The 249,000-nt window shown below is 47.2% G+C and overlaps 6 protein-coding genes, 3 long non-coding RNA genes and 1 pseudogene across 20 annotated transcripts; 4 read left to right on the top strand and 6 right to left on the bottom strand.

Annotated features, from left to right (window-relative positions):
* The first annotated feature begins 14,158 nt into the window (after nt 1-14,158).
* On the top strand, nt 14,159-30,198 carry AMZ2 (archaelysin family metallopeptidase 2). 6 transcript variants are annotated; one of them, XR_004904847.1, is made up of 9 exons: nt 14,202-14,252; nt 14,730-14,789; nt 15,725-16,007; nt 16,294-16,467; nt 16,550-16,678; nt 19,091-19,254; nt 20,397-20,573; nt 21,523-21,968; nt 24,940-30,198. XR_004904847.1 is itself a non-coding variant. In XM_028521038.2 (8 exons), the coding sequence occupies exons 3-8, from the start codon at nt 15,725-15,727 to the stop codon at nt 21,700-21,702; spliced, it is 1,107 nt and encodes a 368-aa protein (XP_028376839.1). In that variant the 5' UTR covers nt 14,212-14,252; nt 14,730-14,789; the 3' UTR covers nt 21,703-22,092. The 6 variants fall into 6 exon arrangements, 5 of the variants coding, with proteins under 5 accessions (XP_035889350.1, XP_028376839.1, XP_035889349.1 ...); XM_028521038.2 differs by lacking the exon at nt 24,940-30,198 and having other exon boundaries at nt 14,212-14,252; nt 21,523-22,092; XM_036033457.1 differs by lacking the exons at nt 14,730-14,789; nt 24,940-30,198 and having other exon boundaries at nt 14,159-14,252; nt 21,523-22,092.
* Nucleotides 30,199-31,604: 1,406 nt separating this feature from the next.
* On the bottom strand, nt 31,605-32,316 carry LOC114503809 (annotated as a pseudogene).
* A 2,938-nt stretch (nt 32,317-35,254) lies between these two features.
* On the top strand, nt 35,255-39,642 carry LOC114504116. The gene is made up of 4 exons (XR_004904848.1): nt 35,255-35,502; nt 36,235-36,363; nt 38,581-38,748; nt 39,632-39,642. It is a non-coding gene; the product is annotated as an uncharacterized LOC114504116 (long non-coding RNA).
* A 1,728-nt stretch (nt 39,643-41,370) lies between these two features.
* ARSG (arylsulfatase G) lies at nt 41,371-142,173 on the top strand. 4 transcript variants are annotated; one of them, XM_028521412.2, is made up of 12 exons: nt 41,371-42,007; nt 81,274-82,026; nt 97,148-97,335; nt 99,386-99,433; nt 100,537-100,648; nt 103,247-103,384; nt 108,294-108,490; nt 109,376-109,456; nt 119,501-119,609; nt 125,584-125,704; nt 129,840-129,930; nt 138,207-142,173. In XM_028521412.2, the coding sequence occupies exons 2-12, from the start codon at nt 81,809-81,811 to the stop codon at nt 138,539-138,541; spliced, it is 1,638 nt and encodes a 545-aa protein (XP_028377213.2). In that variant the 5' UTR covers nt 41,371-42,007; nt 81,274-81,808; the 3' UTR covers nt 138,542-142,173. The 4 variants fall into 4 exon arrangements, with proteins under 4 accessions (XP_028377213.2, XP_035889344.1, XP_035889345.1 ...); XM_036033451.1 differs by lacking the exon at nt 41,371-42,007 and adding an exon at nt 63,771-63,955; XM_036033452.1 differs by lacking the exon at nt 41,371-42,007 and adding an exon at nt 64,221-64,884.
* Nucleotides 47,988-63,801, bottom strand: SLC16A6 (solute carrier family 16 member 6). 2 transcript variants are annotated; one of them, XM_036033454.1, is made up of 7 exons: nt 63,783-63,801; nt 63,468-63,544; nt 56,530-56,768; nt 54,743-54,886; nt 54,062-54,190; nt 51,259-52,077; nt 47,988-50,221 (listed from the first exon to the last, which is right to left on the bottom strand). In XM_036033454.1, the coding sequence occupies exons 3-7, from the start codon at nt 56,759-56,761 to the stop codon at nt 49,971-49,973; spliced, it is 1,575 nt and encodes a 524-aa protein (XP_035889347.1). In that variant the 5' UTR covers nt 56,762-56,768; nt 63,468-63,544; nt 63,783-63,801; the 3' UTR covers nt 47,988-49,970. The 2 variants fall into 2 exon arrangements, with proteins under 2 accessions (XP_035889347.1, XP_028377588.1); XM_028521787.2 differs by lacking the exon at nt 63,783-63,801 and having other exon boundaries at nt 63,468-63,782.
* Nucleotides 114,293-114,961, bottom strand: LOC118502158. The gene is made up of 2 exons (XR_004904849.1): nt 114,718-114,961; nt 114,293-114,521 (listed from the first exon to the last, which is right to left on the bottom strand). It is a non-coding gene; the product is annotated as an uncharacterized LOC118502158 (long non-coding RNA).
* WIPI1 (WD repeat domain, phosphoinositide interacting 1) lies at nt 139,228-170,710 on the bottom strand. Its single transcript, XM_028520642.2, has 13 exons — nt 170,504-170,710; nt 166,522-166,604; nt 165,020-165,189; nt 158,872-158,968; nt 151,024-151,121; nt 150,242-150,334; nt 149,541-149,611; nt 148,801-148,908; nt 144,617-144,781; nt 143,759-143,866; nt 142,997-143,115; nt 142,514-142,614; nt 139,228-139,766 (listed from the first exon to the last, which is right to left on the bottom strand). The coding sequence occupies exons 1-13, from the start codon at nt 170,581-170,583 to the stop codon at nt 139,719-139,721; spliced, it is 1,341 nt and encodes a 446-aa protein (XP_028376443.1). The 5' UTR covers nt 170,584-170,710; the 3' UTR covers nt 139,228-139,718.
* A 24,251-nt stretch (nt 170,711-194,961) lies between these two features.
* Nucleotides 194,962-212,809, top strand: PRKAR1A (protein kinase cAMP-dependent type I regulatory subunit alpha). 3 transcript variants are annotated; one of them, XM_028519181.2, is made up of 11 exons: nt 194,962-195,340; nt 198,565-198,753; nt 203,346-203,516; nt 204,304-204,395; nt 204,599-204,660; nt 205,535-205,581; nt 206,288-206,446; nt 207,673-207,733; nt 208,842-208,963; nt 209,904-209,985; nt 210,334-212,793. In XM_028519181.2, the coding sequence occupies exons 2-11, from the start codon at nt 198,577-198,579 to the stop codon at nt 210,504-210,506; spliced, it is 1,146 nt and encodes a 381-aa protein (XP_028374982.1). In that variant the 5' UTR covers nt 194,962-195,340; nt 198,565-198,576; the 3' UTR covers nt 210,507-212,793. The 3 variants fall into 3 exon arrangements, with proteins under 3 accessions (XP_028374982.1, XP_028374981.1, XP_035889343.1); XM_028519180.2 differs by lacking the exon at nt 194,962-195,340 and adding an exon at nt 195,592-195,747 and having other exon boundaries at nt 210,334-212,809; XM_036033450.1 differs by lacking the exon at nt 194,962-195,340 and adding an exon at nt 198,213-198,306 and having other exon boundaries at nt 210,334-212,694.
* Nucleotides 212,810-216,877: 4,068 nt separating this feature from the next.
* On the bottom strand, nt 216,878-248,333 carry FAM20A (FAM20A golgi associated secretory pathway pseudokinase). Its single transcript, XM_028521693.2, has 11 exons — nt 247,316-248,333; nt 226,144-226,328; nt 225,326-225,376; nt 223,815-223,893; nt 222,641-222,733; nt 222,056-222,171; nt 221,383-221,563; nt 220,187-220,296; nt 219,290-219,371; nt 218,753-218,812; nt 216,878-217,527 (listed from the first exon to the last, which is right to left on the bottom strand). Exons 1-11 carry the CDS (start codon nt 247,717-247,719, stop codon nt 217,263-217,265), a joined length of 1,626 nt encoding a protein of 541 aa, XP_028377494.1. The 5' UTR covers nt 247,720-248,333; the 3' UTR covers nt 216,878-217,262.
* On the bottom strand, nt 224,732-225,319 carry LOC118502157. The gene is made up of 2 exons (XR_004904846.1): nt 224,968-225,319; nt 224,732-224,926 (listed from the first exon to the last, which is right to left on the bottom strand). It is a non-coding gene; the product is annotated as an uncharacterized LOC118502157 (long non-coding RNA).
* Nucleotides 248,334-249,000: the final 667 nt, after the last annotated feature.

The raw sequence follows: 249,000 nt of genomic DNA, 5'->3' as shown, positions 1-249,000 counted from the left end.
CATTCCTTGGCTTGTGGGCCCAGCACTCAGCATTCACGTCCCTGCTGTGTCTTCACGTCGCCCTCTCCTGCGTGTCCAGTCTCCCCTTTGCCTCCCTCTTGTCGGGACACACATGATGGCATGTAGGGCCATCTTCCCATCTCAAGACCTTAATTTAATCACACCTGCCAAGATCTTTTTGTCAAATAAGGTAACATCCACAGGTTCTAAGGGTTAGGACTTGGGGGCATCTAAGGACTATTCCAGGAGGCTGTGGTTTTGTGTCTTTTTGCTCTGGAGATGTCCCCCGTCCCCTCTAAACTTCCCTAACTGCAAAAACGTCATCTTTCCCACCCAGCCCAGTGCTCCGTTCTGACTTCCTGTTTCTGGCCACAGCCACATCATTTTCTCCACAACCCTCCTCAGAACTGTCTTTGACCCTTTCCAGTTCCTTCCCTTCCCCAACACCTCCACACCCATGCTTTAGATTAGTCACCCAAACTCAGAATCGCAAAGCCTCCGAGCAGAAGAGAAACCTCTCCTCTAACACATTTTATTCACAGACTCAGAGCTGAGCCCTAGAGCGAGGGGGTGACTTGCCCATTTCACGTGGTGATTTAGTGGCAGGGCTGGATTAGAGCCCAGGGCCCCAAGATCCACTCCTGCCGTGGCTGCCCATCTGGGTAAAATTCTTCTTGAGCATGATGCTCCCCACCCCTTATCTCTGTCTCTGCTGTCCCCTCCTCAGCCCTGCCCTTGTCTCTTCTCCTTGGGGACACTGCAGAACCCTCACGGGTCCTTTTCATCCAGTCTCCCCTTCAGCCAGTCACCCCAGCATCCATTTCACTGTGTTCACTCAAGTATCCCCTTCACCTAGAAGCAAAGTCCATCCATTTAGCAAATATTTATTGAGCATCTATTACATGTTAGATGCTGGGGGGAAGGGCGGTTCATGATGAACCAGACCCAGACCCAGCCTTCAGTCACAGTCTGGTCTGTCTGCTGCCTTGGCCTGGCATTCTCATTTCTTTCCTGCTCTCCTGCCCTCATCCCCGAAGCCTCCACTGCCCCAAGCAGCCCACCTCTGCAGCTGGGATGCCAGCGCTCCTGTCTCTGCAAGTTCATGGGGGTGTCCCCTGTGTGCAGAGCTTCCTGTCCCTTCTTGCCCCCATTGGCATGCAGCCATCTCAGCCTAGCACCTGTCCCTGCCTGGGAAGCCTGCACACCAGTCCAGTACCCCGAATGTCACCCCTGTCCCCTGTGTGCCCTTCTGAGACCTTTGTTTTTGCTTCCTGTCTTGGGCTGACTGAAGGAGCCCCTGGCAGCTGCCTTTGCTGCTACACGAGGTGGTTTTTCGCCTCCACCCCCGCCCCCCCACCCGCAACTCCTGTCTCTTTTGGTTTTTGCTCTTGCCTGGAAGGTGGGGCGCACCTGTCTGTCCAATAGAGGCACGTCTGACCCCATGTCCCCAAAGCCCCCTGAACACAGCTCTGTCATTGCCCCCCTGGAGAAGCACAGCTTTGGCTGAACAAAGTCAAGCAGGTCCCTCAGCTGAGAAATTCCCCCCCGGACTGTCACCCATTCCCACCCAAATCCAGAAAACTGGGGACTTGAGGGGATTCCTGTTTGGTCCCCAAGAGTAAGTGCCCCTGCCTGCGATTAAACCGGGCATGTCCTTTCTTCTGACCCTGAGAAACCTGACCGGCCAGATGGCAAGGATTCCTGACATTTTTGTGGGCATTTGGCCTTTTCCGTAAGTGTGAGGGTTAATTACTATTGCTGTGTAACAGACTACCTCAACATTTGTGGCTTAACAGCAAACATGTTTGCTCACAAATCTGCTGGTCCAGAACTTAGACAAGGCGCAGCAGGGTGGCTGGTCTCAGTGGAACTTCCAAGGTCGTGTTGCCACCCCCATGAAGTGTCAGGGCCTCTTTCCCCACGGGGCCTCTCCATGGGGCCTCTCCCCATGGCCTGTCTGACAGGTACGTGGTACTCAGTGCTCCCAAAAGTGCAAATGCAGAAGCCACCAAGCTTTCTTAGAGCATAGGCCTATAGCTGGTACAGTGTCACCTCTGTCACATTCTATTGTTCTAAGCAGCCAGGTTCAAGGATGAATACCTTGAATACTAGGAGGTGCGGATACTTGTGTGCCACCTCTGGAACAAACTTCTCTGCATGTCCTAGCCTTCCAGGGATCTAATTCTTCAAAGGATAGAAGAAGATCCCTCCCCTTAACACCCTTTATAATGGCTGACTGTCTTTATAATAAATAGGCAGATGAGGTCTGCAAGCCCAGGACTCTGGTTTTTATTGAAAACTAGAGAAATGTATGCACTTTTCAGGAATTCATTCCTTGGCCAACTTGTCTGGACTGTATCTAATCTGCAGAGCTAGAGGTATTCATATTTTCTTTCAGGGGCCACCTTCACCCAGACATGCCTGCTTTGCTCAAACTTGCCTCTTTCTCATACCCTCTGCTTGAACCCAAGAGTGAGTTAAAAGGCAATGGCAACCATTTGTGAATGCGACTTACTCAAGATGCAATAAAACCAGTTCCTTGAAGGACAAGATAACCCCTTACCTCTTCTCCCAAGATTGCATTTGGGAACATTTCAGTATTTGGAAATTATAATCGCAAAAGGTTTCAATGACTCCAGTTTCTTTTTATTTTTAAGATTTTATTTATTTATTTTTAGACAGAGAAGAAGAGAGGGAGAAAGAGAGGGATAGAAACATCAGTGTGTGGTTGCCTCTCACACTCCCCACACTGGGGACCTGGCCTGCAATCCATGCATGTGCCCTGACTGGGAATCGAACTGGTGACCCTTTGGTTCGTAGGCTTAGTGCGCAATCCTCTGAGCCACGTCAGCCAGGGTTCTAGTTCCTTTTTTTTGGCTTGTGTTTTGTTTGCATATTGATTTCATCTAACCTTCTTTCCTAGCCTTAGCCCCTTCATGGCCTCTTTATATCTTCTAAGCTTTGTGCAAAGAAGACACCCAGTCTGCCTCTTTCTCTCCCTCTACTTTACATGTGTTCAAGTCATGCCCTCTGCCAGGAATGGCTGACTATCCCATTTCCACCTGCTGATATTTTTAGAAGGCATCTCAGTACCAGACCTCCGAGGGGCCTTCCTTCATCCAGCCCCTCCAAGCAGGTGCAATCTCCACCTCTGACCCTGGGGAGCTGGGAGTACCTGCAGCATGGCACTCAGGTTCTGCTCTGTGCTGCGGTTACTTGTATGTTCTACACGCTAAGCTCCCTGGGGGCAGAGCTTGTGTTTTACCAGCCTTTACTCTCCCAGAGTCTCCCAGTACTGTGCCTTGTATGGGGAGATATTTGCTATTTGTGTGGAATGTGTATTTATGTAAAAACAATGACCTTTCTTACTGCTCCAAAACAGTGTATAGATTATATGAACAACCACGAATCACCCACCAGCACGTCCACAAATTTGGAAATAGGGAAACAAGATTTCAGCAAATAAGAAGACAGGATGGCCAGTTAATTTGAATTTCAGATAAACAATGAATAATTTTTTAGTATAAGTATGTTCAAATATCCTGTATTGCACCTGGCAACCCTACTTGAAGAGTTAAACTATAAAACTAACACATATGGATTAGAACAAAAAAAATATAAAGTCAATTTAAGAAGTCAGAATGGGCCCTTCAGGAAGACTTGGATTGGAACTGGATAATGTAAGAAAAGCATATTTACAAAAACACTTGAAAGCTTATCTTGTAACATATCTTAAGAATGTGCCAGTTGGGAGGTGGTTGGGCAACAGTAGAAAAGGGAAGGTTGAGGAGACAAACTTTGGCCATTTTCTTTGATGTCCTGCATCAAACTTGCAGGTCTGGGACGGCTCCAAGGTCACCGTGGAGAGAGACTGGACCAGGCTGTTGAGTGGCAGAGGTCGTTGGGGTCATCCCACGAATTCCCCATGTTTACCAGGAAAGTGTGTTTGAATTTGACTTCCCATGCCTCCTGAGAGTGAATGTGCCGATCTGGGAACACGTGTGTTCTGAGGTCAACAATTAAATAGCACTGGCGTTTATTCTGCCCCATTCTCTCTGGGTGAGGGTAACAGGAGCCTGATCCACTCTCGCTGGGCTGGGTCTCCCCCAGGTGACACCCAGCGTCAGTAAGCTGTGTGTTTCACGCCAACTCCTGCACGGTGTGTCTGGGTCTCTATTACAGCAAATGGCAGAGGCTGTTTCTTCAGGATCTAAGTGTGGAATCATAATAAGTAGCATCTACTGAGTGCTTCCTATATCTGATGCAGTCCTTATAACAACTCTATCCCAGTTCCAGAGATAAAGAAATACACTGGAGAGGTTTATATAGCCTTCTTGTCCTAGGTCACACGCCCCAGTCAATGGCACAGCTGGGTGGGTCTTGAACCAGCGGCTTCTTTCCCTGATTTTTGACCTTCGTTAACATTTTGGCAAACATCTTTACACACAAATACATCTATGTTTTTATGTAAATAGGCTTAAGCTATATATATATACTGTTTCAAAAACTTTTTTTAAAAGTTCAGGATCTTAGGGACATCCTTCCATGGATCTGCTTCTGACTGCCATGCCATAAAATCATGCAAAGGGGGGTTTTAAGTGTTAACGAAGACCTTGACAATTCAGAAAATAAGCTCAAGAAGACTTCAGATAAGAATCTAAATATTAAGGAGGAAGAACTCTTCACCCTTGAAGGAAAGTAACGTCATCATGCCCTCTTAGACACAGGGGTGTTGATAAAAGCCTAATGAGTTTTGAAACCACTTTACAGCCACCCACATTAAGTAGAACCTTCTCGAATGAGTTTCCTTTAAAAATATTTTACCTGGGTGATCCCGAATCGACAACACAGGTGTGTATGTAAAAGGAAAGATTTTATATAGGAGAAAATTCGAGAGGTGGGGCTGCAAAGATATAAGAGGAGACCCTGGCAAGTTTTCTTTATCACCTGCTGTTCCAGAAGCTGGTGACTGTCCGGAAAGAAAATGAACCCTGCAGGATGAGAATGACTGCCAATCATGGCTCTCTTTTCATTAGAATGAAAGCCATTCTGAGGAGAGCTCCTGGCCTGGACAGTCAAACCACCTCAGTGACTCACACCAATGGGCCATTTTGTCAGAGCACATTTATTTCCATAATCAGAGCTTGTGACCAACAAATCTAACCACAAGGCTATGTCACAAGTACTTGTCATGAGTGCTGGTTTCTTTAGCCAAAAAAAAAAAACCCTACCTGGTTAAATGTCAGGACTTTGCATTTTTGCCTTTGGGGTTTGGCCTTGCTGTTATTACTGTAGTCAGCTTCTTCTGATAATAAATAGTTAATTATAAGGGGATTTTCCTGAGTCTTATTTACTCCTCTTAAGAACCCTACGAGGTTCTTATTGTCCCATTTTGTGGGTAAAAATACAGAGGTTCAGGAAGGTAAAGGGTCTTGTCTGAGCCTGGCTGTCAAAGGGGTGTTGCTAGTGTCTCAGCTTGAACCCGGGTCCGGTGACCACAGATCCTGTGGTGCCCAGGCCTGAGCCGCTGAAATATGACCTCAGTCAGTTTGATTCGCATGATCTCTGCGCAGCCCTCACCCAGCAGAACCACGGTCGTCTGCTGGTATCTCATCCCCTCAGGGGCCCGCAGTGCCTGCTTGGCTGACTGGTGCCACTGAGCAGCCTGGAGAGAACGTGACCCAGAAAGGTAAGAGGGAAAGTTTCAGAAGGGGTGGTGCCCTAGGGTGTCAGATGCCAGGAGCGATACCGCTGACAAATGCCACACTTTCTTGTGACTTTGTGCCTTTGGTATGTGCTGTTCCCTCAGCCTGGACTGTCCTGTACTGGCCAGTCCGTACTTCTCCAAGACTCAGTCACAAACATTGTGTTTGTCTCCTGCGATAGAAATACCATTATTGTTTAAAATAGAACACGGAGTCCTTATTTTAAAAATACAAGATCACAAGTTTTTAAACTAGTTTTATAGATACATATATGTGAATTTTATAGCTAACACTTATAATTTATATATTTTTATATTTGTAATTATATATATAAAATATGTAAATTTCCATATAATAATGTAAAATGCCCAAATGGTATCATATTATGTATAGGTTTGGTGACTCTCATTTTCACTCACTATATAAAAGATATCTTTTATGACAATAGGATAGCTTTAAATAAATTGTTTAAATAAAGTTTAAAAAGTAGAAAGCTCGTAAATGCTTATTGCCAAAAAATTTTAAAAATCACTAAAAAACTATAAACAAGAAAGTAAACAGCACAGAAAGCCCTACTTCTAGAGAGAACCATTGTAACGGTTTTGACAAACATCTTCTTTCTTTGCACACACATATGCCCATGTTGTTATATAAATAGGCTCACATGATGTATATACTGTTTTGAAAACTTTTCAAAACAGTCCAGCAAGCTCTTGGTGACATCTTCCCATGTGAATAAATATAGCATGGGATCAGTCTCTTCAGAGCCTGCCTACTGTGTCATTGTTAGGTTATAGCTTTATGCAACTACAGTGCTGATGATGAACATTCATTTTTAGGTCTTCGGGGTTGTAAATGATGCTGTGATAAATGTCCTTATAGGAAGGCTATTCCTTCTGGACTAGGAATGAAACAGATGGGAAAATCAGTATGTGCAATTCTGAAGGTCCTGTGTGATCCCAATTTTGTTTAAAAACGTGCCCCACAAAAAAGTATAAAAATTTGGCCAATGTTCACACAAGTTATTTCTGGGCAGAAGGGTCAGGAGTGAGTTTGTTCTTTTGTCTTCTCTTCGGTCCTTCCAGATTTTTCTTTTATAAGTCTGTCTTACTATAGTCTTCATTACATTGACTCATGGAGAAACATATTTCATACTGCACAAGAAATACAGGTGTTTTAATCACTTAGTGTCATCTCTGGCGACCATCTCTTTCCTGTTTCCTCTGCACCACACCTGGTTCCCTCACTGGCCACTCTCTGTCAAGTCTCCCCATCCCCTCCATCCCGGCCCTTGGCCCTCGGTGAGCACCCGCTGGACCCCACAGGTCTTCTGTGTGTGTGTGTGGGGGGGGGTGCTGACCAGCTGGGAGGGTGAATTGGAGGCAGGGTGTTAGTGGCTCATGGTCCTAGGGCAGCCCCCTTAGGTGGTGCCTGCATTTAACACGGCTTGGGCATCTCCGTATGGTGAGCAAAAAGTAGTTTCCAGTTTGTGAGAAAGGAGCCTTGGGGGAAACACAGGGACAAAAAGGCCTGTCCTACCTCAGGCACATCAGGAGCCCACACACGCAGGCAGCCACCTGTCCTCAGCTCCCAGCAGAGACCCGGCAGGAGGGAAGCTTGCTGCTTCTGGGCAGCAGCTGTCCCCTCCCCCAGGAAGTCTGAAAGCACGAAGAGGGTGGCTTCAGTTTTTCCACAGAGGTCACCGACTGAGTGGGCTCTATTATGTTTGGTTAGTGCCGAGACACTTCCTCTTTCGCTCCCGTCTCATTCAAGTCCTCCCCGCCCCCGTCCTCTTGAAGACTGAGAAAGGGGAAGGTGAAAGAAAAAGTCGAATTTTCAGATGTAGCTACAGCACGAGAGACCATACCATCTTCCTCTAGCCCTCCAGCGGTGACTGGGGAAGTCACCCTGGGGATCACGGCATCCTCAGCGGTCTCAGAAGCTGCTCCACCTGCCCTTTCTTCCTCCCCTTAAGCCAACTTTCTTAGCTCCCCCTCAAGTACTCCTGCATGCTGCAGGAGAGTCTTGGGACCCCAATTCCTATTCTTCAGGAAGTGACATTCTTAAAGTAAAAAAAACCGAAAGTCTGCTTTTGCTCATTTTATTGAGTTTATTGTATTCACTTGCAAGATAAATATGGAGATGCACATATGTACATGTAGACGCACACACACACCCCCCAGATTGTGGTAGCTTTTGGAAAGTATCGGCACAGAAAATCACTCGCCTGACAAGGCATCAAAGAGCTGCAAAAGAGGCCACAGCACCAGAGGCCTGAGTGACTGCTTAGCAATTTATAGCATGATTGATGATAAGCATCTATTTGCACCAACCAGTAAGTTGAAGTAAAACTGTAGCTGTTCCGGGAAGCAGTAACTGAAGTCACAAATCATAAATAATAAAAGACAGAAAAATCCTCTTTTCACCTAATGGACTAAACGATTTCTTGTTTCGTATTTCTGCTAATGGCCTCTCTCCCTTGGCGCTACTAGAGCTGGCCCATTACAGGCAAATCAAGCCCCAGTTTGCAAGCAGGACATGGTCCAAAAGATCATTTATAAGGTGGTTGTTTGGAAGGCCGAACGTGTTTTCCCTAAAAACTATCTTTCCCAGGCAACAGGTTCTCGGGTTCACTTGCACAGCCCTGTTTAAGCCCTACAGTACCTGGGCTCTGGGTCTTTGGGGGCAGGCTGTGTGCCGTGCAAGAGGGAGAAAAGTCAACTCTCGCCATCCGCATGTAGCACTGGCTCTGAGAACGATTTACGTTAAGCTAACTTTCTTCTCCATCTTCCCAACTCCCATGTGGCTTCCAGGTCCCTAGGCCCTAAGCCTCTAGATCACAGCACCCTCCCCAATCTCTGAGCTGCTCTCCCGCTGAGGGACTCTTGACCACAAATTACCCACCTGTCCCCACTTCCTGGCCAATCAGACTACCATTTCCTCAGAACAGCAAATATCGGCTAAGGGCTAGAGAAAAGGCAAAGTGAGCAGATATGAATTCGTCTAGCAGACACATGACTGAAACCTTCTTAACGTATTCTCATGTTACAATGGCTTGGTTATGACACTTGAAAGTCATTGTGGGCAGCAAGGTATAGGGGATGAAAAAAGTGGGGGTTAAAAGTTCAGAATCCACACTCATTAGTGAGACTCCAGGCTATTTACTGCACCCTACTTCCAGGACACTGGCAGTCAGGAAATAATCCTTCCTTGGAAAAAAAAAAAAAGGGACGGTCACAGGTTCAGACACTGGGTAATCAATCTCCCCTCAGTGAATGAGCTGGCTCTCTGGCTGCCTCTGAGAGGTCCCAGTGCATCGGCCACTTTTAGGCCCACAGAACCATCGACCCGCTTTTTGTGCACCATGATGAAATTTTAACGGATAGCCAAGGATCACCAGATGTTTGTGCAAAGTTCTAACATGGGGGAAAAAAAGCAAAAAAGAGGAAATAGCAGAACAAAACTTTAAAAGTAGTGTAATTAATAGCCACAGAGAGATAACATATCTTACCCATGAAAGAAGAAAAGTTGCAAAATAAACAATCAGAACAAGAAAGGGCTTTTGGCTATTAAAGAATACAATGTTTTAAAATAAATATTCAAAAAGAAAAGATAGAAGATAGTTGATATAAACTTCAGAAAATAGTACAAAATGATGGATGGAAAAATATGAAAAAAAAAGATAAGAAAATTAGAGGGAAATCCCACATCTAGCAAAAAATGGACGGGAAGAAATTGTAAAGAAATATAATAAGAAAATTTCTTAGAATGAAAGGATAAGGGTCTCAAGGGCCCACTGAGTGGGCAACACAATGAATGGGAAAAAAGCTCAGACTAGGCCACATCTTTAAAAAATATATAAACTTAAAAACCCAGAGTTCTTCAGAACTCTAAGGATAAAAGAAAGACCCTAAGATCTTCCTAGAAAAAGCAAGTAACAGACAAAGGATTAGGAATCAAGCTGGCATTATTGGAAGTCAGAAGAAAATGAAACAAACTCTTCACAATTTTGAAGGAAAATAAATATCAACCTAAAACTCCACACCAATCCAGGGAAACTCTCAGTCAAGTATGAGGCTAGAATCAGATGTGCAAGATTTCAAAATATCTGTCTCTATGTAGCTGCATTCCAAAAGGTTCTGGGGGACGTGCTACTGCAATCAAAGGTGAAAACCAAGAAAGGAGAAGACACCAGACGGAGGAAGAAACAGGGGACCCAACAGGGGAGCATGTCATTGCAGCCCCAGGGCCACGCCCGGCAGCAGGCCCAGAGAGGGCCGGCTCTGACTGCAGCAGGGGGACAGAGGGCTCAGGTGTGAGGTTTCCCAGAAAAAGAGAAAAATGCAACCAATGTGCCTGGGCTAGGTAGGAAACATTACTGACAAGTCTGTATAAGAGATGGAGAAGAATTTAGAAAAGAAGAGAGGAGGTCATAAGACACTAAGCAAATGAAACTTTTATCATTTAAAAAAGAGAGTAAATAACAGAAATGGAATGATTTTGAATTCCAGGAGAAAATGAAGAATTCTTACCAGAAAGAGGGTAATGTCACAGTGTACTAGTGGATGGTGTTTGCACAATCACTGTCAATCTACAGTCAATATGCACTGACAGTAGAGTCCATCAAAATATGTGATATAAATGGTGGTGGAAAAATGCAAACAGGTGTACTTGAACACCAATAAAAAAAAGCAGCAATATAAATCAGTGAAAAATATGTGATATAAATAACACTGAGAGGAATGAGAGGTGGGAAGTGGGAGGATTCATTATGGCAATAAATCAATAAATACTAACCTTAAATCCACAGATCAAGAAATCTCACTATACATGCTTTGTTTAGAAACACAGAGATAAATACCAGGGAACCAGTTGAGGAGCTGACATCAGAAGCCTCTTGGAGGTTGGCCTGTCAGGTGGGGATCGTCACTTTTCATTACAGCCCCTTTAGCACTGTTTAGCTTTTAAAAATATGTACTTGGAACTTTTTCATATATCTAGTAATTTTTAAATAAAACCAAAGAACTAAGAAAATCGACAATAGATTGGTTATTAATCTAAATGAATCTCTAATTAGTAGAATGACAGGATGAGTAAAATTCAGAGACTGTACAGAACATGGACTGGGGAGGTCGAAGGGGCACCATTAAAACATGAGTTCATAGTGATATGTTTCCATTGTGCTGTGGTTATTTATGAAAATGTCTGGGTTTCAGAAAATAAACACTAAAGTATGTAGGAGTGACGGGACATCATATCTGTAACTTTCAAACGGTTTTGGGGAAATATATTTGTGTACGGAGAAAGAGAGAGAGAGGGCGGGGGAGGGAGAAAGTGAACACAAATGAGGTCAAATGTTAACAATTGGGGAATCTGGGTGAAAACGATATATTGATAGTAATTGTTTATACTATTTATGCCACTTTTCTGTAAGCTTGAAATTGTTTTAAAACAAATAATTTTATCAATTTAATAGGTAAGAAAAAGTACTAGATGATTTTAATTTTAATTAGTAGTAAAATTGAACACGTTAATGGATCATTCAAATGATCTGTTTATGTCCTTTGCTCATTTTACTCTTCTGTTCTTTGCTCTTTCCTATGGGTTTGTAAAGTCACTGAAATATCCCTTGTCTGCCAAATACAGGTATATTTGGCAGATTATATATGTATATACATCTGGCATTTATATATATGGCATTCTTTCCTGCCTTCTGTAGCCTTCTAATTTTGTTACAAGTTTTCTTTTTTAACCCTGGACAGCTGACATATACATATATTTCTAAAAACCAGAACCTGTAGTTATCTTAGAAATGTAGATAGTCTGTGGTTCATTCTGCAACTGCATATTAGTTAATAGGCAAAAAAACCCCACACCCAAAACCTAATTACAATCCCATCCTGGATTCAGCGTTATGAGCCCTTTCCTATTTCCCTGGTTATGTATACTTTTTCTCCAAACCACCTATTATCCTGGCATCCTGGGTAATGGAAAAGATCTTTCAATTCTAAAAAACAACAACAAAAAACCCCTACAAAAAATTCCAAAATCCAAACCTTAAAAGAACACACAGCATTATTTTTAAAAACTTTATGCAGAAATATGGTATCTTTCTAAGATCTTTAAGCAACCAAAATTTTTTATGCAAAAAAATGGACTTAAGCAGTTTAAAGGCAAAACGAAGGATTTCTGATAATGAATACAATTAACTGAATGAAAACTGAATGAATATCTTTTACGTTGGTTGCAGACACCTTGAGTGAAAGTCTTTGCCCTCAACCATCTCACCGCCTAGAAAAGGAGACATTTTAAGAACTAGATTACACTCATTGTGAGAAGTACAATGACAGCAGACATACACAAGACAGTGAACTTTGCAGAGAAAGGAGATTTGTCTTGAGGGAAGTTGGGTTAGGAGGAGCCTTACCAAAATACGTGATAGCTCAGCCAAAGAGGCCTCTCAGGCTGTCAGGCCATTCAACTAAAAGACAGAGTCCAAAGTTATTCATTTGATCCCTAAGGCCAGTCCTATTATTCTTTCTGTTGTATAAGCCAGGGAAGAGATTCATGAAAGGTTAAATAACTGATGCAGGTCACATGCTAACAAGTGAAGGTTCTAGGGTTCAAACACAGACCATCATCTTAGCTCCTGTGCTACACTGACTCCTGCAACATCTGGAGATAGGCATTCAATCAAAAGACGTAACTTCCAAGAAAGCCTACTACTTCTCAGGCATGGCAAGACTGCTGCACCAATGTCCACAGTTTGCAATTTTGAGAATAGGCATGGTATGAATACATTTCATGGAAGAATGGATTCAGGTAAGGGTGGATATGAACACTCTGTTCAGAGAATGAATGTTGAGATTTCAAGATCCAGGAGGATGAACAAATGAGAGGCTGAGGCAATCAATGGAGTTTCAAAGATCAAACATTTACGTAGTCAATGTCCTCCAAGGGGAGTCAACGAGTGGTTAAGGGTGGAGAAGATAACAATTAGACAAGTGCTGAGGTCGTTAAGAAAGAGAGAGAGAGTGTGTGTGTTTCCTTTTTGGAGCTTGGGAAAAGGAATTTGGATGAAGAACTACTGGAGTATGGTAAAATATCCTGAACTTCAAAAGAATAGAGATTACTTTGTAGTGGTAGGACAATGGCTTGGAAATGAAAAACGGCTTAGGAAGTACGTTTGAGTGAAGGTTGAGAGGGAGGAAGTGATGACCAGGGAGGAAGGTTGGGTGTCCTTAAGGTGAAGGTCTTGGAAGAGAACCTGTGGAAGAAAGTGGAGGTTTGAGGAACAGGTTTATAATAGAATAGGGCTTAGTGGGGTTCCTTTGCAGGAAGTTGCTAGGAGGAACTGAGTGGAGAGCATGGGACAAAACTGGAGAATGAACTGAGTTTAAGAGGAAGGAGGGTATGTAGGAGGGTGGGCTTGTTTGGAGGCCAGCCGGATGGAAGAGGGGATGCTCCTTAGGTCTCGATTTGTCCGTGGCAGTACTGAGTGGCATTAGCCAGCCTGACCATCCATGTCCTAATGTCTGATGGGCACTGGGGTGCATGAGGGGGCTGTAGAGGGGTGGGTCAGGGGACCCTCTGTTTTGATACCCTCAACTTCCCAGGGCTGAAGAGGGCCTTTGGGATGAGAGCTCTCTTCTATCCTCTCCATCCACATGCGAATCGCAAGCCCCAAGTGGTTAAGAGGCCTATCCAAGGCCACTTGTTGATATCCGCTGGGGACCTGTTCTACTTCACAGCCGCACTCTGGCAGACGCAGTGAGACACCAAGGGACGCACGTCGTGGGTGGAGAAACACAGCCGGCGGCTTTTGGCTGGGATACCGCCTCTGTGCTGCCCACGACTCTGTAGGCTGCAGCTGCACTTCGCGGTTGTGGTTGGCGCTTCCTCGCGCCCCGGCTGGCCGTTGCAATCGCTGCAACCAAATAAAGAAGCAACCAAATAAAGGAGGGAAAGTACAGTGGGTGACGGCACCAGGGAGCGTGCTGAGGCTGTGCGTCAGCCACCGGCCACGGGTGACTTATATTTGGACCGGGCTGGTTAAATTAGTCACTTTTCAAACCCACGGCTCACCAAGCACATTCACAATCAGGCAAAGTCGGGGCGCCGGTGCTGCCCCAGGGGGAACCACTGCTGCCTGACGCGGCCTCCGGAGAAGGGTGCCTCGCTCCAGCTTCCCTTGGGTCCTGCGGCCAAAGGGCATCCCTTGAGAGAATATTGGCGGCGCCCCCGCGAGGGCCAGAGGAGGAAAGGCGACCTCGGGGGCTGATTGCGGCGCCTCATCGCCCCCTGGCGACCCTCTTCTGCCCTGGGACACAAGGGCAGCGCCTGCTGCTAGAATTTGGACTCTTTGTACAATGGACAGTTGTATGCTTCGGGGCGTGGCAAGGACGTGGCGCGCTCTAAGAGGCTGGGCGTGACGGAGTGTGACGTTTCACAAGGGGCGGGGCAAAGCGCCGGCCGCTAGGCGCAAGCGCGCAGGGGCCGCCGTTGTAGGCGGGCACGCGGGCGTCATCAAAGCCTGGAGGGGCAAAGGTAGTTTTTTGTAGACGTCATAGCCGGGCCGGGGCTTCCTGGGCCGCGCTCCCCGGGTCGTGGAGGGTGGGGACCGTGGCTAGTGGTGTTCAGGGGTGAGGGTGTGGGGGTGCAGCCGCAGCGGAAGGAGGGAGAACAGCGGGCACCGCGGTGTCTTCGGGGAGGAGGGGCCGGCGCGGGAGGAGGCGCCTCAGGGAAAGAAGACGCAGCGAGAGTCCGCGGGGAATCCCCCACCCCACCCCCCGTCGGGGCGCGGGCGGCGCCCGCGAGGGCGAGCCGCAGGTGCCGGTTGCCAGAGGCAACAAGCCCCGGTGACTAACTTGTCCCGGCGGCCCGCACTGTGCAGGTTTCGGCGTGGCGGGATTGCGGGCCTGCAGCCCACGGAGGTGACCCCGTTCTGCTCCAGGGCTCCACCCAGAGTAGACTCGGGAGACTTCTTAATATCGGGCTTTAAAACGCTGTTATTTTTACTGTTAGGGTGAAGGCACCCCGCATAACACCTTCCCGACCAGGCTCTGAGATGCAGGTCCTTGAGAGGTAAACACTTGAGCGGGAGTCTTCCTTCCTAAAGGTAGGAAGAGGAGGGCACACCTGGCTTGATACTGTGTCCACTTAGAAGTCAGATTTCAGCCCGTTTGTTGGGGGCAGTGAGGACGATTCTGCGCTGGGATCGGAGCTTTGACCGTAGAGACCTCGGTTTGGGAATTTCTCCCTCACTCAGGAGCCCCCAGGATTTGGATGTCCAACCGGGAGAGCCGCTGGCTTAAATTTCCCCATCAGATATGTATCATTAAGCTGGAAAAGTCTAGATAATTAGAAAACCTAAAAAGCCTGTGATGGAAGAGCTGTTTGGCCCATTCAGACAGAAGGATGAATGAAGCTCTACCTAAAAACAGGCTGCGCATGGAAGGGACCTGCCATAGTGAGTCTGGCTTTCGGTTAGTCACTGGTGTCTTCGCCAGGGTGACCTGACCCGGAGACGGTCCTCGTCAGGGGCTGAGATGTGTCCTCAGCCTGCAGTTAAGTTACAGAACCAGCCGTCCTCACATTAGTCCTCTGTTTGGTCTCGGCCACCTTTGAGTCACATTGGGGAGGATGAGTGTTTCTCAGGTGGCCTTAATGAGTCAATTCATAATATCTGTATTATTACCCAAGTGACAGTGATCGGAAATCAGGTCATGCTCTTATGGGTTACTACTGGTTTTTTATAATGGGATCAAGGCCCGTAAGAGATGGAGGAATGAATCTCAGGATTTTCATTTTTTAAGGTACCTTCCCCAAGAAACTGACTGGAAATAGGGAAAGCAAACAGTAGTTGGGTGTGACCCCTCCAAGGCATTAGCAGTCAGTCAGTCCATTTGTGGGGGCCGGGGGGGGGGGGGTGATTAGAGACACATGTTGGGGGGTGGATAGATTAACGTCTCCAGCATGTATGTACATTTTATATTTGACTAGCTGTGTTTTCTTGGTAGATGCAAACAATACGGCACTCGGAGCAGACACTTAGAGCAGCTCTCATTTCAAAGAACCCAGTGCTTGTGTCCCAGTATGAGAAGTTGGGTGCTGCAGAAAGGCGGTTGATGAATGAAGCCTTCCGACCAGCCAGTGATCTCTTTGAACCCATTACCTTGCATTCTCAATCAGATTGGATCACCTCCCATCCTGAGCCTCCCCAAGACTTTGAAGAGTTTTTCAATGATCCTTCCAGAAAGACACCCTCTCCAGAGAAACACAGTATTTATATACAGTGTATCGGTACATATTGTTAATATGCTGGATTTGGGTTGGTTGCACAGTGGTGCTGTTGCCAGGGATAGTTTGGGCTGTTGATCTCATCTAATGGTCCAAATTTTGTAGCCAAACTGCCTTAAAAGAGGACATTTTGTTTCTAATTCATATTCACATTAATGAACGATAAAGGTGTTTTGCAAATTTAGAGTTGGTTTGTTTCTAATTCCAAATTTACAATTATAGACTGAGGTAAAGATTGAACTTTTTAATCATCCTAAAGTATGTCTTTAAATTTTCTTCTCAATTATAGGATCTCTAGGAAACACCAGAGTTATCAGTGAAGAATATATTAAATGGCTCAAGGGCTACTGTGAAGCATTTTTCTATGGCTTGACAGTAAAACTCCTAGAACCGGTTCCTGTCACTGCAACCAAGTGTTCCTTTAGAGTCAATGATAACACACAAAACCTACAAATACATGCAGGTGGGTTAAAGAACTTTAAATTGTAATTGAGTAAAGGATGTGGAGATAGATTTAAAGCACATGTATATATCTTTTTGAATAGGGCACATCCTGAAGTTCTTAAAAAAGAAGAAACCTGAAGATGCCTTCTGTATTGTGGGAATAACAATGATTGACCTTTACCCAAGAAACTCCTGGAATTTTGTCTTTGGACAGGCCTCTTTGACAGATGGTATTCCTTTTTGACATTGTTTATAGAAACTTCTTCAACTTGAGACTCTTTGGAGATGTTGAAAGAGGGAAAAAATTCCAACCAGTTGTAATTTTGATACTTACAGCTATGTTCTTCTGGTGCAGCATCATGCTGTATTAGGAGGTGTGTTGTTGATCGATTCCGATGAGCTGGGTTCTTCCCCAGGTCAGCCATTTACTATCTGTATGACCTTGAAGCTAATAATACCTGTTTCACAAGGTCATTTTGAGATAATTTACATAGAAGTGCTGGTACATAAAAAGCTATATATGCCTAACACATATATAGGCATTCTGAGCAGCATATGGGAAATCTAAGTAATTTGGTAATAAATTGAATTAAATAAATTGAGGATATTTGAACTGTCATTAATGTAAGTGAAATTTTGCTAATTGTTTTTTAACTGTTTTTGTAGTCATCATGCATAGATGGAATAACCACAGACTGCTTTATAACTGTATGCTTAACCTGTGTCTTATTTTATTTTAAAGGAATATACTTTATTTTAAAAAGTGAACTTCAATTTTACATCTGGGATATAATGAGTTTTGACTAAGTAGGAACCCTGCATGGTAATATGGAGGAGGGGAAGGATCCAGAAGAAAATAATATTTTTGCCTATTTAATTTTCTTTTTGTCTTCACTTCTGTTCTCCCATACATCCATTTTTGCTTTCATTTCTCTACCCTTGATCCCCAGGGTCTGAGATCCGTTTGAAGGGGGAAAGTCCAGGAAACTAAGGGCAGTCTGTTACTGTTCTGAGGATGATGAGTAACTGTACTGTAATGTTTGGGATTGTAATATATGAGTGCCCAAGTTACTGTCTGGATAACACCTTAGCTTCTTCCTGACAAATATTTCTATTAGATATCTCTTTGTCTTACACATTCATCAGAGGTAGGGGCCTAGGGCACTACCCCTTTATCCTCAATTCTCCATTACATTCTTATAGCCCCCCAACCTCCCCATGACCCTATCAATACATTCTCTTAGAGACTTGGGTAACTGCTGTTTTCCTGAGTTCTGTATGAGCTCACTTTCTATAGAAAATAAAGTTGTATAAGCTAAATTTTTATGTCCCCTCTTATTTTTAACCTGGTAGAGATGGAAACATTTTAAGAAATTAAAACTATTTATTGCTAGCTAATTTATCTTGTGCATTTTAGGAGGTCAGAAAGCATTTTTTTAAAATGTTTCTACTTTGTTTAAGTTTCTTAAATATTGCATCATATATGAGAAGTAGTAGTAAGCTAGCAGCATTGATCTGCTAAGCAGTGAGACAGTATCTATCTTACAAGTGACTATTCTCTAAGTTTACAGAGATTCATGTTTTTAAATTGAGAAATATTTAATTATAAAGAAAATCTATTTATAGGATTATTAGAAAAAGTGGTTCTTGCTAAAGGGATTGTAGTGCAATATGCCCACACTTCTTTGGCCAGATGAGGTTACTTGTGACACATGAGTAGATTCTGTTTTTCTTAACTTTCAGAATGCTTTCTTTTCCTAAATTTCAAATACCAGTGGACACTTTCCAAGAGTGGGCTGAGGAGCATTCTTTTTGAATCTAGTTGGATTGGACAAACTTACCATGAAATCATTTCTGTAACAAAAAATCCTTATGACTTTCCATAAACAAATTAAGGGCATAAATAAAAGTGACAACATAAACAAGTCAAATTACAAAGCAAGCTCCTTTAGAATGAGCTGAAAATCATACTCTGCCCTCCATGTGTGTGAAGATGGTTTAGACAAACCTAAGACCTAACACAGGAAGTCAGTTGCAAGGAGGTTTACTCTGGTCACCCGACCCCAGCCACACAGCAAGAGTTGTGCTGTGCTTCAGAAGCAGGGGGGAGGGGAAGAGGTTCTGTGTTCTCTCTAAAGCCATGGTCAAAACATGGTCTCCAAGGCATGGGGCAGTGGCAGGGCTCTTTTCCTCGGTAGCATGGCATGAGGGGAGGACAGGAACCTCACTGACACAGGTCCTAGAGATCTGTTCATTGTGTCCTTAAAGAGAAAACACATGAGGGTGGGGTGTTCACATGATCCTTTTCTTTATTCCTCCTGGGGTGCTCGATTTGGACTATTCTTTGAGAAAAAGACTTCTTTTGTGGGGAAACAAAACCCGTCTGGAACTTCTAATTTGTCAAGAATTTGACGTCAAGACGAGTGAGTTTTGCAGTCAGGGCAAATGGCACAGTAGAAGAAGGTTTTGATAGGGATCTGGGGCAAAATCTCCCTTTGTCTTGGGAAACCTCAAGCACACTGGCCTCTGAACACAGGCAACCAGATGTGTGTGCCCAACCGGATGCCCTAGCAGGCTCTCTTTTGGTCTTTCCTTCAGGAATCTTAACTCTCATTCTGTTGTTGCTTGTCCTTTCTCTATAGGTGTGGGGATATTCAGCTTTGCCAGGTATGGCAGTGATTTTTACAGCTCAAGCTATGAAGGCAAAGCAAAGGCATTCCAGAAAAAGTCTTCAAGTGACTATTCGGTTTTTGATGACTATTACATTCCTGCAGTGACTAGCGTTTTGCTGCTTCGGTCCTGTAAGGTGAGTTGTTTATAAAATCCAGCAGGACTATTTTTAAAGAGATCTTAGTTCTCATTCCTCTCAACTTTACATCAACACTCCTTAAGGTAGTGTTATAAATGAGTTTGTGTCATTTTGTATACTTTTGGTGGCTATTGCTTGACTGAGTTTATCAGTAAAAACAATTTAAATGGATACCTTAATGAAATTTACAGGATCTATGCCAGTTTTTTGTCTTATTAGTTACCAACAGCCCTGGCTGTTCCCACATCCTCCCCGTTACATTAATTCCAGATTCTGGTGTGAGTCAGTAACCTACCCTTTCAGGCTGCTGTGGTCATCAAGAGAGCTGCTTTGCTGGGGCCTGGAAGACTTCTGTTCCCTAGCCTCTCAAGGAGGATGGCCTTTCTTGTGGTCTCCAGGCTGCCTTCTGCTGTAGTTAGTTCTACTGGTAGTTCCTGAGGTCTACCCCACCACTGCTCTTTGGAAAGCCTTTCTCCTCGTTTTATGCGTTTTCCACAGTCAAGGTCATAGGCTTTTTGCTTTCACCTGTACTCTCTGTGGGGTTTGAGAACTACACTTCATAGAGCAGTGTTTTCAATGTATATTCCCTGCCTCAGCATCACCTCATATGGTTGTTAACATGCAGGTCAAACCCCTCCTCCCAGACCTACTGACCCTGCATCTCTGGGAAAAGGGCCCCAGAATTTAAACAACTTTTTCACTGCTCTAGAGCATTGTCTATAACGTATCAGCAGTTCACCACCCAGAGATCATTTGGCAATACGGGGAGAGATTTTGGGTTGTCACAGTTGGGGAGTGGATGCTACTAGCATCTAATAGCTAGAGGCCAGGGATGCTGCTGACCATCCTACAGGGTCAGGATAGCCTCCTTCTTTCAAACAATGACCCCAAAGTATCAGTGGTATCAAGACTGAGAATCCCTGATGCAGTGGTAAGTAAGCGGCTAGGTATAGTGAGGAAAGCAGTAACACATTTAAGGAAATGAGGGGTTAAGTCTTTGGGCAGATCGTTGAGGTGATGACTATAAGGGATTTGATTCCTATAAATTTGTTTTTTTGGAAAAGTAAGAAAAAGAAGGGGTGCATAACTGATTGTTGATAATGGTGGCACTATAAAGCTTCAATGTGAATGTCTTGCAGACTTTAACTCACGAGATTGGACACATATTTGGACTTCGACACTGCCAGTGGCTCGCATGCCTAATGCAAGGCTCCAACCACTTGGAAGAGGCTGACCGGCGCCCCCTACACCTGTGCCCTATCTGTTTACGCAAGTTGCAGTGTGCTATTGGCTTCAACATTATAGAAAGATACAAAGTAATTTGTAGTATAGTCAAAAAGGGGGAAGTGGTTATATAGGTAGTAAACTACATATTCTATTAGGCCCTTCTCTGGAGCTGTCATTTATCAGAGGAAATTAGTGCAAAGATAAGCAGGAAGCTGTGGTTAGAAAAAAGAAGGTACAAAGAAATATCCTTAAAAACTTCGACTTGCCTCTGAGTGCCTTACAGTTATAGTGCAATGAGAAATGGTGGAAGAGGTTTCTGTATTTGCCATTCATTTAAGGCAAGAGAACCTGAAGTTTCAGAACAGAATAAATATTGATATGTGTGGCAAAGTTTATTTTTAAAAACTATGTAAATATGTGGAGATGATTTACCTCACCAAATATGGGACTGAGGTATGATAGTCATTGGAGGAAAAGATTTTTAAGAAAGAAGAGACAAAGTACATAATCTCAGTGTGTGAATGTGTGTGTCCACACATGTCCACAAACAGCGATAGACACCAGTTAACTACTCATGGATACAACCATGCAGGTGACTGCAGCAGACGCCTAACGTGTCTCCATACACATTCGTCTTCCCTTAGCTGTGTGCATACTTACGTATGCATACAGTCACATCAAACAAAATCACAGTAGAATGCTTTGTGGAACATTTAGCAAGTTGAGAAAAGAAAATAATTATTTTCCTACCCCCAGAAACTGAGGATTAGTGTATTTCTTTTTAATCTTTTCTCCTATGCATACTTGTGACTGTAATTTGTAATTCGTAAGTTTGCATATTTTTGGTATATATTCTTTTAGTATGTCAGCATAAGTGTTTTTTTCATATTCATATCAATCTTTATCAAGTGGAACATCTTCGTGGGTTAATCTAAGTCACTAATTTAGAGAATCTGATTTAGAAGCCAGTGTTTTCCCCTTGTCTAAACTATTTTGCTATGGTTTGTTAAAATACTAATCTCTTTTCTTCTTTCCAAGGCACTGGTGAGGTGGATTGACGATGACTCTGCTGACACACCTCGAGTCACTCCAAAACATAGTCGCGAGGATAATGTGAATTTGCCAAAACCTGTGGAAGCCTTTAAGGAGTGGAAAGAGTGGATAATAAAATGCCTTGCTGTTGCCCAAAAATCAGAACCTTCATATAGGAGTAATTAAAATAAGTACTTGTACCTTATGCTTTCTTTTGGATCAAGTACTTCTCTGGAATAAACTGTTTACTGATCCTGTCTTGTATCAAAGTAACAGAAGAGAAGCACCTTCAAAACACTTGAACTTGAAATGAAGCTCATTTTGAATGATAAAAACTCTAAACGCTTTTGTTTTTTTAGCCTGGTCTGTGATAGCAAGCACATCCATCATATCCATTCTTCAAATATGTTTATTTATATGTCTCCTGTGAAGGCTAGGACCAGCAGTAACTAGTAAGTAAATAAATAGGGTAAACATAGCTGTGTGTGTCCCAAGAAAGGATTTTCAAACTCTAATTTCCAGGGGGTGATTTGCTTCAGTTCTTTTTTATTAAAATGAATTTCATTGATGATGCTATTACAGTTGTCCCAATTTTTTCCCCTTTTGCCCAGTACCCCCTTCCCTCCAGCAATCTCCTCCTTAGCTCATGTCATGGGTCATGCTTATAAGTTCTTTGGCTTCTGCATTTCCTATACTGTTCTTGATATCCTACTATTTTGTACCTACTAATTATGCTGCTTTAAAAAAAAGGTGTTATTTATTTATTTTATAGGGAGGGGAGAGAGGGAGAGAAACATCAATGTGTGGTTGCCTTTCATGCACCCCCTACTGTTGATGTGGCCTGAAATCCAGCATATACCCTGACTGGGAATTGAACCTGCAACCCTTTGGTTTTCAGGCTGGCGCTCAATCCACTAAGCCACACCAGCCAGGGCCCAATTATGCTTCTTAATCCCTGTACCTTTTCCCCCATTCTCCCTTTTCCTCCTCCCCCCTCCCTCTGCTCCTTCCTTCCAGCTGATAACTCCCCAAATGATCTCTATACCTATGATTCTATTCCTGTTCTGGTTGTTTATTTAGGTTTTTTTTTTAAAGCTTCAGTTGTTGATAGTCGTGAATTTGTTGCCCTTTTAATGTTCATAGTTTTCATCTTAAACAAGTTCCTTTAACATTTCATGTAATAATGGCATGGTGATGATGAACTCCTTTAGCTTTATCCTGTCTGAGAAACACTTCATCTACCCTTCTGTGCTAAATGATAGCTTTGCTGGATAGAGTAATCTAGGTTGTAAGTCCTTGCTTTTCATCACTCTGAATACTTCTTGCCAGTCCCTTCTTGCCTGCAAGGATTCTTTTGAGAAATCAAGTGATAGTCTTATGGGAGCTCCTTTGTGGGTAACTCTCTGTGTTTCTATTGCTGCTTTTAAGATTCTCTCTTTATCTTTAACCTTTGGCATTCTATTTTTTAAAAAGATTTATTTATTTTTAGAGATAAGGGAAGGGAAAGAAAAAGAGAGGGAGAGAAACATCAATGTGTGGTTGCCTCTCACGCACCCCCTACTGAGGATTTGGCCCACAACCCAGGCATGTGCCCTGACTGGGAATCAAACGTGAACATGGTTCACAGGCTGACATTCAAGCCACTGAGCCACACCAGCCAGGACATAACCTTTGGCATTTTAATCATGATGTGTCTTGGTGTGGTCCTCTTTGGGTCCAACTTGTTTGGGACTCTGTGCTTCCTGAACCTGTATGTCTTATTTCCTTTGCCAAATTGGGGATGCTTTCTTCCGTTATTTTTTTCAAATAAATTTTCAATATCTTGCTCTCCCTCTTCTCCTTCTGGCACCCCTCTGATTCGGGTGTTGGTATATTTAAAGTTGTCCCAGAGGTTCCTAAGCCTATCTTTTTTTTACATTCTTTTTTCTTTTGATTGAATGCTTTTTCCTTCCTTGTGTTACAAATCATTGGTTTGATTTTTGGCTTCCTCCTTTCCACTGTTGGTTCCTTGTATATTTTTCTTTATTTCACTTGGTGTAACCTTCATTCTGCCCTTATGTTTTTGACATACCCAATGAGTTCTTTGAGCATCCTGATCACTAGTGCTTGGAACTCTATCTGGTAGGTTGGTTATCTCTGTTTCATTTAGTTCTTTTTTCTGGGGTTTTGTTCTGTTCTTTCCTATGGGTCATATTTCTTTGTGTTCTCAATTTGGCAGCCTTCCTGTGCTTGTTTCTGTGTACTAGGTAGAGCTACTTGGACTCTTTAAAAGGCACCTGTAAATTGTGTGGGGTGGAGCTTTAGGTAATTGCAAGGGCTGGGCAACCCACTTCTCCACTCTGTGGCTCTGTGTGAATGGCAGGGCTTGGGGAGAGGACAGTGCTGCTGTCTGGCATCTGGAGGTTTGCCCAGCACTTTCCCCATTTCCGGTCACTTTACCCACTTCCCGTATGTAACTGGCACCCTTCCAGCTATTACCCTGGTGTTGAATCCCAGAGTGGGTGGGTTTGAATATGTTCTAAGTCCATGCAGGCCATTTAAACAAACTCTCTTAAAAATCTGGCAGTTTTTTCCACTGTCCCAACCCCCACTGGATTTTACAGCCAGAAGTTACGGGGATTTATCTTCCCAGAACCCTAGGCTGTGCAGTGTGGTCTGGAGCTGGGTTTACTTGCTCCCATGGTACCCCTCCCAGTTTTTATCCACCACACGTGAATGTGGGCCTGCCTGTTGCACCACCACCACCACCACCGTCTCCTCCCAGTGCCGTGCCGCATCTTCCACACTTCCCCACCCATCTCTGCAACTCTGCCCCTCCTTCCTACCTGGATGAATGTGGCTTCTTGAAATCCTTGATTGTCAGACTTCCATACAGCTTGATTTTCTGATGGTTCTGATTGTTATTTGGAGAAATAGTTGTAATTCTCTCGGTGGCTGAGCGAGGAGGTGAAGTGTGTCTACCTATGCCTCCATCTTGACCATAAGTCCTGCTTCAGTTTTCTAAAAGAGGTGCTCTCCCTCTGTGAGACCCACCAGGTCACCTTCTCCACTCACATACCTTCTCCTGTTCTCTGAACTTTCTCTACCCTCTGGGCTGCCTCACATCCGTTTTTTCTCTGCTTGTTGTCAGTTTCTATGTGAAAGAACCAACAGCTTGTTTCTGATTTTAGCAGCTTACAATGCGATCTCCTTTCTAGAATACCTGCAAGTGAAAATAAGACTGGCACTTGTACTACACCAACCTTTTGCTGGTGATGGAGGTTACCTTGCAATTGTCAGCTTTAATCAACAGTCATTTGTGAGGCTTCTTGCAAATAATTGGCTATAATGGCCCTTATGTTTGTGAGTGTTACGCTTTCCCTGTGGGCTTAGAGCAGCTGCTGGGTTTTTTCCTGCAATAATATCTCTCTCACTTCTTTGCAGTGCTTACTTGACTGGGGGAGAGAATGTGATAGCATTACCTGTGGCTGTGCCAGGAAGGACCAGGATGGCCTGATGATCATGGGTTCATTTTCGTGCTGGGGAACAGGCTAAAAACCTCAGACGGAACAAACTGCTTCTGCTTGATCAGCGTGTGCCGGTCACGGTGACGAGATGTTAGGATGGTCATCGGACTGGGTGCTAGTGAGCGGAGAGCATTTCTCCCTTTCCCATCTTAACCTCAAAGGTGAAACTTAAAGGTAATTATTGTTTCAAACTTTGAAACCCAATTTTTCCTTTGTTATCCATGCAGTATGATTTAAAGAACATTTATAACTGAATCAGTGATTTCCCTCACATCCAGTCCCCTACTTGATTAAGCCTCTAAGTCATTTAGGAAATGATGGTTTGCCATTAAATCAGTTGGGGAGTGAATGCTTGGTCATTTTGTATACTGAGAAGAGAACCCATGGAGCATGGACTTCTGTGAATTCTGTTATGGGTTCTGTTTCCCCAGTACTGTCTTTTTCCCAAATAATGTACTTTTAATTATTATTCAATCCATCCATTTAAAAATTTATTTATTTATTTTTAGACAGAGGGGAAGGGAGGGAGAAAGAGAAGGATAGAAACATCAGTGTGTGGTTGCCTCTCGCACACCCCCTACTGGGAAGCTGGCCCAAAACCCAGCATGTGTGTTGACTGGGAATCAAACTAGCCACCCTTTGGTTTGTTGACTGGTGCTCAATCCACTGGGCCACACCAGCCAGGGCTCCATCCACTGGTTTTCATTTTCCTACAAAGTAAGCGCAGGTTTAGTCCTGTAGGTTAGCATTAGTTATAACCTAAAAAGTCAAATTTGGTGAAGTGTATAAAGTGGGGTCACAATTACTTGGACAAGATGTAATGCCCATTTGTACCTGCTCTGCATTGTAAGATCAGGAAAACAGTCTGCTATTAAAAAACCAAATCATCCAGTTTTGAAACAAATCAAAAGTGGGACAAACATAAGTTTTATGTAACAGGCATTCACTTAAGTATTGTGAATAAGTACTGGGTTGATGCACTTTTGGGTAATTTCTTAGGGTTAGGTTTAAAAATATAATTATTGCAACTAAATTTTATGTCCTATCTTTATATCTTTAGAAAAATGATTTTTCACTCAGTAACAAGCAGAAATCCATGCAGATTTTGCTCTGCACATGCTGAATGAACAAGAGCTTTAAGACTAAAAAGAATTAATCATTTTCTGCTGTCTAAACACTATTTTAGAAATAGGTGACTCTGAAGTGCTGTTCACTTTGGTGCCTATGGGATTAGTAGTATCTCTCAGGTCAAGGGAAGGATTAAGTGTTAACATTTCAGTCCCCCAAGACTATTGATGGGGGGAGGGTTAAAGAGAAGAATGTGGCAAGGATTCTACTTAGGTTGTTATTCAGCGTGTTCTATTAAGTGCAAGTTCCCCGGACATGAATACTTGTAAATGTCTAACACTTTAGGACCCCAGGGCCTGAGTTGTTACCTCTTTAAAGCAAGCATGATAAAATCTGTGCAGGCAGCTGTGGGACCTCCGGCAGCCCTGCGAGCTGGCCTTTCCTTCTCAGGAAGCAGTATCACTGCCCCTGGCAGAGAGACCCAGCACAGGAGCTTGAGCCTCAGACCTCAGACTGGCAGCTGCAAGCCATCACTCCAAGCAAGCCTCCTGCTTCTGTCCCGAGGAAGTCCCTCAGCTCTCCAGAGCCGAGGATGGTGACTCCGCCTTCCCCAGCGCCAGGTACCCCTGAAGGGACCACCATCCTGCCATGCCGCACACATGTGTTTACCCTCAGTGGGCTATACCCCGGGGGGAGGCCTTGGAAAATCTGTGTGCCAGTGCAGCAGAGCAGTAAGTGGAAACACTTCTCAGGGAGAGAGCACGCACACAGTGCTTTCCAAGAGTTAGGTCTTAGTCAGTTCTTTGGTTCTGATTGATAGTCTAGAGCAGAAACATCTAATGTAATGAATATAATATGAGCCACATACATAATTTAAATTTTTCAAATGGCCTCATTAGTATATGCTAAAAGAAGCAGGTGAATATATTTTAGTCATATATTTTATTTAATCCAATATATCCTATGCTATCATTTCAACAGGTAATGAATATACAAATTATTAAGATATTTTACATTCTATTTTCATACTAAGTCTTCAAACTCTGGCTGTTTTTTTACCCATACAGCACAACTCAGTTCCCACTGAGCACATTTCAGGTGCTCAGCAGCTCCACCTGACTCATGGCTACTGTACTGGACAACCCCAGCTCTAGATTAGTACCATTTTGTAGTCTACATGGAAGGCATATGAAATTGAATGAACAGGGGAAAAAAAGCTTTCTAAAGTAAGAGGTTTTGCAGGTCCTCTGGCAGTGCAGTATGGGTTGATATTCAAGTTGCAAGGTGTGAACACTTTTGGATCTTGCCGTTAACCTCTGCGGCAGGTTGTTTTTACACTTTCTGTTGTCAAGGACCCGGTATTTCCTTTAATGTGTTTTCATTTTTGGAAATCAAAATTTTAAAGTATTAATAACGTGAGTGTTGCTGAGTCCATTTCAAAGAGAGGAAACAAGCCCACAGTAGCTAGTAAACTGTGTGCAGCGACACCAGAGGCAGAAACGGGACCATATCCCAAGTCTTCCTAATTTCATTTTTGCTGTGCTGTATTTCCACTGCGCTGCATGACCTCATAAAAAGTAAAGTATTACAAGCCAGAAACCTGCCATATTTTTACAGATTGTTTATAGAAGGGATTATAAGATTAAAGTCTTTTTTCATTTCTTTTGTCTTCAAGTGAGACCATCTGGGGTTGATCAAGGTCAGCAAAATCAGAGTACTTTGCCTTAGTACCAAGAAAGAGGTTCAGTATCCAGAACTTGCCAGTAGTTGAGGCATTAAAAAAAAAAAGTATAATGGAAAAATGTCTACTAGAAATAGGTTAAGTGAAAACAAAGGCTGCTCCAGCAAAATGTTAAAATTCAGAGCCTGCATTCTCCTTCCACCCTAGTGGTCATTTCTTCCCACTGTTTAGTCTCTGATGGATCTGTGTTTTCTTCCTTACACCTGACCTGCGTATAGAGGACATTATTGCTGGGCACTTTGAGACCCCTCTCAGACATTGGACCTGTAACAGGCTTTGAGCACAGTGCTTTGTGTCCTGTGCCCAGGCAGTCTAAATGCTTCATAGCAGCACCAGCCACTCTTGAGCTATAATCATGAATAGATATCAACTTTTTTCTCTAGCAAAAGTCAGTGAAAAGTAAAGAACTCATTCATTCATTCAACAGTGTTTTGGGAGCATTGCCTACTATGTGCCAGGCCTGCTCAACACCTTGGATATGCAGCAGTGAACAAAAAACTGGTTTCCTAATGTGATTATTGAAGAGACAGATTAATGAAATAAGTAAACATATACGTTTATAACCTAATGTCAGAGTAAAGGGTGAGTAGCAACTGGTATTTCAAATAGGATAGTCAGGAATGCCTCCTCAGGGTGACCTTTGTAGGGGACCAAATGGAAGTGTCATGTCATGTACACATTAGGGGAAGGGTGCACCAGGCAAAGGGAACCACAAATGCCAAGGCCTAATTCTTGTGGTTTCAAGGAGCAATAGGAAGGCCAGTGCAGCTAGAGTAGCAGTACCAAGGGGGAATGTAATAGCCTCCATCAGGTTGTACAGGAAGAGCCCATTGTTAAGGATTGGGTTTTCAATATGATCATGTCTGACTTGTGCTTTGAAAGGATATCATAAGGCTGCCATCTGGAAACTAGAGGCCAAGGTGTGGTGGTTGGATAGATAGCAAGAGTGGAAGCAGGTAAGCCAGCTAGAAGTTGATTGCAATAGTCCAGCTAAAGATGATACTGGCTTGGATCAGGGGTACTGGTCGTTTGACAAAGGCAGTCAGGTCCTGGATATGTTTAGGAGGTAGAGCCAACAGGATTGGTGGAGGAGCATGTTTGGAGAGCAGGATCAAGAGTTCTGTGGAGGACTTGTTATATTGGAGATGCCTCGTTGGCATGGCACCCACCTGCTGTCACATGGGCGTGTATCAGTCCAGAGCTCAGTGACACAGTCTGGACTTGGTGTGGGAGTTGACAGTGTGGAGAAGGTACTTAAAGCTTTGACTGCATTCTGGGGGCATAAGTTGCGAGGAGAGTTAGTGTGCTTGCTTTTTTTCTTGAGTTGCTGGAGAAGTATGTAAGTAATATATTGCTAGCTGCATGGCCATAGTTTGTATTATCTGTCAATAATCTTTCATGAGCTATATTTGAAAATTCACCCTGGCCAGTGTGATTCACTTGGTTGGATTGTCGTCCTGTAAACTGAATGGTTGTGGGTTTGATTCCCAGTCAGGGCACATACCCAGGGTGTGGGCTCAGTCTCTCGAGACTGTGTAGGAGAGGCAGCCAATTGTTTCTCTCTTACATCCATGTTTTTCTCCCTCCCTTCCCTTTTCCCTAAAAAAATCAGTGGGCAGGTCCTTGGGTAAGGATTAAAAAAAAACCTTTATAGATAGAGGCTTGGATTATCAGTTTTGCTATCTAATTTCCCCTTAGTCTATAGTCACTGAAGTAATTTTGATCTGGATGTGAGAGGTTTTCTTCTATGAAGAGCCAAGTTTTTCTTGTTCTGTTTGTCAGGGAGTCATTACAGAAACTGAACACAAGGGGGAGAGAGTTTCCTTACCTATGCAATAGTGGCTGGGCCACCTGTTGGAACCCTCACTTCTCTTAACCTTATATCAAAAACAAATTTGGTGACAAGGATAATGTCTCGTTTATCAATACAATGTATATTTATAGGAGATATCTTTTAACATGTAACATATATGATTTGTCTTTACATTGGTACTTCCAGTTTCTTTTATTTTTCTTGCATCAGTAAATTTATTGCAAGTAAGAATTGTATACACACACCAGGCATGTTTTTCCACATAAAAGCCAGCATTGTAATACAAATACTTAACACTTTGGCCATGAAACTCAAAGATAAAAAAAACTTCTCAAGGTATTTATATTAAGTAACTGAGTTCTTTAATATTTGTAATCTATGCTTATTTAATTATAATTTTGAAAATATAATTATATTGTTCATTATTCATTATGCTTATTGTATATGACATCTTTTCTGAAATTTTATGTCCTTCAAAATATAACTTTTCATGACTTCAAAATATCCATATGTACCTCTTAGTGATACTATTGTAAAACCAAAATTGTTTTCAAGTAGCAAGTGCTCAAGTCATACCATTCCTGATCACAGATATAAGTGATGTCCATTTTTTTTTTGTTTTGTTTTTTGTTTTTTTTCTTTTTTAATTTATTTATTTATTTTTATTTATTTTTTATTTTTTAAAATATATTTTATTGATTATGCTATTACAGTTGTCCCATTTCCCCCCTTCTCTCCCCTCCCCCCTGTACCCCCTCCCACCCACATTTCCCCCTTTAGTTCATGTCCATGTGTCATACTTATGAGTTCTTTAGTTTCTACATTTCCCGTACTATTCTTGCCCTCCCCCTATCTATTTTCAACCTACATTCTATGCTACTTATTCTCTATACCTTTTCCCCCTCTCTCCTCCTCCACCCCCCTGCTGCTAACCCTCCATGTGCCCTCCATTTCTGTGGTTCTGTTCCTGTTCTAATTGTTTACTTAGTTTCTTTTGGTTTTGCTTTAGGTGTGGTTGTTGATATTTGTGAGTTTGCTGTCCTTTTACTATACATGTCTTTTCTTTATCTTCTTTTCTTAGATAAGTCCCTTTAGCATTTCATAAAATAAGGGCTTGGTGATGATGAACTCCTTTAACTTGACCTTATCTGAGAAGCACTTTATCTGCCCTTCCATTCTAAATGAGAGCTTTGCTGGATAGAGCAATCCTGGATGTAGGTCCTTGTCTTTCATGACTTGGACTATTTCTTTCCAGCCCCTTCTTGCCTGTAAGGTCTCTTTGGAGAAATCAGCTGACAGTCTGATGGGAACTCCTTTGTAGGTTACTGTCCCCTTACCTCTTGCTGCTTCTAGGATTCTCTCCTTCGTTTTTACCTTGGCTAATGTAATTATGATGTGCCTTGGTGTGTTTCTTCTTGGGTCCAACTTCTTTGGGGCTCTCTGAGCTTCTTGGATTTCTTGGAAGACTGTCCCCTTTGCCAGATTGGGGAAGTTCTCCTTTATTATTTGTTCAAATACGTGCTCAGTCTGTTGCTTTTCCCCTTCCAATTCTGGTACCCCTATAATTCGGATATTGGAACGTTTAAAGGTGTCTTGGATGCTCTTAATCTTTTCCTCAATTTTTTGAATTCTTATTTCATCATGCTTTCCTGCTTGGTTGATTCTATCTTCCTTCTGGTCCACTGTATTGTTTTGAGACTCGTATTCCTTCCTTTCACTATTGGCTCTCCTCCGCGTGTCTTCCTGCATCTGTTTTATGGTAATCTGCATTCTTTCATCTAGGTTTCGTCCAAAATCCACCAGTTCTGTGAGCTTTCTGATCACCAGTGTTTTGAACTGCGCATCTGATAGATTGGCTAATTCTTGGTCGCTCAAAAGGATGAGTCCTGGGAGACTGATCTGCTCTGTTGAAAACATGGTTTGTTTGTTTTTTTTTTCCCTCCGATGTCCATTTTTTTAAAATGGCTCTCTTATACTTCTTGTTCCTATTTAATATGCCAACCATTGCTTCACTGATATCCCAGAGTTTTCTTGCAACAGACTCATCAATGGCATTAGGCAGTAGTTTGTCCTCTTTACAATCCCCAAAGTACTTTCTTGACACACCTCCTACCTCAGGTGAAGAGGCTAAATAAATCGAAGTCTGGGTACCTTCAACTGGAGTTTGGAAAAAAACCCCAAGACACCAAACTGAAAACTCATTTGCCCAATAGTGGAACGTGTATGTGCTTCCCAAGATTAGTCCAAACACCACCAGGATGTACAGCATTGCCTACCATTTGTGCTGTCTAAGCAGCAGGCTAGTTCCCTGATAAGAAGGATGGTAGCCAGTTTGCTCCTACTATAACAAAAGCTTTCATCATTGCTTTGTTCACTGCTCAAGTCTTCAAAGGGGATGTCTCCATATTTATAGAGTTTGGAAGAAACTGCCACAATCCTGCTGGGAGCTGAATGTTTGAGTAGTCCAAAGAGAAGATTGGTGAGTAGAACGTGACCCAGATGGTTCACTCCAAACTGCATTTCAGACCCATCTCCATTCTTCATATAGGGCACTGGAAGATCCCTGCATTATTCATCCAGACGTCTAGTCTAGGCTCTTTCTGGAGCATCTCCTGGCAGAAGGTGCACTTGGTGTGCCCTGTGGTTAGGCCCAGCTCCTTGATGAATGTCATCAGGGCCAGATCCTAGCAGCTCGTGGTCACCCATGCCCCCATGTGAGGCAGCTCTGCAGCCATGGAGCAGCCCAGACCTCATTGGCCCCTTGATCGACACAACCTTGTTGGCACATGGCCTGCATCCTGACTAATGGAACTTAACCTGTTGATATGCTGGGAGAGAGAAAGGGACCCAGCACTAAGTCAGATCTCCAGTAAGAAGATACTTGCAGAATTTCTGTCCTGATTCCTCAAATAAAACTAAAAGACATTAAGAGATAACAGTGACTTTCTCTAGATTTATTAGGGAGTTTGTTACAAATATTTGACCTTTACAGGTATGACTTCATGGATTCACACAAGAAATTCACATAACACTGATATTTAGCCTTCTCATTACATATACAGAAATAGCATTGCTACAAATTGCAATGGATAGAATCTTGTTTCAAATGGCTTGGTTTGGGGCTTTGTCTAAATCAGGGGTGTCAAACTCGTTTTCACTGGGGGTCACATCAGCCTTGCAGTTGCCTTCAAAGGACCGAAATAATTTTAGGACTGTATAAGTGTAACTACTCATTAGGTGTTAAGGAGCTGAAATTACATTCAGCCCTTTGAAGGCAACCACAAGGCTGATGTGACCCCCAGTGAAAACGAGTTTGACGCCCTTGGTCTAAATGTGTCATTATATAATGAAAGCACCAATTTGAGGGCTTCTCAAACAGTGATTTGAGTTTTACAACATAACTTGGTAACTGTTTTTTTCATATAAATAAGGCATAAGTGGGTATGTATACTAATGCTGAAAATACATTTTATCAAAAGCATACATACAAGTATTTGGGTAACATTGGCAGTTGAGATTTATTCCTTCCTTTTAATGAAAAATCAAAGGGCATATGATTTCTGTCAAATCTAAATCAGTACTTCTACTCATTTCTGGCATTAAGGTCATCTTCCTTCCTTCTCCTCTAAACCCACCACTGCCACCAACTGAACAGAGATTTTCCTGAACAACCTCACTTGAGTGATTTACCAGAGGATCTGCACTTTGTAAAATATCAGTGTGTGCCAATGACAGAACAAAACAAATGACCTTTTTTCAATCCACATTGTCTTTTCGGGTTGCAGCTGCTCTCTAGCCATGAAGTGCCCTTTCCAGACAATGAGATTGAAATGAAGATTTGAACTTAATACAATATTTGGCAGATTCAGGTTATTAAAAATAATATTTAAGTTGCAGAGGTACACCTTAAATTATTTGGACTTTCAGAAAAACATTTGACGAAACCTTTTCCCTGTATAAAAATCAAGGCCCAAATTAGTGGTGTTCTTTGATTTGTAAGGCAACTCTGTGTACTGTAAATTTCTTCAAGGTCAGTGAAGACACTTGTGACATTTCTTAAGAATTAAACAAGAAGACATTCAGATTTAAGAACAACGTAAGAGAATTAGGCACATCTTATTCCAAATCATAACCACAAAGACTTAGAAAATCTAGCACATGAAAGAACTTGCCACTTAAATTACTTTGTTGGAGATTAGGGGGAAGTTGACATGGTGAAAACTATGAGCACCCTCTCCATTTTGTTCACTAAATTTCACCTCTCCATAGAGGTTTTGCAAAAGGATTTGGTTTTCATGATAGAGACATAAGGACTCCTTCAAATGGTTTAAAAATACAGTGTATAAAGTATGGACTAAAGCATTCAGATTGAACTTTACAGTTTTACTGACAGTCTAATCAAGGCTGCCATTAAAAATAAGTAAATTACTGCCTCCATGTATATTCTAGACTTTACTATAAATATTGATGGAAACACACATTGGGAAATAAAATCCCAAGTGCCCCAAATTATATCTGTTTGGTGTTTCAACATTTCTTGGTGGTAGTCAACATGGGGAAACTAGTGATTTCTGCTTTGTCAGGCAATATTTATGGTTCACATTACTAAACATGTAACAAATAGACTCAATTTCCTCTTTACATGGGGAACTTACCTCAGTCTTCTTGGAATTAATGATTTGGCCATTTCATAAATTACTTGCTAAATTTATAGAGACTGGCCACCAAAAAAGTCCAAATGTTACTGTGCACGCAATTCAGATATTCACTAGCACTGAAACTATTCTAACCCTGTGAATTTAAACAAAATATTATTTTTGGCAAGAAGCACTACATGTAGAACTGTTTAAATACGCATGAACTATACTAGGAACAGTTGCACTATCACATGGGAGACGACAGCTCTGGGGGTCGTGTATACCAAAGCATGAAACACTGGAAGTGATGCCTCCCAGGCTGCTACAGCACTGGGTGCAGTGGCGGCGCTGTTGACCACACCGGGTGGGCCCTTTGGCTAGCATCTGGGCTTTTCATGGGCTTCGGTGTCCACCTGAGTGGGGGGTGGGTCTCGCGCCCCATGACGACCCTCCTGGGGGAGTCAAGACCCCTGTTGGTCAGAAAACCCGCCAAGTACCACGCATCTTGGTGAGGGGTCGGGGGCGTGGCGTGCTCAAGGGGCGGTACCAGCTAGCCGCAGCAGGGGTTGGGGCGTGGCTCTGTCAAAGGGGCGGGGCGCGCGCCGCCGGACCAACCCTGGAGCCGGTAGGGAGGATTGGCGGTTTGGGGTGGGTTCTGTGTAGACGTCATAGCCCGGCCGGGGCTTGCTGGGCCGCGCTCCCCGGGTCGTGGAGGGTGGGGACCGTGGCTAGTGGTGTTCAGGGGTGAGGGTGTGGGGGGTGCAGCCACAGCGGAAGGAGGCAGAACAGCGGGCACCGTGGTGTCTTCGGGGAGGAGGGGCCGGCGCGGGAGGAGGCGCCTCAGGGAAAGAAGACGCAGCGAGAGTCCGCGGGGAATCCCCCACCCCACCCCCCGTCGGGGCGCGGGCGGCGCCGGCGAGGGCGAGCCGCAGGTGCCGGTTGCCAGAGGCAACAAGCCGGGGTGACTAACTTGTCCCGGCGGCCCGCACTGTGCAGGTTTCGGCGTGGCGGGATTGCGGGCCCGCAGCCCACGGAGGTGACCCCGTTCTGTTCCAGGGCTCCACCCAGAGTAGACCCGGGAGACTTCTTAATATCGGGCTTTAAAACGCTGTTATTTTTACTGTTAGGGTGAAGGCACCCCGCATAACACCTTCCCGACCAGGCCCTGAGATGCAGGTCCTTGAGAGGTAAACACTTGAGCGGGAGTCTTCCTTCCTAAAGGTAGGAAGAGGAGGGCACACCTGGCTTGATACTGTGTCCACTAGAAGTCAGATTTCAGCCCGTTTGGGGGGCAGTGAGGACGATTCTGCGCTGGGATCGGAGCTTTGACCGTAGAGACCTCGGTTTGGGAATTTCTCCCTCACTCAGGACCCCCCAGGATTTGGATGTCCAACCAGGAGAGCCACTGGCTTAAATTTCCCCATCAAATATGTATCATTAAGCTGGGAAAGTCTAGATAATTAGAAAACCTAAAAAGCCTGTGATGGAAGAGCTGTTTGGCCCATTCAGACAGAAGGATGAATGAAGCTCTACCTAAAAACAGGCTGCGCATGGAAGGGACCTGCCATAGTGAGTCTGGCTTTTGGTTAGTCACTGGTGTCTTCGCCAGGGTGACCTGACCCGGAGACGGTCCTCGTCAGGGGCTGAGATGTGTCCTCAGCCTGCAGTTAAGTTACAGAACCAGCAGTCCTCACATTAGTCTTCTGTTTGGTCTCGGCCACCTTTGAGTCACATTGGGGAGGATGAGTGTTTCTCAGGTGGCCTTAATGAGTCAATTCATAATATCTGTATTATTACCTAAGTGACAGTGATCGGAAATCAGGTCATGCTCTTATGGGTTACCACAAGTGGTTATGATAACACACAACGTACAAGTACATGCCAGGGAATTAAACATTTTTATAGTTTGAATTGAGTAAAGAATAATTACCACATGTACCTTTTAAAAAATAGGGTACATCCTGAAGTTCCCAAGGAAGAAGAAACCTGAAGATGCCTTTTGTGTTGGGAGAAGAACAATGGTTGATCTTTACCCAAGAGACTCCTGGTGTTTTGTCTTCAGACAGGCCTCTTTGACAGATGGTGTTCCTTTTTGACATTGTGGTAGACACTTCCTCAAGTTGTGAATATTGTTGAAATAGGGAGAAAAATTCCAAACGATTATAATTTTCATACTTAAAACTGTACTTCTGGTGCGACATTCAGCTGTATTGGGACGTGTGTTACTGAGAAGTTCCGGTGATCTGGGTTTCTTCCCAGGTTGGCCATTCACTATCTTAAATGCCTTTGAAGTTAGTGATACCTGTTGCTAAAGTTCATATTGAGACAGTATACACAGAAGTACCAATACATCCAAAGTGTGTATATATCCCTGGCACATACTTATATACAGACATTCAGCATAACAGATAGGAAATGTAAGTAATTCAGTAACAAGGTAGATGAAATAAATTAAGGAAATTTGAAGTGTCATTGACTTGATTATCTTGCTCATTGTTTTCCACCTTTTTTTGTAGTCATCTTGCTTAGATGGAGTAGCTATAGACTGCTTTATAAGTATGTGCTTCCTATCCTGTGTCTTATGACCCTTTGATATTTTATTTTAAGAAAGTGAACTTAAGTCTTTTATTTGAGTATAATGAACTTTGACTTATTAGGAACTCTGCATGGATCCAGAAGAAGACCATATTTTGCTTTTTTGCCTTCACTTCTGTTCTCCCCACACCTTCATTGTGCACTTACTGTCTACACACGTGTGTCTACACACATCTGAGACTCATTTGAGAGGAAAAAGTCAGTGCGCTAAAGGGAGTGGTCGTCCACTAGGGTTCTGGGGGTGAGGAATAAGGACCAGGGACTTTACGAAGTACCAGGGACTCTTCTTTACGAGTACCAAGTATATGGACCGTCCCAATGTTACATTAGCCTCGCTATGACAAATGTTTCTTTTGATTAGATATTTCCCTCTCCAACCCATTCATTAGAGGTGACGGCTGGGGCACTATAAAATCTCATTGTTCTGCCTACCCCTTTATCCTCAATTTTTCAATACATTCTCACAGTCGCTTCTTACCTCCCCAGGACCCTATCAACATACCTGCTTGGAAACTAGGTCACTGCTGCCTTTCTGATTCTTGTCGGAGCAAACTTTCTAGGGACAGAATTAAATTCATATAAGCTAAACTTTTATGTCCCCTTTTATTATTAATCTGAGGATGAAAACATTAAAAAACGTAAAAATTACATATTTTGATTTTGCTAGCTAATTTAGCCTATGCATTTGAGGAGGTCAGTAAGCATTTTCCCCAAATGTTTCTACTTTAATTATTTTTAAAAATTAAGTATCTTAAATATTGCATGACATATTCAATAGTAAGACAGCGGGAGTGATCTGCCATGCAGTGAGACAATTATCTTACTCCAAGCGATTTATTCTCTTCTTTCCAAAAGTCTGGTGAGGAGCATTCGTTTTGAATGTAGTTGGATTGGACAAACTTACCATGAAATCATTTCTGTAACAAAAAATCCTTATGACTTTCCATAAACAAATGAAGGGCATGAATAAAAGTGACAACATAAACAAGTCAAATTACAAAGCAATCTCCTTTAGAATGAGCTGAAAATCATACTCTGCCCTCCATGTGTGTGAAGATGGTTTAGACAAACCTAAGACCTAACACAGGAAGTCAGTTGCAAGGAGGTTTACTCTGGTCACCCGACCCCAGCCACACAGCAAGAGTTGTGCTGTGCTTCAGAAGCAGGGGGGAGGGGAAGAGGTTCTGTGTTCTCTCTAAAGCCATGGTCAAAACATGGTCTCCAAGGCATGGGGCAGTGGCAGGGCTCTTTTCCTCGGTAGCATGGCATGAGGGGAGGACAGGAACCTCACTGACACAGGTCCTAGAGGTCTGTTCATTGTGTCCTTAAAGAGAAAACACATGAGGGTGGGGTGTTCACATGATCCTTTTCTTTATTCCTCCTGGGGTGCTCCATTTGGACTATTCTTTGAGAAAAGACTTCTTTTGTGGGAAAACAAAACCCATCTGGAACTTCTAATTTGTCAAGAATTTGACGTCAAGACGAGTGAGTTTTGCAGGCAGGGCAAATGGCACAGTAGAAGAAGGTTTTGATAGGGATCTGGGGCAAAATCTCCCTTTGTCTTGGGAAACCTCAAGCACACTGGCCTCTGAATACAGGCATACAGATGTGCGCGCCCGACCGGATGCCCTAGCAGGCTCTCTTTTGGTCTTTCCTTCAGGAATCTTAACTCTCATTCTGTTGTTGCTTGTCCTTTCTCTGTAGGTGTGGGGATATTCAGCTTTGCCAGGTATGGCAGTGATTTTTACAGCTCAAGCTATGAAGGCAAAGCAAAGGCATTCCAGAAAAAGTCTTCAAGTGACTATTCGGTTTTTGATGACTATTACATTCCTGCAGTGACTAGCGTTTTGCTGCTTCGGTCCTGTAAGGTGAGTTGTTTATAAAATCCAGCAGGACTATTTTTAAAGAGATCTTAGTTCTCTTTCCTCTCAACTTTACATCAACACTCCTTAAGGTAGTGTTATAAATGAGTTTGTGTCATTTTGTATACTTTTGGTGGCTATTGCTTGACTGAGTTTATCAGTAAAAACAATTTAAATGGATACCTTAATGAAATTTACAGGATCTATGCCAGTTTTTTGTCTTATTAGTTACCCACAGCCCTGGCTGTTCCCACATCCTTCCCATTACATTAATTCCAAATTCTGGTGTGAGTCAGTAACCTACCCTTTCAGGCTGCTGTGGTCATCAAGAGAGCTGCTTTGCTGGGGCCTGGAAGACTTCTGTTCCCTAGCCTCTCAAGGAGGATGGCCTTTCTTGTGGTCTCCAGGCTGCCTTCTGCTGTAGTTAGTTCTACTGGTAGTTCCTGAGGTCTACCCCACTACTGCTCTTTGGAAAGCCTTTCTCCTCGTTTTATGCATTTTCCACAGCCAAGGGCATAGGCTTTTCTGCTTCCACCTGAACTGTGTGTGGGATTTGAGAACTACACCTTATAGAACAATGTTGTCAAGGTACATTTCCTGTGTCACCATCACCGGGTGCTGCTCCTATGTTAGACCTAGCCCAGTCACCTCCACTCACATACCTTCTCCTGTTCTCTGAACTTTCTCTACTCTCTGGGCTGTCTCACATCCAGTTTTTTTCTTGCATGCTGTCAGTTTCTATGTGAAAGAACCAACAGCTTGTTTCTGATTTTAGCAGCTTACAATGCGATCTCCTTTCTAGAATACCTACAAGTGAAAATAAGACTGGTACTTGGACTACACCAACCTTTTGCTGGTGCTGGTAGTGATGGGGGTTACCTTGCAATTGTCAGCTTTAATCAACACAGTCATTTGTGAGGCTTCTTGCAAATAATTGGCTATAATGGTCCTTATGTTTGTGAGTGTCATGCTTTCCCTGTGGGCTTAGAGCAGCTGCTGGGTTTTTTCCTGCAATAATATCTCTCTCACTTCTTTGCAGTGCTTACTTGACTGGGGGAGAGAATGTGATAGCATTACCTGTGGCTGTGCCAGGAAGGACCAGGATGGCCTGATGGTCGTGAACATCAGCTTCATTTTCGTGCTGGGGAACAGGCTGAAAACCTCAGACGGAGCAAACTGCTTCTGCTCGATCAGAGTGTGCCGGTCACGGTGACGAGATGTCAGGGTGGTCATCGGACTGGGTGCTGGTAAGCAGAGAGCATTTCTCCCTTTCCCATCTTAACCTGTTCTTTCTTTTCTTTACCATTTTAATTTATTTTTTCCATTTTTAAAAATTTTATGTTCAAGTACAAGTACAGTTTTCTGCCTTTCCCCCCCTACCTCTCCCCACCACCCCAGCCCTCCCCACATCCTTCCCCTGATTCCACCCCCCTTGGTTTTGTCCATGTGTCCTTTATAGTCATTCCCGAAAATTCTTCACTCTCTCCCCCATTATCCCCTGGCATCTCCCCTCTTGTTACTGTTTGTTTGTGAAACTTAAAGGTAATTTTTTTTCAAACTTTGAAACCCATTTTTTCCTTTGTTATCCATGCAGTATGACTTAAAGAACGTGTTATAACTGAATCAGTGATTTCCCTCACATCTAGTCCCTGACTTGATTAAGCCTCTAAGTCATTTAGAAAATGATGGTTTGCATTAAATCAGTTGGGGAGTGAATGCTTGGGCATTTTGTACTATACTGAGAAGAGAACCCATGGAGCATGGACTTCTGTGAATTCTGTTATGGGTTCTGTTTCCCCAGTACTGTCTTTTCCCCAAATAATGTACTTTTAATTATTGTTCATTTGTTCAGTTTTCATTCTTTTTCCTACAAGGTAAATGCAATTCTAGTCTCACAGGTCAGTGTTCCTGCAGTTTGCTTCATTGTGCTTCCCACACATTTCATTTGTTTAATGGACGATGGTTTGTGGCAACCTGTGTCAAGGAAGTCTATTGATGCCATGTTTTCTTCAATAGGCTCAGAGGATGGTTAGCATTTTCTTAGCAATAAAATATGTTTTAATTAAGATATGTGCATTGTTTTTTTAGATATAATGCTGATGCACAGTAATAATAGACTGTAGTGTAGACTTCACATGACTTTATATGCATTGGGAAACCACCATATTCCTGTCACTCACTGTATTGCAATATTCCCTTTATTGCTATGATCTACTACTGAAACCCTAATTTCTTTGAGGTATGCCGGCAAACTTAAAAAAACTGAGATTTGACAGAGGTATTTAAATTGTGGGTTACAATTACTTAGACAAGATGTATTGCCCATTTGTCCCTAATCTGCACTGTGAGACCAGGGAAAAGATATTCTGTTTAAGAGAAAGATCATTTAGTCCTGTTAAAAGTTGGGCAAATTTAAGTTTTATGTAACAGGCATTTATTCAGTGATCTTCACTTAAATGCTGTGTATAACTAATTACTGGGTTGTATGTACTTTGGGTCAATTTCTTAGGGTTAAGACTAAAAATAAAATTCTTTTACTGCAACTAAATTTTATGTTTAAATTCCTGTAGTTGTTAAAAACAAAATCCATGCAAATTTTGTTCCTCAAATGCTTAATGAACAAGATATTTAAGAGGTGATTTCCCACTGCCTAAACACTATTCCACAAAGATGTGAAACTGAAACACTCTTCACTTTGGCGCCCATGGAATTAGTAGTATCTCTTAGCAAGGGAAGTTTTAAACGGTAACATTTCATTTCGCCAAGACTACTGATGGGGAGGGGAGTGTTAAATAGAAGAATGTAGCAAAGATTCTACTTAAGATTGCTGTCCAGCTTCTCTGAACCGCAAATTCACCTGACCTGAGTACTTTCAAAACCTAACCTTAAGAGGGCCCGAGAGCGGAGTTGTTCCCTCTTGAGAGCAAGCGCGCTAAAATCCACCATGCTCCTGGACCTCTGGCCCGCCCTGCGCGCTGGCCCTTCCCCCGCAGGAAGCCGCGTAGGACTCGTCAGTTCTGTGCCAGAGTGGGGAGCAGAAGCCCTGGAGCGGCCGCCTGCGTGAGCCGCCGTCCCAGCTGGTCTCCTACTTCTGACCCAGGGAAGTCCTTCCCCAGGAACCCCAGAGCGCAGGCTTGTGACTCCGCCTCCTCTGGCACTGGGACCCGTGCTACCGAGGAGCGTAGCACTTGGCCACACCCACGTGTCCACGTTCGAGTTGGCCGCACAGAGGAGGCCTTGGAAAATCCGTATGGCGATGCAGCAGAGCAGTAAGTGGAGTCGTATCTTGGGTAGAGCATGTAAACAGTGCTCTCTAAAAAGTTTGAATCTTAGTCACTTCGTTCTGACTGATAGTCTAGAGCAGAACCATCCAACACAATGTGAGCCACGTACGTAATTTAAATTTTTCCAGTGGCCACATTAGCAAATGCAAAAGGAAGCAGATGAAATTAATTTCAATTATATATTTTATTTAATTTGTTTGAAATATTATTTCAATGAGTATACAAATTATTGAGATATTTTACATTCTATTTTTGTACTAAGTCTTAGAATTCTGGCTATATTTTATGCATGCATTGCAGCTCAGTTCCAGCTGGCACAGTAAGGTGCACCACTCCATGTGACTCGTGGCTACTGTACTGGACAGCCCCAGCTCTAGATCACTACCATTGTGTAGTCCACATGGAAAGGTGTAACTGTGAAGTAGAACTAATGGGAGAGAAGGGAAGGGTCGTGTGGGTCCTCAGTCAGTGACCCTTGACATTCTAAGTGTAAGGGTATGAACCCTGAAAGGACCTCTGGAGATGGTATTGATTCACTTTTGGATCTTGCTGTTATTCTTCATGGCAGGTTGTTTTTTACCCCCTTTCTATTGCTAAGGGCTTGTTATTTCCTTTAAATGTGATTTCATTTTTGAAAAGCAGAATTGTAAAGTGTTAATAATATGAATGTTACGGAGTCCATTTCATAGACGAGGAAACAAACCTGCAGTAGCTAGTAAACTGTGTGCAGTGATACCAACAGCAGAAATGGGTCATCATCCCAAGTCCCCAGGAGACAGATAAAATGAGTAAACATATACGTTTATAACCTAGTGTCAGAGTAAAGGGTGAGTAGCAACTGGAGTGAATAGTCAGGAATGCCTCCTCAGGGTGACCTTTGTAGGGGACCAAATGGAAGTGTCATGTCATGTATACATTAGGGGAAGGGTGCACCAGGCAAAGGGAACCACAAATGCCAAGGCCTAATTCTTGTGGTTTCAAGGAGCAATAGGAAGCCAGTGCAGCTAGAGTAGCAGTACCAAGGGGGAATGTAATAGCCTCCATCAGGTTGTACAGGAAGAGCCCATTGTTAAGGATTGGGTTTTCAATATGATCATGTCTGACTTGTGCTTTGAAAGGATATCATAAGGCTGCCATCTGGAAACTAAAGGCCGAGGTGTGGTGGTTGGATAGATAGCAAGAGTGGAAGCAGGTAAGCCAGCTAGAAGTTGATTGCAATAGTCCAGCTAAAGATGATACTGGCTTGGATCAGGGGTACTGGTAGTTTGACAAAGGCAGTCAGGTCCTGGGTATGTTTAGGAGGTAGAGGCAACAGGATTGGTGGAGGAGCATGTTTGGAGAGCAGGATCAAGAGTTCTGTGGAGGACTTGTTATATTGGAGATGCCTCGTTGGCATGGTACCCACCTGCTGTCACATGGGCGTGTATCAGTCCAGAGCTCAGTGACACAGTCTGGACTTAGTGTGGGAGTTGACAGTGTGGAGAAGGTACTTAAAGCTTTGACTGCATTCTGGGGGCGTAAGTTGTGAGGAGAGTTAGTGTGCTTGCTTTTTTTCTTGAGTTGCTGGAGAAGTATATAAGTAATATATTGCTAGCTGCATGGCCACAGTTTGTATTTTCTGTCAATAATCTTTCATGAGCTACATTAAAAAGCCTTTATAGATAGAGGTTTGGGATATCAGTTTTGCTATCTAATTTCCCCTTAGGAGCTCCATAGTCACTGAAGTAATCTTGATCTGAATATGAGAAGTTATTTAACATGAAAAGCGAAGTTGCAAGTTTCTTGTCACTATCTTGTTCTGTACTCTTGGGACAGTTAATACTGAAAAGGAACACCAGGGGGCACTAGATTCCTTACTTATAAGACGTTGGCTTGCCCACCTGTTTGAGTTTGTAGCCCTGACTTCTATTAGCATCTGTATTAAAGACAAATCTAAAGACAAGGACAGGGTCTATTTTCTCAATACAATGTACACTTATAGGAGTGGCCTTTACTCATGTAACATGCCTGAAGTGACTTTAAATTGGTCATTTACATAGCCATTTAAAAATTTGAAGAAATGGGTTCTAAATTCTAGATCCCTATTAGTGAGCCTCATATCTGGGAGCTTTTAAAAATAAAGACTCAAGATAATTTCTTTACGAATTTTAGAATATTTGAGATAGGGTGAAGAAATGTAAATGGGCTATGGGAACCTTTACTTAAATACCATTTTCTATTTTATCATCAGGTATTAAGATAAAGTAAAGGTAAATAAATGTACAAAGGCTACATTATACACTTTTGTAGTATATGATTGATAATTCTGTTAAAAGTTTTGGAAACATATTAGTTCAGGTGGCATCTGTCTTAAAGGTGCACATGATTGCAATTCATTTTTGGAACAGAAGTAATTTTATGTTTTGGAAGGGAAGCCGTCTACACTTATACTCAAGCATTATTAACTGATAAGATTAAAACAGAATCTCTTTAGTCACGGGAAGTGAAACCTGATAATTCATGTGCCCTCAGTTGTTTAATCTTTCCTGTCTTCGGCATCTGTGATCTAAGAATCTTTGGCCCCAGCAGTCCTTTCCTGTCATCCAGGATTGCTAGTGTCCAGAGTTGTGCCACTGCTGGTATCTGTCCATTGCAGTGTCCCAGACACGTGGAGTCGGGGCCAGAAGCTGCAGTCCACATGCCAAACCCCACTGCTTAGGGTTTTTTAAAATTTTATTTTTCAATTACATGTGACGTTCAACATTATTTTTATTAGTTTCAGGTGTATAGCATAGTGGTTAGATAATCATGTAATGAAGTGATCTCCCCATTATTTCAAGTACCCACCTGCACCTAGTTAGTTATTACAATATCACTGACTGTATTCTCCATGCTGTACTTGACATCCTGTGACTGTTTTGTAACTGTCAACATGAACTTCTCACTCCCTTCACCTTTTACACTCATTCCCCCAACGCCCCCCTCGTGTGGCAACTGTCAAAATGTTCTCTGTGTCGCTCAGTCTGTTTCTATTCTGCTTCTTTATTTACTTTGTGTTTTTTTTAGATTCAATTCTTTATAGGTATGTATTTATTGCCATTTTACAGTTACATATATATTTTTAATCCTTACCCAAGGGCATGCTTATTGATTTTTAAAGGTGGGGGAGGGAGAGATAGAGGGAGAAAAATATTGATGTGACAAACATTGATTGGTTGCCTCTTGCATGTGCCCCAACTAGGGACCAAATCTGCAACCTAGGCATGTGCCCTGTCTAGGAATCGAGCCCATGACCTTTCCCAACCAACTGAGCCACACTGGCCAGTGCTGTTCATATTTTTTAAAATTTTTTTCTTCTTAAAGAAGACCCTTTAACATTTCTTGTAATGTTTGGTGGTGATAAACTTTAGCTTTTTCTTGTCTGGGAAACTCTTTATCCGTCTCTGGATTCTAAATGATAGCTTTGCTGGGTTGAGCAATCTTGGCTGTAGGTCCCTGCTTTTCATCACTTTGAATATTTCTTGCCAATCCCTACTGGCCTGCAAAGTTTCTGTTGAAAAAACATCTCGCAGACTTACAGGAGCTCCCTTGTACGTAACCATTCTCTTGCTGCTTTAAAGATTTTTTCTTTGTCCTTAACCTTTTGCATTTTACTTATGATGCGTCTTGGTGTGGATCTCTTTGGGTTCATGCTGTTTGGAACTCTCTATGTTTCCTGAACATGTGTGTCTTTCTCCTTCATCTAGTTAGTGAAGTTTTCAGTCATTATTTTTTCAAATAGATTCTCAATCCTTTGCTCTCTCTCTCCCCTTCTGGGGCCCCTATGATGTGGATGTTGTTACACTTGATGTTTTCCCAGAGGTCCCTTAAACTATCTTCATTTTTTAAAATTGTTTTTTCTTTTTGGTGCTCCAATTGGGTATTTTCTGCTACCTTGTCTTACATATTGCTGATTTGATCCTCTGCTTTGTCTAATCTGCTGCTGATTCCATTTAGTATATTTTTCATTTCAGTTATTGTATTATTCCCTTCTGTACCTCTTAATGCTGTTGGAGTTCTAAGTTATTTTGACATCCTTATAACCATTGTTTTTAACTCTGTATCTGGCTACCACCCACTGCCACCTGCTGGCTGCCTGCTGGCCTCAGCCACTGAAAGAATCTTGAGCAGTATGCAAGTTGCATGAAGCATGTTTTCAGATATTCACAGTAAGAGGTGTGGTGTTCACCAGGTTACTACAAATTCAAACTTGGTGCCTGTCCTGGGTCTGAGGCCACTGAGCAAAAGTCTCAGAGTAACGTGAGGCCAGCTGCCAGCTGCCACCTGCCTGGGGCCTATGGACCTTTGCAGATTCTCAGGGAGTTGTCAGTGTGGAGCTAGTAGAGTTCATTAGTCTAAAGCAGGCTAAGATTTGACAGTGTGGAGGGCGGGCTTACCACAGGAAAGGGGGTGCATGTTGGGTGTGTGGGAAGATGGCCCTCAACCTAAAGCCATACAACTCAGCTTTTCTCGGTGTGTCTCTGGAATCCCCCAAGCTTGCCCAGTATTCTTTGAGAGTTTCTAAAACAAGGCCCAGGAGAGTTCAGGCCCAGGCCGGTTGTCACTGGCAGAGCCTACAGCCATATGTGAACTTGGTAGGCACACCTCAGGGAGTCCTCAGGATGGAGTTAGTGCGGTTCCTGAGGCTAATGCTGTGGGGGGTGGGGGGAATGCTCCCCCCAGGAAAGATGGCATCTGTGGGTGGCATGGGAGAGGAGTCAACATGGACCTTCGCAGCTGTCCTTCCAGCCCTCTCCCCAAAGCTGCACAACCTAGTCTCTCCCCATGTGACTCTGGCACCCTCGGAGCCGCCATCCTCCCCTAGAGCCCAGGGAGGGTGCCTGCATGTGAGGGTTTGTGCACAGCAGCCTTCCATCTCACTGGTTTTCACAGCCACAAGGGGAGCTTCCTCTTCTCAGCCCTGGGGCTCCTGGCTGTGGAGGCCCGTGTGGCGCTGAGACCCTTCACTCCTCAGTGAGGACCTTTGCAGCTGATATCCCTCCAGATTCTTTTGTTTTCAAACTATAAGAGAAAGTTTATTTAGAAAGTTACAGGGGCAAAAGAAGGGCCTTTGGAAAGAAAGGTAAAGGGAACATGCCTGGGGGAAGAGGAAAGGTGCCGTGTGCTCCCAGGAGGCAGTCCTTTGGATTGCCGCGTGTGGGTAGAGCTAGAGGGGATCCCATCTCTGCCCTTCCTGCCAGACTTGATGTAGCTTCTTCTGTTTATCTCTAGTTATAAGACTTCTGCTTAGCTAGTCTTCAGGGTATCCGGGTTGACTGCTCAATAACTGAGTTGAAGTTTTGATGTGGTCACGGGAGGAGGTGAAAGCAGCTTTCACCTCCCCTGCCATCTCGGTCTGAATCCACTACCTGTTTTTCTCTACAGCCTGTGAACTAATAATGGTTATCACATGTTCGTGGCACTGAATAAAGTAAATTTTGCATAAATCAAGTTTATGAAAATGAAATTTCAGGGTCCATGAATAAACTTGGATTGAAACAGCCAAGATAATTCACTGATGTGTCGTCTACGGCTGCTTCCCCACTGCAACAGCAGAGTGGAACAGCTGCGACAGGGCCCTCATGGCACCCGAGCCTTAAATGTTTACCACCTGGATCTTCACAGAGAAAGTTCACCGACCCCCAGCCTGGAGAGTCTGTGCTATTTGCTTAGGGGTTAGAACAGTTTTTAGGACTTTTCTAGAACTGAATAGTCTTAACTATTTCCACTTGATACAGTCGAGAGGCTGAGCTATTACTCCGTGGCTACCATGGTATTATTTCATTCGTGTATTTTTCACCCAAGAAATAAATCAACAGATATTTCTTGGAAATGTTTATGTGTCTGTAGTAGAGTTAAAAGATTTTTCAGGGAAGTAGCTGTTTTTATAACTTTAATTGGATCAAACAATGAATGCTGATGAGTCAATAAAAAATGAATCAGTCTCTTTAAATAAAAAAGCCATACATTTATTGCAAATCTAGAAGTACCAGAATGTCCGCAGTATAGAACAAATCAGCAATCCTGTTTTAATTTTCTTCCAAACATTTAAAACCTTGATGATTGACAAACTGAAATTGGCATACATTTTTTTTCATGCAGTTAACAGAATGGACATAGAGCACATAGCTCAGAAATCAGTTATAAATATTAAACTGTATTTAACATTCATAGTAAAAATTGTTATAAAGTGCTGAAGTCATGTAAGTCTGCAACACTGCCACAAGCTCAGAGTCCTCCTCCAGCAGTGACAGAGATCTGCTACATCCACCTTGTTTTAGGTGTGTCTTTATTTGATGGACACTTGATCATCTCCTGCTGTCCCATCCTCCCCAAGTATTTACAGATTGTCCTATTTCTATGGCTGATAAAACGCTGTACAAAATATAGCAGGTGGTGATGAACTATGCCACTTTCATTTCAGTGCAGAGAAATATTCAAGCTTTGTGTACCTGTAACCAAACTAGGCTTGTTATATTGTTTCCCCCTGAGTTGTCATAAATTAACAGTAAAGATGTATAAGGATGGAGCAGCAAGCATTGACTGTTACCTGTAGTGAGATTCAGTATGTAGGAGTAAGGAACCCACCTGTTATCCTCACATTTGCCCTCTACAAAAAATGGCTAAAATGAGAAATACTATACATGTAGTGTAACTGCAAAAAACAAAAACAAAATGACCAGTTAACCTGAAAACTCTGGCAACTCAGAGCAGCCAAGGTTTATATAAGATGTAAATTGCAGCTTGTAACTCACGAGAGTAAAATAAATGTCCCTGCTGCCCCATGTAAAATACAGAAATGCTCCAGCAGTTAGATGTTTTCTTTTTTAGATCAGAAATGCTTCAACAATTCAATGAAATATAATTCTGATCAAAGAAGATCCTCAAGTATTCATAGGTGATAAAACATTATTTTAAAATGCTAAGGCAATTTGCTCTGCATTATTTCCCCCCTATAAATAGCACATGTTGCCTTTAATCAGACTGAAGAATCATTCCAACTTGGTCTTTATGGAGTAACTTACAAGAGTAGTATTCTTTGAGGCATTTAAAAGACTGCAGAAGGGAGGTAAAAATGCTGCTTATGTCCCAGATTATATTTATTTTGATTACTTTATTCATCCTAGAATAACTTAATAATAAATAGTGGTTTAAATTAAAGACACTACAATCGCATACTTCTGAATAATTAAAAGCAACAGGAAATGCATTTTTGAATGCTATTCTGTATATTCTGTGTGAAATACTTCTGGTAATGACTGGCCATAAAAAAAGAAGTGGGAATCTTCACATTCATGAGTTTCAAGTTTATATATATAATATATATAATACATATAAATTTATATATATAAATTTGCATTTATTGGCCAAATGTTTGGTCTTAAAGTGTACTTCATTTCCATTAAGTATTTGGATATTAAGAAGCTGTAAGTTTTCAATGTAAACCTCAAGTAATTTTCAAAGGGTTTTAAACAATCTGTTATATTTCTGAAAATGAGAAATGTTAAAACTGATTTAAGATTTTTTTTGAGTGGCCAATTTCATTTCAGTGACCTGGGCTAGACAGCAGTTTGTCACATGCGACAGCTCCTAAAACCGCTTTGCCAATTTACGTCACTGTTTTACAGCTGGAATGTGAACCACGGTACTTCTATGTGTCTCTGTATTGCTACGGAATACAGCCAGACTTACGTATGGAAGCATGTTTGGTTGTTTTGTTTTGGCTTAGAGAACAAGCAAAAAGAAAAAAACGTAAAAACAAAGAAAAGGATGTTGGTAGTGGTGTTCGTGTATACATTCCCTTCAAAATGTCGTTTTGAAAGTGGGCGGAGCGGCTAGCTCCTCGACACCACTGTGTCCCCAGCGCACCGCTCCCCGCCCCACCCCCGCCAACCAGCCAACAGGGTGGCTGCTGTTACACGAAAGCCTATCATACTGGCTCCATTTTCACGGGAACTTTATGCTCATTCTTCCCAAGGTCCATCTCGAGAAAGTCTTCAGGTATGTCTTGTAAAGCTCTCCCACGGTAACTCTCTGCCTTTGCTTCACCTGCCTGAGGGCGCTGGCACAGCCCCTTTTTACACGGTCTCACGAGCGCGAGGCACACCGCGGCCACGGACATGCCGGCGGCACAGGAGTAGAAGGCTCTGCTGTATATCTTACTGTGGTCCACCAAGAGACCTGGGAGGGGACATTCGCATGTTAGCAGCACGGACAGAAACCCTTCTCACCCAGGCTCCCCTCAAATTCAGGGGCTTCTCTGCTTTCTTTGTTTCATCTTGTTTCTCTAAAGGAAAAAAGCGTTGAAGGTAGGAATCTTTTCTAGACTGGCGGGGGGGAGAACTAAATCAGACAAACATGCAACCTATTTATTAGCAGCTGAGAAAACTGTGTTGCTGAAATGTCTGCATGGGCTAATCTGTCCTAGTAGAGAACCTGAACGTGCTTCTTTGAAGAGGCAATACCCTTCTGACAGGGGAGAGCTCAGTTATTTTCGCTTGGGCTCATTTCAGGTGTCTTTTAACATGGGGTAAGATTTCTAGTCCTAGTAACTTCAAGGACCTGTTTCAGGTCTACGATGTGAAACGCAGCCGTGCCCTTCCTACGAGGAAATACTCTGTAGTCATCAGCTGAGTGAATGCAGAGTGCTGCTCTGTGCTCAGTCCCCTAACACCTAAGAAGGGAAGGTGACTTCCGAGTCCCCAGGTTCTGGAATTCTCAGCAGAGGACACCAGAGTCACAACCCATGGTCCTCCGCTAGCATCTGTAAGGCAGGATGGCACGAGTGGCCGGGGCAGCCCGGGCTGCGGAGTGACTTGGCCACTGATTTATCATTCGACTACTGGCTCACAATCTCTGATCTTCAATTTCCACACATTTAAATCAAGCGAGTTGCTCAGATCATCTCTAATTCTGCCAGTTCTACAATTCTACAAAAGTATTAAAATCAGTGTATTTTTAAATTAGACTTGAACAGGGAGCTACCACAGTAAGGGAATACTAAACATTATAGATTGTATCATCTATATTACAGTGCCTACTTTATACATTTATAACCTATGAAGCTCTCTCCAGTCTTTCTTAAAAATATTCTTTGCCCTAAACAGTGTCATCTTGAACTAATATGATTCAAGTCCAGACCTGCCTAGCTCTGAATTTTTTAAAAAAGCGGGGAGAGTATAGCAGACAAGGATTTGGATTGTGTGCACTTAAATTACCTGCGAGGGGCGGTCCAGCCAGCGCTGCTATGCTCTGAAGGAAGACATAGACTCCAGCGGCAGAAGACATCTTCTCAATTCCTGCAACATCGTCTTCCGCAAGCAGTGGAATGTGGGTACCTGCTACTGTTCCAATCATAACACCAAAAAATATGCTACAGGACATTAAACCCCAGAATTCAGTAGCAAAAGTAAAGGCAAACAGAGAGACAGTCAATAAGATGACGCAGATGAGCTCAATATAGATCTTACGAATGGGCTCTCTGTTGAGGACCATACCAGCTCCAATCCTTCCAAAAACTTCAGCAATCGCCATTGTGGACAATAGAAAAGCAGCGCGGTCCTCTTCGATGTCCAGGCTAATGCCCAAGGGAATGATGTATAAGGAAGGGGCAAAGAATCCCAATGTTGCAAAGAGACCGAATAATGCGTAGCAAATGAAACTTTTCTCTTTCAAGACTGAGAAGTCCAATAAGGGGGCTTTATCGTCGCCGTGCTTGGGGCTGGTCTTCTCCAGGACCTGCTGCTGAACGTCGGCCTTCGGCTCCAGTTCCACGTTAGCGTGACTAGGCACATTTTTAGGTGAGGTAGTTAGTTCTACTCCTGAGTCAATGGAATCTATTGAGGTGCGCGTTTTCTCATTTTCAAGCATGTACTGTACTTCTTTCGGATTTTCGTGTCCAGTTATTTTCGGTGACCCCGGTCCTCTGATTATAATTGGTCTCAGCAGTGCCCCGCAGATGACAATGTTCAACTGCAGCAGGCCCACGAGGAGGAGACTGTATCTCCAGCCGATGTTCTCCTTTAGGGCCGTGAATGCTTGGGGAGGCAGGAGGGAAGCCGAAATAAAAAGGTAAGATCAGACAGTAGCTCAAAACCCAGGAGAAAATATCGAGTAGAAATATGGACTTAGGTTTAGAATTAATTTTTTTAAACAATTTACTCAGCAGTGTGCATGCAGTCAACCTGTACTATTTATCCTTTATTCTAGGTTTTGGTGCTTTTAGGAATCAATATGGAGAGAATGCCCATAATGACTATATATAAAACAAAAATTGTTAGCTCAGGCCTTCAAAAGAGTTTTGGGGGTGCATTTTGCCAGGTAGAGGCAAAAGAAGTGAAGTAAGTTTTTGACCTACATTAAAGTTCAGCAAACAGGGGCTTGCAGGTCAAATCCAATCCTCTGCCTCTTTTTGATAATAAAGCTGGACTGGAACACGGCCACACTCATCTCCAGCTGCTCTGGCGATGTGACCGCACTATTGAGTAGTTCTGCACGAGACTTTTAGGACACGATGCCTAAAATATTTACTCTCTGGTTTTTTCAAAACAAAATGTCCAACCTCTGAGCTAGAGCATTATACATCCAGTCATTCAGTCCTTAGTAGTAACGTATTAACTACAAATTAAACTAAGAATCTAAAACCTCAGTGATTATCTTAGAATGAAATGATACAGTTGTCCGGTTTCTACTTTGTGTAATGTCCTTAAGCACCTGAGTCCTCCTCCTTCCTGCCAGCTGGCTGGGTCCTCAGCTGCTGACCAGAGGCAGCCTGGAGGGTGGGCTGGCACCCAAGTGTGAGGCTGGGAGGGGGAAGACCAAAGGAAGCCTAGAGGTCCAGTGACAGTTGGAAAATCCAGGCCCCGTACAATCTTAAAGGACCTTTAGAATCACCCCAGAAGGTGAAATGATGTTCATTAGAACTTCATTTTACCACATCCTAATTCCTTGAGTGCTGACAGTCAGGTACGAGAGAGATGGTACCTTGGTGACCCAGAATATAAGCCCTACATTCCTGGGGGCTCCACTTAGTGTTGTAGCCTGTGTCTTGCTCACATCTGTTGTCCCCCCATTCATATGGATTAGCTAGAACTGTAAAATATTTTAGGCTTGGGTATTTCGGGTGCTTTATACACATTTGGCAATAATGGGTCTAATTTTTTTTTCTCTGATATTTCTTGAGTCCTGTCAGGAGCCAGGGATATGCCTGATGCTAGGGAACAAAGCTCACCAAAATGCGATTTCTACTTTTTGAGCACTCAGGCTACTGATTCCCCCCTCCATTTGATTTCAAAAAATTGGAAACCAGCAGAAAAGTGAAAAGAATGATACCAAATGCCTGCCTGTACTTTACCTGAATTCAACAATTAACATTTTCTCTCCCTGTACATTTTTATGTACTCATATCTTCATTTTCCCAAACTACCCGAAAAGCTTCAGACGCCATGACTGCCACCCCGAAATGCTTCTCCATGGATCTCCTTTAAACAAAGGGCAACCCACTGACACATTCATCAGAAGTGGCAGTGAGACATGCGTCTGGGTCTCCAGATACCTGTCTGTGTTAGTGCAGTTCACAAGTTAACCTTAAGATTGAGATTAAACCAGGGATAAACATTTCATGGTGAGATCACACACACACACACACACACAGAGATAATAAAGCCAACTTTATGAGCACAATTTAAATGCACATTGAAAATGGCTGTTTTAACAAAGGAGAGGAGTAACTGTGCAAATTCCAAATTGTTAATGGATGTTTCAAGCTTTATTACTGCGTATGTGCTGTGATTCTTCCTATCTGTGTAAACTTGGACTAGGATTAAAATGTTTGAATCCCCAGCATGTGGGTGAGGGAGGCTAGATCCTCAAAGTGTGCTGGAGAAGAGAAGGAGACCCCCGTTCGCTCTGCACACAGGCTCAGTTATCCAGCGGCTGACGGAGGGCAAGTCAGCGCAGCAAGACTAGCCGGGCGGCTTCCCCTGTCTCACACGAACACACAGACTATTGCGATCCACCTACCCGGTGCAAAAGCAAACATAGCAAAACATTCTCCGGTGGAAGCGACTGCAGTGACCACGGAGCGTCTCTTGTCAAAGTACTGTGATAGAATGGTGACAGTGGGGAGAAAGCTAAAGCAGTATCCCAAACCTGTGAAAGTCAAAAAGAACAGTGAGAACCACACACTGGCTGAAAAGATGTGTTCGTATGTATGCATACAACCTGCATCCATACGTACATGCCCTATCTATATCTATCTGTGTATCTCTCTGTCAGCAAGTATCGACTCCTTCTAAGGTGCAAAAGTTTCCTCAGACCCTTGAGAATAAGCCCAGTACACTGTTCTCTTCTGCTATAGCTTAGGATCCTCAGAGTCTGTTTTGGGAAATACCGGACAAAGAAATTAAAATCTTACTTTGTGAAAATGATGTCTTTTGGTGGTAAACTATTACTAAGGAAGTTTTCTTTCTCATTGGCAAATATTAAAAATCAGGCAAAAATTCTTGGGCATCGAGAACAGATTCTTATATCTCCTGGAGTCTACACAGCCCTGTTCAAAACCGTTGATTTTGGGACACTTAATTTTAAAGAAAAGAGGGAAAGAGAGAAAGAAATACCACTTTGGGGTGGAGTCCCCCCCGCCCCCTCCCTGTCCTTCCAACTAAGTCTCTGGAAAACTTCGGAGCAGAGAGGAACACTTACCGGTGATGATGCCAATCGCGACGTACATGTGGTAGACCTCGCGGGAAAAGGAGGCCACCACCATCCCCGTGCTAACGAGCACTCCTCCCGCCATCACCACCAGGCGGTGTCCAAACCGGTTGCTCAGGACAGTGGAGAGCGGCGCTGCATTAAAAGAGCACAGCGTCGTCACCTTTGAACTTCCAGAGGTGTGTGAGCTTTAATACAGCTTCTTCTCTGAAGTCTTGAACATGGAGAGACAATGCTTAATATATAACACATAAGCATTCGCTTGAACAAGATTCTCTCTTATGGAAAGTCTTGAAGATGGAGAGATGACGCACCCGATATAATACATGTGATGCAATGGTTACTTAAGTCAGTTCAGGAATTACAGGTGGTCCTCGAACACTGTGGGTTTGAACTGTGCGGGTCCACTTATGCTCAAATTTTTAAAAATAAACATGCAGTCGGTCCTCCTTATTCTCAGGTTTTGCACCTGCAGATTCAAGTAACTATGGATCAATAACAATATTTTCAGTCTGCGTTTGGTAGTCCACAGATGTGGAGGGCTGACTGTGTGCATTGATCTATGCCATTTTATATAAGGGACTTGAGCCTCCATGGATTTGGTTGTTTGTGGGTGGCCTGGAACCAATCCCCCACGAATACCAAGGGATGCCTGTTATGTTTGGGGGGAGTCAAAAGTTATACATTGATTGCTGACTGTTTGGGGGTTGGGGTCCTTAACCCCTACATTTTCAGTGGTCAGCTACATTTTATTGTTTGGTTAAACTGGACAATGTATTCTTTGGGCTCCTTAAAGAGAAAGCCAGGGTAATGGTATAAAACTCATCTTAATATTTTTATGTATGTATGTATGTACTTTTAGAGAAATGGGAAGGAAGAGAGGGAGAGAAACATCGGTGTATGGTTGCCTCTCGTGCACCCCACACTGGGGACCTGGCCCCCAATCCAGGCATGTGCCCTGAGTGGGAATTGAACCAGCGACCCTTCGGTTCACAGGCCTGCACTCAATCCTCTGAGCCACACCAGCCAGGGCTCATCTCTATATTTGTAAATGAAAGATCTTGAGTTACCATGAGCATCTATAAAATTAGATATGCATTATATTTGTTATTCAGTAATAAAAATGGGCTTTCCTATGATTGCTCAAATGATTTTATTTCCTATACTTAGGAAATAAATATAGGAAATAATTCTATTTCCTATACTTAGGATGCTTTGGATTCCTTTTTAAAAAGTTCCATTTAGGGTCAAATTCTAGCATAGTTTCTCTTGATTTTTATGAAAATGATATGAAAGCACGGTGAATTCCCAGTTCTGCACATCAAATGGAGAAGAGTGGTGGGACAGATAATTCTAAGTGGCTGATGGAGGTACTCTACAAAGCTCCTATCTTTCTTCTTCACGTAGCCACATTTTCATGTTTCCAACATAAGCATGTTTTTGTGAAACCGGGGCCTAGCAGGCCAAGTACTTTTGATGTTGCTTCTTTAAAAACAGTTACAATCCCCCAGAACTGGGGGTTACTGCTGTCTTCAAAGTAATGTACAGCATCCTAAGAGTCTGCATACAGTAGGTGTCTAATGTGTGTTAAATTGAAGGTAGCCAGGGCTGGCAAATAAAGCTTTTTTTTCCCCTTCAGCTCCTCAACTCCTTGAACATCCTATTACTTGAGACTGGAAAGTGCCAAGAGGTCATAGAGGCATCACAAACACAATCCGTACCATTATGTAGCTAGGCAAATTAAAATGAATAGGGTTTAAGCTGAAAGATATACTGACCTGTAAATGTTAAAGTAAACACACATATTGATATTATCCATGAGATCCTGCTATTAGATTCCTCAAAACTGTCCATTAAGTCGTTGAAGAAGACACCGAATGACTTGATGACACCATAGGTAAAGACTTCGATGAAGAAAAAAGACACAGCGACTGCCCAGCCCCATCCTCCGTCAGGCACTTGCGTATAAACATTGGCTCTGGAACAAAGCTGTGATTTCTTCTCAGTCATTCTTAATCTGAAATAAAAAGTTTAAAAAAATCAGACCAAGAAGAGCATGAAGGTTGCTGATTCTAACATTCTTTAGCCAACGTGATACAAGAACTTACCGCATTTCTTAGTTTGATGAATATTTATATCACGTGTAGTTAATATAAAGTCTTTGGGGAATAAAGCATATAATGGAGCCTCCACAGACTCTGGAAGTAAGACTTCCAAGCTGTGACAATTAAATGGGAAAAACAAACAAACCTAAGGCATCAGGGAAGGTATTTAGATGCAGTTTGAAGGACAGAGAATGGCCAGCAGACCAAGCATCCATGATGGCCTTGAACTTGAAGACAAGTCAGGTAAAGGAATATTGAAGTGACCCAAAGGAAGGCTGTCAGAAATGAAACCTAGAAAAGGGCAGGCTAGGAGGCAGACATTGGCGGCACACCCACCACCTTCCATAGGACTAAGTGCCCGAGACGCCCTTTGTCTCTGTGCTTGATGCCTCTGACCACTCAGATTATCCAGCTACCTCTCTGATCCCATTCCCCAGGCAGCAGCTTTATGATTATGATCAGGGTCCCATGCGGCTGGACTGCCATGAACTATGAGCTATATGGAATGAGACTATGAATCCAAATTGTCTTCTGGGAGTTTGGCATGAGGAAGTTACCCAAATTGATCACTCGTTGGTGCATTAGCAATTGAATTTCCATGCACGCTGCAAGTACTGCTCTAGAATATAGTGACCAAATAAGGCACTGCCAACTCGTGGGGCCCAGTTAGCCAGTTAACTTAACCTTAAGTTACCCCTGACCTCACTAGGCTTTCCATTCAAACTGCAACAAATGTCCCAACAAGCTGACTTGCACCTTAACACCACTAAATAAGAGGTAACATTGTATTTAACCCTGGAAGGGGAGGTCCTTTAAGTCTTCTGCATTGGGCTCTAGCACATGAACACTGGCTTTCAAAGACTCTGCAATTACATCTACTTCAAAACAGCGATGTATGGTTTTAGCCCAACTAAAAATTAGTATCTATAATAATGAATCCATGGTCTTAAGGTCTTAAGGTCTTAATTGCAACCCACCTTGAGTTTAAGAATTCTCTACAACTATACAGTTGTATACATGTGAGTGTTTAGGGTGTGTCTGTATCCTTTCTGTAGCCATTAAGTTTTGTTAAGGGCTAAGGCAGGTTTTATTGATAAATGGAGAGTAACTGAAAAATAACAGGACACAACCTCATCTACCCAGTAGACTTGCCAATTTCTGGTATCGGGATCTGATACTCTGAATTTATAAATCTTAAAAAGCAGCAAATCTGACCCAAGTTAATATGGTTCACCCTATTGATAGCACCATTTCCACAGTAGCCTACTACTCTGAAAGGATTAAACGCTCACTTTTAACCTGTTACTGACAAGTATTTGGTTGCATAAATTTGGGTATAAGATGCTTTAAGGAGCTTAAGTTCTTTGCAGCAAAGGCCTTTGCATTTCCACACGTATTGATGTGTCATTCCTGACAGCAAATGGGAAGGTGGGAAGGGCAGCTGCACAGCTCAAGATGTTAGCTGAGCAGCTACAGAGCAGTTGTCATCGCTGGTTCCCATCCTGGAAAGCAACTGGTGTAAGACCCGAGCTGAGCCCTTCAGCAGGTGAGCTTTTCACAGCACCACTTCCTCATCAGACTTTCAAAATTCATTCCCAGGATGAGGCCGCAGGAGCAGGAGTGACAACAGTACTAGACCGAAGATTTAGAAGAGCCCCCCTCCACCCCGTCCCTAAAGAGAGGGTGAGGAGGAAAGGAGGGAAGTGGGTGGACAGCCTACAACCCAGGTCCTCGGCCCTTACGTCTCCACTTCCATCCCCTCCCAGGCCGGTGAAGCCCACCACTCCTTTACTGTTCTCTGCACTGGTTCCTCATGTCCCCTGAGATGAGTCATCTGAAACGCTGCATTGTTGCAACGTTTCTTTTGCTCAGAGTTTTGCAATGGCTTTCCTCTTTCAGAACAGTAAAATCCACTGATTTGTCTGAGTTTCAGTGTCCTTCAAATTGAACCCCAACTTATCTTTGAAGCCTATTTCTTCCTGTGCTAAGACTTGACTCACCTGCCTTGGCCCAAATGGACTCCTCCTTGCCCTGCAGGCTCTAACCACCTTGCCTGTGGCCAGGCCCTTTCCCTAGGCTGGGGGCCCCTGGATACCTGGCCCCTTTAAGGCCCAGTGCCATCAAAATCCACCTTCCATAATGCTTCCCCTGAATGACTCCATCTAAGGGGTTTTTCTTCATGTGACAGGTACCATTTAATAATTGGGTATTATTTACTTTAATGAGTCTCTCTTCTTTGGTCAATTAAATTTTAAGCTCACAGAAAACAAAATCTGGGTCTATGCCTCTCTATATGCCCTGTCCTACACCAACCCCAAGTACTTTGCATATAACTCCCCCCCCCCCCCAAAAGTACCTCTTAGTGCCAGGCCCAAAGCTAGGCCTCGGGAATACTATAGTGAAGAGACAGAGGTGGTCTCTGCCTCCTTGGACTTCAATGTTTGTTGATGGTAATGATAAGAAATGTGAAGACTGAAATGCATATTTAAGACCGTTCCTTCACATCCTTCCAGGGTTCAACACACTCAGACGAGCAGAGCTCTCCAAGGCCATGTTGCCATGATCATGCTAACCTAGAAGGGTGCACATAAGATCTTAAAGTCTTAACAGAGGGCTCAAGACTAACCTGAATATAAACATTTTGGTTTAAAAAAAATATTGGGATAAAACTGATGAGGTCCCAAAGAGACAAACCGAATCTCTCTCTTTGGCCTAAAATCACTGCAGGATGAAGACAGAGTCTTTGTGTTGGCATGCGTCTCCACGAGTAGGACCGGACCGTGCTCTCTGTAGGAGCCTGTGTGTACCTGCCCACCATCAGAAGGCTCAGCGTCAGGCCGCCAGTGCCGTTCTGGGGAGGGGTGCCCATCCCTCTTTCTCTGCCTGTCCCGACAGTGGTCCTCATGTGCACAATCCGTGGGATTAGGATTCACTTGTAGCCCCAGAATGGAGTTGGAATTACAGAATGTTGGAGCTGGAAGGAAATTTGGACCTCATCTTGTCCATCTCTTTGGACAATGTGGCTCATTTTGAAAAAAAAAAAAAAAAAGGGAAAACTGAGCCCCAGAAAGGTGAAGGGACTTGACCAAAATGTTCCAGAATTGAATCTCCTGCCTCCTGGGCCCTGCTGTATCAGCCCCCAGGGAGGGGGATCTTTTATAGAGAGATCATGAGAAAATGATTTTTTTTCCTTCAAAAATAAAAGCTCTCTTGGCTTCCGTATGTAGAGAGAGGTCCGTGACCCGATTCTCCAGTTAACTGTGTGACCTTGTGAAAGTCACTGCACCTGTCTGGGCCTGAGCTCCTCATTAGTCACAGGTTTTCTGGGGAATCTTTAAGGCTCCACCCAGCTTTACCAGTTGATGTTTCTGAGTATTCAGTATTTGGCACTGATTTTATAGCTCACCTGATTCCTCAGGCCAAAGCTGGCAGCCCAAGGAGACCAGGGAGCTAGGAAGAAGGTGCACATGCTACACGGTGCTTGGGAAAGCGGGTGAAAGGCAGCTGGACCTTGGTGCGACCCAATCAGCTCGTTAGAAGACAGCAGCCTTTGGACTGCTCTGCTGGTTTCCTTTCTGAGTCCCTGCAGCACATTCAGCTTGTTTTGGTTTTTAAAATTTTGCTTTGCATGTGTGTTACGCTCCTGAAACTAGACCCAACTGTAACTTTCACTGGCATTCTTAGGTTTTTGGAGGACAGAAATCTTGTTATTACAGAGAATACCATAAAGCAAAGATGAACCCCCCTGCCGAACCCAGTCCTATTTTAAAGCTTATGACTTTATCATCTGAAAGCATCCTCTGTCCTACTAAATTTGGCTCTGAAGATAAGACCACAGTATAGAACTATAAGAAGATCACCTGGTTTCCAAAACACTCTGGACACTAATTTCCATACTTTGTGTGTCTGACCACACAGGGCGGGCACTTACAGGGTGAGCAGCAGCTCTTTCCAGACCAACTGCCTGGCAGCACACGTGGCACCTGGTGGGTGCTTGCTAAGTTTACTAAGCAAATTATGAGTCTTGGGGTACTCCTGAGCAATGCACTGCTCTGTGCTTAGAAGAGAGTCCTCAAGTGAGGAAGTCCCTGGTTGCAGAATAAATGCTTTTCTGGACTGGTCTCCTTTCCTTTCTTCTATTCACTAAGCGAGCCACCTGGCTTAAACTGTCAGACTCTATTCTATAAAGCAAGACACTAAGGTCTGAATTTTGAACTTGGTTACTAGAAGCTTCTATAGAGTCCAGAATAAGGAAGTATCTGTCCATTTTGGTTTTAGGGTCACGTAAACTTATCTGATGAAAAGGGGTATCAGTTTACTATGTGGGGATCTAACTGGTGAGGCCAATGAGTGACTCTGGTTTTGGGCGAATCACTTTGCTCCTGGATGGTCAGTGTCCTCAATAGGTAAACAATGCAGATGGACTAGATTCCGATGACCTCATATCTCTTTCTGCCCTGAGCAGCTCTAATTCTGATAGGCTTCGACCCTGGCTTGCTCTAAGCTACCCTTTAATTTTTTTCAACCCATGTTGGGTCCTCTGACATAAAGTCCTCACGTGGGTTTGTCTTTCTGAAGCCCATCGGCATTATTTGTAAAGTTGTTTACAATCTTGGGGAAATCACTTGGTCCCTAAATTCTACCATCTGTGAAGCCGGGGCTAGAGAGGGCAGGCTGACAGTTTCTTGAACACTCTATGGTTCTGAATGTGGGTTCCTAGCTGCCGTCTGGTCTTCACCCTAATGCTCTTCCAAAGGAAGGACAACAAAAAACATTCGGCAGTTTGGAGTACATCCTATGAGCATTCGGTTGTCTTAACCTTTAAATAAATGCGTATTCTGCCAAAGCTTGCTGAGCTGCTGAGCTTGGGAATTTCACTGTGTTGAGAAAAGGTTTGACCCGGGGGGTGTGAAGATTATAAAATATTGGGTTATTATAGACCATCGAAGTGTGAGTCCAGGGTCAGTTCAGAGTATAGTTCGAAATGCAAGCTTTGGACAGAAACGCTGGTAGCTGCTGATATAAGCAAAGCCTAGGCAGTGGATGCATTGCCAATATCCATTCTTCTTAAAGGCATAGTAGCCTGGTAAGCTTTCTACAAGTTGTTTCTGGCCCCGTTTGTCAAAATCATTCCCCATTTAGGTGAAGTTCATTTGAATTCTCTATTTAACGCACCCCCTCCCCCCCAAAAAACTTAACCTGTACAGCTGCCTCAACAGCTTGGAATCACTGGATACAACCAATTCACCCATTTTACAAGATCATGATGTTGAAATCTGAGCCCCTAATTTAAGTGTCTTCCTCAGGAGTTCCACTGAGGAAAGTTCTCCTTTGGAAACCACAGAAGGGAAGCTCAGGGCTAGTGGTGCTCATTAAGACAGACGGAGCTTTCCCACTTGGCTGCATTGTTCCCTTACACACTGTAACTCCCTACCTTGACCCCCTTCCCTTCATTATGAGAAGAGATACTTCTGTATCCACCAGGCAGAATGTATTGTTGACCCCCCAAAATGGCTTTTAATCGTGCTTGGAACATGGGGAGATGTGTCACTTAGAGATTTCAGCATAAGCACTTCGAATTTTTTGCAAACAAATCACTTTTTTATTAAAATTTGCAAACCAGTAAGACTGCTGAGAAATGTCCTTCTCCAGGGTAGAAACCATCTCTTTCGAGAAAGAGCTGGCACGGAGCGTCTAGCAGTGCAAATAAAACTAGCTTCCAGATTGGTAAACTGCAATTGCCACCCCCCCCCCCCCCTTGGCTTTGGGGAGCTTTTTCTAACACTCCTGTGTTTGGTGACATTTTTTATGTTACCTCACAAACTTGGCGTTGGTGGAGGTTTAGTTAGTTAGTTTGGGGCTTTTTTTTTAAAAAGAGAAAAAACCGAGAAGGAAACAACCCATTTCCTCTGTAAAACCATCCTCCCTCGCTACAAGAACTGCTCAGCTTCAGGGGCGCTTTCCTGTAGTTGGCAGCTCAGAGAACCTTGGAAGTTGAGCGGACCAGGCTTCAGCCGCTGACAGCTCTGACCATGAAGGTGTAGGACCTGTGCTCCGCAGGGAAATGCCTGTTTTGCCCCAGGGGGGTCACTCTGACGCCCTGGTTGCGAGCTCTGGGTGGGAGATACATGGGAGCCCCACTTTCCCTCGCACAGCCTCAGTGGCCGACCTGCGTGCGCGCGCGAGCCTAGGGAAGGTACCTCTGACACTTGGCACTTGGGACGCGCAGGCAACTCCATGCGGAAAATCCGTGCAGGCGCCGAGCCTGGCGTCCCCGACTAGCCCCAGGGTCTGGAGCACCTAATCCCGGGCTAGGTACACTCAAAGGCCAAGCCTGCTTTTAGGTATTTTCCGGACCCAACTGTATCAGGGCCAAGATCATTCAACTCTCAGTTGCCCACACTGACGAGAGCGCTTCATCCCAGTGGCCCCGAGTATTCCCAACTGTCAGAGAATATTTTCCAGAATAACCTCTCCAAAATGTTAAGATGTTAAGTGCTCTCCTCCGCCTCCCACAACCCACCAGGCAAAAAAGCTCCTAACACATTAAAATAAAAACCCACACCCCATAATCAAAGTTTGAAACATGTAAAATAATAAAACCAACTCACCAAGTTAGAAGGGCAGAGAATAAACCCCAAAAGGCTCCCAATAAGGCGTAGGCTCGGCCTCCCCTCCTTATAAGCCGCTGGGTAACATGAGAAAGGTTTAACTCCTTAGGGCGTGGGCCCGAGCCTATCGCAAGTTGGTTCAGGAGGGTGTCACCGGCGCCCGCCCGCAGCGCCCCGCCCAGGCCCCCCACCTATTCCCGTGCCTGGGGCACCCCGGCCGCACCCTCCCCCCGCCCCCCACCCGCCTGCACCCGGGTAGTGCGTGCTGCTGCCCGTCTCCCAGCCCCGTGTCGCTGCCTCTCTCTGATCCTATACCGGCTGCAGCCGGTCTCCGCCGGCCTCGGGGGCGCGCCGCCGCCGACCATGTGCTGCGAGCGCCGCGAGCGCCGCGGAGGAGGGGGCCTGCCAGGAGCGCGCGCGCTGGCCCACGTGTACCCGGTCCGCACCGGGAGCGCGCCCGTTCTGAGCCAAGCCGGGGGTCACGGAAGGTAACAGCGTCGCCGTCCCGCTCCGGGCCGCTCCCGCCAACGCCTCCGGGGTCGTGGGCGCGTCGCCGGAACCCGACGCGGCTTTGCGCGCCTGGCCCGACCAGACCCCGGCGCTCTGCCGCACTGCAAGTGGGGAAAGCGGACTTGTCTGGGGGCGTCTGCACCCTTTCGGCGAGCACTCCCGGCCGGAACCGCTCAGGGTCCCCTGGCCGTCTTCCTTTTCGCAGTCCTGCGCCCTCAATCCCACCCGCATCCTGAGAATTTGGGGGTGTGGGATGAAGGGCCCTGGGGATAGTCCCTCGCGGTGCATGCGGCTGTAGCGGCTCCGCGGACAGAACAGGTTCTTTCCAGTTTGAGTGCGAGCTGCGCGCGCGCGGCGCCGCGGTCCCCAAGTTCCTCCTCTGGGGCCCACTTCCCCCAGTTTCGTTAACTCGTGCACCCTTACAGTTCCCGTTTCGGGAGGGCGGGAAGAAGTGTCGCAGTGGCCCCAGGGGAGCTGGCGGCCGGGCTGCTAAGGGTGTCCAGCTTCTCTGCCCCCCTCCCCCCCCTTTCTGCAGTTGCCGCATCCGTGTTGAGCGAAAGGATGTGAGCAGCGGGGCTGAGTCAGCATCTCCTGCCGGGGGCGCACGCGTACCGTCCTCCCCCGGCGGAAGCCGAAGTCCACACAGGTGTGTGGCCGCCTAGCCCACGGGGAGCTTCTTGTAACAGAGGGACCGGGTCGTTTAGGGAGTACGTGCCCCTCATCCTGAAGTGCTTGATCCCAAGAGCACTGTGAATTCCGAAGATAATATACGGGAAACCTCAGTTACCAACGGTCCTTTGGACAAAGCGGTGTGCCCGATCCCGGGCGTTTCGGAGCCGGCGGGGACGCAGACTATTTTCTAGGGTCCACCCCATGTCCCCACTGTCCATTTGGGACTTGCTCGGAGGTAAAGGCCGTATTCTCCGCATTCCCCTGCCGACTTGGCACGGGCTGCTCTCTTTTTGCAGTTCGGATCTTGTTTTGATGTGAAACTCCAGAGACCCCGTTCTACGAGTGCACCCATGGAGGGGTCGCCACAGGGAGGAGTGGGCCATCTGAATTTCGACAGAAACCTCACCTAGCTCGCTGCCTGATCTTCCTCAGGATTTGGGGGTCATGTCTACTGTGTTAAACGCCTTTCTGTGCTGTTACCAAGGTCCCGTGTGGGCTAGGTGGGGGGCAGGTATGCTGGTGTCAAGTGCTCTGTCAGGGCCAGCCCTGTACAGCCAGGGGACACTGATCAGCTTTGCAGCCTTCTGAGATGGGCAGGAGTAAGTAAACTTCGTAGAGTGTCAACTTCCCAATCTGTGAAAGGGAGGGGGACAATGGTGGTGCTCTCGGAATGGAACGGTTTCATTTATGATGCCTGTAAAGTTCAGATCAAAGTGCCTATGGCAAGCCCACAGTACCCATTAGTTCTTCCTGTTTTTTTATTTGTGGCTGACTGCAATATCCCTGCAAGCAATATTTTTTTTTCCGGGTTGTTTTGTGAAGAATCCACGCATAATGATATGTGGAAACTGATGGTAATCACTAAAATGAAAACCCTGAGTGCCAAAATGGGACAAACCATAGTGTAATCTTTGACCGTTAGGATCTTACAGCGCATTAGGACCCGTCACTTCATTCAGTATGGAAACGTCATATTTAATACGGCACAGTACTGGTATATTTGAGTGTTGCTTAAGAACCTGGTAGTGCAGACCAGCAGTTAGAACTGAGTGAGTCTAAGCAGGTGAAGAAAGGTCTTGGTGCTTCTGTTTCTGGATTATAAATATTAGAGGAAAAATGGCTGAAAGCCCTAGAGGTGAATGAATGATTGAGAAGGTTACTTCTAAGTATTTTACCACGTGAAACAGCTGGCTGTTGGAGTGACAGAACCGTAATAATATAATAAAAATCATGCATTATCACTGTCCTTTTTATTATAATTTTTATAGTTTTGCTCTGTTCTCGACTTAGTTTTAACCCCATCATCAGACCCAGGCAGCCGACGCCCCCATTTTATAGGCAAGAACTGCTGAGGCACAGAGCCCTGGAGGCATTTGCCCGAGGTTGCACGGCACTGGTACACACACACTGGCCCGCTTTGCAAACAGTGTTCATCTAAAGAATACAGTTGCCACTAGTGTCTGGAAAACAGCGAGTTGGCTGGGAAACCCAGCCTCGCCAGCCACACAACAGTGACTTTTGCCTGCCTGGTTAGAGGCCACCTTCACCTTGTTCCTTCAGTCCTAGTGAGACCAAGCGAGAACACCCCCGCTTCCTTCACTCCTCCTGGGAACGCAGGAGAGGGAAAGGGCTGCATTGCCATGGTGATCACCCTCCTCACCCCCCAAACAAAACTAACTCTGTTTACTTCTGAAGCCGAACAAAAGAACCTTTGGAGTCGGGAGTACAGAACCAGAAAAATTCGGAAATGAAGGAAAGGGTTCATCTTCCTTCTTAGTCTCTTCTGTCGTGTCCCTTCGTTGACAGTGGGCAAGGCTGTAGTGATGCCCTTAAAAAGTCCTTCGGCATCTTCTCTGGAAATCAGTTGGCTGTGAGAACCATCCCCATTGCTCTCTTTTCTAGGCATCTCACTTAGGGTCATTTGCATGAAAACAGATTCTTTTGTGCAAAGCTGGCCTGCCTGTTCTCTGTCAACATTTATAGTCCTTCTAGTCTTCATGTTGGGTTGCCAGGCAGATATGACCCTGGCTTGCAAATAAGCTCGCTGCTTTTACCAGCCCGTGAGAACTTCAACTTGGGGTAAGTAGATTGAAAGGAATCTTGTCTGGAGCTCAGAGGGGGAGCAAGCCTGCTTTTGAGGGCTAGGTTTTCAGAGCAGCCAATGAAAAGGGGGAGCACTGGAGGGGTCTTCTGCAGGAGTCCTTGACTGCCCAGAACATCATCTCTCCAAAACTTGATTGTCTGAGAACCCACTGTGGCTCAGGCCTGGTGCCCTATTAGCCTTGCACAGCCTACCTTCCCCTGCTTAACCAGAGCCAGGAATGTACTAGGGTGACCTGTTCCCTCTGCAAAGTCTCTAGGGGGGGTGGGGGGGGATGTTGAAATAGTATGCCAAGGAAATTGCCTTTCCAGTTGATAGGTACCCGCCTCCAGTCCATCTTGTTAAAGATGCATTTTCAATAAAATTATACTTAGTTATCAAAATGTATAATATATGTTTTAGTATAAATTATTATAGCAATACTTGTGATGCTCAATTCAGAAAGGATTTTTAAAATACTTGGAGTAAAGTATAAAATATTAAATTTCAATTTATTCACAATATCTATTTCAGAGAACTAGGATAAGGTAATTAAATACTTTTGAATGTAAAAGTGTATTGAGATAGAATGGAAATGCAGTTTTGAAAAAAAAACATACAATTTTTGAACTGCGGGAAATGTGCCCATGTAATTTCTAAATGAATGATGATGGTTTTCAAATTGCTCTGGTGTTTATATTACACTTGATACGTTTAAAAGGGTGGTTTAAGAATTTTACTATAAAAATAACATTTGCAAACACAAGGGAAATGATATCTTTTGTAGTTATTTAAAGTTACAATGAAACATTGGAGTAACTTACAACTGTTTGAGAGTGGTATGGACTGAATGTTTGTGTCAACCCTCCCCCCCCACCCGCCCAGGCTCCATCTCCAAATTCACAGATCAGTCCAATGTGGTAGTGTTTGTGAATGAGGCCTTTGGGAGGAATGAGGGTTAGATGAGGTCATGAGGGTGGGGCCCTCATGCTTAGATTAGTGCCTTTATCAGAAGAGGAGGAGAGGACATCTGTCCCTCTCTGAGCACACCTACTGAGGAGAGGTCACGTGAGGATACAGTGGGAAGACAGCCATCTGCAACCCGAGGAAGAGCGTTCTCCCCAGAACCGAACCACACTGGCATCCTGATTTCAGACCTCCAGCCTCAGGACTGTGAAAAAATACATTTCTGTTGTTTAAGCCACTTAACCTGTGTTATTTCATTACATTATCCTGAGCTGACTAGTTCAGAAGGCATTTATTGTTTTTCCAATTCTTTTAGAGCAGGGCTGCCAAACTCATTTTCACCGGGGGCCGCATCAGCCTTGCGGTTGCCTTCAAAGGGCTGAATGTAATTTCAGCTCCTTAACAGTTAAGGAGTAGTTACATTTATACAGTCCTCAAGTTATTTCAGCCCTTTGAAGGCAACTGCGAGGCTGATGTGGCCCCCGGTGAAAATGAGTTTGACACCCTGTTTTAGAGGATACTCAAGCAAACTCTTTGGAGATCACTGAGTGTGGTCCATGTGAATGTGAGGACAAGAAAGATACACTCCCTGTCTTCATGGGTAAGTTCTCCACAGGGATATGAAGTAAGCCTAAGAGTCACCGAAGTGCACCATGGGAGGCAAGGTAGGGATTATGTAATTTGTCATGTAAGGTCCTATAAATGTAAGATGCACATGAGCATAGGCTCTGGAACTTGACCTTGAATCCCAGTTCTGCCCTCACTGGCCATGTCACCTTGGGCAAATTTGTTCACCCTCTCTCTAACCCCAGTCTGCTCATCTGTGCTGAGGGATAATACCTACTTCGTGGGCCAGGGGGAGCTTAGCCCTGGGTGGCTGGTTAACTGGATTCGTTTGTTTACGGAGTTTAGCAGCTTAGCATTGTGCTTGGATCACAGTGAGGCTCTGGAGCTCTTGGCTGGGAGACCGAGGAGGATGGAGATCAGTGAAGCCTAGAAGGGCAGGAAGGACCTTGGGAGGGCTGGCAAGGGGGAGATGTGAGGGGTGACCAGCATGAGCGGAAGGCAGGGGGGGAGAGAGGATGCTGGGGTTGAGGACAGGGAGGTCGGTCGGCTCCCCGCCCTGGCACCGGGGGAGGCAGCGGTCTGACTTCCATCACGCCTCGTTGCCGTTTGTCACAGTGTTGATGCTGTATCGCTGGGTGCATCTCTTCACTCTGGAGTAAGTGTTCCTTGATTTCAACACTGCGGCTCGTTCCCAGACGTCTCCGCATGCAGAGTTTACCTGCAGCTTCTATTACAGCTTTGTCTTCCTCTCACTGCCTGAAGAGAAAAAAAAGAACATTGCCTTGAAGAGGCATCTATAAACTATCCCGAGCCTGTTGCAGAAATCTTCAAAACAAAACAATTCAAAATTCTCGGAACCAAGTGATTTAAATTACATTGCTTTTAGGGTAAATAACTGTCATATTAAACTTCTCTGACACCGTTGTGGGTCATGAAACCTAACTAGAAATTACTGGAAAGTGCTGTGTTTGGGACCACTAGGTTTCGCTCGGATTAAACCAGGCTTTCTTTGGGTTGTTTCTGGTGTTGCCCCCTCTCGTCACGCTCCTCAAGGCCCCAGGAATAAAAACCTGCTCTCCTGCTATGTTTCTTGCCTAAAGGGAGATGCTGGCTCTCCCCGTCTTGTCTAAACATGCACAGCCCGTCCTGCTGTTCCCTGGAACGATACGCAGTGTGAGGTTTCTGTTTTAACTCTTTGGGAGCAGTAGTACACTTTGGCATTTCCAGATGAGCAGGGGATGACACAAAGAAGCTAGAAGGATGCTCCAGGACTGTGGTGTGGATGGGAGGCAAAGTGGGGCCCTGCCCTGCCATGGTTGGCGGAACGCTGTGGTCTTCTTAGGCGAGTGTGAATGCTTAGTAAGGGTAGATGGCAGGCCTGGGTGTAGGAAGCGCCCATCCTTCTGTCTCACCCCACTGCTCCTCTATCAAGGCAGCGTCTACTCATCATAGCCCACTCCTGAGCTGGACTGATGGACTCTGTTGTCTCCCAGGCCACAACACCACACCCCAGCGGATGTGGTCCCTCCTCTCAAAGTGTTGACTGTCTAGGCCAGAAGACAGGACACATGCGGTGCTTATCCCAAACAGCATTTCCGCAAGTGAATTTTGCAAGTTGAAGAAGGAGAACTTGCAAGGTCACCTTAGGTTTAGAAAGTGATGAGGGGAAGCTGCGCTTTCAGGTTGGGGTGGAACAGGCCTTGGCCATGGTGGTTCATGTGGATGCACTCGTTTGGCAAATTTTGGTAGAACAGCCTCTGTGCTCTGAGCCAGGCTTATGCAGTGTATAAACCAGACATCCTTGCCCTTAAGGAATTTACACTGTAGAGTTGTGGACTTTTATTTTCCTGGAACACCTCATCCAGTATCATGGACAAATAGTTCTTTTGCATGTTTCTGATATTAAAATGTAATATCCACTTTCAATTCTCTTCAATAAAGGGAGATTTTCACCACACTCACCCTACATCTTGACTTGACTGTTATATTGCCCAAGACCAGATTTGCTGGTAGGCAACCTACCCTAAGGACCATGCCCACTGTTACCAGAGTCTGCCCAGGTAGAGAGACCCGGCTCAGGTTTCCCCCAAATGGGGCAGACAGCTGTGGGATTGTGTGGTGAGGACCTACAGTTTGGAGCTTTAGAACCGCAAACCAGTATGACTCTTCACTTTCCCTTTGGAATTGCTTATGTCCATGGTGTTTGGAGCTTCCACCTTCTTTGGGTTCAGAACCCAAGCAGAGCATGCTGACAAATAGCTGTGGGAAAGACTCAGCCCATAGCTGCAGGGAGTCCGGATTTCAGCAGTTATTTTGTTTATCATTAATTTTATTAATGCTTTGGGCTTGCATAGTACTTTTTCAAAGTGTTCTCATATTTGCTGTTTCTTCATTCTGAAAACAGTCAAGAGATGGAATACAGCCAACATTTCTGAGCACTTGCTGAGAGCAGACACTTGTGTTGGAGTATTTCACTCTCGTGTTTTGTTTAGAGTGGAGGAAGTTTACCCTGTCTTTGTTTTCTGGGTGAGTGGGGAAACTGAGGTTCAGAGTGATTCAGTAACTTATCCAAGGTCACATAGCTAATGAATGACTGCTGAACCCTAGACACACATTCTTCTGGAGGCAGGCCAGCACATCCCAAAAATCAGTTCCCCAAAAGGCAGACTTTCCAAGTCATTGCTTCATCGGGTTGAGCATTTTCCTCCCCACCGCTTGGTGTCATCCCTCTGTCTGCACCTGCCTCACCCTCAGATGTTCTCAGATAAAAACTTATCTGGAATCTGTCTTAGTCTGCTAAGGCTGGCTGATAAAATGCCATAGACGGGATTGAACAACAGACATGAATTTCTCACGGTTCTGGAGGCTGGCTGTCTCATAGGAAGGTGCTGGCAGGCTGGGATCCTGGTGAGAGCTCTCCTCCTGGCCTTCAGACAGCCGCCTTCTCATTGTGTCCCCGTCTGTTGGAGAGAGCAAGCTTTCCCCTGTCTCTTAAAAGGGCACTAATCCCACCACGAGGGCCTCACCCTCATGACCTTATCCACCCCTGATTACGTCCCAGAGACCCCATCTCAAACACCATTACTTTGGGGGTTTGGGGGTTAGGAATGAACTTATGCACTTGAGGAGTACACACAAACATTCAGTCCAGAACAAAATCCAGCATTTTCATTGTAGAGGTGGAACAGATCTGGGGAAAGGGTAAGTCTGCAAAAACAGGAAAGATCATATGTAACATTTAAGAGTAAGTTCCCTATTCTCATGAAAAATGAAACTTTGGCACGTGAACCACTGATCAACGTTAAGACATGGAGAAAGATGTGATATGAGATGAGATGGACCTGACAAAAAAATCCAACCCGAGTCTGATCTTACCTCTAGATTTTCAACTCAGCTTACAGGAAAAATAGAGGAATGGGGAACATTTTAAATGACATCTGGAGTGCAATCAGCCAGAACCAACACTTAAATTTTATAGGACACCTGACCAAGATGGAGGCGTAGGTAGATACTGTGCCTCCTCCCACAACCAAAGGGAGGACAACAAAAAAATGAAAAACAAAAAAAACAACCAGAACTGCCAGAAAATCAAACTATGGAAGTCTGACAACCAAGGAGTTAAGCATTCATCCAGACCAGTAGGAGGGGCAGAGAGAGGCAGCTGGGGTGGAGAGGCCATGCAGCAAGGCAGCAGCTAAAGGACCAGGGCAGGCAAGGCAGCGGCTGGCAGACTGTGCGGTCCCACATTTGTGGGTGGATAAACTGGGAGGAACAAGTGGGGAGGGAAACACACCCCACAGCCCAGGGTCCCAGTGCAGGGACATAAAACATCAAAACCTCTGACTGAAAACACTTGTGGGGGTTGTTGGGGGTGGGGGAAACTCCCAGCCTCACAGGCGAGTTCATAGGAGAGACCAACAGTGTCCTAGAATGTACACAAACCCACCCACCCAGGAATCAGCACCAGAAGGACCCAATTTGCTTATGGGTGCCCAGGGAAGTGACTGAAAAGCCAACTGAAAGCTGAGCAAGTGGCACTGTTCCCTCTTGGACCACCCCCCACATACAGTGTCACAATGCAGCAATGTAGGTTGCCCTGCCCTGGTGAGCACCTAGGGCTCCGGCCCTTACTATGTAACAGGTGAGCCGAGGTGAAAAAATATGGCCCAAATGAAAGAACATATCAAAGCTCCAGAAAAAAGAAAACTAAGTGATAAAGAGCTAGCTAACCTATCAGATGCACAGGTGAAAACACTGATAATCAGGATGCTCACAAAAATGGTTGAGTGTGGTTGCAAAATGGAAACAGTGAAGGCTATGAAAAGTGAAATAAAGGAAAATGTACGGGGAACCAACAGTGACTGGAAGGAAATCAATGGTTTGGACCAGAAGGAAGAAAGAAACATTCAACCAGAACAGAATGAAGAAACAAGAATTCAAAAAAATGAGGAGAGGCTTAAGAACCTTCAGGACATCTTTAAACATTTCAACATCTGAATGTCAGAAGGAGAAGAGGAAGAGCAAGAAGTGGGAAACATATTTGAAAAAGTAATGAAGGAGAACTTCCCCAATCTGGCAAAGAAAATAGATATCAAGGAAGTTCAGGATGTTCAGAGAGTCCCAAAGAACTTGGACCCAAGGAAGCACACACCAAGGCACATCATAATTACCTTACTCAAGATTAAAGATAAGGAGAGAATCTTAAAAGCAGCAACAGAAAAGGAGAGAGTTACTTACCGAGGAGTTCCCATAAGATACCTGCTGATTTCTCAAAAGAAATCTTACTGGTAAGAAGGGGCTGGAAAGAAATATTTGAAGTCATGAAAGGCAAGGACCTACATCCAAGATTATCCAGCAAAGCTATCATTTAGAATGGAAGGGCACAAAAAGGGCTTCCCAGATAAGGTCAAGTTAAAGGAGTTCATCATTACCAAGCCCTTATTATATGAAATGTTAAAGGGACTTAGAAAAAGAAGAAGATCAAAAATATGAAGAGTAAAATGAAAACAAACTCACAACTATTCAACAACTGAACCTAAAAAACAAAAACAAAAACTAAGCAAACAACTAGAACAGGAACAGAACCAGAGAAATGGAGATCACATGGAGGGTTATCAGTGGGGATGAGGAGAGGGGAGAGTATGGAAGAGAAAAGGTACAGGGAATAAGAAGCATAAATGGTAGGCACAAAATAGACGGGAGGTTAAGAATGGTATAGGAAATGGGGAAGCTAAAGAACTTATATGTACAACCCATGGACATGAGCTAAGGCAGGGGGGAATGTGGGTGGGAGGTGGGGTGCAAGGTGGAAAGAAATAAAGGAGAGAAAAAAATGGGACAACTGTAATAGCATAATCAATAAAATATATTTTAAAACATTTCATAGGGCAAACAATCAAATTTATTTAGAAGTGTATTGCAGGGATGAGAGAAGAGGAACTTAGTTAAAAGAGAAGAGACTCATGAACCAAATGCAGTGTGTGGTGGGCTTTGTTTGGATCCTGATTAAAACAAAGCGACTGTAAAATAGTCATTGATGAGACAAGGGAGGACTTTTAAACATTGACTGGATTTTTGATAAAAGTTATTGTTAATTTTTAAAAGGGACTATTAATAGAATTGTAGTTATATTTTAAAAGAATCCTTGTCTTTTAGAGGACATTTAGAAATGTTTACAGATGAAATGACATGATAACCTGGGGTTTGCTTCAGAATAATTTAGTATGCGTGGAGGATGAGGGAAGGGAGAAGCAGGGGAGGAGACGGAGAAAACACCCAGGCTGGCCATGTGTCGATCATTGTTGAATCTCGATATTGGGTGAGGATGTGTGAGTTTGTCCACTTTTGTATATTTGATACCTTCCATAATAGAATGTTTAATGAAAAGTAAGTACTGCTTTGTATAAAATTCTTAAAAATTTGTTGTTTTGTAAGAAATATCTTCGTTTACTTATTTTTAGAGAGAGGGGAAGGGAAGGAGAGAGGGAGGGAAACATCAATGAGTGGTTGCCTCTCAAGAGTCCCATATCGGGGACCCGGCCCGCAAGCCAGGCATGGGCCCTGACTGGGAATCAAACCAGCCACCCTTTGGATTGCAGTCCGGTGCTCAATCCACTGAGCCACAGCAGTCAGGGCTAACATTCTTAAAAGCTTGGGAAACAGGCTTTCAGGGAGTGGATTTCAGGTAATTGACCTAGAGCCCTTTCCTCTTGACCACACCTCTCATGAGTTTTTCCTCAAGGGGAGAGTAGAATTTCAGAGAAAGGATGTTCAGAGGCCCATCTGCTCTTTCTGTTTTTGTGACCTGATTTCAAGGGCCCAGATATAATTTCTGCACGGCAACTGGGTTTATAGACGCATGGCATGATGCCACCTCTGCTTTCCCAAATTGGTTCCTGCCACATGGCTTCCTTCTGTGACAGTCCCAACAGGTGGTTCCAGCATCAAGGCAGGCAGCACATCATATGCCCCCTGTGGATGAGTTTCCCTGCATCCTTGGGTTCATGGAAGTGATATTCCCAACAACAGGGTCTGTCTTGAGGTCTTGAAGCTTTAAAAAAAACACCCAGCCCTTGGTTGGTGTGGTTCAGTGGATTGAGTGCTGGCCTGCAAACCAAAGGGTCACTGGTTCCACTCCCAGTCAGGGCACATGCCTGGGTTGCAGGCCAGGTCCCCAGTAGGGGGTGCACGGAGGCAAACACACATTGATGTTTCTCTCCCTCTCTTTCTCTTTCCCTTTCTCTCTCTCTAAAAATAAATAAATAAAACCTTTAAAAATAAGACAAGCCAGCATTTTAATGATCTAAGAGGAATTGTTCTCCAAGCCAGTATGGAGACATTCAATCAACAATTTCCTTTGCTCTAGTTATAAGTAAGTACCAGGTATGTAATGTAGGAGATGGTGGCTATAGTTAACACTACCGTAGGGTATAGTTGAAAGTTTATAAGAGAGCAGGTCCTAAATGTTCTCATCAGGCAGACAAAATTGAATTGTACCTATATGTAAATGATACATGTTAAAAGTAAGATGATACTGTATATGTAAGTCAAGTCATTATGCTGTACCCCTTAGTCCTGGACAGTGTTATGTATCAATTATATGAGGTCTGTCTGGAAGAAGTCCAGCCATTGTTAATATAATAAGAAAGGTTTATGCAACATTGATGTAACTGGCAGCCAAGGAGGGTGGACCAGAAAGCACATGTGTGAACAATGACTACTTCACTGTACTAGTCAGTGGGGGTGGTTTATGTCATTGAGTGAATATGTGTACTGTGTGGCTGTCACATTCAAAATGACTGAGCAAGTAGAGCAATGAATCCGAATCAAAATTTGCATTAAGCTTGAACATTCTTTTGCAAAAACCATTTGGATGATTCAGAAGGCCGAAGCTATGGGCAACCAGTGATTGGCAGCTTCATCACGACAACATGCCTGCTCAAGCATCGCGTCTTGTACAGAATTTTTTGGCAAAACACCAAATCACCCAGGTAACTCAGCCCTGCTATGGCCCAGATTTGATGCCCGTGACTTCTGGCTTTTTCCAAAACTAAAATCACCTTTGAAAGAAAAGAGATTTCAGACCATGATGAGATTCAGGAAAATACCACAGGGCAGCTGATGGTGATTGGGAGACCTGTGTGAGGTCCCAAGGTGCCTACTTTGAAGGGGACTGAGGCATCACTGTCCTGTGTACAATGATTCTTGCATCTTGTATCTTCAATAAATGTCTCTGGTTTTCAGATTGCATGGCTGGATACCTCCTGGACAGACCTCATTATGTCAGTAAAATGGAAAGAGAAAAAAAATAGAACAGGAAAAAAAGATTTTCTTTGCATTTTCTGTTGAGCTAAGACTGAGGTCCCCCAGATACTCTCTTAGAAAGCAATGTTTCTGAGTTGGGCCAGCCCCAAAATGACATATTAGGGTCTAGGGGCAGTTAGGGGCCATGAAGATGTCGATTATACTTAGGCATTAATCACCTTAACAACTGTTTGTCCTGGCTACCATGGCAAAGAGATTTTCTACTCCACTCGAGCTTGGGATAGGGTGAGGCCCAGCGTAAGCAGGAGCTCATTGTAAGGGTCATGCAAGGACAAGGAGTGCTGCACCCTTAAATTTTGTGCCTTGGGCACTTGGCTTGCTGCTAGCACCGTCTCACCTTGATGAGGTAGCATACTCCTGACTCTTCAGCGTCTTCCCTCACCTGCCCTGTTGCAACACATTCTCTCCCTCTCAGCAGAGCCGTCAGTGGTCTGTTGTTAGGATGCAGTCAGAACTTGCTGCTCTGCCTCAAACCCTCTGGCCTCGCCATCTGCTCGGTAAACCCGTCTTCCTCCTAGCTTCCTCTAACACTTGCCATTCTCATGCTGCTGTTTCTACCGAGGCTTCTTTGCTGCCCCTCACAGGTGCCAGCCCTTTGTGCTTGCTGCCTCACAGTCTCCTCCCTTCTCTTCTTACAGATCCTTCTGGAAAGATCACCTTCTCATTGGGGTTGGCCCTGACCCGCCTCTTTCACTGTGCACCTGCTCACCCCCACACTCCGGATGCTCTTTCTGCTTTGATTTTCTCCCTGCCCCATTTATTTACTCGCTTCCGACCCTTCCCCCAACCAGGAAGTGCCCTGAGGGCAGCAGGCTTCCTGTTTCATTCAAGGCTGTATGCACAGCACCTAGATCAAGACCTGTCACTCAGTTGACATTTGCAGGTGGATGGCAATGCCTGGGGGAGCCATTTCAGACTCCTCTTGGGCAGCTGGTGCCCCAGACCCCTGCTGGCAGCCCGCATGTGACTCCTGGCCCAGCAGGCACAGTGACCAGGTTCTGATTTGCAGGCAAAACAATAGCGCTCCGTACCCAGAGAGCACACTCCCCAAGTGCCTTTGTCTTTTTTGGCCTCAGCTCATCAGAAGCTTTGTCACTGGAAAACTAACAGAGCCCTCAGCCAGAAAGGTCGGCTGGACCTTCTGGTTATTTCAGCTGTTTTCAAGGCTCTCTAGCAGGCGGCTTGGCCACGGGGAGTTCCCCCAGGGAGCCGGGGTCAGGTGGTGAGGTGATGGACTCCCAGCTCTGGTGTTCAGACACTGCAAAGCACATCTTCAGGTTGCCTCATCCTGTTCGCTTCCCAGGCCTTCTGGGCAACAACCCACATGTTGTTCATGCACTTACACCTAGCAGATATCATATAAAGTGACTGCTTTGAGCCAGACCTAGCCCAGAAATAAACAAGACACAAGTACAACTCATCAACTAGAACAAAACATTTACAATGCCGCTTCTGTGAATACCTTTATCTAGAAACAAGCCTGGAATCCGACGAGGAGCCAAACTTTAGCAGACCCAGCAGTTCTGTTTTAAGACAGGGGTCATAAAAAAGAACAGGAATCATTGCAAGCTGTTTGGCAGCTCAAGTTCACTCTGCTGCTGCCAGAGGAGCGATGAGACGAGGGCAGTGGTTCATACTTGTGCTCAGCAGGGATCTATCCCGGTCAGCTCAGCTCCCATGGCACAGATGGGCCTGCCTTGTGGGGTTTGTGGAGCCGGCTGGCCGAGCACCTTCCAGCTCACTGGGAGGAGGGGGGAGTGCTTTATTTACCAAAGATGACCCCCTTTTTCCTTAGCCCACAGGAGCATACCTTGCTAGTGTATACTTTCTCTTCTAAGAGGGGGAACGTGATGGGCAGAGAAAAAATTGGGGAAGTAACCCCAAACAAGGCACTGAGCTCAGAGTCTCAGCTCGGACCTGTTAAAAAGAACCCCCTCTCCATCTTCACTGAGGTATAGTCAACAAATGTGTATGTATCGATGGTGTGCACCATGATGTTTTGATTATGAAAGGGTTACCACAATGAAGCTGATGAACACACACGTCAATCCCCTCGTGTATTACCATTTATATTTTTTTGTGGTGGAAACATTTAAGATCTACCCTCTGAGCAGATTTCAAGTTTGCCGTACAGTATTATGAACTGTAGTCACCATGCTGTCCATTGGCTCTCCAGAAGTTACTCATCCCGCGTAACTGAAAGTTTGTGCCTTTGATCAGCACTCCCGGTTTCCTCCCCTACCCCCGCCCCTGGCGAGCACCGTCCTACCCTCTGCCTCTGTGAGTTCAGCTCTTCAGAGTGCACTCGTAAGTGCCATCAGGCAGCCCTCGCCCTTCTGTGCCGGCCTTATTTCACCTGGCATAATGTTCGCTAAGTTCATCCAAGCTGTTGCAAATGACAGGATTTCTTAAGGTTGAATAATATTCCATTGTTTATATGTGTTATATATACAGCCCATTTTCTTTATTCATTCATCCATTGATGAACACTGAGGTTGTTTTTGTGTCTTGGCTATTGTGAAAAAATGCTTCCATAAACACAGGGTGCAGGTATTTCTTCAAGATAATGATTTCATGTCCTTTGGTTAAATACTCAGAAGTGGGATTTTTGAATCATATGGTCATTCTATTTTTAATATTCTGAGGAACCTCTATACTGTTTCCCATAATGTCAGCTTGGATCTTTTTTTTTTTCCAGCTGGATCTTAATCAAAGTCTGTGGCTTGGAGTCCATTCTTAGAATGTCTGGTTTGCCTTTTTGTTGTAGTTTTAAAAAAAGTAAAGGGGGAAAGGATTAAAAGTCTCCCTTGAAGTATGGGCATGAAGGATAATGCAGTGGAGCGCTGGATAAATTAGTTTATTTCTATTCTATGAAAGTATTACTACTTAATGATTCGCTTTAAAAATCCTCAAGGGGCCCTGGCTGGTATAGCTCAGTGGATTGAGCACGGGCCTGAGAACCAAAGGGTCACTGGTTCAGTTCCCAGTCAGGGCACATGTCTGGGTTGCAGGCCAGGTCCTCAGTGGGCGGCACATGAGAGGCAACCGCATACTGATGTTTCTCTCCCTCTCTTTCCCTTTCTTTCCCCCTCTCTAAAAATAAATAAATAAAATCTTGTAAAAAATTAAATAAAAATAAAAATCCTCAAAGGAATGTTTTATTATGGAATTTTTACCCAAAACAATTTACAGGGTCCGGCACAAATAATGCCCCGTTTTTATTACATAAAAATCCTTTATTACATAAAAATCATAATCATGTAATTCTGTAACATAACACTATCACACTCAAGCACACCATATGGCATTTTAGGTGAAACATTCACCTACCCTACCCACCACACTCAGTGGTGTTACTTCTGCCGGACCCTGGTATGTTCCACCTTAATTTTAGCTTCTTTCTTCAGTGAATTGGGTTTTTGAAGTCTTTCCGTGTTGAATCTTTCTGAAATGCATTAGTGGCCACTCCAGTATTCCGAGCTAAGGCGCTTTAAGAAGAGAAGCTTCCTGTGGTTGTTGCTCATGGTCAGGAGCCAGTGGAATGAGGCCGGGAATCACCCAGAAGGCCCGCGAGGGTTTGCGAGGCGCCCCCCCCCCCCCCCCATGCACAGGCTCTTTCTTCCAGATAGGAAAGAGCCTTTGGGGCCTCAAGATCAACAAATACCAGTTGAATCTAATTGACTTTGAAATGATAACTCTCCTTTTAGAAAACAGAAAAAAAATTGCATTTCTGAACAATTGATTCACTGGCCTCCAGAGGACCATGCCTGTTTACTTGGACTTGCGTTTTATGGTGAAGTGTGCATCTGCCCATCCTTCTGAGTTTGTCTGGGTCTTCCAGAATTTCCATGCCTTCGAGGCGCCCCATCCATGCGGGTTGGCCATGGGTTGGCTTTGCTGGCCGTGCACTCCTTCCCGAGGCGGCGGTCACCCCTGGAGGTAGAGCCGTCATAGCCCAGCCCTAGCAGCATCTTCGCGTGTTGCAGTCGGCTTCTCCTTCAGTCTTCTCCAGCGTTTGGGTGTTCTGCTGAGCTTTTGATCTGGTCCCCAGTTTCAAGCCTTTCTCTCCTTACTAACAGGAAATTGAGGGCTTTTCTGTAAACTTGAGGTGATAATTTTATTTTATTTTATGGTTCCCATTTGTAACCCGTGTTGAAAGCATAACCTTCAACTCCTGTCTTTCAAATCCGAACCCGATTTATTGCTTTGGGGCTTGTCCACTGGGGCTGAGTCACCTCTGGTTCGGTTAAGCATCCATTAGGTTTGTCATCTCCAGTTGGGTTAGTTTTTTCCTAGAACAAGAATCAGGATGTTTTCCTTTTCTGAGCATCTTGGTAAGGAAAGTGTGATGCAGAGACCAGCAGTGCAGGACTTTTGGGGGAGCGTGTTAAACATGCAGAGCCCAGAAGCCAGGCTTACCTCCTGAGCCTGAGTTTTGGTAAAATCCCCGGATGATTTCTATGTACATCCAAGCATGAGAGGCACTGGCCAAGCATGTCTTTAGATCTGCTTGTTAAAAATTACATTGTCAAGGTGTAAAAGGACACAGTTCCATCAAGAAGTAAAACATTTGTTCCTACCATTTTATTATGAAGCAGTTCAAAGACACGGTAAAATTAAAAGAGTCTACGGTGAGCCGCCATGGGCTCTCCACTTAGATTCTACCATGAACTTATTTCTTTACATTTTCTTTCCCCACCATGTTTTGGTCGAGAATTTTGTGTAGAAATGTTTGTTTGCCGCCTGCCTGTTGGAAAGGGTCGTATCTTGGAATCGGGTTCTCACCCTTCCTCCTCAGTGAGGAGGAGTCATTCAATCAGGATCGTCCTCAGTGGGTTTGACAGTGTCGCTGTGGGAGACCTTCTTGTGAACCAGGGAAGCCTGGTGGGTGGCGGAGTGGGGCACTGGCCTTGCCCCATCTGGAGCACTGGGCCTCAGCATCCTCATGTATATACAGCGAGTGGTTTGAGAGAGAGGTTGCTCCCACCCCTGCGATTATAGGCTCGTTGCAAATACTGTTATCATCACTGTTTCTCAGGTGGAGAAACTGATGAACCAGTTAAATATTCGGATAACAAGAAAAACATGTGTTGGCATGGAAAAGTGATTATTTCCTAAGCTACTGAGTACAACACAGCTGCACTGGCAGTTTTCACTCTGTTTTCTTGTCAATTTTTGTTCTTTCAGGAAACCTTACAGAAACATGAAGCCCTCCACCACCTGGGACTCAGAAACTCACCGGGGGCTGACTGCGGCCGCCGGAATGCCCAGGTGTTCTGCAGATGTGAGCGCTGATCCTGCACTCACCAGCTGGAGTGCCGACCAGATGCAAGGCTTATGCTTCGGCTCTGACATCTCTGAGCACAGAGGGGTCGCTCTCTGATCGGCCACAGGGCAGTTGTTGACACTGATGTCTGATTGCTTCACATAGCCAGTCATCTTAGGGAGCTGCAGTGGGGAAGGTCAAAGCTGGGGGTGCAGGCTTCCTGACTCTTGATTGGGACTCTAGATGGGGGACTCACTTCCACAGCCCCCACCATCCCTGCAGGCACCTCCACCTCCACCAGGACACTGGGCCTCAGCACGCTCACCTTTACGGTGAGTGAGCTGGAATATCTTCTCGCAAAAACACTGATCTGCAGGAACTCCCTGCAGTGCAAGTGAGCAGAAGGGGACTCCACGAGAAGTCTCTAGTGGCGGCCCGCCATCAGTCCATACCACCATGGCCTGGCTTTTCCTAAAGGCTTTATTGGTGGGGGTGACTTTCTTGGGATGTCTTTATCCTCTTGTGAATTTTTGCTTCAATGAGGAAACAAGGGGCCAGAAACCGAATTTCGTGATCATTCTGGCAGATGACATGGGGTGGGGTGACCTGGGAGCCAACTGGGGAGAAACAAAGGACACTGCCAACCTGGACAAGATGGCTGCCGAGGGCATGAGGTGAGTCTTGAGGGCGCTAAGTCACTTTCTTTTTGGATGTGTCACTCTGCTTCTTTTTGGGGGAGGGGGAGGCATAAAGCATTTAAAGGGCAATTCATGGGCCCATTTTGATTTGATTATATGATTGATTAGTTTGGTGTGAAAGCAGTACAGGCTTATAGAGAAATCCATGACAAATCGGTGGTCCATCCATTCATCCATCCATTCGTTCTTCCATCTGATAACATTCAGAGTCTGTGTGTGTTAGGGACGGGATGAAAAGCCTTGCCCTTGAGGTACTTCCTGTCTGGTGTGGAGACAGGGTCAGTGGAAAGTAAGGATTGGGACCCAGTACATGAATCTGCATCAGGAATTTCTGGAGTTCCTGGGAGGGTTTGGAACCCAGCCTGGGGGCTCAAGGGAGAAGGAGACCTTCGAACACCTGAATCGGGGAGGCACAGAAGGCAAGGTGCCTGAGATGACAGCCCTTACGAGGCACACCTACCCCACGGGGTCTGCAAAGGTGAGGAGTGTGCATCTGAATGGATTGAAGTGTTCATAATTATTTTTGTTCAAATGCTTAGCCCCCCTCCCCACATAAATAGAGTACTAGTGTCAGCTTTCAACCCTTTGAATTTTCTTCTCGGGCTGACCTTGACCTGGTTGGCCCACTCAGATCCCATCTGCCCTGGGTGGACTCCTCCTAATGGCTCAGTGGGATCACTCCGGCTTGCTAGGGAGGACAAGGCTAAGGCATCTTGTATCCTGGAGCTTTCCCCTGACGTAGGGCCCTTGGGATCCCTGCCTGTGGCCACTCACGCTTCCAGTCCATCCTCCTCATCTGAGCCAAGGTAGACTTTGCAGAAACACTTCTCTGCTTCCAGTCCTTCGGAGTCATTTTGTGTCCCTGAGGATGAATCCAGACTCCAAACAGCAGCTCACAGGACCAGCCCGTGTGTCACACCGGTCTCTGCACGGCCCCTCTGGCCTGCAGCTGCCATCAGTTCACCTTCCTCTCTCTGGGCCTCACCCATGGGATTAGTTCTTCCTGGTGCAAGGTCCACTTTCTCCATTTAGCTAGTTTCCACTCACTGCCGGGTTCCGATTCTGTATGAGGTCCTCGGGAAAGCCTGCTCCGGCGTCTCAGGTTTACTCTCCCGTCACCCTTGCTGCTCTCCATGGTGATCGTTTAACCATCTGACCCCCTGGCTTGGGTTCAGTAGCATCCCCCGCAAATTCATGTTCATGCAGAACCTCAGAACATGACCTTATTTGATAAGAGGGTCTTTGCATATGTAATTGCTGAAGGATTTTGACGATGCCATATAGGATTTAGGGTGGGTCCTAAATCCAATGACTGGTTTCCTTATAAGAAGAGGAGAGGACACAGGGAGACACACAGAGGAGAAGGTGACGTGGAGATGGAGGCATCGGCAAGCCGAGAATAATACCAGGGCTTGCTGGCAACCATAGGGAGCTGGGAAACAGGTGTGGAACTGACTCTCCGTCTGAGCTTCCAGAAGGAACCACTCTTGTAGACATCTGGCTTTCAGAATGCTCACCTCCTGAACTGGGAGAGAATCAGTTTCTGTCATTTTAAGCCACCTGGTTTGTAGTGATTTGTTATGGCAGCTGCAGGAAATCCATACACCTCAATCCTAGCTCTGGGCTTCAGGAGGAGAAATGCCTTATCTGTTCTTCCTCCTTTATCTTCCGAGCCCATAGCACAGTGCTTGCACGTAGTAGGCAGTTCATAAATCTTTGTTCGTCGATAAATGGGCTTTAGGAGTTCACAATGCCTGGAAATGTCCCCCCAAATTTTCCACATAGGGATTTTTACTGGAGAAAGAGTTAATCCGTACCATTTACCAAATTTTCAAAGGGGAATGGGTTGCCAAGTGCTTAGCAACTTCTGCTTTCAGTGTCGAGTGGGTTAGTGGGGAAACGGCAGGCCCATTACTTAAACTGACTTTTGGGAAGTCCTGTCCTTTTTCGGAGCTGTCCCTAGCTGCATGCTCTCACCCTGAGCAGAAGGGGCCTCTCAGGGACCAGATCCAAACACAGTCTGGGGGGGGCCTGCTATTTTCTTCTTCCATGAATGAAAATATTTTCACCATGTGAGCCTTGTGACAGCCCGGCAGACAGCCCTTGGCCTGAGGCTTCTCACTGCACTTTGTTGACAGGAAGGCGGGCTTCCTGTGAGGCTGGGGATTAATCTTTCCCTGGCTTCTCCCCTGCCTACTCGTAGCCAGTGGGGAACCGTGACCTTCAGACGAGAGCTCTCGTACTGCCAAACAGGGTGACTTGAGAACGTATCTTTTTTTTTTTTTTTTTAATGAGTGTCTTGGTGTCCTAGGACTCACACGACAGATTGCTACAAACTGGGTGGCTTAAAGTAACACAAATTTATCCCCTCCAAGTTCCAAAGCCTGGAAGTCCTAAATCGAGGTGTCGGCTGGGTTGATTCCTTCTGGAAGCTTTAAGGGCATATTACTCCATGCCCTTCTCTTCCTTCTTCTGGTGGTTGCCGGCAGTCCTTGGCCCACCTTGGTGTGTAGAGACGGCACTCCATTCCCTGTCTCTGTGGTTACATGGTTCTCCCTGCGTGCGCATGTGTAAACTTCTCTCTTTTAAGGATGCCAGTCATTGGATTTAAGACCCATCCTAATCCAGTGCGACCACATCTCAACTTGATTACATCTGCAAAGACCCTCTTTCCAAATGAGGTCACATTCATAGGTTCTGGATAGACATGAAATCTGGGGGGAGGGGCACTGTTCAACCCAGCACAAATACCTATACTACGTGTACTTTAGTCTTTAAAGCAGCAAACATTTGCTGGGCACCTGCTATGCTGCAGGCTAGGTTAGGGACAGAGGTAAGGATGGCTTCCAGTGCTTAAAACAATGCCTAGCTTTTGGTGGGTCCTCAAACGTGTTTGTTTACATGCTTGTTTGACTCCTGGATCTAACTTTCTGGACATGCATAGGTGAGTTCACCGCAGCATGGGGTCTGGAACCAATCTGCCCAGTTCTGTCACTTAGTAGCTCTGAGGCTCTTGGCTCATAACACTGAACTTTCCTGGGCCTCGGTTTGCTCATCTTTAAAATGGGACAAAAATGGCCTACTTCATGGGTCCTTTTGAGGAGGACATGAGTTAAGTCATGTAAGGCAGTAGAAGAGTCCCTGGCACATATCGGTGCTTGGTGGCTGTTAGCACTTATTGTCCCCCATGACACAGGCCCTGCTGCCCTGCTTTCCTCCATGTCCCCCTGCCCTCGCTGGGCCTTCTCTGTGCCCTGACCCCCACCCCTTTCCAAGCTGGGCCGAAGCACTTGGCTGCCCTCTCAGAATCTGCTTGGTCCCACCACCACGCACACTTAGTTTTGTCGTTCTTCTTGTTGTTTTAACCTGGCCATGATACATGCAGCTTGCCAGATGAGTGCACCACTCACACTGTAATCAATGCCGTCATTTGTTGCCGAACAAAGGAGTCCTTGGGAGGAGAAGAGAACTTTTAGTGTCTGTTTTGGTGTCCTCTCTCAGGGTTCCTCAGCTCCACTTACATGGAGATAAATAGGATTGTGGTCTAAAACCTCAGGGCCTTGAGCTCATTCTCAGTACCTCAAAGCATCCACATCGCATATTGTACGGGGGAAACAGGCTCAGAGAGAAACGAAGATTTTACTGTTATAGTCAGCTCTCCAATGTGTGGGGCAGGTCGTCTGGTTTGCAGATTCACCCCATTAAAAATGACGACAGATCATTGTGGGGAAAAGTGAAAGCTGCCACAAAGCAACAAACGTCTGTGCTGTGGCTCGGGGCCCCCTGGTGTCAGTGACTGCCCTCGTGTGCACAGGGAGGCTGCAGTCCTCTTGCGCTTGTCAGCAGGTCCACCAACCAGCACGTTTTGCCCTTGACCTCGCGGGCTGTCATTTTGCCAGGGTCCTGTGCACCCCTGAGCTGGGCGGTGCTGGGGAACATTTCAGAGTTTAAAAAAGATATGAGAACCTGAGAAAGTCAAAGTGTTGGAATTTTAATGAAAATGCCAGGGACTTAGTAACCAACGATACCTTAAGCTTTCCAAGCAGTTAGAAGACTTGCATGACAGCATAGGATGGAGGAATGAATTGCTTGTGCTTTAAGGGAGATGGCAGACGCGTTTCACTGGCATCCCTTCCAGCTCTTCAAGCAGCCTGAAAAATATGGACATCATTTTAATCATTAGGAGAACCCGGTGAATAATCTTGATAATTCAGTACTTGCTTGGTTCTTGTGGGCAGCACATCCAGGCAAGGCCAGTGCTGGGTTCACTGATATGAACGCGCGATGTGTTCCTTGAAAATCCTCAGGTTAAGAAGAAACTTGCATGAAGTCTCCTTGTCTGGTGACTGGATTCAGGCAGTGGCTGAGGGTGTCCACACTGGGGTTTGCGCACTTGAGTAGTCACAGCCCACAGGTGTCTTGGAGGGAGGAGAAGGAAGACCAGTGATACAGAGGAGTGGCCCCAGCCAACCAAGCCCGGATTCTGCCCACTCACGCAAACCATCTGCTAGGCTGGCTCAGACGTGAGGTTGACTGTATATTGTAAATACGTTTATGTGGGTGAATTGACTTGCAGTGTGTTAGCTTTGCACCTTGAATTCTCTTCCTTCCTGCTTCACCTCTTCTCTGTCAACAATTTAATTTTGTGTAAAGTCAGTGCTATCACTAAGAGTTACAGGCAGGGGCTTAGCTGGAAATCAAAGCTCAGTATTCAACGCTGGAAGGTCAGAGGCTCTCAGGGACTTGAGGCTGTTTCTAGAAAGGGCCTCAGCAAGGAAGGACTTGAACTGTCTGTTCAGTTGAACACCTGATTTGATTTCTGTTCTCAGCATTGGCTTTTGCAAAAATTCATCCATCCTGTTACCTTTCAGGACTTCCTCAGCCATCCTGCTGCCCCTGGGATTCCTCAGTAACCAGGGGAAGGTGAGAGCCAGGCTGGCACTCGGAACCACAGGGAGCTATGGCGCGGTCTTGCGGTCTGGCGGAGGCTGCAAGAGCCAGGGCAGAAAGGACTTTCCGAAGGAGTCTTACGTTAGGGAGAGAGAGACCCTCCCCCCACCATGTAACCCCCTTCCAGCTTTCTCTCCAAACCCCTGCCCCGGCCCCACGATAATTCAGATTCAGGGTTGAGGGCCCTCGTCAGGGAGACGTCTCTTGTCCTGTGACCTTCGCCATTAACTCTGACATGTGTGATTTGGAAGATCCCAGCCTATCTCTTCCTTGTAGGCTCTCAGCATCATGGGATGGGCAGTGTTACATCTTTGCTCTTGGGTAAGGAGGTCAGGTGGACACAGACGTCATGGAATACCCACCTGGGCCAAGGTGAAGTCTTTAGAAATGGCACTGCAGGTTTTAACCTTGTGGCTCTGCTTAATAGATGGGGACACACAGGCACGTGATGATCTAGATGGCAGCTAATCTTAGAGAAAAGGAACTGAAATACTTAACCAGTGAGGCCCTGGTGCCGGCTTGCTTCACAACTGCCTGTTCGAAATAGCCTGTCCAGCGGCTATCATTCATTCCCCTTTTAAGTCTCCCGACTACATTCATTCACCGATGAATCTCTGCTAAGAGCAGGTCGTGAGACTAAGGCTGGGAGACCCCAGCCAGCTGTGCCCCTCAGGGGCTTACAGTCTGGCGACAAACACAAGAAAACCAGCATTTAAGTGCAGAAGGGCGATGTGCTGTCGGAGCAGGGATTCCTGCACATGTCCAACCTTTAATAACCTGAGCTGACATCCTAGGGGATGGAATGAGCACATTACTTACAGATGGGCCACAGTCAAGGATGAAGAAATCTTCATGCTGGGCTTCTCACCTTTGGGTGGTAAAGGTCAGAGTAAAAATCTCGTTAAAGATAGTGCCATGGGACAGTAAGAAAGGCCACTTCTCCAGAGGGAAGCCAATGACTCTCAGGTTAGGACCTGAGTGCTGAGACCTTAAAGATGAGTAGGAATTGGCCAGACGCAGGGGGAGGAAGGAGTGTTGTAGACAGAGGGAAAAACATGAACCAAGACCCAGAACTGAAAGGTACCCCGTATCCTCAGCAGGTACTCCTAGAGGCTCTCCCAGGTACTGTCTTAGGTGCTGGGAATATATGTGATGCAAACAATAAAAAGCCCTCACTCCCGTGGGGCTGGCTTGCATTCTGGTGGTTGGGTGTGGCTGGGACGAGGAGCATGAAGCTAAGCTGATGGACAGGCAGCTGGTGAAGGGCACTGTGTGCACGCTCAAGCGTTTGGGCTGGATCCCGAGGGCAGTGGGGCGCCCTGAGCACTGATGTCATCCACTGCACTTGAGATGGATTGTCCCAGCCTACTAGGGGTGGTCCACTCTGGTGGCGCGGAGGGCAAGGGGCGTGTCAAAGGCACGTCTTGGATGGCTTGGCTCAAGGTTGTGGCTGTGGGGAGAAATGTCCGGTCTAGGAGGCACTGAGGTGCCTGTGTGTTCATTGTGTTTTCCCGTACGTTGTGTGTGTCCTTCCTAGAGTGTGAACGTGCACATATTCACTAGGAAAATGTGAAGAGGAAAGGAAAAAATTGCCCAGGGTCATACCAGGGTCAGCTGTTAGGAATCTTTGTTTTTTCCTTTCCAAGATGAAGAGTGTGAGTAGATGTATGAATGAATGAATGAGCAAACAAAACACACAAACCTTGCTATTTGCTGCCACATTTGCTTGTAATTTACAAAGGACCCGGATCCTGGATACCTCAGTTATCCCGCTTAGTAACCTCCTGAGGGGCGACTCGGCTGCCTTCCCATTTAACAGAAGGAAACATGGAGGCTGAGGTGAGCTGGCGTGTCTCAGTCCCACGTTAGCGTTTTCTAGTTCTCACTTCCCACCCCTGTCCCTCTATCCACAAAGGCCACAGCGAATGATTTTTAAAAACCCATTGCCACCTCCAAGCCTTTAAATTATGAATGGAGCAAAGATAGTTTTTATTCCAGTCACATAGCAATTTAGAGAGTTGCCACAGAAGGCCCCATCATCTATTTTAAATTCCTTATAAATGAAGGCTGGACACGCTTAACTTTGCAATATTATGTCTCCCCAGGGCTCTCGGGGTGGTATTTCCAGCGCTAACGTTCCCCGGTTCTAATACACGTAATTTATGCAATGGCAAGTTGCTTTGGTTTCCGTCTGGCTGTGTCTTAATTTAAGCTGATTTTCCCGTTAACAGGCTGCTGTAATGTCTGGCTGTGTGTTTCCAGCTTTGCTTTACAATGCATTTTCAGACTTTAATTAGGACCCCTGTTGGTGAACTGGCCCAAGCCTGCCCAGATAGATCTGGGGAAAAACAAAAGGCGCTTTCCAAATAGCAAGACCATTTTATTACTTATTAATTAGTCCCTGCCAAATGGAGACAGAGGTGGACGCAGGGGAAAGGTGACGTGCAGGTCAGCTCGTGGGGCTGCGTGGGATGTTGTTAGGTGGTTGTTTTTTGTGTGTTTTTTTTTTTTTGAGAGGAGTACAGTCAGAGCTCTCCAAAAACTTGGGAATAAAGGAAGTGAGATTGTTTCTGAGAGTTAAGCTATGAACTTTATCACACAGAGGGGAATGAATCGAGCCCTAGAAACATCGGCTTAAGCGATCATGTGGTAAGTGGGCTAACGTGTTTTTTCCAGTCGAGCGACACGGGCCTCTTTCGCTTCCAGTTTTGTTTGTTCATCCCCCAGATTTTGCTGGAGCAGCTCCATCCCAGCAAGGCACTCCGCTTGGGGCTGGAGTTGCAACTCCAAGCCCCATCCTCACAGAACCTCCAGTCTGGGAAGAAACTCCAAGCTACGTCTCGCTGTAGAAATGTGCGGCAGCTGTTTCCAGGGTGATGGCACTAACATGGCCAAGGAGAGACCACATTCAGCACAGTCAGGAAAACCAGGCCGGTGGGCTCAGGATTGCCACGTAGTTTTGCAACGCCCAGGTGTATTAGCTTTGGCTGCTACAACAAATACAATAGAGTGGTAGCTCAAACAATACACATTTATTATGTTAGTTTTGGAGGCTGGGAAGTCCATGGTCAGGTTCTGCTAAGGGCCTTCTTCCTGGATGGCAGAAGGCCAGCTTCTCCTTGTGTCCTCACATGGAGGGGAGAGCCCGAGCTCTGGTTTCCTCCTCTACTTAAAAGGTCACTAACCCCATCACGATGGGACCTTTGCCGTTGTGACCTCCTCTAAACCTGAAGACCCCAAAGGCCCGCCTCCTGATATATCCCTTTGGTATTTCAGCATATGAATTTTGTGGGACACAAACATTCCATCTGTGGCACCAGGAAGAGGGAATGATGGTTAAAAGCCTTCGAGCATCCCAGTTCCACCGGCCAAGTCAAGCCACAGTAGACAAAGTCTCTTAAGCTTAGCAACTGTAGGGCTTTTTCTTTGATCCATTTGAATGCCCTTAGCCTTCATAAGCTGAACACTCACCAAGGCAAACTTCAGATTCTGATTTCCTGTCTAATTTGTGACCACTGACGCAGGTTCCTGTGCCCACCCCTGGAAGTCGGTTGGGAAATGGGCATTCTTGCATCTCTCTCTGGCTCACAGGGTTGTGTGGAAGTGAGTGTGACACCAGCGAGTGCAGGGCAGGGACCAGGCACAGGAGTCACGTGGAGCAGCAGGGGGAGGACGGGCAGAGGCACCCCAGGAAGACACCCGATGACGGCTCCAGTAGTGCTCTGATGTCGTCAGGTGGACGGCTACGTGCAGGCATGTGAAGGCTGCTGAAGATTCACATGCTGTATAGGTCAAAGTCAAGACCTGTCCTCCCAGGGGGTAAGGAAGGGCTCTGTGACAGTGGCAGGGTTTGAAGGATAGGTGGGGGTTTGGAAGGGCACACGATGAGGGGCAAGCACTCTGGGCTGAGGCCCAGCGGAGTCCAGCTGCTGCGCTGGAGAGTGGCGTGCGGGGTGAGATCTTCTGGAAACGAGAGTCCTGTTGGGCTGAACTCTGGGCCTATACAGGGTGCTGTGTCAGTTCCCTGGAGCTGCTGTGACAGAGGGCCACAAACTGAGTGGCTGTGAGAAATTTATTTTCACAATTCTGGAGGCTAGAAGTTAAAAATCAAGGTGTTGGCAGAGTTATGCTCCCTCGGAAGTTGTGGTGGAGTTCCTTCCTTGCCTCTTCCAGCTGCTAGCAGCCCCGGGCATTTCGTAGGTAGTCTGAGCTAGTGGTACTCCGGCCCTTGCCTCCGTGTGTCTGTGTTTGCACGTGGCATCCTCTCTGTGTCTCTCGCACAAGCACACCAGTTACATTGGATTAAGGACTCTCCCTGCTCCAGGATGACCTCCGCTTTACTAATCTCTGCAATGACTGTTTCTAGATAAGGTCACATTCTGAGGTATAGGGGTTAGGACTGTAGCATATCCTTTTGGAGGGCACAATTCAGCCCAGAGCAGGCAGTGGTGGCTCAGAAGGCTGGAGAGGTAGGGTGAACCAGAGCAGAGGAGGTAATGGTGGCCAAGCTGAAGGAAGTCACTGAAAACCTGGGGTTCAGGGATGGCATGCCTCATCAGTGTGCTCTCATGGGTTGGAGTCAGTTAGCCTGGCATCATTGAAAGTCCGAGAAGTGATTCAGGTGAGGGACCATGACCGTGTTGATGGCATCCTGGGAATGGGAGGACCTGAAGGACTCAGGAGCTGGCACAGACACTCGAAGACGGACTCCAGCCCATGTGACCAGGAAGGGAGTGGACACAGGCTTTTGGAGGGAGGACTCAGCTTGGTTCCGTGTACATTGAGGCCAAGGTGACCTGTAGCATAGGTGTGGTAGGGAATTTGATGCCCATGTGGCATCAACAGCAACTCACCCCTGGAATTCCAGCCACTCATTCCCTGCTCACTGCTCCCCTACTGTACCTGGGATGTTCCTTTTCTCCCCAGTAGCTAGTTATGGCAGTAATCATGTTGGCTACTGTGAATTTTAAAAGAACCTACTCGGTACGTCAAGCTCTGCTCAGTGCTTCATGTGCATCATCCCATTAAATCCCTGAAATAACCTGGTGATGGTTATGCCCACTTTGCAGAGGGAGATACTGAGATTTAGGTTACGTTACCTGTTCAGTCTCACACTACAGAGGCCTGGGTCTGACTCTAGCTTGTTTGCCCACCCTTGCAGCCTCCCTGCAATGGCCTCCTGTAACACTTTCTTTCTGTTTCTTGCATGGGGCTCATCTCATTTTTCCTTATCCAGATACGTCTTCACACTTTTGCCAAAGTATTAGCTTCCTGATGCAAAAGGCTGTGGCTCCCTCCCTGTAGCTGCCTCTGCCATGGTTGACCGAACTAAACCTCAGCTCACAGGTGACGGGTTTGAGATGAGAGGTGACGTGCACGTCTCTCTGCTGGGAGGCGGGAAGACGAGTGAGGGAAGGAATGTCCAGTCTGGTCTTAGTGTCTGCATAACCAGCTGCCGGAGAGACAGAGTCTTGGTGACCGCTGAGAATCTGGCAGAGCAAGCCAGTGTCCATGCAGGCTAGGCTGTCCCACCAGACGGGAAGAACTGTCACCAGTAGAGTGCAGGACCCCACTGCTGGCTGTGGAGGAGCAGCCTTCCGGAGGTCTGGAACAGGACCCCAGGGTCACTGGCGGGAATGGGCAGACACCCATGCTGTTGTGGAACTCCCTTCTAGACGAGGGAGCTGGGCAGCAAGCATGGAGACAAGATCCATGAACAAGAAGAGGTCAGAGATGATGAGGGCCAAGGACAAGACAGAGCCAGCGATGTTGTGGACAGTGGTCAGGCCAGGAAAGGCCTTCTTAAGGTGAAGGGAGAGCTGAGACCCCGATGACAAAAGGGGCCGGCCACATGGAGACTAGAGCAGAGCTTTCCAGGTGGGACATTGCAAGGGCCCGAGGAGGCAGCTAGCTCGTGGTGCTCCAGGAAGAGCAGTTCCGGACAGTGTGGCTAGGGGGAGAGAGTGGGGAGAAGGTGTTGGGTGGGGTCTAATCACCTGGGTCAGTGTGTCCCCACCTTTCCCATGTGGCGTCACATGTAGAAACTGATGACACCTGTGCCCCTTTCCACCGAGGCAGATGCTTGGTGCCCCACGGCAACAGCCCTCTTCGTGTTCTGCCCTAAGGGGGTCTCTTTCCCTGGATTGTGCAGGGCACAGAGAGCCAGGGCACAGACTGCCCTGGAGCCACCAGTTGCCCAGCTGGCATCCCTGGGGCTGAGAAGAACCTGATCTCTGTAAACCTGTAACCCACGTGGTCCTACTGTGAGTTCCAGCTCCTGGGCCGGAGAGCGCTGGTGGAGGGCCTGTAGACCATGATAATGAGTTTGGATTTACTTAGATGGCCGTGAGAACCCATTAGAGGGTTTCCAGCCAGGAATTAATGCTAGCTGATAACAGTTCTTAAGGTTACTTTGCATGACCCATGGGAAGTGGCAAGGGAAAGAGGAGCTGGGGATCAGAATTGTAAGTGGGGAGCAAGGCAGCAAGCACAGACGGGCACCGTTAGCTCCAGACCGCAGTGTGAATGGCGCTTAATGCTCTTCCGTTGCCAGCTTCCAATGCTTGGTAACTTTTGAACAGAGGCTCGAACGTTTTCATTGTGCACTGGGCCCTGCAAACTGGGCAGTTGCTCCGACTGTGGTGGGTAGAGAGGTGACTGCAGCAAGCTTGGGGGAGCCCACACAGAACGTCAGGTTCAAAGCAGAGTGAATCTGGGGTGGCAGTTGCTCATGACTTCACGCATGCGCAGTGCTTCGAGAGGTGCCTGGGTGACAGACGGGCTTTACAAGCGTTAGCTGTGAGAGTAATGACAGTTATTACAAGGAACATTTTGGAGTGTGAGGTGGGAGGGGCCTTGTGCTTCAATCTCAGGGGAATGAACAGAAGAGGCTGGGTAGGGATGAGCGTTTTCCTGGGAGCAAAGTGTGAGCCCCGAGGGGGAGCTCAGTTTGGAACTCGAAGGGCAGCGGCTGCCAGCCACCTGCAACAGTGAGGGCCCTGGGTTTTGGTTCCTGGAGTCTGACCCCCGCCCTCCCCAGGTGGCCCCATATGTCTGGCAGGGGTAGGAGGCCAGAGCCGCGAGCCTGGGTGCCCCTGAGGCCTGGGGGGAGGCCTGGCGCACACGTGAGAAGGCAACGGTGCATATTGCCACACACACCTTCCCTGTCCTCGTTCTGTCAGATGAAGACATCACACAGCCTGCTTCCAGGAGTGTGGCTTCGGGGCCAGTGTAACCAGACGGGCAGTGCTGGGATCTCACAGTGCACTGTCACTGCTCCCGGGGCTGTCCCTTCCTTGCCATTTGTCACCTTGAAAAGTGTCGGAGGGAATTAACCATGTTCTGGGACGGAGGCCCAGGTCTGTTTAGCAAGACTCGTGATGTTGTGCAGACGCCAGGAAGACAGTGGCATTATCCACTCAACACACACCGGGCAGTGCCCACTCCACGACAGAGTGGGACATCGTTCTGGCTGTGTATTGCCCAGTAATGATCTACAAAACTGCCCCCAAAGTTAGTAGCTTAAAACAATGGCTATTTTATTGCATCTCATGATTTTGTGGGTGAGGAATTCAGGCATGTCTTGGTTGGGCAATTCTTTTTCCACGTTGCGTTGGAATTCAGCAAGTAGATGGGTGGGCGTCCCAGGTGGCCTCACTCACGTGCCTGACCTCTAGATGGGGTCATTGGCCACAGCACCTGCAGATGGTGTCTCTCACGTGGCGGTCCAGGGCAGCCCAGCTTCTTCCGTGGCAGTTCACCAAGTATTTCAAGGGGAGAGGTGGAAGCTGCCAGTCCTGTGAGGCCAGAGCCCGGAAACTAGCACAGTGTCACTTCCACATTATCCTAGTGGTCAAAACAGTCAGCCAGTCAAGGGGAGGGGACTCACACCTCACCTCTCAATGGGAGGCTTGCCAAAGAATCTGTGGCCATCTCACACTGTCCTGAACACCAACACAAAGAATTACAGTTCCGTGTTATAGAGGATATGCCAAAGGCAATGTAATTACAGAGAGAAGAGGGGGCCTGATTCTGTGCAGGCATGGGGGGCAGAGGGAATACAGGTAGCTTGGGGGAGAGGAGAGTCAGGGAAGATGATGTGGAGGTGGTGACATTTGAGTGAGGTCATGAAGACAGCTGGGACTTGTCAATCACGATGAGGGAGGCCTTCCCAGTGGTGGGAACAGCATGTGCCTCTGCACAGGGTATGGGAGCGGTGGTGTGTGTTGGGAGCACAGTGCCTGGAGGAGTGGGGAAGCAGATGAGCCTGAGGAAGCAGGTAGAGAGAGACCATGTTTTTCAATAAGAAATTGGGTGATCAGATTTGCATCGGAGAAAGACCTCTGCGTTAATGTGGGGCACGGGCTTGGGGTGGCAGGAAAACCAACCTCTTGTAATAATTTTGACCCTAATTTCTAAGTACCTCTGTCAAGACAGTGGCAGTGGGTGACAGAGAGGGGACAGATCCGGGAGCCGTTTAGGCGGCAGAATCAATAGAACCAGACGCCCAGGCTGACGTGAGGGGTGCGTAAGAGGGAAGGGGATGCAGTGCTCAGCAGGGTGGCTGCAATTAACAATACCGTACTGGATATTTAAAACTTGCTAAGAGAGTGGGTCTGAAGAGTTCTCATCACAAGAACAAAATTTTGTATGGGAGAGGCTGGATGTTAACTCCCTGTGATCATTTTACAATATATACACGTATCAAATCATTACATCGTGTACCTTAAATGGATATAATGTTATATGTCAATTACATCTCAGTAAAACTGGAAAAACAAGAAAAACATTTTTCCACATGGCCGTAATCAAGAAAATGAACAATAATTCCCTAACAGCATTTATATTCAGTCAATGTTAAATTCCTATAATTAAGCCCCAAATGTGTTATGTTGGCTTGGTGAACCGGGATGCAGTCAAGGACCATGTATTCCATTTGGTTACATCTCCTTAGTCTTTTTTAATGTACAGTATCCCCCCTTCTATCCAGCTTTCCCTCAGATAGTGACCTTTTTAGAGAGACCCACCAGTTGTCTTGAGGATGTCTAGAGACTGGCTTGTGAATTATTTCCTAGTAGTGTCGAACAGCTTGTTCTCCTGTTAGCTACATTCTGTAACCTGGAAATTAGGTCCAGAGGTCTGATTACATTCAGGTTAAAGTTTTTGGCAAGAATCTCTGATGTTACGAACTTCATATTGCATCCCATGAGGAGGCACACAAGGTCAAGTTGCCTCATTGTTAGTGACATGAAGTTTAATCATGTTCCTCGAGGGTGGGAAAATGGCTAGACTCTTTATGTTTCTCCATAGTGTCTGAAAAAGGGCTGGGTCTATGGTAATGTGCAGTAGGTACAGTGGGTTCTTGTTACCGGCAGTAATTATGTACTATAAAGTGTCTGTGAGCATTGAGTTAGGGAAGACCGAGCCACTGCTTCCGGGGGAAATACAAGGTTAGGTTGCTGTGAGCCTCTGGCCACATTTTCATCAACTAATCAGCACAGAACCTTGTTTTATGTTTCTTTTTAAAGGCACCTTATTTAATACACATTTTTGATTCATTAACATTGAACTCACAGCCAACAGCAGTCTACCACATTCCTGAGTCAAGCTTATATAACACATGTATATGTTTTTTTTTCTATAAAGAACACTGGCCAGCATTTCAGCACTGCGCTTGAGGGCCATTTTAAACACAGAAATCAGCAACACAAAGAGCAGAAATGCAGAAACCATGGCGGTAAACAGGCAGTGAGAAGGACATTTGCTTACAGTACGAGAGCGGGCCTCAGCTGGGAACCTGCGTGTTGGGTGACTCAGCTTTTTCAAAGATCTGCCTGTGTCTCTGTATAACCACTTCAGAGCCTCCGAGTATTGATTTGGGGGTTACAAATAAACTTAGGAAGTATGGGATCTTTGGATAAAGAGGATCGATTAAATATGTTGGAGTACATCACTGGGAACTATCTGTGTGACCTTGGGTCAGTCACATTGCCTCTCTGGACTTCGTTCCCCTTACCTGTCCTGCCACTGAGCAGTGCTTGAGCTTTCTCCCAGCCCTGGAGACCCCAGAACTGAGTGGCAGTGGGCTTTGCTCCTGGTTCGTCTTCCTGTGGTTGGAGAGATCTCGATCGCTTTCTTTTCCCTGCAGGTTTGTGGATTTCCACGCAGCCGCCTCCACCTGCTCACCCTCCCGGGCTTCGCTGCTCACTGGCCGTCTGGGCCTTCGCAATGGAGTCACACACAACTTTGCGGTCACCTCTGTAGGGGGTCTTCCGCTCAACGAGACCACCTTGGCCGAGGTGTTGCAGCAGGCTGGCTACGCCACCGGGATGATAGGTAACACCGGCACCCCGCAGCCTGGACCCCCATCTCCCACCGCATTTCCTGGGCTGGCTGCTTCGTGTTTGTGTGGCCCTAACATGCTGCTGCCTCACTGCTCACATCTGCACTGTTGCTGATTTCTTGCCCTGTAAGTTAGGAACACATTCCACTGTAAGTAATTGCAAAGACTTAAACCGTGGGCTAAGCTGGATATGAACTGTTTTCTTCTCATTCTGATAAACTTAGAGGTAAGTGATTGCCCTCGCTGGCTCAGCCACTCAAAGAAATCGTATCTTTCTCCTCTGCTGTCCTTACTGTGTTGGCTTTTGTCCTCGTGCTTGCTGCCCCAGGGTTGTAGTAGACCCACTTCAGCACCATTCACCATACTTTGGCTTCAAGAAAGGAAAAAGGGAGGAAGGGCAGTTCACTTTTATCAGGAAAACAAATCCTTTCTCAGCCCCAGAAGTGCACTTAAGTCTTATTGGTGGGAGCTGGGTCACATGGCCACCCTTTGTTGCAAAGAATGCTGGGAAACAGGGGTCAGGATTATAATGATTGATTTGGCCTCAGGCACAGGTCTCCAGCTCCCTGAGCAGAACCACAGTTCTGTGAGTTAGATGAGTGCTCCCTGGACAGAACCGCAGTTCTACAAGTAAGATGAGTGCTCTCACAGGTGTAGGGCAGGCAAACAGCAGTGTCTGCCGCAGGGTCCAACAGCTTTCTTTTCTTTCTAAGTCAGCACCTCTTCCTTAGAATTTGTTTGTGCCAGGCTGAGTGTTTATTTGCACCAGGGCATGGTAGTACTTTCTGAGATTATGATTTCCCCCATTGTCTAGGTGAGAAAACTGAGTTTTAGGCAGGAGTTGTTCAGTGTCGCCTGGCCTGGAGCTGGTAGGCGTCGACAGGTGTGCCTGGCCCAACTTGTTCTCACGCTTTGCCACGTTGCTGGTCTTTCCTGCAGGGGAGATGGCAACCCAGCCATCCTAACAGACTCCTCAGGCTGTCTGTGCTTGTTAGTCCGACTGCAAGAGCTGGATCCGGTGGGAGGCCTGCCTCCTGCCACAGTGCGTGCCGTGGCAAGGGAGGGTGTGCTGACAGACAGGCCTGCAGCGGGGGTCCCACTCTTTTTTTTTTAAATATTTTATTTATTTTTAGAAAGAAGGGAAGGGAGGAAGAAAGAGAGGGAGAGAAACATCAATGTGTGGTTGCCTCTCACGTGCCCCCTACTGGGGACCTGGTCACAACCCAGGCATGTACCCCAATTGGGAATTGAACCAGCGACCCTTTGGTTCTCAGGCCAGTGCTAAATCCACTGAGCCACACCAGCCAGGCGGGGTCCCACCCTTTAGATCTCGGTGCCATATCCATTTCTTTGCCCCTTTGCCTTGTGGGTCATTTCGCTGGGGTCTTTACTCAGAGCAGAATCAACAGGTCAGAGAGTTCCAGTATTATCAGAGCTGTTGGTATACATCACCAGTTACCCCAAACCCTTGGTGTTTACAGAGTGAGGAGCAGCAGTGCATCTGAGCTCCCTCATTTGCAGCCTGATGGGTGTCTCTGCATTTGCACTGCAGTGGGGAGGCAGTTTCTTGTTCATGGTCTGCAGGCTGCTGACGGTGGCCAGAGAAGAAGATGATGAAACCAGGCAGGAACCGGGCATCTGAGACTAGGTGGGGCGTGCACCTGCGCCGTTTGCAGGGCCCCAGCCCAGGAAGGCCGAGTGGAGGGTGTAGTGGGCTCTGTGGGGTCGCAGCGGGCACCGAAACCTCTCAGAGGGAAAGAAGCTCAGCCTGCTGGCTTCTCTGGGCTCCCAGCAATGGCTTGAATTCCCCTTTCCCTGTGCCTGTGTAGCTGCTGAGTCATCCTTGCTTGCTTTCTGTCTCCCTGTGGACTCCCTCGGGGTCCCACAGAGCAGGGCTTGGCTTTGACACTGTTTACAGCCTCTCTTTACTTGTCCTCAGTAAAGGGCAATGCTGATGGAGAACTGAGTGTGTGATCAACTCCCCAGAGGGGCTGGGAGCCCCATGGGGATTCCTCTGAAATTCTCTCTCTTGGTTTCCTACAGGCAAATGGCATCTTGGGCATCATAGCTCCTATCACCCCAACTTCCGAGGTAAGAATTCTTTGGGGGATATGTTACTTGGGAAACAGAAAATAGGGATCTCCATATAAAAAGATCTCGATAATGTTTAAGCCTTCCTGCTCTCATGAGCATCCCTCCTAAGTCAGAATATCCTCATTCGCAGCATCACTTGGACGCATGGGGCTGCCTGGGCCCCCCTCGATCTCACATCCCTCTCCCCCAGCACCTTTCCTGTCCCCTGTCCTTGCTTCCCCACCGTGAGCCCCAGTGTCCTCCGTGACCTAGAAACTCCTCCACCTGAGGGAACCTTTGGCTGCTGGGAGGTCCAGACACATCTAGAGTGATAAGAAGCAAAACCCATCCAGTGGGTTCACCGAAGCAGGGACCCTGGCCCTGTGGGCCCTGGGGGAGGAGGAGGGAAATGCTGTGGGAACTTCTCACTAAAGCTCAGGTTGGAGAAGAGACAAGGACGAGGGAGGATCTCAGGAAAAAAGTCAACACCACGTCTTCAGGTCTCAGTTTAACTCTCACATCCCCCCCACCCCCACCTCACCCCAGTGCCCCAAGCCCAATCCCGCTGGCCTTCGGAGTCCTAGCTGGAATGCCATCTCTTTCTAGAAGCACGCTGAGATTTCTGTCCCGGTCCCTTCCTCCTCCCAGTAACTGGGCATAACTTCTTCCTCTGATCGCTCTCGTGGGCTTGCTGGTTATCCGTCTCCTACAGCTTCGTCTGTGTATCTTATTTTCTCTTCAGACACGAAGTCTTCTGAGGGCAGAATTTATTCTTTTATCCCTTAAAGTGTCATGCATGTAGTAGCTTTTCACCAAATGATTTCTGAATGTGTCAGTAATTGCACTGGGGGTGGTCAACGTTTAACAATTCTCTTTACTTCCTCCCACTTTGGGCTAACTAATCGCAAGATGGTTTGCAAATCTGGCCTTCTAGCCAGAACCCAGCAAAGTGTTTTCTTTGCATACTACAAAAGGATATTCATCAAATCCTCTTTTAATTACATACTCCATGGCACTGCAGTATTAAATCGTGGAAAATTAAATTTTTCTGCAGGGCGTAAGAATGCAGGCTTCTAGAACAGATGCCAGGTGGGGGTGCTAACCAGCGGCTTCTCTTCCAGGCTTCGACTACTTCTTTGGGATCCCATACAGCCATGACATGGGCTGCATGGATACCCCAGGCTACAACCACCCCCCTTGTCCGGCGTGCCCACGGGGCGACAGACCATCAAGGTAATTGGCCCTGGGATGCAGAGCAAGGAGAAGCCCTGAGGGTGTGGTCCACGAGGAGTAAGCGAGAGAGGCTGACAGGGCACAGTTAAGGCATCAAAAAGGGCGAAAGAAAACTTTTTAGCAAAGGTGAGGGCAACGACATTTCCTTATTGGAATTTGCTGGGTCACTTGGACCGTTGAGCTGTGCTGGGCAGAGCCAGGTACCGCCACGGTTTCACAAGTGGGGCTCCTTCCCTCCTTCTCTGCCTGTTGGCTTTGCTCCTGGCCCGCTGACCTGGGCCAGACAGTGGACATCGGGAGGGACAGAAAGAGAGAGAGACAGTGCACAGGGTTCCTCACACGCTTCACCCCACTCCCCACCCCTGCTAAGAAACCTTCTGCCATTCCGCCATTGGAATGCCCTGCAGGCACGAAACAAGAAGTTTTCAAAACATACTCAATGACATGGGGAAATGCTCACGGTATAATAGTAAGTGAAAAAAGCAGGAAAGAAATCATCAACAGCGTGATCTTAACTGTCGCTGTATTTATGCCTTTAAAGCCCTGTGTGTCGAGAGACGCTCACAGGAAGTATGCCAAAGTGGTAACAATGGGTCATTCACTCCAGTTGTGGGATTGAGGGGCTTTCATTTTTTTTCTTTTTCATGCTGTTTTCCAAAAGTCAGTAATAGCATGTAATACATTAATTAGCAGGAAAAGGTAGTAAACGCCACTCAGGTAACGAAGCAATGCAAACCATGTATTCCACTTGCTCAGAATGTGCACTGGGGTTATTTATAAGGCTGCAGGTGTTGCAGCTGCTCGGGGAAAGCAGTCTCAGCTGGCTCATTAATAACACAATAGTTAATATAATACAATAATGGGATGGCTGCTTATTGAGAAAGTGTTACATTCTAGACACTCTGTACACTTATCTGCAGTCCGCTGAGGGAGACAGGGACTTGCCTGGGTTCTGCAGGTGAGGAAGCGGACCTTGTTGCCCAGGTCACCCTGGAGCCGTAAGAGGGAGGGGTGGAGACTCAGTGCGGGTGTCTCTGAGTGCTGAGCCCCTGTCTTCTTCTTAATCCTTACTCCTCAAAACTGTGGTGGCCGGACCAGCAGCATGGGTGTCACCTGGGCGCCTATTAGAAGTGCAGAAGTTCAGACCCCACCCTGAGGCCTGCATTTTAACACGATGCCAGGGGATTCTTGTGTTCACTGCAGTGTGAGCCGTGAGGTGTAGAACAGCTCACCTCCCTCCCTGCCTGGGGCTCCAGGAGGCCGAATTGAGGTATGGCAGGTGCCAACCAGTCCCCTTTAAGTCCACGTTAAATCAGATGGGTGGCGGGGGCAGGGGGAGCAGAGAGTAAAGCAGGGATCAGTGGTGATGGAAGGAGACTTGAATTGGGGTGCGGCTGGGGGTGAGAGTGTAAATGATGGTAGAGTTGCAGCGAAATCATAAAAAGCTGAAAAATTGAACACAAATGTTGAGATTAGCATGGTCATGCCCAGTATGGTGATAACTTCTTTTTTCTTTTTAAAAAATTATGGTCCTTGGAGATTACCTACCCCAGTCTGACCTTGTCTCCTAAGCTCTCACGAGTGCGTTTGCATACAGGTGTGGTCGTTTTTTTCTCAAGTCCTCCACCATACCACGAGGACCATTTCTCTACCGGAGAGGCCTCCCATCACTGCCCCCTCGTTGTGCGCGTCACCCTCCACCCCCGGTCCTCTCCATGGTTGTCAGCGTCTCTCCTGGTTCTCTGTGGCACCCAGGGCAGAGCGCTGGAGTTTCTGCTGAGCTTCTGGAATGGTGATCAGTGTGCAAAGCACTAACCATTCATTATCTCATTTAGTCCTCCTAGTGCCTCTGTAAGAGGGCACAGGCAACCCCGTGCTTCAGATAAGGCAAGTCAGGCTCTGAGAGCTCAGCTAACTTGCCCAAGGTCATGGCCAGATCGTTCCTCAGCCACCGTGTTGGAGCATTCATGTGTCAGATTCATTTTGATCTGAATGATGGAGGGCTGGGTTTGTTTTTTTTCTGGGAGAGAAGTATTGGTTCGCCCTTCATTTTTTCCAGTTGCTAAAGTTTCTCTAAATTCTGTAAACATGGCTTGAAATTTTAAAATTGTCCCCGGCCATCTGTTCTGTTGTCAGACGTTGTGCCACATGAAGTTAATGACTTAGGAAAATAAGTCAACAACCAGCGTTGCATCCCGAGGACAAGTCACTGGTTGGCGGGGACGGTGGCGGGGACAGTGGAGAAAGCCGGGATGGGGCTGCTGATTGGCCGTGGGGCTCTGCTGGAGTGATGTAGTCTGTTCAGACCCCAGTTTCTCTCCCGGCCAAATGGGAGTAATAATGTTTCCAGCTCACGGGGGTGAGCTTTATTGAGTGCCTGGACTTGTCCGAGGAGCACACACATCCACTCCAAGAGAAGGGAAGAAGGTACTGTATTGGTTTTACACTGGGAGGAGATGGCCGACTGGAAAAATCATTTGGCGCCAGGCTATTAAGTGTTTTATATTTATCTCCACTGCCGCATCGATGCATTTGTTCTCCTTTATAACTACTTAGGTCATGGAAATGAATACTCTACCGTCTGTGGTTTCCACACAGGAGCCCCGACGGGGACTGTTACACTCACGTGGCCCTTCCTCTGTATGAAAACCTGCGCATCGTGGAGCAGCCCGTGAACCTGAGCCGCCTGGCGCAGAAGTACGCTGAGAAAGCTACCCAGTTCATCCAGCACGCACGGTAAGGGGTCCTGTGATCCAGGTGCCTGCCCCCCGCCCCCGCCCACCGAGTGCCCTGGCCTGGCTCGGCTCTCGCACAGCCGTGGATGGCCCACTCCCCTCGGCCGGCGGAGATGAACGCACACCTGACTCCTGTGAACAGACCTGGGAAGCAGTCCTCCTGGAGCCCCCACGCCCAGATGTGACGTGCCTTGTTGCGTGGGTCACCGGCCAGCAGTGACCACGGAACGCTGTGGATGGCTCGTCGAAAAACACGCGAGAAAAAACACATGCACAGAGACAAACTAGTTTCTGTGGGGAAGTAGGGATGAAATGGCCACCCCTCCTAGTGGGGAGCGCGCCGATTTACAGTCCGTACCTGCTTTTATTGGGCTCATTTTGCATAATAATTCAGGTAAAGTACAGTACTCATTAGGGGGAAGTAAGGAATTATAGAAAACAAGGAACTCTGCTGGTCTGTTGAGTCGGGGTCAAAGAGCTGTAAGACTTTGAGGAACAAACTAACTTCCTCCTTGGACCCCTCTCATTCAACTGAGAGCATTCTAAACAAAGAAGGTTTCACAGTAATTTTACACATTCTTTCTTAGGCCTGATCACCCGGGGAATCTGCCCTTTTCAGCACAGAGCTGCACCACCCTGTCATTGTTTTAGGCTTAGGTGGAGCAAGGGAACTAAGGCAACCAAGAGATAAGGAGATTTTCTCCCAGACGATGAGAACTCAGGGATGAGAACTCAGGCTATGTCAAAGCCGAGGAGCGAGGGTCCATCACCCCCTTTTGCTGCAGCCCCCCAAGTCCTTCTTTTGGGGGGCCTCCCAAAGTGATCGTGCCTGTCTTAGGTCGTTCCCCCCTTGGGGAATCTTACCCATCTTTGGCTAACCGACCAAGCTTTTTGGGGTTCAGTCATGAATAAAGCAGCAGAAGCAGCATTCCTGCCAGGGAGATAAGCTTTTGTCTCCTTGCTGGCTTACGGTTCCAAGGGCGTTCCCTTAGCCTTAGCCTAGGCGGGGATTTCAGCTTCTGATACCAGTCAGGGCTGTTCCCAACAGTGCCTGGGCCTCCTTGTGTTCTTGCTGAGGTCGTGCCCTGCTGTCGGCAAATTTCACCTGTCCTCTCCTTCCAGGGCAGTGTCTCTCCAGGGTATTTTGGGCACTCAAAACATTCGATGAGTTTGTTAGTCCTTTCTTGAGTATGATCCTTTTTTTGTTGCTTTTGTGACAAACTTACCACCAACTTAATGGCTAAAATAACTGTAGTTTATTCTCCTACAGACCTGAAGGCTAGAATTAAAAGTGGACTTCACCTGAGGGAAACTGACCACTCTAGCTCCTTGAATGTACAGGAACCCCCCCTCCCGGCCCCTCGCTCAACCACATTGAACTTTTCTTGAGAGAAGGGCAGCAGGGAGGGTAGAGGCAGCAATGTAGTAGATCCGCTTCTGTTTTCTTGATAATAAAAACGACATCAGGCCTAAATCTCCAGATGGGGGGTTCAGAGGTTGCCTCGAACCAGATTCTCGGGGCTTCCTGAGAAACACTGACTTTTGTGCAGATGGCTGACAGGGAAAGGGGGAAGACCCTTCTTCCATCTGGAGGGCTGAGCGTCTCTCTGCTCCCTGGAGCTCTGAGCTTGTTTCAGGCCTGGGGCAGGTGGACGCTTTGTGGCTGGTGGGGAGCGGCCTCTCCTGCTTTCACGGAGCGTCAAGCCGCACAGCCTTCGCAGAGGGACAGGTGGCCACCAGGGGACTAGGGATGGTTTAGCACTTGCTCTGAAGAGAGCGTGATCCTGTTCATTCATTCACCAGTTCATTCATTGGTTAAAAGACAAACAAGTCAACAAATGCTCTACTTATCATGTGAAAAAAATGAAGAGTTTGCTAATGTATTCATCAGTTATTAGGTGAAAAGTCACCTGAATCCTGTTGGGTTTTGACTTAACGGAAAACAATCCTCAGGCATGCTGATTTCTTGAGGACTGGTCTGCCAGTTCCTTCGTGATTTTCAGAAAGTCAGCAGAAAAGGCCCCCAGGCCCGTGCTCCTTCCACCTCTGTGTCCCCCCCCACCCCCCCCTCCACCTGGACCTGTGCGTCAAAGCTACCAGGGTCCCTGGGGTGTGGGGTCCTTTTCCCCTCAGCACGGGGCCAGCCCTAGGACTCCTTTCAAAGTTTTACTTGGATCTTTCCTTGAATATAGGACCTTCATCTCGCATTGACGCTGAAAGCTAATCCTCACTTTGGGTTTTTGAAAGCAGCAGGCAGAGCTCTGACTTGACAAAAAGGGAGAGAGCAGATGGTGTGGACTCTGCTCCTTACAGGGTCTGGGACTGGGCGTTGAAGCTAATTAGGGGTAAGGTCGTGACAAGGATGAGGGCATTGGGCACAGGTATGAGGAAAGCAGCTAAGGATATTTAAAATCACAGTGTATGGTCTAAAGGTTACTGCAGAGGTTAAGGTAATCGCCCAGGGTCAGACAGCCGTGAAATACAAATTCTTGAAATTTGGATACAGGTCTCCAAAGCCTGTTCTTCTCATCAGTCCACACCACCTCCTGATGGTTGCACGCCCCTTGCAGTCTCTGGCCCAGGGTGATGTCAAGGTGGCGATAATGGGTGGAGTTGGGGGGATAATGATGAGGGCTCAGATAAAGAGTGGGTGATGGGCACCTCCCAGCCCCCTGGTACTTGTTTAACACCTGGCACTTGGAGAAAAAAGCCCTAATTTGTAGCATTTGTCCACTTTTCTCTTATAAATACTCTCACCCTGGCTGATTTTAGGCTGTCAATGCGCTGTCACCGAATATGGCCTTGAAAAGAGATGTACGGCACACCGTTATACAGTATTTCCACCCCACAGATACAGTAGACGAAAAATAACCTCAAGAGCATAGTCAATAGTGAAATGTAGAATAATCAGGACATGATAAACCATGAGAATGTATCATTTTTGTTTATGACATAATTTATTTAATTGCAAGCTGATTTAATTTGATTTTAAATGTCAGTCATGTTTAAAACTGGCTTGCAAAATTCCTGAAATTTGAGCCAGCTGTATCCAGCAGGCCACTGCCGTGTGGCATCGACCTGCAAATCAGAAAAAGGCGCCCCTCTGGGTGGGCACTGATCTGTGTCCGAGTGCCCCCTGGGCCGGTGGATTGTGGGCTGGTATTCAGCTCCCACTCGCTTACCCAGCAGGATGTGCTCATGCGGGAGGGCAGGCAACAGACACCCTAAACCAGGACTACCCAACAGGACTCCGTGAGGATGAAAAAGGTCTCTATCCGTGCTGTCCAAGATGGCAGCCGGTAGCCACCTGTGGCTACTGCCCATTTGAAATGTGGGTGGGGCCACTGACATGCTGAATTTGTACAGACATAGTGGTAAATACATATGCAAATTCACCTTTTTAAGCGTACAGTTCTGCGGCTGTAAGAACATTCACATTGTTCTACACCCATCACCACCATCCATCTCCAGAACTTTTCCACCATCCCAGACGAAACTCTGTGCTCATCAAACACCAGCCTCCACTTTCCCTCCCCTCCAGCCCCCGGTCCCCCACCTCTCCACTTCCCGTCTCTGTGAGGTCGACCACTCTTTGTACTACCACGTAAGTGAGATCATGCAGCGTTTGTCCTCTGGTGACTGGCTTATTTCCATTGGCGCGATGTCTTCTGTGTTGTGGCAAGTGAGATACAGAATTCTGTTTCATTTAATTTTCATTAATTGAAATCTAAATAGCCACACAGGACTCATGTGACTACTGCATTTGGACAACCCAGCTCTAGAAATGTCGAAGAGAAATCGCTGATTAAAATGGGGAAGGAGAAGCCCATGACTGGGACTTGTGTCCTGGGCTTTATGTCTGTGAAAGAGAAGTGAGTGCAGGTGCAGTCCCAGTTAGGAGACCCTGGGAGTCAGAAGCAGGGGACTCTCCAGGGCTCGAATTAACTTGGTGCTGATGGTGGGGGTACTTGGAGAACTTGGTGTGGGGCGATGATGTAAATCAGGGTTAGCTGAGAGCACCGAGGCCAGTTTGGAAGTCAGACCTCTAGGTGCACTGGGGTGGAAAGAGCCAGCCTCTATCTGCACTTGGTGGGAAGTTGACGGAGCTGCACCCTCACCCTCACTGTGTCCTCTGAGAGACTACTCCACAGGTGCGGCCTGTGGCAGGGAGCTGCGTGAGGGGTCTTGCAGCAGCAGGAGGGGACAGGTTGTGGTCCCACAGCTGCGCTGATCCCGCTCCTTGCCTGGGAACAGCGTCCACCCTGCATCCCAGCATGCCTTCCATAGGAGTCTTCAGGGCTGGGCACCTGGGTCTGTAACAAAACCTGGTCTAGATGCTCTGGGTGGTGATGTGCTTCGTTTGGCATTCCTTGTGGCCAACGTGAGTTATCCATTCATTTCTTAGCCGAGGCCAAGTCTGAGAATGGATGTGACAGCCTGGATGCTGCAAAAAGCAGATAAAATTTAAAAATACGTTTGCACTGGACTTCAGCGTACAGCAGCAGTTAGGAGCAGGGGCTTTCCTCTCGGGTGGGTGTAAGCTGGAACCCAGACTCTGTCACTTACTAATGCGTGAATTTGGACAAGTTATTCAGTCTTCCTAAGCCTCCGATGCTTCGTCTGAAAAAGGGAACTTGGGGGTGATTATAAGAATGAATTTAGACAACATGAGTCCCACTTAATGAGCTCTCAGGGAATCTGAAAGGACAGTAACTGTTATTACAGTTACGTTCAGGTTTTAATTGGCTAACCCGTTTATCTCCACACATTCTAGGAAGGTTCTAGACAAGTAAGCACTCCGTGTGCACGTAGGGCAGGAGGTGCTCTGGGTGTTTTCTCTGAGGCAAGGCAGAGGCGTGGACAAGACAGAGAGCCTTCTGGAGAGCGACGTCTTGGCTTTTCCCTTCCAGCACCAGCGGAAGGCCGTTCCTGCTCTACGTGGGCCTGGCCCACATGCACGTGCCCTTACCCGAGACCCAGCTATCGGCGGACCCACGGGGCCGCGGGCCGTACGCTGCAGGCCTCCGGGAGATGGACAGCCTGATGGGCCAGATTAAAGACACAGTGGACCGCACAGCAAAAGAAAATACATTCATCTGGTTTACAGGTAAAGTACTAAAACCCAGCCAGTCTCCCTGAGATCTGACGGCTCACTCTGCCCCCGCACCCCCACTAGCGTTTGTTGGCTTGAGTGCTAAGCACCTGTCCACTGGGGCCTCCGCGGCTCAGCCCCTGGAGAGGTTTGCACAGAAAGAGCAGGTAACCTGCTGGCCTGTTAAGAATTGATTGGGGTCATCTGGATATTGTTCTTAATTGTTAAGGAGTGGCTTTGATATTGTGAACCTATATAGTCCTCAGAGACTCTGGTTGCTACTGGTCACCAGATCACCAGGTCACACATCTTTTGGCAGAGAGGAGTTGAACTACTGAGCCATTTGGAGGGACCAGCCAGGCCTCGTGGGTCTCAGGTCCCTGTCTGCATGAGGGAAGTGGTTAAAACACTGCCTCTGGGTCACATGGACACCTGGATCTGAATCTCTGTGCTACTGTTGAGAAGGTTCATCTTTCTGAGCCTCCGTTTCTTCATCTACAAAATGAAGCTACCGGCAGAATCCAGTCCATAGTATGTGGGAGGATCAGGAGATAATGTATGTGAAGCACGGGGCCCATCACAGGTGCTCAATAAGTAGCTGCCAGACTGATGATGATGGTAATGAGACTGCTGAAAGTATATAGAAGGCTGAAGTCTGCAAGGCAAGGGCCTCAAGACGGGACTAGCTTGGGGGAAGGAAAGCCCACCTCTCTGAAAGCCCAACAGAGTTTCATCTGAAGGGCGACCCTTCAAGGGTAGGGTGTACTTGATTTAACAAGCCCCTCTTCTCTCCAGGTCTCTGCTGTGCCCAGGGACGTAGGGCCCGAGAGAGAGAGAGAGAATCAGCAGAAGCGTCCACTAGGCTAGAGACCTTTACCTGTTGCTTCTTTTGGTTTTTAGGAGACAACGGCCCGTGGGCTCAGAAATGTGAACTGGCGGGCAGCGTGGGTCCCTTTGCTGGGTCGTGGCAGGTTCGCCGAGGTAGGGAGTCAGCTGCGGGTGGCGGGTCCCACTGTGGGGGTGGCACGGGATTCTGCCTCTGGAAGGGCCAGGCCTTAGGGCATGATTGTGAAACGGGGACAAGGTCCGCCGCAGTCACCAGGTCCCAGAAAAGAAACGAACTGGGACGGAGAGGGCTTCTGTTCAGCCTGGAGCATCCTCCTCCCTCCTTTTCTCCCGGGCTCCCTCAGGGGCCGGCCCTCCCCTGCAAGCTCGCCCGCGGCCCTCCCCACCACTGTGCTTTCCCCTCACTTTCATCCTGCTGCGCGTCCTCATTCTCTTTCCCTTCTTTCCTTCTTTTTTTTTTAAAGTCATCCCTCCATTCATCCAACCATCAATTCATTTCATTCATTCAGTAAATATTTAGTGCACAGCTACTGAAGGTTTCTGTATCCATTGTCTCTAAACCTCACAGTCGTGGTAGGTAGGTTCATCACCGTTTATAGGTGAAGAAAGAGAGAAGCTCAGAGAGGCCAGGCAACCTGCCCGTGGTCACACCGTTTGTGAGGAGGGGGCCAGGCTTGCTATCAGGCTAAAGCTGGTGATCTTCCCACTACACCACACCTCCTTTCCCTATTGAAACGTCCTTTGGCTCAGCGCCCATGTGCTCTGGGAAATTTTCCCCACCAGGCCCCGACTCTTCTGAGAGAGCAGCCATTTGGGGGACAGTTCGGTGGTGTGGCCCAAACCCTGAAAAAGGCACATGCCTGTTGAGGCTTCAGTTTCTTTTCTAAGAGTTTGTCCTGAAGAAATAAATAGCCAAGCACACAATGGGGTGTGTAAAATGATGCTATTGCAGTAGATTTTTAAAATAACAAGTGGGCATAGCCCAAGCATCCAGTAGTAGAGGAGAGATAAAGAAATTATGATACATCTGTTTAAAGAAATGCTAAGGAACCCCTGAAATGCTGCATATCATTGATCTGGAAACAGGTACATTAAATACTTTTCAGCGAATAAAGCAGGTTACAAAACAATACGTAAAAGATAATTTTAGTATGTGAAAATAAGCATAATTATTCTCAGGAAATTAAAAGAGGTGAGGAAAGGTAACAAAAGATTAGCAGTAATTACTTATGGGTAGCAGAGGGAGGGTTTAAGTGTGGTTCTCCCCCCCGCAATTAACTGGTATTATTAATACATATCTGAAAAAATTAAGTTCTTTAGAAGGTGCTTGTATCCAAGGGATTTGGAGGTGGACTTGGTGACATTACCTGCTGGGCCTGGGTTTTCCTGCTGTTCAGCTCAGTCCCGAGCTACGGTCCCCACTGTCCAGGTCAAATGACACAAAGTCCCTTTCATATTAGTCTGGCAGAATGTTTGTAGTTTCCTAGGACTGGAATCTTTGTGTTCCGCATGGCTGGGGGCAAGATGGACGTGCTGATCATTCCTTCTTATTTGTCTTTAAGCTGGTATTCCTTGGCTCAGATCCCTGGAGAACTGTACAAGCGAGCGGCTGCCAGGACTGTGGCCCTGTCTGGTGTCAGGGAGGAGCCAGGGAATGGGGTACCACCTCCCGCCCTCTGGGCAGTGAGCAGATACTTTATCATTCGAGGTTGGTGTTGCTGCTGTTTCTCTGTCCGTTGATCTCCGTGGTTCTCTCCAGTTCCAGAACGCTGTAATTTAGTCCTGGCTGCTGGAGAGCTGGGCCAGGAAAGATCCCAGGAGCGGAGGTGGGTGGAACCGTGTCCAATACCTGCAACAGCAGCCTGGGCAGGGGTATCCCACCCACAGCCCTTGGGTCACATGCGTCCCAGGATGGCTGTGAATGCAGCCCAACACAAAATCATAGATTTGCTTAAAACATTATAAGATTATTTTTTTTGTGATTATGTGTTGTGGTATATTTAATGTGTGGCTCAAGACCACTCTTCTTCTTCTAGTGTGGTCCAGAGATGCCAAAAGGGAGAAACAGTGTTAAGCTGAGAGTGGTTATTTGCATTAGCTGGTGACAGTCCCTCCTCTAGTGCCTGGGACACCCTCAGGCCAGGCTGCCCTCTTCAGCTCAGTGGGAAAGCCTGGGGGAGCCTGGGGTCAGAACTCCAGACGGTAAGAATCCGGAAGGCCTGGAAAGCCAGGATGGGGGGACAGGGCCTGTCAGTAAGGGGCTCCTCTGTGGGGAGCTCGCTGTTCTCCCAAAGTTGATCTCTGCTCTCCTGTCTGAAGGCCTGCCTCATCTTGCCTCTTCCCCGTCATATGAGGCAGTTTTGAAATATCGAATCCAGTTTAAGGATGTGGCTGGGGCCCACTCTTTGAGGGAAGGACCTAGCCCTAGGAGAAACACATTTACTAGCTGGGCCTGGGCAACCTCCTTCTCTTCCTTCCTTCCATTTCTTGAGCATGGACTGTGGGCCAGGAACTGAGTGCTGGGAACACAAAGACCCATGAAGCCCCTGGCTTTAAGGAATGACAGTCTAGAGCAGAGCTTCTCAGACTCTCATGAGCAGACAGTCCCCCAGGGATCCTGCTAAGATGCCGTTCTGACTCTCAGTGGCTCTGGGACGGTGATGGAGATGTTACCTGTCCAATAAGCTCCTAGGTGATGCTGATGCATCCAGTCCAGGGGCCACGCTTGGAGAACAGCCAGTCTAGAATATCCATTTCTAGACCCTGTTGATTCTAGAGTCATCGGAGTCTGGACCTTTCGGATGTGAACCAAAAGTTATCAAGGGTGGTCCCTGGCCCAGCAGCATTAGTGCCACCTGAGAACCATTAGCCACAGAAATTCTAGGGCTGCACCCCAGACCTTCTGGGGTGGGCCCAGGAATCTGTGTCTTACCAAGTCCTTCAGATGACTGTGATGTGGGTTAAAGTTTGAGAACCACCAGTCTAGAGCTGCACCGCCCCGCACACCGGGCAGTGGCCACACGTGCCTTAGCTACCTTAGCCACACTTCGAGAGCTCAGAAGCCACCGGCAGCTGGTGGCTACCATACTGGACAGTGCAAATATGAAACATTTGCATCGTGGCAGAAAGTTCTGCTGGACAGTACTGGGAGGGAACGTATAAGCAGGTCATCATGCTGCAGGGCATGAACTCCATGGTGGCAGGGAGTGCAGGCGCCTCTCACTGACTGGGACGAGGAACAGGAAGGCTGCCCTGAGTGGTTAGGTTTGCAGAATGAGTAGGAGACAGCCAGGGACATTCAAGAGAGGGGGCTCGGGGCTGCCTGGGCAGGGGTGGGAAGACCAGACAGTAAGGGCTGCCCAGCCGTCTGTGCCTGGAGCTCGTGGGAGCAGAGAGACAAGGCCGGGGCCAGTGTCCGACAGTCTTTTCTTTCAGGCACACACTTCGGCCATCATTCTAAAGAAACGAGGAATCATGCGAGGGTTTTAAGAGTGAGAGTGACAGTATTCAGTTTTGAAAATAGAGGTGGGATTCACGTGACATGGAATTACCCACTCTGACCTGCACCAGTTGGTGGCATTGGGTGCACTCAGTGTCGTGCCGCTGTCACCTCTGCTGAGACCCTAACATTTCCATCGTCCCCAGAGAAAACCCCGTGCACCTTCAACACCTTCTCCCCATATCCCACTCCTCCCAGCACCTCGCTCTGGTTTTTAAAGACCCCTCTAATGTCAGTGAGGGAGAGAGCAGCAAGGATGGACTTGCTTCCCCTGAGCCCAAGATGATAAATGAGAGAAGCAAGAGACAGTCTCCAGGAACGCCCCTGCATTCGAAGCACGCCAGGGTCGGAGGAGACCTCAGTGGTCTTGACTCCAGCGGCCCTGTTGGCCAAGTGAGGAAACTGAGGCTGAGCAAGGTGGAGAGCTTTCCCAAGGCCGTCGATCAAGGAGGTCACATTGATTGGCCCCAGTGGCTCATTCCACACCCGCGCGATTGTCCTGGGGACAGTCATGCCCTGTTCTATGGGACTGATGGCTCAGCCATCTGGAACACCTGCCCTGCTTCCCTGGATCCCGTGGGAATCGAGGACAATGTGTGGAGCCCCTGTGACCGTCTGAGTCTTCCTAAGCTCCTGGAGGCAGACCGCAGGGGTGGAAAGAAGGGATGGCTGTGGAGGCCCAGGTTGGGCTTGACTGTCCCCTGAGTTTAGGAGCCGGGGCCTGCGGCGCACCGCTCCCTGTCAGCCCGTCTCCTCCTCTGCAATGAGGGTGAGAGACCCATCTCACTGGGTGACCGGGAGGGTCCACCGGACTGTTGGCTGGGAGGCACTCAGCCTCTCTGCTGGGCCTTCACCAACTCCCCCAAGACTCGATTTCTTCCCTCCCAGCTGAAACAGAGTGGGGGGACCACAAAGGGAAAGGTGCCCTAAAGAGATTTTCCTACTGGGCCATCCAGGCAATGTCAATAATATGTGGATACATTTCCAAGGGTTGTGGGCCTCTGTCTTGGGAAACTGGGCCCAGAAGCCGGATTTCAGTGATCTCAGGAGAACACTCTTTGGGGCAAGAGCTTTCCCAAGTGTTGTGGCTTCGTGCGGAATCTGAGCGGCAGGCACGGCACCTGAGTTCGTGGCGGGGCTGGGGCTGGGTCTGTTGTCTTCCCTTCTCAGGGGGTCCCGAAGGCAAACTTGGCCTAGTAGTGAATACTTCATCATCTCCGTTCTCTAGACCAGCTTTCTGTCAACTATTCCACAGGCTCCCTCCTCCTCTCTGCCTGGGAAGGCAGGCAGAGCCCCGCGTGGAAGGCCATTTGCCCAGGGCTCAGGTCAGCTTAGCTGGGGGCTCTTCCTGACCACCTGCTCCTCCTCACCCAAGTTCCTCGTCCGTGGGGTGCCTGCACATCCTGCTGTAAGGGGCCAGCTTTTGGAGCAGATGAAAGAGAGGAGACAGTGAGTGTTTTTGCAGTGAAGTAGGACAAACAGTACCCGGAGCCCTGCTTCTTCCGCCCTGCAGCCAGCCCCACACGTCAGGCCCCATGCTGCCTTGTCCTGTTCTCAGGCCCCTTGGCCCCCCTCCTCGTCTTCCCTTTCCTTTCCTGGCCGAGCTGCCGTGCTCAGCTGATGGGATGAGGCAGCGTCTCCTGGAGTCATCTTCTTACCCCGTGCAGGAGTGAGGGTGCTCCCCTGGGCTTGGCCTGCACCCTGCAGGGGTGAGGAGAAACTGAACTGGGGGGTGGGGGGCAACCCAGGGGGCCCTGCCTTCTCCCAAACAAAGAGGACACGAGGTGCCCCCTGACTGCTGACCCCCAGCCCAGGGCCCCGCTCGGGCTGGGCTCAGAGCAGCTGTCATTCTCTTTCCCACCCTGGATCTGCTTCCCGCCCAGGACAGAAGTAGCACCTCGTTTGTCCCTGACAGATTGCTCTTCTGTCTGGAAACTGTGTGTGTGTGTGTGTGTGTGTGTGTGTGTTTTATTTGAAGAGCAGAACTGTTTTTTCCTCCCCTTTGGTGATGAGGAAACATTCTGTTGAATTTGGCATCCTCAGCTTCTAGGAGACCTTGGTTGTTTGTAATCTGATGCTATCAGGTTGTTGCATAACCTTTCCCACTGGGAAGCAGGGTCTGCACCCTGGGCCTTCTGTCCAGTGTGCGGTACGGGGAGGGGTGCAGGGAGGTCAGAGGTGGGGAGGGGTGAGGGAGCAAGGGACAAGGCATGTTGGCTCTTGGCCCCTGGTTGGGGAAAGGGCCAGCTGGTGGGGACCCAGTGGAAGTTGAATTGTGTGTCCTTCCGGGCCTTTGGCCACCAGGCTTGAAATGTCCCCTTCATCACACTTAAGGCCACACCAGGCCAGCCAGAGTCATTGGCCCGATGGCCTTTTGTTTCTAGAAAACCAGCATGCTACAGGCATCCTTGGCAAGGGCATGTTTTATATTTAGAAAGTAAGCCTGCTGCTTTAGAAGGTTATAAAATGCGCCCTCCTCAGAACAGGCGGTTCTTCTACCCGAGTCACGGATACAGATGCCTTTGTGGGCCAGGCAGGTGGTAGAAATGAACACGCCTCTTTCATCAGTGTGGGCCGTGTCAGGGATGCAGGAAGCTGGAGGCGGGGTCCAGTCTAATGACATTCAAAGTTAATTAAAAACAACAATGACAACAAAACCATCCACACCGAGCCAAGTGTCAGAGGGCTAAGCTCCGCGTGTGAGCTGCCAGGTTGCAGCTTCTGCTGTGTTCTATCTGTAGGCAACGTTTTGTTTGTTTGTTTGGGTGGTGTTTGTTTGGCACTTCCACGGCAGGCACCAGGCCAAAGGACCTGCTTCGAGCTCCACACGCATTCTCTGATGTGACTTTCCCCACAGCCCCATGCAGGAAGCACCATCACGTCTTCCCTGCATGACTGAGGGGACCAAGTCTGATGGAGCTTAAGAGTTCTGCCCAAGGCCACGCACTGAAGAGGGGTGGCCCTGAGGCGAGACCCGACATCTGCCTGATTCCAAGGGTGCCTCCTGCGTACCTTGCACACTCTGCAGGCGCACCTGCGTACACTTCTCACACTCTGGCCCTCAGACCACCGAGATCAGGATTACCTAGACTCAGAGGCCCACCCTAGGCTTATTAAATCAGCATCTCCGGGGTTCTGCTGGTGGTTCTGCTACCCCGAGAGGTCGTGAGCGCTGTCTCTCTGAGTCAGTGCCACGCAGCACTTGTGTCCTTTCTGGGAGAGACTGCTATTCCCAAGTATGGGCCAAGTGAGTCTTCCTTGGCTTGCGCTGTCTGCGCGCATCAGGGAATGCCACTTCACTTCCGTAGCCAGGGAAGAACAAGGAAGCAAGTTCATGAATCATGGTTCTGTTTATATTTTGGTTGCTGAGGCTAAATATTTATTGCTTTAAGTAAGAGGTTCTGCCTTAATTAGAGTCATAACTAACCACAAGTGCCTTGAAATGCGTTCTCAACAGAAAGCCATATCCAGCTAACACTTCTTATGTGCCAGTACCATTGATCGAAATAGTAAGGTTTATCTAAACTGAAAAAATTGCTTTTGGAATCAGAAAGTGCATAGGAAGTTAATCTGTGGACTTCTTATCTATTATTCTTGTTATAACGTCTAGGTTTGTATTTATGATCCTGTGTCTTAAAAGTATAAAGGTGTGGGCACTAGGCTACATATAATTTTAAAAGACATCATGTCTACTCTCTGATCTTGCCCCTGCCCTCCTACTTCTGGAATGGGTGTTCTTCACCTTCAGTCAGCAGGAGTACATCCCAGGCCAATCAAATCATGAGTCCTCAGAAAGGGGCCTCAGCGTGGATATTTCTTATGATCCCCTAGTGATTCTAATACGCATTCAGGGGTGGGTGGGTGCTACCATTCTAGAAGATTTAATGGGTGAGAGTGCTGGCTGTGTAGTTACACCTGGATTCAAATCCTGGCTCTTAGCATTTGCTAACTGTGTGACCTTGAGCAAATTACTTAACCTCTCTGAGCTTCAGTTTCTTCAAATTCATTTGAAAAATGGATTTATAAGTACCTGGCTCAAAGGTCATGATAAGGAAGGATTAAACGAGGTAATTCAGGGAAGCTCTCAGCATTATGCTTAGGAGCGCTTAATTCAGTGCTTAACCAGGGCTCAGTCAATAAGAGATAATGTTGTTACTGTTATTATTGCGTTTAACTGGAAATGAGTTTCCATTCCTAGGAATACATGATCAATGAAGAGTACCGGGGGGCCAGAGGCAGCTATCCTGGGATCCAGCCTTTGCTAGTGCAGATAAACCACAAGGAGCCCTGTCATTCAGATAATCAGACTCCACGACCCTGGGGACCCACAGAGAATGCTGGTCAGATTTTTCATTGGTCCATCCCCAGCAGAGCCACTGAGATACCGGGGTTCCAAGTAAGACAGTATCCGTGCTGCGAGGGATGTATATTTTTATAATTGCTTACCCACATCCTGGACACCTTTCAGATAAGTTGCTTTAGAGTACTAGGTCTCTGGGCATGGCTGGGATGTACGACTGTGTCTGTCAGTTAGAGCCAGAACCCAAGGTGCAGCCAGCACTTGCTGTCCGGTCTTGACGACACAGAGGGGGATGGGCCCTCAAGTGGATGCACTGAGGGGCTTCACTCAGCCAACCTCTTTCTCTCTTTCTCTTAGTCCTGAATCTTTGCCCTGTAGATGGTTTACTTGGTTGACATATGCATGTTTTATAACTGGCTGAATTTCTTTTAACCCCTCCAGCTTTCAACCCTCTGCTGAAATAAGGCAAACATATTGAAGTGTTTTTCTCTGAAATACAACTTAGGGAAGTCCATTGCCCGAAAGGAGCAACACAAAAGCTTGTGGCAAACCATCAGATCCCCTAGTGGTGAAGACCAATTAGCAGATGCATTAATTAGGGGCCAGTGGACTGTTCTGGAAACATCCCGGAGGCAGAGACTGCATCCGGTGCCCACTCCGGTGCCCCTCACCTGCTGCCATGCAGGCTCTCACTCCTGCCTGCTGGTTGACTGTCAGAACTAATGGCTTATTTCTTGGAACTGAAGCCTTCACCTTGTAGCACCTGTCCTCCAGGGCTAAGCACACCTGTTGAATTTTGTGCATCATGAACATGCAAAGAAGCAGGTTCTGTATTTCACCCACCTATCCCCACCCCCATCCCGGGCTTCCACATAATGCCCCTCATGGGGGTGGAATTATCTGCAGAGCCCTAGCTCATGCAAGCGTAAACACGCCTGTCTCCCTGCTCTTTGGCCTTAAGCTGTGATATAATTTAAGCCCTCCGAAGACAAGTGGGAGAGCGTTTTGTGCTTTCTGTGGTTCTGGATTCTCCTTTCCATGTGCGTCGGTACCTGGGAGTGGGCACTGCATGTGTTTGTGGAAGATGTGGCTCTCGTTGGGAAGACTGTGTCTGAGAACTCTGAGCCCCGGGCAAAGAGCTTCCCATTGAGCCTGCACAGCTCCACTTGGTTTTGAGAGCCCCCCGCCCCTAAACATGAGCAGTCCATGGGAAGGGGAGTTGTTCTGTATTTCATTTCCCACTTCGTCACTGGGGGGACTCCAGAGCCCGTCATGAGAAACGCGCAGGAATGCCGAGCATTTCCGGTGTGGTGTGCCGGGCCAGCAACATCAAAGGTTCAGCGTGAGTGCAGGGCTGCGGAAGACTCGTTGCCCCCCCTTCTCATCCCCATCGCTTTCACATCCACGCCAGCCAAGCTGGGGAGTTGCATGACCACAGTATGTGTGAGCCACATACACGTTTGCTTTGGCAGGGCTCTCTACACGCGAACTTTGTGGAATCCTTGGCTCAACAGGGATGAGGGTGGGGTGTGTGTGGGAGTGGTGGGGATGGTCATGGTTAATTCGAGGCAGTGTGTATTCAGGATGTTTCCATAAAACATGAGCTCATCTCTTCCAGCCCGCTGGTCATCATTATCCTGGTGGTCACAAAAAGACTTAGTGGTTACAAAAGGAATTCCTTTAGTTACCAAAGTGGAAATTCATAGATTGCACATAGATTGTTCTTGCCTCTCCCTGAGAGGCAAGAGGTCGGAGCTATTACTAAGGCTGTCTCCACAACACCAGAACAACTCTTTAATTCAAGGAAAAACGAAGCAAAGCAAAGCAAAATACAACGACAGATCCCATGCCAGCTCAGTTGTTGGGCTTCGGGCAGATCAAATAGCCGGGAGACTTTTGCCTGTCTCTCTTCTCAAACAATTGTGTTTTTTCATCTTAAACAGATACATTACATTATGATCGGTAGGAAGACAAATTCATTTACTTAACAAGTATTTGTTAAGTACCTGCGTCTTGGTACCCAAGACTGATGAAGTCTCGTGGTGTGGAGACCTGCGAGAAGCAAGTCCGTGAGCCAGACAATCTGAAGTGTGAAGTGTCGTGAAGAAAGCGCAGTGATGGGATTGTATAAGAGTGACCGAGGCAACTACTTACATGGGTTGAGTCCAGTAAAATAAACGCACGTTTTCAAAGATAACTAACTAGTTGAATCAACACAGCTGGTTACTAAAAGAAGCCACTCCTTTGTTGGAAAGCTCGGAAGCTCTCGGAGAGTCCTCTTAGAGAGGGGCTGTTGTCCCACATAGTAGGTAGTTCTGACATGAAGGGAAGGCCCGAGTCACCACTGTTGAAGAACCACCCGTCTCCCCTCCTTCCGCAGGGGGCAGTCCAGCCAAGCAGACCACCTGGGAAGGAGGGCACCGGGTCCCGGCCGTGGCTTACTGGCCTGGCAGAATCCCCACCAATGTCACCAGCACTGCCTTGTTAAGGTAAGAGACCCAAGCCACCTGGACTTGCTGGGGTTTATTGACCACAAAAAAAATCATGACACTTGAGTGGTTAGAGACCTGGGGAAGAGACCTCACCCAGCACCTGCCTTTCCCGAGTGTGCCTGGTGCCGAGCTCAGATCCTGGCGGTAGGGATCTGCCTGTCGGCAATCCCGTGTGCTCGTTTAAGTGATACACAGTGGAGTTTTCAAGCTGCCTGGGTTGACATCTGGGTGCAGAGGGGACTGGGCGGGTGTGGTGGCCGTCAGCACTGGCGGTGTGTCTGCTGAAGAGAAGGCAGTGGCAGAGGGGACAGCGGCCTATCCTTCTGCCCTGTCCCCAGCTGATGGGAGGGACAGACCACTTGAGCCATCATGACTCCATCCTTGGGGGGCGGCGGGTGTCCTGGGGGTGGCTGTGTGAAGCCAGCATTTCACGGGCAACCACAGGGCCCCCAGAAAGGAATGTGATGTGCACTTGCCCTGTAGGGGAGGGAGAAGGGGATGCCACCAGGCTGGTGAGGTGGGAATGAATCCCGAGGCGAGGACAGTCCTCCTGCCTCTGGCAGTGAGGCCTTTCCAGTGCGGTGGGTCGCGGGTGCTTCCTGCGTCAGAAGGACACCCGGAAGTGTGACCTCTCCCCATCACTCTTAGCTCCTTATTAAGCAGATCCAGGAGGCCCTCTCCTTGGCACAGAGCTTGGCTGCGGGTGGGCCATTCTGAAAGCTGTGCCGTAGTGCCATGTAGCTGCGTGATCGTACTGGGGACTTCCTGTTCATTCAGACCTGGCCCTGCCCTGTGTTCACTGGCACGGACCCTCAGCAGAAGCCAGTATCTGCTCACTTGCTCAGAGGTTTCAGTCTGCTTGAAGACAAATCTACTATTTCCACAGGTTCTCCGTCATCTGCCAAATGGGTACTGGCCTAAAGAACACAGCCCAGTAGAAGAAAGCAAGCTTCACGGGGCCCCTTTAGCACCCCCAGACCTGGTGTGAGGGAGTGGGGAACTGAAGCCCAGGGCAAAGGAAGGGCGCACAGCTCTGGTGGCCAGAGCAGGGAGTGGGAAGGCACCACCCTGGCAGCCTGAGGGCCCCGGGACTCGGTCAGCCCTGTGCAGTCAGGAGGGGCTGGAGCCTTGTCATGTCAGGCCGACCGGGAAGAGGGCCAGGCGGGCTGCCTCTTGTGGGGCTGACTTGGTGCACGCAGGCAGGCCAGCCAAGTGCTCACAGGCTGGGCTGTACACGCACAAACAGCCCAGCCGCCTCTCACGTTACATCACCGAAAACCAAGCACGCGCTTCTCATCTGAGAACAGTGTTTACACTGAGAGTCAGCCACGGCAGCGTGATAAAGCTGCATCATCTCGTTGGTCACCTAGGGACTCAGAGGTGACTTAGGGGGTAGTTTGGGGCCCGGAGGAAGTGAGTCTTGGTGCAGGGTGACATTTGCTGGAGGGCCCCTGGGATTTTTACCGGGATTGTGCCAATATGCTGTATCTGCCCCTCGCAGGGTATTTTCTGGTGTTAAATCAGCCTGGATTGTAGCAGGACAGTTTGTCCCTGTAGAATCCACCCTCTTGCTATTTTCCCACGTGAATCCATGCATATTCGGGCGGAGCGTCCTCACTGCCAGGACAGGCCACCGCACGTCTGCTGCCTTTTCCACCGTGTCCTCGGGGTCAGCGCCAAGGAGAAACTTATGCCAAGACTTCCTGCTCTTGGGGACCCAGCACCCCCACCCCGAGTGCTTGTCACGGTTCCAGTGCTGCACAGCTCGGAGGACGTAGGCCTTCCAGATACTGCCAGAGTCTCTTAGCCTGTGCTCTGTGGGCCCTGAGGAATTGTGAACACCGGAGAGCAGATGAGCTGACAAAAGTATTCACATGGACACAGAAAAGTAAAGAGTGTGTTGGAAGGGGGACGCAGGAGAGAAGGGAGCCACTGGTTTCCTTTCAGAGATAACCCGTGCTCACGCTCGGGGGTGCACCATCCCATGGAGTGAGATCCATGGAAGGTCTGCACGTGCCCTGATCCCAAAGCCCAGTGACACAGGCACAGAGTGGGGGGATTTGTTCATGCAACAGATGTTTATTGCTGTGTCCAGCTGCGGGTCAAGCGTTGCTCTCGGGACAGATGCTCCTGACGCTGAGGCGCTGGCCTCCCTGCAGGAGGGCGGGCCTGGGGCAGTGCACGTGGAAAGACCAGCCGGTGGTCTGGACCCGAAACGTGAAGGCGGGCGTCTCCACCTCACACTGTGGATGTTTGGGACTGGCTCACCCTCTATCGTGGTGGCTGCCCTGAGCACTGCAGGGTGTTTAGCAGCACCCTTGGCCTCTACCCTCTAGATGCCTGTCACACCCCTTCCCGCTTGTGACAACCAAAAGGTTTCCAAGCAGCTCCAAGCGTCCCCCGGGGACACAGGCTCAGGCTGGTCGAGAACCAGAGCTTTACGTGTAAAGAGGGGAAGGGTCTGCTCTGCGTCCGAGCTGGGAGCCCCCGTCTGCCGAGAGCCGTGGATCTCTCTGTCAGAGATCACTGGGGCAAGTACAAGGCGACCAGCTTGGTATGAACTCGAAACAATCCCATTCGGAAAGCAGCTAAAGCTGCTGTTTGGCCAGGAGATCGGATAATCCCCTGGGGAGCCTTGCAGCTCTGTTCTGACACCCGAAAGGCAGTCTTGTGGAGCAGGATTTGATGGGCTCCGTATGGTCTTGAGCTACAGAAACGTGTCCTGGAAATAGGAACTGCAAGGAGAAGTGTCACCCCTGGGCAGGGTTAGGCCACGTGTCCTGAAAGTGCTGCCTGGCCCCCACTTCCTGACGGGGCAGGGAGCAGCAGTGGGGGCTGGGGGACAAGGGGGTAGCCGCACAGGCTCTGTGGTGAACGTGCCCGCTTTGCTGTCGTCGGGCTCTGCTGACGCCCTGGGGGAAGCCTCGGCCCCTCGAACCTCTGCAGCCAGCTTGCGCCAGGAAGGGGCGGGTACCTAGCTTTTCCTAGGGGAAACGAGAGGGAATTACAGTGCAGGAAGAACCTTAAAACTAAACACTGAACACACTGCCCCTCGCGTCCTAGGGACTCTTCCCACTCTTCCACGGTCTGGAGGAAGTCCTGCCCTCCCCCGGCCCCCTTACCGCGTCTAGTCCCACGCACCCCCAGTCCTTCCCGAGCAGCCCCCTGCTCGTCCTCCCCTCCCGTCTTCAGATCACATCCACCTTTTCCCCAGATGTAATGACCCCACTTTCTAGGAAACCCCGTCCCTTCCCACCCGCTCCTTTGCCCTAGGATGCGCTCCAACCCAGGGCTACCCAGCGCAGCGCCTCAGTTCCCATCGGCTCGGGTCCTGAGGTCCAGGCGCTTCTTCCGCTGCAGCCCTGCAGCGCCCCTCCCGGCCCTGTCTGCTGGGGCGGGGCCCTCCCACGTCCTTCTGTCTATCACCCCGTCTCCGCACCCAGGTTCCTTGGCAGCTCCTTGGATAAGAACACTAACACACACACTTCCTCTGAACAGCCTTCGGTGCCTTGGGCTGGTGGAAGCCATGGTAAGAAAAGAGGAATATATTTTCACACGGGCAAGAGAACCTGCAGAGGTGCCCCTGCCCACTCCGATGGCAGCCTGGCATGTCACCGGGCAGAGGAGCCTCAGCCCCTCCTTCCGTGGGCAGGCCCCTGGCTGCCCTTCTCACCGCCAAAGGACCATGGAAAGGGGGCTTTCTTCCTTCTAACTGGGGGCGCACTTCTCCGTCGGGCTCAGGAGGCCCGGTGCCAGGCGCCAATGAGGCTTTGGGAACACATGAACATTTTACCAGAAGAAAGAAAAAAGAACTTTGGGGTTGGAGAAAATGCATATGGTTCTATGCATACTCCATATATGCGTGTTTACGTCCACATGGCTGTGGAATGTGCGTTTGGTATTTTGTGTGGAGGGAAGGACTCTCAAAGGCAGTGGTGGCTGGTCCCGCACCCATCGGGCTGTGGCCCTGCCCAGAGCCCCCACCCCGAGTAGCATCATGAACTGCAGACCTTTGAAAGTGTCAGGTTTGTATTTTTTCTCTCTCTCTTTTTTCAAGGTTGTAAGACTCCTGGGACCAAATTCTGAGGTGCGGGTTGAAGTCTGGAGCAACTGGGGTCGTTGGGCAGCTTTTGTAGAGCTGGCATTCCCCCACTGGTCACGGCCGGCCTGGGGAGGCTCCGGGACTGTGTGTTCCCCGGGGGGACCTCCCTCCCGCAGGGGAGCCTCCGGGGCTTGGCTCCTTCCCTCACATGAGCAAGGGCTGGGGACAGCCGAGCGTGCCAAGCAGTGCTGGGACTGGCGAGTCACCGGAGGCACTGACGCTTTTCTTGTGGGCCAGAGGTCTCCTGTGTGTGCTGGGTGGACAGGCTTCCCGGTAAACTCTGAGACACAGGATTCCGAGAACATTAGACTTAGTGCGGTATAATTAGGAGGCCAAGCCTCATGACACAGGGGAAAAAATAAGACGGAAAAAGAAAGTGCACCATGCCTTCCAAAATCTAACACAGGCCCTGTTCCTCTTGCTCACTGATGTGACCCATCTGGACACAGACCTCTCCGAGGGGCATGAGTTAGAGAAAGCTCAGACGACCAGCCCCAACCACGCTGGGGCCTTTTCACGCCGCACTGCAGTCCTCCACGCTGCCTGGCTTGTGGCAGGAACCTTGGACTCTGGACAGGTTTCTGGACTGTGCCGTACTTGGCAAATGCTCACCCTGCACTCCTCGACGCTGTGTCAGTGTGCGGTGCCAGCTCCTGGAGCACGTATCTCGAGAGATAGGTCGCCAGCTACGTGGACTGTGAAAGCGGAAGGCAAATTGGAGACACTCCGTACTGTAGTCAGAGGAGGGATTCCGCCTGGGGCTGTAGGCAGAGCCCTGGGGAGGAGAAGGAGGCTGGCAGAGGGAGGAGGAGGTGTGTGGCAGGTCCCACCTGCAGCCCCTTTTGGGGGGAAGCGCTCCCTCTGCCAGACGCCCAGTGGGGAAGGGGGCAGGTGAGACCCTTCAGGCCCCCCATGAGTGTGTCTGAAGTTTGCTGTTGCACCAGCCCCGGCCCAACCACAGCCTCCTGCCTGGGGATGTCCAGCCTCATGGAGGCCCTGCCCTCAGGGCTCCATCAAGTCCCTCGGACTCTTTGCTGGCCCAACCCTCAGATCAGCAGCTCTGCCGAAAGGGCAGCTGGTCAGTTCTTTCCAGCAGGCTGGGCGGAGACGTGCCCTAGAGTCGAGTCAGATTGTACCGTGCGAGTTAAAGAAAGTCATATCAACAAAATCCAGCCAAGCGCTACCCACGGCTGCCTGCGGGGGCGGCCTGTGTGTGCAATATTTCATCCTGCATGTGTCCGGAGTTGCTCCTTTTCCTTCGTAAACGTAAACTTACATTTTATAATGTGGAAAAAGAGCTAAGGTGAAAGAGAAGGAATGTGTCACGCATCATGGGCTTCTGAACAAAGACTAGAGATTAGTGACATGGAGACTCAGGGAAGGAAAATGAAGTCCACATTCTCTTGCAGACACCTGTCACACACTGTTCCCGCACAGGGAGTGGCTGTGGCCTAGTTGGTGACAGGCAGAACTGCTGAGATGGATCCACGGGGTGCCCCTGTGAGCAGTCACGACACACGTTCAGAGAGCGCTTTCTGAGTGCCAGCTTCTTCTCCGTGCCTTTATTGTGATGATTATGCCCATTTTAGAGAACAGAAAACTCAAGCCTTGAGGAGCTGGACAGGTGGCGGCACTGGGATTTGAGCCCAGGCAACCCTAACCCTGGAGCCTGGTGCTGAACCCCCAGGCCATTCTGCCCCTTGTAGAAGCAGAAATCAAGGTGGAACTTGAAGGAAGGACAGGGAGGTGGAGGGGGCGGGGCATACTGGAGGCTGGGTTTGGGCCAGTTCCGGCGGGTCTTCACCACAGCATGGCCGGGGAGAGAGTCTGGGACCATCTGGGGCCAAGGCTGCCTTACTCTTCCTGCAGCGTGCTGGACATCTTCCCCACCGTGCTGGCCCTGGCTGGGGCCCGCCTGCCCCAGGGCCGACACTTCGATGGTCTGGATGCCTCTGAGGTGCTCTTTGGCCGCTCGAAGACTGGACACAGGGTAAGTGGAGGACTTATGTACCCGTCTCGGGCCCTTCAGGGGGTGGACCTGCCACCTCTCGCCCAAGGCCTGTTCGCCTTTGTGTGGACAGAGCCATCCTCAGGAGGTGCACCCAGGTGGTCACCGTAGATCCAGTTTCAGAGCCCCCGAGGGTGACTCCTCAGAGCTGAACCTCTTTCCTCTCCTTCCCCCATAAGCAGCCCGGTTTGCCAGGCCAGATTTGTGTCTAACGATTGGGCGGAGGGCGGGGGCACAATGGTGCTGATTCCCTGTGGGAGATCTCTGGGTGCCAGGGACGGGCCCCCGGCTCCTGGAGAGCCCAGCATGAGGCCTTGCAGCATCCACACTAGCTGTGGGCTTGTGCTCCCCGGCACCCCAGTGTCCCCTCCTCAGGTGCTCTGAAGCACAGCCAAGAATTGGGAGACCCGATGACCTTTCCTCGTCATTTCTACGTGCTTTCCTTTTGCCAAAAGGGGAAGAGGAAGTGGGAGGAGGGAAGGAGGACAGAGGAACTGGAACCCCCTGTGTAAGGCTCCGTGAGCACAGGCCTCCTCAGTTAGGGACGCACACATCAAAGGGTCTATTTATATTTACGTCTTTATCAAGGAGGTCACACGGAAATGACTCAAATGTTGCTCAAATGTACTGGGGCAGTGGCTGAAGCTGCCCTTGCCACTCGGCCCACCCCCGCAAGCCGGAGCGGGCTGTCGGTGCTTCTGAACACTCATTAGCTTCTAGGTGTTGCCAGAGGATGCCTGGCAGGTCCCCCGTAGAAGGGCGCCTCTCTCCGGAATACCTGATGCTCTGGAGCTGCAGACCCTCCCTGGTCGGGGCCCCCTCCTGAGCAGCAGCAGCAGGCAGATGGTTTCCTCCTTCAGGCTGGAAGTTGGCAGGCTGTGACGTCAGTATCCAGGACGTATCCAGGACGTCAGTGAAGGTGCTCCGGGGTGTTTGTCACCATGGCTACCGATAGAATAATTGGGGTCACCAGGAAGTGCTTCAAGGACTGTGGTGGTGCTGTCGGTTGCCTGTGGAAGCCAGCTCCTCTGCACCGACTTCCGTTCTCAGAGGGGAGACCGCTCGCTCTGTCTCAAGTCTGCAGACACGCGGAGACCCCGTCCGTCCGCAGGGCTCAGCGGCTGCTGGTCTAGTGCCCGGAGGGGCTGGGCTGAGGAATCAGAAACAAAGACCAGACACAAACCGCAACACCGTTTGGGCTTTTCGTGGGAACCCATGGTATGTGGGAACGCATGATATGTGGTAATGCAGCTGGAGTCGGGCTGGCCGCACCCCACAGCCCAGATGGAAATCCCCACGGTTACTTCTCGCCAGAAGCTACTGCAGAGAGCTTCAAGAATAAAAGCACGTGGGTGCAGGCACCTGTGGGCCGCTCCCAGCCTCTCGGAGCACTGGGTTCTGGCAGCGTGAGCGAAGATGCTTGCTGTAAGATTATTTGGAGATTGAAGACAACGTAGGTAGCTGTTGGCCTCGGTCTGAATTTGGCCTTGGACTTTCCTGGTCAACTACTAAAGAGACTATACTAAATCATCTGTAATTTGCTGAAGGAAGGCCAAGGGGTAAAACTGAGTGATTATATAGATATATGCACATATTTATATGTGTATACACACATGTACATACATGTGTACACATGTGTTTTTAAATAAGCACAATTTAATTGTGACCGCCCTTAGTTATATCCTGGGCTTGAAAGGATTCTGATATGGCTTGGCTTAGAAGGAAACCATTTTGGTTTGGGAAAGCTCAGAGTAACTTCTAGATAGTCATTTTGATACGATATGCAAATATGTTTCAGCAATTGGGTTCTTCCCTATTTTGCAAATGAAGTAACCTGGAGGCACTTACTTTTTGGCACCCTTTTAGGTCCTTTGTGGAGAGGTTTAAAGGCAAAGTAATGGGCTACTGGCTTTCCTACTGAATGGTCTTCTCACTAGTCACTTCCTGGGCAGCTAGGGACGTCACGTGATGTGATGTTCAAAGCCAAAAGCAGCCGACGTCAGGCTACATATTCTTGCGTTTACTGAGCCTTCTGTTTCTGATCTCAACATATCTGTGTCTTGGTGAAGAGGGCAACCACAGGAGAGAGAGGGGGGCCAGGAGGGGGGGTTGCAGCCTGGCATCAAATTCCCACTTTGTACTCACCCATCTCCCAGATGGAAGTGGGAGGTCATAAGGTGCCCACTGGTCAAGTCGTATCTCAGCCCCAGGTTGTTGCGCACAAGTCCAAAAAGGGAAGGCTTGCTTCGTGGCCCTGCTGCTGCCCAGCCCAGACCAGTCGGGGGCTGCCGTGGGGCCTAAAATGCCTGGCGCATCCCCGGAGGCCATACGTTGAAGGGACCAAAGCTGGATTTTAGTTCTTGAACACCCATCACTTCTCTTAGGGAGGCCCCTAGTGGTGAAAGACACCGCCCTGCATGGCTGGCGAAGGGCTGACCGCTCCTGGAAAAGAGGAGCTGTGCGCCCCGAGCCTGTGGGGTAGGAGGGCCTCCTTCTGGGCAGGTGACACAGGCGCCAGCTTTCGGGACTGAAGGTAAGGCGATGCTCGAGTGCTTAAACATGGAATAGCAGGCAAGAAGGCAAATAGGTGAGAAAGGCAACCAATAAGGGGCAACGTGTTTTCAGAAGACAGTTTCGTCTTTGAAATTTGGACCCAGCGTCCTCGGCAGAGGAAATACCTGCAGCTGTGATTCATGGTGAATTTGCCAACCCCCTTCCGATGTTGTTACAAACAAGAACACTGTAATCAGTCTGCGCAAAGGAAAGAAAAAGGCATATGCAAGTTTTCCAAACTCTGACCTTGTTCTGAGAGTGAGCCATCCCCAAATTAGCTTCCTCTTGGACTGTGGAAGTTGCCTCTGGTAACGTTGCATAAATATTCCAGCCCACACTATGGAATTTCTGTTACTGAGACGCTATGTCAATGGTTTGAACCAGCAGACCTTGACCCCCATCTTCTGGATGTCGGAGTGCATTATAGATCAGCTGACAATAGGTTTTCCAAGTCTCCCACTTCCTGCCTTCTCCAGAAGGAAACCAAACAGCCTCCTGCGGTGAGTGGCTTGGCTTCCTGAAGCAGGGTTGGAAGAAGTGAGGGTTTTGAGTTACGACTCCTTTTCCTGTTTGGAAGGAGCCCGCTGTCATCATGCTGGCTGGGCACTGCAGAGGCTGTCACGAGAGCACAGCACGGAACAGGCAGGTGTGCGAGGAGCCCCACCCTCAGCATCCTCTCGCAGCTGGGAAACTTGGGGGACAGCTGTTCACTGCTCCAACAGACGTTTCTCATTTTTCTGTTTCAGCTCCATGGAAACTGTGAATCACATAAGTGCCTTACCAGCGGTATATATCAGTCATGATTCATACCAGGGCGGTCTCCCGCTCCCAGCCCAAACCCACCAACCTAGCAAGGACACTGGTCACTTATTCTGTGCCAGATCCAGCCCTTGGGAACCCCGAATTAGGTGTTTCCATTCTGTAGGGTTCTTCCATCTGCGACTTGCTGAGGAAGGGGCCCCTCTGTGTGAGTGGGGAGGAACTGAGTCAGAGAAGAGGACGTCCCGTTCGGAGGTTAGGCGGTGCCCATTCCTGGAGAAGTCACACTCAGAGGTCCTCTCCTCGTGCCTCCTCCTCATGCCATCCTCACTCAAGTGAGGGTTAAGAAATCGCCCGGATGCTGAAGAAGCCATTTGGCAAGGAGATGTGAGGATCACCTGCGTCGGGCTCCCTGGGAATCTGTGAAACACACAGGTTCCCAGGCCCCATCTTGACCTGGAGGGTGGAGCCCAGGCAGGCCGGGTCTCCTGGGCCCGTGACTGGTTCTTCTCATTCTCACTCTGCATAGGACCCTGCAAATCACGTGGCTGCTACTGGGCCCAGGGGTCTCACCAGAGCAGTAGCCTTCTCCGGCCACTTCGTGGAGGCTCCCAGGAATGGGCTGGGGTGGACTCCAGGCCCGCGTCTGTCCGTGTTTGGGGCAGGGCTGGAGTCGTGGGGGGCGGGGTGGGGGAGCAAGGGTAGTGGGAGTGGCGGGAAGAAGGGATCATGACAAAGGAAGTGATGCTTCCCAGGGGCATCTAGCATGGTTTTCTTCTTAGTAAGCCCTGCCACCCTTCCTCAGGTGCTGTTTCACCCCAACAGTGGGGCAGCTGGAGAGTACGGAGCCCTGCAGACGGTCCGCCTGGAGCGTCACAAGGCCTTCTTCATTACTGGTGAGTTGGTGAGCCGCGGGCCTGCACGCCTGGGCAGGTGCGCTCCTGCCCCATCTGGACTCTCCCTCAGACGTGAGGGAATGAGCGTGGGCGGCCCTTCTTTGGGGAGCCCTCAGCACCTCTGACAGTGCTCCCCGCCAAAGCCTGGGCCCACAGAAAGTCCCAGCACCCGAGGCCCCGGCACTGGCTCTGTGCACCCACAATATGCAGCAAACAGGGCCTTCCCACTGTTTGCTTAAATTTCCAACAAGCTCAGAGCTGGCTTAGCACATTTGTGCAGTCCCTTTTCACTGGAAGAACATTTCATTTGGTAACACAATGGAACTGAGTAAATTCGGGGCTCTAATCGGCTTTATTAAGTGATTCATGGACTGGGCAGCAGCCCGTCCAGCAACTGGAAGGGTGCTCCGCAGGGGTGGTGTGCAGAATGGAATGTTTTTAATAGGCAGAGGGTGCGGCAGGGGAGTTGTGAGCAAATGAAAAGAAAGGATTATTTTTAGGGCAGTCTTCTTCTTGTGGGGGAAAGAAGTGGCAGCAGTTTAATCCTGCAGATAATCTCAATAGTATTGATCAGGGAATTCCAGATTGATTGGCTTAAAATTCCACTCCAGAGAGAGGCTGAAACTGCACTTAGGTTAGTGAGTTTTGGATTGGTGATCTGGCTTAGCATAAGTGACTCCATTTTGGCTTGTTGTTTGTTTGTTTGTTTCTTTCTTAACACATTTCACTGTTATGCTATAGATGCCAGCTTGGGTGAACATTAAATGGAAGCTTGGAGATATTTGTAAGTGTGATTTACTTGACAGTAGACTTTCAGAGAATTGAGTTGAGAGGTCTATTTAGCAAACCAACAGAAGCCTCTGCTTGTGGGTTCACTCGGTGATGGTCTTAAATGTACTTGTATGCTTTAGAAACGTGATAACTGGATTAGAATGCTTCTCAAAATCTTCCGGTGGCTTCTTTGCACCAACTGAAGTCACGCTCCCTCCACTCTGGGTCCCTTTCCTTTTCCACTTTCTCCGAGAGCAAGGCCCTCTTCCTTGGCCTCGATGATAACACTCTCTCTCTCGTCTTCCCAGCTCCGTAGGATCTGGAGAAATCCGATGTTTATCACATTCTGCCGTAAGGCAAACAAACTCAAAGAGACTGCAAGCTTTGTTCGAAATAAGTGATAAAGATTTGTTTAGGGGTCTTCAACTTTGCATCTGGGGAACACAGGTAAAAACCAAGAAGTGTTCCAAAGAAGAAAGAAAAATTAAGAGCTCTTAGAGTAAAAAGTACATTCTTGAGAACTATCCATCCCGCATTCCTAGGATTCACCCGAGAGAGTCGTCAGCCAGATGTCTGGTGGATATGCATGTGAGCGCTTCAGGGGGTGATCGCTATCTGGAGCACTGAGATGCGTGTCCAGATGCATAGCCAGGCGTGGATGCAGGACCGGAAAGTTCCAGAAGTGTCAGTTCCCAGGCTACTGACAGCAAGAACAGGCTTGTTTCTTCCTGCCGCAGCCTTCACAGTGTTAATCTGAGCAGCTTGTTTAAAGTGACTCCATTCTATGTATCCATATTTTCACTCTTCTCTCACATACATGCCGGTCACTGAGGTCCATGTTTTATTTCCTCTCCTAGTTGTAAGCGCTCTAAACTCGGAGCTCTGTAAACTGTTTAATCTTTGTTGTCTCGAAGGGCACAGCAGGGTATCTTGTACCCAGTAAGAACTTCGACTTTTTGTTTTAATGAATGAGAAACAAACAAAACCCCTAACCCCATCAGAATCTGGGACCTGCTGCGGATTCCAGTTTGATTCAGTTATTTCATGTGAGAGCGTTCCAAAGGATTATATAATACAGAACAAAAATTATTTTCCCTGAGTGTAAAGAAGTGACCCCAAAAGTAAATGTGGCAGAAAAACAGAACAAGTTCTATGAGTTCATAACTTGGAGGATATTGAAAATGCCACAACAGCCTTTGATTCTCCAAACCCTCAAACGCAAACCAGTGTGATAATTGTTATGCTTTCAGATGGAAAGTTTCTAGATCACAGTCCTGACATGACATTATCTAAGAGCTATGGTTCCTCCAGGCTGAGTTAATTTCAGGAGCAGGAACCCTGCCAGAAAGCCCTCGGCACCACAGTGCTGGAATCGCAAGTGTTACTATGAAGTCACAGGACTGTTTGAAATGATCACAGTCAGACAGGAATGGTAACACCCAGGGGACGTCTGTTCTGAGGAGGCATCGAACTCCCAGGAGAGTCAGGGTGGGGAGGGCCGAAGTCTCGGCAGATGGGATGAAACCGAACAGCACGAAACAGGGACAGGCTGCGACTCCTCCCGGCAGCAGCCCCTGGAAACCTGCCCCTCGGTCACTGACTGCCGGTTTGGGCTGAGCTAGATGGGTTGACATCTACGATGTTCAATTAGAGAAAGATGTGTGTCCTTTTGTAACGGGGTTGTGATTTTATGGTCGTGAACTAGGAGTGGCTTTAAAAAGGCAACCAGCCTGTGTGGCCTAGAATTATGGTATCTCACTGTTCCTCCCTGTTGTAAAAAGTAATCAAGGCCAACTTTATCCACAGTGAAAGGCTCAGGTCTCAATGGTACAATTCGTTAAGTTTTTATTATGTGTATACTTGTGTAAGTACCCTCGTAATGCTTTGAATCATACCACTTTTTAAATGTTAAGTCAACTTGGAATTCCTGCATAGACCCCACTTAGTTGTGGTTTTATATATGTCCATATATATCTCCATATATATATATATATATATATATATATATATATATATATATATATATATAAATCTGGGTTTGATTTGGCAAGATTTTATCTATACTTTTTCTTATAATGCTTGTGTCAGGGTTTGGTATCAGGGTTTTGCTGACCTCATAAAGTAAGTTGGGAAGTGTTCCCTTCTCCTCTGTTTTCTGGAAGAGTCTGTGTAAGACTGGTATTTCTTTCGTGTTTGATTAAATTTACCTGTGCACCCATTTGTACCTGGATGTTTCTTGAAGGAAAAGTTCTTGGTTATAAAGTTAATTTCTTTAAAGATAGAAGGCTATTCAGATTTTGTATTTCTTGTATCAGCTTGGGTAAGTTGTGTTTTTCAAATAATCTGTTCATTTCATCTGAGTTGTCAAATTTAGTAGCATACACTTGCATATTATTTCCTCACTATCTGTTTAGCTAACCCTTTTCAACAAGCCAGCTTTTGGCTTTGTTAATTTCCTTTATTGTTTTCTGTGTCATGATTTCTGCTTTTATTTCTATTATTTCTCTCTTTACTTATTTTGAGTTTAATTTCCTCTCCTTATTTGAGTTTCCTAGAGTGGACATATAGGTGATTAATGTTGAAATGTCCTTGCATTCAAACAGAAGCATGCACAGCTCACCCTTCCCTTAAACACGGCCTCATCTGCACCCCTCGAGTACTGATAGGCTTGCTTTCATCATCGTTTAGGTGAAAGTGTTTCCTAATTTCCTCCTTCACCCATGTTTGGAAATGTGTTGCCTAATTTCCAGATTTTGGGGCCGTTCTAGCTATCTTATTTTTGTGCTTTCTAATTTAGCTTTTTTATGGTTAGAAAATTACCCTGAAAGGTTTTAATCTTTCGAAATTTACTGAGACTTGCATGGCCTTGTATGTACTCCACATGGGTAAACATACCATGTGAAAGTGAAGCAAATAATGTAGTTCCTGTGTATCATGTTTCCTAAGTGTCAGTTAAATGGAGGGGATAGTTGTTCAAATCATCTGTATTCTAATTTTTTTTTGCCAAGTTCTATCAGTTATTGAGAGAGGGGGTGTTATAATACCCATTTAGGATGTCGATTTGTCTACATTTCCCTTTCATTTTGTCTTCCTTAAAAATGAAATGTCCCTGTTTGTCTTAGTACTGCGTGTCTTGAGTATATTTTGTCTGACGCTAATGTAGCCACTCTGGTTTCTTATGCTTACTGTTTCTGTGATGTATCTATTTTCCTCCTCTCATGTTCAACTAATCTGCTTTGTACTTAGAACAAATCTGTAGTAGAAAGCATAGAGAAGACTCTTGTTTCATCCAGTTTGACAGTCTCTGCTCTTTAATCGGAGACTTTTATCTGTTTACTTTTCTTTATATGATTCATCTATAAAAATAGAGATAGTTTTACTTTTTCCTTTCCAATCTGGATGCCTTTTACTTTTTGTTTTTGTCTGATTTCTCTGGCTTCAACCTCCAGCACAATGTTGAATTTATGTGCTAAGAGTGGACATTTTTATCTTATTCCTGATCTCGGTGGGGGGCTGTCATTCTTCACCAGTTAGTGTGATGTTAGCTGTGGGTTTTCCAAAGACATCTCTTATCAGACTGAGGAAGTTCCTTTCTATTCCTAGTTTGTCCAGTGTTTATATCATGACAGGATGCTGGATTTTGTTAAATGGATTTTAAAGACTTTATTTATTTTTTAGAGAGAAAGGAAGGAAGGGGAAAAGAGAGGGAGAGAAACATCAATATGCGAGAGAGAGAGAGAGAGAGAGAGATGAATCGGTTGCCTCTCACGAGCCCCTGACTGGGGAACTGGCCTATAACCCAGGCATGTGCCTTGAGTGGAAATCGAACCCATGACCCTTTTTCGGTTCACAGGCCAGTGCTCAACCCACTGAGCCACACCAGTGAGGGCAACATACATTGAATTACATTGATCTTTGTATGTTAAGGCAACCTTGCATGCTAGGAATAAATCTCACTTAGCATGGTGTTTAATTTTTTTTAATATTCTGCTGGATTCGGTTTGTTAGTATTTGTTGAGATGGTTTTTTTTTTTAATTTTTATTTTTTAGCATCTATGTCCATAGGGGCTATTGATTTGTAGTTTTCTATGGTGTTTTGTTATGGCAGCCTATGCTGATTAATGCAGCATTTGTGCTTTCTTCAAGTCTTTTCATGGCTTGAAGCATTTGTTTTTAGTGCTAGATAACATTCCATTGTGTGGATGCACTGCAGCTTATTTATCCGTCCACCCACCGACGGACATCGCGGTTGCTTCCAAGTTTTCACCATTGTGAATTGTTTGGACAATTATGCTATAAACATCCATGTACAGATCTTCGCGTGGACATACATTTTTGACTCATTTGGGAAAATACCAAGGAATACAATTGCTACATCATATGTTAAGAATCTGGTTTTGTAAGAAACCACCAAACTGTCTTCCAAAGTGACTGTACAATTTTGGATTCCCGCTAGCAGTGAGTGAATGTTTTATTGCTCTGCATATTCACCAGCATTTGGTGTTGTTACTGTTTTCAATTTTGGCCATTCTCATAGGTATGTGGTGGTCTCTCGTTGTTGTTTAAATTGGCAGTTACGTAAGGACATGATGTTGAACGACCTTTCATAGGCTTATTAACTAATTGTATAGCAATTTTGGAGAGATGTCTATTCAGGTCTTTTGCACACTTTTTAATCGTGTTAATATTCTTATTGTTGACTTTTAAGAGTTCTTTGTATATTTTGTTTAATAGACCTTTATCAGATTTTTTTTTACAACTATTTTCTTCCAGTCTATGGCTCGTCATCTCATTCTGTTGGCATTGTCTTTTATGGGCATTTAACCTGCTTGGTGTTCTCTGCACTTCCTTGATTTAAGGTTTGGTATCTGACATTAATTTGGGGAAAATCTCAGTAACTCTTATTTTATAAATTTCCTTTGCTCCTTTATCTCTTTTCCCCCCTTCTGGTATTTCCATTATGCATTTGTTATAATTTTTGTAGTTGTCCCACAGTTCTTGGATATTCTGTTCTGGGTTTTTTTCAGTCTTTTTTTTTTTTTGTCTTTACTTTTCTATTTTGGAAGCTTCTTTTGAGATATTCTCAAGCTCAGAGAATCTTTTCTCAACTGTGTTCAGTCTGATGAGCCATTGAAGGCATTCTTATTCTTACTTCTGTCCCAGGGCTTTTGATCACTAGCATTTCTTTTTGAATCTTTCTTAGAATTTCCATCTCAGAAATAACGGCCCTGTGGCATGTTTGACTCCCAGACCATGCAAGCTCAGTCTCCAGCAACTCATCAGCTACAGCTGAGGTTTCCCCGCCCCGGACACTGGTCCCCGGGGGTGTCTGCTCTGTTGTCTTGTAGTTCTGCTTATTCATCTGTGTCTGCAGTTTTGGGGGTGCCAGGTGGCCCTGTGACCTCACTTCTCTGACAGGTCTAAGAAGAACAGTTGCTTTTTTAGTTGGTTCAGTAATTTTCAGTTGTTAGGGTGGAGTCACAACTTCTAAGTTCCTTACACGCTGGGCTAGAAACGGGAAGTTTCCTACTTAGTAGTTTAAAAAAAACACTGGACATGGTGGGCGACCCATCGTAGAGATTCTGACTTCTGTAATTTAAGGAGTGTTATTTTTTGTTGTTGTTACAGGCAGTTAATGAGTAGTTGATCCCCTTGAACTTGTGTAGGCTTGGCCTTATGCTTTGTGAGAACTGGCTCTTTCAGCTTTGGTCCCTAACCTTAGGTGAATGCCTCCGTCCTGGGACATGGTTTTTACTCCTAGCATGAACCTTTGGGGACATCCGTGGAGAATATGAAATGTTTGCGAAGCCTTTCTAACTTCATGGAGTTCACACTCCCAACTCTATCTCCCCTGCAGTGGGCAGCACGGAAATGCCTGCTGAACTCTTCAGACTCGCAGCTGTTGCAGGAGCTCGGCTCCCCTGTGCGTGCCGAGTTCAGGGCTCAGCCAGGGATTTTAGAGGAGTTTATTTGCAGATTGGGACGCTTCCCCTCGCTGGCTCCCTCCTAGCTAGGATTTCACTCACCAGTTTTCATCTGTTGTGGCAGCCCTGACACCTCAAGTCACGAAGACCACAGCTTCCTCCTGGGGCGTAGCTGCTCTGTGCGCTCACAGACTGGGGTGGGCAGAGCGGGCGGCAGGGGCTCCTTGTCAGGGGAGAACACTTGAACACAGACCCAACCCAGCATGGCTCCTTCCCTTCAAGGACTGAATCCCTTTCAGTTTCTGCCTGTGGTGGTTATTTTCCAGTGCCTTCAATTTTTTTAATACGTTGCCCAGAATGCATAATTGTTATCGATAGGGGTATTAGTTGTGTGCAAGCCACCCCTACTATTCCCTTAATTGGAAGTCTTTGATTTTTATGAGGAGTCAGTCCCAATGTTCGCTTGACTGACTGCCAAACCTCACGTGACAGCTCTGTATTGTCAGTGAAGAAAAGCTAAACTTGACCCCCAACCAGGCAATAAATTTTCCTGCCCTGCTGAACAACCTGAATCTCGGTCACAGGAGGAAAACCATGGTGCACTGGTCGGAAAGGGCATGCGATCTCCCCATTCTTGTCACCCAACATTTCAAATTCTGCCCCAGTGTAGACTGGACCAGAAGGAAAGCTGCGTCCTCGGGAGCTCAGCCCTGGCCCCCGTGGATGTGCTTTTACTGAACTGCGTCTGATGTTGTGCTGTCATCCTGTTGTTAAAGGGCATGGGAAGGAGTCATCGCTGGGCCACACTATTCACACAGCTGTGCTCTCATGAGAATGCATGCGGGGCCAGTGGAAAAAGTCCTGTTCCACCTCAGTGCCAGAAAATGCCCTGCTTCCCCTGAGCAACTGCATTTAAGTTTCTAACTTATTTGTGTTTGGCTGCTGAGGAGCTAGAGTCCACAGGAGCTAGAGGAGGTCTTTAGGCGCTCCTGTTTCCAAGGGCTGTCCTTTGCAGATTCGATCGTATTATATTCATTTTTGTCAGATGCCTTAACTACTCCTTTGCGTGGAGAAGCCAAACACACCACGAAGGAAAGTCACCCGAATCATTAAAAACGGAGGATGCTGCCCCCACTCCAAGCCTCTGCCACTCCCCTTTGGGGCTGCCTTCACAGCCAGGCTCTAATTCACGCGAGCATCTCAACTGCAGCCCAAAGTGAAATTAGCTGCCTTGTCTGCCTGCCTTAGTGCACCAAATCGAATATATTTGCTACCCAAGAAATCAATTGAAAAAACAAACACATTTACTCTGCAAGGGCAGAGATGAAAGATACTTGAATGAATGTTCTGCTGGCTCTGAAGGCAAGTCCAAGGGGAAGTTCCGCGTGACTCTGGACAACAGGAGCATCGTGGAATGGGCACTTAGATTCTCAGGGTGGTTTCTGTGACAGGGAGTGCAGTCATCGGGACAGCCAGGTGCTGGTGTATGTGAGCTCACGCACAGCTCATCGAGGGTCTCCCTCCCACAGCGCGTGGCTGGTGCTGGGTTTGACCAGGGGTCCGTTGTTGCCCTCCTTCCAGGTGGAGCCAAAGCCTGTGATGGGAGTGTGGGGCCCGAGCAGCATCACGAGCCTCCACTTATTTTTAATCTGGAAGATGACGGTGCAGAGGCCGTGCCTCTGGAAACAGGCAGCGCCGAATACCAGAGCGTGCTGCCCAGGGTCAGAGAGGTTCTCGCAGACGTCCTTCACGACGTTGCCGATGACCACATCTCCAAAGCGGACTACACGCAGGACCCTTCGGCAACTCCCTGCTGTAATCCCCACCACGTTGCCTGCCGCTGCGGAACCGCCTCCCCGACCCACGTTCCCTTGAGCAGAAATGTCAGGAGCGAGACGGGCAAGTTCACACCCTAACTTTGGTCTTACCCTCTTTACAGTTACTTGCATTTTAAAAATGAGTCTCAGAGTTTTGCTTGGAAGCCACCACTTTGCATGCCCCACTGTCCCTGCTGCGCTGAAGGCCTGAGAGAACAACCGGGAAGAGCTGTGATGGGAAGCACACGGGCTCGAGTCAGACCAGGGTCAAGCCCCAGCTTTTGGACTCGGGCCCTTACTTAACCTAACTTGCCAGCTGATTTCGAGGAATCCACCAGGCGATACATGAAAATGTCTGGCCTATTACCTGACCTTTGAGGCAGGCACTCAATATGGTTTAGTCTTTTTTTTTTTAAATGCATCTGGTTTCACTGGTCATTTTAGTAGAGATTTGTTCCACCTGGCCCCTAGAGCAGCGCTTTTCCATCTTGCATGTGCACACAGACTGCTGGGGAGCTTGTGACAGGACGTGTTCTGACTTGGTGGGTCTGGGCTGGGGCCTGAGGTCCTCCGTGTCTAGGACACCCCGGGGTGGGGGGTGCTCAAGCAGCGTGGATGCTGCCTAGACAAACTCAGGTGTGTCCAGGGCTCCAAGCAGATAAGTCCATGGCTCTCCCCAGTGCCCCCACCCCCTTTTAAAGGTCAGATGGCTGTATTTTAAAGGCCTTAGGAGTTCTTCCTGCTTCCTAAAACCACAAAGAAGTACATTTTGAGAGCCTCAAAACTGCATTGCCATGATTTTATTATTAGTGTCCTAAATGGGACTCAAAGGTAGTAAGTGATTTATCCCAATCACTGCAAACAATACTTTGCTTGGCTAAAATAGTTTCTCCCTCTGTGTATGTAATATACAAGAAATACAGTTCGAAGACACTTTCCTATAAGTACATTTTTACACAGCATACATTTAAAAAGGATGCCCCTTTTTAATATAAAATTCCATATAGACCAATATGGTTAGTTAGTATTGACATAAGGGCTGTAATATATTTTAAATAGCAGGACGTGTATACCGTGTCTCCCGTACCCACTGGCAGCCAGGGCTGAGGAGGAGGGCTTGCTGAGCAGTGAGCCACGTCCTGGGGCTTACGTGGGCGGCGCCTGGGATTCCTGCCCCCCATTCCGCGCCCACAATCGCACTCCATTCTTCCACCTTCCTTGTTTTCTCCAAGACCACCTCATAGGGGGTGTCCTGATTTCTGAGGTGTGCTTCTCATCATGACTGCTTCGTTTTGCCCTTCTGACTTCCACGGCACAAGATTATCTACCGAAATCAAAACAGAATGGCCTTACTCTCTCCAGGAAGAGGCTGTTAGGCAGGCTGCATCACGAACAGATCTGTGCCCGTGCGGGGCTGGCGGGGAGGCTGCGCACCTCCGCCACGGAAAACTCACCCGTCCTATTTAGGTGCAGGCGAGTCTGGCCCAGGTTCAGGAGACACTGACTATATATATAAAATATTTGTGTGTGTATTTATATGTATGTGTGGATTTCTCTAAAAGGCTCATCTTGTAAACACAGATCACTAAATCACTATTAAAAAGTCAGTAACTGCCCCGGTCCTGGTCCCCCTACTCTTGCTCACTAGAGTAAGGCTCGTGTCAGAAGGTGCGCCCACTTGTCGTAGTTGGTTTGTCACTGGAACAAAGGTCGCCCACCCTCCTGAACTCTGCATCTTCCTAAGGTACCAGAAACAATCAGTTCTCTTTTCTTTCATTGCCGTCGGAGCAAAGTAAATCCCAAGGAGGTCAGAGAGACCATATCCAAGGAAGGGTCAGTATTTTTTTTAAAAGACCACTAGTGATGACCCATGCCCTTAAGGTAAAGCTCCCTGGAGCCCCTCAGGAGATTACCCAGGTCAGCCCACACTCGTGTCTGCAGAAGTGACTTTAGCCAAGTTGAGGCTCCGAGATTCTTTCATAATCCTGGACATTTCTGAGGAATGTAGGTAGAGACATGAATTCTGGACAGACACTTCTATACCAGGCACAGGAGGACAACGGCAGAGAGGAAGCTGCCCTAGCGTCTGCAGTTGAGCATTACAGCCAGGAAGGGCGTGACTGAGCCGGTCCACGAGGAGAGAACGTCCCAGTAGCGCCCGCGTCTCTGAACCTTGCACGCCGAGATGGGGAAACCTGTCTGCTACCGTGTCGGTGTCAGGGGCCTGGCCCTCTCCTCACTGTCACCCGCAGGCTCGAGCTCAGGCTGGGGGCTGGTGGCCTCTGTGACACACACCACCGGCTCTGCACACAGGCTGCCCAACACTTGCCAGGGCCTGACCGTCGTTCTAGGGGACCGCTTCGGTGATCTCACCGCAGGCAGCCTTCCTTGTATGTGAACACAACCCCTGCCATAGTTTAAGCCAGCTTTCCCTCCTTTGGTCCACGAGGGAGACAGGGCAGCTGGCTCGCACACAGCTTGCTGGCAGTGCACAGGCGAGCAGGCCGTGGGGGTAGGTCTTAAGCATCTTCAATTTTTTTTTTAAACTCCACACAAATGCACTACATAGCATACCTATAATTTTATGCAGGTTTTCTTTGGCAAGAGACTATCTCCTGAACGCCGATGTCCGAACTACCCAGATTCTATAAATATCAGAGGTTGTAAGGCCTGCTCTGATTCTAGTTAAGAATATAATAACCTTTTATAGCAGTCACAGACTTTTACCAACATTACTGAAAAGGAACCTAATAGTCTCTTTTATCCCCAACCGCATCTGACTTACTCTGGCCCCTGGAAGATGCACCTTCAGGTAAATAAGCACCAACTTGTGGGTGACAGAAAAAAACCCTTTACGGCTAGTTGGGGCCTGAGAATCCAAAGGCAAAACAGCTTGGTACTCTGGGAGCGAGCAAGCCAACAGATGTTTTTAAATTTATAACCAGTACTTTTAAGAACTACTGCTTTCCACCCCTAAAATATAAGCTTTACTCGTTGGCAAAGCATTTGGCAATCTGCCTATTAAGGGCCAGAATGTGAATCTCAAGCGGAGATTCCTCGTGGGAACCCACACAGCCACAAGAGACTCCACTCACGCACAAGGGACCAGACCTTCACTCCGTCCTTTGGCAAACGGAATCTCAACGGATACAATGGAAGGACCAGGAGAAAAGAGGGCACACCAAGACCTACTGGGCACTGAAGCAGAGCCCACATGGCTAGGCCTCTGCCTCCGGGAGGGTCACTCAGGTGGCTCTCCAAGTCCCAGCCCGAACACTGCTTCTGTCTCTGCGTGACTTCCGGTAGACCCTCTGGGGTGTTCTCTAACTGATGCTCACCAGGGCATCCACATGGTGCCCTACATGGAAGCTGGAAGAATCAGAAGCTAAGGAGGCCGTGGCAGCCACCCAGGGAAAGAATCCTCCGTTCAGACAGGGATGCCGGAAGAAGCCAAGCCCAGTGCCCAGCCAACCCTGGGGCCTTTGCTGCCAGCACAGCCAAAGCAGGATGCTGGGAAACCCAGCCGGTGTTGCCCAGGAGTGCTCTCTGCACAGCCGTCAATGAACGGGGGCCTGCAGCTGCTGCAGAGGCTGGGGTCTGCCCGGCCAGAGCTGGAGGGCGGAGCGTGCCCACAGAGCATGGGCCCAGGACTGTTAGACTATCATCTTTAGTCCAAAGACAGAAGCAGTTTGCAAAAGCACCCTTAGGAGCCTCACAAAAATAAGAGTGAACACAGGCAAAAGTTCCTGCCTTAGGAGCAGCTGAGATAGTGCTAAAGAAGCAAAGTCAGGGATTCGAGGCCCCAAAAGGTAGCAAGCGAGGCCACGGAGACCCCCTGGATTAGTATTCAGTTACTCCAACGCTGTTGTGTTGGGCGCACCCTGATGGCTAGTCTGTAGAATCGGCAGCGCACAGCACAGCCCACACTCTATGGCTTTCTGAGCAGTGCAGAGGAGGATTAGTTGTTCTAGATTAGCGAACAGGGAGAGGGCCTCCGCCCCACGCACGAGGTGGAGGGCTCCCTCGAAGCCTCTAGACTGAGCCGCTCTTTTAAGGATTCCTAATGCTCACAGGGGGAAACTCATTCTCATCGTCAAGACACACTGGTCCCGTCGCAAACTCGTGTTCAGGAATAACCTCTCCTCGGAGTGCCCCGCCGTCCTCAGAGTAACCTGGAAACCAAGAATGAGACGTGAGAGAAGCCACAGGTCTCTTCCTGTGCCAAGATGCCGGGGCAGGGCCTCAGAAAAGGGAGAGTCCCGGGAAACCATGGAGGCCACTTTCGCCTTTCAGGACAGTCAGAGTCCCCACCATCGATGGTCTCTCGGCCTCTGAGAGACAGGTGGGCTGGGCGCACCCTCCTTCCACCTAGGCGCCTAAAACTTCCCATCAGTTTGCCGGTTCTCACCTTGTTAGGGAAAGGGGCATGTGCCACCACGCCTGCCAGGTTTAGGGACCTGAGTTTGCAGGCTCTTCCCGTGACCTCTGCATCCCCGGGTAACAGTGAAGCGGAGGAGAGGTCACCATTAGACTCGTGTTTCCACGTCTGCTCACCTGGCACCGTGGAGGCGGAAGATGTGCTTGGTATGGCTACAGTTGCTGCATAAGACTGAGGTAATGGAGGTCTGAGGTCATTTTCTTTATTCTCTTCTGTCGTTCCTGAGCCAAGCAACCTAATTGCAGCATTTAAGAGAGAAAAGAAAAAAGATCATCACATATCCAGGACGCCTCCAGGGGGAAAGGCACTAGGGAGCTCACACCTGGCCACTTGGGTTTGCAGGATAGACCTCTCGGTGCCCTGCTGGGGCCCTGTGAACTGCAGCGACCTGAGATCGCCAGGGTCCGCCATGCACCTTCACAGGCACCCCCTTTCCATGTATTTAATAAAGGGAGACCGGCCCTCTGCTTGTCCTGGCACAGGCAGGCAAGGGATGCTCCGTGGGGGAGGGGACAGTGGCAGCTCAGTGTCCTGTGCACAGCAGGAAGGGGTCATGCAGTGCTTGGTCACAGCAGGGAAGAGAACTTTTCAATTTAACTCGGTAAATGTTTCTGAGCGCCCGCTATGAGGAGGAAAGGCCGAGGAGGACTTTTTGTTTGGTGGTGGCTCATCCTGGCACTTTCCCAGGAGCGCACAGCATGCTGAGGACGCCTGACAATGAGCCTGACCCAGAGCAGGGGCCCGCTGGAGGCTCGCCACCAGGGTCGCGGTTCAAGGAGGACAGTGAGAGCACCGAAGCGCGTCATCGTGCTCGGCCAGGTGACAGCTCTACACACCCAGCTCTTGAAAGGCTGTCTTGTTGAAACCAGTCACTTCACCTGTGAGTCTTCATTAAGACACACTCTCCTCCGTCCTGAGGGTCCAGGTTGTAGATATAAAGGTGTCCATCAGATGACGCAACTAACAGCCTCGGCAGTTTCTGGATCCTACGAGCCAAGGGAAACAGGCGCTGTGATTACAACAAGGACGGGTCACAGATCAGCTCCAAATGACAAAGCCTCGCTCACCCTGACCGTCACCAGCTTCTGCCACCAGCAGACCCTCAGCCCACTGACCCCAGATTCTGGGCTTCTGGCTCTTTCTTTGCATTCCGACCTAGTGATCTACCTTGAGGATTAATTCTCGTCTTTGAAGAGGCAAAATGGTGTGTGTCCACACAATCACTCCCTGAAAAGCTCCTGCGGACAAAAACATTAGCTCACCTGAACAGGACGTTGTGTCTGTCTCACCTCTGCCTTCGATGGTGGCAGAACGGGGAGAAGTGGGAAATTTGGCTCGCCACCTTTGCTGGCTAATGTTATCACGTTTTTAAAATGTTTTCACTCCTCTCACTTCTTAGCTAAAACATCTGCCAACCCCACAGGTGTCTGAACACAGGCATGGGAATGAGCGCCTTTTTACATAAGGATGTAAAACCAGAATTGTTCTCAAGACACTGTCATCGTCACCTGAAGCTGAAAATCCCCACGCCAGTGTCCAGCTGCCCCTCCCGCCCGAGAGGCGTCACCAGACAGGAGCAGCGGCCGACGGGAGTCTGTGGGGTTTTGGTTTTGCTCCCTCTCCCTCTTGGCCGTCTCCTCTTCTTTCCTTTTTTCTAGGCATGCGTTTGGGGAGCTTGTGCTTTGGGCAAATAAATTAGGAACAACAGCGTTGGGAGTGGGTGGCGCCGTACGTACGTTGAGAGGGTGCAGATGTTCCTCTGTCCAGAGAAACTCAAACGCCCGGTGGCAAACGCCCTGTCCTGATTCATCATGTCGGACACCTGGGCAGGGAGGTAGTTGGAAGCGGCCATGAACATCTTCCCCATGTAGCCACTCCAGGTCGAAGGCTCTTCGGGTCGACTGGGGGAGCAATGCACAGGCGAGGCTGAGGCAGAGCCGTGGGCACCAGCACCCACCCCGCGATCCGCACGCCCAGAGGCCCCGAGCGGCACTCGGCACGGGAGGAAGGAACTGCCTCCGCGTGATGTTCTGCCCACCCAGCACAGCTCGGGACGCACTGTTCCGGCAGTGCCAGCAGGGCAGCAAGGGCCTGTGTGTACTTTAGGGGAGCCATCGTGAGGCTTTTAAGGAGTTCCTGGTGTGACTGCTTTCCTACATTAACCAAGCGGTATCTGATGATCAGTCTGGTTTCTAGACTCCTAAAAGGGGGTCAGGGTGGAGAATGAGATGGCATCGCTCTCTGGACTCTATAAAGGAAGCTCAAGCCTTTCCGGTTTTCAGGGAAGAACAGCCAGATCTCGGTGTGAAGGCCTCCGAGCCAGACTGAGTGGGAAGCAAACCTCCGGGCAGGAGGCTTGGGCGGTGTCTGATTCCAGCCCTGAAAGCACCAGGCACCTGGCAACTGCTAATGGTGGAGACCACTGGAAGGGACCTGGTGCCCCTCCTGCAGTCACGAGATTCACCCCGGGGCCTCCGCCAAAGGGGCGACTGCTGTGTTGGTGAGGGCTGTGCGTGTGGATGGGGACAGGCATGGGGACTCGCACGCCTGCCTCTGCTCTGCACGGTGAGCAGCACACCAAGGACCAGGGCGGCCACGCCTGCTCAGAGGTCGCTTGTCTGCGCACCAGGTGTGGCGGGCACATGCAGCGCGGCTCTGAAGCTCTGCGGTTTATTTCTCACCCTGTCGCCTCTGGCTGGATGGTTTTTGGACAGACCTCCTGGCCTCCACGTTCTCATGCGAGAGTGAAGGGCCCTCCTAGGCATACCGCTATCATCCTACGAGGATGCTGTTACACATCACAGAACATCCCTGTACTGCTCTCTCTGGAGCTCTGTGCTCAGGGTGGGGGCGCACAAAGAGGTATAATACCCAGGCCCTACGTTCACGGTGCAGGGGAAAAAAAGAAGAAGAAAGCACGAACAATTAACATCACATAAAGGCACAGGTGGTAGCTACTCCAGGACCACAGAGGGGAGAGAGGCAGATAAAGTTCCTGCACCTCTCGGTTCCCACTTTCCTCATTTGCAGAACAGGGATGGCCACGGCCACCTAGCCGTGACGACTAACCAGGTAGCATATGCACAGGCCTGCCTCACACAGCGCCTGGCACATGGCAAATGCTTTTTATAAGATGGCATCTTTGAGGCTGATGCGACCGAAGAGCTTCTGGCAGTGGGGGCCTCTGGGCTGGGCTGGGAGGGCAGGTCTGACTCAGAGCCCCAGGATGGGGTGTGGTGGGGTGGGGGCCAGGGGAGGGCATCTCAGATGTGGGTGCAGAGCAGTACACCTGGGAGTCACAGCCAGGCTGCGACAGCAGGTAAGGAGCACCAAGGAAAAGCCTTGAGTGCCAGCTGGAGGAGCTGGGACTCTGTTCCCAGAGGCAAAGGGGAATGAAGGTATCTGAGGGGAGGGGTCATGTGCCCAGGAGCACGTTGGGAAGATCAGTCCTTTGAGAAGAGATGGGAGGGACTGGTCAGAGGAGCCTGGAAGGAGCTGAAGAGAAGAGTCACGAACTGGCCCAGACAAGAAACGTTAAAGGTGCGGATGAGGGCAGTGGCTGGGGGCGTTTGTGAGCCATGCACGCAGGGTGTGTTAACGCATCATGGCGGCTGAGGGGGGAGTCGGGGACCACGGGAGGGCTTTGTTCCTGGTGACCTGAGATCACCGGTAGAAACAGGAGAGCCTGGAGAGGGAGCCGAGTTCCAATGGCAACTTCCCGTCTTAAGCACCAATAACGACCTCAGATAAAGACGTGACCAAAGCAGCGGCTGGGTCACTCATTCGCAAGCCCTTGGGACTGGCGGGGGCCTTAACTGTTTCTATGCACCCCAGCGCTCCAGCCTGCTACAACGGGCAGTGAATCACACACACACCGCCAGAGGAGAACGGGGCTTGAATGTTAGAAAGTGACAGAAGTCTAGAATATAGATGCAATTTTTGTGACAAATATGCAGAGTAGGAACTACAGGGCAAACAGTGGGCTTTGGGAGGCACATAAACAGATGGACATTCACAAGGCCACAGGCAGTCTGAGGGGTGAGAAGGAGCAGCCCCCAGTGTTCCAAACGCCAGTGGGGGACACGGTTTCCAGAGCAGGGGGCGACACCAGCCTGCAGACGGAAGTGGGAGCCAGGACTGAAAAACCCACAGCGCTGTGGCTTGCTTGCTGGTGCCCTTGGCTGGAGCCACAAAGGCCCACACGAATATGCAAACCAGAGGCCAGGGACGGTGTCCCACTTGTTACAGGGACAGTGTATTTCTCGTGAAAGTTCTACCACGTGGTGAGGAGAATTTCAGTCTCAGAAGACGGGTCTCTCTCGGGACCATTGTGAAACCCAGCACAGGATGATGCACTTGGGACATTTATCTGAGACGTGTGGGGGTTTGCACCCCGGAGAAGCGCCGGAAGCCTGGCGGGGATGTGAAATGTGGTGCTCACACGTGGACCCCAGATTTGGAGACAGGCTGGCTTTGAGCAAGACATTCAACTTCTCCGAACCTGTTTCCTCGGTTATCAGACTGCTCCCTTGCCTGCCTTCTAGGAACACTGTGGGAACCAAGGGAGGCAGTGTGTGTGAATGCTCTGGAAACTGTGAGATGCTCTTAGCGCACGAGCATCATTATCGCTGGCCCCACCACCTGCTTTCTGAGTGGGTCTGAGCTAATCACCAACACTTCACGTTTCAATTTCCTATAATGATGCTAAAGAGAAGTGTCAGGAGACACGAGGTGTCTGAAGTCCCTGAGGAAGGTGTGAGCCATCTGCTGTGCTGCTAGAGGTGGGATCTTGACCTTGTGAGGAGGGCTGGGCAAGGTGACACAGCCACAGAGGATGGCTGGGTGGGAGGGGACTTTGTCACGCCTTTACGGCTTTTGAGTGTAAAATGTCTTCAGGAGAAGACACAGGCACTCGTGTAGCACGTACTTAGCACGATAAATTCATGCTCACACATCGCAGCAGGCAGAATTTCTCAGAAGCGCCCAAGATTCCACGCCCCGGTCCCTGGAACACAACGGTGAGGAGACAACAGCCAGCAGTGACTGCTATTGTAAGGCCCAGCTGTTTGTAGGTGGGGAGATTATCCGGGTGGGACTGATATAATCACTGAGCCCCTAAAAGCAGAGAGCTCTCCCTGACTGCAGGCAAAGAAGGACGGCAGAAGGGAAAATCGGAGAAATCCAAAGCACGAGAGGGAATCCACGTGCGTGAGCTGGAAGACGACTTCAAGCTCCAGATGCGGACGCAGCTGGCCAACGCCGGCATTTCTGCCGCGTGAGACCCTGAGCGGAGGAGCATCCAGCTGTCCTGGCCCACTGACCTACAGAACTGTGAGATAATGCGTGTTTGCTGTTTTAAGCCATTAAGTCTGTGCTAATTTGTTAGAGCAACAATAGGAAATGAATATGCACGGCCCCGCCTGCACTCTGAACACAGGCTTTGTACTGCCGGCCTGCCCGTCTCCTGCCACAGCCACGCTCATGGGCACTGAGCGAGTCTGCCAGCGCTCTGTGGTTGGGTAGTGGCGATGACTGTATTCCTACATTTACAGCTACACTGGCTGATACTTATCAGTGCCTACTACATGCAGGCACTACACTCAACACACGCGGTCAAGGAACTCATTTAATCCTCCCAACAAGCCGAAGACAGGTTTATGATTGGTCTGTATGGAAGTCCAGAAAGATTAAGTTACCTGCCCCCAGCTGAGTGTCCCTAGACTTAGGGCCTCCATGCGTTTCTCCAGCAAGGCTCGGCCAGCATGCACTCGGCACTCTGGTGAAACCCCAACCAGGAAAGACAAGGTCTGGCATTCAGGAGGAGAAGAAATCACTGTGCCAGCAGTGGCCCCTAGAGCAGAGTAATCAGGGCCCAACTCCTGTAGTCGAATGGGTACTTTATATCTGGCGCCATACTTACCTATTGGTGAGGTGTTCCAGCTTGAAGATGTGCACGGTCTCGGTGTTGCTGGAGGCACAGAGGAACTGTGAGTCCATACTGAAAGCCAGGGAGCTGATTGTCACGTACCTAGGAAACAGCAACGCGTGCACCAGTGAGCCGGAACAAACGAGGGCTCTGGCCTGAGAGTTCCAAAACCTGCTTTACAAGACAGCTACATGTACCCTGAAGAGTCTGAGAATCCCAGAACCTCTTCAACATTGTGTTCTTCCTTAGAAGTTAATGTTGAAAAGATTCATAAAGGGTCACGGTCTCAGGCAAGAAGAAACCAGGCATTGCTCCCTCCTGTCACCTTGGAAGTTTTCCAGCTGCTCTGTGCACCGATTAGCTGCAAATGTTGCAGCCAAAAGCATCCCAGACCACCACACTCTCATTTCTGCAGGGGGGACCAGGAATTACTTTTGCATTGTGATTCCCTTGTTCTCACATTCCTCCTCTGCTGGCCACCCATCCACGTCAAAAAAAAAAAAAAAAAAGGACTCTCGTGGTAGAACTATGTTAAAATGGCATCTCTACTCTCAGGTGTACCAAGCAGTGTGCGGGCCTCTAGAAAGTTACCTGAGAAAGTATAGCTCTACCCGCTCTGGGGCTCAGAGAGGGGGGCGCAGAGCTGCCCTCCTGCCTCTCCCTAGATGGCTGCCAGCCGTCCACTGCAGAACCTCTGTGGGTACTTTAAACTGGGTTTTACAGTGAACACACACCTTTTCATTCCTCTCCGAAACTCATAGAGCTTTTGCCCCTCAGGTACAGAGAACACCCGGATGACCGTGCCCTGGAAGAGAAAGCAGGGGGACGTTTCATACCATTAATGGCTTCACACAGACAGGTCCCTTCAGAAAGGAACTTGTTTCGTTGGCTCTGAACATCCATCTCCGAAGAGGAAGCGCATGTTGGGCATGGAGGCTTTTTTGTGTCTGTGCCCTGCAAGCAACTCTCGGTTGGCGTCTGCCTCCCTTCTCCCTCCCACCCGGCCCAAGGCTCTGCGTGTGTGTGCTCAAGTGGCTCTGGCTTTCTAGAAGAGTCCATCTCTGCCTGTTGCAATAGACCTGTTTTCCATGGCATTTGAAAATTCACCTTGATCCCATTCCCAGATTATTCTAGCACTTTGTTTACACCACGTTGATGAAAGGCAGCATCGCATCTACGTGTGTCTGCGACGATGGGCACGCACACTTCTCAACAGACGCCAAGTTTTTATCTCGCGTCTTGCACAGCACAGGCCTTTGGACTGTTGGGTTAATAGATGCGTCGATATACCACAGCATGCCAGAGATTCTTCTTCGGAAATGAATTCCGAGCGGGCCCAGAACCAGTCAGTCGTCCTGTCAGCAGGTGAGTTTCATCAGCTCGCCGTCCAGCAAACCCCCAGCAGGGGGGCCCTCGAGGACGCCAGTGCACTCACCTTTTCAGAAGCGCTGGCCAGTTTGGAGCCCGAGGCGTTGAAGGTGATGGCAGCCAGCGTCCCCTCGTGGGCAGCGACAGTGCCGACCGTTTTCTGTCAGTGAAAAGAAAAAATGCATATTGATGCTGGGAAAGAGGGAAGATGAGGTGCACATCCCTCTCCTTCCTCTTTTCTTCTGAGACGCTCTCCCTCACTTGCTGGATTCCCTGTCTCTCTTTCCAGCAGAACGTTTACATATACACTGTCGATCATTTCCCGGTGTGTCCAGACTCTGCTTCCAGGGCCACTCCATTTCCATCTCTCTTCCTGCCTTCCGGAAGACGGACAGGCAGCAGTGCCTGCTGCGGAGTGACATCGCAGCCGCAGGCCCTCCGTGGGTGCATCTTCAGGGGGCTGCCCACGGCGAGCCTGCCGCTCCCTGTGAAGCTTGGGGCACAGCGGGCAGGACACGTGAAAGAGCCGCACACTGTCACAGATTGTGCCACACTGCGGGCGTGACACCTTCAAGCCGACGGCGGGCCTCCAGCTGGCACACGGTTTCCATGACGCTGCAGATGTCTGCCTTGGCCTGGCACGCCGCCTCCTGGCTATGTTGACTGATGGCATGGGGGCAAATGTCAGTACCTTCTCCTCCACACCCAGTGCTGTAGCCAGAACAAACTCCCCCAGTGTTGCCTCCACCCCTGCACCTCACCCCACTGCGACAGTGCCCGCTCATCACCTGCCACTGGCCACAGAACCAAGCAGGTGAGCTGGGTCCTCCCAGGTCACTATCAACTTACCAAGGAGTGTCCGTCGTAAAGCACGATCTCGCCTGTAGTCAGGCTTCCAGGATAGGCCACGTAAGAATTGGAATGGTTGATAGAGAGGGCACACAGACCTGGCAGAGAATAAACAGCTGATGAAAAGCCAGCGAACCTAACCCAGAAAGGGCACCTGAAAACAGTGCGCCTACAGCGCCCCCTCCTGGTGAGGGAGGGAATGGCTCTGCAGGCATTGACTTCCAGTTGATGATGATTCTAATCTCATCCAATACAGTCAATTCCCAGTGGAAGACCTCCAGTTTGACGCTGGCATGTCCTCCCCCTGGCTACAGGATTTAGATTACTTAAAATGTTTTTCTTCACATTTTACGCCAGGGCTCTGAAACCACTTCGACTTCTCCTCCTATTCCATTACCGTCTAGGCCCACAAGAGAATTTACTCATAACTGAAATAAGACTGCCCACTGCAAAAGGGCAGAATGTGCTAGCTTTCCTGCAGGTGATTAAATACAGTCAGCCAGTCATTTCAAGTGGGGGAATGGGGGGTGGGGAGGGACAGGACCTAGTTAGAAGTGGCTCGTTTTGGAACCAAATGTGCTGCCTTGCTAAGGGAGCCGGGCGCCCCAGAGGTGGAGGTTCACCTGAGGACCGCACCTGCGGTGGAGGTGGTGTGTCTGCCGCTGAAACAAGGGAAAGGAAGGGCATTTTGTACTGACGACATTTCAACAATATTCTGGAAGAGTAAACAGCCAGTCGAACCGTCAAACCAACATAAGCCATTTCGGTTTACAAGGGGGTTCGAGGTGTATGTGTGTGTAGGGAATGCTAATAGCATTTTTTACTTTAAATAATCTTTTATTTTCAATTATGGTTGACTCTGACAGCATTTCAGTGCAAGGCTTCTCACAACACAGGTTTAGACTGAGAGAGGTGTAGATGATAAATGTGAATTCAAGAAACTGCCAGAACCAAAAGCACGATCAGAAGAGGATCTCCGAGACCAGGCAAGAGAAACATCTTTTTAAATAAAATAGGTTAACTGACATTTTTACTAGTTAGTATGCTAAATGGGTTTCTTATACAAGTACAAGGAAAACCTCAGATCAGGCTCAAATGCATCCTACTAACCTGCTGCGGAGGAGAGCAGAGGGGGAAGAATCAAATGCTGAAAACTGGAACCAAGGCCCTATCTCCTGCCCTGGCTTTGCCAAGGACACAGCCAGGAACTGTGGGAGGGCCGAGATGGTGCCTGGCTCCCTCACCTGCACGCTCTGGCTGCCTGTGGCCTCCTTGTGCACAAGGTCACTCTTGGCCCCAGCCTTACAAGACACCACTCGTACCTTCCCAGTTTTACCCTGGGAGGCCCAATTGCCCATCTCATCGGGGTTCTTTGCGATCCAGAATGTAGTTTCAAGAACAGCTAGCCCAGCAGAAGGAACGCTGGTCTTGTGCAACTGGGGAGGGAGGGCTGGCATGTGGGTCCCCACAGGGGTGGTTAGCAGAAAGGAGGTTAAGACCAAATGTGGCGACCAGAGAAGGGCTTGAGAACCAGACCGAAGTGTTAAGTTCTTGTAAATGCGGCCAGTAAGTACTGAAGGTTTCTGAGTTTAAAAACAGCAGAGTTAATCAAAACCTCACTGTGGTTTTGATTAACTCTGCTTCACACCCCCTAGGACAGCTATTATCAAGAAGGTGGGTAATTGGAACCCTGATCACTGCTGCTGGGAGCGTAATGTGGGGCAGGGCTCAGAAAGCAGCCCGCGGTTCCTCCGAGGGCTCGACACAGAGTCACCATGTCACCCTGAACCCCACTCCTAGGTGTGCTCCCAAGGGAAATTAAAGCATACAGCCACAGGGAAACTTGTATGTAAATGTTCACAGAAGCATTATTCATAACAGTCAAAAAGTAGAAAGAACCCAAACATCTACCAACCAATGCACAGGTAGATAAAACGTGGTCTGTCCTTAGGTGGATTATGAGATACTACAGAGGAATGAAGTACCGACGTATAATACAGTATGGATGAACATTGAAAACATGCTTAGTGAAAGAAGGCTGTCGCAAAAGATCCCATGTTGTATGATTCCACTACTAGGAAATGTCCCGAATAGATAAATCTAGAGAGACAGAAAGTAGATTAGGGTGCTCGGGCCTGAAGTTATGGGGCAGCGGGTGGCTCAGATATATGGCATTTTGGGGGAGGGTGATGAAATGTTCTAAAATTGATTGTGGTGGTGGTCACACAACTCTCTGAATATACTGAAAGCTACTGAATTGTGTACTTTAAATGGCATGTCAGTTGTATCTCAACAAAGCTGTTAAAAAAAAATTGGCAGTGTTTTAAGAATATCTGGCAGAGCCAGGCTGAGGACATGAGTTCAAGACCCAGGTCTGCCACCTACTGCGTAACAGGCTGAGTTCCTGGTGGCCCTTTCAGGCCTGTTTTCTATTTGTGAAATGAGGGGACTTCAGTAATCTAGCGTTCTTTCCAGCTTTGACACTCCAAGATGCCAAGTCTTTATTTACTTCCTCTGTCTGAAAATACGGGCAGGGCCCCAATTTGTGGCAGGGGATGCTGGGAAGTCTTGGAGCAGAACGTTTGAACAAATAGTTTCAATTGCCTTGTAGAGGTTGGTTGGTTTGTTTAATTGAGGTATGACTGACACATGGCCCATTAGTTTCATGCGTACCACATAATGATTCAATATTTGTATGAATTGTGAAGTACTCATCACAGATAAGTCTAGTAAACATCTATCACCATACCTAGTTAGATTTTTTTTTCTTGTGAGCAGAACTTTAAAGACTTAATCTCTTAGCAACTGTCAGTTACGCAAGACATAGAATCACCACGCTGCCCATGACCTTCTCGGGACATACTTGCTTTACACCCGGCAGTCTGTACCTTCTGACCGCCTTCGCCCATTCTGCCCAGCCCCTACTTCCCTCCTCTGGCAACCACGGATCTGTTCTTTGTGTCTGTGATCTCACTTTTTAAAAATTCCACATCTAAGAGATCATAACAGTATTTGCGATATGTGTCCTCTGTCTGACATATTTCACGCAGCAGAATGCCCTCAAGGTCCACCTGCATTGTTGCCAGGGCACTATTTCATTCCTCTTATGGCTGAGCGTGTCCCATGGTGCACCCAGCCCACGTTTTCTTTACCCACCCGCCCACCGCGGGACGCTCGGGCTGTTTCCGCATCCTGCCCATCCTGAGCAATGCCCGCCACGGACATGGGGGCGCGGCTCTCTCTCTGGGAGTGTGATTGCGTTTTCTTTGGATATAGTTCCAGATGTGGAGTAGCTGGATCATGGGGTCATTTTATTTTAAGTTTTCTGAGGAACCTCTGACTCTCTTTTCTAGCGGCTGCACCAGTGTACATTCTTACCAACAGGGCACAAGCGCCCCCTTTTCTCCGCATCCTCAACACCACTTGCTATTTCTCGTCTTGTTGGTAAAGCCCCTCCCGGCAGGTCTGAGGTGCCCTTCAGAGTTCTGTGTTAAAAGGTAAATATCTCAGAAAGGAAGGCTTCCACTCCTCTAGCTAACATGGAACTTTCTGTAATCCCTAGCGGAGAAGAGATGACCCTAGAGTCTAACGAGAAAGGGGCAGTGGGGAGTGTCTAAGGCAGGTGGACGCCAACATGCGGCCACTTACTGGACAGTCATTAGACTCTGGGCTCGCACCTCCGCCATCTGAATGTCGCCGCGGGGTCCTGCACACCGACGCTCGCAGGCTTAACACAGGTGCCAAGAAACGTTTAACATGAGTTCCTTCCATCCCCTAGAGTCTGATTCTCAGACAAACCCAGCCAGCTCTAAGAATGCCATTTAGTTCTTTCAAAGCCCCCAAGGGAAGCAGGAAGAGCCTTCTGTTTCTGTCACAGGTGCCACACAAAGCCTTTTATGGGAGAAAACGAGCTTTTTCTTTGATAGTATTTTATTTTTTTACTTTCTTATTTTCACCTGAGGACATGTTATTTTAGAGAGAGGGGAAGGGAGGGAGAAGGAGAGAACATCTGTGTGAGAGAAAAACATCAACTGGTTGCCTGTTGTACACACCCCTAATGGGGACCAAACCTGCAACCCAGGCACGTGCCCTGACGGGGAACTGAACCTGCGACCTTCTGGTTTACAGGACGATGCCCCAACCACTGAGCCACACTGGCCGGGGTTCTTCAATTTTATTTTATAACAGAAAAGTGATAATGTAAATAATTTCAAGAGTCTAGAGAACATGAAGAGAAAAAAAAAATCACCCATCATTCTAAAACCTGGAGACTTTCCACTATTCTCAATATTTGAGCACATTTCCTTCCGTAGGAACTTGGTTTTGATGTGGCTTTTGGACTCGTTGGAGATTTGACACACATTTTCATAAATCATTGTCAACAACAATTTCACTGAAGTCATTTGGCTGTAACTCCCCTGCAGCTGGGACAGGCAGCCCCGCTATCCACCAAAGAACCAACGGTCCTGGCAGCTGCACGAGAAGGAAGTCCTGTGATTCTAAGTCATTGTCATCTTGGTATTCAGAGTATGACATGTCAAACTTAAAGCAAGTTAACAGTGATTTATTATATGCCGTCCCCTCTGGGCTGGTTCACGGCTCGGAATATGCTCTCCAATTTTCAAAAATAGAAAGGAATCTCCGTGCTTGCAACTGCACTATGCCTCTGCAAATGAGAGTCGTTTCCCCACCTGCACGGCCGGTCCTCAAAGAGCTCTCACGGGACAATAAACCGCTCCTTTGTTCTGTGACATACGCTCACGTGCGGCACAGACCCCCCCTCCCCCGCCGCCCCCCCATCCTCCGTGAAAGGCGGCGGGCTCCGTGGCACGCCCGGTCCCACAGCTGGCAGAGCCCGCACGGAAGTTTCTGCCTTCCACTGCTCAGCGCACAGACTGCTGCGCTAGCAGGAAATTAGCTTCGCGTCCCGTCTGGCCTAACTCTTCAGAGGAAACAGCCTGCAATCTTTGACACAACAGGAACAGGCATGGCACAAACAGAGACAGAGAGGAAGGAAATTTACAGCCACGTTGGATACTGGGCGCAAGGCAGCGGGAGAACTCCGTATATATCACTTCTCTGTAGGTCACGCGGGCACAGCACACACAGAGTTTGTGTGCTCGGGACAGTGAGACCAGTGATTCTGTCTCCCTTGTGTACTCATTAAGGGCTTACAAAATCAAAGCCAGAGTTTCCATCCTTACTGTTGTTCAGAAAATATATTAGAGAACAGGAACAAATAAAGGAGACCCCTGGCCTCAGGGTTTTATGGTCATGGTTTTGACAGTGCAGAGGCAGCTGGAGGCTCTTGGGTGAGGAGCCGGTCACATCCCTGGAGTGCAGCTGTGGCTGCTGTCGGGCTGCCCACCAGCTGGCGCCGGGCCAGTGCATGAGCCTGGCTGGCCGCCTGCGAGTGCGGAGCAGACACGCCTTGGCTGTCACTCCAGGCCCTCAGTTAGTCCTCCCCACGGTTCTGGGGGGCGAAAAATGTCATCTCCATTTTACTGAAGTAGAAAGGGAACTCAGTGGTTGCGGAGATGATAATTATAAATTTCAGGATGTGAAAAACTCCTGGACATTCTCTCCAAAGGATGGCTCAGGTATAATAAGACACACCTTTGTTCTCTCAACCCGACCCTGGTCTTTCAGAAGGAAATGCTAAATCTGTCCCTGAATCTACTCATAATGTTTCTCTGCAACAGAGAAAACGCCTACCATTGTTTCTAATTTTTCTTGAGACAGAATTATTCGTTTACAAATACACGTTCTTTCAAAATAGCCCCTAACTTCCAAAAACTTTTTCCTCTGTTTAAACTGAAATAACTAAGGTAACCAATGAGTTTTTGAGCTAAGAAAAACAGCTATATTTGCTAAAAATGAAAAACTTTGTTTTTGCAGGAGGAACGGCCTGGCCTGAGGGCAGGCCGCATGGTCCCCTGGCCTGGGCAGCCCGAGAGTGACAGTGCAGGGCGGGGCGGGGCGGGGGAGGGAAACCCACCGCCAGGCAGCCCATGGGTCCCTGCACTAGAGATGCCACTAACTGCGCCCAGTGGCCCTTTCTTCAAAGATACAGAGAGCCACGCACAGCTTGGAGCTTTCTGTCCCCCTGACTGTCCCCTGCCAAAATCTGCCACAGTCCAGGCCCATGGCTTCTGGGAGCTCTGCTCAGACTCCACTCATCTCTCCTGCCAGACCAGAGAGCCCATCTTCCTGCGGCTGCCCGCACCCATCACACCCTGGGTCCTGCCCCTACTTTCCTGCCCCTGGGTGTCACACGGAGCAGATGGGCTCTGGGAATAGTGTGGCTGGACGTGGGGTTCCTGGTGTGTGATCGGCCTGTAGGTACCTGACAGGACCTAGTGCGGTCCCGGGCACACAGTATGTCTTCAGTAATTACTCTTGCAGATGAGTTCAGCCTCTCATTCCTAAAACATCACCCTTAACCCCCACAGCTCCTGCACTTACCAGTCTCCAGTTTGTGAAATAGGCTTTAAAGCCATTTCACAGAACTTTAGAATGGCCTCCACGGCTTTGTTCTTTTAAAAATATTTCGTCAAGGCTAAGATTTTTCAGCACTGACAGCAGTACAGGGCCGCGTGTGGCGAGGAGATGAAGTGGAGGAGAGGAGGCAAGGAGGCAAGGAGACGTGTGTACCGCAAGGCAGGCTGTGTGTGGGCTGGCCGCTTTCACAAACGTGACCCCGCTTCATTCTCCGCCGACCCTGTGAGATGGGCATCATGACCCCATTTTACAGAGAAGGAAACTGAGGCTCAGAGTCTACGTATCTTGGGTTGGTTCAAGCAGCCCTTGAAATTCAGTGACAGAGGGTTGGGACACTACAGTACACGGAAGCAGCCCCTTCATGACCCTACATGAGAATACAGTTTACGCGTAGTAACTGAAGCATGAGGTACACAAATTGTTCTCACGTGGCCTCCCCGCCCTGCCACCCGGTAAAGGACCTGTCTCTCGTTTACTCCTCACTCGGCGACTTCCTAAAATGTTATCATCTGCTGTTTCAATCTAGCAAATCCAAACTATTTCCATTCTTAGCTGGGAGACTTATTCAGCAGTGTTCCATCCTGAGAAGTTTGTGAAGTCCACGAGTCTAGAAGGTCACCCAAGTGGAGATTTCTTTGCAGTGTAATAGAATGCATTCTTTTTTAAAATTTGTAAAAAGATTTTATTTATTTATTTTTAGAGAGAGGGGAAGGGAGAGAGAAAGAGAGGGAGAGAAACATCAAGGAGTGGTTGCCTCTCATGCACCCACTACTGGGGGCCTGGCCCACAACCCAGGCATGTGCCCCTGACTGGGAATCGAACCAGCGACCCTTTGGTTCACAGGCCAGAACTCAATCCACTGAGCCACACCAGCCAGGTGTAATAGAATGTATTCTTTACAGTTTGTCTTTCAGCTTGTCTTAATATTCAGCTTGTCTTTCTCCTAGTCACGTAGACACACCAAGTCAAAACCTGCTTTTAATTGTTACACCTACACTGTCCTGAGCAACCACAGAAAATAATTAGGAGTAAACACTCAGTATCAGAGGCATGAAATCTCCCACGCATCTACCTTAAATGCCTTGACACGTTTGCTGAGAACGGGTCCCAGATGAAAGGAGTTTCTGTCTGGCGGCCATGGTGGCCACATCGCCTCTTCTTGCAGGACATGCAACCTGAACGTTCTTGAACCTGCCACCGTTAAAACTCAGCCTCGAGGTAAACACCAGGAAGACTTACAGAGCAGAAACACTGCTTCGGGTTCGCAAGACAGCTGGACATGCAGCTTGTGAAAGGAGCACCTGGTCGTGAGGCGAGGGGGGCACCGGCCTCATTTGGGAAGCTCACCTGTTGGGTTTGCAGGGATATCCAGGATGGTCTTCAACAGCTTCATGTCCTTAATGTTGTGAATGTAAATGGACTCCTCCAGGCACACCAGCAGCCTCTGTAACCACACAAACCCGTCAGTCTACTGGATTGGTTCCGCCAAAAGGGACCGAGCAAATCAAAATCACTCATCTTTCCTCTACGTCCTAACCGGACTCTAAGCCTGAGAGGAAAAAGTTGGATGATGGATTTGAGGATGATGTATGCATACGTGCACACCCCACGTACATCATTAGCCACCTGAACAGAAACTTAAAATACTAAACCTTTAGAAATTTCACTTAGAAATTGAGATTTCTTTCCCTCCCTCCCTCCCATCCTTGTACTTGCCCCTCCCTTAGAATGGGGATTTCTGAACACTTCCTCACCAGAGACTCCCTTTGCTGTTTGGGACAATTTGGGGTAAGCTTTTGGGTTCCTGTGTCCATCAGACAGGCTCCTCTTTTTAAAATTCAATTTATTGGGGTGACATCAGTTAATAATATTATATAGGTTTTGGTGTACAATTCTATAACAAATCATTTGTACACTGTACTGTGTGTTCATCACTCCAAGTCAGGTCTCCTTCCATCATCATTTATCCCCCTTCACCCTCTCCCATCTCCCCCCACCCTCCTTTCCTTCTGGTAATCACCATACTGTTGTCTGTGTCTGAGGTTGTTTTTTAAATTTTTGCTTAATCCCTTCACTTTTCACCCAGCCCTGCAACCCTCCCCTCTGACAGCTGTCTGTTCTCTATCTATGAGTCTCTTTCTATTTTGTTTGTTATTTTGTTCATTATATTCCACATGAGTGAAATCATATGGTATTTGTATTTCTCTGACTGGCTTATTTCACCTAGCTTAATGCTCTCAGGTCCATCTACACTGTAGCAAAAGGTAAGATTTCCTTCTTTTTTGCACCCAAGTAGTATTCTATTGTGTAAATGTACCACAGCTTTTTTATCCACTCATCTACTGATGGACACTTTGGTTGTTTCAAATCTTGGCTGTTCTAAATAATGCTGCAGTGAACACAGGGGTGTGTACATTCTTTCAAATTAGTGTTTTGGGTCTCTTCAGATATGATCCTAGAAGTGGAATTGCTGGGTCAAAAGGGAGTTCCATTTTTAATTTTTTGAGGTAACACCATACTGCTTTCCACAGTGGCTGCACCAGTCTGCATTCCCACCAACAGTGCACGAGGGTCCCCTTTCTCCACATCCTCGCCAACACTTGTTGTTTGTTGATGACCGCCATTCTGACAGGTGTGAGGTGATATCTCATTGTGGTTTTAATTTGCATCTCTCTGATGACTAGTGATAATGAGCATCTCTTCATGTATCTATTGGCCATCTGTATGTCCTCTTTGGAATAGTGTCTATTTGGGTCCTCTGCTCATTTTTTAATTGGATTGTTTGTTTGTTTTAGTGTTTCATAAGTTCTTTATAAATTTTGGATATTAACCCCTTATCAGATGTATCATTGGCAAATATGTTCACCCATTCAGTGGACTGTCTTTTCATTTTGTTGATGGCTTCCTTTGGTTTGAGAAATCTTTTTAGTTTGATGTCCCATTTGTTTATTTTTCTCCTGTTTCCCTTCCCTGAGGAGACATATCAGAAAAAATATTGCTATGAGAAATGTCCGAGATTTTACTACCTATGTTTTCTTCTAGGATTTTTATGAGTTTGAGTCTAACATTTAAGTCTTTAATTAATTTTGAGTTTATTCTTGTGTATAGTGTAAGAAAGTGGTCTAGTTTTGCACCTATCTGCCCAATTTTCCCCAAACCATTTATTGAATAGACTGTCTTTACCCCACTGTATGTCCTTGTCTCCTTTGTCAAATATTAATTGACCATAAAGGCATGGATTTATTTCTGGGTTCTCTGTTTTGTTCTATTGATCTACATGTCTGTTTTTATGCCAGTGCTGTGCTAATTTGATTACCATGGGCTGATAGGATAGTTTGATATCAGGTTGTGTTACTCCCCCAACTTTGTTAGTCTTTCTCAAGATTGTTTATGGCTATTTGGGGCCTTTTGTGATTCCATATACATTTTTGGAATATTTGTTCTAGTCTGTGAAATATATTATTGGTATTTTAATAGGAATTGCACTGAATCTATAGATTGCTTTGAGTAACATATACAATGTATGGACATCTTAAAGTTCATTCTTCCTATCTATGAAATGGTATGTGCTTCCACATATTTGTATCTTCTTCAATTTCTTGCTTCAGTGTCTTATAATTTTCTAAGTACAGGTCTTTTATCCTTGGTTAAATTTATTCCCAGGCATTTTTTGATGCAATTGTAAATGGGATCGTTTTCTTAGTTTCCCTCTCTGATAGTTCTATTGGTGTACAAAAATATAACTGGGTTCTGGATATTTATTTTGTATCCTACTACTTTACTGAATTCATTGATCAGTTGTAGTAGTTTTTTGGTGGAATCTTTAGGGTTCTCTCTATATAGTATCACGTCATCTGCAAATAATGACAGCCTTTCTTCTTCCTTTCCAATTTGGATGCCTTTTACTCCTTGTCTGATTGCTGTGGCTAGGACTTCCAGTACTATGTTGCATGAGAGTGGTGAAATGCTCTGTGTTTTCCTGCTGCCTTTCAATGTTCATCACAAGTCTCCCCGTTGTACACAGGTGGGTTTCTTTGCTCTCCCTGGATCTCCCAACCTTCTGTTTAACCCCTCTTCAGTGAATGGTCAGAGTTTAATCTCACTAGACTCTCCCCCAGATCTACCTTTGTGCACATTCCCCCTCCCTGGCAGAAAACATGGAGAAGCCCTTCAGCCCTCGCGTGAACACGCCGTCCCCCTCGAGTGCTCGGCTCCTCTCCCTGGGGGTCGCCCTCCCCAGGGCTGGGAGACCCTTCTCTTCCTCTTCAGTGAGACTTGTCCGGTTTGGAGGCTCTCCCCAATGGCGGCACACTCCACCAGGCGGGACAGGCCACGGGGCTAACGTGCTGCACGTGTAAGGGAACAGGGTGCACCCCTCAGTGTGGGTACACAGGTGTCGGGTGCTGGGGGAGCTGCTGGGGAGGAATGTGGGGCCCAGGATCTCTGGCCTCACTTTGAAAAGCTGCCTCCTGCCCCCGCACATGCCTGACTCGACCGCCCTCGAGGCTGGTGGTTCTCAGACTTGGATGCGAATCCGAGCACCCAAGGGGCATGGGCTGGACTCTCCCCAGAGATTCTGGTTTGGGAGGTGGTTCACCAAGTGCCCCAGGTGATTCTGACGCAACCTGTGTTTAAGAACCACTGTTCTCGGGCCAGACCCTTTCATCCCAGGGAACAACACTTGGGAAGGCAGGCACCTAAAACACTGCAAAAGAGCAGCAGGCTTTCCTCCTAGGAAAAGCCTGCTCCATTGTTTCCCAGCAAGACTCCTCAAAGCTCAGAACAACAGACATTGACACTTGAACCAAGCAGAAAAATAAAATGTAAATATCTTAATTAAGGCACTGTGGCCACAGGTCTGCGGCTGGGTGCTAAGGAGCAGCAAAATTCTAACTGGGTCTCAAAACTGATGACAAATTAGTGTTTCTCCACAGAACACACATTCTCTGGTTGACTCGATCCCTTTGCCCTTTGTCAGCACTTACTGTGATTGGACTCTTATTACTCTATGCTTGTTATGTTCTTAGGTTTCTGATCTTCTCTCCTAGCCCCTTCCAGCCCCGCACCCAATCCCCAGCCTACTGGGGCCAACACTTGCAGAATCAACACCTACTGCTAGCTTGTCTGACCTCGTCCTGGTATTTTCTCCGCAGCTCTGGGGCCCTTCTGGCCAAATTTCAGGCTGCCTCCATGTTGGCTGCAGTCAAGAATTAAGCAGCAGGAAAACACAGAGCATTCAGAGGGAAAGAGGAGGTACTTTGTCTTCGGTTCACGTGACAGCACGCTTCCGGGATGGGCAGGGCCCTGCTCACTGGCTTGGTCTGACAGTAACTCCTCAGTCTCAGCAGAACCAGGGGCTGCTGGCCTTCAACGCAGCTCATCCCCGTCCCTTTGGCTCTTGTCGACTTTCCTAAGTTTTGTCACTTAATAATTCCTTTTATCAATTAAAAAATATTTACAGCGTCTGCCCTCTAGCACCACAGACGGAGACTTAGCTTCAGAGGCCGGCTGTAGATGCCACACCTGTTCCGAGGGGCCCCTGTCATCCGCACGGAGGGTGACAGCAGAGGACCAGAGACCTGCAAAAGCTGCGTATCGAAAAGTCCCTGGTTGACTGTCTTTATTCCACTGAACACATTTCCTCAATTAAGCACCAGGGGAATCACATCAACTAAAGATGCAAAATATCACAATTACCAAAGAGTCTTCCTTTCTGTATATTTGAGGGATGCCCGCCCCCCACCACGTGGCAGGGAGGGGCTGCAGGACTTTCCTAAAGCAGAAGGTGTTGAGACCCAAACCTGTTTTGTTTTAAGACACAAGCAAACCCCAAACATTTCCCAGGCCTGTTCCAAATCATCTTCGTAGGAGCAGAAATGTCAAAGGAAGAGAGACCTGTTCAACGTGGGTTCCCATTAGCTTGGCCCTGAACAGCCAAGGAGCCCTGGGTGCATCACTGTCCTTTGGAAGATGTGGGGGGGGGGGGGGCTTAAAGCTAGTGAGTGTTACAGTGAGTGTTACACCACAGTGCCAGCTAAAGGTTTACAGGCTTGGACACTAGAATAATCCTGTCTTGTCCCATTTGCTAAAGAAAATATCAGAGTGAGAGTAAGACAGAAGTTACACAAATAAATGCCATAGGTACTATTTGAGGGTTCTGACCTCCAAAGGATATTTGCCTGAACAATCAGTCTTAAAGAGACAATCAGCTACCAGAAGGGACAGATACTGTTCCTATACTGGATACTGCTACATGCAAAGATAAAGACATAGTTCTGCAACGAGATTTGACATGCTCCCCACGGAAGTCAGAGGGAGCCCTGGAGCCAAGGATTGTGCTTGGAATCCTTCAAACTAAAAACTCTCAAACTGCCTTTTCCTCCCTTTCTAAGAACCTGGGTTTATTTTATTCTTTTTCACTCCATCTTCTCTTTGCTTAAAGCTTCCCCCACCCTGCCATATCCTATTTCTCAGGCTATTCTCTGCTTTATACAGGCTTAACTGGATATTCACTCAAAATATTTGATCAACTCCAAGAAACAATCTGTTCCTTACCATACCTTAAGAAAGCACTGTGTCTTATTTGTTTTTAAAAAATTAATCATCATTTAATAGTTTAGGTACAAAGACAGAAGAAAACATTGTCCTCAGTGAATGCGATGACCTCCACCATCCTGGGAATATTTACTGGAACAGACAGAACCGCGTGCTCCTGCAGAGAATCTATCTGTTTGTCTATTTAACAGGCGGCCAGGAAACAGATATTCACGGAGCATTCTTCTACCAGGTCTTACAACAGTGAACAAAACAGATGCACCCCTGCTGTCCTCACAGGATTTAAAATCTAGTAATTCAACGGAAACTCTGCTAGTAACTCAAACACTTATTTCACAAGGCCTGATATTTTTCAAGAGAAGGTGCGGCGTATTTGAGATAAGAATAATCCTTCCTTCAACAAAGAAAGCACTACGAGAACAATCTTCAAGTGTTTGCTGGGTGGAAGTGGAAGCCTGAGACCCAGGACCTGGCCCGCTGGGCCCTTTCACTGACCGGCTCCAGAACCACCCAGGAGGACTGCGCTTAATCCTCAGGAGCTTTGTTCTGAGAGGCACTGCCACCGATCTGCAGCGAGTGCCACCACCAGGGGCCCGAACCACACAGGCATCCCTCTGTTGAAGGTGTCCCTGCAGTAGCTCAGGCGAGAGTTTCAGAGCCTGCGGTCCGGCCAGCCTGCATCCGGGGGAGGGTTCACCGGGCCACTGGCCCACATCCGAGAGAGAACAAGAGGCAGAAGGACCAGGGAGGACCCACCACGGAAACACACGCATGGAGTCGACTCTCTTTACAGTAGCCTCCTAAAGTGAGGCCTGAGTGTGAAAATCCCCTTTAGAGTTTGATGCTTGTTCTAGGAACATTCATCTTGAAAGATATCCATCTCTCTCTTTGGTCCCAATGAGCAGAAGCCTTGCGCTCTGGATGGATCTCCCCCACTTACCTGCCGGTTCAGCCTGATGGACAAGATGTTGTTGGAATAGCTGTAGTTACAGATCTCGGTGCCTTTCTTGAAGTGATAGACGTTCATCTGCCGCGGCTTCGTGCGGCTGACCACCACCACCAGGCTGCTGGAGAAGAGGCGCTCCACGATGTAGACATCTGGGATTTCGTCTGGAAGGGAGGGCGGTGGAAGGTACCTGGGTTTCAGTGCCCCGCCCCCCCCCCCCCCCCCGACTAGGCCAGGTGCCCAGCGTTCTCTGGGTCCTGCTGACTGGGCACCCGCCATCAGCACGCATTTGCAATGATTTTTCCTCATGGTGAAGCTTTAACCATTTCCAAATGTAACAGTTCCAACGCCCTAACAAATATCTAAAGAAAATACCAGTGACCAGACACAAGTCAGGATTTCCCAAGCTCCTACTCCAGGGCCCTCCGATGCCACTGCTTGTTCTAGGAAACATATTTGAGGGGTTTGGGCCATCTCCATCTACCCTTTTCTCATTGAGAGGTTTCAGAGAAATCACTACTCTGTCACAGCGTCTGCTTTCAGGATTCTTTTGGTCTCTGCTGCTAAGATGTGGAGCGCCATGGGGGGCAGTAACACAGAAAAGTCTGGACTCCTTCCCTGTCGTGCTGCACTCCAGGGCCCTGTCTGGAATCCCTTTCCCGTTGTAAACAATCTAGACTTTGTCTTATGACCGGGGAAGCACTTCTGCATGCTGGAAGAAAGTACATTCGCAAGCCTCCTGAGCACCGGTAAGTGGAGAACGTTCTTTTCATGCCTTTCTTGCTCTTGGGCAAGTCCAGTAGGGAGCAGCACAGGAGAGAGACAGAGCAAAATATTCATGAAAATGGCATAATAGAAATGACATCCTACAAACAAATTAGGAGCCCAATATACTATTTGCCAAATCACTTTCTTTCCGGGAAATCCCAAGACTGTATATTCTTCCTTATTATGACGGAGTGAACCATTGCTTACCCTGGGACAATCAGAATCACATTTCTAAACTGGAATTTAAAAAATATTCACCAGAAGTACTCTAACACCTTCAATATGAACTATATAAACGGGATAGTATTGTTCTGTTAGAGCAAAGAACACACTTCCACGACTGAATGAATGTTACCAATATTTTATAGCACCGATATAATGGGTAAAATCTGAACTGATCTCTTAGTGTGACAACTATAAAAACCGATGACTGTTCATATGTGTACATGAAAAGTTATCAGCAATATGGTTTCAAACAAAGGATTTCTTAATATAAAATGTTACCTAAGCTATTACTACATCTAAGTGCTTTGTCATGGTTTTTTGAAAGCAAGAGGAGACAATGATTTGTATTTCAATCTGAAAGATCCTGACTCCAGTTTGATGGCTAAGGGAGGGAAATGCAGAAAGCTCAGGAGCACCAGGGGTTAAAGTCCGGAGGGAAGATCTGATGTCCCTGAGGTCTCACACACACACACACACACACACACACACACGCACGCACTTACTGCTTCCATGGACTTGGTCCAGTTGCTCCACAGAACTCAAAGAAAACAGCTTATACCCAGCTTTGGTTCCAATTGCTAGGGATCTGCGGGAGAGAATGACAGCCCGGGAATGACAACAGGTACTGTGTTCCAACTCAGACCCGCCTAGAGACAGCCCTTTTCCCTCTTGCTTCACAGGGGACAGACAAACACACATCCTCAGGTGCTTGGATATTGGATAACTTTCTAACCGGCAAGGCACACCTTGTCAGGTGGGTGGGCATGGTAAAAGAACAAGGTCAAAGACAACTACACAGAAAAATGTGCAACGGCTGAGAGACAGTCCATGGGCTGTGTCTTCAAGTGAAATGTCAAATCTACGAGAGACCATGTTTTTCCAGCTGAGCAGAAATAGGAAAAACGGAATGCTTAGGGATATCCACCATTGCTCCCACTCCCAACACAATTAGGGGGCTCCTAGCTACTTGAGAGGTACTTTACCAAGAGGTAAATCATTTTTTATTCCTTTGATGACCTTTTTTTTTTTTGGCTTAAAAGGAAATACAAGTTCTTAGTTGACATAATAGGTCATTAGTAGGCAAAACTTAATAGATGCTTCCTTTAATTTTTTTTTCCATGAAACATTCCCAGACACTTTATACCAGGAGCTCTCATCCCTGGGTGGACGCCAAACTCACTGGGGAAATTCACAACAACCACAAACATACTGATGACTGTCTGCCCCTTCTCCCTCAAACCTGACCTGTTTTCATTCATTGCATTTTTAATTAATCAATTTATTTATGTTTTAGTTCAAGAGCTCTAGCATGCAGCCAGGGTTGAGAACGCTGATTTATACCAACCAACAAAGCAAAAACTAAACACTTATCTGGGACAACGGGGGCTAAAAAAAAATCTTTGTTTTTTAAATTTTTCACTTCTCAATCCATAGATAACGATAGAGTGTGAACCCAGGTTTTTGTTTTTGTTTTTTTTTGGCCTCAGGATGAAAGCACATGAGTCTGTTTTGTTCAGCAGCTGGGAATCCCCTTCAGCTTCTTCCCGAGTGAAGGAGGGAATCTGACACAGAAGACACTGAGAATGACAGTCTGATCCTGGGCACTTCCATCCTGGGAAAGTGGATGTCCAAGCCGAAAGGGACCTAAACATGGTCCTCAGTGGACCTGAAAATGAGTCCACCTTCCTCATGTAAAACAAATACATGAAAGGCAGGATCTGCTCTGCACCGAGAAGCATGTACTAAAATAAGCAGCTTCCTGCGACAAGCCCGATGCCACGGGTCTTGTTTCACTCGCCTAAAAAAGAGAAGGTCACGTGATTTCCCCTGGAATAGTTTCCTACCCAATCATTTGTTCTTCCTTGGGACACGGGGATGAGTGACTACAGTCAACTTGTAATCAGGGAGGCAGTGGCTCGGGTTCCTCAGGCCTCCCGGCTGCCCACTGTCTAAACTGGTGTTAGACCTTGGCTTGGGAGAAGCGGTCGCCTTGGCATCCGCGGCTACAGCCTTACTGATGACAAGCAGCAACTGGAAAGACAAGCCAGCCGCATCTTAAAACCTTCCAAGTATACTCTGTAGTTACTGTTCTGAATTCTTTTCACATAAACTTTTCCACATGCAGGCGCGCTTAGTTGTAAACGGAGGTTTCTAAAACTTGCAAGTAATGAAAAGAATGTTGTAACCAGAGTCTTATAATATTAACCAATACACCTGAAAGTTTCAAATAATTTTCAAACATCTGCCCTGCTCCTGGAACAGATGAATTTTACATATGAGAAAATGGCAGTGCGGTCACTGTGTATGTTTTAAATGATTAATCAATGGCTACAAAATTCTCCAAGTCAAGGAATTCAGACAAAAACCTTATTTTATCCATAAAGCTTTTTTTTTTTGTAGGAAAATTCTCTTCACTTCTCGTGGGCACAGTGTTTGGGATAAACACACATCACCAATCAAATGAAAAAAAAAGTACCCGAAGCGTCTAGCACAGTGGCGAGCACGATGTGAGAGTGAGAGAGACTGGTAAAGGTGGGTGGTCTTCACCCCCTTCTCCAGAAATACTAGATCTTACACACAGACTATGCTTAAAGAAAAAGTCACACTGATACTCCTAAATGTATTTGGTAAGGGGCTTAACTTATTTTAAAATTCAATGTCATACCCTCTGTGGCTCAAAACAACTGACTGTGACAAAAACTTTTATTTATAGGTGAGACGGAGCTGCCCAGCAGAGCCTTCATCCAAGAAAACAGAACGAACTGTAGGGACTAAGGAAATTAACTTCCCCAGCACCCTACGGTTTTGCAAATAACACTCTTATCCAACTGCTATGAAAGCCTGGGCTGAACTAGAATAAAGATTAAAATAATCTAATAAACAAGGCTACAAAGCAGAAATTAGAACATTCACTAATAAGCAAACTAACTCCCTTCCTTAACCTATGTTCATTTGGGAAGGAAAATACCCAGACATTTCAACAGCCATCCCCTCTTGCAAAATGTTTCTTACAAAACATCAGAATTTTATCTAGACTGTCATTTTTGTAGACTGTGGGTCTCAACTGTGAGTGAATCCTAAAAACAAGCCAGTGAGTCACAAATGGCTTAAAAAAAAAATACCAGAGGGTATCGCCCATCATAAGGGCAACACCATTTTGTGAACCACTTTTTAGCTGTATTATTTGCACACGGGTATTGGGTGATGTTGTAATATATATTTCTTATTGTGGGTTGTGGTTGAGGAGAGCTTCAAAGTCACGCATCTAACTAACCAAGATGTCCAGTAACCAGATTACCCGATTATGCATAGTTGTTTTTTTTTTTTTTTTTAACAAAGGCATACTGTTTGGTATGGGGTGTATTTAAACAGAAACGCAAAGGGAATGGAAGCCAGAGTTGCTTACGGTAAGTGATGGCCTTAATTATCCCACTGCATGTTCAATATTAGCATAACCCAGTCACAGGCCAAAAGCACAAGCCTGAAACTGACTCCAAACAAGGAACACAACAGAAACTGGTACAGCAAGAAGTGGGAGACCGGGAAGAGGTCATCCCTGCCTGATGCACTGGGTGTACATTCCAAAGAGATTATTTCAGAGGGTCCCTGGGGCTGGCGTCTAACAATTCCACGAAAAGAGGGAAGGAAAACGTCTGCGTCCAAAGGACGGAACCCTCCAGATGCCTGAAACACAGCCCAGGGAATCCCAGCTCTCTGGCCAAAGTCCAAACGTGACCATCAGGGTGAAACATTTAAAATCTACTAAAAAAGCAAGAGTGGGGTTCATGCTCCTGGAGGAAAGCATCCTGGGGCCAAGACTGGGCTCATGGGCTCGGAGAGGGCGGTTCGGCCTCACCGAGTGGGCTGTGTGGAAACGCGGGGAGATGAACGGAAAGGTTTCTGACATCCAGAGGAAGCAGACCAGATGCCAGCGCTGGGGCTGGGACAGAGGCTGGCCTGCCCGCAGGGATAGGCTGCCTCTGTCGGAGGCCCTGCCCAGATGCCACGTTGAGATGCTCAAGGACAAATGGGAAAGTTTTTCCTGGACTCCCAGCTTCCTGGGCCCCAACTACCACGCCTTGGGTCAACTTCCAACCTGCCTCTCCCCTCCCATCTCCTTTGTTTTGGCCTCTGCCCCTCCTTCCCCAGATCCCTACTTCGGTCACCACCCCCAGCCCCCATTCCTTAGCTTCCTTCAGCCCTACTTTGCTAGCTGACTTTCCCCGTTTACCCTCGACCAGCCCCTCCTGGCTCTCGGCCTGAGCAAGGAAGGGCTGGGGGCACCCAAATCCCCTGCTGGCGGAGGAGGAGGGCGGAGGAGATGGATGCCTAGACCCAAACCAGACGGGGGCAGCCGCCGCCATCCCGCTGCCGGCCTCTTGGGGCACAGGCCAGAGCCTGCTGCTACAAGTTGCGGACAGGACACCAACTCTGGCCGCCACTTTCTGTCCCCCACTTCCCGGCCAGGCAGACTCCGCCGCTTACGTGCAGTCCTGGTTGAAAGAGAAGCAGCTGAGCGCTGCTTCAACCCCGCCCGCGGGGCCGTCCGCGGCCTCGGCCTCCATCGGGGGCTCGACCCGGGCAAGCCGCAGTTCCGAGCGGGCGACAGCCACCTCAGCAGCCCGCTGGCGCCGGCTCTAGGGGCCGGGTGGCCAGCCCCTCTTCTCCCTAGCCCCGCCCCGATTCCGCTTCGCTCCACCCCTCCTTGCTTCGGCCCGCCCCTCCTGGTGTTGCCGCGGTTCCGGCTGCTATTGGCCACGAGCCCTTGCCGCGGCGCACTCTTGACCAATTGGCAACGGCTGTGGGCGGATCCGCCCCGTTTGAAACCCGCCCCCAACTCCAAGACGCGGCTCTCCATTGGGCAAAGGCTAGTGATGCAGAGGCGGCAGGCCACGTGGTGGTGTTTTCATTGCCAGAGCAGCTGGGGAGAAGGGAGAAAAGAGACCGGGTGCAGCTGGGGCGGGACCTGCTGGGTTCAGTCGCAGCTGCGTTGCGGCTGCCGCAAAGGGGACAGGCAGGTGCTCTGGATCCTACCCCACCCAATACTCGGTCGTGTGTAACTCTTCGTCTATTAAACGTACAGAGCTTAGTACACAGCGTTGGACGCCAAAGCCTCACCCTTTTGTAGAGTCATCAAGCTGCTTTGAAAAACGTTTCTAAAATGAGGATGCCAAGGTCAGGCAGATAAGTTATCTTGCCCATTGCACTACCGTTGAGAATGACTATATGCCAACACTGTATTAACTCGTTGAATTCGTAGAAAACGTTGTGAGGAAAGGATACTTATGCCCAATTTAAAGAAGCAGTAACTGAAGCCTGGAACTGCTAAACAATAAGAATGTGGGTTTGTCTGATTTCAAGATCCATACGCCAGACAACTCTGTTAGACAGTATTTGACAAAACCTTTTTGCTCTGTAGCTAAAAAAAAAGAAAAGAAAAGAAAGAAAGAAAATGTGTATAGGATTTTATGTGTATAGGTGTATTTTATGAAAGGTATGATGTCTTGAATACACAATTCAAAACATGTAATTTGAGATGACAAAGGGTCTCTACTCGCAAGCTAAATACATGTTACCATGTAGAATTACTGGCACAGTTTATGAATCATTAGCTCTATTAGCTCTGCTGGCTTTGGGTTTATTTAATTCCTGACGAATTTTTAATTCATGTTTTTCAACTTTTAAGATAAAATGGTGTTTTAATTATTGTTATATCACAGCACTTCAAATTGTTATAATTCAAATTTATCTATTTTGTGACGTATATAAGTTTGGACATAGATGAGAGAAGAGCACTGTTTTGACCTAAGACTTTCCGGTTGGGTTTTTAGTTTTGGTTTGAAATGCAAATATAAGTTTCTTCTCTCAGATGATGTAAAAATAGTTCATCTCATAGGTCCACAATGTGTGTGGTTGCTCTTTAGTTGATTATGAGGTGTTGTACAACATCCTAAGTGAAGAGAGCTCTGTATGGATTCCTTAACTGCATCATCTTTGTGACCTCTCAGATCAAAGGTGCTTTCCTCCTCCCTCCCAGCTCAGGCAAATGCTTCAGTCCTTTCTATTCTATTTAGAATACCAAGGGTATGGCTTGTTAGGTGCTAGGTTGCTGGGACAATTACAGGAAGTGCCCAGTAGATTTTTAAAGTGGAAGTTGTTATTACCAGGAGTTTGGGCTTTATGGGGTAGAATTGGGAGCTGGTGTTAGTTTTTGAACAGGAGTGTTTCATGATAAAAGCAGTGTTTTAGGCAGATAAACTTAGCCAGGGTGTACAAAACAGATTAGAAGTGTGTGTGGGGTGGGGGGGGTGGGGGGAGTGGGAGGGAGGAGGAGCCTAGATGAACATGAAATTCTAGGAGTGAAAGAATGTGAGAGACTACTATGCTATTCGATGGCAGCAAGGTCACATAGGTTAGGACAAACTTGGGATTCTTTTCTAATTGAAATATATTTGACACGTAACATCATATAAATTTAAGGTATATAACATGTTGCTTTGATACGTTTATATATTGTAATATGATTGCCATGTAGCAAGAATTAGCACCACTACACCAAGAGATATTTTGAGATAGTGTTGTCCAATAGAAAGATAATGTCAATCACTAATGTGAACTTCATATGTAATTTTACATTTTCTAGAAGTCACATTAAAAAGTGTAAAAAGGGCCCTGGTTGGTGTGGCTCACTGGATTGAGTGCCAGTCTGCCAACCAAAGGGTCATCAGTTTGATTCCCAGTCAGGGCACATCCCAGTCAGGATTGCAGGCCATGTCCCCAGTAGGGGGCACACAAGAGGAAACCATACACTGACGTTTCTCTCCCTCTCTTTCTCCCTCCCTTCCCCTCTCTGTAAAAATAAATACATACAATCTTAAAAAAAAAAAAAAAGCTAAAAAGGCCCTGACTGGTGTGGCTTAGTGGGTTGGACATCATCCTGCAAATGAAAGGTCACTGGTTCCGTTCCTGGTTAGGGCACTTACCTAGGTTGCCGACCAGGTCCCCGAGAGCAACTGATCAATGTTTCCCTCCCTCTTTTTCTCAGTCTCTTCCCTGCTCTCTAAAAATAAATAAATAAAATCTTTTCTTAAGGGTAAAAAGAATGGTTAAATCAATTTATTTAATATTTTTAAATTTAACCCACTATGTCAAAATATCATTTTAATAGGTAATCAATATAAAATTATTAATCAACTAGTTTAAATTATTATTACTGCATAAGTATTTAAAATCCAGTGTGTCTTTTTCAATGGCAGGATATCTCAACTCACACTAGTTAGATTTTAAGTGCTCATGTGGCCCGTAGCTATCTCAGTGCTCAGTGGAGTTTGGAGAGCATAAACCCCAGGGCAGGGTGGCGTTGGGGAAGAGGGAGTGGCAGGCAGGCAGAGGGGAGAGCTCAAGCAGATTCCATGGCTAGGAAAGGGGCAGCCTGTTGTGTTGCTTTCAGGTGCTTGGGCAGGTGTTCAGGAAGAGGCATTTAGTTTCAGACTTGTTCAGGGAGCAGAACTGAATGTTCATTGGAGTTGAGGTTCCGGTCTAGAGATGTAGATATGGAAGAAAACAGGTCATCTCCCCAGCCCCACCCTTCCTGTCAATAATCCGCCCTCTGCGTTTCCTACTGGGCTCCTGGTCCTCCATCCACCACCCCCCCGAGTGGAAATAACGTCTCCGGACCGCCTCATCTGCTTTGCTTTTCTTCCTAAGACAGTACTGAAATCTATATTCTAATGTAAATTTCTATTTCTACAAATCTAGATTTAATGTATATGACTATATTTATATACATCTATGTTTATTTTATGTAGACCTATAGTTTTATGTAAAAATTTAAAACGTTGACAATTCTTATTAAAAAAAGAAAAACACCACCATGTGGCCAAACTGAACACATCAGCTGGCTGGAAGTGGTTCGTGGAGGGCCAGGGTGTGGCCTCTGCTGAAGGGGAGAAGCCTCTTGGAGGGGCTCCACCCTCACGAAACGTTCCCGGATGTTCATTCACAGAAAAAGCCAAGGAAAATGTTATAAATAAATTCAGAGGTGCTGAATTCACTTAATGTCCGGCTGAGTTTTGTTTTACTTTTTAAGTCCTAGTCTTTGTTCTAGTACCTCTGTGGGAGTGGAAACTCCTAATTTGAATGTTGGGCATATGTATGGCATCTTAATTCTTCCACATTCTTGGAACAGAAATTTCACTGCTAAATAACAGAAGCAAAAGATATTGGGGGAGCGGGCGGTGAACACAACACTTTACTGCAATGGGAACAAAGCTTTTTCTCTTTTTTCCAATAGAAGATTCCTAACTGTCTGTCTTTTCCCAGACAAAATGTCCATTTTCCCAGGGAAACAGCAAGTCAGCAAAATCTTGGGAGAGTAAAGCTGGGCTCTGCAACTCAGACACCCTTGGCCTAAGAAATTGCAGAAGCCCCACTTCAGCGAATGGGAAGGCTTCCTATTTGTACAATCAGGTTGTGATTTGAAAAGGTTGACTGGGGAGCCAGCAGGGCCTTCACAGGGGAAGCAGGGAATGAGACATCCTGTCTGATGCAACCCTCAGGCCCCAGCTGCCCAACACACCCAACTGCCTATAATTAGAGTAAGTACTAGGTGAGCAAACACCACTCCTGGCCTCGTCTTCTTTTTATGAAATCTATTTTTATAAAATCAGGTCACAGGAAATAATCTCCTTTTGCTTTTCTGATGTCTTTCAACACTCAGAACTCATGCTGAAAGAGAGGCAAACCATAATGGACAAGAGTATGGTGGGACTTGGAGAGAAGAGCACAGAGAGGGAGGGCCTGGGGGCAGTGCAGAACAGGCACGTCTTGGGGCTGGGGGACAGGTGAGGGAAGCTCAAGGGGCCAGCCAGACAGCTCCAGGGTAGGAGGGGGAGGTTGACAGTAGGGTGATTTCTGGGAAAGGACATAATCCCGTAGGATTGGCAAACAGGAAGTCCCTGGCCAGAGGTATGGCCCAGCAGCAGGCACCTTTGAACTTTTTCGTTTCTAATCACAAGCACAGTCCTTGTGGGAGAGCATGGCTGCAGGGAAAGAAGAGTCTTATGTGCAAAGAATGGAACCATTATTTCTGGTCTCATTGATTTGAGGGTGAGGGGCAGAGAACAAAACCAACAACTATTCAAATATTCCTTGTCCGGTACTTTTCCTTATAAGGGCAAGAAAATAACATTTCATTAAAGAGTGAGCTGGTGTCTTCATCTTCACTTTCTTCCCACATCTGTCTTATTTTTGCTTCCAGAATAATCTTCCTAAACCCCTGCTGGGGCCTGCCCTGCCTGGTCTCAGGAAGCTATAACCCCCTGTGACTTAGGCTGAGTAGTGAGAGACCTCCGAATCAGGAGCCACTAAGGAAACGAAACTTATTTCCCTGGCATGAATGCTGCCTGTTCTATGCCTGGCCTCCAATGCTTGATCAGTTAGCTAATGACAGGTAAGATTTCCCACAGAGGGGAATCATCTAAGACAGGCATGATCATGTGGAAGCCTCAGGGAAGAGACTGGGGCTGTGGAAGTGAAGGGGTGATTGACATCGACCCTTGCCCCCTCAGCTTTGTCAAGCCTAAGTCCTTGTTCTTAGCTGTGAGAAATCCAAGTCTCCTGTCTGCCTTTGTCTCCTCTGCCCAACTCAGGCCTGCAGAAATAACAGGGGCAGTGCAGCTCAGACCAGAGTCAGCAGACCCCCGGGGGTGATCAGGCCTGGGACATAGAATATGCAAGATCCTGTGAGATCTGCTTGCTGGAGGATGCTATTGAATTAGAATATGAAGGCAGGGGCAGGAAATGAGACTAGCCTTGTAGGTTCTGTAGTGATAAAATCCCAAACTCTGCCTAGAATCCCAGCAGGAGCTCTGTCAGCACCTTTGAAAATTACCTACTTGTTTGATCTTCCCTGCCAGACTGGAATCCACAAACTGTGTGTGTATTCTTAATAAAAACCTACTGAGGCAGGGGCTCGGGGTGTTCTCCACTAGAAAGAGTAGCTGTTTTGTCCCTATTTCCCCACAGGACTCGGTTGTCCCTGCGTATGTTTTTCTCGTGTTTCGACGAGCATCCACAGCAGGGATGGATACTGCTGACCAGTATCCTCCACAATCCCCCAAGGCAGGTCATAAGTTCTCCATAAATACTTGCTGATCAGCCGGTACTTGTGAAGACAGTAGCTTTCGATGTGTGCATTTGCAGACGTAGCTTGAGCTAAGGGTCTATTTATTATTTGAGACAACATAGAGAGGTTGAGTCACGGAGTATGGGACATGGGAAGACCAGCTGAGGTTACAGAAAAGGATTCAGCAGGTCAGCCCATCACTGCGACTTAAATTTCAGTGTATAATTGTAGGTGATATCTGAAAATGGAAAACAGAAAGCATGGCCCGAAGCCTCATACACCTTCTCATTTAATGCTCAGTACATCTGCCCTGTTCCGCATACTTTATTCCCGCCACAGAGCTGCATACATCTAGTTTGAGAGATGTTGGGGAGTTTGCTAAAGGTCCAGGGCAGTTTGTGATGGAGATATAGTTTGTACCCAGTCCCCTTCACGGGGCTCCCACGTCACCCTTCCATGCTGCCTCTCAGACTGCTGTGGCTCAAGGCTAGAAAGAGAATCAGCATCTTGCACTTCATCCTATACTGGGACAGAGAGGCCAGGGATGGAGAGCAGGAGACAGCCTTGTGCTAAGAAGGCCACCCACAGGCCAAGTGCGAGGGAAGGCTATGGAGTCCTGCGGCTTTCAAAGGCGACTGAAGCTTTTCTTACATTTGCCAGGGATATTACTAGTATTTCAAAACATCTTTTGTTCCCAAGCAAAGGGTTAACCTACACTCATAGCGGGTTCGGCTAGTTGGTAGGTGGTTCTGTACAACTCTGGGTTTCTTCCTAGTCCAGAGAAATGATGAAGCGCGTATTCACTTCTCAGAATCCTTCACCCCTGGGGAGGAGGTGAATGAAAAGGCCTCCAGGGAGCGGGACTGGGCTAAGAATCCCACGATTCTTGGTGAACATCGCCATCTAGTGACCTACAGTGTTCAGTTCCAGGCGGGTGGACGGACCTTGAAGTGAGAAGATACAGCTGATTACAGGACGAACCTTGGGAGAAGAGCCTCTGAAGCTCACCACATGTTCTTCCAAAACTTCTTTACTGTCTATACATGGGAAACCCAGAGGCCTCTCTTACCGCTTCCAGGGTGGCTGGAGGAGGAGGCAAAGAGGTCAGAACGATAATGCTAGGGGAGGGGGGAGGAGGGCTGCCAAGCCACCCGACATTTTGACTTGTACTGGAACAGGCTCCCTCGGGCAGCTGTGTTGAAAGTAAATGGCAGGTGTCCTGGGAAATTCCCAATTCACTTTAGCAAGTTAAAAGTGCCAGAGGGCCCAGCATGGCCTTTGTCTAACATCATTTAACAAGCACTTCCCCAGGTTTAGTTAGAGCTCCTTCTTCCCCGAACACCCACTGACTTCCTGTGGGACCCGAGAAGGTGGCAATCAGCCTGATCTGTGATGCTGCTGCCGGACGGGCGTAAATAAGCCCAGGGTGAGGCCCACAGAAAGCAGTGTTGTTCTCAAGGCTGCACCGCAGCTGCAAAAGGACTAAGACTGAGAGACTAATGCTCTCGTATCAGTGCCTTCCCCAGACTCACTCCACTCCTCCCACCTCCTAAACGAAGATTTGTGACAGGAAATGCGTGCTCCCCGGCCAGATCTGGCCTGACCTTATTTCTGTTTCTCCTCCCCAGCCCTCCTTAGACTCACTGGACGTGGACCTGAACCATACACAAAGCCCCGGCCCCCAGGCTCTTACGGAAACACCCCCTGGTCTGCTGTACACAGTCCTTCGCTGCAGTCGGTTAATAAAACCAACACTGACTGGGTGAGCTTACTGGTCTTAACCATCAGGTGCGACTGGCCCCCGGCGTTTCACGACTACGTCCTACTACAAATTCTGCCAGTTTATAGTGGAGACACTGCACCCCGCTGAAAATGTCTAGTGTACCAATTGGAAAACAGTGCACGATAAGTGGAAGGGGTGAGGACTGTATTGTGAAATATTTTAAAAATAGTCAGTGTGTGTTATTTTTATAAGTTGCCTCTCATCTGGCCAGTGCCTCCTGATGTGAACGTGTCTGGCTGAACACTTGTGCTGCGGCCCTCTCAGGTCGATCAGGGCTCTACACCCTTCCCTCCTGCCCTGTCTGCCCTTCCCCCCCCCCCGCCCCCCACTCTCTCAGGCCATACACAGGTGACCAGGGAAAGACCAAACTGGTTGTAGGCTCAGCTGTGTGCACGTCCTTAACACGCCTGAGTTGTGTGAACGTGTAAGCAAGGGTGACCCGCAAAGCCAGACTTGCGTCTTTGAAAGCCCACTCGGCAGCAGAGGTGGAGGCTGCCGAGGAAGGACGGGGAAGTAGAGGTAGAGACCAGGCGGCAGGCTGGTGCAGCAGCCCGGGATGGAGATAACTAGACTTGAACTCCAGGGACAGCTGGGGGGTGGAGGGGGAGGCTGTGGGCCTCGGTGGCCTATTAGACACGAGACTCAGGAGGGACGGGCCAGCATGTAGACTGGCGGCCAGGGTAAGCTGGGCTTTCTCTGGCATGAAGTGAGGTTGTGTCACCGGTTACTCACATCTCCCTAGCTCTTGCGTCTCCCTTCAAAGCCGTCCCCAGTAATTGCTGAAGTCCCTGGAATCATCTCACACACGCAGGGACCTGCCTTATTGGGTATGATCACATGCTTGTTTGTCCCTGCGATAAAGGCCCTTGAGAATGGTGCCTCGCTACTGTCAGGGCTGTGGCCCACTGTGATAACACCAAAGTTTTTTGTCCCCATGCTTCTCCTGCTTGTGTGGAAATGACCATTCTTGTTTCCTTCTGGCTGTGCTAACTGGGGGCTGATAGACATCTATGTCCTGGGGGCAGGTGGATGGGGGATTGAGAAAGACATTGCACGGAGGCAGTAGCCGAAGCCCCGAGAGGTGGCAAGGGGTCACGGAGGATGTGTCAGTTGCTGAAGAACTGGAACAAAACGTCTCGTTTGGCGTTTGCAGTGTTCCTTTGATTCTGGGAACACGGTCAGAAAGGCAGTGAGCGGGCGGCAGCAGCTCCCCCTTGCTCCCTAGTGAGAAGCTCTGTTACAGACGAAAGGCTAACTGACCACGGCTCATCGGCTCATCGGCTAAACTGAGGGGCGCGTTTGGGTGGGTGCCTCCTCTCCGAGATCTCCTGCCTCCCCTATCCATCGGGAGTCCGTGAGAGGGATAAAGAGCTCGCGTGTTTTCCCAAAACGTGACTGAGAGGTTTCACTGCCATGTGTCTTAAGTGGGCATGCTTTAGACGTTTCATTATTTCTCTGAGGTCGCAGATGCCCCTCAGAGGGTTTCTCATTTTTAATGGGAATTTGGTTCCAGAGGCTCTTTTGGAGCTTTTAGGAAAGATCCCAAGAGGCCGAGACGTATCTTCCCTCTCTGCTTTCTGCCCAGGGGTCTGTTTCCCCGTGTGGGCCTTCCCGTCAGTCTCTGTCTGCAGATAACCTGTGCCTGACCCCTCTCTCTGGAATGTTCTGCCTGCCTCTGACTTTCATCCAGAGCACGTCAACACTTCTGCTGGCATTTCTGATAGGATCTCTTTGCTGTGAGCTCTTGAAAGAATCCTGCTTCAGCAGCTTGGAGGGCATGGTGGGAGGGCTGTTTTTTAGAAGGAGATTTGCCCAGCACCAAGGACAGGAATCGCCTGTTTTTCACCCTTTTATGCATTCACTGTTTGAGTGGCAGGTGGTTATTTTCCATTCTCCTTTCATTGGAATCCATGAACATAGTATAGACAGTTCGGTCCTCCTGAGCTAGGCGTGATAATTTCTGATGATCTCAGAGCCACATTCCTGTCTCAGGAGCCTGTGTGTTCCATCAGTGCCGCTCCCCCAACCTTGTTCGTTTCCTTGTTGGTGTGTTCCCTGTCTGCTTCCTCCATCCAGCAGGCAAGCTCCAGAAGGTCAAGGTCTTACGTGTCTTCTCCCAGCGTCCAGCGCAATGCTTGGCCACGTAACAGGGGCTCATGAAATATTTGCCAACTGACTGACTCACAGAAACCATCACTTAAAAAATCGCACCAACATGATCTTTCCATTAGCTTCTCATAAGTGTTATCCTTTTTGCCTCTCTTCAAAAATGATGTTGTCCAAGTTTAATTAGTATTATCACCAAGTGTCCATGAACTATGCAGTATTAATGGCTCTTGAGGAGAGGCTTTGTTTTAGACTTTTTCAAATCTGTTCGATGTCTGGCTTAATAGAAAACAGCTGGATTCTGATAGCTGGTTCTGCATTCAGTCTGTGTTGCTATCATACACCGTGCAGGCTTCAGGAATCCCCACTGTGCCTTTGTGAGTGGGAGGAAAAAAGGCAAATAACATCTTGGTATTATTTTGAAAATAGCTTTGTCTTCAGAGATGCCTCAAGAGATTCTTGGGTAGCCCCAGGCATCCTTGAAGCACAATTTGAGAACAAATGATTGATATTAATAGAGAAGAATACTTTCCTTGCCTTTGAACTACATTGCCTTTAACACTGTATCTTCCTCCTTGACATCCTTTCTTAGCTCAATATTAAAATACATTTGTATTCCTCATGACTGTGTCATTGCCAAAGGTAGCCAAGATTCATACTGAGTGATGAGCCATGGAGAAGCAACCCCCAAATTAACAATTTGCTGCACTCAGATGCATCGGAACACAAACAAAACTATCAATAATAAAAGCAGTTACTGAGTATGTACTACATGCTCCATATTTTCCAAAGACCATCTCTATTCTTTATAACACTTCCAGGTAGGAATTATTAACCTTATTCCATAGACAAGGAAATGGAAGCTCAGAAAACTTAAACAGTGTATCCAAGGTCACCAGGTTAATCACTGATGGAGTGGTGACCGCCAGGCTCAGGTGTCTGTTGCCCCAAAGACATGTGTCTTTTACCCTCAGCTGGTAGATGACCACAGCATGGCTGGGCTGGGGTGGGGGCCGGGGCAGGGTGGAGGCACTAGAAACAGTGAAGAACCCACTATGCAAATTAACCCTGTTATTTTTCACAAATAAATCAAGGAATCAAGACACGTGGTTCCTTTTCGTTTTCTCTCAGTGATGTGTACATAAAAAACAGTCAATGCATCTTCTTCTGATTTGAAAACTAGCACACCTACAGCAAAAGGTTGAAGACGGACAAAATGCCATGGATAGAAGACAGGTCACGTTAATCGCCGCACACCTGCAGATGCAATTCTGTGCAGTCACTGAGAGAATAAGACAGCCCCGCTGGTACTGGCACAGAACCGCTGGTGACACACGTTGTTATAGGAGGAAATAAGGTAGCATAAGGTCCATTTCTATTAGAAAATGTGTGTATGGATGTGCACATGTAACTGGTTTCTTACGTGAACTCAATGGGGGGACTAGAGGAGACTGCTTATTTTTCTGTAATCATAATTACAGAAATTGCAGTGTGGGCAGGTCCCCTCTCTTCAAGTCCTTCAGGAGAGGGGAAAACGTTCCTCTCAAAGCTAATTCAGTCCCTCTCTGAGTTCTTCTTCCCCTCTTTCCCCACCTCCTCTTTCTCCCTCCGTCTCCTCCTGAGTTGGAGCCAGGACATGGCATCAGCAGGAGAGGAGCCGTCTTCCCCATGACAGCCTTGTAGTTCCTTCCTGCCTCACACTTTCCCATTAGGGCAGCTCTCTCCAGGTGTCTCCAGAAGTCCGTCTCTCTCGTGGGGCGGGGCCCGTTTGTGGCTACTCAGAGGCCTCTCACGGCCCCTCCGCCCTGCCTAGTGTCTGAGGTAAATGACTTCTTGGGGCTCCTTTTCAGCTTTTCTCCCTGCCCACCCCCGCCCCAGCCCCGCCCATCCACAGCCTCTGTCTTCTGCAGCACTGGAGGTGGCGCTGGCTCCTTCAAGATGGCTCCAGCCTCACCTGGTGACTCCTGCAGCCTCTGCCCCTTAAGAAGCAGGCACCAGGCTCTAAGTTCACGTCTTTCTTGCCTATATTCTAGGGGACACATCAAACTCCTGAGAACTTCCCTGTTGTCTCAGCCCAGGCATGTTGGGGAGAGCCTGCAACTCTTTATAGCCCAACCAAGTTTCCAACCAGGGCCAGTGACATCATTTGCAGGTAAAAAAAAAATGGAAAAGCAGGATCCAGTGCAAAATGGAGATTCAGGGCCCTTCATTCAAAAAGCAGGAAAAAGTGCTGTTAAAGGCACTAAAGTGTAAAGCTATTTTTTCTTTTGTCTCTATTATTTTTTTAAATTGAAATTATTGGCGTGACATCAGTTAATAAAATTATATAGGTTTCGGTGTACAATTCTATCACACATCATCTGTGTACTGTACCGTGTGTTCACCATCCCAAGTCAGGTCTCCTTCCATCACCATTTATCCCCCCTTTACCCTCTCCCACCTCCCCCACCCTTCTGCCTGGTAATCACTGTTGACTATGTCTGTGAGTTTTTTTAAAGCTATTTTATTTAAAAATATTTTATTACTATAAAACCTAATGGGGCCCTGGCTGGCCTAGCTCAGTGGATTGAGCGTGGGCTGCGAACCAAAGCATCGGAGGTTCGATTCCCAGTCAGGGCACATGCCTGGGTTGCAGGCCATGGCCCCCAGCAGCCGCACATTGATGTTTCTCTCTCTCTCTCTTTCTCCCTCCCTTCCCTCTCTAAAAATAAATAAATAAAATCTTTAAAAAAATAAAAGAAAAAATAAAAATAATTAAGGATTGGAAACTTTTATTTTCTAAAAAAAAAAAAACCTAATGGGGATAAGAGAGATACACAAATACCAACATAAACTTATACATTACAAAAAACAAAACAAAACATTTTGAGGTCATACTTCATATAACACAATAATTTGTTAATGTGACTGACATCTTGATTGATCATTGGGTTTTTCTGGTTCAGTTTTCTGTAAATTTATTTATGAGGTCATTCATTTTATACTTTTAGGAACTTCAGTTTTAATTGATGTAATGGAAGCTGTCAGCTGCTCTTGGCAAACGCCACATGGTAAATCACTCTTAATTTTGAGAAGGATTATTTCGAAGATACCACTGTCCAAACTCACATTTAAACATAAATTCAGACTTACACGGAATTGATTAGCATGAAGAGACAGAACCACTGATCTAGCTGTCAACCCACCTGCCGACCGACCACTCAAGCACCCTGTGTCTTCTGAATGTTCACTGCTGACTTCTGGGAAGGTGGGGAGAAACTGGAAACAGTCATCCCCAGGTTCTCTGTTATTCACAAAGACTTGGAGACGAGGGGGATGAGGTGGGAGGCAGCTTACCCTTTATTTGTATACGTTGCCACTGGTTGGTGTTTTGAGCACGGGCATGTGCTACTTGTTCAATTTAGAGACTTGTTAACAAGAAAAGGAACACTTCGAGAAAGGGATGCCTGCTGCCTGACAATTTCAGCTCTCAGGTGTCCATTGATAATGTTCTGCTTCTTGCTCATCTTTCTAAAGCCATTAAGTATGTTTTTATATTCACTTTATATGATACATAGCTCTATACAGTCCAGCATCTTCGACTCAGCCAGCAAATGTTAAGCCTGGAACATTTCCAAACTTAGAGCATTAAGTCAGATCGGCTCTGTCTTTTCCTGGGCTGAGCCTTTGGAAAGGCAGGGTGTCAGCTGTCATTTCCGTGGTTGTTTTTAAAAAGATGAGGTGTGCTCCCTAAGGAGTGATGAGGGTGCCGACAGGAGGTTCGTTCCAGCGCTGGACATCCCAGGCGAGGGCAGGGAGGACTCGGGGCCGGGCCACCAGGACGGCAGTGCCCCAAGGGCTGGCCTGCTGTCTGGCTGCCTGATGTCACACATAGTGAGAAGGCTGGCAGCGGGCAGGGCTGCCTCCGGTCCTGTGATGCGCGGTCAGCGGGGCAGGAAGTCAGGTGGCGGCTTGCTCGTAATGCCCCATCTGGGTTTCTCAATCGGCTCATCAGATAAAAGCCACAGAACACCAGCGTTTGAAATCAAACACCCGAGTTTTCCTAGTGCTGAAGTAAGTAACTAAAACATTTAAAAATGTCTTTTAGAAATGATGAAATCTAAATTGGATTTATTTCCATAATGAAAGGATGGTTTAACATTTGAAAATCAATACATTCAGTGCAATTGTAACATGTTAATGGGCTGATGAATTTCAAATTCCTTCATGATAAAAATCCCCAGCCAGCTGGGAATAGAAAGGAAGTTCCGTAACCTGATTGGAAGTATCTACTCAAAACTTCTAGCAAATAGCACACTGATTACAGAAGCATGGCAAGAACAAACTCAGACAAAGCTGAAAACAAAAATATAAACCTTTGCATCTTTTTTCAAGTTAAATGTATAGATTTATCGAGGGGACAGCAGCACTGTTGGGGGGCCCTTGAACAATGACATGCCTTTCCATTTGTTCCAATCTTCTTTGGGGTCCTCCAGGGGTGTTTCTGGTCTCTCCATGTGAATCTGGCATTTTTCTTGTTAAATCTATTTATTCGGGTCCTTGTCACACGGCTATATCTGTTTGCAGGCCATGTGGTTGGTATATATAAGGGTAGAGTCTTTCCTTCTTCCCAGGATGTTACCCTTTTATCATTATACATTATCTCTCTTTATTCCTAATACTCTTTGTCTTCAATTCTGTTTTATTTCCAATATTAATATCACTATAGCTTTCTCTCTTTTTTGCTGCAAAAAAGCTTTATAGTTTTCATTTGGTCCAGTGCATGGGCAAGGGCTCTAGGGTGGTTACAAGGCTGCAGGGAGAGGCTCAGGCAGAAGCAGGACACCAGGGGGACCCTGAGAGACCCCTCAAAGGCCTCTGGGCTCCAGAAGCTCAGAGTTGTGCTTGAGGGTGAGTTTTCGGAAGAGACCGTTGCCCAGCCCAGCCTGGGGCCTGCCAGCCCTCAGAGATGGTCGCCCATCACTTGATGAGTTTCACTTGCTCCTCCAGGAAGTGGTTCTGCAGGATGTCACCGAGAAGGGGGCCAGTGCCGGCTGAACACAGGGCATGCAGCTCTGAAAGGGCCTGGGTCAGGTTCTTCTCCACGACCGTGGCAGTTTCCATGGCCACTCGCCGTGGCTGGACCCCACTCGCCGTGGGCCAGCTTCAGCACCTCCTCGAAGAGCATGAGGCCACTGTGCTGGTTTCGCATCTTCCACAGATGCTCAGGGCCCTGTCACTTCTCCTGGGCCAGCTCACGGATGCTGTGGCCCATGCCCTCCAGAGCCATATTGTCACAAGGGAAACAGAATCCCAGAGAGAGGAGGGTGTGGGAAGCCCCCAGAGGCAGGGTGACCAGGCGGCAGACAGCCGCCTCCACCATGGTAGAGTCATTCTGAAGAGTCTGGGTGCTCCTGGGTGTTTGGCAATGAGAAGGTAAGGCCAAAAAACAGTGTCGGTGGGTCTCAGAGGCTGAGGATGGCTGAGGTGGTTCTGAAGGTGGCAAGTGGAAAAGAGGTTGGAGGGTGGTAGGAGGCTGGAAAAGAGGTGTCCCTGGGTCTGCTCTATCCAAGCACTATTGGTGCATGACAGACCTGGCAACTGCAGAGGGCACTGCAGAGGGAACTGCCCAGCTAGCGCCTGCTTTTGGCTGGTTAACACACCTTCTCCCGTTTTTTTGCTTTCAACTTTTCGATGTCATTTTGGGTATACCTCTTATTTATTTTCTCGAGATATAATTGACAAATAATGTTACATTAGTTTTAGGTGTACAACATAATGATTTATTATTTGTGTATATTGCAAAATGACCACCACAATAAGCCTAGTTAACACCCAACACTACACGTGTGTGATGAGAACGTTTAAGATCTAACCTCTTAGCTACTCTCCAATACGCAACACGGCGTTGCTAACTGTGGCCACCATGCTGTGTATCACACCCCAGGGCTCATTATTATTTTATAACTGGAAGTTTGTACCTTTTGACCCCTGCACCCATTTTGCTCAGCCCCTGCCCTCTGCCTCTGGCCACCCCCAATCTGTTCTCAGTGTTTATGAGATTGTCAGGTTTTTTTCTTTCTTTTTTTAAGATTCCACAGATGAGTGAGATTCCCTATATAAGTGCGGTTTTTGTGGTATTTGTCTTTTGCTGTCTGACTTATTTCACTCAGCATCATGCCCTCAAGATCCATCTGCATTGCTGCAAATGACAGGGTTTCCTTTTTATGGCTGACTAATATTCCAGTGTGTGTGTGTGTGTGTGTGTGTGTGTGTGAGAAAGAGAGAGAGAGAGAGAAAGACAGACAGACAAATTTTCTTTATCTGATCATCCATCTACTAAGCTTGCTTTCATGTCTTGGCTATTGCAAATAATATTGCAATGAACACAAACACGCAGAAACCTTTTTTGAGTTAGTGATTTTGTTTTCTTTAGATAAATACCCAGAATGGAATTGCTGGGTCATATGACAGTTCTATTTTACATTTTTTGAGGAACCTCCACACTCTTTTCCATAGTGGCTGCACCAGCTTGTTCTCCAGAGATACCATCATCCTGGGCTTTTTTTTTTTAGAATGTTAATTTTTTGTTGTTCTTGTTTTTTTTAAAAGATTTTATTTATTTATTTTTTAGAGAGGGGAGGGAGAAAGAGAGAGAGAGAAATGTCAATGTGCGGTTGCTGGGGGTCATGGCCTGCAACCCAGGCATGTACCCTGGCTGGGAATCGAACCTGAGACACTCATCCTGGGCTTTTATAAAAAAAACCTGTTAATTATCGGCTCAAGGGTTCCCAGACAACCCAGCTCCTACATACTTGAAGCCTAAACCCACTTGCAATACAGGCTGGAGGCTGCGGTTTCTCTGCGGAGAGTTTCCGTTTCACCCAGGACTCAGGAGATGAAGAAAAGCTTCTTTGTCTTCCTGAGTTATTAAATAGTTCCCTACACTTTTGCTGTGGTGGAGGAGTTTCAAAGACCACAGTTTTATGTGGGGTCTTGGTTTCAACTCCCTGCCTCGTGTAGGTCCGAGGCTTCGTCTCCGGCGTCCCTGCCGGCTGGCAACCCTGAGCCTGCCACTCACGAGGTCTAAGGGCCGAGTTGCCCCCATAGCCAGTCACTGCCTGCGCTCACCCTCTTGCAAGGCTGGGCTTCAACACTCTTTTCCTTTGTGCTTTTTATCAGCCACATCTGCCTATGCCATGTTTATTGTTGTTCTTGTTTTTGTTATTATTATCTTTTTTTTGGAGAGAGGGGAAGGGAGGGTAAAAGAGAGGAAGTGAATATTGATTGGCTGCCTCTTGTGCTGAGCACCCCCCGCCCCGCCCCCGCCCAGGGCACCGGTGCTGTATTTTTGGTTCCTGAGGTTTCCCTGCCCTCCTTGAGCTTAGATATGCACTAAAAACATTACTATATTTAACCCCAAACTTCCAGGTGATGAGAGATGGGAATGTTTCTGGAACATATAAAAACCCGTGGTACCGCGCAAACGCATGCACACACGAACGGTAGCTACATGAGGTGACAGATATGTTAATTCGCTTGACTGTGGCAATCGTTACCTAACGTGTATTTATATCAAAACGCCACACTGTGCACCTTAAATATATACAATTTTTAATTTGTCAGTCATATCTCAATAAAGCTGGGGTGGGGAGAGACAGTGGGGAGTTGAGTTGACAAGAAAAACTTGTTGGATGGGGTAGAATTTGAGCTGAGCCATGAAGATTAAAGGAGAGGAGACCGAAGTGTATTGAGTGCTAAGAGTGTGCTAGGCACCGCTCTGCACGCTGAGGCACAAAGTAGAAGGAAAACGCTGCCTTTAGAGTTTACGAGTCGGTGGGGAGAGCAGAGACAGACTAGGGAAAGGTTCGTGGCAGGGAGGTGAGGCTGCACGCTCCAGTGGGTGAGGAGCGGGCTGCCCGGGGCGCAGGGAGAGAGATGTCTTCAAGGAGGACGAGTCTGAGCCGAATGTTGAAAGATGAGGGGCAGTTAGCAAGATGGCACCGTAAGGAAAGAGGTGGACAGTTTCGATGGCATATAACTTAGGACTTCTGTATAAAAATAATCGTGGCTGATGTTTATTGAACATTTACTGTGAACCAGCTGTAGGTATTTCATAGATGCCCTGTATCAGACGGAGGTCAGTTGTGAAGGCTCATCAACTTAGGCAGAAAGGGCTGATAAAACGGAATAGTGTCCTTCTTCATGATGCAGAAAGCGAGCAGAGCCCAGGTGAGGTCTCGGGTCCTGGGGACCATCTAAACTAAGACAGTGTCCCTGTATTTGTCATGGAAATCAATGTGGTGATTCACTGGGCAGTGTTAAATTTCATTGTTCAAGTCAAAGTTATATTTGCTCCATTCACTTTAAATTTATTTTCTACCTGCCCTGGCTGGTGTGGCTCAGTGGACTGAGCACCAGAGTGCAAAGCAAGGGGTCGCTGGTTCGATTCCCAGTCAGGGCACATGCCTGGGTTGTGGGCCAGGTCTCTAGTAGGGAGCACACGAGGGGCAACCACACATTGTTGTTTCTCTCCCTCTCTTTCTCCCTCCCTTCCCCTCTCTCTAAAAATAAATAAATAAAATCTTTTAAAAATAAATAAATAAATGTACTTTCTACCAGAAGAGCAAAGCACTAACCAAGTGGCAGTCCAGTGGAAGAAGACCTAGGAATGTATAAAGACATCACAGATGTGTGTTCTGCCAAGGACTCAAAGGACAGCCTGGGCTTCTATGATTTGCTGAGTTCACGTGCAGATTGTGGGGCACGTTTCTGCTCATTACAGGAGGTGATTTCACCCACCAAGTCATGTTAGAAAAATCCTGGAAAGAGCAGTGGTTTGTGCACACAGGCCTGTTTGTCTAGAATTAAATTAAGCTCAACAGAGATGGAGACTGGGAGGCCGTCATGGACTTCCCTCCCACCAACAGGTGACGGCCCAGTGCCCTCTGCACCAGCTGCTGTGGAACAAGGAATTACCTTAGACCTCGGAGTTACTCCAGGTCCTTGGATCATCTTATAATAATTGACAGAGCAGGAGGCTTGCTGGCAAAAGAGAGAGGGCAAGGTAGAAAAGAGAAGGTGTCTGTTATTTCTAGTGAGTTAAGTCTTTTAAAAATATTTCTCTTTTAGTGATTGCTTGTTATTTCGATGCTTTGATCTTTTACCTCTGAAATAGGACCTTCTAAACTCTCCTACCTCTCTCCCCATGTTTACCAAACGGAGATGCTGCCTGAACCGCAGAGGCAGAGACTTCATTTTGCAGCCGCAGCTTTTGGAGACAAGGATTGTGGTGAATAAAGGAGGAAACATTCTAACTAGTCTTGCCCATGCTGAAGTGCTACATTTTCTTCATTCGAAAAAATTGTGTTCATTCTAAAGAAACATACTTTAAAAGTGCTCAGTGATCAAGTCCTACGGTCCCTTCACATTTAGTGTTTCAGTGAGCTGTTGATTGATCAAAAGGAAAGAAAGGGTTCTCTCAGGAGCTAGCCAACTTTGCAATCAATTTCACATTAGCCTGACTGATGGCTGGAGCAGGCGGAAAGGACCCCCTGAGATTTTTTTGAATGCCTGCATCATTATGGAGTCTTGGAAGCATAATGGCTTTCCAGGGAATTGTTTTATGAAAATCGTCGGGCTGAAGTCTGCTACAGTATCAGGAGGCTCCAGCTCCTGATTGTAAGGAGATTCTTAATTCTCTTCCTCTCCTCCCTCTCCTCCTCCTCCTCCTCTCCCTCCTCCCCTCCTTCCAACATTAGAACTTTACAGCTTGAACAATTATGTTTCAATATCCTCCCCTCTCCCTGGCCCTGCCATCCAAGCCTGATTTCTATTCTTATTTATGTTTTTTTTCTGATCTTAGTGTTTATTCTTATTCACATTTTAATACAGTTTTATCATAGGGTTATTCATTGTGATGTGCCTTCGGTCCTTTTGTGAATGTTGGGTGAGGATCTAGGGAATAAATAGGTTCATGGTGAGTGAGGATCTAGGGTGAATGCAAGAGGATAACTCTGAAAAGATGAGGGGTCGGTCTGGAAACTGGGCAGAGAGTCTCAGGCAGGCTGGGGGCTGTTTCTGTCGAGGCAGCCAGGTTCACTCCTTCTGCCCTTTCCTTCGGGATCCTGGCAGCTCCCCACGCAGTTCTTGGAAACCTAGCGATGACCCCGATTCCATCCCCTGCCGCTGCCCCCTGGCTTCCCGGACTGGCTCTGATGTCTGCTGGCGTCATCCCCCAGTGTTAACTCCCAGACATCCTTGATTTCAATCTCATTGACATCAGAGAACATGCTGGCATCCTAGAATCTTTCTAAAGCACACCCTGGTCAGGTCAGTCCCCTCCTTGAAGATTTTCACGTGTTCCCAGATGAAAGCCCAAGTTCATTAGCTTGGCTCAAGGTCCTGGTTTACACCCCAGACCTACCTCTTCCCAACTACATGGCTTGGGCAAGTTATTAGCCTTCTCTATGCCCGAGACTCCTCATCTGCACAATGGGAATAACAAGAGTGCCTATCGCAGGAGGTTCTGGTGGACACAACTTATGTAAAACATGGGGACAGCCCCTGGCACAAAGTAAGCACTCTACACGTGTGTGAGCTTTATTGTGATGAACTCTTCAGACGCACCCTTTGCCAGTCCCCCTCACGCAGTGTCTGGTTCCACATGTCCTGAATCACTTGCAATTTCCCGAATGCCCAGCCTGCACCCTGCTCCCTCTTATCCCTGGGTGTTTTGCATACATTTCCTGTCCGGGAGAAGTGTCCATCCCCACCCCAACCCCCAGCTCTGGCCCCCAGCTCTTCCTCATTCTTATCTCAGCTGAGGTGACACCACCTCTGGGAAGCCATCCCTGACTACTCTTCAACTCTCTCTATCCCCCATGTGTATTTTTCTGTGTTCCCCTAGAGACCAGGGGCTGTGTGTGGCTCACTCTTATAGAAACGATTACAGTTCTTTGTAGACTAGGTGCTCATTAAACTCTGATTGAATGAATCCATCAGAGTGATTGCTTCTAATGCCTACCTTTTTGATCTACAATGTAGTTACATTGTAGAACGATGCACATCAGAAATAAGATGATGTAATAAAGTTCCAACCACCTGATTTCAAAGCTGGAGTGACTCTCGAGCTGTTTCTACTATTTTCCACTTGGTGGCACTACTTTACCTGGTAACCAACAACACCCACCAGGCCATCTCAGGATCAGTCTTAAATTATGGGAGTGTTTCAGGAATTTGTGCCTGGCCTCAAGTGCTAACCCCATTATCTAGCTGGCTAAGACTGAAGAACTGGTGGGTGGTAAAAACAGTGGGGAAGAGCAGGGGAATGCTGGAACAGGAAGTGAGAATGCGCCAAGGAGATTCAAGGATCAGGTGGGTCTGTGAGAACCAGGGGCATGGCCAGGGGGCTAGCTGAAAATCCAGAATGCCAAACTCAACTCAGAGGGCAGGGGCGCCATGGAGGCAGGAGAGGGAGAAAGGAGAGGCAAAGAAGGAGATAAGACCCATTTAGCAACCACAGATGAGAAAATGTTTAAAAATTGGGCACCAAATTCCATCCTGGGGCTCAAATCTAGGAGCAGGCAGGGCTGGGGCAGCAAGCCAGGATTTGGTGCAGAAAGGCCAGCCACAGCTGCTTATTAAGGCTCACCAATAACCACCATGAAGACGATTACTCGTAGGATGTTCATTTCACAGTGGAACGGGTGTTAGGGTTCCACAGTGTAGGTGCTGGAAATTTTTCTATGGTTTCCTTCAAGTTATAGAGGAGAATTTTGGGTGCTGGCCCTCCACACGAAGCGAGGTGGCTCCTGAGCAGTGCTCCCCACTCCACGCAGCCACCTTCAGGTGTGTGGGGGTCAGAGGTGGCCAAAGTGTGGCCAGCCAGATGGGACTCTGTGTGCAGTTGTGATTTTTGACTGGGTGACCATGGTCATTCTCATGGTCTTCTCTTCTCATGGACATGAAGACTGCACCTTAGCTAATAGGTCATTTCCTAATTATCAAACAGGAGCCTAGAGACTTAATTTTTTAAAAATCCTCACCCAAGTATATGTTTTATTGATTTTAGAGAGGAAGGGAGAGAGAGAGACAGAGACAGAGAGAGAGAGAGACAGAGAGACACTGATGTGAGAAAGAAACATCAATTGGTTGCCTCTCATATGTACCCCAATCGGGGATTGAACCTGCAACCTAGGCATGTGCCCTGACCTGGGATCAAACCTGCAACCTTTTGGTGTTATGGGATGAGGCTTCAACCAACTGAGCCACCAGCCAGGGCTGATGAAAATATTTTTACTTGGAAATCTCCTTACTATTAGCCCCAAGAATGCCACTCTTCTGGTTTCGTGGTTGATGTTCTCAATTTTATTCAGGATAAACACCCATTCTCTGTTCTGATGAGCATTTGCCAGTGAGAAAGAAGAAAGACTTTTGTGATTTGCATGCTCACCGCAATGGAGTTTGGTTTAGAACCACTACCTTGGGTTCCACAGGAAGCATAAATCCTCAGCCCTACTGCATACCACAAATAGGTGTTGATAGTCTGAAAAGTTCCCCTTGGAAATCTCAAATGTGTGGCCCTGTCCTTAGCCAGTGGAGATGTTAACCATAAGAAAAACTAAGAAATGGGCCACTGAGGTATTCCCTCCTTTTATGTTTCGGTTCTTAGTTCTACTTCTGCTTATTAAATGCACCACTGATGTTTGTTTTTCAGATTGTTTGCTGTTGTTTTACAGATATTGTAACAGCAGGTAAGGAGTTTTGTTTTAAAGAAAAAATTTACTTAAAACCCCACTACCCTAGAAATTTACTTGGTTGAGCTTTCCAAGGACACAGGCCAAAGGACAGGTCAAAGGACAGGCTGGCGGACCTCGGAGTCAAGGGCAGAAGGCTCCTGGAGAGGGGGAGGCACAGAAACTCCAGTGGAACCGTGACCCTTTCTGAAGTGTGATTTACAAGTTGTTATTCTCACAGCCACACAGGGACACTGAAGCAGCATTCGCACCATGTGGAAACCACTGAGGCTGTTTGGTTTTTCAGAACAGCTGTCTTTGTGAACTCTTCGTCCCCAAGCTCAACTATTGACTGCCTAAATCCCTTTTTGTCTTTTAAAGCCCTAGCATGAGGATTTGGCAGCTAGAACAAGGTTGAGCACGACTGATACAGGAAATGGCCCGTGGCTGGACTGGCGCCTGCACGCAGCTGAATGGGGACACACACACCCGGAGCTTTAGCAAGGAAGCAGCTGTCACTCAAAACATTCAGTTTAATGTCACCAGCTGTGTGTTTCCTTGTTCTAAGTGTCTTGATGGTCTTTGGAAGGTAACAGTAATGGTGGGACACAGTATAACTCTGTCTTGACCTTGTAGTCGGGGTAGTTCTTTAGGAAGGGGGAGGAATTTGGGAAGCAAACTAACATTTGTTTATGTACCCCACACTGTGCTGGGCACTTTATTTATACATATGCTGCAGAGGAGACTGATTAAGACCACTGCCTGCGCAGGCCTGGGCACACCCCTCCCCCATGCCTCATTTTCCTTCTGTAACAGTAACAGTAGTAATAATACCTAGGCCACAGGGTTATGATGAGGATTAAATTAATTATTGTGCGTAAAGCACTTAGACCAGTGCCAGGAACATAGTAAGCGCTGTGTACATGTTTGCCACTATTTTCTTTACTAGTTAATTTTACGGAGCCCTGCGTTTCCTTTTGTGACTGAGGAAACTGAGGCTCAAGGAGATTAAGTCAATTACCGGAGATGGCAGAGGCTGAATCCAAACTCAGATTTATCTGACTGAACTGCTTTCTTCTCAGAGCAGGACGGGGCCTGCTCAACGCTATCGAATTCCCTCTCCTGCTTGCCAGCTCAGGGCTCAGTTTATTAGCTCTTCTTTGTACTGACAAGGGTGAAATCCTATATGACGGAGGTTCTGTCTCTAATCCCCCCATTCCACCCATCCCTGGCAAAAGGCCAGTGGTCAACTGTGTGGGGGTAAGGGGTTGTGGGAGGAGAAACTTCCCTCCTACACCCCCCTCCCCAACCATAATGGGTTTTTCTGATGTTCCGTATGCATCCTCTGTCAGAAAGCAGGGGACAATGTAACTAAACAAACTATTCTAATGAGGACTCTTATTATAGCCCCAGTGGATTTAGGGGGACAGTTGGCTTCCTGGATCAGTGCTGTCCAACAGAAATATAACACCGGTCATATAGATAATGAAAAATTTTCTAAATGCTATATTAAAAATCAAAAAGGCAGAATTAACTTTAATCATATTAACCTAATATATCCAAAATATTACTATTTCAACCTGGAATCTATATAAAAATTATTGGTGAGATTACCGTTCTAAATCCATTGCGTTTACACATACAGCCCTTGAGCCATATACCATGCAAGTACACCAGGTATCAGACACAAGGATCCGTGTACTCCAAGGGTCTTCTGTACTCATCTAGCGACTATATATACATATAAAACTGTCCCCTGCCCCTGTCTTCTTTCATGGGCAGATATTGTGATGGAAAAAAAAATGGCTGAAGGAGTAAAGTTTCTCCCCCTCCCCCAATCATCCCCGATTAGTGCAGGTTTTTCGTGTGGTCAGTAGGGATTGTCAGTAGAGATTTTTCGTGTGGTCACAGAACGTTTGTGCCAATCTGCACCCTTTATGCTTCTCACCATGCGGGCTTGGGCGTGATGATTCTAGAAGGATTCAGGCCAACCTTAGACCCTCACAAAGTCCTTCCCAGTGTCTTGTGCCCATGGGGACGGTGTGGCCTCTACTGACGACAGCACCCCCCGGAGGGGAGAGTAGCCCGATCTGCCAAGCAGACACCTGGCAGGGCTCAGGTTTCCTGGACCGGATGGCCGGCTGGAGCTCGGAGGCCCGCGCGGCCCTGGCGGGGCACAGGATGCACCGTCGGGCGTGCACATCCCGGGCATCCGCCCGCGCTCGGCCCCGCGGTGCAGCTGCCGCAGATCCGTGGGGGCAGCCTCCTCCTTGGGGCCTGGAAAAGGCACGAATCTCCCCGCCCGGGCCCCGCGTCCTCCCCCTGCGGGGCCGCGGGGCGGAGTTGCCCACCTGTCATCTGAGACGCCCCATGCGGGCCGGGGCGGGGAGAGGGTGGAGAGAGGGTGGGGAGAGGGTGGGGAGTGGGAGGGAGAAAAGGCAGAGGGTGAGGTAGAAAAGGGTGAGGCAGAACGTAGCGAGAGTGAGGAGAGAGGAGGCGAGGAGAAAAGGAGGCTCCTGAAAGCCGCGCGGAGAAAGAGTGAAGAGCAGAAGGAAGACTACAGGGGACCTGAGGCATCCAGAGAGGAGCAGGTAAGGAGAGACAGGTGAACAGGAGGGAAGCGCCGGGCTAGAGTGGGACAAAGGAGAAGAGACAAGAGTTAGTAAAGGGCTGTAGAGAAGTGAGGAGATAAGATGGAAAGGATGAGAAAGAGTAAGATTCGAGGGTGAGGTGGGGCCGGGGTCCTTCGAGGAGGGGCTGGAGAGAAACTGGGGCCGCCGCGCCTTTAAGGTTGTCAAGGCGACGGCTCTGGCCAGAGCGAGGCGCATTGACGTCAGCAGCCGAGCGCTGATTGGCTGCTTCTGGGCGGTTTCCGGTGGAGCCGCCGCGGAGAGCCGCTATCGCAGAGTAGAGCTGGGCTGGGAGCGAAAGGCTGAGAGAGCTCAGTAAGCCTCAGACTCATATCCGCAGTCTCGTGCCCGCCGCCTCCCATATCCAGGTAAGTGCAGACGACTAGGGGCCTTCGTGCGGCGAGCTTCGCCGCCCCGCTGCCCGTTTGGGGGCGCTGGACCGATCCAAGATGGCGTCACGGGGAGCGACCTGCAGGGGGACGGCCGCACCCCCTGGCCCTCCTCGGCCGGCGCCTCCCGCAAGCCTAATCCAGATTCTGCACCTCCGAGGCCATTTAGGCCCCAGGAACGGTGGCTCTGGTGCTGTGCTTCCCGGCCGTCCCGCCCCCCCACCTCCCGTCCGCACGTTCCCCCCCACTTCGCGTAGCTGAGGCCCCCGGCCCTCGGCCCTCGGCCCTCGGCCCTGCGCGGCTTTCCCGGCCCTCCGCGGCCAACGCGCCTCCGCCCCGCGCGCTGGGGCCTCCTCACTTGCCTTCCCTCATTTCCTGAAGGACAACACCTCGAATTTTACCGGCATTGGCCATGGTTTTCCTTGGCGTTTCTGGATGATCTTGAGACCTAGCAGTTCTTGTTTTCCTCTCTACTGTCTTCTCTTTCTCCTCCAGAAATCGCTTCTCCTTCTTTCCGGGTTTCCCTACCTTCCTCATCACCCTCCACGATTTTAGTCTGGCTCCTAAATTTCCTTTTATTCCCCTTTCACCTCCCTCCCTTTCCCGATTTTTTTTTTTCTCCTTCGGAGCCGAGCTGGCCACCAGGGTGGCCTTAACGATTAGGGTAGGATGAAGGATCTGCCTCTCTTCTTCATTTTGTGGCCATGACTGTGGCCTAAGTGAACTGAAGGGCACTCTCCCGTCCTTCCTCTCGAAAATGCGCTGTACCTGTTAACCCCTGCAGATCAGTCCAGGTGTGATGCCAAAAGGCTTAACTGCTTGAGAGAGTCCCAAAGGGTTGGTCTTCTCAGCAGAGGAAAGAAAGCTAACACTTTCTCCAGACAACTCCGTGGAAGTGATCCTGGCTGGTGGTTGGAGTGGGGTGGGGGGGCAACCTTAATTAGCAAGAGTCTAAGTGTTTAAAATTAATTTCCTAGCATGTAATCCCTTTGAAACTGAATTTTATCACAACTGAGTTTCCACACAAAATAATCTGTTTTCTTAGGTGTAGACACAATGCAGTGAAAAATTTTAAAGTATTAAATAATTTTTGGAGGGAGAAGTTACATTGTTGAGCTTTTCAGACTGAGTGCAAGTACAGAATCAATCTCAGTATATTCGGTTATTATTAAGGCCATGAAATTCGGAATTCCGGGGTTCACATGGTGACTGCAGTGTCTGCTTTTTGGTCTTTGTAATACATTACTTTATTTCAAGCAAAAAGCGGTTTCGTCCCTTAGAGCCCATTCCCCTTAATCTTTGAATTATTTCTCTGGTCAGTTGATACATGTGTTGATATTCCTGAAAAATGTCTGAATGTTTTGAAGTGTAAAAGATCTGATTTATCATTGCTCTTGTGGCCTTCAGTGTTGTTAGAAATGCATAAAATGGTACTGAAGGATAGCCTCAGTTCGCATGATTGACCCAGAAACATGTCTGGTGTTGTGTAAGTCCATCCTCAAGTAAATGGCCTTTTTCTTGTAAGTGTGAATTTCCCAAGTAGCAGGATGATGCTTCTGCGGCCTTGAATGTGTGTTGTCTGGGAGCTGCATACTTCTCAGGGTCTGTTAATTAACCTGCTCTTCATTAACCCTTAAGAAAGTTGCCAAAACAACATAAGTAATAGTGTAGCACTTGTAGCACTTTAGCCTGTTATTTTAGTATTTCTTTATGCTTTTACATGTGCAGGTTCATTTCAGTAGTTTTGTGTGCATTGTATTTGGAAAAGTCTGGTTAGTGCTGATTTTAGTTGCGGACCTCCCTTTTATCTTCTAATGCTACTTGTTTAGCAATTAGGCATTAGAAGGATAACAGTTTATGACTCTGTTGTTAGATTACTAAGCTTTTAATTCCACGGTAAGGTTAACTGCCCATTGTTATAGCCCTACTTTACTTCACATCAAGGTAGTTTGAATCTCACTAAGTGCAGTGTATCTACTGACTCTATGTAAGTTTAAAACAACGTATTTTAATATTTCCTGTCCAGATTAAGAAAATATTGTGACATTTTCCTGTCTAAATCTTTATAGTTTACTTCATAAGATACATATTTTTTCTATTAAGGATTTTCCCTCTTACCAGTGGGTTAAATGTGTTATTATTTAGGGCTAGAATCTGGTAAAAGACTCTGGAATAAAAGATTGCTTTTAAAACTCATCTGGGGTTTCTTTTATGCTTTAAAATTTTTTGATTACACTAGTAGTTGGCTGATCAGGTCCTTTCCCCCAGTGGTTTGCTGGGTGATATTAGGACAGTCCCTTGGGGTAGGAGTTCATATAGGGAGTGTCAGATGTTCTTCATTGTACTTACTTGCTTTCATTTAGAGCCTGCTTGTGTGCCCCTGTAATTCTCTGTCCTATTTACCATTTACACACTTCCCACGTCATTATAATTTTTTTTTGCAGGGGGAGAACTGAATGGAATTCCCTTAAGGGCCTGACTCCTCAGCAGTCCACCTCTGCAGGGGATAGTGGCTCATACTTCTTCCCTGGAGCTGAGGTTACTGCCTTTTGCTGTTACGTCTGCAGAGTCTAGATTCTGTAGCAAGAACTGAATGAAACACTTTGGAAGAATGCTGTTTCTCTACATATCTTCTTATTCCTTAGCTCCTACATCCCTTAAAAAGATCTATTTAGGGAGGGGAAGGAAAAACTCTTGTGAATCAGTCCTAATGAATTTGTTAAGTTTAAAGGCCAGTTTGGCATTTGCTCTCTATGAATAGTTTACACGAACACATGTGTGTTTTTTTCCTCATAGAGAACGAGAACCATGGCGTCTGGCGGTTCTTCAGCCAGTGAGGAGGAGCGCAGCCTCCGGGAGTGCGAGCTCTACGTGCAGAAGCACAACATTCAGGCCCTGCTGAAGGATTCCATTGTGCAGTTGTGCACTGCTCGGCCTGAGAGACCCATGGCATTCCTCAGGGAATACTTTGAGAGGCTGGAGAAGGTAAAAATAAATGTGGAGAGACGATGAGATGACCCAGACCGTTGTTAAATGTAATGCTATAGAATGCCACTGATTTGTATCTTTTGGAAGAAAAGGAATTCTGACCAAATGAGAAGTCTACAGTAGAATTTCAAAAAAGAAATGCAGTTAAGGCATTTGTAATTCTTATCAGAAAACAAATCTGTATGCTGTTTACTTGGCAAACAGGGTTTCCAAACTTGTGTTTTAATCAATACATAAAAGTTGCTAAATGAAAAAATGGACTAGATACAGTTGATTAAAAGTAGTGTAGCAATGGTGTGGAATGGGCAATTCTGTAGTTCTTGAAAGCAGTTAACGTATTTCTCTTCCTCAGCAAAGCAAGTAAACTTAAGCCTTATCCCAACTTTTAAAACCCAGGTAATGAAACATTTGAGTTCAGCTTGTGACTGATATAGCAGAACTTCTGAGTTAGCGAAGTTCTTTTTTTGGTAGAATGTATCTCAAATGAATTGACTGTAGAGCAGAGATCAAAGTTGATGGTTGTCAAAATTGTACTTATAGTTTTGGTCAGGACATGTTTCCTCTTTAAAAACAGTTAAACCAGTTTTTATTCTTTGTTTTTCATCCTCACTGTGTGTATATCAGTGTGACCCCAGCATGTGTATATGTTTTTCTAAGGAAAATGATAATTTTACATGAAAGACAGTGCTTTAGTTTCCTCAAGAAATGATGAACGAGAAAAGTCTGGATAGCTACATGTTTTGAGTAGTTTGTTTGATTTGCATCTGTAAATTTGTCAGATAAATTTATAGATTTTTGTATGCATATTGAAGTTTTGATATGGTTCATAATGAATATGAACCAATTAAGAGTCATTGCTTGGGTATATAATCATTATCTAATTATGTAATGGAAATATTTATAATATATCCCATTGATTTGGGCATTTCTTAATGGATATATTAGTGAAAGAATCTGTTTATACTAAGATTTTAAAAATATTCAGGTAATTAGGCATTTTCTACTGTTTTCTTGAAAAGTTCTTTGTTAAAATTGGTGTTTAGTACCATGATTTAGAATAATTAAAAATAACTAACAACAAACAACTAGTTCCTATTAATGTAGCCTTGCTGTCTTAGAATTGTAGTAGAAAGTATGGCTTTCTCTTTGTCTAAGCAATGTCCAAATAGTGTTACACTTCTGAGCCAGGCTGCTATGGGTGTTTTGTTCTGAGATAAAGTGCGTTCCTGGAGATCTGGTTCTGAAATGGGTCACTGTAAGGTGATCCCTCTTCTCTTTGGACATCAATAGACACCATCGAACGAGGGGATGAAGTTGGTGAGACATTATGTGTCTTTTTATAGGAAGTGTTGAATATGTGGTGGTGGTTTCAGAGCCTGTACTTAACCATAGCACTGATTAAGCACTATCAAGGGGGAAGGCAAGAAATTATTAGTCTCTTTGCAGATGGGATTTTTAGATTTAATGTGTGCTGGCTTCTTTACCTCTCAATGAAGGCTACAACTTAACAGACTTTTCCTGCCATGCAAGGATCTTTGCTTACTTGCATACATTTCTTTAGCTAGGACTTTAGGTAACTAGATTTTCAATTTTCCAACATGTCATTTGTTCTGTACACTAGGTGTTAGGTTCATATGTCTGAAAACACAGTCGTATTCTTAGGTCATATTCTCCCTCCCTGTGTTAACCAGGGGTCGTATTTCTGGTATCCTCAACTACTCTGTGCACCACAGGCTCTCACAGGTGGTCCATGGAAAGCTTCTGTGTTTTACTTCAGACCATAATCTGGAGTTCTAGTTCACTTTTATGATCTATTTATTAGAACCTTGCCTATCTGATAGATTAAAGGAATTTTAATAGCTATAACCATTGAGTGTTTTCTGTGTGACAGGCACCATGTGAGGCACATAGCACACACACACATTTATTCTTTGAAATGTGTGCGGTAGGTGATTATTACCATTTTACAGAGGTAGCAGATAAAATTAAGAATAATAAAGTAACATGGCTCTGATCATATAGTGTAATAGTTTATGTTGCAGCAGCATTTAACCCTCAAATTTCAGTGACTTAATACAAAAGGCCTTCCTTAGGTCTCAGTCATATGCAGCTCCTCTGGGCTCAGCATATCCTGTCCTGACTCCACATGTCTTGTTCTGGGGCCGAGTGCAAGGGGCAGCCACACTATTGGAGCATGCTGTTCTCAAGGCAGAGAGGGGCGGAAGCTCAGGGGGGCAGAGCCAAACCGTAGAAGCGGACATGGTATGGAATGTCCACTTAACATTGCATGGTCAAAGCAAGTTGTAAGGTCAAGCCCCAATTGGGGGTGGCAACTTTACTTACAGAGAAGAATGGACTGGTAGGGGCAAGGAGGGAACAAATAATTGTGGTGGGGACAGAATCTGAACATAAAACAGTAGAACATAATGGGGAGGGGGGTTTGGGAGTGTCGTTTTAATATGTGAAAGAATGAAGAGAGACGAGACTAACAGAATGACAACAGCATAAAGGAGGATATAGAAATGTGTCATAATACATAATTAGAAATCGATCTTGATAATGGGTCTGAGTCATCACAATTAGGTTATATCTGATTGCTGTTAAAGATAAGAATCCATAAAAAACTGTTAAAATCAAAATGCTTTTGGTTCTTCAAAATTATCTTAAAAATTAAATTAGAATACAGTTCCAAATGAGATGCTATTTGTGAAAGTCCAGTGACAAATTCAGGGGGTGGAATTTCTGTTTTCATTTATTGCTCTTACAAATGAAACTCTGGGGAGACTTGAGTTTTACAGTTCCGTGTTAATGTGGAATAGGAAGACCTTACCGGTTATTGCAGTTACAAGAATGAAAATGAAGTGAGTTTTCTAGAATGTATTTTTAGGAAATGGGTTACTCATTTGCACATGGTTCATAATTTACAAAAGGGTGTAACAATGAAAAGTCTCCTCCATTGTCTTCCTTAAATGCAGCCAGCCACTGGTCCATAGGCATGTGGGTGCTTACAGATAAACTCATATTTAAAAGCCTTTTATTTTCTGATGTGTGTGTGGCATTTCATTGCATTAGATACACTGTAATTTATTTCAAATTCATTCCGTTAATGACCATTTTGCTTGTTCCCAGTGTTTTATTGCACTACTAAAAACAGTGATACAATGAATAACTTTGTATTTATGTCATTTCACATATATGGATATTTTAGAGTAAATTTCTAGAAATAGAATGACTGGATTATTTGGTCAAGAAGTAAATACATTTATAATCAAATATACATATATATTAAATCTACTTTTGTTAATACATTTTCCTGATTGAGTATTTTCTTAATTGAAAATTAGAAAATCCAGAGAAATGAAAAAAATAAAGCAGGCCTCATCCTTCCAAAGAAGAAAAAGACAAAAATCAGTCATAATTGTGCTGATAGAAATTAACACTATTAATACCTTGATGGTTATTGTTCTGGACTTTTTTTGCTGCGTGTATGTAGTTCTTTTATTCGTCTTGATGCCAAAAACGAGGGCTGAGTACCACACAAGAGAAAAAACAAGCATCTCCTTAATTTCCTTTTTATTAAAAAAGTCTGAAATAGTAAATGCTAATAAGTTCATTTTGAATTTGAAAGATGGTTTTGGAAAAATAATGGCAAATGAGTTAAATGAGAAATAGTGGATAATACATTCTTCTTTTTTTATTCTTATTTTATATCTGTCATATAAACTCATTCTTTGCTGCAGACCTGAGGAATTTCTTTTTAAGGCTCTAGATTTGATAAATAAGAATGTTAAGGGATGAAAGTGGAGACAACTGTACTTGAACGACAACAACAAAAGAATGTTAAATAGTCCATCTTAGTTTTCAAATGAATTAATTGAACAGAAAGTTTTTAAAAGCAGGTAAACTTTTAAAAATTTAACTCCATGTGTAAACATTGAGAATTTTTGTAACTCTGCTTGCAGAAGTACCGTTATATCTGATCTAGTTTAAATTCTTGGTTACTGTCACATCATTTCATTATTTGTTTTATTTTCTGAGACTCCAACTAGAATTCCATGGGCTCAGGATTCTCCCCTATTGGTTTTTGTATTTCCCTTGCCTCACGTAGACTTGGCATGCAGATCTTGAGAATGCTTATGGAATGAATGAAGTAACCCAGCAATCTAGGTACTCCGGATAGCTTTGCTGTGCTGGAGTCCATTTTTGGGAGGAAGGAGGGTCTCCTGCTATCTGCAGCAGCTACAAGAACACCAATTCCCTAGGAGTTTGTTTTGCAGCTTATTACCATTGCCTGCATTACGAATCCTTGTTGTCAATGTTACCATGACTACCTTAATTTTTTACTTGCACGTTATGTGTCCTCGTACTAATGGCTTTTGTTCCTTAATAAGTATGACGTCTATTATCATCTGAGAAACAGGCCTTTCAGAATATTTCTTTTCAAACTCCACTCCATTTTTTCCCATTTGGAATTGACTTTTCACCTTTGGGTAAGAGGAAGAGATTTGAAATGACTTACCATTGGAATATGAGAATACCAAGTTCACATCCTGAAAAGTCTCATTTTGCAAATGTGTACTTTTTTTCAGGAGGAGGCCAAACAGATTCAGAATCTGCAGAAAGCAAGCACTCGTGGAGATTCCAGGGAGGATGAAATCTCTCCTCCGCCCCCCAATCCAGTGGTTAAAGGCCGCAGGCGACGAGGTGCTATCAGCGCTGAAGTCTACACTGAGGAAGATGCTGCGTCATACGTTAGAAAGGTCATTTTGGTGTCTAAACATTTGGGGCAGTGTTTTTGGGATCCACGTGGTAGTTCTCTAGTTTCCTTTGATGAAGGCATGCATGGTTTTGAATAGTAAAACATAAACTTGATAGGTCGTACACCATCCTGTGTGGTTCTTGGGTACTGTGATACTACACCACCAGAGAAAATAACTGAGAGAGATTGTAGAATAGTGAATAACTGCATTATGGGAGTCTTTCTTTTCCATGCTGTTTTGCAGTAGTAGGAGGCAGTATTCCTTTTTCTCTTGAATAAATGGTTTCAATTTTTTGACATCCTGTAATTCATGTTGTGGCTTTTTAACCTTTTATCCTATATATAAGCTTTATCCTAACTGGCTCTTCCTTAGAACCTGCCTGCCATTTTGAGTTATGCTATTAGCTTGAAGGGGAAAGAGAATTGTCCTGACTAGAGGCTGTGGAACTAACAGTACTTCATCACAGTTAAAAAAAATGGCTATCAAAAATGTCCAGTTTTGTATTAGAATAATGACCTTGGTCAAGGTGATTTTGGTTTGTTTATTTATTTGTAGACCGGGAACCAAATACCATCCTTTAAATACCAGCCCACAGGTCTGGCGGTAGGCAAGAGGACTAATTAGTCAATATTTCTTGAGTACTTTATTGGATCAAAAGTAGTATGTGTGTGTTATATTGAAAATATTTAATTCAGGGTAGTAGTTTAAATATCATAATGTAGCTTTTCATTTAATTGCATGCAGGTTGCAAGCATGAAATGTTATTTGACCTTCTATTCTTGTCTAGGTTATACCAAAAGATTATAAGACAATGGCTGCTTTAGCCAAGGCCATTGAAAAGAATGTGCTGTTTTCACACCTTGATGATAATGAGAGAAGGTGGGTACAGGTTCTTTGTCATACTGTCTTCCTGTATAGCTGTGGTCCCAGACTAGTCTCATCATTGTTGCACATTTTAAGGCTCATTATTCACCTGATGACAATCCCTGCTGAAAATCTAGGAGCTTGAATTTTGAGGTTAATGTTTGAAGTCCATAGAAGAGGCACATGAAATGTAACACGAGGCCTTCTGTCCCTTGCAGTGATATTTTTGATGCCATGTTTCCGGCTTCCTTTATTGCTGGAGAGACTGTTATTCAGCAAGGTAAGGGCTGCTGCTCCTGTGGCTTGCAGTATTATTCTGGGAGAGGAGACAAGACAGGAGGGTTTTTAAAAATGGAAGTTTGTTTTCCTCTTTCCGCCTGCCAGTTTGTGTTGTACTGCGGAATTTTTCTATTTCTTTTTAAAACTAAAATCGTCTGAGCCAAAAGACACACTGTCTCAAGGGACTAATATTTCCCTACCAAATACAATTTTGTTTATAGTAGCTGTTAAAGGAAATTCTTGCATTTTTATTTGAATGTTGAATTTTAGAATCATATATCTTATATATTCTTTATATTATTATTAACCACTTACAAAGGAAATAAGCATAACTCTATTTTCTTCATCATGTAGCTCATCTATTTATGAGGTTTTATACCTTCTAGTGATTCTTAACGTTTTTGCCTATGAATACTAACACAGATCTAATCTTTTGGGTCTGCTCCCCAGCCCCTCCTTTTTGCCTTTATTATATACTCTTGATATTTTCATGGGTCTTTATTACCCATATTATTTTCCCATTTGTGATAATCAGATATTTTGTTAGTTATAATTTGGGTTGGTTCTTATTTTGTTGTTACTTTGTTGTTATAGGCAGTTAATATTTTTGTACACATACATGGCTGCTTTTTAAGTTAGTTTTTAGAGATCTTTTTTCTTCATGAGGTGACTGAAAATTTGACCAGTTTTATGATTTTAAAAATATTGCTGGAGTTTTTTTTCCTGAAAGATTGTGTTAATTTATAACATACTCTCTTTTTCATAGCATCACTATAAAATAAGTTTATTATTTATATCAGTTGGATAGGTTTTTTTCTTTTGTGTTTCTTTAATTTGTAAAATGCTTCTAACTTTTTTGCTCTCCCCTCCTTCAGGTGATGAAGGGGATAACTTCTATGTGGTTGATCAAGGAGAGATGGATGTAAGATTTAATAAGAGCAAAAATATGTTGATAATCTTAAAAGTCAATGTATTGATATTTATCGCCTCTAAGTTTCTGAAGGGCTACTATAGCCCTTGTATGTCAAATTTCATCAATACCTTTTGCCAAATACTTTAATGACACAGAAAAACTGTTTAAAGGTAATTTCTTTAGGTAGGAAAGAGTTCAGAACCTGCCTGGAGCAGCGGTTAAGGCATGTGTACATGTGCTGTCGAGGGAGAGGAGTGGGGGAGGCTTTAGGTGCAGGCATCAGGGAACTGGTGCAGCTTTCTCGATTCTCGTAAGTTTTGCTTACAGATGAAGTAGGGATATTAATGGCATTGTTCTCAGGGTTATTAGACAGTTCTGTGCCTTACGCTAGTAAATCGCTTATTAATTAGCACAGTGCTCAGCCTAGTGCTCAGTAAGCATATATGGTTTTTATTAATGCTTGGTCCACCTTTTTGCCCTGATCTGTCAGTACAGAGTAACTTTGTCCTGTCAGGTGATTAAGCCAGGTAAATCACAGACCTTCTGAACTCATTGAACTCATTGTCAGAAGTACTTTGCTTTGTACTGAAAATGTAGTATGTAATATTTTAAAACAAAGTTCAGGGTTCTGACCCCTGAAAAAGATTTGTGGGTTTTTAATACTTAGGTGTTTATGTATGTAGAAGAAAATAATTCTTTGTCATTTGTATTTTAGGTCTATGTCAACAATGAATGGGCAACCAGTGTTGGGGAAGGAGGGAGCTTTGGAGAACTTGCTTTGATTTATGGAACACCTAGAGCAGCCACTGTCAAAGCTAAGACAAATGTGAAATTGTGGGGTATTGACCGAGACAGCTATAGAAGAATCCTTATGGTAAGACCATGGTTTTTGGAGTGTGATTTGGACTCCCTGTCTATGCCACTAGTATTTAAATTGAATAATATCACCAAAGTAAAACAAGAATATTACTTTTAATGACTAAATGCTTTGCATTAAGCTCAGTTTAGCATTATTCATTGTACCATTTGAGACAGTGATCTTTTAAAACAAAAGTTGGGCCAGGACTAACATGGAAGATAAATGCGGTGTATACGATAATGGTCTGCTCACGTCTGGAACTCTCTCCATTTGCTGATTACAGATAGTCTCATAAGTGCTGCTTCCAAGTACAAAAAGTTATTTAAGGCCATTAAGAAGTAATCAGCTTCCCTTAACTGAAAGTGGGTTATTGGTGTAATGCAAATGTCACCTTTCCTTTCGCTGAAGGAACAAACAAAATAGTAAAACCATTGGGACATTCTGCTGATATAGTCAGACTTTTGGGAACTTTGCAACACATTTATAAGGTAGCTCTAGATGTTTAAGTCCCAGCTGATGGTATTAGTCATCTTGAATGGTTTTCTAAATTTGTGTGGTACCCATCTGGCTATTTGAGAATATGCAGTTAGATGTACTTTGAAAATTTTCTGTATTTGGGGATGGATATATATGTGCATCAATATTTATAAATATATAAATTGCCAAGATAATTTATTGTGTAAGGATTTTTTATTAGTAGAGGATTATGTGGTCCCCTTTTTCTGCCAGACAGATGTATTTAACAAAATTTGCAGATAAGACAACTTGGTAAAGTTTGGTGCTGTGGCACTTTTTTTTGGAAGGGAGGGTCTATAAGTGGTAGCAGGTTTTTTTTTTTTTTTTTTCTTTTTTTTTTTGTGGAAGATTGGGGTAATGTAAAAGGACCCTGAACTGGAAATATATTCAGCTATAGCTATATATATTTCTTTTATTTTTATTTTTATTTTTACTTTTATTGAGAACTGATCATTTACTTTTTTTGCATCTCACTAATTGGTGGTGTGAGGAACTGTCTTTGGCCATGTACTTAGGGTCCCTTTTAGCAGGAAGTTGCTGAGAGCTTTTTATTGAGCTAACAGAGGGGCTTACCATCTTCACCATGAAGAAAAATAATCATGTATCAGGAAGCAGCAGCGACAAGCTATGGTTTCTCTTAATTTACTCGAAACTTATTACTCCACAGAATTATGTGATAATTACACATTTTTTTGACTCATGATGTATAACTCTTTTTTAAATAGGGAAGCACTCTGAGAAAGCGGAAGATGTATGAAGAGTTTCTTAGTAAAGTCTCTATTCTAGGTGAGTTTTGGAAGATTGCATGGAGAATTATTAAGCTGAAGTGTTAGCAGTACTTAAGCAGAATCTGTTGTATTTCATCAAAAGTACACTAGTTATAAATTCTTTTTTCACTAAAAATGTAAAACTCATGGAATATAGAGTTAAAAATTTGATTAAGTTAGAAGTAATTTTAAAGTGTTTTTAATTTGCTAGTATATGACAAACCTCTTGATTAAAAATGATTGGACCTGAGAAAAGCTTTCTGGAATTTTGTGCTCCTTGTTTCTCCTGGAGAGACAAAGGCTAAAAGTGTGGTCCTTCTGAGTACGGACATTTACAGTTATTCCTCCTGTCACTTCTGTTTCTGGTGCTCCATCTGTGAGATTTCTGGTTAAGGAAAGTGAGTATTTCCAATAATGTATTTCCTCTGTAGAGAGATTAGGTGTCATTTGCTGGCTTTTTCTGAAAACAGTGCTATAAGTTCTGTTGAAATTTTGGGTATAGTCTCTGTATTGTTAGAACCTGTTCTTCATTGAGGGAGGGGATAGTGATTTTTATGAGGTAGAATGTCTTCTGCCATTGTTTTGTTACAGTGAATTGATTTTATTCCCCCTGTTAATTGTCCTTTCTCTGAAATGGTTACATTTGCTTAGTGTCTTGAGTGTTAACTTTTGTTTCCAAAGGCCAAACTATTTTTTAGTTCTTGTTGGTTTGATAAATTAATTCAACTGAAGATTTAGATAGATAAATTATTTCTCTGAACCTCTGGAATAATATGGTTGGTGACACTGCTACGTCTGGGTTCTGTGATTGCAGGTTGAATTTACACTGAAGGCAGTCTAGGAATACCTAGTGACTCTGTTTCTGTATTCCTTTATCATTGGGCGTGGTTAGTTTAAATCAGCCTGGCCATGGGGGCTGCTGAAGTCAGGGTCTGAGGGTTGTCCGTTAGTAATAGGGTCTTGCTGAGACCAGAGGTCATTGAAGACAGGCACCATTTCCCACCTGAGACGCTACCAGAGTATTGAATGGACATGGCTGTATGGTTGATTCTCTTTATACTTTTTGTTTTGCCAGTTTTAGCAATACCAAATAATGTGGAGAAATTCTTTTGATTCTTGCCCTTCAGAGTCTCTGGACAAGTGGGAACGTCTCACAGTAGCTGATGCATTGGAACCGGTGCAGTTTGAAGATGGGCAAAAGATTGTGGTGCAAGGAGAACCAGGGGATGAGTTCTTTATTATTTTGGAGGTAAAGAACTCTGCATTTGATACTTTTTAAGAAGTCGTGCACCATAAGAGAAAAAGGGGTTAATTCTGATGTACACCCTTAGATTTAAAGAATATCTGACAATTTTATTTAAAAATTACCTTTCACTTTGAAATGCTGCTGTTTGGTTCTCTGTCAGGCCAACACATTTTAATTAGTTTGAGTCAGAATTCTGGAACGGGCTATTCATAAAGTAAGCCAGAATCTGACCTACTGAAATTAATCATCCTCGGGCAAGCTAAACAAACTATGGCATAACAGACTGTAATGATTCTGCATCATCTTTGTTAAAATCATGTGTTTGGGCCATTTGGCAACCAAGGCTCAAAGACAAGGATTTAAATTTTAAAAGTTACTATGTTTTATATCTTCACAGTCTGTGGAAATGTATAACAGATACTCTTGACTGACAAGTAGATCCAGAAAGTGAATTTTCTATGAATGTGGCTCAGTAGATGCTAATTGATATTCTTTAACCCTGGGGGCAGGGTGGGGGAAATCAAAGGACTCTTTCTGTGAAGGGCCAGCTGGTCAGCAGTTGAGGCTTGTGAGCCCTAGAGTTTCTGTCGAAAAGACTCAACTCTGTTGCCATTGTGCAAATGCTTTGGTAGACGCTGTAAAGGGACTGGTGAGTTGTTCTTATGAATTTACCCATACAAATGGGTAGCAAGCTTGGACCCTGCCTCCTCTAGTTTGCTGATCCGTCTGAATCCTTCAAGTACAAGTACCAAGTACCTTAGCTTGATGTGACAGCCCCCTAGCAGAGGCTGCTGGGTAAAGAGGAATTAAGCTCATGCAGTTACTCTCAGCAGTCCACTTTTATCCTGTGAACACAGGGGATGTGAAAAAACTGGAATCCTTTTTTTCCCAAAGTAGCTAAATTGTATAACATGTTAAAATGCCACTGGTGATTTTATTCTAGGGGACAGCTGCTGTGCTACAGCGTAGGTCAGAAAATGAAGAGTTTGTTGAAGTGGGAAGATTGGGGCCTTCTGACTACTTTGGTATGTAGATTTCCTCAGAATGAATATGTAGTTTAAGTCATCTTTCAGTGTGATAATCGCAGTACCATAATTTGTCTCCTCTTCAATTGTATTTTTTAATTGCAATCTTTTTTATTTTTTATAGAACTAGTGTGAGATTTTGACCTTTACTGAGTTAATAATTTAAGTTGGTGATTGTCTCATCTATCAGTTGGTTTATTTAAGCACAGGTGTGATGTGGCCTGTACTGAATTATTAAGAGAAATACGTATTTGTTTTCTCATTCTCAGGAGTGAGCCTGTAAGAAAATGTTTCCCATAGAAGTGAGCCCCCTCTCACGCCCCTCTTTCTCCCTTCTCCCTTCTGCAGGCGAGATAGCTCTGCTGATGAATCGTCCCCGTGCAGCCACGGTGGTGGCTCGTGGCCCTCTGAAGTGCGTTAAGCTGGACCGACCTCGATTTGAACGTGTTCTTGGCCCGTGCTCAGACATCCTCAAACGAAACATCCAGCAGTACAACAGTTTCGTGTCACTGTCTGTCTGAAATCTGCCACCTGTGCCTCCCTTTTCTCTTCTTCCCAGTCCGTGCTTCACTCTTGCAGACTGCTTTATTTTCCCTGTTCGCAGCACTATGTGGCCACTGGCATTGCAGCTTCTTGTCTGTTTATATTAAAAGTTGCTTTTATTGCACCGTTTTTAATTTGGAGCATTAACTGAATGCTCAGACGCAGTTAAATAAATAGAGAGTTCTTCAGAGACTTCGCTGTTACTGCTTCTCTCTGTGCAGTGTTAGTGTTCAGCCTGGGCAGTGCGTGTTGTGCCGTTTGGTGAGGGCAGATCCCCGCACCAAATGCATTACCATGGAGTAAGGGTGTAACAGTGCGAGATTTTCTAAGTGATATGATTTTCCAGTTATCATAAATATATTTTACACTGTGGCCATATATGCCATACTTTACAGAATAAATGATTTCTCATTAAGCTCTAAGGTTTAGAGCTATAGGATATAGAATAACCTTAGAAAGATATCTGCCTGTATTTAAACTAGATTAAGGGTGGAAAAGTGCCCATTTTTGCTAATGATCAGATGGATATGATCTGTTACTTTTTTTCCTCTTTAACCAGATTTTTGTTTGTTAAGCTAATTTGCCCGGTATTGGTTATATCTTGTTTCTGCTCCAGTTCTGAAATCCATTTAGGGGTGGCTATCTATACCTGCCTTTTAAGTTTGAAACGGAATCATAGGCTGCAAATATTGATTATGATTTAACTACATCTGCCTCAGCTCACAAATTCTGATTAGACCTTCATTTATCCAGCTAGTGCCAAATACTGATCATCAGATGCTGAATTGAGAATAAAAATTTAAGGTCTACACTTTTGGTTGTTAACTTGGAGCTTTTGGTCAGTGTCCACCTTTCTGTGGGCTCCAGGACAGTCTCCTGTGCACATTCAGCACTGACTCCAGAAGGCTGGATTTGCCGGCAGCAGACAGACTGTTGTATGGAACAGATGTCAGGAAAAGGGAGGTGCTGCTGCTAAAGGGAGAAATGCCAGGTGGACAGAGTTCATCGCTGGGGACTCTACCCCACTAAATCCACTGGGGCAGGGGATTTGGGAAGAAGTTTCCTACTTTGGTTTGACCTTTCCCCCCGCTTTTTTTGCATCAGCTAGAATTTATGGTGGGTTGGGGGTGGGGTAGAATGTGTCTGTGTTGTTTCAAATTGGTCTAAAAGGCCACTCTGCTGAAAAGTTCTGCTTTCCTCTCTAGCATTTATTTCTCTGGCAGGCGTTTTGTTTTTCTAAAGTAAGCTTCTGTTCTGAGTCTTAACTGTATCTCAGTATTTTCCAGCCTTATCAACCTTATGTGTTACATTATTCCATGTGCACCAATGATACCCAACAGTTTATTTTTATTATGTTACTTTTTTAAACAAAATATCACAGTTCTGTAATGTAGGCACTTTTATTTTCATCGTGATTTCTGTGTAATGTAGGGCTGTAGTTGGGAGTGACTGGCAAGCATTTTTCCGTTTGTACGCACCTGGCTCTGATTACTAATCCCCTCTCCTACCCTTTCCCGGGTTATTTAAATTGGCCATGGTAGATTTTTTTTCCATAGATTTGAACAGTTTTTTGGGTTGTTACTACTAAGTTGGGAGTATAAATCTGGGAAAGAGGTTTTATTTACATCTTAGTGTGGGAGAGAAAGCCACCTTATTACACATTTTTTATGTTTAAAAATAACCTATATTAAATGACAGTTTTCTGATCTATACTTTGTGTTTAGCTACCTTTTTATATTTAACAAATTAAAAATAAAAGTTATATTCCTGTTAGCATAAAGCTTGATTTGATCTTTGTTTAATGCCAAAACTGTACTTAAGTGAGTTATTTAGAATGCCATAACTTGCGGTTTCATATATGTACATAATCATGTTCATGTATATTTAGATACAAACAATGCTTCCTGAGTTTTGCTCTTAGGTCATTTGGCTTGCTGTTTACTCCCTTTTGTAGTTTTTACTCTACGAAATTTTAAGACTAAATTTAAAAATTATCACATTTAAAGCTTTATCTTTGTGCAATCTGATTATATGTGAGATATCACTATTGGCATAATTTGTCTTAGTTGATAATCACGACTTTAGAAGTCATCATTTCTGGGCTTGCTAAGTGAATTTCTCAGATCTGTTGTTCTAGAAAGTATAGGTGGCCAAAGGACCATTTTGTATTGTTGCCTGGTTACTAGTCTGATTATTCTGTGCGTGCTAACATACTCTATTCTCTTTGTTATAGATTGTCTTAATGGTAGGTCAAGTAATAAAAAAGATTAAATAATTTAAATTCTTAAATGAATTGGTTTTTATTTCCTTTCTCCTTTTCTTCTCCCTCCACCTCTCCCCTTGGGATCTGCCAATCTGGTGGGCAAGAATGAAAATCGAAAGTGAATTTTGGGGTTCATGTTTTAAAAAGAGTCAGTCATGTGTTTGTTTACAGTGACTTTCAAGCGGGTTTGTCCAAGACTGAGCCTGAAAACCTTGCCTGAGGTGGAACTGAGGAGTCACAGCAGATCTGTCTGTTTCCATAGCGGTGGGAGGGAGAAATCAGCTCAAAAGATGTGGATTTCCTTTTTATTGAAGACTGGTTCTCTGGCTTTGGAACTTTCCCAGGCTTAATGGGGAAACGTTATTTCTGGGTCAGCATACTCTTTAGTTTAAATTTAATAGTCCCTTAGATATTTAGGTGTGTTTATATATTTTACACATGTAACATCTTATTCCTGACGTCTGTTCCACAGATTTCTGGGGAGTGAGATGATTAAGCTGTACTCACTAGTGTATTAATTTCTGTACATCCAGTGAGTTGGAGATACGCTGTGTTCTAGAACAACCTTTAATTTGCATTGCTTTGCAACAGCTTGTCTGGACTCAGTAATCCCTTCCCTTCAGCTAACTCACTGGAGTGGGAACAACAGAGTCAACAGGGTACAAATAAAAAATTTCCTAGGTTGACCATACTGGTTATAGTTGAACTCCCTCTCTAAAACGCTGGCTCACTGAGAATTGTTTTTTTGTTTTTTAATGCCTTAAATACCAACATTTAAAAATTGAAGTAACATGATGTCAGTTTTCTTGGTACTGCTTTATCTCCAACCACAAATTAATAGCTGAACTCTTTTGGTAAGCCAACCTTGAGCAGCAGTTGCTAGGTCACCATTCAGTATATCCCCCAAAGTAGCTATCATTATAGTTAGTAATAAAGTCTGTACATAGGAAAATTTAAAAGCAGGGGAGGTGTGGCTCAGTGCATTGAGCACGGGCCTGCAAACCAAATGGTTATCAGTTCAGTTCCCAGTCCGGGCACATGCCTGGGTTGCAGGCTGGGTGCCCAGTGTGGGGTGTGCGAGAGGCAGCCACACATGTTTCTCTCCCTCTTTCCTTCCCTTCTCTATCTGGAAATAAAATCTTCAAAAATAAAAGGGGGAATCATAAATCTTTCTGCTTATCCTATTGAACTTTTACACAGACACCAGTGTTATGTACTGATAAAGTTAGAATTTGCTTATTGGCATAAGTTCAGAGCTGTGACAACTCTTACTCTGCTGTGATTACCAAAACTACTAATGGGTATGATACTTTCATTTTGTGAAAGTTCTGCCAGTTGAGCTCAAGTAGATATGTGATTTTAAAATTTACCACTAGATGGAGAGCTTTTTTGTCATTTTTGTTAATCTCAAAATGAGTTACAGTTTATTCTTGTTCACAGATACTGTAGTGAATTTGGTGTATTTGTCCATTTGGCTAACATTTGCAACCCCGAAATGAGTGCTCACAGCCCGTCAGTCACTTCAAGACGGGCCCACTGCACGGGCCCCGCCCGGTCAGGCTGAGCAAGATGCTTGGCCTGTTTGGGCTCTCGGACTAGAATCAGATGTCTCTTTCATGGTCTATTTAGTACCACTTTTTTGCATTTTTGTGCTTTCTGTTGGTGATTTTGCTGTTTAAAATGGCCCCCAAGTATAGTGCTATGGTGTTGGCCAGTATTTCGCAGGGTAGGGAGGATGTGGCGTGCCTTACAGAGAAAGTGAGTGAGTTAAATAAGCCTCAGGTATGAGTTACATGCAGTGCTGTGGAACACAAGCTTAATGAGTCCACACTGTGTTAAGGTCTCTTTAACGTACCTTAACACATAAAACAAGATTATGTATTGACTGGTTGACAAAAATGTATCCAGAGGCTCACAGGAACCTAAACCTTTGTATTTTCCCTAGGGAGCAAATAGTTCAGTATCCATTAATTTAGTGTCTGGTGACTTCACAGATGATCCAACTACCACAAATAAGAGAATCAACTATTTTTTACACTCTTCAAATGCAAGTGTCCTCCTGACTTAAAGGATATGTGAATTCTCTAAATGCTTTTTCTCTGCCAAGTGACATGCTCCAGAAGTCCCTTTCACTTTTTAGTTTGCTATCAGTAGTAACAAGAACAACTTTTACATAGAGACAGGAGGATTTTTACATTGTGGGAAGTTGAACAATGGTCCACAAGGAACATGGTAGAAGAACTTGATAGTTCTAAGAAGAGAGTCATGTTTTCTGCTGTTTTTGACAAATGATAGAGCCTTAATTTTGCTGTTAGTGAAAACTTAATAGAACGTTTAAGATAAGTGGGTAATTAGGTATCTGGGTACTCTACAGATTGTGGTCAGATTCAGTTCTCTCCCTGTAAAGTACACCAAATTTGTATTCTAGGCCATTGGAAAACCAGTATGTTGTCACAAGAAAGGCCCTGCGAGATGGAGCTGCAGCTTACCTTTCTGAGGCTCTGTACTTCGCAAGTCCCAGACCACTGTGCTCTTCTGTGAATGTCTTGCACGGACATGGCTCCTCCTGTGTGAAATTTCCTGGTCCCTCCAAAGGGCATTACTGGCCTGAAGCAGGCAAACAGGTCATGACGTGGGAGGCCCTGGGGTGCAGCACTTACCTCTGTAAGGGAGGTCTCTGCAATTCAGGGTCCTCTATTAATGAGCTGACTTTTTTTTCTTTACATAACTTCAGCCCTGGCTGGGTAACTCAGTTGGTTAGAGCATCGTCCCTATACACCAAGGTTGCCAGCTCGCTCTCTGGCCAGGGCACATAGGAGAATCAACTGATGAATGCATAAATGAATGGGGCAATAAATCAATGGGGTGTATTTTTCTCTCCCATCCTCTGAAATCCATCAATAAAAATTTTTTTTTGAAAGCAATACAACTTCATAAATTGGGCAAGACTCTGCTGGGTGTCTGTGCTGCCGTGGGAAGAACACTTGGGAGTAGGTGTGAGTCCTCCAGCTGTGTGGTTTGCATCAGTCTCGGCGTGGTTTTCCTTCCGTGTGCATTGGATGTAGGGGACTCTGTGTGTTCAGGAGGACTGGGAACCTGCGTGTCTGTCCTCACGTGTGGTTGGAGCCCAGTGAGGGGTGGAAGAGGGACGTGAGGTTCAGGGGCATTGTGCTGTGGGGCGTCAGGGTGGGGCAGAGACTCCCTGCTCCAGTCTGTGCTGTCTGGGCACACGGCAGAAGTGGAGGACTTCCCTAGCTCTTGACCTTGTACCCTGTAAGTTGATACATAACCAGGAGTTTTCACTTGTTGACCGACTCAGCCCTCCATAGCATGCCTACTTTCCTGGCATTTTGTGTTTTTAGTTATGGATTACGGAATAAGAAACAGCCTCCTATTAAAGGAGTTTCGGACATCAGCAAGTCAGTAGGTCGAATGTGGAGGAGACAGGGAATCCCCGATAGACCCACTTCTGAGGGAGGTTTGCAAAGTAAGCTTGGTTTAGTCCTTTTTGAGAAAACTGCTGGCAAGGGCATCTGGCCTGCCGGACCTCCAGATGGCCCCCTGCTGCTCTTGGGGGGCAAGTGGGGCACAATTCCGGGATCTTGGGGGGGAATTGTGGTTACTGAGCTGGGGTGGGCCCTGGCCCTCCCCCGCCTCAGTCTGGGCTCATGTAGCTGCTGGGCCTGGGTCTGTGCTGTCCCACCTTCAAGGCCACCCCTGTTCCCTTTCATTGGAATTCTTCCTGTTATTGGGTGCTAATTTTGACATCCTTGATGTTATTTCTATTGATATTTAGATAGTCTTCAGGTTGAAACATCCCTTTTCTGATATCCTGAGCAAATCCCTGTTACTTTTACCTCTTGTGATAACATTTCTTAGAAATTACTCTAGAGGACCAGTCAGTAGTGATTATCATCCTCAGGTTGGGCCACGTTGACTGGAATATAAGTAGAAAATGTGAAGTTTACTTTGAACCAATTTGAGAGTTAGTAGTTTTAGATTTCTTTGTTTGCTCGTGATATGCCAGATGCTTTATTGGGATTGGGAATTACCCTTGTAGGTACAAAGAGTCTGGAGGTTTAGTTAGTGTCCACTGGATGTCCTTTTATTTTATTTGTAACAGTGAATACTCTCTTCTGGGAACAAGGTTTCCAAACCTTTCAAGCCTGCCGTGTACCCAGATTTATCCTGATTTCCCAGTGGGCCCAGGAGCTGGCCCGTGGCCTTGGCGAGGCCGTGCTTCCTGAGCAAGAGGGAGCCAAGGCCGTCCACTGGAGAAGCAGCGTGCCAGGGAGGAAGGGCCGGTGAAGCCCACTTCTGCTCTTTCAGAATCATCCCAATGCCCCGCCTGCTTCCCGAGCTCATGCCCCAAGACCTGCCACGTCCCGGGGGCGCGTGAGCATGCAGTGGCCCACACTCGGGTCCACTGCTGGCTCCAGGGGTAGTACCTGCGGCTGGACGGGTCCAGCCCCTAGCTTGGCACGTTAGCCTGGCCAGAGTCTGGGGCTGGCTGTTCTGCTGGGCCACTGGCTATGACGCTGTGCTCTCCGTGGGCCTCCACGCAGCCCTGCACTGTCCTTAGGATGATCTGGAGTCTCCGGTCCAGGGCGAGGAGGTGGGGCTCTGTGAGGACAGGGGCGAGCTGGTCCGCCAGCAGTGACTCCCGCATCACGTCGCTGAGTCTGTACTTGGCTTGAGCCAGCAGCTGCAGGTGCAGAAGTGTTTTCTTTTTTATCCTGGGAGGGCAGAGGCATAGGGACCACGTAAGTCAATGTAAAGAAAATAACTAACTTCCTCCACAGGAAGCCGTCATAGCTGATGTTCTGAGAGCCTCTCCCTGAATGTCTTAAGCACATCTCAGTGGAAACCAGGTAAAAGGAACGACTGAGAGATGACCCAGTATTCTGCAGCCCTTTTCCAGTGGCCTTTTGGTCAAAGGCCCGCGGAGCCATTTGTACTCTGCTGGTTGTGATGCCACCCAGTAATGCTGGACCGTGAGCATCTGACGTTGCTAAGGAAGTCTGAAGTGATAATGGCTTTCCAAGGAGATGTAAAGCTACGAGAGGTTTCCTGTAGCGAAAGTGATGGCAGTTGCCACCTCAAAAGCCTGGTGACAGCCTCCCAGTTGCTTCTTGGCAACTTTATATACTTCTCGGTGTCAGATTCTCAAACCAGAGGGGTGAAGTGGGGGTGGGGCCAGCCTCGCCTTAAGGATTTTGATTTCACACAGGAACCTGACTTGGACTCAGATGCCTAAGCAGCCTCGTCGTCCAACTTTGGTCATACACGGCCTGCCCTCCTCGGGAGGAGAGGAAGAGAGGCGGGAGGGGGGCTCGTGTGCGTGAACCCAAGAGTGGATACAGAAAATTCAGGCTTCATTCTGAGTTCCAGCTGAAAGTGAATGAGATGATTTTGCTACGTGTGAGTCACAGATTTCTAATGAGCTCTCACTGTGGCTGAGCAGCTGGGCAATTTCACAAGCCTGGTGAGACCAGGGAGACAGAGAAGTAGGTCAGAGGTCCTCCAGAGAAATGGTGGCCGAAGGTGTCAGTACTTCTTTCAGTCTGACATGGGCTTGTGGGGCTGGAGTCAGAATTTTACCTAGCTGGTGATCAAGTAGTGATATTCATGAGCTTATGTGAGCGCCAGGCGAAGCAGAGGGCTGATTAGTCACACACAAGACAGGCTCTGCCAGAGTGGGTGATTATTATCTGAGTGGGCTAAGGATTAAAGTTAGTGATTGAAAGGCTTTTTTTTTTTTTTTTTTAAGATCCTAATTCATCCCATGATGAAAGATGAAAGACTCTCAGCTGTCCTTGGGGAAAATTCCGTCAGTGGTAATTCCTGTCATTCCACCCACCCATGCCCCAAACCAATGAAAACTGAGTAAGAGCCTCAGAACTTGGTTGCAAGCAGGATGGAGTGTCACAGTCGTGACCCGCCCTTGAACCGAGAGCTCACCTGCAGCACTGGGAGAGTGGCGAGAGGATGGAGACTTCGTCGTGGGAGTGTCGTCCAAACCTAGAAGACACGGGTTTTCGTGGGTGGCAAGCAGCACCCCCCTTCTGAATGGTTCTTCCCTCCCTCAGCCTCTTTTCTGAAGCACAGCTCGGGGTAAAATGCCAAGGGTCTTGGCAGCTGCCCCTGCAGCCTCTGTCCTCAATTAGGTCACAAAATTCTCCGTCTAAAGGAATTGAAACCAAACATTCACCCGTTCACTCATTCACCAACTGCAGAGGGCCAGACACTGAGGACCTGCCACGTGCTCTGCCTCCAGGAGTGAACCTTCCAGTAAAAAAACCATGGAAAAGTCCAATCTATTTCACTGGTGCTCTTGGGGTTGAGGAGACATAAGTGGTAGTTTACACAGATCAAGAGAAAAACAAGTGGGGCAAGGAGACAGGGAACATGACCACAAGCTCCTCATTCTCGGACTGCTGGTTCCCCTGCGCAGCTGCAAGGGGTGCGGCAGGGCAGGGGGAGTGGTGGGACACTTACCCTCTGGCGTTGTCAAGGTGAATAAGGAACCCATCATCCCCAAATTTGGTGAACATCTCATAATGGTGACGGTCCATATTGCCTGTAAAGGAGGAGGACATTGGAGATGAGGCCCCTAGGCCAGGGGGCAGGTGCTCCTGACCTCCTGTTTTCTCTCCAGGGCATGGGGGCCTTTTAGCAGTTCAGACAGGAGTCTGAACCCAGGGCCACAAGCTGTCATTTCCCCAGAGTGATCAGGGACGTTGTTGAGGGAGAAGGAAGCTAAACGAGCCAACAAACCCTAGTGTGGACTTTGCAAACCTAAGGCTTTCACTGTTTTCCCCAACCCCCGGGCCCGGGACTCGAACACTCCATGTTGATATTGGCTTTCCTCACCTGAGCTCCTCAACTGAGGCTTGTAGGAGGCAGACACAGGTTAACTTCCCACAGGGTGTGAGAGTGAGCGGGGTGGGGGCTGTGGGACTCCGGATCCGCACATGTGTGTGCTGGCCACCTTCAGCACTCTGTCCCCCTAGTCTTCCCCGGTCCCCAAGGGACTCAAAGGCAGATGACCAGCCCCTTCCCGAGGCCTACCCACTGCCCCCGTTCATTGGGCGCTCTGCTCTTTCCTTCCTGGTTTCCCCGCAATCGGTCCAGGGAATCAATGAGTTCAAACCTGAGGCCTAAACCTGAGGCCCAAACCTGAGGCCCGCTTGGGCCTGGCTGGCTCATATCTCTGCCTTTTGGGAGGGGAGCATGCTCACTTCTGTCCTCTGGGACCTCCGCCACTGCTGTGGCCGTGGGCGGTGTGGGGCTATTGAGTCCACATGGTTCGGGCTGCAACATGCCCAAGGGCAGGGAAAATCCCAGACCCACAGCAGAGCCTACTCTGCCAAGAGCCCCGGGCAGGGGACCTACCGATGAGGAAGTCGAAGATGGCCATGTCGATGATGTTGAGCAGCCGGTTGCTGCTGTTGTAGGGGTAGATCTGCTTCACGGTGTCGCAGTAAAGAGGATTGACCTCCCACCTGAGGGGGAGAACCAGTCCTGGGGCTGGAAAAGCCAAGATGGCAAGGTGTTGGGGGCCCTCCTCACATCTGTCCCCCCCACCCCAAAACCCCTGCCTGGCTCACCCTCTCACCCTGCCCTAGGCATGCAGACGGTAGCTGGGTACATTCGGGTGGACCCTGGGCGAAGACATGGGAGGCCGTAGAGTCCACAGGGTGAGAATTTTCTGGGTCCTTTGAGGACGTGTTTCCTGAGTATCCGCTGTGCTGGGTATCACACTGATGGCCAGCATATCACACTCCCGAGGGGTGATGATGGGGCAGTGTGGGGGGGGGGGGCAGCCTGGCTGCGTGTCCCCGACCTGCTTTCTCTGTAGCTCCTCTCACCGAGCCTTGGGCCCTGCAGCTCTCCTGAGACATCCCTTGCCCCCCATAAGCCGCTCTCTGTCTCTCTCACACATGCTCCTCTGCCTGGATCCACCCCGCCTCCCTGGGCCATGGCCCTTTCCATTGGGTGGGCTCCTAGCCTTCTCAAGTCCCTTAGGATCTGTCCTATTCTCCAGAACTTTGCTTCTCTGGGTTACTAATCCTCATGAATAGCACCAGGAACCTATTCACTCAGTCAACTAACATGAACTGAGTATCTACTGTGTGCCAGGGATGTGCTAAACCCTGGGATGTGACGATGGGGTCCTTGGCTTCACGGATTTACTCGGGGGGACCAGTGTCTCCTGTGGGCCCTCAGTGCTTCTCTGTATCACAGCAGGTGTTGCTGCGTTCGCAGAATCTGGCTATTCCTCTGACCCCAGCTTGACCACAGAGCTTCTTGTGTGTCTTTCATTTCTGTATCCCCCAGCACCTAGTGTTGGGTACATAGTAGGCTCTTTATAACTGAATAAATGAACTAAGGGGAGAGTAAACACAGGCCAGCTGGTCCCAGGATCTATATGCAATGAGGCAAAGGAAAACTGAGGTAGCTCTTGGGGTCCAAAAGCCAAGCTAGCCACAAGTCCTTGGTGTAGGAGACAGGGAACATGTCACTCTCACGTTGCTGTGGTCACTCTCAGGGACTAATGTGTGTGGCCATGTGGCCCGGGGCCAACTCACTCCTCTTTTCCCGCCAGTGTATAGGAGCGGATCCAGGGGTTGGGCACAGACAGCCTGGGGGCCAGGTTGAGGGACGGCAGGAACGCGGAGAGGGAGCCCTCCAGTAGGTGGGGGTTGCCACAGACAGCGTATTCGGTCTTGCACATGTAGGGGCACTTGGCGAAGAAGCACACGTTGCTGGCTGGAGGATGGGGCAGTGGAGAGGAGGCGTAAGAGAAGGGCCTCAGAGGCAGACCACCTTCCTGCCCCAGGAAGTCCACTGGGAGGGAAGGGGACCCCTGAACTTTTCCAGATGGTGAACACTCTTAAACCGAGCATCCTGTGCACCAATTTTCAAACGTCCCAGAGCAGAGAAAGTTCCCAGACCAGCTCCACTGCCTCCTGTCCATATGACCAGTGTTCTTGGTCCAGATGATGCCTGATTCCAGGGAGGTCGGCACTGTCATTAGGTGCCTGCCTGGTCTCGTTAGCATCTCATGTGTGACCTTTTCCCGCCCCCAGCTCCTCTTGTGTGAAGCTCAGGGGGACCAGGGTGGGATGCTGGATGACGGCATATGCCCGCCCCAGCAATGGACGTTGCCACTGGCAGGAGAGACCGCTGCTGAACGCAACGGCGGCCATGTTGGCCTGCTGTGTTCTTAGGCCCAGAAGATTGCTTTGGCCAGTACTCTACCTGGGGAGACAAAGAAAACACTCTGCAGGATTTCATTCTTGGTGATCTCTAAGATTTCCTTGGTGACATTGACTAGCCTCCCTGTTGTTGGTGGCACCCGTCGGAAGTCCAGAATCCTGAAAGAGAGAGAGCCCTAGTCAGATCTGAGGGACAGCCAGGAGTTCAATGGTCACCCATTAAAATGGACTGGCATTTCTGACCACACTCAGCTGCGGGGGTCCCCGCAGGGCTGAGTGGATGGTGTCCAGGGCAAACCTACATTGAAAGGGGTGGCAGAAGGGACAGAAGAGGATTCCTCATTCCATCAAGCCTTTTGGGCAAAACTTCCACCATCCAAGCTGTGTTCTAGGTTAGAGCTTCTCATATTCTAATGTGCATATGAGTCACACAAGACCTTGTTCAAATGCAGGCTCTGATTCAGTGGGGCCAGGGCGAGGCTGAAAGGCTCTCAGGTGGTGTTCACGAAGGAGACAAAGCGCCAGAAGGAAGACATTCCAGGGAGCTCCCACCTGGTGTCTTCCCCAGCATCCCTTCTTGAGACTGGCCCTCGCCGTCAATGCCCCTCTCCGTGGGGCCAGACCCTACCTGTCCAGGTGGAAAGCTGCAATCTCAGCATTGTGTCTCTGAAAGTCAATGAAGTAGAAGAAATCCGCGGGTGTCTCTTCATCTCGCTGCTGTCTGAAAAGAAGGAAGGAATCATGCCCTGGACGCAGACTTCAGCTGGGAGCCCGAGAAGACAGCCGATGAGCGGGACCGGGGGAAAAGGAAAGTGTACTTTTGTGCTTTGAATGTGTGCTAATGTACATATCGTTGATGGAGTGACAAATCAGGTGTGGCCAGTCACTCCCCGGGCTAGGAGACTTGCTTGGTAAGAGGACCCAGGCTTCCTGCAAGACGCTGCCTTGTTGGCACCCCCAACGCCAAGTCCCCTTAAGAACTTTGGTGACAGCAGCTGACTGTTAAAAAGCCCAGCAGCTGAGAGGGAAGAAATACAGACCTTCTTTCTGCAGATAGAACACAGGCGAGGGAACTGGCTAGTGAAAGCAGAACAGGGGAGACCCAGATGCTCAGGACTAAGAGAGGTGGGGTGCAAGACAGGGCTTTATAAAAGCAAAGTGCCCTAAAGATGCAATTCCATGACTGAGGTTTTTGAAGGACAGAGAGTTCTGGGACTTGGGGTGGTAGGGAGGAGTAACTGGACTGTCTTGTCCCCTCCAAGATACCTCGCTGGGTCATGAGAGCCGGCCAGCCAGAGGGTTGAGGGAGGAGGCTGGTGTAGAGGATGTGGATTTATATACGTTTTTAACTTGAATAGACGCCTGCGGAGCGTCAGCCTGCCTGAGCGTGGTGGGCTGGCTGGGCATGTCTGATCAGGAAGGTCCTTCTAGTCACGAAGGGCATCGAGGCTCCTGGCCTCAACACTAATAAACCTGGAGGGATGATGATCTTTGAATAATTTTATAATCTACAGTGTTAGATGACACCATAGGTGCAAACGCAACTTAAATGTAAATAAACATAATGTTGCAGAAAGCTGAAAACAAACAGCACCAGCCATGGGAACAGTGGAGTGCATTTCTGAGTGCTGGTAAACACAGGGAGGGGCTGCCCTAAGTCGGGCTTCTATTTTGAAAGGTGTAGCCACTTGTTCAGCCCAGCCTGGGCTGGACCTGCCTCTCCTCATCACTCACTGGTTTTGGACCAAAACTCCCCCAGGGCTGCCCAGGCTGGACCTGAGGCAAGGAAGGCAGTCGCTTACCTCATGGGTTTGAACATGGCCTTCCCGAAGTCCGAGAACCTCAGAACCAGCTTGAGGTGGACCCCACTGGGTTTCACAACTGTCAGGGGACAAGGGAGAATTAACCACGCTTCTGGGGCAAAGTTCAGGGCCCTGACCCTTTGGTCATTCAATAAACCCAACTGATTTCATCTGTTTTTTCTAGAGACTGGAATTTGCTTTTTGAGGCCTGCAGGGTAAATTCCATCGCTTCTGGGCTGAGGGGAGTGTGCCCAGGAGGTCAAGACAATAGCTTTCCTGCTGCTATGGGAACAGGGCCGACAGTATGGGTTTTGGCCAGACAGGCACTCACAGAAAACCCCAGAGAATGTTTCTCGAAGAACTGACTCCTTCCTCTTTGCACTTCACTGGCACCTTGTAGCTTCTGAGTATGCCGTCTGCTATCTTGCATTACTAGACTAGTTTGTCTGTATATCTTCCTCTGTAAGGCTGCACATCTGGGCTGGGACAGGGCTGGGGGCACAAGGCACCTAAGATGCCCTCACATGACCCTGACCAGTGCGAGTTGCCTCCTGACCTGTCGTGTCCCGGGCACCTCACTGGCCCACCCTGTCCCGGCACCACTGGGAGCCCGGAGGGTCACGACAATGTCTCACTCACCTCTATATTCTATAAAACGGCAAAAGGTGATAAACCTCTGTCTTTCAAACACGTCACGACACACAGAGAAATGTCTGGTGTATGTTTGGTCCACTGAGGTGAGTGGATGAGGCTACTCGTGGCCAGTGGTGACTGGTCTGGGGGCCTCGAGGCCCAGGTCTGGCCTGGCCACTCTGGGGGCTGTGTGGTGCCCGGGCACAACTGTGCCTAATTCATGATACCCTGGGAGGGGGCAGTGCTGCCCCCAATGATTAATGGCCAATGGTCAATGATTAATGATTCTATTAATCATTGACCCCAGAGAGGGGGTCTCAACCTCGGCTGTATTAGAACCACTAGGAATGGTTTAAGAGGCTGATGCCCAGACCCCTCCCTTTGCAATTGAACCGAAACCTGGGGTGGAGGCCAGGCCTCTGCACTTTGTAGACTCGCCAGGAGACTCTGAAACGTTGTGGGGCCTGAGAACCACTGTCCTTCTCAACTGGTGTTTCAATTACTGCTTGAATATAACTACTTGTACAACCTCTTCTTGAACCTGCAAGTACAGTCCACTCCCTTGAGGACTTTGTTAACATCAGACTCTGATTCAGAAACTCAGAGGGGGGCTGAGAGTTTGTATTTCTAACAAGCTCCTCAATGATGCAAGGATGCTGCCCAGACCACCCACGGAGCAGCAGGGACTTTTCTGTGGTGTGGGTGCGTGGGGAGAAATGCTGACTTCTTGGAGATTAGGCAGAGAGAGTCATGCCCCTGCAACTCCCAACCAGGACCCCCATGGAGGGGCCGATGGGCCCTTCCCATTGCTGCCAGGTCCAGGGCTCACACAGCTGTGGTCGTGAAGGGCTGGGTGGAGCCAGGGCCACGTCACTTACTCTGGGTGCAGTCACAGGCCCCAAGCAAGGCTTTCTCGTCCTGGCTGTAATCTGTGGAGGAGACGGGCAGTAAGAAGGTTCAGCTGTGTTTAGCAGGGCCAACAACCTGGGGCCCTGGATTCTGGCCCAGACATTAGAGGGGACACTGTGAGGCAACCTGGGGCCCTTCCTTGCCCATTCAATAGGGGGGCTCTTGGAGCCCCAGCTGGCTGCCATCTCTCACCTTGCTTCATCTCAGGTCCCGGGCTCACTAGCCCTTCAGTGGATATTCCAGCAGCACCTGGTTGGGAGCTTGGTGCTGGCTGTTTCTCTGTCGCTTAGATTGTCACAGTGCTTGACTGAACAGACTGGGAGACAGCAGGCCTGTGTTTGAATCCCAAGTCCACTACTGGCCTTGGCCAAGTTGTTTAACCTCCGAGTCTCCGTTTTCCCATCAGTAAAGTGGCAACGATAATGTGCACGCCATAAGCTCACTGTGTAAGACAGTTGTCTGGCTGAAAAAAGCACTTGTGAGATGCTGGTGATCACCTTGCCTTATGCGGGTGGACACCTCCTTATGGGCCGTGATAAGACTGTGGTTGTCAGAGCTCTTTCAAAGGGAAGCGGTCAACGTCTATAGTTCTTTCTTCCTCCCTTCCTTTCTCCCTTTCTCTCTTTCCCTTTCCTTCCCTTCCCTTCCCTTCCTGTTTCTTTTCCTTTTCTTTTCCTTTATCAGGAGTCAGAGTCAACCCTTTACTATTTCACCCCAGAGCCCAGGTGGTTTACCCAGCCTTTCAGGGAACAGCCAGTCCATCCTGTGTGATCCTGGGGGACCTCACCTGCACTGATAGTGGGAAGGTGGCTCATGTCCTGGAGGAGTTCGCTGACGATGGGACTGGACCGGGGGTACAACCCGTGGCGGTTGATTCCCAGGTGGAACTGGACCCAGCTGGCCTCGGGTCGGAACTGCAGCGGGGGGTCCAGGGAAGTGAGGTTCAGCTGCTGTCTATATATCTTGTGTCGTCTGAAAGAGCAGGAGAGGTTTCTATTTTTTTAACTGGAGGAACATGAATGCAAAGACCTGCCAAGATACCTTGTCTGGACTCATTCATTCAACAAGAGCATTAAGCACCTACCATGTGTGGCAAAACAGCTACATGGCCCTTGGAGAGCTTACAATCTAGGCAGCGAAACAGGCTAACAATTAATCCAATACCATACACAATACAAAATACCTAATACAAACTGTGACAAATATTATGCAGGAAAAGGGCAGATGTTTAAAAGTAGAATTGGGGACCTCATATAATCTGGGATCTCAGGAAGTGATCCTGAGTGTCTTTGTGTACTTTCCCATTAGAAAAATCTCTATCTTTTCAAAAAATTATATTTTATTGATTATGCTATTACAGTTGTCTGGATTTTTTTCCCCTTCCCTCCCCCCTCCACCCAGCATCCCCATTCCCTCAGGCAATCTCCACACCATTGTTCAGGTCCATGGGTCATGCATATAAGCTCCTTGGCTACTCCATTTCCTATTCTGTACTTTACATCCCCATGGCTGTCCTGTAACTACCTCTTTGTACTTCTTAATCCTCTTACCTCTTTACCCATTCCCCTACACCCCCCCTCCCATCTAACAACCATCAAAATGCTCTATGTATCCATGACTCTGTCTCTGTTCTTCTTGATTGCTTAGTTTGTTTTTTAGATTCAATTGTTGATAGAGTTGTATTTTTTGCCATTTTATTGTTCATAGTTTTGATCTTCTTTTCTTACATAAATCCCTTTAACATTTCATATAATAATGGTTTGGTGATGATGAACTCCTTTAGTTTTCTTGTCTGGGGAGCTCTTTATCTGCCCTTCAATTCTAAATGGTGTCTGCTGGGTAGAGCAATCTTGGCTGTAGTTCCGTGCTTTTCATGACTTTAAATATTTCTTGCCAATCCCTTCTAGCAAAGTTTCTTTTGAGAAATCAGCTGACAGTCTTATGGGAACTCCCTTGAAGGTAACTAACTTCTTTTCTCTTGATGCTTTTAAGGTTCTCTCTTTATCTTTAAACTTTAGCATTTTAATTATGATGTATCTTGGAGTGGGCCTCTTTGCATCCATCTTGTTTGGGACTTTCTGTGCTTCCTGGACTTGCATGTCTATTTCCTTCACCAAGTTAGGGACATTTCCTTTCATTATTTTTTCAAATAGATTTCCAATTTCTTGCTCTTTCTCTTTTCCTTCTGGCACCTCCGTGTAAATGTCGGACCTCTTGAAGTTGTCCCAGAGGCTGCATATACTATCCTCATTTTTTTTGGATTCTCTTTTCTTCTTGTCATTCTGATGGGTTGTTTTTTACTTTATTATGTTCCATATCATTGATTTGATTCTTGACTTCATCCATTCTACTGTTCTTTCCCTGTAAATCATTCTTTATTTCAATGAGTGTATCCTTCATTTCTGACTGGATCTCTTTTATGCTGTTGAGGTCCTCACTAAGTTCCTTAAGCATCCTTATAACCAGTGTTTTGAATTCTGCATCTGATAGATTGCTTATCTCCATTTTTTTTTACGTCTTTTTTCTGGCATTTTGATCTGTTCTTTCATTTGGGCCATGTTTCTTTGTCTCCTCTTTGTCTCCTCTTTGTCTCACTTTGGCATCCTTCCTGTGTTTGTTTCTATGTATTAGGTAGAGCTGCTATGACTGTATGTTTTGGTAGTGTGTCCTAATGTAGTACATGCCCTATAGGGTCCAGTGGCACAGCCTCCCCTATCACCCAAGATGGGTACTCAAGGTGTGACCTTTGTGTGGGCTGAGTACACCCTCCTCTTGTAGTTGAGCCTTGGTTGCTGTTGGCAGGTCAATGAGAGGGATTTACCCAGGCCAGTCAGCTGCAAGGATTGGATGTAATCACTGACCACCAACATCTGGAGGATCAGCTGTGGGTTGGTGGTGCTCTGTCATGGTCTGTAGCTGTCAGCTGGGTGCACTGGCCTTGGGGTTCCCAGGTGGTGCAGGCCAAGGTCAGCTCCCACCTGTGTTTTGCCCAGGGCCACTCGGCCTGAGCTATAAAGCAATCTGAGATGGCTGCTACTTGTGCTGGGCTTGGCGATTCCCACGTGAAGCCAAGCTGTGAATCTAGGCTGACTGCTGCTAGTGCTGGGCCAGGGACTCACTGAGGTCAGCTGTTGCTTGTTAGAAAGGATTTAGGAAGTTGTGAAGCGGGAGCCTGAGACCAGCCATTCATATGGAAGAGCAGCTTGGGTGGGCCCATAAGTTGTGTGGGGTGGAGTTTCTGGGGATCTCCAAGGCAGGTCAGTGTTAGCCAGTTTGATAGAATCTCAGATATGGCACCAGCTAGCCAGCTCTGTGTGGGGAGGGTTTAGAAAAGGGACAATGTCCTCTGTTTGCCTTGATGTTCGACTCTTCAGTTGCACCCTGTATACCACCGATGCCTTTCAAGCTGCTACCCCAGTGCTGGAGCTCAGAGGGAGTGAGTCTGGGTAGGTGAGTCCATGTGTGGGTCCTTTAAGAGGAACTGCTTGGGGCTCCAGAAGTTTCTTCCACTGATTCAATCCCTGCTGGTTTGCTACCAAAAGTTGTGGGGACTTATGTTCCTGGCAGTGGAACTCTGGGTTGGGGGGCCCAGTGTAGGGCTGGGACTCCTTGCTCCTGAGATATCCCTCTTGAATTTTTATCCACCACACATGGGTGAGGGACCAGCCTGTTCCACATCTGTGCCTCTCCTACCAGTCTGAATGGATGTAGTTTCTTTAATTCTATAGTTGTCAGACTTCCATTAAACTCGATTTCTGATGGTTTGGAGTGATGGCTGTTCTATATTTTAGTTGTAATTTTGATGTGGTTGTGTGAAGAGGTGAGCCATGTCTGCCTACGCTGCCATCTTGACTGGAATGAAAATGTCTGTATCTTCTATTTCCCAATATTTTCTGAACTAAGGAGTCAGGAGATAGGGGAGCAAAGGTAACTTGTGAGAATGAAAAAAATAGAAGGTGTGGATCCTTAAGTAGAGCTAGAAGCCGAGTTAGACTAATTAATATGCTGTATAGGAAAAGAATTAATTATCCACTTACTGTTTGTCCCACCCAGGAGCTGTTTCCACCAGGGGAAAAAGAAAAGAGTAAAAAGCAATGTCGCTGCCATTGAGCGGCGTGAAGTCTAGCATGGGAGACAAATTGCATGTCTCTGACATGATCAGAGCAACATATAAGGCAGTTGTAAATCGATGGCTAGACCTGTGGTTTGGACGAAAACACTGTAACATGTTTGAGAAAGGAAAGATAGTTCTATGACAAGACAGGCAGAAGAAGACCACAGTGGAAGAAGGTGGACTTCAGCTGGGTTCGGTGGGTGGTGTCTGCAGGAAGGAGGAGATGTGGAGGGTGCTGGTGGATGGGGGACAATCTGAGCGCTAGGAGAGGCAGGCCAGGGCAGGTGTATCTGAGGATTAGAGAGCAAGGCTGAATAAATGCATGGTTGAGGGCAAGACGGAAGCCGCCTGACTAGACAGAAGGGAAACGGGTCTGTTGCCCTCTGGCTGGGTAAAGCCGACGATGGCGTCAGGGCTTGGGTGTCCCTGTACATCCTCATTTCTCACACTGGGACACCCCCCTCCCCCAAGGTCTGCGATGGAGCAGACAACAAACCAAACTCGGCCGATATACCTGGAGTGTTCGATTTTCTTATTGGTCGACAGTTTTTAAAATTACCTTTCTATTAAACAGAAATGTTATGGGGAAGAAAGCAAAATACGTGATCATTTTTAAGATAAAACCCTAATTTTCAAAGAAAATTTCACTTGGTCATCTCAGGCTCCAAGTCCAAGAATCCAGACCCTCAGGGGTGGAGGGCGTTTTTTACCCTGCACTGCCCCTAGTGGAGGAGCTTGGGAAGTGCTGAATACCGACTTGGCCTCTGTGGTCTTCCCACTGGGGGTGGGGAGAGTTTTGAATCATTGACATAATTATTTCAAGTGACACATTTTAAAGTGCTTCAGACCTAGGGCTTTATGAAAATCCAGGGAAAGGGCAAATGGTTGACCAGGTCAATAGGCCTCCTGCCAGATTAAAAAACAAACAAACAATATTAACATGTCTTTTTATTTGAAAAAACAGTCTGCCAGGCTCTAGTTCCCAAGGCTACTTTGAGGCTAAAGCTCCGCAATTGCTGGACTCTCTGGGGAGTCTGATGGAAGGAATGCACAGTCCCGAGCTAAGTTCGTCATCCTGAACCAGGACAACACAGAAAATCAGGAGAAAGAGAAACAATTATTCTGGGGAAGAGGGTGGGGAAGGGTGGAGTTTCCTTAAGTGGAGCTGGTAGTCCATGGATTCCAGCTACTGCAGCAGCTGGGGTTACAGCATCCAAATGAAAAAACAAGTGTGGCAAACTGGGTGTCCCTTCTAGATAAGAACCAAGTGCTCTTTAAGCGTCCCATGTCTACTGTGAGGTACGGACACGTGGCTCTCTGGTGTGCTATTCAGCCTTTCCCAGAACTGGTCACAACCTGGGGAGAGGGTGGGAGGGGGAAGGAAGGGCGTCCCAGCATCCTTCCCCCTTCTGCTGTGTCTCACACTGCACTGGTTTGGAGAGGTGGTGTCACCTCCCACCCTGCACAGCCCACACGCCAAGGGGGTGACGGAGCCCGGCTATCACCTCTGCCCCTTGGGTTCCAGTCAGGACCCTGAAGTTTGTTCCCATGTCACAATTATTAAAAAATTTTCTCATAAACAAACAAAACCACTTCCTAATCCCCTGTGAGTCAATAGGATCAACTCTTTTTCAATAACTGCTGTTATCACTCAGGGCCTTCTGAGCCCCTTGCTTCATGTCCAGACTGAATTAGAGTTCTTAGTTCGTTTGTTCATCTTCTGGACAACCCCACTCTTTTTCTTAGGCTGTTTCTAAGTCTTCAGTGCACATGACAGCAGTCCTCACCTGCGGGACTCCTTCAAGGGCCGTCTCAAACGCTCCCATCTCCAGCAGGAGCACTTACTGACTCTCCCAAATAAAGAATAAACAGCACAAAAGCAGAATGCAAGACCTGTTTGTGTGACAGCGATGACAATGACAAAGTTCCACTCCTGCTGAATGAGGTGAGCAGACACGAATAAGCACCAAGAAGCTGAGCGGGAACTAATCAGAAGTGCAGCAGTAGAAATGGACACAGACTTTTGTGTTACCAAGGCCTGTCCTGCCTCTTCCCAGAATGACCTTGAGGCTTGGGCTAGGTGCCATTGCCACACACACGATCTCATGTGACCTGCCAGCCACCGCACCTGATACACATGCTTATGCCCAATTTGCAGATGAGAAGACTGAGGACAGGGCATGGCCTTCAGAGAAGTACTTTAACCCCTCTGAGCCTCAGTTTACCTATTGTGGAAAATGGGGATACTGACAGCTGCCTCATTGTGTTGTAGGAATTAAGTGTAGTAACATCCAGCCACAGAGTGGGTGTCCAATACTGGCAGCTCTCTGCATTATTAGTGTTTATGAAGACCAGAGACCCGGTGGAGGATAGGTTTTCAGTGGGTAACCAGAAACAACCAGCTTTTCATGCCAGAGCAAATCCCTCTGGAACATCCCAGAAGCAAGGGCACAACACCTACGTCACGCTGTTGCGTTAGCCACTGCTGTGCCTTGGCCTGTCTGCAATGTCCGGGATCATCCAGGAATGGGACCTGGAATCCTGCTGAAGCTTGTCTGCGGTCTCTCCACGCACAAACTAAGCACAAACTGTCCTTTGAATGTTCAGGCAGGCCTGGCCTTGGGGGCATCTGCTGGCCTGGGGCGGGGTGAGGAGCCTGGAGCTGGGCACTTCAGCTGCTCCTGGTGGGCTGAGTGGGGCCCTGGGTTTTCTTCCTGGGATGTGGGGAGCTGAGAGCGCATGGAGGGGGACAACCTGTGCCCCAGTCCCTTCTGGGATCCCGAGGGCAGAGCCACTGGGGTGCAGTGTTAATCAGCCAGGTGCTACAGGTAAGCCTGGCAAGGAAGTGGGGCAGCTGGACTCAGAGGGTTCCAGGAGGACCGGATCCCCATGAGCCTAATCACTGGAACTTACAGCGCTGGTCCAAAAGCACTCTGTTCTAGAGAAAATTTAAAGCACATTATAGTAAACTTCTGTGGGAATGGGCTCTTGAATGAAATCTGTACATCTGTTCGAGCCACCTGTCTGTTTTTATAGTCTTTCTCTTGATATTCATTTCAGAAGGATATTTCTCAGAGTTGTTTTTATCACGGTGGCGACGAGTCTGGAAAGTTCCCCCTCTGTGATGTCTTCTCCCTCCTGTGACCAAGAAGGGTTAGTAGGGGCCTGTTGCTTAGGCAGTTGGGGGGACCATCTTACAGAAACAAAGTACAAAACTGCAAATACAAAATTAGGCATGGGAATGACTATTTAGACTGAGAAAAGATGTCAACAAGTTACTAGTGCCTTGAAGATTTCGGTCACTCTCTTCTGAGATGTCATACTCATGTGGAAATACCCCGCCTACGCTCCCCGCCAGCTTCCCTCCCCACCCGACAGCGCTCTGCACTCGCAGGGCAGGCAGAGACCCTGGGCTGAAGCGTTAGCAGTTTCATGGAAAATGTGCCTGTGAATCATGCAGTTCACAACCCAGAAATGCCTACCGAGTCCCCCGTATGCCACTTTCAGGCCCTTTATTTTAGGGAAGTCAGAGGCTTTATCTCCTGGACCTTCTTGGTTCTCCTAGCCAGTGCCTGAGTATGAGGACATCAGAACAGCAGCCCTGCGTGGACGTGACTGAGGCCAACAAGGATATGGGCTTTTGGAAATGCCTTTTCTGTTCACCATTCGGAGGGACTTGATTTCTGACACCAAGCCCTGAGCTCCTGCTGGTGGCATGCGCTCACTACAGACTCCTGTGGAACGACCAGCTCTCCCCCAAATGCACCTTCACAGACTGGTTCACTCACCGTCAGAATCCTGTGGCTCATCATGAACAGGCCACAGAATGCTGATGAAGTCTCCCTGCCACTCTATCCCATGAGCTCAAAGGGCATATCTCCGATGTCATCCCTTTCTGTTCATCTGCCTCCTCATCCATTTTTACATCTGTGCCCTGGAGGCTGAGGGCAGCCCACAGCGGCTGTGAGGCAACGTTAGGGAGCCAGAGCTGAAGCCATCTGGCAGACATCACAGTGAGTTCCCTAATTGCTCCTCATTTCACTTCCCCAGACAGAAATAGAGTCCCCCTCTGCCTCCTCGCACTGCAGCTCTGGGCCGAGGCTCCCCTTTGACTTCCCAGGTTCCATTCCCTCGTCCCCACCCCAGGGAGAGGGACCTGACAGCCCAGAAATGCAACCAGGGTGCTTAATCCAGGCAGGGAGAGCACTACCGTAGACAGTGGTCAGACACTTGGAGGGTATCACAGAAGATGTTAGCTATGTGCAGCTGGGGACCTGGCGATAAAGTGACCCAAAATGTGATAATTTCTCTTCATGGTCTTAGCAAAGTGGCTACACTTGCCTTTTGCAGACTTGGTTCATTCTGTTAGGGATGACCTAACAGAATGAACTGGATGCCCATAGCAAGCTGGGAGGGACATTCCAGGACCTGGGACTATGATCTCAGTGAGACACCTGCTTCTCTATCTTCAAAACAACTTCCAGAGCAGTCGCTGAAGATGTGAGTGGAGTGGACACCCTGGAGAAGAAGGCAAGAATGATCCCTGGCTGAAGGAATCCCCAAAGTCAAAGCAGGACACTAGCAGATGCCTCTGGGGCAACTTGGCTCCAGACACTAGCTGGGCCAAGTTGCCCAGATTCTATCCTGGGGCATAGAGCTGAGCACCAGAAATGACTAACGAACATCGCTGGTTGCACGCACATAAATTTGGAAAGAGCTGCAAATCACAGGCCCTCTTGGAGAGTCACAGTTACATAATGGCAGTAAGGGCTCTGAGAGGTCCCGCAGTCAGAGAGCATTTGTCAGCTTCCTTTCCATAGCACCTGTGGATGTACCTTAGATTCTGTGTCGCACGCAGTCCTTTTGGGAAACACCGAACATTAACACTGGACTGAGAGTGCCCTCAACCGAACGCTGGTGTGAGGATCCACAGAGTACGGGTCCCAGGGCTGCAGACTGTTTCCCCTCCCAGGACAGCCGCCTCGCTAGTGTAGACCAGAGGTTCTCAAGTTGGGGCAGCTTCGCCCCTCAGGGGTCACAATATCGAGAGACAGTTTTGCGTCATAGTCAATGCAGGGAGTGCTCAGCGATGCTGCTGAACATCCTCCGATGCAAGGGAGAGCCCAGCGCAACAGAAGGGTACCTGGCCCAGGTGTCAGTAGTGCTGAGGTTGAGAAACCTGGGCTGAAGCCACAGACTGATGAGCGAATAAAGCACTTATTGCTCTGAGGGTGACCTGGAAATGGCTATGATGGATTCTGGACTCTGCAACTTAATGGTTTCCATAGATAGCACGAGAGCCCTCCTCGGGCCTCCTAAGCTTTCTCTGCCTTCAGCGCAGCAAAAACTGGAAAGGCGGCTTAACTGTTTAAAACAACAAATGTGCGTCATACTCGCTTGTCGTCAGACCAACCTGACAAGCATATTGATAAAATGCAAACACGTGTTAATTGCAAATAATGTGATATTGATCCAGTTAAATGTCATAATTTTGGTTCTTTTCAATTCTCCAACTGTGAGCATTAAGATAAGCATGTTTCACATGTGCACACACCCACACCCACATTACACACACCACACACATCACACATGCACACACATTAGACACACACCACACACATCACATATATACACACACAACTCACACACACACACACGCCACACACATACATACATATTGCACACACACCACACATACTCTGTCAGCAAATGACACTGGTGAATATGTGTCCTCTTTCTCAAGTACCATTTTTCCGAGTGTAGAAAACAGCAGCACTCAGGGTGGATCAAGAAAAAGGAGGAGCTTTACGAATCCCGCCAAGGGTCCCCTAATAATCAAGGGTTTACCAGAATATACGTATTTTTAGAAGTGCTTGAACTTTGCCTTGCTGCCTGTCACACAGGCATGCGCATTTGAAGGAGATCTGTGTGTAGAGGGATCGGAGTGCATGGGGTTGCAATAGGGGGTTGGGCTGGGGCACATATTTTCATGGTTCGTAGGCCCATTTCCTGGTGGCCCACCCACAGATTAAATTCTTTCAGGTCCTTGGCCTGTGAGTTACTGCTAATTTGTATGACATGATTTCCCCCTCTGATTTACAAACTGAATGATTGCAGATCTTGGCCCGTTTTCCTCCTCAGTCTGAGCAGTCAGCCACGGGGCAGGATGATTTACTGAGACATTAATGGCTGTTTTGTTCTTACAGAATTTCACAAACCCCTGTGCTAAGAAGGTAGCAGGTGTCTGTGTCTTGCTGCCTCAGAGGGTGTTTATGATCCCATACCGAGTAGATGTTTAGACGGGGTACCCTGCTCCTTCTTTGGCTTTGTTTTTTTATTCCTGGAAAGCCAACATGCTAGACAGGGGTTTGACAGAGAGTAGGATGCGCCTATAGAAGCTCAGACTTTGGGGGAAGCAAGCAGATCCTCCATGGTTAGGAGCGGAAAGGTGGTTGGGGGTTGTGTGTCTGTCCTGGAGGTGAGCCAGGATGGCGGGCAGTGGCTGTGCACTGTGCAAATAACCCTAATCCTGAGCCCGAGGTTGGCATGGAAGCAACAACGCCAGCCCCCTGCATGAGGCCAGGTGATGGAATGCGGAGAGAGGGTCCACTTGGGTTGTTCTTCTACCTAGCACCCTAAAGACATCCCCCCAACACTAGGGAATTTGGGGGAAGGATCTCCAGTGACGACTGAGATTGAATTTCCACCCTGCCTCATAGAAAAGGGGCTTAAGTGCCACTTGGTTTAATTTTAGAAAAAAAAAAATCAATGTGATGTTTCTTTCACATCACTTGAGTTTGTGGAGTGAAGTCAGGTCCTGCTAGAGTAACAATTTAATCCTGAAATCTCAGTGGCTTAACACAACCAAGGCTTCTCTCATTTGTGCTGCCTGTCAAACGAAGGTCAGTGGGGATTCTGCTGAGTGACTCAGGGACCCAGCTTGATGGACACGCCAGCCTCCCAGAGCATGGCCTTCACAGTCATCAGGGCAAGAAAAGGAAGACACTGGTTAAGTACTGGCTCTTAAATGCTTTGGCCAGGAAGTGAGGTAGGTCACTTCAGTACACACCCTTGACTAGAGCTAGTCACGTGGCCCCGCCCTGCAGCGGCGTGCTGGGACACGTGGAATTTGGTGCCTCTGCCACAGCCTCATGGTACTTATTTAATGTAGGATGCGTCTTTTTATTTAATGTGATTAATAACTTGTGTTTGTGTAGAGCTCATTACAGATGTCCTTGGGGGATTCTTTCCATGTGTTATCTTACTGGAGTCCCCTCCAGCCCTGTCAATAGATCATCCCTCAGATCCACAGGGGAGGAAATGAAGGTCCACACAGCAGAGGTGACCACATAATAAGTGAAAAGGAGGAACTAACAGCCAGAGTTTCCAACCTGGGTCTTTTCTGCTTCTCCACAGAGGCTGCTGAGAACGTGATGCTTTGTCAAAGATTTATTTAGACTACTGATGGAAACTCCTTGAAGGTCAGGGTGGTGGTGCCATGACTATACCAAGATGTCAGTGCGATTTTGCCAAATGGGCTGATTTCCCAACCCAAACTCATTTCCCTTCTGGTTGAAATACAATCACTTCCTGCCCTCAGAACTGCTTTCATGCTATGTTGCAAGAGACCACTTGTGTTCACTCTGGGCTAACTGAGTCCCAACCCCGTCCTGACCTCACAGAGTCACTGCTCTGGCTTAGCGGTTGAGTAAGACCTATCCGGACAGTGGCCTGAGGGTCCAGATAGGAGGAATGTGAAGAGTGACAAGAGAGCCAGTTTTCACCTTTTGACCTCAAAAATCATCTCTGGAAGAAGGGGGAGCTAAAAGTCTATCCATAAACAGATTAAAAAGAGAATAAATGAAGAGCTAAGCACTTGGCCCCAGGAGGGGACTGAGGCTGTCTTGTCTGAGAGTCAGGGAGGTGGAGGAGGCCAGAGGCCTTCGGAAGCTGGGAGGACCACCCCGGGGGGAGGGGGCCTGTTTCAGAGGTGGTTTTGCCTCTGTGAGTCTGCTCAGGCTGCCATAACAAAAACCACAGGCTGAGTGGCTTAAACGACAGGCATTTGTTTCTCACAGCATTGGAGTCTGGAAGTCCAAGACCAAGGTATTGGCAGCACTGAAGCCTCTCTCTTTGGCGTGCAGATGGCTGCCTTCTCACTTTGTCCTCAGATGGCATACATGTCCCTGGTGTCTCTCCTTCTTCTTATAAGGTCACCACCCTTATGACCTCATTTAATTTTAATTACCTCTCTAAAAATCCTATCTCCAAATATAGTCACATCCTGAGGTGTGCTGTGGGTTACACTTTCAATGTTTAAATTTTGTGGGAACACAATTCAGTCCATCACAGCTTTGTTAGATCTGTGAAGGGTATATTAGATTTCTTTCTCATTGACATACGGGAAGGGCTCCTACCACTAACAGCTGCCTGTCCACGGCCCAACAACTCACCAGCATTCGGAAGCTCCCTGGGCCTTTGCTTGTAGAATAGTACTAAGTTGTATAGAACCCTTTCTCTTCCATAGCCACAATAGTGGAACCTCCCCAAATGGCTTTGATCTATTCTGGTCAATAACATGGCAGAAATGACATTTAGGAGGTTCTGGCTAGGACCTCAAGGGACTGTGTACACTTCCACTCTCTCTCTGTAACCTGCTGCCGCCATGTGAACAGGACTGATTAGCCAAATGGGGGATGAGAGGCCATGTGGATCTGAGGTCATCGTCTCAGTCAAGGTCTGGACATGGGACTCCATGGGAGGGAGTGCATCCCGGATCAGCAGAGCTCAGGCAGCAGCTGACCACAGATGCCTCAGTGAGCCCATCAGAGACCAGAAGAACCACTCAGCTGAGCCCAGCCCAAATTGCTGGCCTGCAGAATCGTGAGCTAAGTAAATGGTTCTTGTTTTAGGTCACCATGTTTTGAAGTGATTTGTTAGGCAGAAAATGTACTCAGGGTCTAAAAGATGTCTCTTGTGCACAAGGGGCCAGAAGCATGGATAGAGCCATGGCAGCGGGGAGCTGGTGCTTGTCCAAGAGTGTACCACACTCTTGTTGGTGATAATGGCTGGGGGTGGGGGCCGCGGGAGACGGGGACTTGGGTTGTAGGCACATGAAGCTTATTCTATTTCTACACATTCCAAATCAGTGGGGTTTCTTTTTGGAGAAGCAGAACCTTCTTTTCAAAAGAAATCCTACACAGAATCCCCAATGTGTGTAAAATAGGTACAATTTTTAAATTATGTCTACAAATCGAATTTAGATGATCAAATATGTAAAATTATTTTAAAAAGCTAATCAGTAAGAACAAGAGGGATAATAGGATTATGAACTCAAGCACTCAAAACCAGGGGTCAGGGAGCACAGGAAGAGTGTTGTTTCTGCAGCCAATTAATTCCTGCACATTATTTTGGTAGCAGAGTGTACGCAATCCTGACCAGCACACGTCAGTGGCTGGGGCTGGAGATGGTTTTTAACAGCTCACCTTGCCATCCCAGGATAATCCTCAATTGAAGAGAGGCAGGAGGAGAAGCCATCTGCCCCCACATGATACGCGTGGCAGGCTCAATGTGCTACCACAGGCATATTACAACCAGTGAGAGTGTTCTCATCAGAACTGCCTGAAGGTACACTTTTGCAGGATGAAATGTAATCAGCCATTTGCACAACCCACGAAGTGCCTCCCAGAACCCTGTGAGTCCACGAAGAACACTTGGAAAATGTCCCGTATTTCCACTCCGACAGCCTCTGAAAAGAAATTCCAGTTGAAGACGTGCACAGCTTGAAAAACAGAGCATTAGAAGGAGTCAGGGGCCATGGAGTCTCCCTCTTAATTTCAAAAGGAGAAACAGGGTCTGGAAGAAGGAAAGTGCTGCCCTCGGGATTGGAACGTAGGCATCTGGGCTCCAAGAGTCATCTCGTTTCAGGAGAAAGAGGCGTGAGCCCATGAATGACCTGAGTTTCCATTACTGTCTTCTTTAGACTCTCATGGAGGGAGTAAAGTTGATTTAAGAGAAAGCCTCCAAGAGGATAAGAATCTAAATGGTTGGTTTAAAAAGTCTACACATTAGAAATTCGTTATGAATGAATTTGTTTTTAAAAAGTCTTATTAAAACTCCAGAACAGTAGCTATCGGAGTCAGATACTGTGGCAGACATAAGTTGAAAAGCTTCCCAGCAGGTCACAGAAGTTCTGGGCACCCACCCAGGTTTTGGGGAAACTGCTATTCCCCACACTGATCCACGTGGCTGAGTGGAGAACTGAATGGTGAGTTTCCAATGCCTGCACTTCCCTGGTGTCAGTGATTACTGATTCACCTCAAAGCTGGGCCAATCATAGCCTTCTACAGCCCAGCTGTGTTCCCAGACATGGCCTATCAGCATCTTTGTAAAGGGTCTTTCTTCTGGGAAATTGGAGAAGCCCTTTGATCACTGTGGTCCCCGGGCTCTGGGATTTGGAACCGCAGGAGGGATTAAGAGAGGCAGATAAACTGTGGAGGAGAGTAGAGACAGCTGCCCTGACTGAGTGTTGGTTTCTTGAGTCTCTACATTTCCTTCCTGTTTATGTTAGTTTGAGTTGGGTTTTGTCACATGAAACCAAACTATCCTGATGATGTAGACAATGCTTTGCAAAAATAATGAGAATAAACATATGCACAGAGAGCAAAATTTAAGGAAAATATAGATCTCATTACTTGAATTAAGTGAGGTCCAATGTCCCCATTTAAAAAAACAACCCTACAATGAAACATCGGGGCTTGAGTTGCTTATGGGATAGTGGTTCGTCAATCTGACTTTGTCTAGTATCTCTAAACGCTCAGAGGAGCACAGAATGTGTAAATAAGCAGCTATTGGTTGTGCATAATTATTTTTTTTTAAATTTATTTATTTTTAGAGAGGGAAGGGAGGGAGATAGACAGAGAGAGAGAAACATCAATGTGCAGTTGCTGGGGGTCATGGCCTGCAACCCAGGCATGTACCCTGACTGGGAATCGAACCTGCAACACTTTGGTTTGCAGCCCGCACTCAATCCACGGAGCTACGCCAGCCAGGGCTTTCATAATTCTTAACTCAGTGAAAAACACGAGCTGAGTTGGGTGTGTAGACAAATACACCTTCCCTATGGGATTTGTAACTATTCAGCTGAGGAAGAAAATGAGCCAGAGATATAAAAATCCCATTTGAGTGAAACTGAGACCCCATGGGACACTTGAACTGGCCAGGAGAGACACTTTGTCCCCCCCTGTGGACTCCATTTTGGTCCACATCATCATCATATTGACTCATGACACCCTGAACTTGACCCAGGCATTGACCCCTGAAGGCAAGTTTCTTATAGGAGAGTTGTGTTTGACTTCCCAGGCTAAACTGCTGATTTTTTTTTTCTGCCAGGAGAGCTCTTTTATAACCCATCAACCTTGCCCAAGTTTTTGAAAATCCCATCCCTCCCCAGGTCACCTTGTATTTTACAGTCCAGCTTCTCCATCCACGTGTCCCTGTGCCAATGATCCCTAAGGTTTCTTTTTTACTTTCCATATTTTGCTGAATTTTATTACAGGTTCCTGGCTTTTTGGGAACTACAGAACTCTACTATTTTCTATTTCCTGCGGCTCCCCAAATTTATGTGGTTTATTACTAGTGAACCCAATAAAATAGGCCATTTGCTGCTTCTTAACTTTGCTACTTGCTCAAGCCAAGTTCTGTTGGCTGTCTCCAGGCCTTGGCCTCAAGGTCAGGCTCTAGGGAGGGCTGCCAGCAACTGCGAGGCACTCCAACTCAGTTCTGTCCTGATTTCACATTTCCACCACAGGACATCCTGCCAGGTGATGACAGGCCACGGAAGGGACTGAGCCTCCCCCCCCCCCCCCCCCCCCCCCCCCCCATTCTATGGTTTTCATTAGATTCTTACGTGTGTGCCTGCTTGTTATAACAGGTACGCAGACGCTCCCTGCCTGGTGATTTCTGCTCCACCACCACTGTGGCTCTTTAGAAAGCTCTCCCCATTCGCCTTTCAGCCGTCTGCCAGCCGGCTTCAGCTGAAGCCTCCAGCTTAATGAATAATCCCAAAGAAAACACAGGCCAGCACCTGCCCCCCGGGCAGGTCAGGGAGTGCTTTGGTGAAGTCAGGGTCTTTGTGTTGCTCACTTTTCTTCAACATAAGCCCTCTGGCTGCTCTTTCTCCGAAAGCCCAGGGAAGCCTACAAAATTTCCTCTTGTTGGCAAACAGCACCTTCTCAACTTTCCTTTGGGGCATTCTTCTTCTTCTTCTTCTTCTTCTTTTTTTGAAATTGATTTTATTCAGATTACTGCAATGGGGAGAGAACTCCAGACCCAAATTTTAGAATGTCTCAGGAAGGTGGTTTCGCCTCACATGTTCATAGGGAGCAATAGACAAGTTATAGGTGGGGTGATTTTATAGTGGAATTGTTTTTTGTGCAAGGCTTTTGCTATAGGAGTTAACAGACCATGGACTGACAGCTACCCCCTGTGCCCCAAATCCTGACGTCATCTGTTCCCAATTATTTGTTCCAGATACTTGCTTTGTCTCTCCCCAGTAGGACGGCACAAAACAGATGTGTCAGTACGACCACATGCAAGCTGGGGGCTTTTCACGCGAGGAGCAAGTGGCTATTTATTGTCACCTGAGGCTCCAGGCAGCTGCTATGAAGCCAGACAGTGCATGGTCATAAAAAGCAATATGGTATTTTATGGAGAGGGTGCGTCCACCAGGGAGGGGTGGAGGTAGTTGGAAAAGCCTTTCCAGAAGAGGAAAAGTGAGGGCCTGTGGACACCAGAGGATGCCTGGTGGTGGAGCCACTGGTTAGAGCGTGGATTCTGGAGCCAGACGCTCTGGGTACAAAGCCTGCCTGTGGTTTGCTTGCTGCCCGACATTAGAAGGCCAATTATATAACCTCCTCCCTAGTTTTCTCTATAAAATGAAGTAAACAGCAGTACTGTATTTGTTTTCTATTGCTGTGTAACAATGCACCGCAAACCTAGTGGCTTAAAACAACACCCACGTATTAGCTCACAGAGTTGCGGGTCAGAACTTCTCGTGTGGCTAGGTTCTCTGTGCAGGGCTGAAGGCTGAAGGGAAGCTGTCAGCTGGGTTGGGTTTTCATCGGGAAGCTTGGGGGTGCGGGGGAAGTCTGCTCATCTCTATTGTTCGCAGAATTCATTTCCTTGTCGTTGTAGGACTGAGGTCCCTGTTTCCTGGCTCACCACCCTTGCCATGTGGCCCCTTCTGTCTTCAAGTCAGCAAATCCTTATCGTACTTTGAATCTTTCACTTCCTCTTCTCCCGTCAGCAGAAGGAAACTCTGCTTTTAAAGGGCTCATGTGACTAGACCAAGCACACCTGGATAATGCCCCCACCTCCAGGTCAGCTGCCCTTTGCGGCAGTATCTGGATCAGCATTTGATTGGATGCTCAGGAGACCGACTTGGAATCCTGTCTACCACACACCCCTGCTTCTAGGGCAGTTGTGAGGCCTGAGTCAGCCAGTGCAGGTCAAGTACTTAGCACATATCTGGTATGTTTCAAGTAGAGATTTGTATGCAAAGAATTAGCCAGTTGAGTTCCCAGGACTGATGAGAATTTGGTTGGGGTGAAAGGAGAGGGTAAGGGGATGGAAATAATGAGACAGCTGAAGGGCTTGCCTGAGGGGCTTCATTTCGATATATTTGGAAACAGGAAGTGCCTGTCCCTCTGGGGTGAACAGCATGATACCCTCTCTGGTTTTGCTGTGGTGATGGCAGTGAGGATGGGCTTCAGAATGATGGACAAGGGGCTTCTGGGCCAGCTGTCTCAGAGACCATCTGCTCAGAGACTTTGATTTTCAGAAGAGTGAAGACGTTCCCTCCAGCTATAAGTCCGGGGACTCAGAAACCACTAAAACAGCAGCGTTTCCCAAACCGGCCAATAAAGATCTGACTGGGGGAAGTGGGAAAGAGGAGGCGAAATTCCCACTCCTTCTGCTAACCACACACAGGTCGTGGTTGAGGTCCATCTGAAACTGAAGAAGGCCATTTCCTTCCTCAGCCTGGTGTCCCTGGCAGAAGAATCAGACAATGGACCAAGACCCCGCTGACCCTGGGGAAAGGCTGACCCCTGAGTAACATCTGGGCTTTGATCCGCTCTGTGGGTTGAACTGCCTGCTCCCAATAAATCTATGTTCCAAATGGTCTGGGGCCAGCATGAGATAAGCAGGGAAAAGATTAAAAAAAAAAAAAAAGAAAAAGAAAATGGGGCTGAGGGGAGGATGAGGGGGTGAGAATAAAAAGATTGCATTTTTCATTCCAAAGAAGCTCTTCTTTCAAAAATGCCTCCACTAGACAATTCCCTTTTCCAGCTGGGCATTTTTCCCTCCCTCCTGGCTCTTTCTCCCCCCTCTCTTCTATCTGCCTCCACTTCCGGATCTTCTCAAAGCTCCCCCGGAGAGAAACTTGGGCCAGTGTACACCCCGTGAACAACTGTCATTTTTGAAAAGCCGCCCAGTGTCTTTGCTGTGATTTTGAAAGACCGACTCCGGGTCAGACTTTCTTTCAGTGGGAGCAAGGAGATAGCAGCAGAGGGAAAGTCAGGGGCTGCCGATGGTAAGAAAACCAGACACATAACACAGACACTTGTGACAAACACTGGATTTATAATTGCAGGAAAATACAACTTTCCTGGTACTCGAGGAAGATGTCAAGAAAGCAAAGCAGAGGGTAGGAAACACATGCTTGCATTGTAGCTGCTGGAGTTTCTACGTCAGTGAGGCGTGACCCAGTTTGACCTTGCTGGTCAAGACCAGAGGGATCCAGAGGTGCCAACCAAAGACATGTGAGCAAAATTGGCCAAGTTGGCCAGTTTTGATATGTCAAAGGACGGATGTCTTCTGGTTCAGGCAGCCTGTGGGCAGGGAAGAAATCTAAAGGTCAGCCTCTGAGACGCAAGGATAGCAACAACCTGGACGGTTACCTGTGCTCCAGGCAGGCCCTGCCTCCCACCAGCCCTCTGAAAGGAACAGGCTTGGTCTGGCTGGCTGGTTTACGGCCCGAAACAGTGACGACCACGTGTCCCTTGCTCACTGTGCTCTCTCTCGCCTCTGCACTATTCAAGACAGGTGTCATCGTGCCTGACGGAGCCTGGTGCCGGCTCACCCACCGTGATCAGTGGCCGATGACTTGACAGAAACACGTCCCCTGATTATGTTTTAACCCGGATTGTGCCACATTTAGCTACACTGTGAGGCGGAAACAGAGGAAAGGAGGGAAGGCCAGCAGGTTGAGGACGAAGGCAGAGAGCCTGAGTGTGAGACAGCATGTGACTAGCCCACCCCACGCACGACGTGACTTTTACACTTTAACCTCACTAGTTATTGACAGCCAGTGAGCAAACATTGACTGAGTACCCAAAACATTCCAAACAATGTATAAGCTCCCGCTTCCACCGTGTGAAATCCACAAGGAATGACCAGGGGAAAAAGACGGGCCATTACCTGTCTCCCACTGGTAATGAGCTGAAGTTACAAGAAAGATAATTTCCACTTTCAGCTTCATACCATTACTTATTAGAGTGATGGTAAAAAAAAAAAAAAATCACTCAGACTAATGGTCTCTCCTGCCAGTGGTGAAGACTGCTGATTTGGCTTATTTTACTACCTGCTCCTCTTTTGGTTTGGCAGACGGTTTGCTGATAGGATTATTTTGGAGAGCAGTTAACGTTAGGTAATTATTGGCATGGTAGCCTCCACATATGTCTACCAATCCCTGGTGTTTAAATATTGGCTGGGTTGTGGCTACAAACAGGGACAGTTTGTGCAAAAGATAAACAATTAGCAAGGCCATTCACTGTGTCTTCCTTTGCTGTCCATTGTAATTATCTGTCTACACTGAGAGCTGGAGCCTTCACTGGCCCTGCCTGTGACAGCAGGCATGTGGGCATCATCAGTGCCTCAGGTAATGAGCGACGGTCTCTCCCAACTGAGCTCCAACTGTGACTCCAATTCATGCTGGCTGATGAGTCTTCCACGTTCCATTTGTAATCTCGCTCGCTATACGAAACAATGCACATGCCTACTAGTAGCATCCCGTGGATGTTTACAATACGGCCTCTGAGTCCAGTCCAGGGCTACAGCCCGCAGATCTCACTTGGATCTCAGGTATTAGAAGGAAGTGATGACCAAATACCACAACTGTCACGTTAAACCAACCACGCCAAAATGCTCTGCTCCTTCTTAACACAGCAAGGTCACTGGCCTCCCCCATTGATCTTTGGCTAAATGACCAAGACAATTTCTGATCAGGAAATGTTTTTGTGACACATCCCGGTGTAGAAACAAAGCTCGATAGCAATTGTTGGACAGATGGTTGAGAAAGAGTTTTGCTTTTCTGCTAAAATACTCCTCTGGGATTTCCTTCAGGACCAAAAGAACATGGGGAAGTTTAAAGCCACAGCAATGAAAGCTGATCTACACTCACAAAAGCAAGCAACTCTGCCCACAGCCCCTCATTCTTAAACCTGCAACAGGCAAATTTTCTAAGGGCAAAATGTGCTAGTTCACTGACCCAGACCTCCGTGTTATGAATGCAATAAGGGTAACATTGGAAATGACAATGTCTGAGAAGCAATCACAAGTTGCCTTTTTTTTTTTTGCACACAATTAATGATGGAATTGAGAGCCACTTTTTTTTTTTTCCTAATAGAAAGTCATCAGCCATAGAGTTGCAATTGAAATTCACCACAGTGATGTCAGCCAATAACTCTCTTTTTAATTTCTGGTGGTTTGTCTCCCCCAGGCAGTCGCAGTGCTCCAGAATAATGAGCAAACAGTTACACTGGGCGAGCACTCAGATTTATGGTCTCCTGTGCTCCGGAGGGACTGTTTCCCCGATGACATCTCATTCTGAAATCTCTTGTATTAAGAAAATTGATGGGTGTGGTGCAAAAGTGAACTCTGATGTGAGTGGCATTTAGACAAGTCCGCACTTCAAAACAGAGTCCTCACTCACACAGCAGCTTTCTGCCATTAGCTGGGGGTCTTCTCCAACACTGCCCTTCCCCTTGCCCTTTTACGAAAACATCCTTCTTAACTGTATCCTAAATACGTTTGGTATCTTTTCCTTCTACGTGCTATCTTGGGTTTTAAAAACTCCCAGGTAGATTTTTATCTTCTGTGAAAGCATCAAGCCTCAGATCCTAGTCAACCCAAATCACCAGGGTACTAAAACTGCCTTCCCATCATCACACGCAACAGAAACGGACAAATCAGGTTTTAAATAAAACAGAGCGGTGACCTTATCAGGGAACTGAAGGTTGCCTTTCTGCCCTGGGCTGACCTCTCACTGGGGCAGAGGAATAAGTAAAGGGAAATGGCTGGGTTTTCAGGGAGTAGACTTGCTTTCTGGAAGGCGCCCAGGTCCGCCCAAAGAGCAGAGTGCCGAATTCGAACAAGCCCTGGAGTTACTGTGTTTGGAAACCTCATTCTGGAAAGCCGAAGTCCAACAGTGGCTTTCCGCATCAGGGCAAAAGAAAGAGGGCGGAAATGGACCAGGGACAGAAGTTGGACTACGCAGTGAACAGGAAGCTTAAGGGGGAGAGGCTGGGAAGATTTCTTGGCGACGCTGCTCCATAGAAACTTTTTTCTTGCACTGAGCTCTGTCTACTGGGGCTGACCTCAGAGGTCCACAACAGGGAACCTCCGAGGTCCCTGGTGTTGTCTGGGTGCGGAGCGTACTCCGAGCCCAGGGACAGGGATTGTGAGCTGGGCGAAGCCGCCAGGGCCAGGGCCAGGTGGGGGGCAAGGGGGCGCAGGGAGGCCGGGCCGCACAGGCACTATCCCGCTTGGCGGGTGGGGTCCTTACCTGTTCCAGCGGGCCACCTTCCTCCGGTAATACCGCAGCGTCTCTTGGCTGGCCAGCAGCACGTCTTCAGGCCCGAGGACAGGGGGCTCCTCCGGGACGTTGTACAGCGGGTGGGCGAAGAGGGCCTGCAGCTTGGAGCCGGGGCCACTGCGGCCACTGCGGTCCTGCTCAGTCCCCGGCCGGGCTCGGGAAAAGTTGTGCGCCGCCGTGTGGGGGTCCGAGGCGGCTGCGGCGGAGTTCAGGTCCAGGGAGGAGGCGCGGCGGGCGCACGGGCAGCCCCGCGGGCGCTCCCGGGGCCGCAGCTGGCGCTGCACCTGGGGCCAGAGGTGGAAGTAGAGGTCGGCCGACAGCAGTGCGCCCAGCAGCAGTAGGGTCAGTAGGCGGTCCCGGCGCAGTCCGGGCATGGCCCCTCCGGGCGCGCGGGCGACTCCGGGGACCCAAGGGGTCTTTGAGCGCAGAGGGCCGCCTGCACTCCAGCGAGCCGGCCGAGGTCACTGCGGTCAATAGGGCTGGAATGCTCACCACGCGGGATAGCTCCGCTTTTGAAGGGTGTCGCTCTTGAACTTGGGGACCCGGTGCAGGGGCTTGAGGTGTCGGTGGGCGTCCCTGCCCTGCGCGTAGTGGAGAACAGGAGATGATGTCTCCCGGGTCCCTGTGTTGCGCACCTTCTTCCCCCGTGCCTGCCCGCCCGGGGGCCCGCAGCAGGTGAAGGTCCGGGGGTGCTGGTGTGGCTGTCCCCGCGAGTGGATGGGCGGCGGGGGGGGCCCCAGCGGGCAGGAGCGCGGGTACGGGTGGCGGCGCTCGCCTTTGGGAGGAGCGAGACAGCCGCGGAGCCTGGAGTGTCTCTTCAGAGGATGCTGCCACCCCGTAGCTGCTGTGACTGTTCCTGGGGCTCCTTCTGCGGGCGGCGGGACGCCCGTGCCCCCGGCTCCTCCCGCGAGCTCGTCTGCGCGCCCGACTCCTAGAGGCAGAGGTAGTGCCGGCTCCCCCGCCTGGCCTGGCGCCCGCACCTCCGCCCACTCCCAGCTGGCACCTGCCTCTGGCGCGGCTCGCCAGCCAACTCCGATCCCTCAGCCGGCTCTGCCCTTCCACCTTGTCACCCTATCCTCTCCTCGCGCCCATCCCCCTCACCCCAGGCCTCCGGCTTTCCCTGCCCTACGGTTCAGTCCAGACCATTTGGGGGACTCAAGTGGTGTGTGTGAAAAACCTTTGATATTTTCTTTTTTCTTTTCTTTACTTTCTTTCCTTCCGTCCTCCCTCCCTCCCTTCCTTCTTTTTTAAACAACAAAGACTCTCCTGAGAGCCTTTCTTCTGTGAGATCGATCAGGGGTGTGTGTGTGTGTGTGTGTGTGCGCGCGCGCACACGCGCGCGTTTTTTTTGTCTTTTCTCTGTTTATTCCCACGCGGCACACACTAGATCCATAACAACCACATGTCACGTGGGGAGCACAAAATGGGCACTGAGGAAACACCTACTTAGTGAATGAAAAAGTTTGACCTTTACAAATAAGGCACGAGTTTACCTAGAATCTTGGTGATTTCCTGTCTGGATAGAGTTTGATTCCAACTGGCCTTGTGCTTCACAAAGAAGAAATTTTTCCTCCACCCAGTGAGGGAGGGGCCCTTGATGACCCCACTCTGAACTTTTGTATGTAGCGTGGTGGGAAAGTAGTCCCCCCCAATGA

This window comes from Phyllostomus discolor, chromosome 8 (assembly GCF_004126475.2).
Source record: "Phyllostomus discolor isolate MPI-MPIP mPhyDis1 chromosome 8, mPhyDis1.pri.v3, whole genome shotgun sequence".
NCBI lineage: Eukaryota > Metazoa > Chordata > Mammalia > Chiroptera > Phyllostomidae > Phyllostomus > Phyllostomus discolor.
The sequence above is the reverse complement of the archived record's forward strand: the minus strand, read 5'-3'. Positions and strand labels throughout refer to the sequence as shown.

Bases quoted from the DNA above. Each gene is read 5' to 3' on its own strand.
- AMZ2 (XM_036033455.1), top strand. From the start codon at position 15,725: ATGCAAACAATACGGCACTCGGAGCAGACACTTAGAGCAGCTCTCATT. The intron at 16,008-16,293 runs GTACATATTGTT...TCTCAATTATAG, and splicing joins TATTTATATACAGTGTATCG to GATCTCTAGGAAACACCAGA. The intron at 20,574-21,522 runs GTAATTTGTAGT...CTTCTTTCCAAG, and splicing joins ACATTATAGAAAGATACAAA to GCACTGGTGAGGTGGATTGA.
- SLC16A6 (XM_036033454.1), bottom strand. From the start codon at position 56,761: ATGACTGAGAAGAAATCACAGCTTTGTTCCAGAGCCAATGTTTATACG. The intron at 54,191-54,742 runs GTAAGTGTTCCT...TGACTTTCACAG, and splicing joins CGCGATTGGCATCATCACCG to GTTTGGGATACTGCTTTAGC. The intron at 52,078-54,061 runs GTAGGTGGATCG...TGCCTCCCCAAG, and splicing joins TATGTTTGCTTTTGCACCGG to CATTCACGGCCCTAAAGGAG.
- ARSG (XM_028521412.2), top strand. From the start codon at position 81,809: ATGGCCTGGCTTTTCCTAAAGGCTTTATTGGTGGGGGTGACTTTCTTG. The intron at 97,336-99,385 runs GTAACACCGGCA...GGTTTCCTACAG, and splicing joins CTACGCCACCGGGATGATAG to GCAAATGGCATCTTGGGCAT. The intron at 125,705-129,839 runs GTAAGTGGAGGA...ACCCTTCCTCAG, and splicing joins GCTCGAAGACTGGACACAGG to GTGCTGTTTCACCCCAACAG.
- WIPI1 (XM_028520642.2), bottom strand. From the start codon at position 170,583: ATGGAGGCCGAGGCCGCGGACGGCCCCGCGGGCGGGGTTGAAGCAGCG. The intron at 158,969-165,019 runs GTAAGTGGGGGA...GTGTGGTTACAG, and splicing joins CCATCAGGCTGAACCGGCAG to AGGCTGCTGGTGTGCCTGGA. The intron at 150,335-151,023 runs GTAAGTTGATAG...TTTCACTGACAG, and splicing joins TTTACGACGGACACTCCTTG to AAAACGGTCGGCACTGTCGC.
- PRKAR1A (XM_028519180.2), top strand. From the start codon at position 198,577: ATGGCGTCTGGCGGTTCTTCAGCCAGTGAGGAGGAGCGCAGCCTCCGG. The intron at 198,754-203,345 runs GTAAAAATAAAT...ACTTTTTTTCAG, and splicing joins ACTTTGAGAGGCTGGAGAAG to GAGGAGGCCAAACAGATTCA. The intron at 203,517-204,303 runs GTCATTTTGGTG...ATTCTTGTCTAG, and splicing joins CTGCGTCATACGTTAGAAAG to GTTATACCAAAAGATTATAA.
- FAM20A (XM_028521693.2), bottom strand. From the start codon at position 247,719: ATGCCCGGACTGCGCCGGGACCGCCTACTGACCCTACTGCTGCTGGGC. The intron at 222,172-222,640 runs GTAGGGTCTGGC...TCTCTCTTTCAG, and splicing joins GCAGCTTTCCACCTGGACAG to GATTCTGGACTTCCGACGGG. The intron at 220,297-221,382 runs GTGAGTTGGCCC...TCTCCCCCTCAG, and splicing joins ACACTGGCGGGAAAAGAGGA to GTGGGAGGTCAATCCTCTTT.